At 40.2% G+C, this 288,358-nt stretch overlaps 4 protein-coding genes across 5 annotated transcripts; 2 read left to right on the forward strand and 2 right to left on the reverse strand.

Annotated features, from left to right (window-relative positions):
* The first annotated feature begins 8,779 nt into the window (after positions 1–8,779).
* LOC119854556 lies at positions 8,780–25,720 on the forward strand. Its single transcript, XM_043513342.1, has 9 exons — positions 8,780–9,361; positions 10,798–10,884; positions 12,366–12,596; positions 14,129–14,151; positions 17,149–17,294; positions 17,550–17,650; positions 17,771–17,872; positions 19,842–21,714; positions 24,673–25,720. Exons 1-9 carry the CDS (start codon positions 8,912–8,914, stop codon positions 24,699–24,701), a joined length of 3,042 nt encoding a protein of 1,013 aa, XP_043369277.1. The 5' UTR covers positions 8,780–8,911; the 3' UTR covers positions 24,702–25,720.
* Positions 25,721–28,317: 2,597 nt separating this feature from the next.
* On the reverse strand, positions 28,318–108,962 carry LOC119855074 (probable ATP-dependent RNA helicase DDX60). The gene is given in 37 exon segments (XM_043513849.1): positions 28,318–28,874; positions 28,962–29,024; positions 33,649–33,660; positions 33,662–33,798; positions 34,856–34,998; positions 39,925–40,072; positions 41,838–41,959; positions 45,775–45,916; positions 46,472–46,576; positions 50,158–50,358; positions 51,529–51,633; positions 52,637–52,789; positions 57,738–57,882; positions 59,764–59,922; positions 62,158–62,393; positions 62,482–62,586; positions 62,689–62,798; positions 62,993–63,132; positions 63,896–64,011; positions 64,547–64,642; positions 66,581–66,700; positions 71,151–71,300; positions 75,581–75,733; positions 76,519–76,682; positions 77,838–78,090; positions 79,587–79,759; positions 82,951–83,066; positions 84,226–84,328; positions 85,449–85,604; positions 90,812–90,953; positions 92,752–92,925; positions 93,845–93,958; positions 95,370–95,711; positions 102,171–102,348; positions 103,818–103,887; positions 104,349–104,629; positions 108,637–108,962. Coding segments are annotated over 36 exon segments (5,199 nt in total). The 5' UTR covers positions 104,611–104,629; positions 108,637–108,962; the 3' UTR covers positions 28,318–28,783.
* Positions 108,963–117,181: 8,219 nt separating this feature from the next.
* Positions 117,182–190,771, reverse strand: LOC119854620 (probable ATP-dependent RNA helicase DDX60). 2 transcript variants are annotated; one of them, XM_038399393.2, is made up of 38 exons: positions 190,640–190,771; positions 186,773–187,095; positions 185,012–185,081; positions 183,052–183,241; positions 173,108–173,449; positions 171,705–171,821; positions 170,595–170,738; positions 168,366–168,524; positions 166,404–166,545; positions 165,341–165,496; positions 162,767–162,866; positions 161,074–161,189; positions 159,139–159,302; positions 156,116–156,362; positions 152,648–152,814; positions 150,685–150,849; positions 149,143–149,292; positions 148,499–148,618; positions 147,180–147,275; positions 145,432–145,547; positions 144,380–144,522; positions 143,976–144,085; positions 143,488–143,592; positions 143,225–143,353; positions 142,240–142,367; positions 139,522–139,680; positions 137,636–137,777; positions 135,831–135,983; positions 134,432–134,536; positions 131,910–132,110; positions 130,613–130,717; positions 129,665–129,806; positions 127,588–127,709; positions 124,161–124,308; positions 122,836–122,978; positions 120,659–120,810; positions 119,699–119,761; positions 117,182–117,776 (listed from the first exon to the last, which is right to left on the reverse strand). In XM_038399393.2, the coding sequence occupies exons 2-38, from the start codon at positions 186,990–186,992 to the stop codon at positions 117,677–117,679; spliced, it is 5,331 nt and encodes a 1,776-aa protein (XP_038255321.1). In that variant the 5' UTR covers positions 186,993–187,095; positions 190,640–190,771; the 3' UTR covers positions 117,182–117,676. The 2 variants fall into 2 exon arrangements, with proteins under 2 accessions (XP_038255321.1, XP_043369276.1); XM_043513341.1 differs by lacking the exons at positions 143,976–144,085; positions 144,380–144,522; positions 145,432–145,547.
* A 20,337-nt stretch (positions 190,772–211,108) lies between these two features.
* LOC122460040 (palladin-like) lies at positions 211,109–215,673 on the forward strand. The gene is made up of 2 exons (XM_043513850.1): positions 211,109–211,450; positions 214,614–215,673. The coding sequence occupies exon 2, from the start codon at positions 214,615–214,617 to the stop codon at positions 215,671–215,673; it is 1,059 nt and encodes a 352-aa protein (XP_043369785.1). The 5' UTR covers positions 211,109–211,450; position 214,614.
* The last annotated feature ends 72,685 nt before the right edge of the window (positions 215,674–288,358 follow it).

The following is a 288,358-nucleotide window of genomic DNA, read 5'->3' on the forward strand; positions in this document are numbered from 1 at the left end:
CTGTGTCTATGTGCGCTGCTCCTGCCTCAAGCGCCCCTGCAGCCAATAGGAAGCTGCAGTGGCAGTGCCTGGGGGTAGCAGCGCATGGAGACCCCTAGCCCACCCTACCTAGGAGTCCCAGGTAAGCGCTGCACCCCCTCCTTTCCCACACACCCCCTCCAGCCCCCAAATTCCTTCCCGGAGCCTGCACCCAGACTCCATCCTGGAACCTGCACACCAGCCCTCCACACACCTCCCATCCCCAAACTCCCTCCCATAGCCTGCACCCCCACCCCCTGCCCCAACCCAGAGCCTGCACCCCCACCCCCTTCCCAGACACACTCTCCTGTCTCCAAACTCCCTCCCAGAGCCTACAGCCCCACCTATAGCCCAGAGCCTGCACCCCCACCTCCTACCCCAGCCTGGAGTCTGCACCCAGCACCCAAACTCCATCCCAGAGCCTGCACCTCAGACCCCCTCCACCACCTAAACTCCATCTAAGAGACCAACATCTCACCCCTTCTGAACTCAAACTCCTTCCCCCAGAGCCTGCACCCCAATCCCCTGCCCCAGCCCAGGGCCTGCACCCCAGACTTCCTCCCTCCACACAAACTCCCTCTCAGAGCCTTAGGCAGGTATGGGGTGGAGTTTGCGGGGGCGGGCTCTAAGCATTCTGGGCACCACCAAAATTTCTACAAACCTGCCGCCCCTGTGTAAGTCCTGAAGGGAGAACAGGGGAGGCTGGTCTGGTGTACCTGCAAAAAAGAACTGAGACACACTTCACCCTTTCGACTTTGAGCCCTGAGCCAGGACCTGGTGGAGAGGGAGAGCCCAAGTCCCCCTACTCCGTCCTTCCCTTTTGTCAAACCAGGAGAAACTGGAGACACTGGGAGATGACTGACTGTAACTTGGTCACCAGCCCCTCAGCTTGCCTGGCAAGGCCATCCCAGGACTTTGGGGACTTTCGAGCCATTGCCTGCCAGCCTCCAAGCACAGTTGCCAACTTTCACACAGTAAATAAGCACCCTGACTTTTGCAATAAGCCAAAAATCAAGCTAATCCCATTTCAAAACAAGGCCAAAACAAGCCAATCCCTAAGAACCCCAACACTTTATGTATTATATACCCCCAGCGTGCAATCTGGGACTGTGGTGGGCCCGCTGTGCACCCCTGACTCTTTTCCCCTGCTTGTCCCCGCCCTTGCCCCAGTTTGCCAGGAGCCGATCAAAAAAAAGCAACAGACTATAAGCCAAAAAAGCTACTAGCCAACAAGCAACTCACAAGCCAATTAAGCAAAACACAAGCCCAATTTCTGCATTTTTTTCCGCTGGTTTGGCATGTCTGGGGCGCAGGTATCTGGGAAAGGGGGGGCCCCCACAGCTAGGCTCTGGGAGGAAGGGGGCAGAGAAGCAAAATTAGGTTGTTGTAGGGGTTTCCTTAACTCTCTAGTCCTAGGGAAATTTTTGTGTGTGTCTGTATTGTTACAGGTTTCAGAGTAGCAGCCGTGTTAGTCTGTATTCGCAAAAAGAAAAGGAGTACTTGTGGCACCTTAGAGACTAACAAATTTATTAGAGCATAAGCTTTCGTGAGCTACAGCTCACTTCATCGGATGCATTTGGTGGAAAAAACAGAGGAGAGATTTATATACACACACACAGAGAACATGAAACAATGGGTTTATCATACACACTGTAAGGAGAGTGATCACTTAAGATAAGCCATCACCAACAGCAGGGGGGGGAAGGAGGAAAACCTTTCATGGTGACAAGCAGGTAGGCTAATTCCAGCAGTTAACAAGAATATCAGAGGAACAGTGGGGGGTGGGGTGGGAGGGAGAAATACCATGGGGAAATAGTTTTACTTTGTGTAATGACTCATCCATTCCCAGTCTCTATTCAAGCCTAAGTTAATTGTATCCAGTTTGCAAATTAATTCCAATTCAGCAGTCTCTCGTTGGAGTCTGTTTTTGAAGCTTTTTTGTTGAAGTATAGCCACTCTTAGGTCTGTGATCGAGTGACCAGAGAGATTGAAGTGTTCTCCAACTGGTTTTTGAATGTTATAATTCTTGACATCTGATTTGTGTCCATTCATTCTTTTACGTAGAGACTGTCCAGTTTGGCCAATGTACATGGCAGAGGGGCATTGCTGGCACATGATGGCATATATCACATTGGTAGATGCGCAGGTGAACGAGCCTCTGATAGTGTGGCTGATGTGATTAGGCCCTATGATGGTATCCCCTGAATAGATATGTGGACAGAGTTGGCAACGGGCTTTGTTGCAAGGATAGGTTCCTGGGTTAGTGGTTCTGTTGTGTGGTGTGTGGTTGCTGGTGAGTATTTGCTTCAGATTGGGGGGCTGTCTGTAAGCAAGGACTGGTCTGTCTCCCAAGATCTGAGAGAGCGATGGCTCGTCCTTCAGGATAGGTTGTAGATCCTTGATGATGCGTTGGAGGGGTTTTAGTTGGGGGCTGAAGGTGATGGCTAGTGGCATTCTGTTGTTTTCTTTGTTGGGCCTGTCCTGTAGTAGGTGACTTCTGGGTACTCTTCTGGCTCTGTCAATCTGTTTCTTCACTTCAGCAGGTGGGTACTGTAGTTGTAGGAATGCATGATAGAGATCTTGTAGGTGTTTGTCTCTGTCTGAGGGGTTGGAGCAAATGCGGTTATATCGTAGCGCTTGGCTGTAGACAATGGATCGAGTGGTATGATCTGGATGAAAGCTAGAGGCATGTAGGTAGGAATAGCGGTCAGTAGGTTTCCGATATAGGGTGGTGTTTATGTGACCATCGCTTATTAGCACCGTAGTGTCCAGGAAGTGGATCTCTTGTGTGGACTGGTCCAGGCTGAGGTTGATGGTGGGATGGAAATTGTTGAAATCATGGTGGAATTCCTCAAGAGCTTCTTTTCCATGGGTCCAGATGATGAAGATGTCATCAATGTAGCGCAAGTAGAGTAGGGGCATTAGGGAACGAGAGCTGAGGAAGCGTTGTTCTAAGTCAGCCATAAAAATGTTGGCATACTGTGGGGCCATGCGGGTACCCATCGCAGTGCCGCTGATTTGAAGGTATACATTGTCACCAAATGTGAAATAGTTATGGGTCAGGACAAAGTCACAAAGTTCTGCCACCAGGTTAGCCGTGACAGTATCGGGGATACTGTTCCTGACGGCTTGTAGTCCATCTTTGTGTGGAATGTTGGTGTAGAGGGCTTCTACATCCATAGTGGCTAGGATGGTGTTTTTAGGAAGATCACCAATGGACTGTAGTTTCCTCAGGAAATCGGTGGTGTCTCGAAGATAGCTGGGAGTGCTGGTAACGAAGGGCCTGAGGAGGGAGTCTACATAGCCAGACAATCCTGCTGTCAGGGTGCCAATGCCTGAGATGATGGGGCGTCCAGGATTTCCAGGTTTATGGATCTTGGGTAGCAGATAGAATACCCCAGGTCCTGGCTCCAGGGGTGTGTCTGTGCGGATTTGTTCTTGTGCTTTTTCAGGGAGTTTCTTGAGCAAATGCTGTAGTTTCTTTTGGTAACTCTCAGTGGGATCAGAGGGTAATGGCTTGTAGAAAGTGGTGTTGGAGAGCTGCCTAGTAGCCTCTTGTTCATACTCTGACCTATTCATGATGACGACAGCACCTCCTTTGTCAGCCTTTTTGATTATGATGTCAGAGTTGTTTCTGAGGCTGTGGATCGCACTGTGTTCTGCATGGCTGAGGTTATGGGGTAAGCGATGCTGCTTTTCCACAATTTCAGCTCGTGCACGTCGGCGGAAGCAGTCTATGTAGAAATCCAGGCTGCTGTTTCGACCTTCAGGAGGAGTCCACCTAGAATCCTTCTTTTTGTAGTGTTGGCAGGAAGGTCTCTGTGGGTTAATATGTTGGTCAGAGGTGTGTTGGAAATATTCCTTGAGTCTGAGACGTCGAAAATAGGATTCTAGGTCACCACAGAACTGTATCATGTTCGTGGGGGTGGAGGGGCAAAAGGAGAGGCCCCGAGATAGGACAGATTCTTCCGCTGGGCTAAGAGTATAGTTGGATAGATTAACAATATTGCTGGGTGGGTTACGGGAACCATTGTTGTGGCCCCTTGTGGCATATAGTAGTTTAGATAGCTTAGTGTCCTTTTTCTTTTGTAGAGAATCAAAGTGTGTTTTGTAAATGGCTTGTCTAGTTTTTGTAAAGTCCAGCCACGAGGAAGTTTGTGTGGAAGGTTGGTTCTTTATGAGAGTATCCAGTTTTGAGAGCTCATTCTTAATCTTTCCCTGTTTGCTGTAGAGGATGTTGATCAGGTGGTTCCGCAGTTTCCTTGAGAGTGTGTGGCACAAGCTGTCAGCATAGTCTGTGTGGTATGTAGATTGTAATGGATTTTTTACCTTCAGTCCTTTCGGTATGATGTCCATCTGTTTGCATTTGGAGAGGAAGATGATGTCTGTCTGTATCTGTGCGAGTTTTTTCATGAAGTTGACAGATTTCCACTCTATACGGCTAAATTCAGTGCCTTGCATAATCACAGGTTTCAGAGTAGCAGCCGTGTTAGTCTGTATTCGCAAAAAGAAAAGGAGTACTTGTGGCACCTTAGAGACTAACAAATTTATTAGAGCATAAGCTTTCGTGAGCTACAGCTCACTTCATCGGATGCATTTGGTGGAAAAAACAGAGGAGAGATTTATATACACACACACAGAGAACATGAAACAATGGGTTTATCATACACACTGTAAGGAGAGTGATCACTTAAGATAAGCCATCACCAACAGCAGGGGGGGGAAGGAGGAAAACCTTTCATGGTGACAAGCAGGTAGGCTAATTCCAGCAGTTAACAAGAATATCAGAGGAACAGTGGGGGGTGGGGTGGGAGGGAGAAATACCATGGGGAAATAGTTTTACTTTGTGTAATGACTCATCCATTCCCAGTCTCTATTCAAGCCTAAGTTAATTGTATCCAGTTTGCAAATTAATTCCAATTCAGCAGTCTCTCGTTGGAGTCTGTTTTTGAAGCTTTTTTGTTGAAGTATAGCCACTCTTAGGTCTGTGATCGAGTGACCAGAGAGATTGAAGTGTTCTCCAACTGGTTTTTGAATGTTATAATTCTTGACATCTGATTTGTGTCCATTCATTCTTTTACGTAGAGACTGTCCAGTTTGGCCAATGTACATGGCAGAGGGGCATTGCTGGCACATGATGGCATATATCACATTGGTAGATGCGCAGGTGAACGAGCCTCTGATAGTGTGGCTGATGTGATTAGGCCCTATGATGGTATCCCCTGAATAGATATGTGGACAGAGTTGGCAACGGGCTTTGTTGCAAGGATAGGTTCCTGGGTTAGTGGTTCTGTTGTGTGGTGTGTGGTTGCTGGTGAGTATTTGCTTCAGATTGGGGGGCTGTCTGTAAGCAAGGACTGGTCTGTCTCCCAAGATCTGAGAGAGCGATGGCTCGTCCTTCAGGATAGGTTGTAGATCCTTGATGATGCGTTGGAGGGGTTTTAGTTGGGGGCTGAAGGTGATGGCTAGTGGCGTTCTGTTGTTTTCTTTGTTGGGCCTGTCCTGTAGTAGGTGACTTCTGGGTACTCTTCTGGCTCTGTCAATCTGTTTCTTCACTTCAGCAGGTGGGTACTGTAGTTGTAGGAATGCATGATAGAGATCTTGTAGGTGTTTGTCTCTGTCTGAGGGGTTGGAGCAAATGCGGTTATATCGTAGCGCTTGGCTGTAGACAATGGATCGAGTGGTATGATCTGGATGAAAGCTAGAGGCATGTAGGTAGGAATAGCGGTCAGTAGGTTTCCGATATAGGGTGGTGTTTATGTGACCATCGCTTATTAGCACCGTAGTGTCCAGGAAGTGGATCTCTTGTGTGGACTGGTCCAGGCTGAGGTTGATGGTGGGATGGAAATTGTTGAAATCATGGTGGAATTCCTCAAGAGCTTCTTTTCCATGGGTCCAGATGATGAAGATGTCATCAATGTAGCGCAAGTAGAGTAGGGGCATTAGGGAACGAGAGCTGAGGAAGCGTTGTTCTAAGTCAGCCATAAAAATGTTGGCATACTGTGGGGCCATGCGGGTACCCATCGCAGTGCCGCTGATTTGAAGGTATACATTGTCACCAAATGTGAAATAGTTATGGGTCAGGACAAAGTCACAAAGTTCTGCCACCAGGTTAGCCGTGACAGTATCGGGGATACTGTTCCTGACGGCTTGTAGTCCATCTTTGTGTGGAATGTTGGTGTAGAGGGCTTCTACATCCATAGTGGCTAGGATGGTGTTTTTAGGAAGATCACCAATGGACTGTAGTTTCCTCAGGAAATCGGTGGTGTCTCGAAGATAGCTGGGAGTGCTGGTAACGAAGGGCCTGAGGAGGGAGTCTACATAGCCAGACAATCCTGCTGTCAGGGTGCCAATGCCTGAGATGATGGGGCATCCAGGATTTCCAGGTTTATGGATCTTGGGTAGCAGATAGAATACCCCAGGTCCTGGCTCCAGGGGTGTGTCTGTTACAGACATACTTGCTGACAGATATTTTGAAATAAATTACCAAAATAATTGAAACTGGTGTAATTAAGTACAGTCATTTTGACAAATAAAATTTGCAAATTTTGCAGAATTTTAAAATGTTGTGTGCAGAATTTTTAATTGGGAGGCACAGAATTTCCCCAGGAGTACTCGTGACCAGTAAGGTGCTATTCAACAAGAATATAGGTGGAATAATCTGAGCCTAAATCAATTGGCCCCAATTCAGGAAAGCATTTAAGCAGATGAAGCGGAATCCCTTAAGCACACCTGCTTAAGTGTTTTGCTGAATTGGGGCCAATGTACTGAACACGTAAATAGTAAATTGCTCTTTTCTACTTCTTATTCTTTTCTATGACCTCTCTGGGCTTCATCATGCCAGCATTAGCGCTTTAAGCAAAACCAGGTATGTTTGAAGGAAAACCGTTAAACAAAGAAAAAAATTCATATTGATTTTAAATAAATATTTTGTAAGCCTGCATACTGTATTCTAATTATGAATTATTCTAAGCATTTTGGAGCTGGAGCAGGGGTTTTTTTGTTTTTGTTTTTTGGGGGTTTTTTTGCTTTGCAAAGCACCTATCACAATAGATGCTGGTCCACAACTAAGGGCCCTAGGTTCTCTGGTAATACAAATAATAAATAATAGTCCCTGTATCTGTACAAATTTACAAACAGAAGAGAAATTGACTATGTGGTAAAATTATCCTATGCACTTTAACGTATGCTCAAAATGTCAATTTAGTACAAACACTTGAAGATTTTTAATCTGTGATTTTCTATAAGCAAAATTCTAAAACCTAACAGTATAGGTTGATTGGTTTGCTCTGGAATGTCACTTCAGGGCTATGCAAAACTGATGTGTAGTTTCAGTCTACTTTGCGTAGGGCAAACCTTGTTTTCAGTTTGTTTCAAAACCTTTGTGTTGATATACAATAATCTGAAAACTCAAAGGAAAACAAACCTGAAATAGATCAGTAGCAAAAGGTTTTGGATTTAACTCATACATCCTTAACCAGAACTGTGAAAGAAACAGTTTGGGAGAGTAAACTTGACCATCATGAGCTGAAATGTTAATACCTGGTGATTGTGGACCAAAATTTGCCCTATTAACAAACCTTGAAGCAATGTGAAATTATGTAGGTTTGGGATTTTGTTATGAAAGATTTTAATATTGCAATGCAAGTGTGGTGAATGTTCAAAAAGTACTTTCAGCTCATAGCTATTTTATACTAGCATGGAGCTAATTCATATCAGAATAAGATTAGTAATATATATATAACAAAGTTCCTTTCTTTAGGTCAGATTGTGACTTCTTACTCTTACTCATGCAAGCACTGCCTACGAATAGTCCTATTGAAGTCTATGGGACTACTTGTGTGACTGAAAGTTCAACGGAAAAAGAGTCAGCCATCTGGCCTTTTGTATTTTGTAGTCCAAATATGGAAAAAAGAAGAAACTTTTTATTGTATTCATGAAAAAATACATTTTAAAAGGTAAGAGAATGGGGTGGCTTAGGTGCCTGGTAACTGACTAAGGAGCCTTTTGCTCTCTCTGTCACTTGTTTGACTCCATCCTGGTGAGCAGTGCTCCGATGTCATTACCATGTGATAGATTTAGGAGCAGGACTTTGATGGTCCCCGTCCAGTTCCCATTGGCTAGGTATGGACAACCCCAAACTAACCTCTGCCACCACGGAAATCAAGGACTGAAGGTCTGGGGGCGGGGGAGGCAAATCTGGTGAGAAGAGGCGGTCCCTACAGACAATAGGGTATGAGGGTCACAGGGAACCCTACACCAATTAGTTGTTTATACTGCACTGGGGCCATTGCCCTTGGCTGTCTACACAGGCACGTTCCCTGCCCTTCAGAGATCACAAGACCTAGGGTACCCCTGCTTGGGATGCGGCTCACAGCCCCCTGCAGAGCCACTCCAGGCACTCAGGCGCCCCCCGAGCCCTTATGCGGGAAGGGGCGGGGGAGGCTCCTGATTTCCTCCGCCACACCCCGCCTGTGCACGGCCCCCCACCGGCAGGCCCAGGCAAAAGCCCAGCTGGCGGCGCCACCCACCCAGAGCCCGCGCTTCCGCTGGAGCGGCTACAGCTCCCCCGCGGGAAACAGCAGCTGCCACCGCACCGGCCTCGCAGCTCAAACCTCCGACTGGGTAGGGCTGCTTTAGTCCCGCCCCTCTCATTGGGATACCATTGGTGTTTTCCCGAGCCGTACGTTTTGACTAGTAGTGGCCAGCCTTGCCAATCTCTCACACGCCGCCAATCACAGCCGCTCCCCGGCCCGCGGCCGCTCTTTCCCCATCTCGCCCAGCTGGGAGGGCGGGCTCGTAGCTGGCCGCGAGTTGCTCCTCGGGAGCCGGCTCTAGCCCCCGGGGGAGCGGGTCCCTGCGGAGGGAGGGCGGCCGGGCCGGGCCCGGCCCGATGGAAGCCAGCCTGACCTGCGCCGTCTGCCTCGGCCTCTTTGAGGATCCGGTCACGCTGCCGCTCTGCTCGCACAACTTCTGCAAGGGCTGCGTGCTGGAGTGCCTGGCCTCCGGGGAGCCCGGCCCGCTGCCCTCGCCCCGCGCGGGCCCGGGCCTGCGCTTCTCCTGCCCGCTCTGCCGCAAAGTCTGCCCGCTGCCGCGCGGCGGCTACGCGGCGCTGCCCGTCAACACCACGCTGGCGGAGGTGGCGAGGTTGTACAGGGCCGGGGCGGGGCCGCTGAGCCCCCCGCCGGCGTTCGGAGCCACCTGCGAGAAGCACCCGGCCCGGCTGGTGCAGCTGTACTGCCGGATGTGCCGCCAGGCGGGCTGCGGACAGTGCGTGTCTGAGGGGCACCAGGGCATCTTCCACGCCGTCAACCTCCTGGACACCGTGTACCAGGAGGAGAAAGTAAGCCCCGGCCAGCCGGCTGTGCCCATTGCGGGCTGAAATAGGAACCTGCCTACCCAGCCACCGCCTCCCTTGAGGCTTAGCCCAGACCACCCAGCAGTGCGGGCCCGGTTGGCGAACACAATAAGCCAGCCTGCCTCCCGAGAACCTGTTAGAGCCAAATGGGCCGAGTGTTGTAATGAGTCAGAGCATTCCTGTGAAAGCTTTCAGGGCCAGGACGCTGCATTAACGAGTCCTGGCCTTTCCTGTTTAGTCCGGCATAGCTAAGGCCAAGCTATGTAGTAACGTGGCAGTGTCCTGAGCTAGTTATCACAGTGCCCTAAAAAGCTGTTTCTCCCTCCACTTCCTCGTAGATAGTTTTATGATTTTAACTGACTAGATTGTAGACGGGTTCAAGATGTTGAAGCTGATGATCTTAGGCCTGCTCTAAACCTAAAACTGATTGATCTAGCTCTGTTGCTCATGGTTGTAAAAAAAAAAAAAAAAAATTCACACACCCTGCCCCCGAAAATGTAGTTAAGCCAACCTAAACCCTAGGATAGACGTTATTAGATCAACTCGGGAATTATTCCGTCAACCTACCTACAGCTCCTTGAGGGAATGGATTAGCTATAGCAATGGGAGGGGGAAAAACACTTTGTCATTATTAGCAAGTGTTACCTGTAGACAGGCCCTTAATGTCTTGTATGTTAACCTTGTTTCCCTAAAACCAAGAATATGCTAGTCCAGCCATCCGTACAGCCGCTTCTTGGCAGGCACGTTACCTATCTGCTTTTTGGCTTAACACTTTTGGATTTCGATAGTGGATTAAGGAAAAGCAATGCAGGTGAAATAGATGGCTCCTGGGATGTTTTAGCATGAAGAAGGCATGTGCCTTTTTAATACTTTATCTGCAATGGATTTTTCCCAGAGAGTGGCATTCAACCACTTTTCCAGGCTCCATCTGAAGTAGAAGCTGGGTAGTACATTATTAAGCAGTCTCTTTATGCTGCAGTTTAATTGCACTTGCAGAATGTCCCTGGTACATTGGATGGGTATGAGGCATAGTAGAGCACATGGCACTGTGGCTGTTCTATACTGATGATGTAGCTTGAACAGTGGGAATGCAGGCTGGAAGTGCGGAGGGGCAAAGGCAGCTTGTCCCCTCAGTGCAGGAGAAAAGGAACACCCAATCTGGTCTGGAGTTTAACTATACTGGTATAGTTGAAGCAGCAAAACTTTCTAGAGTAGACAAGCCTAAAGAGGAGAGAGGAAAAATACCAAATGCAAGTTTCTTCATTGTCCTAAAGCATAAAGAGTCTTTTTATATAAGTAATGCCTTAATAGTCTAGTTAAGCTCTGTGCACTCTGTAGATATGGTATGGTTAAAGAGCATAATGTAGATTTTTTTTTAATTAAAAAAAAGTATTAAGTGGTTATAAATTTATGTCCTGCAGTTAACCTTCTTTAGCAGCCTGAAGAAACTGAGAGCAATAAATGAGAACTTGGTGAAGGAACTATCAAGTCATCCAAAAGATACTGAGGTGAGTTAAACATAATGACATCTGTAGAGAATAGTGGAGCCTTGTGTTTTTTTGCAATGTGAGAGAACACACAATAAAATAAAAACAACCTATAAAATAAAATGAAAAACGTACCCTTCAGCATCTGCTCCTGCTGGCCCAGCCATGTGTGGCGGAAGCCACTGCTGCAGGGTGAGTACAGGGCAGGCTTATTCTGCAATGCAGCCCCCGGGGAAGGATCCAACTACATCCCCACCCCTGCAGTGAGGAAAGGACCTGATCCCTTCCCTCCTCCCCACCTGGGGAAGAGACACACTCTCCCGCCCCCCACCTCCTGGGGACCTGGAACTAACACCTCAAGGCCTCCTCATCCAGAGCAGCATCATAAGTAAGGCCATACTGGGTCAGACCATGGTCCATCTGTAGCCCATCTTCTGACAATGGCCAATGTCGGGTGCCTCAGAGGGAATGAACAAATTGGCAATCATCGAGGTATCTGCCCCCATCATCTTCTCCCTGCTTCTGGCAGTCAGATGGTACGGACACCCACGGCATGAGGTTGTATCCCTGACTGTCGAACATAAGAATGGCCCTACTGGGTCAGACCAAAGGTCCATCTTGCCCAGTATCCTGTCTTCCAACCGTGGCAAATGCCAGGTGCCCCAGGGGGAATGAACAGACCGGTAATCATCTAGTGGTCCATCCCCTGTCGCCCATTCCCAGCTTCTGGCAAACAGAGGCTAGGGACACCATCCCAGCCTATCCTGACCAATAGCCATTGATGGACCTATCTTCCATGAATTTATCTAGTTCTTTTTTGAACCCTGTTATAGTTTGGCCTTCACAACATCCCCTGGCAATGAGTTCCACAGATTGGCTCTACACTGTATGAAGAAATCCTTCCTCTTGTTTGTTTTAAACCTGCTCCTGTTAATTTCAGTTGGTGACTTCTGGTTCTTGTGTTATCTGAAGGTGTAAATAACAGTTTGGTATTCACTTTCTCCAAACCATTCATGATTTGATAGACTTATTTTGTATCCCACGTAGTCATCTCTTCCCCAAGTTGAAAAATGTCCAGGTTTTTAATCTCTCTATGTATGGAAACTGTTCCATACCCTTAATTATTTTTGTTGACTTTCTCCTTACCTTTTCCTATTCTATTACATCTTTTTTGAGATGCGGTAACCAGAACAGCACATTGTATTCAAAGCTGTGGGCAATTTATATAGTGCCATTATGATATTTAGTGTTGACTTATCTATCCCTTGCTTAAAGGTTCATAATATTGTTAGGGCCCGTTTTTTTTTTTTTGTTTGTGGTGGTTTTTTTTTTCGTTTTTTTGTTTTTTTGAGCCACTCAAATAAATTTGTTAGTCTCTAAGGTGCCACAAGTACTACTTTTCTTGTTTGCGAATACAGACTAACACGGCTGCTACTCTGAAACCTGTTATAGTGTGAAGACTTACTGTTATCAGATCTTTGTGCAAAATACTTTGTTTCTAGATCTTGAACAAAGAAGCAGAGATAATTATGTTGGAATTTGAAGAAATTTTTAAAACTCTGGAAATGAGAAAAAAGGAATTGCTAGAAGATATTGAAAGTCAGAGAAGTAAGAAAGAGAAGGAATATCAAATTTGGAAGAAAATGAAGGAAACTCACAAGAAAACCATTGAGAGTTTCCTGAAGGACTGTGAAAAGCTTGTTGATGAATGTGATCCTGAGCATTTCCTGGAGGTGATAATTTTTACTTTACAATGATCTCCTATCAAGAAGTATGTGCATGTGACACCCCACCCCCTGTTTGGGACATCCTTTGAGATACTTGGGGCATGGCCACTCTGGAAACTTCAAAGCCCTGTCATGGGAGAGAGCACTGGAAGAGCACTCTTCCAGCGCTCCTGGTAATTCACCTCCATGAGGGGATTAGCTCAGAGCGCTGGGAGCCTATTTACACTAGCGCTTTAAAGCGCTCTGACTTGCTGCGCTCAGAGGGGTGACTTTTCACACCCCTGAGCCAGCAAGTTAGAGCGCTATAAAATGTAAGTGTAGTCAAGCTCTTACTCTCAAGGCAAATTCTGTTTAGATGTTACCGTATAATCTGCATCTCTGAAGGTGCAATTCTGACAGGAGTCTCACTTCCCTTCAGAGTGTAGAAGAGAACCTTATTTTGATGTGGGGGAGGGTTCTCCCCTTCCCTCCCCCCCCCCCCCCCCCCCCCCGTATTGCACAATCTGTTTTAAAGGACTAATTTCTAATTCACTTGAATTTTTGTGATTGACTTACTTTCTTCCTTTCCAACTCAATCAGGAACTGATTGGAAAGTTCCTAGAGACTTGGTTAAAATTCCATGAGGCATGTACTCAAAGTAGTGGGGTGGGGCAAATGGCTGCATTATAAAACACTGTGACCCTCTGTGACCAAAATTTTTACGATTTTTGGGAACTCTTTCTAGACTTGTCTACATGATGGGAAAATGCACTCTGTGGAGTGTGATTTCCAGGGCCCACTAACTTGTTGAACATTAATTGCTTTGTATAGATGCCATTAGTGTGCTTTAACATAGTTATTTTATAGCTGTTTTATGCTGAAGTGCCCTAGTGAGCCTTTTATGCACACCAGCAGGGTCTACATGATCCAGTTAGCACGCTCTAGAAATCACTCCCCTGTAGAGAGTGCATTACCCTACCATGTAGAAAAAGTCCCTTAGGGCTGGTCTACACTAACAAATTAGATTGACCTAGCTATGTCACTCGGGGTATGAAAAATCCACACCCCTGAGCGCCGTAGTTAGGCTGATTTAGGTCTCTGTGTAGATAGTTCTGGGTCGACAGAAGAATTCTTCTATCGACCTAGCTACCACCTCTCGGGATAGCATTTCAAGTGTAGATCGACTCGTAGTCTTGCACTAAGGAGCACAAGTCCATGGAAATCCTGCCAAAATGTACATTTTGATCTCAAAAACAGCCATGTGGCTTTTGCCTCGTGCACAGTGTCTTGGTTTTGACTTTTAGGAAAGATTTCTCCTTTGGCCTCAGAACAAAATATTACAGGGTAATATTAATATTCCCCAGACATGTACACTCCCTGTGTGATTATTGCTCTTTTACTTCTGTGAGCCCTTAAAGTTCTGATTATGTCTTGATGAAATGAAGAGTTGTTTTTTAACAAGTTGAATAGTTAACTTCTGTCAGATATTCTGGTATTGTACTTTTGTTTGATTTTTAAATAACATCCTTAACTCTAATGCAGTCTTATTTTAATTACAGGTGGCATGTGGCTTGAATAAAAGGTACATACATTTCATGCGTTCTAGTTTCTGTGGTTTGCTAGTGTATAGTTGAGTAAGATAATAAGATACAAAAAAGTTTAGTTAATATTCATATCATGATTGTGGGGGGTTGGGAGGGGAGTGTCCAGGGCATATAGTGGATTAATTAATATGGAGAGATACACAGAACAGTTTTGAACAGTGGTAGAAGTTCTGTGAATATTTGAGATCATTACTTTCTAACATTTAATTTCAAAATTTTTCTAGAGCTGTTGGAATTAATAAATCTGTGAAAGTGATATACTATTGAACAGATAAAAGTGCATCTTAAAATAATCACTTCAGATACTTATTCATGTTTTTCTGTAAACACTGTCCTAAAAAAGCCTTAATACTGTCTTTTTGATTTATCCCAGAAAATAATATAAGAACATAAGAATGGCTATACTGGGTCAAACCAGTGGTACATCTAGCCCAGTATTCAGTCTTCTGACAGTGGCTAATGGCAGATGCTTCACAGGAAATGAACAGAATAGGGCAATCATCAAGTTATCCATTCCCTGTCTTCCAGTCCCAGTGTCCATCAATCAGAGGCTTAGGGACACCTGCTGCATGGGGTTGCATCCCTGATCATCTTGGCTAATAGCCATTGATGGACCTATCCTCCATGAACTTATCTAATTCTGTTTTGAGTCCAGTTATAGCTTTTGCCTTTACAACGTTCTATGACAACCAGTTCTGCAGATTGACTGCGTTGTGTGAAGCAGTACTTCCTTTTGTTTGTTTTAAACCTGCAACCTATTAATTTCATTGGGCAACCCCAGATTCTTGTGTTTTGAGAAGGGGTAAATAACACTTCGTTGTTCGCTTTCTCTACACCATGATTTTATAGACCTTTATCATATCCTCCCTGAGTCATTTCTTTTTCCAAGATTAATAGTCTGTCTCTTTAATCTCGCCTCCTCTGGAAGCTATTCCATACCCTCGATTGTTTTTGTAGTCCTTCTCTGTATCTTTTCCATTTCAAGTATCTTTTTTGAGATTGGGTGACTAGAACGGCACACAGTATTCAAGTTGTGGGTGAATCATGAATTTATGTATTGGCATTATGATATTTATGGTCTTATCTATCCCTTAATGGTTCCTAACATTGTTAGCATTTTTCTTTCTTTGACCGCAACTGCACATTGTGCAGATGTTGTCAGAGAACTATCCACAATGACTCCAAGATCTCTTTCAGGATTATGTTTGCCAATGTGCACTACTTCGCATTTATCAACATTGAATTGCATTTGCCATTTTGTTGCCCAGTCGCACAGTTTTGTGACGTACCTTTGTAACCCTTGGCAGTCTGCTTTGGACTTAACTGTCTTGAGTAATTTTGTATCCTCTGCAAACTTTTCCCCCTCACTGTTCACCCCTTTTTCCAGATCACTTATGAATATGTTGAACAGCGCTGATCCCAGTGCTGATCCCTGGGGAACCCAGTTATCTACCTCTCCATTCTGAAAACTGACCCTTTGAATATCTTAATCTCTTTCTGACTTAAGTTTGTGCTTTAGTGTATCAGATGCCATGCTGCTGTGGGACTGTAAAAATCTAGTTTTTGTGGGAGTATTAAAGAAGGTTTCAGGAATTATACTTATAGATCCTGCTAACATAATTAGATAAAATAGCTTCTTTATGTATGAAATGTTACTGAGACACACTATAAATCCGGTGATTTAAATTTTATATTACAGTAAATTCATTATATTCAATTTATGTTGAACTGTATATTATTCTTGTAATTTTCACTGAGAAACGAAATGCTCCAATTCAGGAGTATCACATGTTTTCAAAACTAATTTTTGGATACTTTAATGAATTAGAATCAAGAATGTTTGAGCATATATAGATTTGTTCAGTCAGCTCTAATATGATTAATGGAATTAAATTTCTTATTCAAACTTTCTATGAAAAGCTTGCAAGGTGTTTTTTTTTGTTGTTGAAGTAATGGAGTACAGTACCTTCTCTTGCTGATTTTAAACGTTTGCTGTGGGATGCACAAAATGCCATGTTTGGCTTTTTTATGGTTTTACACTTTCATGTCTATACTTAATTAGCCAATAGCCTTTTTAAAAAAAAAATTACAGTAAGTGAGAACAGAACTTTAAAATTCTGTTTCACAGCAGAGGTCTTTAGGAATGACCTCTTGGGGGGGGGGAAAGCTGTAATTTGGGGTCAGACACAGTGGACTAACAATACTTTATCTCTTATTACTGATGAATATATTTGGCAACAGTATTTCGGCCACATCTCTTATATTTTCATAGTGTATGTATTAACCTTTTTCTGCTTGACTAGTTAATTATTTCAAAAACAGGTACAGGAGAGGTGCAGAATTCTGGATAAATAAATAAATAAAACTTGCAGTTTCTTCAAATTCACCTATTGTGTATTTAAAATTTCTCAATAGAATGATTTGCCTCCTTGCTGACTGGTGGTTTGACAAAATTGTTCAGAACAATTACCGTAAGAATAATGTGCCTTGATGGTTATTGCCTACTTCTTGTTTAAATTTCATTATGCTGGATTATGGGCCTTTAAATGTAGGGCAAACTAAACAAATGCTTAAATAACAATATCAGTTCTTCAGTTCCCCTCCCTCCCACACACACACCTTTTCCTCCCTCCCACCTTCCCCAAAAAACCTTTCTCACTGAAACTTCTTTTGCTATCTGTACAGCTAGAAGGGGTTAACCCTTTTAGATCATGACATACAGCTTCTCTGGCAGACAGAGATCCCTTTTGGCTATTTTGATCACAGAATTTTTTCCAACAGATTCTCAAGTGATCTTTTCTAAGAAATTAGAAAATTCTAAATACAGGAAGATCAATCTCTTCAGATATTTTCTGCCATCTACTGACTTCCTCTTTTAGTATAATTATTTGTATTAAGTAGGTATAACTTTTTTCTTTTTTCAGCCCAGTGAAACACAAATTGTCTAAAAGATTTTTTTCACTTTTTTTTTCCAGAATGAAGACTCAGCTTGATCTGATGCACATAGCATCTAGCTATGAAAAAGCACCAGAGTCTACCCAAAAGCAAATGGACATCAAATCTGTGGTTAATGAAATCTTGGCCTTGCAGCTGACTTCAGTTGATTCATTCATTGTTAAAGGTAGAAAAAAGATGCATATATTTTGAACACCGTGCACAGTTCATTATTTTCACAACATACATGTTGAAAATAAATCTGTTATCCTACCACAGTAAACTTTATATTAAAGCAATACTCAGTTTGCAAAATGGAAAGTGTTTTAGCTGCCCTGGTTTCATAACTTGTTAAGTTACATCTGATGAGTCAAGTTTTCTTTGTATTATTGTATTTAAAAAAACATACATCAGTCTTATTTTTATTCCTCTTTTCTAACAGAACTTTCTTCTGGAGGAAATGAAGGTTTAACTGGAAAGTGTGTGTATAAAAATAGTGCAAAACAATGGAAAGATCAGAAAAACATACACAGCACGTATTATGTAAGTTCTTTTCTACAAGACTTACTACAGATTTTTTTTTTTGTTTTGTTTTATGGTTAAGTATGTTCTTTTGGCTTTGTAAAATCCAAAATGGGCAATGTCTGATGCAACTTTTTTCAGCCTGTAGTGGGACATGAGGAAACTTTGACTGACGGTAGTAAGATCTGTACTCGTTTAATGTCGATATCAGAAATGTCAACATTTCAAAACATGAGTCATGAGGTAAGAATGCATTTTGGTGTAAGTATTGCTCAGCTACTAATAGTGTTTGGATAAACAAGTTACTGTTTTATATTGTGACAATCTTTTACTTCGGGCTCTTCCCCCCCCCCTTTTTTTTTTTAAATTCATTATGCTTAGGGCCCTACCAAATTCACAGTCCATTATGGTCAATTTCATGGTCATAGGATTTGAAAATTGGTAAATTTCACATTTTCAGATGTTTAAACATGAAATTTCAAGGTGGTGTAACTGGGGGTCCCAACCCAAAGGGGGATTGTGTGTTGGGGGGAGGGGCGCAAACCTGTTTGTAATTGCCACCCGCACTTCTGTGAGAAGTGCAGAGCTTCCTGCAACAGCAGGAGGTTCCTGGGGGCTCCCCACTCCTACTGTGCACATGCACACAGCTGTTGTCCAGGTCCTCTCCCTGCCCAGCCAAAGCTAGGAGCCGCCTTTGCTGGGGTGCTCCCAACAGCACAGGGAAGATCGGACCCAACTCCACAAGTCTCCTCCTCGAGCTGCAGGAACCTTTCGGACTGCTGCCCAGTCCCATAGTGTCCTGCAGCAGGGGAAGGCACCCAGAGGTGGGTCTGGTGGTTTTTCTCTTTCTCCTCTTCCCCCACCCCCCAATCCGCCAAACAGCAGTGTAGGGGACAGACAAGTCCTGTTCCTGCCCAGCCGGAGCTAGAAGCCCCCTTTTCTGGGACGCTCCTAGAAGCAAGGGGACATTCAGTTTCACGGGGAAGGGCTTATTTCACAGTCCATGACACCCTAATTATACTAAACTGATACTCTTGATGGGTCAGTGACCTACCTTTAGTTCAAGCTACTGCACGCTAACTTTTTTCTTAAATTAAATGTAGAACTACAACCTAGTTGCTTTTATAGAAAAAAGGCTCACTGTTGTGGATTGTTAAAAGTGCAAGTGGATTATTTTTAAACTTCTTTGAGAAGTTCACATTTTTTTTTTGGCCACACTTCCAAGTAGTCCATACTTAAAGATAAGGTAAGGCCCAGTTTCAGTGGGAAAGATACTGATCAAACCGAAGTATGAATGAGTGCCACATCTTTTCCTGAGAAATGGTTAGTCTGTGGTGATACTGGGCCTATGCTTTTGTGTGCATTTAAAGTGATAACTCGTGCTAAAATTTTTAAACATTTAGTAGATTGTATGTCACAATTTCTGCAATGATGGGTTATATGTGTCCCCTAGTATTCCAAATCCCAGTTTCTTTTGACTGCAGTCAGTGAAGGAATATCTGAGTTGCTGTGTCAAGCTTTATCAGCTGCACTGAATCATGCCTATCTATCGTCTTCCTCTAGCAGAAAATGGCTTAAAAAGATCTTCCCTCCTTAGTCATTTGATGGTTACGGAAGGCCAAAACAGCTATCGCCTCTCCAGTTCCATATTCTTGAGCATTAGAGGCATTTGAGTATTGTAAGCATAAAATGAATCTTTTGCCTTGTTACCATAGATACATAGCAGTCAAAGCGGTTATCTTAATGTGACTAAGAAAAATGAATTTTAAAAATTCATTGGCCCTAGATAAAAGTACTACATTGGATTAGGTTTTCATTATTCTCAGACGAGAATATTCTCTTGCATCTTAAACAATTTTTGCTAAAATCAGAATTGATCAGTTTATTAACTTGTAGTTATAAATACATTACTTCTGTATAGTCTCATTCTTTGCTACTTATGTCACTGAAGTATTTGGATGTTGGTTTTATTTAAGTCACTTAAATATTTTAAAAAAGTTATAGATTTCTTCTAATCCAAACAGTGTGTATATTTATTTCTGTTGCCTTTTAAGTGTCAACAAAATATTCTAAGTAATTAAAGTAGTCTTAGAACGTATAAGCACAACAAATTAACAGTTTGCCTTCACATAATATTTAAAGAACTTTTAACTTTGATGGCTTATTACTTTTCCTTGTACTAAATAATTTGGTGATTTTTCTATAATTGTAGGAGGTACGTTATAATTATTATATGGATCATCGGAAATCAGATCCGCTGAAGATGCAGACTTCACATGCAAATACAAAGCATACATTTGTGATAACTGATTCTTTGAAGGATACATTCTCAGCAGTTCCCCTTCTGTCCTCACCTCCCAAAGTGAAAGATGCACAGAGAATAAAAACACAAAAATTACAAAAAGGAAGTTTTAGTAACACTCGTTTTTCCAGTTCCAGTAGTTACAGATTCAGCTTTCCACCTGTGAACTGGAATTTCTCTGAATTGAACAGTGACTTGAAGTTATTTAATGGAACAAGATCTCCGGAAGTAAGCAAACTAATCTCCCCATCAGAAAATTCCAATGGCTTGGTAATAAAAAACAAAGTAAAAATGGCTCAGGCATCACCCGTTCCCATTTCTGCAAAAACATTAGCAAGTCCTAGCACTTCACCTGGTTTACCAGCATCAGCAATAAAACCTGTTCCTGTTTCAAAACCAAACTTTTTAGGTGCTCCCACTCAGAGCCTTTCTGTTCCACATTTTATCCCCAATTCAGGTAATGACGCATCATTACCCAATTTAAATAAGGCTGCAGCTACATTTTTCTTCAAAAAAGAGAAGAATAATTCGGTTTTCCCCACTTTTTATGTGGGAAGATGTGATACTCAAGATAAAATGGACAATCAACATGAAAATTATACAAAGTTTAACTCTTCAGCTTTAACTGAGGCTAAAGCTTCTGCTGCCTTTACAAGTCCTAAACTAGGATCATCAGAAAGTGGAAAGCCAGTTTTTTCATTTACCTTTAGCAATTCGGAAAGAGATTGTTTTACAGTATCCAAACTCAGCAATTCATTGAAGATGTCACCATTTTCAAGCCTATCTGAGAAGCCAGCTGAACAAAGTACAATATTTCAAACTGGAAAAGAGAACGTTTCTGTAAGCAAAGATGTAAAATATAACTGGCTAAAATCTCCTACAGCAGTCCCACAGGAGCAGAGTGCCAGTACCCCTGATTCCACTGCTACTGTACCCTGTAGTACATCTAGTAGTGACACTGGGAAGAAAGATGTTTCCAAGACCCAGCCTCTCCCCTGTAATAACATGTTTTCCTTCTCATCCAATAATTGTATTCTGGAATGTAAATCTTCACCTGTAATCTCATTTGAAGGTTCTGTCAAAAGTACTTCCAACTCACTGTCTTCCTCCTCGATGCTGTTTTTATCTAATAGTGAAAGTGAAAAAATGAAAATAGAATCAATTGACAAAGCACATCCAGTTGTAGAAAAATCTACACCTCCAATATGTACAGTGGCCATATCTGAACTTACAAGTCCAAAGCATACCAATTCCTTTTTTTCTTTTGACCTATCTATGAAGACTGAAACTGAAGACACACTTGCTCAACAGAATTCTTTGTGTGGTCCAGCTATAGTCAACGCTCTATTTTCAACTGGCTTTCCTAGTAAAGAAAGCAATGTATTTTCCACTCATCCTAGTGTTGCATCAATTAAACCTCATATAGATGTGAAAGTTGAAGATAATGTAAATATTGCTGAAACCTGTAAGTCGCACCAAGATTTAGAAGAGATTTCTAGGAAGCAAGATGAACTTGACACTCTGCAGTTACAGAATGCAGCTTGTCTTAGTCCAGTGACATGTGGTGGTACATTTTTAGGAGGCTCGGCACATGCAGTAGGTAAAGAACGTGAAACACTAAATCATTCAGATTCTGATACAGAGGAGCTAAGTCAAGCATCAATGTCTAGTGACTGTAGCAATGCATCAGAATATTTTTTGGTTGCAGAAGAAAAAATAACAGTTAGTGAAAAACCAGGTACATGCACCATAGAGAACGAAATTGAAGAGAATTCCCTTCAAGGTAAATAATATTCAGATACCTGTTTAGATATGCTGAAACTAGGTAAATGTTTGTACTGAAATACATAACCAGTTTAAAAAGAGGTGATATCTCTCTCCTCCCTCTGAGCTCTTTGTGTCTTGCAATGAATCATAAATGGGGCCTAACTGTAATAGGAACAACTATCACAATCAACTAGAATTCAGAATAAAGTAGGGTTACTATTTTTGTGGTACAAACTGACAAAACTGAATATCAACCTCCAAAATGTCTTCCATTGTTAGAATTTAGGGTTAAACATGGTTTCTATATCCTTATGAAGGTTGAAGCTAGAACTCTAGTTTTTTGCGCCTCCACCAGTTACCCCAAAATTTGGACCTAAATCACTCCAGTACTGGCCTGCCTATAACCATAAAACAATTGTTAACTTGTTCTGTCCAAATGGGTAATAAAGAGGTGGCTCGCCCTAGAGGAAATGCCAGGGTTTTACCAGGGGGGTTGTCCCTGGCCTGCAGAGGACTCCCCAGAGCCGACTAAGTCTGCTAACTCCTGGGAGGACATTGATACAGCCTTCTGCTCAAACGATTGACGTACAAGCAGCAATTCTTCGTAAACAAAGTGTCATTTATTTAAAGGAAAATAAGCAGTTACAATACATTCAATAAAGCAAGGAAGAATACACTAACCTATTAAGACATCCTAAACCACTATTAAATCTTAATTAGAAATCATACATTAAAGTGGCAAAATAAAATAAGACCGCACAGAACACACAGCATAAATAGACCATATAGCAGTTATAATGTAATATTCAAGGTACATAGAGACCCCTTGTATACATGCATGAAGTTAGTAAACAGCATATATGTACAGGGAAGCATTACAATGTTACACATTAAAACACATGGAGACCTCCAATTCATATGTATGAAGCCTACATGTAACATTACAGTAAAATCCTGAATTTGATACAATATAGCATATAAGGCTTCTGTAGGCATAAGAGAACATCACAGTATTGCATGTCTTTGCTGTTCTTCAGTCTTCTCTGTTCTTATTCATCTGGTTTCTCACCCACACCCCACCCCGCCTGCTGGCTGTTAGCCTTATATTCAGTTTCTGGCCTTCTCTGATTGGTTGCTTTCTCAAATTCAGAAATTAGCATAGATCCTCCCTGCCTAATTATATCAGTTCAACCAATCAGCCTCATCTGTCCCTCAAGTTGATCCTCCTCCTGAGACTTCCTTGCTATTATCATAGATCTTTCTCCTAGCCACGTCCTTTAGTTCTTTAAATATGCTGACTCATTCCCATCAAACTCTTATTTAACCCTTATCTCCTCTCAATCAAATCTGCTTCCACTTTGAGGTTTTCTGATAGGAAATCACTGTGGCTGCCATTTTGGATTTTTAGCTCTAAGCTATTAATTATTACTTACCTAAAGCCTTAATTTTAAAATTAACTACTGTTTTATGCAAGCTAAGTGTTATGATACTGTCGCCACTGTTGGTAGGTTAATTTGGAGAAGTGATTTTTAAGATGTTTTAAACCCCTTTCTAGCTGCTTTTCTGCATATCTCTGTGCTGTAGGCTGCTACACAGGATCAGAGCAGCTTAATAAAAACCTTTTTTGTATTAGCAGTAGAGATATGGAATGATCTTTTGCTGCATCTTGGCTATGTTATCCATGCCATATTATTTAATATATACTGAACAGACAACAGTTGTAAGCCATTTTATTCCAATAATAGAGAGAATATTTAGATTTCTTCCATGCTTTTTAAATAAAACCTCTGAATTAATATTCAGAATCAGTTCTTACTATTGGTGTATATTGGTGGAGAATATTGCTTACACTTTGACATACAATCCTAAATCGATAGTAACAGTTATTTTGAGTGAGTTGGTGATAGTGAATCTCTTTGCATGATAGGCAGAGACTTCCATCTAAAGAGGAAATCAAGTGTGGTGGAAAACGGATTCTAAAACAAAAAAATCTGCATAAATTAAAGATCGATATGACAGCAAAAATTTAAACAATGACTATGATGCATTAAATCGCCCACTGAAGGAGGACTAATCAGGTGAATTTTCAGATCGTGAAATATGACACCTACTAGAGATCAAAAAATCAGTCCAGTTACATTTGATGATTATTGTTAGATATACTGCCACCTCTAAAAGAATATTACTACTCTCTTATAACTATGGTAAAATAGTATGAGGCTTAACAGCCCTTCCAAAATCATATTAACTATGATAATTATGGATATTCTTGATATCCCTATACATGGCCAATTCCCTTTTTTTTTTTTTTTGAATCTTGTCAAATTCTTGGCCTCAACCATTTCTTGTGGCAAAGAAGTCAGTCACCAAATTGTGTGAAAAAGTATTTCCTTTTATCAGGTTTTAATTTGCCACCTTTTCAGTTTCGTTTAATCTCTCGTGTTTTGAGATGGGGAGTATAGAATTTCCTGATTGATCCATCTTTTCTATACCATTTATTATTTTATATATTTATCACATGCCGTCTATTAATCTTTATAAGATAAAATCCCAGTCTTTTCTGTCTCATGAGTTTTTCCCCTTACCCTGGATTATTCTCGTCATCCTTCTCAGAACCCCCTCTAATTCTGCAATATCCTTTTTTGAGATGGGGTGACCGGTATTACACTCCATCTGCTGGCCTTGTTTGTGGAAAGATACAGACTGAAATTGCCATAGGATACGAGCTGATCATAGAGCTAAAGAACTGAGAGCATGGATGGACAGGTTCATGTATATATGGAAGGTGCTGGCTGGGGCACCTCTAATCATAGAAATGGCCATGTCACTAAAACTTCATATAACTATACCCTATATGATTTATAGACCTAAATTTTTACTATGTCGATCAACATATTTTATAGCAGAAACATTCTGAAGAGTTAATACCGACATTCAAAAAAATTAAATATGTATTGTATGTTTCTCTTCACAGGACAGGAAATTAAGTCTACGTCCATATAGAACAGTTGGTCAGAAATGTAAACAAATTTTCTAGAACATTGGTCTTGGGCAAATCTCTTTTTCAGTTTACAGTAACGTATTTATCATAGTCGGTTGAATCTATCCTGTATGTATATGCCTCTCCAGATATTTAGATTAGTGAAATGTGCCGTTTACTCTCTGAAAAGGTACATTCTAAAACCAGCAACCAGCTAAAATAGGGCTAGAATAAAGTATGCCTTTTAATAAAGACAAACATATAGATTTGAAAGGCTGTTCTTTCTAACCTTGAGCGATATATTGAATATAATCAGGTGACAAGAAGGTGGTGTCTTTGCATGAAATGTTTATACTTATAAAATTTGACACTAAATGGGATATCTAAACAAATCTGTCTTAAGAATACATAGTTAATGGCTGAAGTGATGATATTTCTTCTTGAGTTCTAATCTTCTGATCAATTTCTCCAGGTTCAGTTACTGATCTTTACTGACCTCTATAGAGGAAGCAAGTTTTGAATGCAGTATTAAAGGCAAAATTTTAGTTACAGTAGTTGTCAATAATTAAGTAACAACTTTTGACATTCTCCACTATATAAAATGGTACCAAAACTCTTCCCAATAGGTATATTTAATATCTTCTGTACCACTCTGTTTTCATCCAAGTTTTATGCTGAATTAGATCCAACAAAGAGGTGACTTTTGTAATAATGTCTTGACGTGGTTTTTCTGTGGCATAGAGTTCTTGGCTCATCCATCATCCAGGCTATACCTGATACTAATATAATGCTGTTCTCATTGTCTTCATCAGTAATTAGAATTATAACACTCGCAGCTGATGCTGTTAAAAGGTTGGGGTTCAGAATTGTTCTTAACTACTAATGTTATACTTAACTTGTACACAGTGTATAGGAAAGAACACTGGAAATCATTTTCTAGCTAATCTTTGTAGTATGGATTTATTTGCTTATCTGTTAGCACCAGTGTCAAGTGCTTCGTATATCACCCCTTAATATATTAAAATATTTAAAACCAACAGTAGTAACTTGTTCCAGTCTGTTTTTGTCTTATAATTTAATTACACTCAAGTGATTTGATTGAGTTTGTAACTTTTTAACAGTAGCATGCTATTTCTCATTTAGTTTATAGTTTACATGTAGGCCAATGAGTATGGGTCCCCATTAATGAAACGAGGCTTTTTGTATATGAAGATAGTTCTAGAAATTTGAATTTTATTTTTTTGCCATTGCAGTAGTGCTAGTGGAAGCTAAAGTAGGCATTTAGTAGACAGCATGTGTGCTTCTAAACTGAAATAATCCCTGAGTTGCAAAGCATTTTTTAACAAACTGCATCTGAGACCCAGCAGGAGCCTGATCCTTGTGAATGGCTCCTGAAAGTATATGGGTTAGGTAGAGGATGAAGCAGTCCTAAATGTGCTTGGAACAGTGTTCTAGCCATGACAATAGGTTTTTCCCTTGTAAGTCTTCTGAGTGTGAGATACAGGTAGACAATGAAGCTGAATTATTGGGGGAAGCATCCATACTGTGCTAGAAAGAAGAATTGAGAATTGTTCTGTGTTTTGGGGGCTAATTGGGTGCCATTGATCTCAAGTCAATAACAGCTCTTTTTGACTTCAATGGCATAGGCTCACACTCAGAGTCCAGTCCTGCAATTTATTCTAAGCAAGCCGATCCTGTGACTTCAAACTACTCCACAAGGTCTTAATTGTCCTTTCATTCTCTTAAATGAATAACCCATTACTTGGGTGCAAATTTACCTCTCTGCCTGTATGCTACTATTGAAATGAAAGTAGCTTTTTTTTAAAAACATAGCAAAAACCTAAATATGCTAAAGGAGAAATTTCATAGAATCACCTGAACATTCATTCTATAGAATGATTTTATTGGTGACAACATACTGCATTCTCTTCCATGCTTTTATTGTGCAATACTAACAACTTTTCTGCAGATCTAATAGACTTGTGTAGTGGTGTTGGAGAAGTTTTTTTTTTTTTTTCATTGATCTCAGTAAAGAGCTACCTTAGTGATTTCTCCCTTAAACCAGAAGAGCATGCTTATATGATAGCCATCCATTGGAATGTTCATATGGAATGCTATGGTAAAAGGATCAGTTGGCTATCCACTCTGTGTATTCTAATACACTAGTAAAATACTATTTCTCTTCAGAAAAGTCCCTCTTATGGGATTGAAGTAGCAGCATTTGGACTTCTGTTAGGGCTGGTGTATGTTGAGAACATATATTGGCATAGCTACCTCTCTTGGGCCTGAAAAAAATCCACACCCCGAAAGACCTAGCTATACTCACCTTAACTGTGGTTACTTGCAGAGAGGTGGATTACCTGGGCTGATAGGAGAACCCCTCTCATCGGCATAGGTAGTATCTACATTGAAGCACTACAGCAGTTGTGCTGCTGTAACTTTTCAAGTGTAGACGAGCCCTTAGAGCTTATTTCTATTTCAGGAAAGTATGACTTCAGACATTCTGTCAGACTTAAATGGGGTACTAAATACTTTATTTGGTATGGATGAGCTAGATAAATTGAACTTCACAAAGTCAGCTGGTGCCAAGCAGCCATTTTCATAGTCGGACACCAGCTGGCTTTTACTACGGTACACTTTAGCAGTACTTGACAGATACAGCTAGCACATGACCTTCATTTTTTTTTTTCCAGTTCACATCTTTAGCGTGGATTGTTCAGATCACTCAAGATTGAACTAACTGCTATCGTTGCAGCCAATGGGGTTGTCATTTATTCCAGTGGTTACAGGAACAGGCCATTACTGAGCTCTTTTGAAAATCCCACACTAAAGCACCATTAATTATTAATGAAAACTAGGCATCCAGATCCCTAGGTGTCTTTAAAAATCTCAACCTAAAGCTTTAATAACATCTCCAATTCCGCGTATTCTAGGCTACAAACCATTCACTCTAATAATTGTAAAGAGCGCAAGACTACTAGAGCGATTGCTATAGCTTTGTTTCACTATCCTTCCCTGAAGTTTGATACAAGCCAGGTTCCACTTGTCTGATTGTGAATAATTAAACCAAATAACTTATTTAGGATCCACTACCAAGGTTGATAGGCTCCAACTTTATGTATTTTTAAAAAATAATTGGATTAAGACAATATGGGACATCTGAAAATCATCCTAATAGCTAAAAAATATAATGTATTCTTGTGAGGGACCCTCCCACTGTCGAGCCTTATCTTTAGACAAACAGTTTAGTTAACTGGTGTAAACCTCTACTTGGATATTCTGAATAAATATTTCCATAAAGGGCTATGTACTACTTAAGTGGATGAAACTGTTTGCATATGTGGGTGTAAATATGGGCAAATTCTATCTGCTGACACGTAGCACAAGCCTGTGTGAACAATTTGCTACTAGCTTTAGTGCTGCCTATTTAAGATATCTTTGTAGATGTCATGCAGGATCTTTTTGGAGACTAGGGATGCTCCAGCATTGTTGAAGGGTATCTCTACAAGGTCATAGGTCAGGTAAGGATGGCAAATCAGATAAGTGTGAAGCCGGTATGCATAAATTAAAGGTCAGGCCAATTGATGCTTGTGTGAGAGCATCCTCGCAGCAGTTTAACGTAGTTTATTTAAAGTACAATGACTTGCATGTCCCCTGTAGACGTCAGTTAATGACAGAGAGTGAGCTACAAGTAGTTGTCCCTAGAAACTTCCAAGTATATATAGACACTTCAAAAAACTCTGGTTTAAAATAAATTTTAATTTAATAAAAATGATACAATTGTCTAGTTACATCCTTTGTTACAAAACCACTAATGGTTCAATCTTAAACTTAAGACATCTGTTTTAAATTAACCATCACAAGTATATAACAAGCTTTAAAAATCATTTATATTTATAATTAAAAGAAAATGAACCTATGCCTTACTGACTAAAACCCAATATAGTTGTTGTAATTTTATTCCAAGTGTGTTTGAGAATGAAGAGTGATCATCCTCTACTCACTTAGCTTAAATTAGCTGCTAAAAATATTTTTTGTCCAGGTCTTCTGTCCAGAAGATTCTTACTGTCACTTCTTCAGCTTTACAGAGTATGTGATGCTCAGACTACAGTTTTTCACGGTATCTTTCACTCAGTTGTTGAAATGCAAGTACAACATTGTCATTTGGATCATCACAAAGTTCACCTAAGGATGTTCTGTTTTAAAAAAAAAAAAAAAGTGTTAAAATTGCTTGATAGATATACATTAAAATTCTGTTTTGTCAGTACATATGTATATCATACCCGATTGCTTTAATAAGAAGTGAAAAATCTTTGAGTAGATTGTAAGCATCTCCTTCATTTAACCTAGTAAAGGGGAAAAAAAATCTCAAATTATTTTAAGTGGTTATTAAAAGGAAACTTGCTACTACTCTATAAATCCTCTCTCATTGCTCCCAGCTGGTAGGTAAAGTCCAGAGTAAACAGACAGCCCTTACACCAGGCCACAAAGATTAGTAAGTCTAACTTTAGCAGATTAATAGGAAATTAATTTCAAAATTGAGTTCATAATTCAGGCAAAACAAAGTTGCTGTATAGAGAGTAAGATTATACATATTTACATAATCATGCGTAGCCTATTAAAGTATTCAAAACATCTGGGGAAATTGTTATTTAATGCATTTGTTAACTTTACTGGATAGAAAACAGCTATTGGAACAGCATGCAAAAGCAAAGCTATCTAAACTGTAATAGAAAGTGGAATTCAGACCAATATATTGTCTACATTAGGAATAAGAAGAGATCAAAGACTAGCTGTTTTGTTGATAGGCAAACTGAATTCTGCAGAAAGGCCCTCAGGTTTATTAGTGCAATATTCCATGCAGTGGGCTGGAAATTTTGCAGCAGCTTCAGGTAAAATAACATTTGTAATGTTTCACTATACTATTTCTGTTGATATAAACTCAACTATTTGTATTACCCCATATTTCTGTTTTTATTGTGTTTCAGAATTTTGTATAGAAAACATTGTGAGCACTACCATAAACAATGTACTAAGCATGTGTCAAACATTTTGAAGATGAATGATCTGTAAGGAGCTAGCAATCAAAAGACAGACAAGTGTAAACAGGTGAGGGGGGAAAACAGGTAATTTTTGTACAAGTTAACTAGATTCACAATAGGCAACGGGAGAAATAAGCCTAGCAGAGCAATTTAGGACTTGTCGACATGGTAAATTAATGTGTGTGGCAAGTCAGGGTGTGAATCTACAGCATGCTAGCTTGCTGTGCAGTCAAGTCCCATGTTGACCATGGTACAGTGCTCTAAAAGTTCCATAGTGTGCTTAGCAGGGCCCACATGCGTTACTACTGCATGGCAAGCTCCTGTGCTGTAGATTCACACCTTGGCTTAACACATTAACTGTGTAGACCTTAAATATGGAGAAGGGAGATGAGCTTAGAATAGTACTATATCTAAGGGGCTGCATGACAGAGTATGGAAGTGACTGATCAAGAAGCTGGGAACAAGGCAGAGAATGGATTGAGCAGGAGCCTTTGCAAAGCTTGACCAAAAAGGATAAAGGTAGAGGAGGCCTGGGATTACTTTAAATCAAAGCTGCAGAAGCTATTGGAAGCCTGCATCCCAAGAAAGGGGAAAAAATTCATAGGCAGGAGTTGTAGACCAAGCTGGATGAGCAAGCATCTCAGAGAGGTGATTAAGAAAAAGCAGAAAGCATACAGGGAGTGGAAGATGGGAGGGATCAGCAAGGAAAGCTACCTTAACGAGGTCAGAACATGTAAGGATAAAGTGAGACAGGCTAAAAGTCAAGTAAAGTTGGACCTTGCAAAGGGAATTAAAATCAATAGTAAAAGGTTCTATAGCCATATAAATAAGAAGAAAACAAAGAAAGAAGTGGGACCGCTAAACACTGAGGATGGAGTGGAGGTTAAGGATCAGGCATGCCCAATATCTAAACAAATAGTTTGCCTCAGTCGTTAATAAGACTAAAGAGGATTTTAGGGATAATGGTAGCATGACAAATGGGAATGAGGATATGGAGGTAGATATTGCCATATCTGAGGAAGAAGCAAAACTGAAACAGCTTAATGGGACTAAATCGGGGGGCCCAGATAATCTTCATCCAAGAATATTAAAGGAATTGGCACCCAAAATTGCAAGCCCATTAGCAAGAATTTTTAGTGAATCTGTAAACTCAGGGATTGTACCGTATGATTGGAGAACTGCTAATATAGTTCCTATTTTTAAGAAGGGGAAAATAGTGATCGGGTAACTACAGGCCTGTTAGTTTGACATCTGTAGTATGCAAGGTCTTGGAAAAAATTTTGAAGGAGAAAGTAGTTAAGGACATTGAAGTCAATGGTAAATGGGACAAAATACAACATGGTTTTATAAAAGGTAGATCGTGCGAAACCAACCTGATCTCCTTCTTTGAGGAAAGTAACAGATTTTTTTAGACAAAGGAAACGCAGTGGATCTCATTTACCTAGAATTCAATAAGGAGTTTGATATCGTGCCACATGGGGAATTATTAGTTAAATTGGAAATGATGGGGATCAATATGAACATTGAAAGGTGGATAAGGAATTGGTTAAAGGGGAGACTACAATGGGTCCTACTGAAAGGTGAACTGTCAGGTTGGAGGAAGGCTACCAATGGTGTTCCTCAGGCATCAGTTTTGGGACCAATCTTATTTAATCTTTTTATTACTGACCTCAGCACAAAAAGTGGGAGTGTGCTAATAAAGTTTGCAGATGATACAAAGCTGGGAGGTATTGCCAATTTAGAGAAGGACCGGGATATCCTACAGGAGGATCTGGATGACCTTGTAAACTGGAGTAATAGTAATAGGATGAAATTTAATAGTGAGAAGTGTAAGGTTATGCATTTAGGGATGAATAACAAGAATTTTAGTTATAAGCTGTGGGATGCATCAATCAGAACGGAGGAGAAGGACCTTGGAGTATTGGTTTGATCATAGGATGACTATGAGCTGCCAATGTGATATGGCTGTGAAAAAAGCTAATGCGGTTTTGGGATGCATCAGGAGAGGTATTTTCAGTAGGGATAAGGAGATTTTAGTACCATTATACAAGGCATTGGTGAGACCTCACCTGGAATACTGTGTGCAGTTCTGGTCTCCCATGTTTAAGAAGGATGAATTCAAATTGGAACAGGTACAGAGAAGGGCTACTAGGAGGATCTGAGGAATGGAAAACTTGTCTTATGAAAGGAGACTCAAGGACTCAAGTTTATGGGGGAGATGGTATGATGGGATAACGTGATTTTGGCAATTAATTGATCTTTAAATATTCATGGTAAATAGGCCTAATCCCCTGTGATGGGATATTAGATGCTGGGATCCGAGTTACCCAGGAAAGAATTTTCTGTAGTATCTGGCTGGTGAATCTTGCCCATATGCTCAGGGTTTAGCTGATCGCCATATTTGGGGTCGGGAAGGAATTTTCCTCCAGGGCCGATTGGAAGAGGCCCTGGAGTTTTTTGCCTTCCTCTGTAGCATGGGGCATGGGTCACTTGGTGGAGGATTCTCTGCTCCTTGAAGTCTTTAAACCACGATTTGAGGACTTCAATAGCTCAGACATAGATGAGGTTTTTCACAGGAGGGGGTGGATGAGATTCTGTGGCCTGCGTTGTGCAGGAGGTCAGACTAGATGATCAGAATGGTCCCTTCTGACCTTAATATCTATGAATCTAGGTAAACCAAACTTTGAAGGCAATGACAAGAAACTTAAATGTGATAAAAGAGCAGAGGGAGCCAGTGGAGGGATTCAAAAATATTCATAGGTAAGTAATCCGATCAAACTCACAGGTAAGGAAGATGAGTTTAGCAAATGTCTGTTGAATGCACTGATGTGGGCCGGTAGGCTGTGTGTGTTTGGTAGGCCAGAAAGAAGAGTGTAGCAGTAGCTAAAGAAGAAAATAAAGAGGGCCTGAAAGAGATTTGGCTCTGGGCAGCCGAGTTGAAAACAATGACCAGAGAGATCATATTGTGTGACGCAGGGCCGGCTCCAGCATTTTTGCCAACCCAAACAGCGCAAAAAAAAAAAAAAAAAAAAACTTTGCCACCAAACACGGAGGCGGAGTAATGGTGCAGCTGCCGAATTGTCACCGGCAACTGAAGAAGAGTCGCGTTCCCGTCGCCGAATTGCCGCTGAGCGCGAAATGCGCTGTGATGGAGTGGCCGCTGAATTCCCGCCACCACCAAGGGCGGATTGATGCCCCAGAGCCCGATGTCCTGCCTCCCCTTTACATTTTGCCGCCCCAGGCACCTGCTTGGTTCTCTGGTGCCTGGAGCTGGCCCTGGTGTGACAGCTCCTGGAGACCAGTTAAGTTGACGTAAGCAATGTAGTGTCTACGCTGATTAAGTTGACGTAGCAGGCAAGTTACATCAGTGGGAGGAACACTCTAGGATAGAAACTGACATTAAGTCCACGTAAGCTGCCTTACGTCAACATAACTCTGTTGTGCATACCAGGCTTCAGTTATCAGGGGAAGCTGGAAACCTTAGCAGTCTGAGAAGAGATGGAGATAGTAGGAGCGTTTGATGCTTGGGACACAGTGGGAGGTGGTGTGTATTTGTAGGCTAAATATATTAGCCACAATTATTGAAATTGAAATTGTCGTCATGAGTTGATATTTAAATTGTCATTTTTAGGTTTTACTACTACTTGCTACTTAAATGAAGAGGCCTGTTCACGCTTCTGACATTGTCTGTAGCCTCGGCAAGTCACACTGTTCACATTTGGAAGTTTTTGTAACTATAAATATCAGAAACTTAATATTTTAATAAGGAAAAATTCTATGCTAGTGGATAATCATGACAAGGGAGGGATCCTGTCCTATATTTTGTGGCTATGCAATTGCAGGTAGTTAACTTATATCCCATGTTCAAAAGATATTCAGCCATTACAACTTTGCAGCAAAGTGTTCAAATTAAACAAGAAGTCCATACCAGTTATCTTGTCAGTGCAATCAAGGAGCCATGTTTAAAGAAGTCAAGGGCATAAGCATTCAGTGTAATTCTTCTTCCTTGATTATCGTATTTCTCCAACCAACACAGAGGAGCATTTCTGACATTAACACCAATTGTACGCAAGACAGCCTGAGAAAATACAACAATTGTTTTTCAAATGTTTGTGTTTATAATACTTTTGGTGTGTCACTAATTATTGTATGCACTCTAGGATTTTAGACCTATTGCTAAAAGGAGTTGCATGTCTATAATCTGTGCCACTCTGAAAATTTAGGATCATGTTGTCTGTGGGTTGATGTAGCAGACCCTTTGCACTTGCAGAGGGTCAATTTTCATTTTCTATGTTGAAGTAGCTGGAGTTTTGGCCTGTAATAGATAGGTCTTCTGAGCTCTATAGATTGCAACAAAGGCCCCGTGTTGTTGCAGTAGCTTACAGGGCAGCATGACTCTGGGCTGCCCCACACTGTTCTCTCAACATTTAGCACTACCTTATCCATGAGATGTTTCTGAATTTGCGGTAGCTTTTGAACCACATACAGAGGCTGTGTTCAGATCTGTCTGAAATGGGCTGAATATGAACTCCAAACTCAAACACCTTGAAACATGGAACTGTTTGGTGGTGGACTTGTATTTCCTGCTTCCAATTTCAGGAGTGTTAGGAGGTGGGGATTTACTTTAGTCTATTATAGAAATAGGGGTCCCGCTGTAGCCTGGGGATGGTCCTTGCACTGGGCTGCACCCTAAAGGGAGACAGCTTGCACTTCCTGTTTGTTGGGGTTGGGTAGGGTTGCTGTGACAGTAGACCTAACTTACACCATGACAGCTATAGCCTATACGCCTCATAGCTTATGTAAGAACACCCCCAGCTAAACCTTTTCCCCTACCCCCAACTTACTCTGTAACGCCCTCTTTACTAGAGGTCTTCACTAAGAGTCTTTATGGCTGCTTCAAAATTGGTGCAAAGGGCCCCTAGGGAAGTTAAGAATTACCCTCTTCCCCCAGAATGAAATTCAGATGCAGAACGTAACGGCCATACTGCATCAGACCAAAGATCCATCTAGCCCAGTATCCTATCTTCCGACAGTGGCCAATGTTAGGTGCTTCAGAGGGAAAGAACAGAACAGGTAAACATCAAGTGATCCATCCCCTTCTGATTTTGAGGCCCTCTCTACAAAAAATAACTTACTTCATTAACATTCTCAGCATCAAATAAATCCTGGTCAACGGTTCCAGACAGGCATGTGAAAGGTGACACAGAAGCTATGCTTTTGGTGCTATTCATCAAATGAGATGTCAGTTCAGAGTTACCACGTTCTTTGTGTGTAAAATCTAATAAGAACAAGTTTTAAAATGTAAATGTAATAAATTTTTCACAAGCTCAAGTGCCCTTTAATAATCAGTGCATTTGAAAAGCAGTTAGTTAATTTTTTTCAGTTTTAATAGATAATTTTATCAAAATCTCAGTTAGTTTGGAACTGTGTGCAAAGTATAAATCACCCTAATGCTTCAAAAATTAAACCTAAGATATCCTGGGTCTTGCTAAAACTGATTAAGACTTACCATATGATTGATTTTTTTTAAAACTAAAATTAACCACCTCTAATATCTTTTTTTTTTCCTGCTACATTTAAAAAAAATGTTTAAACTAGGGTCAAAATAATAGTGCACACTGAAATAGTGAGAAAATGGGCTTACTGAAGTATCTTTAACGAGAGATGATTACAGTTCCTATAGGGAAAAGGGAGCGCAAAGGAGCAGCACTTCCTGAGATGATTAAAGAGAAGCAACAGCAAGGAGGGGACTGGAGGAATGGAACCTGCAGAGGGTGGCACTGAGGAACTAATCCATGAGTGTGATCCTGTATTCCCTGCATACAAAAAATAATCCCTAATGTAAATGCCCAGTGTATTATGAAAGAGGCTGTCTGATGAAGCCACAATTTTCTCTTGAGCATTTAGTTGCGCACACAAACCAGTCAAAGCTTCAATTTCCTGGTTTGTGACACCACCCCCACTAATTTACAATTACCTGAACCACAAATAAATATTCACTAATTAATAAATCAGTATTTGGGTTTCTCCAACAGTGCAAAGCATTTCCTTAATTATTAAAATAAATAATTTCAATATTAACATGACAAAACACTGGTATTTCACATCATTCTTGCAGATAACCACCAATGCAGCACTTTGTAACTGACAGGGCATGAACCACTTTGGAAGGCTCAGTGGGTCACACCCAGCTGCCTGAGAGCTGCAAAGTTCCATGGTTGTTAGGAATCAGCAGGAGCGTAGATGGAAAGGAAGGAGCAGCTCATCTGGAATTGTATGGTGGTTCCTGTTGCTCCTGCCATCTTCTCCCTGCTCTGCCTCTTACTGCCTGTGACCTGATTTCACTGGAAGTCTGTTGTGATCCTGCTATCCATCCAGAGGAGCATAGAGCTGATGGTGGTGGTGAAGCCAGGCAGCTTTCCTCCAGCTCTAGTGGCTGTTTGTCATCCCTCTGCAGGAAGTTGTCTGCAGAGCCAGGCAGTCATCACTGGATCAATGACATTTGGGTCACGTTTTCAACCTTATCTTTCCCATTATTAGGGCTAGACCCTTTCTTTAAATGAAAGCTGAGATTCTGATGTCAACACATGGCTGACAGCTGGGGCCCAAGGGATGTGTGTGTTATCTATTTGCCTTAAACTTGCCCTGCCCAGAGCTGTGTTGGAATCCTGCCAAGGAGGCAAAGCTGAGGTGACAGTAGGAGCCTATCAGAGCATGTGATCACATTTTGAATATTAGCACAGTGTATTGTGAGTGGCATCTTATTTAAACATCTCACCTAGGAAGGGTGGTTTGTAGGTGGAACCTGGGAGAGTAACTATTATTTTTTTGTCCCGAATTTGAGCGCTGCCCAGCAGTACCAGCTCCCTCCCCTTACAGTCTCTCACACCAAGACCACCAGTCCCCCTCACCTAGATGACTCTCCCAACTCAGAAACACTAGCCGACTCTCCTCTCCCCATCCTCAAAAGCATCAGCACACTCTCTCAGAAGGCCCTCCCCTAAACCTTTTTTGATCTGCAATCCACAAAGTGGCAGGAAAAAAAAACCTACCCCGTGACCAAAATTATTCAATCCTTTTGTGACACTAACAGACTGGTCAACTTGGATATGACCCATAACAATTAAACAAGAGTCACTGAAATGTAATCAAGATAATCTACTTGTATATCCACAGTTCAAAGATATGTCCCAGACCAGCAATCATGAACCCATTTATTTGTAGTAATAGAAATCAAGGGTAGATGCTAAGTGTATTTGTCTAGGTTTACTTATATCTTATAAGTTTAACAAATGTAATAAGATTAGCTTGTAGATGCTAATTCCCTTTTATGTCTTAATGGCTCTATATTATGTATGTGGATGATTCAGTTAACCTCAAAATTAAAGATATAAGATACTGCAGGAACTAATATTATTTACATTATTTTCAGCTTAATTATCTATGCTATAATGAACTGTCTTGATAGCTTGAATGGCTAATTGCCCTGTGTTAATAAATGCAACTAGTCTACCTCTGTATACACAGGAAATAGAAAATTAGCTTCACAGCAACAATCTGCACTGCCTATTCTTCATCAGGGGAAGGTCCTGCTGCGACAATTGCTGTCAAGAGGCTTATCAGCTTGTAGAGAACTATAAAGCAAGCTTCGGGACTGATCCTTTTTATCTCAGGTCTGCTTAAACTTTAATAGGGAAGGTCTAAGCCACAACACTGAGGTCTCTAGGTTTATTCTGTATTTACCCTGGAATGCTCATGGAAGAATTTGAACAAACTCTACACCTGGACTGCCTATTGCACTATAACTTTTTAAATTGATTCCAGAAAGACTTTTACAAATCAGCAGCCTCAGCATCTCTGCTATGAAACTAACATGAGGACTTTTCACATCTCTGCATATATACTGATCTCTTAACCACTGTAACACTTTTCCTTCTTTTTATTATTAAAACCTTTAGTTTTAATTACTGGCATCTGAGTGATTATTGGGTAAGATCTGAGTATCTCATTACCCTGAGGATCAGTGTCCAGTCCTTTGGGATTGAAGAACCACGCATATGGTGAATCAGATTTTCTATAATGTCTCACTAAATTAGACTTGGCTGTCTAGGTGAGAGGGTGGGGGCGGAATAGGGCATCAAGGGCTGGAATGCTTAAAGGGGACTGTACTTGGCTTCTTGGTAACCAGTGTGGTATTACAGAAGCTGTTTTGTTATTGGCTTGGTGAATCTAACTATAGAATAATCCACCAGTTTGGGGATTGTCTACCCTATTCTTTGCAGTCTGCCCAGAGTATAGCATCCTCAGTGTGGCCCATGTAGAAACCCAGTCACACCTTTGTACCCAAAATAGATCATGGAATATGATGGGCTGTAGGATGATTTTGTTGACCATTTTGTTTGTTATAGATCAAAAGAGGCTGAGAACCATTACACTGATGTGAAAAGGGATTAGACATATGGGATGAATACAGTTTAATCTACAATTCATGTGCTGCCTCACCTAAAAAAAAAAATCTCCACTGGTAGCCAATAGGGCTAGTTTAGCCTTTATTATATTCAGCTTTAATGCAAGGAACCTACAGGCCTATATCCTGTAAGACATTAGTTTAAGCAAGTTAGCATAAATATAGTCGGCCTGTGACATTTGGCAGAGATAAATGGTCTGACAGTTACTCTTAGATATTGGGGAACTAAGGATAGCTTACATAATGGTTGGAGTTGGAACTTAGTGGTAAATGGCAACTGCAGGAATACCACAAGAATTGGAAGTAATAACTGTACAACACCTTAAGCAAGAAGTGATGGATTTGATAATGAGCTAAATGACACTAATAAGTATTAATATGTTAACTTCTAGAATAAGTACACCCTCAATATAATGTGGGTGAGGAAGTTATATTTGGGCATGGAAGGTTGAGCACTATCATGAATATTCATAATGCTGCTCAGGCCGTATAAGAGGGCAAACCACCATGTACGGTTAGCTTGGCTTCTCCATCATTGTTAGCTTTTTCCATCATTTGACCCTTCAGCCCTACCATCAATCTTGGCCATTGAGGAACCTGGACCATCTGACCCATTTGGCATGCCAGAGACAGGGCTGTACTTTGTCTCTTACCACCAGTTCCTCAAGGAACAGTGTAAGTATGCAAAACTAAGAGATTATGCAAAGAATGATACCACTGATATCCCCAATATTGTATTACTCCTATCTTTCTATGTGGCATGGAGATTTTCTGGCTTTATTCCTTATTTTAATAAAGATCGCTAATGCTTTGCTTTGTTCTCAATGTGAGGGTCCTTGCCATACACCCTGAGGGTCCCTGCAAGATACTGAACTTATTTGTTTTATTTCTGTGTAGCCTGATGCTTGGACCAGAACCTTCTGATTAATTGACAATTAATACAAATATTACTAACCTTTAAAAAGGGTCAGGCAACACCCTAAAATACTAAATATTTAGGGGGGTTTATAAGGTATAATATCCATCCTTGTCAAACAGAGCAACATTTAATTAGTCCATCTAGCATCTTTCTTTCCAGGAAGCCATATGATAATATGCAGCCAGTCAAGCAATTTGACTAGGTGAAAATCTAGTACTCTGTAACCTTAGGATGATGTCTTTTCATATTGCTTTCTGATTGCCGAAGATTGCTTATTGGCTTATAAGGAATTCAGTTGGTTTACTCCTGGTACAATGCTCATCTATAATGGGTTACCTATCTATTTCATTAGGACGATGTGAGGATTAATGTTTGTAGTACACCCTGAAAACCATTATTGTGTCATAACATACCTCAGAAGTTCTGACTGGATTTTTGAGCTGACAGATAATTGCCTGTTTAGCTCTTTTCCGCACAAGACAAGGCAATTTAGGGGTTCTGGCACTTTTTTCCCCTTTCAGAAAGGAGTATCTTTGATTTCATTCTTATTCCCTGAATCCTGAGAGAATAGGAGCTAACTCGTGCCACATTCCTACACCCCATAACGCCTCCAATATCTCAATACAATCTACAACTACGGTACCTACGGCAGAATGAAAGAAGCAATGGAACTTATATCTCTGTATTAGGTTGGCTGAATTCACCAGCCTTTAGTTGCATAACATTTCACTCACCTAAGTCCCCATTATCAAAACTATCAGTCATTCACAATATAGCTTGTATCCACATTAATATGCATATGTGTTCCCAGTGCCTACCTATCTTTGATAAAGGAAGTTGGTATTCTTGTTCCATGTCAGCCAGCTTGGCAACTGTTAGAAGAAAACAACCAAAATTCTTCTCTATTTTGCAGTTGTATTCATGAACAGCAGCAGCAAACTCTTCTGGAAGATCTTCTAGAAACACCTGAAATAACATCACAGCTTATTACCTTATTTAGTAATGCATCCAATGAAGTGAGCTGTAGCTCACGAAAGCTTATGCTCTAATAAATTTGTTAGTCTCTAAGGTGCCACAAGTACTCCTTTTCTTTTTACCTTATTTAGGTAAACTATTTCTGTGTATCTGAGGTGCATTAGTCCTACCTTGATGCATACACACAACATTTGTGAAGATTACAAGCACACACTGGAAAGACTATAGTGCCAAATACCTTATCCCAAATCTTCAAGATGCCCAACTTTAGACACCTGGAGTTGGTCTACAATGAACAAAACTTAAAGCTGAATATGGCTTTCACACAACAATGTATGGAATTTCCAGAGCTTCTACTCACAGAGAGCTCAACGTATAATTCCACTTGACATGAGGGATTCATGCTGGTGCAAATGGGGGAGAGGGGAGTGGGGCAGTGACTGCACATAGCTCAAGAACCCACAAGGAATCCTTATGCCAGCCCTGCACATCTCAGTGCCTGACCTTCCACGGGCATTCTAGCAACATGAATGCTTCTACTGCTTTGCTGCCACTGGACCCAGCTCTCCAATAACATATCCTAAGAGATTAGAAGCTACAAACTGAAAATTAAAAATGTTCTTTTCCTGCTTAGATATTAAAAAGATGGCTAGAGGAGTAGCTCCACATACACTGGCTGTTCTCCGGCTCTGTCCTTTTAGCCCATCCCCAGCTGGTTTCATCCAAAATCACTTGAAGTCCCAAATATGTATTGTTTGGGTGGAAGAGCTACCAGTGACTACATTTTATGGAGGCTCCCCTCTTCTGCCCTCCCCCTGCCCTTCCCCTGTGCATAATCTATGTTATTGCCCATCTTATTACATTATCACACTTCTAAAAGGTTTGACCCTAAGTTTGGATCTAGGTGTACCGGGGGTGAAAGTAACTTAAAGGACTTACCGGTACTCCAGAGTCCTGAGCAGGAGGGTGTGGCCTCAACCAGAAGAAGTGTGGCCTTTAAAGGCCCTAGGGATCTGGCTGCGGCTGGGAGCCCCGGGCCCTATAAAGCGTGGCCAGAGCCCTGCTGCAGCTACCCCAGGGGCTCTGGCAGCGGGGTTCAGGCGGCGCTTTAAAGGGCCCAGGGCTTAGGCCACTGCGGGGAGCCCGGGGCCCTTTAAAGCACCAGCCTGGGGAAGCTGGTCCAGTCCGGCACGGGCATACTGGCTCTTGCCGGTATGTCGTACTGCACCGTACCAGCTTACTTTCACCTCTGAGGTGTACCAAAGAAAAGGTTAAAATCTCTAGAGCCAATGCTCTTCTAGTCAATTTGTAAATTTCACAGATGATAGCACTTTGGACTGGAGGTCAAAATTAAAATGTGGGGAAAGAAAGGAGGAATTACTTTGATTTGGGGAAAGAGATACATGAACAGTGTTTGGAATTTTTAGTAAAGAACGATTTAATCAACACACTTAAAAGATAAAATACCAGGATGACAAGAACTGTGTAAGCAGCTGTGTCATCTCTGAAAGAATGCTTGAATAGTTTGATATTATTCACATAAGCCAGGACCCATTGGCCCTTTCTGGGTTAATTACTACTGCTTTATAGTCCTTAGTAATTAGATCTTTCAAAAAGGAATTGTCTTTTCACTATATGTATGTTCCGTCTGTAGAATTATGGATCATGATCCCTAATTGGAGCTTCTAAGCATTATCACAATGCAAATAATAAGTTAATTAAATAATTGAAATAATAATAAATGATTTTTCTTTACCTTTGACTGGTAAGATGTTCTTCTAAATTTTGTAGCACAGGCCGGTAGATATCTCCTTCCAAATAAATTTGCTAGCACTAGCACTAATTGTTCCATCACATCTTCAGAAAAAACAGTCGAGCCTATTTCAGACAGAAAGTAAACTAAATATGCAAAATAAGAAAATTCTCTTTAACTTTTAAACAAACACTTCCAACTTGAAGTCTAGTCATTTTAAAAATTAATTCAATGTACAGTAGTTTCAGGTTCTATACCTGTCCATGAGTTTCTCTACCAGTTGTAATAATTTTTACAATCACTTTTCCTGTATTTAAAAATTGTTCTTCTCTTCATGTTGCTGTGTGAAAGAATCACATAAATAACAAGGGAAACTGACCAACTCATTTACTATTACATACAAAAAGCTACATTAAGCAGAACATTAAGGTTGCAAAGTACTCAAAAATTAGAAAAGGCTAGATTTAAAGTTGTCTGTGCAACATTAATTCAGCCCCTTATATACTCATAGACTTTAAGGCCAGAAGGGACTATTATGATCATCTAGTCTGATGATCCAGAGAATCCACCATTTACTCCAGCAAGTGACCCATGTCTTGTGCTGCAGAGGAAGGCAAACATTCACAAACATTCACTGATTTTCACAGAAGCCTGTGAGATGTGGGGGTGGTATTATTCCCTTTATACATACGGGGAGCTGAGGCAAAGAGAAAAAGTATTCACTAATGTGGGGTGCCAAGTTTGAGAAGACTACAGCCAGTTTTTTCCGATTATTTAGCATTATATAATATTATTAGTATTATATATTATTAATAGTATTTCATATATTCAAGCACAGCTCTCCTTGACTTCATTTGCAGCTATGAGTGCTCAGCACATCTGCAACTCACTCACCAGGATCTCATCTCAGGCATCCAAAAAATAAAGAACACACAAGTAGTGACTATCTGTGAAAAGTCTGGTTTAAGTGACTTGCCCAGCATCATACAGGAACTCTATGCCAGAGTTAGGGATAGAATCCAACTCTCAATGGCAGTATTCAACTGCCTTAAGCATGAGACCATCCTTTCTCATACTGCAGTTGTCTGCCTCATGCATTACACACCTTCAAACTTCTGCAATAAATGAAACAGGGATCCTATAGATGACAATTTTTCACTAAACAACCCTGACACCTCCCCAGAGGACAGTCTATCCTGTGCATCGAAATAGGTATGCTTCCTGTGGAATTTTTTTTTTATGTGGTATGTAATAAAAGTCTGTATCATGATGTAGGGGGGGCCCAATTAAAGTTTCATGGGGAATTCTGGCATTTCTTAATTTCCGAGTGTTCGACTTTGCAACTTTAATAACGTTTTAAACATAGTTTATGCGCATATAATTTCCTAGGATTTTAAAAAGGCAAAGTGACAAAACAGAATTTCTACATGTGGCTTAATACTGGCACCCTCATGATTCACCAACACAGTAGGAGCCTTTAGATTCAACACACAGATCTCTGTCACTTGAGCTACCTGAATAACTGAGAGCAATAGTAGGTTGCTATCCTGTCTGTGGACCAACACTAGAGAGGTATAACACACACACTTTGTCCGTGGGTTTCACAGAATTTGCTGACAGCAGAGGAATGGTGAGACTCAGGAATCTGGGGATCCATTGCAGGCTCTGGAAGGGAATGTGCTATAGTGGACACAGGCTCTTCTACACTTTGACTCCCTTCTATTCTGTCCCTTCCAATCTGTCCCAGTCCTTTCTCTTTCCCAGTCCTGGCTCCTCATCCCAGTCCTATTCACCTCACGTAGCCAGTTCAGCCTCCCCTCCTCAGGCTTCTCATCCCAGTCCTGATCTCTCCCAAATCAGTTTTAGGTCTCCCCCGCTTCATTCCCTGTCCCAGTCACTCTCCCAGTCCCAGTCTTCTCCCCTTCTCCTAGCCCCCTTACCTAGCCAGTACCATTTCTCTCCCTCCCGTTGTTCCTCATACAATGTGTGTCTCCCCACACTGACCTTGAATCACCCTGCTACCCACACTGCAAGTCTCCTGTGGTTCCTTTTCCCAGTCACCTCATCCAATCTCATCCCTCACCTCCTCTCTGGTTCCTTGTCCCACTCTTAGCCCTCCCCAGCTCCTGTCATAGTCTCTTTTCCCAGCCAATGCAAGTTCTCACTCTGTACCCCAGCTCCTCATCTGTCTCAACTCCCCCCCCCCCCACCACCACACTAGTGCCCCATTCCAGTCTCTGCATAACCACTCCCAGTCTCTCCCATCTGGCTTCCAGTTACAGTTTCCTTGTTCAGCCAGTCCTAGTCTTCCTGGCACTGCAACTTCCAGTCCTCCTTTTCCCTCAGCCTCCAGCACCAGCCTCTGCCCGGCCTCCTTATCCCAATCTTCTCCCTCCCCTTCCAACCTCTAGTCTGGCTCTTATCTCTGCATTGAAATCAAGAAGCTTCTTCCTCCACACTGCCTGCACCAAGCACAAAAGAGACAATCTCCTTCCTCCCAGTTCAGGTGCCCAGACCTGGCACAGACTGCAGGAGCCCAGAGTTTCAATTGCAGGAAAAGTTCTGCTCAGCCCCCTGCAACCCTGGACTGGAGCGTGCTCAGTGCAAACAGATTCTTCTGAGATTTTAGCTGTTAAGGTCTAGTACATTTCTACTGAGCATATGCAAACCATAATTTTTTAAAGCTTATATCATAGCCAAATTTGGAAAGATTTTCATGAGACCACCAAAAGTCACATCCATGACATAAAGGCCACCCTCTGCCAAATTTCAAGTACCTGCTTCAAAGCATGGGAGTGATAGAGCATTTCAAATAAAAAGGTTGCCAGACTGTTTTAACACGAGCAGCCTCATTCTTGGAAACACCTGACCACTTTGGCTGAAATTCTCCAAACCTGTTCAGATAGAGGCAGGCCACATCATGAAAAATGTCAACCCAAATGGTTAATGTTTGACAAAAGCATGAGTGTGATGTGTCTGGCAAACTTCATAATAGGTGATGCTACCAACTTCAACTCTAATACAGGAGAATTAGTGATACTGAGTATACAAAAAGTGCTGTCAAATGCAATAACACATTGAAAGGAAAAAGTTTTTTTCCTCTGTAAACTCTTTCAACTTTGATAATCTTTGGCATTACTTGTAACAATAGACAAACATTCAGACACATAGGTGATTTTTAAGATAAAGGCTTCATTTAAACTAAACAAATCTACAATTTGAAAATTTTAAACATCTACCTACTTCTCATATTAATTACATTCCAGAACCATATTGTAATATGGACTGAAAATCCATGAAAACTAGAAGTTTGGTAAAAATTCTTAGGCCCCCATCCACGTTTACAGGATGAGGGCCTTTGTTTTTTCTTCACTCACCTCTGTTTTTGTCTGTATGTTTCAGCACAGATGATACACATGACAGCTCCAGTACTTTTGTACAGAACAACAGGGTGAATCAAAGACAAACTGGGTTTAAAAAAATCTTAATACATTTTCATTTTTGACTGGGGTGATGGAAGGGACTTCAGGAATAAAGGTCTATTGAATGGGGATTCAAAATGGACCTTATAATGCAACCCAGTTGCAGCCTTAACTATGGAGTGACTGCTGTAACTCTATAATTACAATGAAGTTTTATATGATATCTTCTTAGATTTTTTTTTACAATACCAATTACTAAATTTGAAAACAACTTACATTTACGCTATCTAACGTGGGAACTGCAAATGCTTTAGACTTCAAACTTAGTGAACATATAACAATAGAAAGGTTCTATTAACTTTATATGGAAGGAAGTACATGTCACGTTTGTTTTGTAATTGTCTAAGATAATTACAGATCATTAACTCTAGAGCACATAATTAAATATGAGCATGATTTAGATGGTCATTCACAAAAATGTAGTTACATTAATTAAAAAGTATGAAATATTAACTTACCATTCTCAACTGGCTGGCACAGTTTGTGGAATAAGCCTTTCACAAGAAAGCTAACTAGGACAAAATTTGAAGGTTCATGATAATGTAAATGGGTCACAAGTCCAGTAAATCCCATGGGGTTACCTTCTTGATCCAAGTAGCCCTAGTTAATAAAATATTTTGTTAAGCTAGTTCAAGTGTGCAAGATACAAAGTGCTCGAAATTGTGAAGTCTCATGAACTGGGGCTTGATAGAAGTACAATTATTAACATGCGGTCTTTGGGAAAATTCTGTCTTCAAATGCATTTTATGTATTTGCATCTTAAAATATCATATGGATGGATACCTCAGTTCATATTTTGCCCTGTGTGCCATCCTTGATCATACTTATACATGCAACAGGATTAGCACTCTCCCTATTGTCTTTGCTTCACAAAAAATGAACAGCCTTCCTTTAAATGTAGGATTGGAATACTTATTATATTTTAAAAATTGGGCTGAAAGTCTCTTTCTTTATCTGGTTTTCTTCACCCAGTTTTTCTTAACTAATGCCTGAATGGTGCTATAGAACATAAAATGAGTGGTACAATAATTATATGAAAGAAACAATACAGTTTGTAAGATTTCTGGCTTTGTTTCCAGTAATTTTGAGAACAAATATATAATACAGAGTGCAATTCTGGATATATTCTCTTAACCAGACAGAATTAAAGTTTACCTCTTTGACAAGAAACTGCAAGGAAAAGATAAAGTATACTTTTAACATTTCAGTATTCTGTGGTTGTTTGAAGGACAGCAGTGAGTGCTTCAACACTGACAGAACCTGGGTAAAAAGAGAGATGAATTTAGGAACTGCAATGTTTTAATGTCTAAAACAAACAAAGAAACTAGGACCCAACTCCTATAGAATGTTTTTAACTTTAACTGGGAGTTGGGTACCTAACTCTTTCAGGTGCTTTTGAAAATATCATCCCGATGACCTAATCCTGCAAAGATTTAGGCATGTGTGTAACTTTATGTAATGGGTAAATACATAAAGTTAAGCACATGCCTAAATCTTTGCAGGATCAGGGCATTAATATGTATTTGAATATTTAAACTAAAATGTGCATTGTTTTAATATTGAACATATTACACACACTGCTAAGGGCTATGTTTAGGATTTTAATAAGCATATTTACTTTCTGATTTTAAGTAGTTAATTCAGATTTTCCTGTAAATTAATTTAAATGAGTGCTTTATTTTCCTTCTATTCTAGGCATTTTATTTTTCCTCCAATGAGACCACATTTATGTTCACAGTTATTTCCCACCCTCAACCCCTTTTACTCATTTCCTTCACATGTAGTTGAAATCCTGAATCCCACAGGATATTCTGATTCTCTATATATAATTAACATGAACCATATGAAAATGTAGGCAGAATGGACACACACCAAGCTCCATGCAGCATTCACCAGCCATGAGTTCAGAGGAGGCAGAGCAGGCTCCCAGAGGAAAAGCCATCCCTGGAAGCTCTAAGAAAGTGGTCCTCAATCAGGAGTATGCATACCCATGGTGGTATGCAAAGGTCTTCCCGAGGGTACATCAACTCATCTAGATATTTGCCTAGTTTTACAATAGGCTACATAAAAAGCGCTAGCAAAGTCAGTACAAACTAGAATTTCATACAAACAATGACTTGTTTATACTGCTCTATATACTATTCACTGAAATGTAAGTACGATATTTATATATACATTGATTTATTTTATAATAATATGGTAAACATGAGAGAATAAGCAATTTTTCAGTAATAATGTGCTGTGACACTTTTTTATTTTTATGTCTGATTTTGTAAGCAAGTAGTTTTTAAGTGAGGTGGAACTTGGGGGTACACAAGACATATCAGACTCCTGATGGGTACAGGAGTCTGGAAAGGTGGAGAGTCACTGCTCTAAGACACGCCCCAGCAGGAGGCCAAAAGCAGCTGCAGCAGCAAAACTTCACAACCTCTGGGGCCTGGCAATGTCCTCAGACCATTCCTTCTGTAGGTTAGATTCTGGGCATTTTTCTTCTTTGTTGGATGGTTTTTTGCTCTGACATCTTCACTCTTTCCCCACACAATCCCTGCCAGTTTTGCTCTGTCAACCATCCTTGGTCTTCCCCATCCTCTTTATTACTCTTCCCCTCGTTACCTCTGTGCCCTCCTTTGTCTTTCTTGTTGCCTCTTTTCTATCTGCCTTCCCCCCCCCCATCCTACACCTGCTCCATAAGACATGAAAAATACAACAAAAAAAATAAAACTAATATGATGTTTTCCAACCAACAGTGATTAATGTAAGGGGACTGTTGCCCCCTTACTAACAGTCAGTGGGACTGTTTTGGTTGGCTAACTCCCAGTACTAAAAGGAGAAGGGTCTATGGGAAATCAGGACCCTGAGACTGACAGCCCCCAGGAACAATGGGGAGAGGCCAATGCTCCAGGTCAGCCTGAATGACAGGGCGGGCAGGCTAATCAGGGAGTCAGGAGGCCAGGGAGTCCCGTCCTGAGTGAGCTGGATTTGCCTGGGTCAGACAGAGTCGGGCAGAGCTAAGGAGAAAGCAGGGGCCCAAGCTGAGCTGGGAAGCAGAGCTGGGACAGATTCAGAGGGACCAGAAAAGCAGCCCAGAGAGAGCAGACCCTGTCCTGGGAGCAGAGCTGCAGCCCCAAAGCCAGAGGCACAGCCCAGAGAGAAGACTTGCCCTGGGAGCAGAGCTGCAGCAACCAGAGCCAGAGGGGGCAAAGAAGCAGCCCAGGAAGCTTGAGGCAGAGCAACAGCAGCAGTGCAGAGACAGAGTGGTGGAGCTGGGGCTGGAGCAGTCCGGAGCTGGGGAGACCAAGGGGGACCCTGGGCAGCAGGCCCAGCACAGGGAGATGCCTCAGCCAATAGGCTCTGCAGGCCAGGCTTGGATTGTAATGCCAACAGGGCGGGGGCGACACTGGAAGAAGGGTCCTACCACTTAGAGCCTGAGAGCGTGTGGCCACCACCAGAGCAAGTGTCCAACCCACAGCATCCCTGCAGCACAGCCAGGGCCTGAGAAGAAGGCCTGGGACTTACAAGGAACAGACTGTGAACTGCCCTGACATTCCAGAGACACTGTTTGTGATGTTCCCTGCCACAGAGCGGGGTGATGTTTCCTTTAACCTTTCCCATTTTTCCTTATTCTTTTTAAAATTAATTATTGATTAAATAACTTGCATTTGCTGTAACTTGTATGTAATGGTCAGTGGGTCAGAGAAGTGCCCAGTGCAGAGAGAGTACCCGGGACTGGGGACACCTTAGCCCCTGTCCTAGGTGACCACAGCAGGGTTGGGGGTCGAGTCCCCCAGGAATCCTGGGCCCAGTCTTGTTGGGGTTACGAGGACTCTGCCAGACAGGAGGGTAGAAGGGGAGTCCTCAAGGGCAGGGAGGCCATTGGGTAAAGGAAGCGGGAGCAAGGACTCAGATCCTTTCGCTAGCCCACTTCACCGGTGTTGTGCAGAAGCCAGGAAAGTTCCCTACAATAGCGGGGCTATTCCCCCGCTTACATAATGTCTGCATGTTTCATCACTTTTTCACCCCTTTTATCTGGCTTCTCTAGTTAAACTGAAAACATGCTGGGGCAGTCTCTTACGTGTTTTTATAGCACCTAGCACATTAGGGCCATAATCCTGACTGGGACCTCTGATGCTACTGTTATCAAAAGATGAAGGGGGAGAAAAGAGGAGAAAATAGAACCAATAGAAAGAGATGAGGAGGAGACACAAACAGAGGAAGTGAAAGACAAAATCAAAACAGTGACTTCTATAAGCAAAACTAATATTTTAACACTAAAACGTCTTTCTACAAGTAGCTATCTTGTGCTTCTTGAAAGACTAAACTTTTTAGCCATCTTGTTGGCAGCATCTTTTTTCCTGTCCGTGAGATTTGATGTCCTTATAGCACAAGAGACTTTTAGGGTACGGCTACAATGCAAAATGAAAAAAAACAACAAAACCTCACAGCAGTGAGTCTCAAAGCCCAGGTCAACAGACTCTGGCTCCCAGGGCTTGCATAGTGGGGCTAAAAATAGCAGTGCTAATGTTCCCACTCATGTTGGAGCTTGAGCTCTGATACCCATCCCAGTGGCTGAGTCTCAGAGCTCAACCTCCAGCCTGAGCAGGAAAGTCTACACTGCTATTTTTAGGTCAATAGAACAAGCCCAAGTCAGTTGACCCAGGCTCTGAGACTTGCTTCCACAGGTTTTTTTCCTGTAGGAGAGATTTACCCTAAGAGACTGTAGTAGGAAAATATATTTTATTTGGTGTTAGACTGTTTACATTTGAAATGCATACTTTGTACTTGAGTTAGAGCAAATATATAAATATAATAAAATTAAAAGATTTTTTTATGAATTAATATACCTTTGCTCTGGCATCTGCTTTGTCATCTGCTTTTGCAGCCAATAGCATGAGTCTCAGTACCAGGGAAATACTCAGAGGGAACTGGCCTTTCAGTTGGGGTACATTGGATTTTATAAGTTTTTCAACCTTAGGCAGTGGGATATCATAGAAGAACACACTTCCTATCATATCGTGTCCACGTCTTCCAGCACGTCCAGACATCTAAAAGGGGTTATTTATACATTCTAAAGATTAATATTTCACAAAAATTCTGTTCTATTCTCTTTATTTACATTGTATATGGTGCTCCTCTCCATAGTATATTAGGGTACAAAAGCATTTACACTAATGATAAAAAAGAAAAGGAGTACTTGTGGCACCTTAGAGACTAATAAATTTATTTGAGCATAAGCTTTCGTGAGCTACAGCTCACTTCATCAGTGAGCTGTAGCTGACGAAAGCTTATGCTCAAATAAATTTGTTAGTCTCTAAGGTGCCACAAGTACTCCTTTTCTTTTTTGCGAATACAGACTAACACAGCTGCTACTCTGAACACTAATGATACTAGTTTGAAAAATAACATATGCAACACACAATTTTTTAAAGAAGATCTTAAGAAGCAATATAACCAGTTAAAATGCCCTTAGGTAATACTGGTTTCCTTATCACCCCAGCTATAATTATATGTGGCAGTGTAGGCGTTTTCTCCTAATATTCACTAAATATCTAAAGTGATAGTGATGTTACACTTTGTATCTTTCTTGTCAAAGGATCCCAGTGTACCTCACAAACTTATGGTGTGGTGCATCTGTAAAAATGGTGCCATGGTGTTCCTCATTTAGCATCTCTAAATACATTCTATATCAAATATAGCCAATTTATAAGTAAAGAGGTGGGATGGTTTTTTAAATTTCAGTCTTTCAAACTCACCCTGGGCTCTGAACTTCAAGCTGGATTCTTTCCTTCTCTCACATCACTACCTTAATAAAAGGTTCTACAGGCTGAACTGTACCTTAATTTAAACCTGCACACCCCTTTGTCTTCATATTATGTCTTCCGTTTCACCTGTGCAACTGCATTATCTGCAATAGGTTTGCACAGGTGTAACTGACTAATTTAGTAAATAGCTGTGTTGATAATGCACAAGAAAGTATACAATCCAGCTCAGTCTCTGAGCAGTGTCAACTCTGTAGTGCTAACGAAAGTATTTAGCAGTAAAAACTCATTTTTGGCATTAAAGGCAGCACATATGATTCAGAATACGCAGAAGCAATTTGAAAAAGAAGGTATTTTCTGGACTAGTGTGAGGAAAAGTATGTCTGTATATATCTATATCTATATCTATCTATCTATCTATGTTCAATACAAATGCGACTTGATGTATTTCAATACCTGTCTATAATTCAGAGCATCTAAAAAGACAGAATCTTCACTAAAGACAACAGATTTACATGGCATATTGATTCCCAAAGCAAGTGATCCAGTAGCTGTAACCACCTAGGAAAAGTCAAACATGAGTGCATTTATTAGCAGTTAGGGAAGCAATTTTTAATTTAGATTGCATATTTATTTTTTTTATTTTAAAACATTGGTTTATTACTATATATTTAAAATAATGTTTGCAATCCTGGCCCACTGAAGTCATTGGGAATTTTACCAATAACTTCAGTGGAGCCAGGATTTCAGCCAGATTTAATAGAATTATGAATATAACTTTAACTTTTCTTCATTTATCTTTTTTAAAACTGTGCAAATAAAATATTTATATAACTTTTTAATATAAAATTATTTAAAAAATGATAATTTAAAGCATACAATATCTGCACCCTGGGAAATCTGCTTCTATTTCAATAATGCTAAAGCCAAGTAGTAGCACAGTTGGAAATAATTCAACAGCATGAGAAAGCATGATGTACATTTGATGCAAAGTACATACATTAAGTTTTAACATTATCTCATTAGTGCTTCCAAACATGCCATTATATAGTTAATTTCCCAAAATATAATCACATTTAATTTTAAAGAAACTTTCACTGGTAATTAGTAAATACAGAGGCTGTGATATGGAGGTACTGTATTGATACAATGTGGCAGAAATGGGCTTTGGAATCAGTACACCCATAACCATACAGTGTCATAAAAATCAAAAGGCAGATCTAGTATATGTTTACTTATTATTTTTGTGTGCAGAGATCTACTAAAATTTTCTGATTCAGTGCCCTAACCTTGAAGATGGTAACATTTAGTCCTGAACCAGTCAATTTATTATTTTTAGAGTTTTTAGATATTTTGTTTCTAATTTAGGAACTCTCCTGTCAATATATTAAAAATTAATGCTGGGAAACCAAGTGCAATATATTTTACCATAGTCAATGAAAACAAGTTTATATCTGAATTATATGGGTGAGAATTAAGCTGTGATTTAATGAAATGTAATGATAAATTATGAAATTATTCCTTATAAAGGAATTGTCCATAAAAATGATTATAAGTTACCAACCCGGATATACCCCATCCTGAAAAGCATCTCCACGACTTGTCTTTCTTTGTATGCCATTGAAGCATGATGATATCCAATACCCTTCTCTGCCAACATTCTCAGCTGGAAACGCTTCCTTTCAAACCTAATTCGGTGAAAGATCTCCATCAAGGTCTACATGTAAAGAAATGTTAAGTATTAATCACAATCATTTAAGTGTTGTAAAACAAAATAAGAAAATTCTTACCTGATTAATTTTTTCTGTGAGCAGCTTCTCTCCCCACTCCTCACTAACAGGTAATACAGGCCACTTGTGGAATTCAGAGGTGGTCCAATGTTGTTGCTGGAGTCCTCCAAGACTAAGCTAACTCATCAGCTCAGGCTACCAGAATTGTTCTTCCAAAACTGTAGCAATACTCCACAAACCAATTATTAGCATTAAGAAAATCTAAAATAATATATTAATAACTTTCAGGTAAGTCTATATCTAAATCTCCCTTTAGAGAAAATTTTGAATTTGTTACACATTGTATTCCAGACATTTACCAGACTACCAGGGTGTGCTGAATGAGGAGAGAAGCTGCTAACAGAAAGAAAATGATCATGTAAGACATTTCTCACTCTGCAGCACAGCTTCTCTTCTCATTAATTAGAAATATAAATTGACGAGATGCATGAAATTTTCTGGCTGAGGTATGTCTAGATATCTAAAAATATGAGGAAGCTAATGGAGAAACCCTCCTGAACTACACTTCTCTTCCGGTGTCCAGGCTAACTTGATCTGGATGAAGACATCCCTGCTTCAAGACATCTGGTGTTTTCTACAGGTACAACATAGGTTCCCTGGCTGCCTAATAAGTCTGAAGTGCCTTCTGGGCCAACTGGGGACTATAAAGAGGTCTTCATAGAGATCAGGAGGTCTTCAGCTCTCACTTTTCTGAACCCCTTAAGTAAGAACTTTCCTGAAAAAACAGCAGATTCTTCTTCTCTGCCCAGAACATTATTTCCATTGCCAAAGTCTAGAAGCTTTTACCCTGGTTTTGGAAGGGATAGGAACACACATGCTTTAATCATAAGAAAGCTGCTAACAAGAGGTATGAGAAAACTTCTCTGAGAGCACTATAGCTGTCTTCTTGTTGCGCCTTCTTCTGAAGTAACTGGTACTGGTCATAGACATGATACATGAAGTTGATGGACCATTGGTATGAATCTGTATGGTCATGTCTATGTTTCTGTTCAGACATGTTACTGATAGGGCTATTAAAGTGAATACTTTGATTGTGGGAATACCCTACTAGATGGCTCCAGGAGCCTGAAGGGATGCCTGCCTGCTTTCATAGGAGGGCTAGTGCCCAGGTAAGTACTGTAGAAGAGACCTAGTACCTCTTAGTGCACTACTCAGTTATTAGGTTTGGAAGGATTAGATTTTTATTGGTAAATATCAGTTTCACCGTACACACACAGACAAAAATATTTTCATTGATAAGAATTGATATTTACAGATAGGCAAAGCAAGAAAAGTGCTGCTTAAGAACTTATTAGAGTTTGATTTAAAGACAATTGCTTTGTATATTTTGACATGTGACGTTGACAACTTGTGTTTTAACAGCTATAAAGCTTTAGCTTTTTGAACCTCATTGTCTACTATCATTAAATAATTATCATCTAAGCCCCCATAATTTTCCACAACTGTGAACATTTAAAATAAATAAAAATAGAAAATGTTTTAAAATAAACAATTGATATTAGCTGTCAAAATTATTTTTAAAAATTCAGATTTTGCCAAGCCTTTCAGTAGATCTGAAGTCATTTTGAACATGGGGAGGAATTTTTCACATATCTCCTTGTAATCCATGATGATGCAGCTACCTGAGGAATAGAGTCCTCCCGTGCCTCTGTTCTAGTCACAGTCTGCCTGAAATGTTTGTTACGCTTTAGTGTGGAGCCAACCCGTGGAAAGAAAGACCCTTTCCCACCTGTCATACTCTTAGCCCCCTTTTCCTGGCATACCAACAGGCTTTGGGCTGAAAACCAGGCAGACACAATTCCCATTACACTGCAGCCTGAGACAGAGCTTCACAGGAGTAATAGGCCTCTCTGCATGCCAGCCAGACTGGAGGGTGATTGATAGAAGGGTGATATGCCTTATACAGCATGTGAAAGAGCCCCTGTGAGGAGAAAAGTGCTAGCGAACACGTCCCTCAAGGTGGGAAGACAAAAACCAAAGGGTGAAAACCCCAATTTTTACCTCACTTGCTCATTAAAAATACACATTGTTATGAAGGATATAATGACTTTTACAGTTTTGCAATCTGAAGCCTCTGTAGTTTGCAAGACTTACCCTGAAGCAGACTGTGAGGGGATCTCCTCTCTATGGGAATCCTCATGCTACTGACCAACCCTCCCATGGTGGAGTCGCGGTTCTAGGCAGGAGTCAATCTTTACACACCAGTCTGGCTGAAAGCCCATGCCCTGGCAGTGCAAGGGTCAGCAGCTTGTAGCTGAAGGGTATAGCTTGCCCTCTCAAGCCCCATGCCCTGGCAAAGCAAAGGTCAATACTTGTGCAGCAGAATATAGTTTTCCCTGAGACTCCTGAAAAGCTACCTATAGCCTCTCTTGAACTTGGCTAGATGCTTGCAAGGCTTTTCTGCTCTGACAGTAGGAGGCAGAGGGAGACCATTCAAGAGGTGCTGTATTGGAGAAGTCAGAGGGTTAGAGCTTCAGTACTGTGGTAATACCTCACCATAAAAGAGGAGATAGAAATTGAAATGAGGCTGCCACTGCACAAAAACAAAATCAAAATTATAGTTATAGAACAAAATGCTCAGAAGAAACTGAACCACCATTTTTTTCTGCCACCAGAGGCAGAAAATCTGGTGGCCTAAATTGAAGGGTGGGGCTTAGTCCTGGAGCTTCCAGCATCAACACCAGATCAATCCTGAATCCCACAAGTGGGAGGCTGTACCCATTAATAACGAATGAGGAAAGACACTGCACAGAAGAAACATGCACACCAGGTAATATTTCCTTATCATGAAGGTAAAGTTAAAGGCTTATATTTTCAAAAACAGCTTTCACTGTTTCAAGTGCAATATTGATTAGCTTACTAGTATCTATCAAAGGCTGGGGTTTGGATAAGAGCTATCTGGCTAAGTCTGAACCTGTATAAGACTGAAGTGGTACTGAAGGTTTTAAGAAAGTGTCATGGTTACAGGGCTAGCTGCTCCTCTGGCAGAATTAAAAAAGGATCTTCATCTCTTGACAGCGAGGATATAATTGCTGTCTACCAATACATTCAGAATGTGGGGGGCAAACACCAGGGAGGAAGAAGAGCTATTTAAGTTAAGGATAATGTTGGCACAAAAACAAATTATTATAAATTGGCCATGAATAAATTTAGGCTGGAAATTAGAAGAAACTTTCTAACTTCAGAGGAGTGAGATTCTGGAAGAGCCTTCCAGCTGGAGTTGTAGGGGCAACAACCTAAACAGTTTTAAAACGGAGCTTGATAAATGTATGAATGGGATTATATGACAGGGTTGCTTGCAATGACCCAGGATATCATTTCCAAGCCTATGCCCTTGCCAGAGTTCCTTTGTCCTTCTGTCCTGGTCCTGTCTAGTCCTTTTCCTGTCCTATTCCAAATCAGTTTTATAGTTTGGCTGGAGAGGAGGTAAAATAATAACTAGTAGTTCTGGAATTGTCCCTTAACAACTCTTAACTGTTTTCTGAGAGCCATTCTCTTCCTTCTTGCCTGTTTTCCCCAGACAGCCTTCTCTTGAATTAACTTAATATAGTCATAGAGAAAACATCCTTACAATCTACAATTCTGGAATATGCCTTTCCTAACCACTGTCCCTATTGTGTGGTTTGACAAAATCCACTTTCGTTGACTTTCATGGCATGCTGCAAGGCCTCTGTATTTTCTCAGGTTTTTCCTCAGGGAGCAGGTTTACAGGGGTACAAGTGTATTGAGAGGAAAACATTTATTTCTTTGTTGTAAACTGGGACTTTTTTGTAGTTTGATCCAATGTAACTGTAATGGATGTATTTATTCCAAAAATAATGTTTACATACCTAGAGGCTGATGTACATGATTTGAAGAAATTTAAATAAACACACACACGCACACACACACAGAGGAAATATGCATTAAGACTCTGATTCCGGAAAGTATTTATATATGTGTTTAAGCATGTGCTTAAATGGTTTCCTGAATTGGATCCTATGATCAGAAAATCTAACTGGGAGCATCCATCATCTGTTTACCTGAATAATTGGCTAATTTATTGAAATTTAACATATACAATATTTGTGGTTTTATCTTGATGAACTCCATTTTGTAAAACAAATATTTATTCATCAGAATGTCTTATTATCTAGTCCGATAGTTTGAAGACAGAATCTATCTTTTCAAAAAGCCAAAACCAGAATTATTGGTATAAGGCACTTGAACCCAGGCTTAAATTCATTTCTGTTCAAGAAAGCACTTAAGCATGTGTCTTGTCATGTATAAATGGAACTTCATCAATATTAAATTTAACATGGCAGTGAATGGTACATAAAGTTGAGTATGTGCTAAACGCTTTCATACTTAGATACACTTGCCTGAAATGACACCATATGGCTATTTTGTGATGTGTACAAGACTGGGAAAGTCATGCTAGCTCCAAAATGAGTTAATCAACTAATCAAAAAATACGAGTCCCAGATCAGCAACTGATGGAGCTGTGCATTGAGGAGAGTTCACAGGAATGAATTCCTTGCCTTCTTCACTCCATAATTCCCAACGGATGGACAAAGCATCCTCTCCCCTCAGGGCATAGTGTCTGTAGGAATTACAAGAAGCTATAATGTTGGAGTAACTCCCCTGCCTGGATCTCAGTGGGAGGATGAATGAGTCTGGATCCATCTTAAAAATAAAAGTCAAATGAAGGTGAAGGTACTCAGCATCTCACTAGAGGTGCTCTATATCTTGCAGGACCATGCTTTCAATTTAGACAAGTTTCATGACAGATTCAGCACACAATTATAAAGTACAGCGATATCAGACATATAATCTTACATTTAAAAATTTAAAAACAAAAGCAAAAGTTATGTTTATCAATAATAAATTACTCACTTCTTTATCCACAGCTTTAGAATTAGCGTAAGTACTGTCTGGAGGGACCTTAGTAAGCTTTTCAAGTCTTTTCCTTAAATGTTGTTTTTCATTCAAATTAAGGATCATTCTCTCAAGGTTAGTGGAAGACTCCTTTTTTAGGGTACTGTATAAAACATACAATTTTAAAGAAGTAAATTTTTGTAATTAAAATTGATTACAAAGTACTTTTTTGACTTTTCAGCTTTTAAATATGCATTTCCTTTTCAAGTGACTCATACATTAAGATCTCAGAACTAATGTAAATTCACAAATCATTAAATATATATCAATTGAATTTTATATCATCGCCTTCATACAAAGCAACAAAAACATTTTAAAGGATAAGGCAGAATATAAAGTGACTTACATAGGCAAAAAGGATAATGATATACAAAAATGGAGGAAACTGAAAAGAAAGAAGAAATGTAAAAGTGGAAAATATTGCCAAGAAAGTATAATATTCTTGCAATCTAAGGATAGGTACTCTACTATACAGTGAGAGAAGAGTGAAAGAATGCTACAGTAGTGTGGGAAGAGAAAGTTGAAAGGGGTTTAACTTCAGTTATATGCTAAAATGAATGGAAAGATTTAAAGTCATGAATCTGAAAAGGGAAGAGTGACTTTGGGCCACATAGAGAAAAGGTATTCAGGTGCCTAAAGATAGGAAACTACTAGGATTTTCAAGAGCAGCTAGGTGCCTAACTCCCATTGAAATAAATTAATTTAATTTCATCATGACATCAGACTCCAGCCCTCCAAATGTACACTCCAGGAGGTTACAAAGATGGCATCTAGACACTTTCGAAAATCCCATTAGGCACTTATATGTATCTTTAGGTGCCTAAATACCTTTAAAAATCTGGGTCTTAGTGTTTGACAAAAATAAGCAAGTTCCAGGTAGACAATGGAGCAGAAATGAAAGAGCTGCTCTCAACTGTAGACACTTTCAGTGCAGGCAGGAAAACACACTTAAGATTCATTCACTTTGAAGTAACATACTCTTCATAGAACAATCACCACCTCAGTCCACATGAGCCCGTGCTCCAGGGGTCCATCCCTTAAACTCAGGTTGTAAGAGAAGGCTGGCTATATTAGAAAGCAGCTATCAAAAGAAAAGCACTTTTTCTGCCAAAATACCTGGCCAATAGTTTTGGAGTAAGATTCTGTGCTGTACCCTAAAAGATACATCACAGAACTCACAGCACCTCCCAATCCTAGGCTGCTCTGGGAGCTGAAGAGGCCTCCGGCATAATTTCGACAGCCATGGGGACCTGGCTAAACTAAGGAAGCCTCCCAAGCCTGCTCTAGGGACTGCAGCACTGCTTAGAATCTCCACATTGCTGTTTGTTGCAGCACTGCCTCCTGCACCTTCTGTGCTAGAGTTTACAAACAGGTCCTTGGAAAATAGCTTATGGCTCTCTTCTGATGTGCCTGCTCTAGAAGAATCCTCATAAAGGAGCTTTTAATGGCCCCTTTATGCTGCTTTGGCCCTTGTACATGGTGCAAAGGGGCCATAGCAGGGCTGAAGACCTCACATCTGGCGTGTACTTTTCTTAGGTCTGATGTCATGACTATATATTTCATTACATGATGTTATGTCTGCCATGTCTGAATTTGAAAGTTCGATTTTGATTTGGGGGACTCAGACAGGAGTTGTTTGGACATCACAAAAATCACTCTGCTCTATTGATTATGTATAGTTAGGCTCAATGATAATACAGGAGCTGGATATTGTTAGTATTTGAAGGATGTAAATAAGTTTTTTTATACCATATAGGTAGCCTGTCAAAGGAAATGGTGGAAACCATCATCTCTCCCTTGCCCATTTCATCTGTTTGAATATTACTTACACTTGTTATTCCTGGTATTAAAATTATAAACTCATTGAAGCAGGAATTGTCTCATGCTATGTGTTTTTACAGCATCAAACTCATTTAGGCCCTGATCCTGATTCAGGCCTCTGAGCATTAACAGAATAAAATAATAAATATATAGTAATACTTACGCAGTCAGACATCTCCTGAAAGTTTTATTTGTTTTTCTTAGTTTATATGTTAACCTTTCTATTTTTTTCTCAGTATTTGGATCTCGTTCACTCCTTTGTTTTTTCATCAAATTATAAAATGCATCCATGGCTGTTTTTTCTACTGAATGAATGTTAAACCTAAAAACAAAAATTTTAGTAAGATTAGTTAACACTGATAGTTAAAGAGATACATATTTTTAAACAAGGAACTTATGTCATACTGTTAGAGTAATAGTCACAAGTAGGTCTTGTAATCTGTCAGTTAATTCTATACATTAGAAATATGTCCCTATCTCTATTAAACAAATCACTTAAGCACATGCTTAACTTTAAACATATGAATAGTACTATTGACATCAATGGAATTACTCGAACAGACTGACAGAGCCAGAAGAGTACCCAGAAGTCACCTACTACAGGACAGGCCCAACAAAGAAAATAACAGAACACCACTAGCCATCACCTTCAGCCCCCAACTAAAACCTCTCCAACGCATCATCAAGGATCTACAACCTATCCTGAAGGACGACCCGTCATTCTCACAGATCTTGGGAGACAGACCAGTCCTTGCTTACAGACAGCCCCCCAATCTGAAGCAAATACTCACCAGCAACCACACACCACACAACAGAACCACTAACCCAGGAACCTATCCTTGCAACAAAGCCCGTTGCCAACTCTGTCCACATATCTATTCAGGGGATACCATCATAGGGCCTAATCACATCAGCCACACTATCAGAGGCTCGTTCACCTGCGCATCTACCAATGTGATATATGCCATCATGTGCCAGCAATGCCCCTCTGCCATGTACATTGGCCAAACTGGACAGTCTCTACGTAAAAGAATGAATGGACACAAATCAGACGTCAAGAATTATAACATTCAAAAACCAGTTGGAGAACACTTCAATCTCTCTGGTCACTCGATTACAGACCTAAGAGTGGCTATCCTTCAACAAAAAAGCTTCAAAAACAGATTCCAACGAGAGACTGCTGAATTGGAATTAATTTGCAAACTGGATACAATTAATTTAGGCTTGAATAGAGACTGGGAATGGATGAGTCATTACACAAAGTAAAACTATTTCCCCATGGTATTTCTCCCCCCCACCCCACCCCCCACTGTTCCTCTGATATTCTTGTTAACTGCTGGAATTAGCCTACCTTGCTTGTCACCATGAAAGGTTTTCCTCCTTTCCCCCCCCTGCTGCTGGTGATGGCTTATCTTAAGTGATCACTCTCCTTACAGTGTGTATGATAAACCCATTGTTTCATGTTCTCTGTGTGTGTATATAAATCTCTCCTCTGTTTTTTCCACCAAATGCATCCGATGAAGTGAGCTGTAGCTCACGAAAGCTTATGCTCTAATAAATTTGTTAGTCTCTAAGGTGCCACAAGTACTCCTTTTCTTTTTGCGAATACAGACTAACACGGCTGCTACTCTGAAACCAATAATAATGTAAATGTTGAATGTAAATAAAGGTAATTTAAAACTCCAGCTTTCTGTTTAAACTTTCTATCTATTTAGCTTTTTATAAGGTCACCCATAATAGTGGCAGCAGTATACAGCCCATGGATGAATCCTTTGAAACTCTGTGAAACTCAGATTAATTTCAATAAGAATTCCACATGTAGACTGAGGCCTTAAACTGCTGTATGAATGCTACATTATTGTGAATGTAAGAATCATTGCACCATTAGACATTTTGTCAAAAATATCACATTTTAAAGAGATTTTGCTTTTTCACATTATTCATTATTGTTTCCCTTGTCCTCCACCCACTGCCCCATCTTACTGCTTGTTATGATATATCCACTGCTGTATCTTGCATTAATTAGAGGCTGGATTCTCTTCTCACTTATACAGGTTTTACACTGGAGTGACTCCACTGATTTCAACAGAGATGCTCTTGATTTATACCTGTGTAACTAAAAGTGGAGTGAGGCCCTAGATTGTGAGTTACTAGGATAAGAGATCTTCTATTCTATGTTTGTAAAGTGTTTAGGACAACCCTCTAAGTGTGAAAGTAATCCAAATAATAATAATAATAATTAATATAATTAATCAGAAAAAAAAGTTTCTTCAACTGGAAACATGCCCACTACCTATAGTTTGTGCAAAGGGATTCAAGACTGCACCAAGATAAGAAGTGGACTAAAGTAAAGCAGGGCCAGTGAGAAGGCATTAAACACAAAATGTGGGATTTTTAAAACTATCTAAGGAAGTCAGGACTCCAGCTCCTCACCATGGCAGTTATATGACCCATTCACTTGAGTGCTTTTGAAAATCTCACCCAAACACATTAGAAACACCATTGATATTAGGAGTCATTGGAACTTTAGCCATAGAAAATGCTTTCAACTATTAACAAAAGAAACAGCAAAAAGTTAGTTTTAATAACTTAGGGGGTACTTGTACTGTATTAATATTGTATTTATGCTTCAGAAGGGGACATGCTTCTGACATTTTTAGTTACCTTCTCTCTTTGACCAAGTATAATCCAGTTGATTAGTTCTTTCTTCAGCTCCTGTTCATAATTTTTTACATCTGCCTTTGTGATTACTATTTTATTCTTGAAAGAGGTAAATTCCTCAGGATCTAACTCCTTGAAAACACCAGCAACAAAAATAATAGCAAACTGCTCTCTCAATATTTTCAAAAAATATAGTCCGTGTACAATTGTGTATACACACCTGTAATCTTGGCCACTCTTCCCAGACTTTTGCCATCATGTCATATAGCTGGATACTCTCTCGTGGAGAGAAGGCAGTGTCTGAAGGAATGCCATAGTTCTCAATCTATATGTACATTAAACAAAAGAATCAGCAGAATGATTTTTTTGGTTAATGTTGCTAATATAAGAACTGATAAAACCATTTTGTCTCTGCTATTATACTTACATGACTGACTGTTAATGCAGCACATGGGTGATAGTGATCAATGACGAAATCATTATCCTTGAGAGAACACACATACTTTTCCAGATCATTGTATCTCTCTCCATGCAGTACTGTATATACAAGCATACATTTATTTATGAATTGCATCAATGCTTGTTTCTTTTAAAAATTAAGGCCCCATTCTGTAAAGATTTTTACTTTGATGGAACCATTCACAGTTCATAAACTTTAGCACATGTGTAAGTCTTTGCAGGATTGGGGCACAAATTGTATTTTCTATATTTAAAAATATTCTGATACAGACCTAGTCTAACTCTATATGATTTTTTTGTTTTTTGTAGTTTTTGCTTCCTTGTACATTTCCTGGCAGTTGTAGAAGAACAAGGGCTTTCTTCTATTGTACTTTCAGCAAGTTGCCAGTATCTTTTTACTGACTGTAGCCATCTAGAATGCAAGAACAAAATAAAGGTAAAGCTTTTGTAAAAGAACTGAAAGAAAATAGTTAGGTATATTTAGAACAGGTTAAAAGGAAAGATATGTAAATATGTGGCTATGTTTTTAAAATCTGAGCCTCAGCTACATTCCTTGATTTTGTAGAAATATTGTGAAAGCAACCTTTACTACTCCCTTAACCAAACTTTCCTGCTACTTCACACAAAAAAAAAAAAAAATCCTTGAATTTGAATTTTGTTCTTGGAATGGGGGAAGACAGTCCAGCAAGAAAAAAGAGTTCTTACTTCTGCCAAACTGAATCACCCATGACTAGTTGTAGACAAGAAAACAACAAATATGGCCATCAATGTAATAACAAATTACTGTTTTGTGTATGTATGTCTACATGTCTTTCCGGAGCAGACATAGATCATTATGAAAATCAATTTCTGGCACTTCTCCAGGCAGAAGCAAGCAGTGGGGTGTAACCAGAGCTCATTCCACTATCTCCTCCCTGTTCCTGGCAGCGGGTATAAGGGTGGAATCTCTGCTCTCTCCACCACAGCTGGAGTCACAATGTGAGCTGGGCCAGGCAGAGGTATTGGGCCTTACCAAGTAAGAGCTATAGCAATCCAGCTCTGAATCAGATATTTTTTTTAAATAAACATGAATATTTTCACCTACATTTCATGCTGTACTTTCTGAGGTAATTTTGTCCTATTCAATTTATATAATTCATATGCTCTTATAAGTAAAAAAAAAAGTTCATGCTTACTCAGTAAGATGTTCAGGGTTACTGATAGTTGCAGAGAGAGCCAGAAATGGACATCGAATCATAACCAGGAGGTGCTCCCAAACTTCTGCTCCAATTTCCCCACCAAGACAATGGACCTATATATATGTGAAAAAAAATCAGCCTAAAATATGGAATGACATTTTAATGAGAAAAATAACTTACTTCTCAAAATGAGTGCCAAAAATTCAGAAATTGCTGCATGTGTCATTAAGGGCACACTCCCTATGCCACTGAGTCCCTCTAATTACTTCAGTGGTATTGGATCAGATCAGAAGGACTCAATACTATATTCATTTTGGACCCAAGCCTCCCACTGACTTCACTAGCAGTCTTAGATGCATAAGGAATACAGAATCTGCCCCTAAATTGTATGCTAGGTGTCAGATTTGGTGAGATTTAGCATTTCAATTTTTTAAAAAAAAATTTGGTACATTTCTATGTAGTTAAATACAGAGGTATTCTGAGGGACAAGATGGAAATGGAAGAATTTATGTCTTGAAAATTAAGAAGTTTACAACTATATTCCCAGAGATGGGCACTGGCCAGTAATAACAGATATTTTGAAAAATGCAGTCATTGGTTCCTTCTTTCAAACATTAACAAATTTGATTTCTGTTAAAAGACACCTACTTCATCAAATATAACATATCTTATTCTTTTGACCCAATCCTGGCGATGAGGGGATAGCAACAAGATTTCTAAACACTGAGGCACCGTCACAAGTATCTGAAAAGAAATGTTTGTGACCTATTACTTCTAAGCCTACTGACAAATGAAATGTAAAAAAAACCCCAAAAATAGCTTTCATCATTGAAAAGGGAGCATAATTATAAATGTATAGTGTCAGCAATGAGGACTTGCAGCTGCATCTGCCTAGTTCCTGGGCTGCCTATGAGCACAGCTGACCCAGAGCAGGGACACTTGATTGACTACGTCACCTGATTGGCCAAGTCAGCAAGCCAGCTCTTAAGCACAACAGCAACAAGTGATCTCTGGCTGTCCAATGCATATGCCCACAGCTGTGATCTTGCTTGTGCCTGTCTTGCTCCATCTGTTCTAGGCCTGCTTCCCTACTGATTCTGACCACAGGCTTTGGTTCCTGACTCTGGCTCTGGCTCCAGCCACTAAGCCTGACCATCCACATCCCAGGTCATGACATAGTTGCCTGATCCCCAGATATGCAAGATATAAATAAACTTTACGTTTAACCTGATCCACCATGCACTAATGCTATTATGTATATGAGAATCACAACATTTTGTTAGAGTGGCTACTGCACCAAGGTCCCTATGTACTGCATATAGTTTATGACTTGTTTCACTTTTTCCCTGAACAAGGATGCTGCTTTGGGATTGGGCCCAATATGTGTTACAGATAACAAAAAAGCTTTGGCCTACTTCTGTTGGAATAATTTAAAAAATGCAGTTCTATTTATTATATTTTATGTGTTTTTAAAAGTAGTGTTCTTTTTGTGGAAGAACATCAGCACAGGAATAAGTCCTCAAATACAATGCAATGTAAATATCACTGATGAGAGAATAATGAATATTGATGTTGTTTACTTTATGGCAAAGCTAACAGTGGTTCTAAAACTGTAATGGCCAAGGTAATACTATAGCTTAACTATCATGTTCAATAAATGTGATCCTTTCTAGATATCTTAGGGTTTTATAATGCTGCCCATCACCACTGCAGCTGAGTACCTTCCACAGAAAATTAATAGCAACAGCGAAGTCCCTAATGGACTTTATAGAGTGTCCTCCTTTTTCAGGGTGAAAAGCCTGTTTGGGGGTTTTGAATCTTTAATTAGCTTGGCTATAATAGTACTACACCTTGACTTTCAGTTTAAGGCATCCACAGAAGCTGTTTTCAACCAAGACAGCAAATCCATCCATAGTTTTTTTGCCAGGATCAATCTAAATCCTAGAGTTTGCACTCTTGGAGGCCATTCGTTGTGTGACTGGATATCAAGAACCCCAGTGAGGTTTTGGTGATGGATCCTGAATAGGAAAACACTGGGTATGAAGACTGGTGGGGATATATGGTTTGGTGAGGCTACTGGAAGGAAGGCTGGTGCTCGTGGAAACCACTAGCGATGGGAGATATTGAAGGTTCTGGAGGTGAGCAAAAGTGTGCTGGTGCTAAATGGGTTGTATTTCTCCATCCTCTTTCAATTCCATACACAGCCCTCTGTGGGCTCCTCACTTTCTTGTGGTACCTCAATCTGGAGATGAGCACTATACAGAAGGCTAGGAGCTGAGCATGTGGAAGGGAGGGTTTGAGTTTGCACTGGAGTTGGTTTGTACAGCAGCAGCAAGAGAAAAGAAGGGAGCAGAGAATCTCTTTCATTACCCTATCCTTGAACCTGCTGGGTGCCGATGCCTGAAGGATTTTGATTGGTTTTCTTTCTGTATTTCTCAACTACAGCATACAATCAAGAAAAGGCCCCCTCACGGCCAATATGTAGGTTGCGCCCTACAGGTAGAGAGTTCCTAGTAGGCAGGAGGAACCTTGGGCTCAAGTAACTCAGATTTTTTCTAATCTTTACATAGTTATGTCAACATTATTTTTATCAAAAATAAACTTTCTGAGGAATCAATCAAAAGTGCAAAAGTCACGATTTAAATCAATTTAGTATGCAGTAATACATCTAGAATACTGTACCTGACAGTTCAGGGTATCATGGCGATAATCCCTTGTGAAAATTCCACCTACTACTAATCCATGAGGCAATGTCTTGGTGAACCGATTGTATATAGTTCCCATCACTTGGTTTACAAGAGCCTAGTCATTATTACATAAAACAGATCACCAATAAAGCTACTAGAAAATATACATCTACATTAGTATGGTGCTGTGAGATGTGCACAGGCTTCAAAATTTTCAACACCAATATTAATTTAGATCAGCAATAGAAGTTTAGAGTACTATAACAATACTTATTTTTTAGTTTTATTCATAACTGATATTGAAGAAACTTGATGTGTGAGCTGGTGTATATAATATTAATTCTAGATTTTAACTTTTTTTGCAAAAGTTTAAAACATAGATTCATAGATTCATAGATACTAAGGTCAGAAGGGACCATTATGATCATCTAGTCCAACCTCCTGCACAACGCAGGCCACAGAATCTCACCAACCCACTCCTGCGAAAAACTTCTCACCTATGTCTGAGCTACTGAAGTCCTCAAATCGTGGTTTAAAGACTTCAAGGAGCAGAGAATCCTCCATCAAGTGACCCATGCCCCATTCTACAGAGGAACGCGAAAAACATCCAGGGCCTCTTCCAATCTGCCCTGGAGGAAAATTCCTTCCCGACCCCAAATATGGCGATCAGCTAAACCCTGAGCATATGGGCAAGATTCACCAGCCAGATACTGCAGAAAATTCTTTCCTGGGAACTCAGATCCCACCCCATCTAACATCCCATCACAGGCCATTAGGCCTATTTACCATGAATATTTAAAGATCAATTAATTACCAAAATCATGTTATCCCATCATACCATCTCCTCCATAAACTCATCGAGTTTAATCTTAAAGCCAGATAGATCTTTTACACCCACTGCTTCCCTTGGAAGGCTATTCCAAAACTTCACTCCTCTGATGGTTAGAAACCTTTGTTTAATTTCAAGTCTAAACTTCCCAATGACCAGTTTATATCCATTTGTTCTTGTGTCCACATTGGTACTAAGCTTAAATAATTCCTCTCCCTCTCCGGTATTTATCTCTCTGATATATTTATAGAGAGCAATCATATCTCCCCTCAACCTTCTTTTAGTTAGGCTAAACAAGCCAAGCTCCTTGAGTCTCCTTTCATAAGACAAGTTTTCCATTCCTCGGATCCTCCTAGTAACCCTTCTCTGTACCTGTTCCAGTTTGAATTCATCCTTCTTAAACATGGGAGACCAGAACTGCACACAGTATTCCAGGTGAGGTCTCACCAGTGCCTTGTATAACGGTACTGAAACGTCCTTATCTCTACTGGAAATACCTCTCCTGATGCATCCCAAAACCGCATTAGCTTTTTTCATGGTCATATCACATAGGTGGCTCATAGTCATCCTATGATCAATCAATACTCTAAGGTCCTTCTCCTCCTTACTTCTAATTGATGCGTCCCCATCTTATAACTAAAATTGTTGTTATTAATCCCTAAATGCATAACTTTACTCTTCTCACTATTAAATTTCATCCTATTACTATTACTCCAGTTTACAAGTTTCAGAGTAGCAGCCGTGTTAGTCTGTATTCGCAAAAAGAAAAGGAGTACTTGTGGCACCTTAGAGACTAACAAATTTATTAGAGCATAAGCTTTCCGATGAAGTGAGCTGTAGCTCACGAAAGCTTATGCTCTAATAAATTTGTTAGTCTCTAAGGTGCCACAAGTACTCCTTTTCTTTTTCCAGTTTATAAGGTCATCCAGATCCTCCTGTATGATATCCCGGTCCTTCTCTAAATTGGCAATACCTCCCAGCTTTGTATCATCCACAAACTTAATTAGCACACTCCCACTTTTTGTGCCAAGGTCAGTAATAAAAAGATTAAATAAGATTGGTCCCAAAACTGATCCCTGAGGAACTCCACTGGTAACCTCCCTCCAGCCTGACAGTTCACCTTTCAGTAGGACTCGTTGTAGTCTCCCCTTTAATCAATTCCTTATCCACCTCTCAATTTTCATATTGATCTCCATCTTTTCCAATTTAACTAATAATTCCCCATGTGGCATGGTATCAAATGCCTTACTGAATTCTAGGTAAATTAGATCCATTGCGTTTCCTTTGTCTAAAAAATCTGTTACTTTCTTAAAGAAAGAGATCAGGTTGGTTTGGCATGATCTATCTTTTGTAAAACCATGTTGTATTTTGTCCCATTTACCATTGACTTCAATGTCCTTAACTAATTTCTCCTTCAGAATTTTTTCCAAGACTTTGCATACTATAAATGTCAAACTAACAGGCCTGTAGTTACTTGGATCACTTTTTTTCCCTTTCTTAAAAATAGGAACTACATTAGCAATTCTCCAATCATACGGTACAATCCCTGAGTTTACAGAGTCATTAAAAATTCTTGCTAATGGGCTTGCAATTTTGGGTGCCAATTCTTTTAATATTCTTGGATGAAGTTTATCTGGGCCCCCTGATTTAGTCCCATTAAGCTTTCTGAATTTCGCTTCTACCTCAGATATGGTAATATCTACCTCCATAACCTCATTCCCATTTGTCATGCTACCATTATCCCTAAGATCCTCTTTAGCCTTATTAAAGACTGAGGCAAAGTATTTGTTTAGATATTGGGCCATGCCTAGATTATCCTTGACCTCCACTCCATCCTCAGTGTTTAGCGGTCCCACTTCTTCTTTCTTTGTTTTCTTCTTATTTATATGGCTATAGAACCTTTTACTATTGGTTTTAATTCCCTTTGCAAGGTCCAACTCTACTTGACTTTTAGCCTGTCTCACTTTATCCCTACATGTTCTGACCTCAATAAGATAGCTTTCCTTGCTGATCCCTCCCATCTTCCACTCCCTGTATGCTCTCTGCTTTTTCTTAATCACCTCTCTGAGATGCTTGCTCATCCAGCTTGGTCTACAACTCCTGCCTATGAATATTGTCCCCTTTCTTGGGATGCAGGCTTCCAATAGCTTCTGCAGCTTTAATTTAAAGTAATCCCAGGCCTCGTCTGCTTTTAGATCCATAAATTCTTCTGTCCAATCCACTTCCCTAACTAATTTCCTTAATTTTTGAAGGTCAGCCCTTTTGAAATCAAAAACCCTAGTTGCAGATTTATTTTTGTTAATCCTTCTGTTCAGTTTGAACTGAATTAGCTCAAGATCACTTGAACCAAGATTATCGCCTACAACCATTTCTTCTAGGAGGTCCTCAATACTCACCAAAACCAAATCTAAAATGAGGCATTCCCTCTAGTCGGTTCAACAACTACTTGATGAAGGAATCCATCAGCTATCGCATCTAGGAAAATCTGAGCCCTATTATTATTACTAGCACTCGTCTTCCAGTCTATATCTGGGAAGTTAAAGTCTCCCATGATCACGCAGTTTCCATTAGTATTTACTTCATTAAAAACATTAAAGAGGGTTCTGTCCATATCCCAATTAGATCCTGGCGGTCTATAGCACACCCCAAGCACTATCCCAGGGGAGGCACTAATAGTTTTCTTCCCCAATGTAATTTTTGCCCAGACAGACTCTGTCTTATCCATTCCATCGCTTCTTATTTCTTTACATTCTACCTCATTATTGATATACAATGCTACTCCACCACCTTTACCTTTATTTTGGTCTTTCCTAAACAGCACATACCCTTCAATACCTGTAGTCCAGTCATGACTACTATTCCACCATGTTTCTGTTATCCCTATAATATCTGGTTTCACTTCCTGCACCAGTAGCTCTAGTTCCTCCATTTTGTTACCTAGGCTCCTTGCATTGGTGTACAAACATCTTAATTTTTTCTGTTTGGCCTACAGTATGTTCCAGAATTTTCCAAAAGTCAGACTCTGAGGGTGCAGGCAAAATTTGTGTGCACAGATTCTTTATTTGCAAATGAAAATGCCATTTGGATTCCCAACAATCACAAATGTGCACAAAATTTGATTTCACAGGCAGTATTGAAAAACTGCACTTGTATTAGATACATCATATATGCACTGAATGTGAATTACTAGTTTTCTGTGTGTTACTATCCAGACTTATAATAGTTAATGCTAAAAATTAGCTTTGAAAGGATTATAAAACCCCAAGCTTCATAGTTTAAGACCATTTCTAACTATCTGGGATTAGGATAAAACCCTCATTAAAAAGATTATCCCACATTTACCTATTATGGAGTTTCTTGCTCCTTTCTCTGCAGCATCTGGTACTACCACTATCAGAGACTGTATATTTGACTAGATTGACCTTAGGTCCGATCCAGCAGGCAATTATCAGGTTCCTATGTTTTTTGATACCCTGATCAAATGCTACTTTCATCATTGACATAATATACACTTATTTAGTGCTTGCCACCTTCGAAGTGCTGTATGAACATTAACATAAACTACATTCTGTATATCAGATGGGATATTTCTAAACATGTTTAATTAAAGTAGATATGTCTGATTAAAACAAACATATATAATCTAAATCAGTTTAAATAATCACTAAAATTGTTTTAATAATATCGGGAAATACTATAGTCAACATACAAAATATGTAATTAGATATAGCCATACCTTTGTTAGTGAAACATATACAACTACTCCTTCATTGCTCTCTTTCAGAACTTTCTCCATGCAATAATATGAAGCATAGGTTTTCCCTGATGAAGTAGGAGCAACAATCACTGCAGACTCATTATTGTCTACAACATCAAGAAGTTCTCGCTGTAGATAAAACAAGTCATTTCTTTCAAGACTTTTATTTTATATATATAGATTGTATATTGATATGCTTAATATCAATATTATAAAGTTCAAAATATTTTTCTCTGTTGCTGCAGTGGTGTTATATTTTTTCCATCACACTTTGATTTTTAATTGTAAACAATCTTTTTCTGTAATTTGGCCTGGAAAATGCACTTGGGTTTGAATTCTTGGTACAAGAAAGTTTTCAGTTCAAAAGGAAACTTTTCCAAAAAAAAGCAATTATAAACCAGTCAGTTCAGCAGTATATAATTTAGAAGCAAAAAAGTCACCATTTTCTCTAATGCAGTCATTGTTTCTTACATCAGAAATGTTATACCAGTACTACTTAACCACACAGCCCAGAGCTCTCCCCAACTCCCATTCCCCAGCATTTCGTTTTTCTTCTCCCCACCCTACCAATGACCTTTAGAAGTTGGCCAGGGTGGAGGTCGGAGGGAGGAAGTGGCAGCACAATCTTTTCCCCACTCCCAGCATATTTGCCAAGTTTTATGTTGCTCCTCAAGCAAGTGACATTTTTGCGTGTGTGAACCTGAGAAAAGAGCAAGCTGTTTCTGATTCAGCCTTTCTCCCCCTTTCTACTGATAATATGGAGAGAGCTATGTTTGCTATGTTTGCTGAGGGAACAGGCGTTCCTTCAGAACATAGAATCATAGAATCATAGAATATCAGGGTTGGAAGGGACCCCAGAAGGTCATCTAGTCCAACCCCCTGCTCAAAGCAGGACCAAGTCCCAGTTAAATCATCCTAGCCAGGGCTTTGTCAAGCCTGACCTTAAAAACCTCTAAGGAAGGAGATTCTACCACCTCCCTAGGTAACGCATTCCAGTGTTTCACCACCCTCTTAGTGAAAAAGTTTTTCCTAATATCCAATCTAAACCTCCCCCATTGCAACTTGAGACCATTACTCCTCGTTCTGTCATCTGCTACCATTGAGAACAGTCTAGAGCCATCCTCTTTGAAACCCCCTTTCAGGTAGTTGAAAGCAGCTATCAAATCCCCCCTCATTCTTCTCTTCTGCAGACTAAACAATCCCAGCTCCCTCAGCCTCTCCTCATAAGTCATGTGCTCTAGACCCCTAATCATTTTTGTTGCCCTTCGCTGTACTCTTTCCAATTTATCCACATCCTTCTTGTAGTGTGGGGCCCAAAACTGGACACAGTACTCCAGATGAGGCCTCACCAGTGTCGAATAGAGGGGAACGATCACGTCCCTCGATCTGCTCGCTATGCCCCTACTTATACATCCCAAAATGCCATTGGCCTTCTTGGCAACAAGGGCACACTGCTGACTCATATCCAGCTTCTCGTCCACTGTCACCCCTAGGTCCTTTTCCGCAGAACTGCTGCCGAGCCATTCGGTCCCTAGTCTGTAGCGGTGCATTGGATTCTTCCATCCTAAGTGCAGGACCCTGCACTTATCCTTATTGAACCTCATTAGATTTCTTTTGGCCCAATCCTCCAATTTGTCTAGGTCCTTCTGTATCCTATCCCTCCCCTCCAGCGTATCTACCACTCCTCCCAGTTTAGTATCATCCGCAAATTTGCTGAGAGTGCAATCCACACCATCCTCCAGATCATTTATGAAGATATTGAACAAAACGGGCCCCAGGACCGACCCCTGGGGCACTCCACTTGACACCGGCTGCCAACTAGACATGGAGCCATTGATCACTACCCGTTGAGCCCGACAATCTAGCCAGCTTTCTACCCACCTTATAGTGCATTCATCCAGCCCATACTTCCTTAACTTGCTGACAAGAATGCTGTGGGAGACCGTGTCAAAAGCTTTGCTAAAGTCAAGAAACAATACATCCACTGCTTTCCCTTCATCCACAGAACCAGTAATCTCATCATAAAAGGCGATTAGATTAGTCAGGCATGACCTTCCCTTGGTGAATCCATGCTGACTGTTCCTGATCACTTTCCTCTCCTCTAAGTGCTTCAGGATTGATTCTTTGAGGACCTGCTCCATGATTTTTCCAGGAACTGAGGTGAGGCTGACCGGCCTGTAGTTCCCAGGATCCTCCTTCTTCCCTTTTTTAAAGATGGGCACTACATTAGCCTTTTTCCAGTCATCCGGGACTTCCCCCGTTCGCCACGAGTTTTCAAAGATAATGGCCAAGGGCTCTGCAATCACAGCCGCCAATTCCCTCAGCACTCTCGGATGCAATTCGTCCGGCCCCATGGACTTGTGCACGTCCAGCTTTTCTAAATAGTCCCTAACCACCTCTATCTCTACAGAGGGCTGGCCATCTCTTCCCCATTTTGTGATGCCCAGCACAGCAGTCTGGGAGCTGACCTTGTTAGTGAAAACAGAGGCAAAAAAAGCATTGAGTACATTAGCTTTTTCCACATCCTCTGTCACTAGCTTGCCTCCCTCATTCAATAAGGGGCCCACACTTTCCTTGGCTTTCTTCTTGTTGCCAACATACCTGAAGAAACCCTTCTTGTTACTCTTGACATCTCTTGCTAGCTGCAGCTCCAGGTGCGATTTGGCCCTCCTGATATCTTTCCTACATGCCCGAGCAATATTTTTATACTCTTCCCTGGTCATATGTCCAACCTTCCACTTCTTGTAAGCTTCTTTTTTATGTTTAAGATCCGCTAGGATTTCACCATTAAGCCAAGCTGGTCGCCTGCCATATTTACTATTCTTTCGACTCATCGGGATGGTTTGTCCCTGTAACCTCAACAGGGATTCCTTGAAATACAGCCAGCTCTCCTGGACTCCCTTCCCTTTCATGTTAGTCCCCCAGGGGATCCTGGCCATCTGTTCCCTGAGGGAGTCAAAGTCTGCTTTCCTGAAGTCCAGGGTCCGTATCCTGCTGCTTACCTTTCTTCCCTGCGTCAGGATCCTGAACTCAACCAACTCATGGTCACTGCCTCCCAGATTCCCATCCACTTTTGCTTCCCCCACTAATTCTACCCGGTTTGTGAGCAGCAGGTCAAGAAAAGCGCTCCCCCTAGTTGGCTCCCCTAGCACTTGCACCAGGAAATTGTCCCCTACGCTTTCCAAAAACTTCCTGGATTGTCTATGCACCGCTGTATTGCTCTCCCAGCAGATATCAGGAAAATTAAAGTCACCCATGAGAATCAGGGCATGCAATCTAGTAGCTTCCGTGAGTTGCCGGAAGAAAGCCTCATCCACCTCATCCCCCTGGTCCGGTGGTCTATAGCAGACTCCCACCATGACATCACTCTTGTTGCACACACTTCTAAACTTAATCCAGAGACACTCAGGTTTTTCCACAGTTTCGTACCGGAGCTCTGAGCAGTCATACTGCTCCCTTACATACAGTGCTACTCCCCCACCTTTTCTGCCCTGCCTGTCCTTCCTGAACAGTTTATAACCATCCATGACATGCAGCAGCTTGGATCAACTGTTCCTTTCCTAGAGACAGGTGGATGGAGAAGGGCAGCCAATTCAACAAGGATTTACCCATAGACTAGGAGCTTTCCCCTGACAAAAAATTGTTTCTCTGCAGTGTAAACCCAGAGATTTGACAAGTTTTCTTATCCTTGGGCCATTGGAAGCTTTGGGTGTACAAGGAATGTGGGATTGTTTCCCAGACAGTCCAATGAAATAGTTAAATGTAAAACCCCATTAGAGTGTATTTGTTACAGATATTGTGTAAATAAGTAATAACACACTAAATGAACTGAAACTATTACTCTCCACCCTGTGTAAACAAAAAAAAGTTTGTATTTCACTGGTACATTTCTAATTGTCTTTCAATAAATAACTTAAAATTCAAACTCAGATTATGCATGAAAGTGAATCATATTACAATATTATTACCGATGCACACAAAGTTCCAGAGGTATTCTTGATACTTAACAAACAGGTAAAAAATGATAAGTTGCTGCCCTGAGGAGTTTAGATTCTAAGGCCCTGATCTCGCATGGGGATCTGTGACTGCAGAGTCCTGTACCATGCAGTTTCACTGCCTTCCACAGGACATCACTGCATTCTTCTGGGTCACCATATGGCCTTGGGAGTCTGTGCTAGAAGATCCCAATGCAGGACTGGGGCTTAAAGTAGCATAAGACAGAAAGTAGCATAAGACAGTAAACAAAAGATAAAAGGGGGTAAATGAGAGGATAAATTACAACAGTGAGAGAAATGAAATATGTTTATTATCATGTATGACTCTCATTTATTGCTTTCTTAAATTTTGAAAGAAAACCTTGATAGAATCTCTAACAGCACTATTTAAAAATAGTTTACATGTAACATTACCTGCCATGTGTCTGGTATAAAATGCTGTGCTCTGGGATCTGGATCTTTCCTCTCTTCTCTGAACAAGTAGCAGCCCATATATTGTAGCTGAAAACGAGCTGCTCCCATCTCAGTAGTATATTTGGCTATCTTCTCAGTGTCACTTTCTATTATCTGCAAGGTCAAATTAAAATTCAAGACAGATTTAGAATTAGGGATAGAGTAATTGAAAATGGCATCTGGCTTTTGCATTGTAGAACATTATACAAGTTTTGAAAAATTAGTTTGATGTGTGCTGAGGAGGTGAGGTGACTTTCAGACACTTCCATACCAAAGACCATACAATGCTGGCTTGAGCAATGCATGAAATCATAAAAGTTAATGGGAATTCTACATGCAGATGTAGTGAGAATGTGACCATAATTTTTTAATGGATCTGATAGTTATCAACAAAGTCCATGTACTCTAAGGCAAGCTGAATATACATCTGCAATTGTCTGCTATGGAAAGATTTAATTCCACAAGTATTATTCAATGTTAAATTACAGACTGAAGTAATACATGAAACAAGTATAAATGGCTGCAGTTATGTATCCCTGAGCCTGCAGAAAGCCTAAAACAACAGCTTGTACTGTATAAATAATTGCATATCAGCTACATTTTATGAAGGACTGAATAACTTGTATAAATTTTTGTTGAGATTCTATTTTGTATCATTCTGTGAGGTTTAGAACCATCTTTTCTTGTTCTACAGTGTTACAATGCAACATTTGGATGATAAAAATGGCAGTGTAAAGTAACACATTGGGAAGTGGGCTTCAATTTGGCCAGGTTCAGGCCCAATGGGTGTAAACTATCAGGAAATGGGCACAAGTGCCAAAGTAATCTTTGTTGTACCACTTTTAATTTCATTAGTTAATTATATTCTGTAAAAATTAATTGTATTCCATAAGAATTACCTGGCTAGACAAAGAGCATGCCAAATTCTCAAATCCAAGGTATTTCAGACATCTGGACAACTTTTGTACATGTGACTTCTTTAATAGTTCCTGGTGTTTTTCAAGAAGTATGTGAATTCTCCTCATCACTTGGACAGCTATGCTTAAATCTCTCGATTTTTTGCCTAAAATAAATAAAGGAATCATTTGATATATGATCAAATCATCAGAAGCTGTTTCAATCTACCCTTCAGGTTTTGGGACCAGACCCCACTCCACCAACCATGTCTGCGGTGTTTTTTATATTTTATTTTATTTTATTTTTAAAAGATCCCAGGAGAGGTGGCATGGCTCTTTCCCCATACTTGGACTATGTGATTGGACTATGTGCAGATGAAATGCTCCAGCTGCTCATGCAGGCCAAACCTGCAAGGGGCCAGGGCGTAGGCCGTCAGGCCTAGTGATCACTGCTGGGTTGGTGTCACCAAGTCAAGGATGGCCACAATGCACTAGTCTGCAAGCAGGTACCAGTGTAATTGCTACAGCTGGGCTCACTAGGCAAATGTCAGGGTCAGAGTCAAGCAAAGGTCAAAGACCAGAGGTCAGCAGTAGTTACCAGGCTGGAATCAGGAGGCAAGAGTCTAGGTCAGAGTCAAAGACCAGAGATCAGTTACCAGGCTGAAGTCAGGGTAAGAGACTAGAGATTGGAAACACAAGGCAAGGTCTAGAGCCACAGCAAGTTACATGTCTGCTTGGTTGTTCAGACACCTTCCTAGGGCACCTTCTAGGATGAAATAGTAAGCATGGGCCAATCAGAGGGGTATAGGTTGCTACTGCTCTGGCCCCTTCAGGACATACTTTCTCTAGCACCTAATCTCCATAATACTCTTTAGCTGCAGCTTTACACAGGCTCCTGATAGTGTTGTGGGGATGTTAACTGCCCCAGGCTCTACAGACCAGTCCAGTCACCTTCTGTCGCACAACTCAGCTCAGTGAACAGCTTATGCATTCTTCTACATTTTGTACAGTGAAATCAAGATTTTATGTTTGTAATGTGTGCCTACTGTTTGGTGATATAAGAAAACAGTTACAATATAGTTTAAGTGGGTAATTTAAATCTGACTCATGGCATCCTGAATTTGCCAATAGTGGGCTAAATTCAGGCCAGCAATTGAAAAGAGGCTTCATTCTCCCTATACTTCAAAATTAGCATTACTATGTGCCTTTATTCTAGCTGTGAAAGTCTAATGAAAGCTTTGGAGGTGGTGGGGGTTGCGGGATGGGACTGGGGATGCAGGATGCAGAATGATTGTGGCCCAAAATGAATTCAGAAAATATACCTTGGCTTCTGCAGTGTTCCTTCCAAACTTCTAAAGAGACATTCAGTCCTCCCATTTCTGCTGTGAATGTCACAGAATTACTTTGACATGTCTTAAGGAAATTCTCCAGTCTATTTATTCCACAGATAAAATTCTCTTTAATTTCCCTTTCAATTGACACAGATAAGGCACTCCATTGTTCCTGTTCTTTCTTCTCTTCTTTAGCTTCTAGTCGCTTCTGGTTTTCCTCTGCAATTATTTCTGCTTTACTTTTCTACAAAAACATTAATAAAGATATACAGAACTAAATACCAATGTGTGCAAGCAATTTGAAAAATGTTGTAAGCCTTGAGCCCAATCCTTGGAAGTAAATGGGAATTTTGCCTGAATAACGACTGACTGCAAATTATAGGATTTTGCCCCATTTGTGTGTTGTGTTTTGCTTTGAATTTTGTTTAAAATAGTACTGAATTCTGTGCAAGTCATAATTTATTGGTAAATACTGGTACATGTTTTACAAAAAAAGGCTTATTAAACAAATCATACCAAAAGTATATGAAATAGTTCTTTAACTTTCTAATATCTAAAGAGCCACAAACATGAAAAATGAAAAAGATGGTTTATGTCACAACTTGAAGGCATTTATTTTAAGCCTGGAAAATGAAAATTCTAATTGTAGTTCCAGGTATTTCAGTAAATTGAAGACAATTAGGGACCAAATCAAATACCCACTGAAGTCAATGAAAAGACTCTTGGGGAATTCAATGGGCCTTTGTTCAGGCCCTAAAACTATACTCCACACTGAATGATACAAAATTGTAATGATATTTTAACTAAGAAATACAGTAATAATTACTATTGCTCAATCTTGCCCATTAACACTTTTTCATGTATCCTGTGAAATCAGAAACAGCGCACGTATTATTCTAGTCAGCAATTTAATATGGAATAGTGCTTGCATGATCAAATCTTTCTTGATATATAAATTCAGACATTATTTGTCACAAATGCAGGGAAATCAAAATCAAAGATCTTTTAGATTTTGCATTGGTTAGGAATATTTTCTCAAAACAAACACAAACTAATGTCCTCTATTGCCATCCCTTTCACCCCAAATGTTAGTACTAGCCATGAGTCCAACTAAGACTTGAGACTTTAAACCACAAATTGTAGCTCAGAACCAACAGTACTGTATTCAACTGTACTGTATTGACATTAATTTGATCCACAAACACTGACATAAAAGATGTGTCATAAACATGTATTTTTCAAATTTGGAATATTCATATGAGCCACCTGCATCTTCTGTGTGATTGTTTCAATCTTTTTAATGGCTATTTTGATATAGTTTTCAAGCAGCATATTTAAACAAACCTCAAGAATCTCATTCAATTTTTAAACTGATTATTTCGAAAAGGTTTTGTAAAAAACCACCCCTACCTTAAATTTATTTTTTGTTTCCTACCCAATCACATATAAATTGTATAGGTCTCCAAAATTAAAGCTTTCTGTTATCATTTTACTGCTCCAGCTCCAAACACAGCTACTTGTTTATATTTCTGTACAGGAATAAAAATGGGTTTACAATAATTACCAATTAAATCTAGGGTGCAAGGATGGATTTATTCTTTCAATAAAAATTACTAATGATTGACAAATGAAAATTCCCAAGTAAGTATTCTTGACTAAAGCAACTACACCAGAAGGAAAAATCTTAGCTTGGACAGCAGAAAGCATAGGTATGCTATGGAACAACTTGAATATGCTTACATGTAATTTTTTTGTCTTTGTGACAGCAGCCTTAGTGCTTGTGGGAACCAAGTGCACATCCACCTGGGTTACAATTGTCTTTGAAATGTTGCCTTCCAATGATCTTCCATAAAGTCGATAATAAGACTGTAACTTTTGTATGCCCCTTCTTTCTTCTGGACTTTTGGACTTTGCTACAGGAAACAAATAACGTTATTTTTTACTTATAAGGTAATTGGTGGAATTCCAATGTATTAGTTTTTTGGCAAGAGATGAAAGCTCCAACTTTAGGCCTTGGATAAAATTTTCAAAAGTGCCCCAAGTCCAGAATTTGAAAAGTATATAGACGTTTAGCTCTCTTTAACACCTTTTCAAAATCTGACCCTAGCTGACATAAGAATTTAAGTCCGAGTTTGAAAACTGATTTAGGTACTTAGGGCCAGATTCACAAAGATACTTAGGCACTTATGCCCAACATTTAGGCATTTTCAAAACTATGCTCAACTGCTGCCTACATCCCTTCAGGTGGGCATGTGTAAAGCCACCTAAGTCCTGAATGCCCCCTCACAGATAGTGAGCTGCTCAGAACCCTAGTGCAAACCAAAATCCTGGCAGCCATGAAGCAGAATTCTCAAACTAGGTGAGGGTACATATATTTCACCAGCACATCTACAGCTCAGGGCCAGCACAAAAGACAGCATACTTGTGTATTTCCAAAATACTCCCATGGGATGTGGGAGATCCAAGTTTGAATCCCCACTCTGCTTGATCTGGAGCAGGACTTGAGTCTCCAACATCCCAGCTGAGTGCCCTAATCACTGGGCTATTGCTATTCTGAGGACACACACCACCCATCCATTGTTTGTGCTGGGCCTGCACCTATAGGCATGCTGGCAAGAGAGGCACTCTCTCACCTAATTTGAGAATCCTGCTTCAGAGACACTGGGGCTTTGGCTTGCATTTGGGCTTTGAGCTGCTTATTTACTATGGGGTGGCATCAAGACTTAGGCAGTTTTGCATGTGCCTACCTATGGAAACTAGGTTCAATGTAGACTTAGGTCTCTACACAGCAGTTAAACAATTGTGGCTGGTTTAAGTCAGCTGATTCAGACTTGCAGACCTCATATTACAGGGCTGTAGAATTGTGGTATAGATATCTGGGATCAGACAGAGCCCAGGCTCTGAGACTCTGTAGATGAGGATGGTCCCAGAGCCCGTGCTCCAGCCCAAGCATCTACACTGCAGTTTTACAGTCCTACAGCCTGAGCTCTGCAAGCCCGAGTCAGCTGACCTGGGCCAGCTGGGTGTTTGACTGCTATGTAGACATACCCTATGGGGTTAGGCAGCAGCTGGGTAGTAGTGTGGAGAATGTGAGTTGCACCAAAGTGTTAGACTAAAGAGGCATTTTGGTGTGAATCTGGACCTTAGACCTTGCAATGCTAAGTAAAGCAATTTGAAAATCTAGGCATTAGGCACCTAAAGATGCAGATAGATACCTACTGGGATTTTCAAAAACACCTGGATGCCAGCACATAACCTTCAAAGGAAATCCCATTCAGTCCCTTTTTGCCACTTTAGATGCCTAAATACTTTTAAAAATCTGGCTCAAAGCTATTATACTCCCAGTAATAAGTCATATACCACCATGAATCATTTCATATTGACCCTTACATAAATGTTCAAACTACAGTAGTAGAGACCTCTCATTGAGACTAGCAGTGTTAAACAGTTTACACAAAGTTTACATTACAATAAATAATAATGAAAAGGTATTACTTAAGCAAGGATAGAAAGATGGTTAAAACAACCTAATAGTAAAACTTCATAGCAGCTGAGAGATCTTGTCATGAGAGGGATGTGGTAGTTTCTTTTGAAGTTATAGTCAGCAATGCTTTTCAAGTGGCTGAACATCAAGGAGCAATGCCACATATCTTCTCTAGACCATATATCATAGAGATTCAGAGAAGTCTTTAAAGTTGGTCATTTTTTTAGAAAGCTGAATTAGAAGCCATTTTTAGTGCTACTAATTCAATTACTTAACTTAAAAGTAAAAGTATAAAGCAGCTCATCTATCTGCAACATACAGCAACTGGGTTGGAGTGGGAAAAAATGACTAATGTAATGGATTGTGGAGTTCCACCAGGAATGAAACTCTTAAAGAAGAACATCCAACATCAATAATAATAGGCTTGAGACACTTATTGGTCAAAAGAAGGAGTACTTGTGGCACCTTAGAGACTAACAAATTTATTTGAGCATAAGCTTTCATGAGCTACAGCTCACTTCATCGGATGCAAGCTTATGCTCAAATAAATTTGTTAGTCTCTAAGGTGCCACAAGTACTCCTTTTCTTTTTGTGAATACAGACTAACACGGCTGCTACTCTGAAACCTGTCATTATTGGTCAAAGGCATTTTCTGTTCTAGTTTATTCTGTTCCATTCACATTCTTATCCTATGCCCATTGCCATGGCATCTGAGCATCTGGCCACTTAGTGTCATATTCATGTTTAAACCCCACAAAACACAATCACTAGACATATATACATAGCAGGTGTACATATTCATTATATGTAAATAGTAAAGTGATACTAGAGATGAATCTGACACATTGAGTTTACACTAGTTATTTTATAAATGAATAACTATCTATTAATACTCACACAGAAGTCCTGTAAAACACCTCATAAGATGTTTTATTCACTATATAATGCTCTGGCAGATGGTAATTTTTCAACAGAGCAAGAGTTTTGTATACAAGTGGCTGGTAGCCTCTCAAATGTATATTTAACTCGATAATACAAATGTGCAAATCTAAGATCAATGTGGAGTCGTGGTTTATTTTCTGAGTATGTGAAAATAGGAAAAATTGCCAGAAAATTAAAAAGTATGCAAGTTATTTTGCTTTCTAATGCTATTTTCATAGGGTAAAGCTAGCCATGGCCCCATTTGTGCAGTCATCTGAACTCTTATGCATATAAACTGAGTAGGTAAATACAGTTACCCAAACTGCAATTTTAAATACCAAATTGTATGTGTACATATATATTGTCTATGTGTAAATTTCTGCACAGGTGACAAATTTTTGCACAAATTTTTGCAAAAGAGAGCCTCATGAAAATATGGCTTGTAGCATTACTTGTGTCTATTCAAGATAAATCAAAACAAATCGTTGGTCTATTCAAGATAAATTAATGTAATCAGTAATTACATGTAATGTAATGTATTTACTATGAAACTAATTATTGTAATAATACCCATTTGAAGTATATTTATATAATATGTGGAAAATTATCTGGAATGAAAGCAGTCTCTCCTCTAAAATGTGATAACCTTGACAACAGTAGAGTTTTATCCAACTAGACAAGTAGGTTTTATGTTTTTACCATCATTGGTGCACCTCATTCTGTCATAATCATCACTGAGAGGTTTGCCTGAATGCCAGTGCTGAAGTTCATCAAATTCTGTTTGTTTAATAAGTGAAGTAACTGCAGGATCATTGCTGAAAAATACACACAGTATGTACAGTGATACTTATGTATTTTTAGTTTTCTGGCACATCCTATATAACAAGCCTTATACCCACTTCATTATAAACAAAATGTTTTGACATTCGTTGTAATACCTAATACTGACTAGAAGAATATGTCATACCAAAGAGATCTTTTTTTCACTTGTATATTCTTAATTCTTCTGTGGCAGGCACCTGATTCCTCATGACTTCATTTTGCTCTTGTGGGTTCCTGTCCTCCCCACTTAACTCTTTATGGATTAGTGAAGAATCATATAGCATAAGTCACAGAACTAATCTTTAATAGGTGCACATCTGTATTGTCTGACTTCGTATTTGATATTTAGTTTAGTGCAAATCCACACTTCTTGGCCACAGAAACAACAAAATTCCATGCATAATTTTGTCAAAGCCAGGATTTGGGAGTCAGTACAGGAGGGGTACATCCTTTGTGTGTCACAGAACACAACTCTCTGAGGACTCCCTGTATGGGAATACAAAGCAGGTGTCTGAGCAGAGCAGGGGAACACTGAGGAAGGGACAAATGGAGAGAATCTACTGCCACAAAGATTCTCCATTCACAGCAGGGGCTCACTGAGGGTTTAAACGGCTATTACCCCTCCTCCCCCCACAGGTAGCTTTCATGAAGCAACTCTGAAGCCATTTATTGGCCTGAGTGGAGGGAAAGATTTTCTCCTCCAGCACCCCAGTACAGAACCTGTTACTAGGGTTAAATCATGTTATCCATAAAACCTACAAATCTATAGTTACTTAATCTTTATTCAGGTAATGCTCTCATTTGAATCAATTTGCATTCTGTGATTGGCTTCTATGGGATCAGTATCCGGCCCTTCAAGTACACATTGTATGGTAAAAGCAGCTATTTAAAACTGTAGAGCAAGCATTATCAGAGACTGTTAGGCTAATCAACAACTGGATAAAGAATACAACATGGAGTCAGGATTTAGAGTCTGAGTCATCCTTACTCTGCACCTAATGTTAATATTTACACCAGTTCAAAGTGGATGTAAAATACTACCTACTGCACAAGTGTAAATAATGACATAAGATGCAGGGCAGTAAAGAATCAGCTCATAGCATCTCATTTAATTAAAAAAGAAAAACCTGGACAAATGTAAAAAGAATGTACCTGCTTAAAATAGGTAAATCTGCCAAAACAGCTCCAGCATAATCTTCAACAAGGTCAGATTTCACTGGGATGAGCCCTATACTGGGAATTTCTTCCTTAGATTCTTTGCAGGGTTAATGAAAACGTGATAAATACTGGTTAACTAACACATACACTTTTATGTTACCATCTGCAATTCCAAAGAGCAAAAAGTATATACAAAATCCTGCTAATTTTTGTCAAGTGTATGTTATAAATCAAATGGTAACAAGAAATACAATTTAAGTAATAATCAGTGATGTTAAAGGAGAATTTGTAATATTATGGTATGCATTGAACATAAATTATGAGTCTGATTGTAAATGGCCTCTGTGTTGATTCACAAGAGATGTGGGGAACACAAGAGACCTCCTTTTATATTACAAAAGGTCTTCTGGAGAACGCTGCGGTGTTTTAACAAAACATTTGAAAAGCTTAACCGAAGTTACCCTCAAGTATGGAAAGAATAAATGCCTGATAGCGATAGACAGGAAAGTCACAGATCTTGCAGCCCAGTCCAGAGGCAAGGGCTAAATGGTCCTTAAGGCAACTTTTGCATCCTTCTGATTCGGGCTGCTATATGGCTCCCAGTGTAATTAGACAGCCCAGAGGGCATGTTTTGGTTGCAGCATCCTCCCAGGACTGCCTTATGGGCTGCAGTGCTGCCTGGAATCTCCACAGCACTGTATGCTATAGACTCCCCTGCCAAACCTGTCCCTGCTCCAGCTCTGCCCCCAGCACACCCCACATGCCAGGGCTTTTGAGGAAGTCCTCAATAGACAGCCTTCTTGCTATCTACCACAATGCCTGCACATTGAGACAATTTGTCCCTGGACTGAAACAGGGCTTTTAGATTATCATTTTATTTACTCTGCTTTAGCTCTTTTGCCAGCACAAAGAGCCTGGTTTAGGACTGAGAATCAAACTCAAAGGGTGCCATCCTAGCCTCATTAAAGTCAATAGCAAAATTCCCATTGACTTCAATGGGGCCAGGATTTCATGCACAGGGCCTAATCAGACTCCTTTTGGCATCAAATGGGAGTTTTGTCACTGACTTCAATGAACAGACTCATAAAGTCATAAATTATTAGAAGGGAAAGAATTTAAAAGCTCATAACTGTATAGCACTTTGACTATGTAAAACATTTTATAACTGTCGATTATTATTATGCTTATACCAGTCATTTTTATACAGTTGTTAGTACCTTTAAATAACATTTGTTTCTGTTCAAGGAACAGTTGTGAGGTGGTTCTCTCTGGGAAAGCATCTCCAAAATCACAGCTGGCAGCTAATTTTATTACAGTATTCCACAGATACTGGTATTCACTCTTCATTTCTGTGCCCAATTCCAAATTTAACCCTATGCAGAAAAAAAAAGAAAAATGAGATTTTACAATGAAAGTTTTCTGGAAAAGGCACTGCCTGTTTATCTGTGTTTATACAGCATCCACAACAATAGGGCACAATTCTAACAGCGTCCTTTGGGTATTACAACAGGGCAGAAAAAAACAGGTGCATTCACAATTGTTGATAGCCATGGATGTATATAATGTATCTAAATATGGTCATGAAAATATATTGGGGAGTATATAAATAGCAATTTTAGGCCTCAATCCTGCAACTGAAACCCATGAGGCCCTGCACAGAGATGAGGGTTCTCCCACAAGAAAGCTCATTGCAGGATCTGGGCTTTAGAAAATTCCCTTTATTCTCCAAAGAATAATGGATGGTATTATAAATGCCAACTATTGTTATATGCCCAAATTATACTTTCATTGAAAGTTCCTTCAAGATTGTTTGGATTAGATATATGCAGGAGAACTGAACCTTTAGACTGGATTCATTTTACTGCATAAATTGCTTTCATGTGCCCAAATTACCCTTCCCACAGATAAACCTTTGGAAGAGGTTTCAGAGTAGCAGCCGTGTTAGTCTGTATTCCAAAAAGAAAAGGAGTACTTGTGGCACCTTAGAGACTAACAAATTTATTAGAGCATAAGCTTTCGTGAGCTACAGCTCACTTAATCGGATGCATTTGGTGGAAAAAACAGAGGAGAGATTTATATACACACACACACAGAGAACATGAAACAATGGGTTTATCATACACACTGTAAGGAGAGTGATCACTTAAGATAAGCCATCACCAGCAGGGGGGGAAAGGAGGAAAACCTTTCATGGTGACAAGCAAGGTAGTCTAATTCCAGCAGTTAACAAGAATATCAGAGGAACAGTGGGGGGTGGGGTGGGAGGGAGAAATACCATGGGGAAATAGTTTTACTTTGTGTAATGACTCATCCATTCCCAGTCTCTATTCAAGCCTAAGTTAATTGTATCCAGTTTGCAAATTAATTCCAATTCAGCAGTCTCTCCTTGGAGTCTGTTTTTGAAGCTTTTTTGTTGAAGTATAGCCACTCCTTACAGTGTGTATGATAAACCCATTGTTTCATGTTCTCTGTGTGTGTGTGTATATAAATCTCTCCTCTGTTTTTTCCACCAAATGCATCCGATGAAGTGAGCTGTAGCTCACGAAAGCTTATGCTCTAATAAATTTGTTAGTCTCTAAGGTGCCACAAGTACTCCTTTTCTCTTTGGAAGAGGGTTTCAGGGGAGCAGTAAAACTCTGGAAGAAGTTCCTCCTACAAAGTTTCATCCTCAACCTGTTGTGTTGCCAGCTCTCACAATTTTATTATTAGTCTGCTGATATCAGATGGTTTTCTTAAAGCCCAAGCTCCCATATTCATGTGATTTCATGACATCTCAATTTCATTTTTTAAAATTTCTAGTTAATAGTTAATCTTATGTCATGAGATCTTTAATGTCTATATAGAGCAGACAGAACCCCAGTTTTTAAAATTTTATTTGAAACAGAGAATTAAAAATAAAACTTCCTGGGATTTTAACCTGCAACTCCAGTGACTCAAGGATCAGAACCTGCTCCCTATTCTGGCTTCTTTGAGCTACTCTGACAAAACAAAACAGGCGAGAAAGCTGACAAAATCAAAAAGGAATCCACCAACATTTGTTGGGAAAATAACATGGCAGATTACCCAACAAGTTCTTGGAATGTATGGAGACATTTTTTTAGTTCAGAAGGTGGAGCAAGCTACTAAGGGAGAGGCTGTTCTAGATTTGATTTTGACAAATAGGCAGGAACTGGCTGAGAATTTGAAAGTGGAAGGCAGCTTAGGTGAGTGCATTCATGAAATGGTAGAGTTGATGATTCTAAGGAATGGTAGGAGGGAAAACAGCACAATAAAGATAATGGATTTCAACAAGGCAGACTTTAGCAAACTCAGGAAGCTGGTATGTAAGATCCCATGGGAAGCAAGTCTAAGGGGAAAAAAGTTCAAGAAAGTTGGCAGTTTTTCAAAGAGACATTATTAAGGGCAGAAGAGACCATCTTGGCTTAAGTGGGAGATCTTCAATTACCTGAATCTCAAAAAAGAGTCCTATAAAAAGTGGAAACTAGGTCAAATTACAAAGGATGAATATAAACAAACACAAAAGGATGTAGCAACAAAATTAGAAAAGCCAAGGCACAAAGCAAGATTAAACTAACTAGAGATATAAAGGATAACAAGAAAGCATTCTACAAATACGTTAGAAGCAAGAGGAAGACCAAGGACAGGGTAAGCCCATTTACTCAATGGGGAAGAGGGAACAATAACAGAAAATGTGGAAATGGCAGAAGTGCCAAATTACTTTTATGTTTCAGTTTTCACTAAAAAGGTTAGTAGAGATTGGATGTATAATACTGTGAATGCCAGTGAAACTGAGGTAGGATCAGAGACTAAAATAGGGAAAGAACAAGTTAAAAATTATTTAGACAAGTTAGATGTCTTCAAGTCACCAGGGCCAGATGAAATACATCCTAGAATACTCAAGGAGTTGACTGAGGAGATATCTGAGCCATTAGTGTTTATCGCTGAAAAGTCATGGAAGATGGGAGAGATTCCAAAGGACTGGAAAAGGGCAAATACAGTGCCCGTCTATGAACAGGGAAATAAGGACAACCTGGGATATTATAGACCAGTCAGCATAACTGCAGCTGAAAGATAATGGAGCAAATAATTAAGCAATCAATTTTCAATCACCTAGAAGATAATAAAGGTGATATGTAACAGTCAACATGGATTTGTCAAGATCAAATCATGTCAAACCAACCTGATAGCTTTCTTTAACAGAGTAACAAGTCTCGTGGATGGGGGAAAGCAGTAGTCTGGTATATCTTGACTTTAGTAAAGATTTTGATACTGTCTCGCATGACCTTCTCATAAACAAACTAGGGAAATACAAACTAGAAGGAGCTACTATAAGGTGGGTGCATAACTGGTTGGAAAACCATTCCCAGAGAATAGTTATCAGTGGTTCACAGCCAAGCTGGAAGGGCATATTAAGTGGGGTATTGCAGGGGTCAGTTCTGGGTCTGGTTCTGTTCAATATATTCATCAATGATTTAGATAATGGCATAAAGAGTACACTTATGAAGTTTACGGACAATACCAAGCAGGGAGGGGTGGCAAGTGCTTTGGAGGGTAGGATTAACATTCAAAATGATCTGGACAAACTGGAGAAATGGTATGAAGTAAACAGGATGAAATTTAATAAGGACAAATATAAAGTACTTCACTTAAGAAGGAACAATCAGTTGCACACATACGAAATGGGAAATGACTGCCTAGAAAAGAGTACTGCAGAAAGGGATCTGGGGTCATAGTGGATCACAATTTAAATATGAGTCAACAGTGTAACACTGTTGCAAAAAAAGAAAACATTATTCTGGGATGTATTAGCAGGAGTGTTGTAAGCAACACAATTGCTGCAAGTAAGTAAATTGCTGTAAGTAAGTAAAAAAGTTACCACACAACTTGCAGAGATTTCACCACTCAAGAAAGAGATCTTGGGGTGATTGTGGATAGTTCTCTGAAAACAGCCACTCAATGTACAGCGGTAGTCAAAAAAACGAACAGAATGCTGGGAATAATTAGCAAAGGGATAGATAGTAGGACAGAAAATATCAGGTTGCCTCCATATAAATCCATGGTATGCCCACATCTTGAATACTGTGTGCAAATGTGGTTGCCCCATCTCAAAAAAGATATATTGGAATTGGAAAAGGTTCAGAAAAGGACAACAAAAATTATTAGGGGTATGAAACGGCTTCCATATGAGGAGAGATTAATAAGACTGGGACTTTTCAGCTTGGAAAAGAGATGGCTAAGGGGAGATATGATTGAGGTCTATAAAATCATGACTGGTATAGAGAAAGTTGATAAGGAAGTATTGTTTACTATTTCTCATAACACAAGAACTAGGGGTCACCAAATGAAATTAATAGGCAGCAGGTTTAAAACAAATAAAAGGAAGGATTTCTTCACACAGCGCAGAGCAAATCTGTGGAACTCATTGCCAGGGGATGTTGTGAAGGCCAAGACCATAACAGGGTTCAAAAAAGAACTAGATAAATTCATGGAGGACAGGTCCATCATTTGCCAGGATGAGCAGGAATGGCTATTTGCCAGGATGGGCAGGAATGGTGTCCCTAGCTTCTGTTTGCCAGAAGCTGGGAATGAGCGACAGGGGATGGATCACTTAATGACTACCTGTTCTGTTCATTCCCTCTGGGGCACCTGGCACTAGCCACTGTCAGAAGACAGGATTCAGGGCTAGATGGATCTTTGGTCTGACCCAGTAGGGCCATTCTAATGTTGAGTAATTCTTCCACTCTACTCCACACTGATTAGGCCTCATCTGGAGTATTGTGTCCAGTTCTGGGCACCACATTTCAGGAAAGATGTGGACAAATTGGAGAAAGTCCAGAGAAGCACAACAAAAATGATTAAATGCCTAGAAAACATTGTCTATGGGGGAAGATTGAAAAAAATGGGTTTTAGTCTGGAGAAGCAAAGACTGAGAGGGGACATGATAACAGTTTTCAAGTACATAAAAGGTTGCTACAAGAAACAGGGAGAAAAATTGTTCTCCTTAACCTCTGAGGATGGCCAAGAAGCAATGGGCTTAAATTGTAGCAAGGGTGGTCTAGGTTGGACACTAGGAAGAACTGCCTAACTCTCTGGGTAGTTAAGCACCGGAGTAAATCTCCATCACTGGAGATTTTTAAGAGCAGGTTAGACAAACACCTGTCAAGGATGGTCTAGATAATACTTAGTCCTGCCATGAATGCCAGGGACTGGACTAGATGACCTCTTGAGGTCACTTCCAGTCTTACAATTCTGTGAACATAACACAATCCTCAAGTGACACGGAGTCCTCATAGTCTAACCTATACCACCTCCCCTCCTTGCTTTTGCATATGCATAGTGACATGGGTGTGACCATGGAAAGTGGGTCTGAACAGATTCTTGTTAAGTGACAGGAGTTATGCATCTAATTCTCTGGACTCAGTACTGAAAATGCTTTTTCTACCATTCCACACAATAACTTTATTAACATATATATATATTAGCTAATTAAGCTCATTAGCTAATACTTTTGCTTTTCATTTATAAACTTAATAAAATTAGGTATTAAAAAAGCAAATTATTCAAGAGCAAAGATAAATACCTGAGCAGTATTCTATTTCATAGTAATGTGAAAGATTCTTTAACAGTGAATTGTCCCTTAAATCAGGCAGGTGAGTTAAATCCAATTGCCAGTCACTTTCATCATTTAGTTGCTTCAGAACAAAATAGTCACAATGTTGTTGCTATTAAAAAAAATGCAATTAATTCTTACATAGCACTTTTTAGCTGCAGAGCTCAAAGCATTTTACAAAAGAAGGTATGACGATCCCATTTTTACAGACTGGTAAAATAAAGCAGTGAGAAGTGATGTGACTTGTCCAAGATCACACAACTAGTCAGTGGCAGAGCTTGGAATATAAACTCAGTCTTGTACTCCTAGCCTACCTACTGGACCACTCTGCTTCAACAGCAAGCTGTTCAAACTCCACTTGCTTTTAAAAGAGCTAAAGACCTTCCAGGCTGCCACTGTACTATGTACAATAAATCTGTATGGTTTGGCCAGGGGGCTAGAGTACCGTACCAAGGAAAGGAAAACGGAAGCATTTGCTGCACCCAGCGTCAGTGGGAGCCAAGGGCCTGGTACACCTACCATGATTATAAATGGTAAAACTTGCTTAGTCCAGCAGGAATTAATTATCCTAATCTGAGCTCGTTGCGAAAGAGGCAAGTGGAGAAGAAAAACCACACTGAGGCACTGCATTCTATACAGATCTGCGGCTTCTTCCAGTGTTAATGCTTCACTTTTCTCTTGTTGGGACATAACCAATATACAGTTCACTAAGTACCTCAATAATAAATATTAATTAGTGGTGAACATAATTCATTTTAAAAATATAATTCAGTTATTTTTCACTTTGTCAGTGCAGCAAAAAACTGTTACTGTTATACAATTTGTATGTTATAATCACTTTTGGCTATACTTAGCTCATCACATGCCTTTTATTGTAGAATTAGATAACTGAGGATCAGTTACCACTTCCATTATAAATCCAAGAGGGAAGTAATGTGACTGTTGAAAATCATATGGAATTTAGTAAACCAATTACCAATCTGCCTGGATAAAAATTACATTATTTTAAGATGAGAAGCTAATATTTAAATAGAGTCCTATGTGAGTTTTTTTCTTTGTAAACCCTATTAATTTTGAGATAGTTATCATAGTTACTTTTTCAATATGTTCCTACAACCTACCATATGTTCTACTCTACATGTATGCTGTTACACTGCTTCCATCTTAGACTAATTAAAACATAAGACCTTTAGCATAATTATATATTAAAAAAAGATATTGATGAAGGGTTACATATGGCAAGTAAGAAATTGAGACTTTTTCCCTGAACAAAAAAAATATGAAAAATTATATTCTTCTACAATGGTTATTATACTGTTATGTATGAGGAACAAGAAAAAAGAATAACTGCCAAGATTGCCTCCTATGGTAAAACTTCTCAGAAAAGAGGCCATGGGACCCGGTTCCAAACCCCATGGATTCCTTAAGTAGTTGGCTTAAGTAGGTGGCATAATGCCCTGTTCCTTCACACCAACGATGGCCCAGAGTAGCTCCATCCCCACCTACAATGCAACTCCACTGGACCACCACTGTCAGGGACTCTTTCTGGCTATGGCTGTCCACCTTTAACTGGGGTTCTGCTTAAGTGGTGATCTCATCCACAGAGAGGACTCAGTAGAAACGATAATACAGCTCCAAGCCACATCATTTTTTCCTTGTTAGAGGGGCTGGTAGTAGAATGAAGTTCACCCCCTGGTCCACCTACTCTTCTGCCAATCCACCCAGTCAACGTTCCCTTTCCATGCAGTTCTCTGGACCAGCAGATACACAGAGAAAGCAAGACATGATGCTGTAGAAGCCACTGGGACCCTCTTCAGCATGGGATCTTGGGGGACAATCCTCTCCAACGTTACCAAAACACTTATGTTAAGAGAATGAACAGGTGATGAGAAGTTATAAAGAAATCTCACCTTCTGACTGAAATTTTTTGTTAGTTGTTCATTTGTTTCCTCAGAAACTTTTGAATTTTCTAACATGTTACTGTACATTTTTAATCCCACTGTACATGTAAGAACACAAACTATATATCTAATGTCGGATCCTTCTGGCCACAGATGCTTCAGCAGCAAAATAGTCCGACATACCTACAATCATAAGGTGTTAATATTATTATTTTTATAATGAGAAGATTATAAAGGAGACATATACATTTATCTTTATATAACTCAATCAATGAAGAAAAGCAGTGCATCAAGATATACCGAAGGGAAAAAAAAGTTAGTTAAAATAGTTTCATTTTCTGCTCCTGCGATAGTGCGTCATTAAACTTAGTTTTTTAAAAGCAATTCTACTACAATCCAAGCCCATTAAATATTTCTATTGACTTCAAGAGATTTTCAATAAGGCCCCATGTGCAAAAAGCCAGTAGTTTTGGGGGTGAACATCAGCTTATGGAGCTGGTCTGGCTCCCACTGAAGTCAATGGGAGTTTTGCTATTGTCTTCAATAGCACTAAAAAAAAGGTCAATGGCATAGCAGGCATATTTAATACTTTAAAAACTGAATGGGGAAACTAATCATAAAAATGCACTCTGAAACTCTTGGATTTGGTGGTCTTCATCTCAGCTAATGCCGCCAATTGATTTCTGACAGGGTAATTTATACTCGGCGTGGCAGAGGGTTTGTAATTGTTTAAAATTATTGTTTAAGCTCATGAAGGAAGATTTACTGTGTCTCTGTATAGTAACCTAAAATCAATATATCGGATTAATATTTGTCTATTGTTTTGAATAGGAAAGCACAGTATAAGTGCTAAATATTATTATTATGAAATATCCCTGTAAGCAATCTCTCTTCCAAAAAATATCCTTTGTTGTGAATAGTTTAGTACACAGTGAGGCCCCTGGAATTCCAGAGGAATCCATGGGATTTGGGAGTGGGTCCCATGGCCTCCTCCACAAGACCATTATCTGACTTCTACTGCACAACTGACAGATTGTTGCATGAACACACTTTTTGTTACTGAGCTGTGTAACTAGAAAAAAAATGGTAAAATAGTTGTTACCTCTTCTTGTATGTTTCTCAAGCTCATCTTTAAATTATACAGATAGGCTGTATCCTGGGTTTTATGTAAGTGTTTGACCATGGTTTCACAAGTATGTTGCAGATCCTTTTCATGCTAAATGAGAATAAAAGTATACAAGTCAAAGTTATACATTAAAATCAAAGGGAAAAAATTTTTAAGTGTCTAAGTCCCTTTTTCAAAAGCCACTTAGGCACTTTTGAAAAATGGGACTTAGGTGACTAAGTCACTTAGGTGCTTTTGAAAAATTTACCCAAAGTTTATTAACCTCAAATACTGGGGGAACATGAGTTTATATGGCCATTCTGCTTATGCCTGCAACTAACATCACTTGTAAAGAAACTTCCTTTGTCACAACAGGGTAAAAACCACATGCCCAAGACCTAAACTTGAGTGGTATGAGTTACTATATATGTTAAACAAAAGCAGGGCCTGATGCACACCCACTGAAGTAAATGGAAAGGCTCCTATTAAGGTCAAAGGGCTTTGGATCAGGCCCTGAATGAACAGTACAGGGAAAGAGACATGCTGCTCATAAATTCCTGAGGCTGCCTAATAGGCTATATTTCAACAAGTGCTTGGGATGTCCAGGCCATTAGGAACTTAAGGGTGACAACAAATATGATCTACAGTCCATCATATAAATTTTCTTTGAGGACAAATTCATGGCAAATAGGCACCAGGGAACCAGAACTGTTTCTGTTTAAAATAAATTAATTAATTAAAGCTGAGGACTGGGAGTCAGGAAATCTGTAATCTACTCCTGGCCCATCACTAACCTACTATGTAAACTTGGGCAAGTACATTAGCCACTTTATAACCTGAATCTACCCCCTCTGTAAAATGAGGATAACAACACAGGGCCTAATTCTACCATCCTTACCCACAGTGATATAATTTAGTATGGGAGCAGTCCCATGGATTTCAATCAGATCACCCACAGAATACGGTACTATTCAGTGTAAGGAAAGAAGGATCAGACCATTTTGTACAGTAATTAAGTGCCAAATCCTCAACTCAGCTTGATTAGCTGGGCTAGGTTATTGCAAACTGAAGTAACATGTTATGCCTCTCTCTCTCTCGTCCCCTCCCCTCCCTTTATTCCCATGGCAAGAAGCACTGGAAGATCCATACAGCACTGAATCCTATAGCCTAGCATGTTGCTATGGAGAAGGGGTCTAGAATTTGCCCCAAATGAATTAATGTATGCAGAGGTCTTTAAGATCCTCAGATGAAAGGCATACAGACAAGCCAAATGTTATCACTGCATTATGATTTTAATGTATAAAAACCTGGTTTTCAAATTCAAAGAAGGGACCACTGTGATAATCTAGTTTGACCTCCTGTGGGACTTCCCCAAATAATTCCTAGCACATCTATTTTAGAAGAACATTCAGCCTTGATTCAAAAATTGCCAATGAGATGTTATAATTAAAAATATAATTCTATATATAAATGGTACATTTTTCCTACTTAAAATCCTTAAAGAAGATGTATTGCAATTTACCTGCTGAAAAAATAACCTGTGTTCATATGCATTCTGGACATAATATCCATAAACTCTAAGAGCATCAGACTCCTGTCCTGAAGTGAGCACAACATTGATTTTCTTTGACAAGGTATGAGCGATGAATATATGTAAATAGTCTTCTTGTAGAGAGGTAAGTCCTAAATCAGAAATTATCACAAAATATGGATAATTTGCCTTGAGGAAAATCTGCCATTCTGGTGAGAAACAATTGGAAAACTCTGTATGAATAACAATGTCAGTGTTGCACTTCAGGTGTTGTATTAACGCAGTACGATGGAAAAGGAAAATAGGGTAACTGAAATACATCTGTTCCACATCCTGGAGAAAGTGAAAACAATTGAGAGATTATTATTTCACATTTATATTCCAATAGACCCTATTCAGAACTCTTTCTACTAATGACATACAATGAAGAATACTAAAATATTATATTTTTGTGCATATCACTGCTGTTTTCTTGTATGCTATTAGTAATGTTGTACAGAATGATATATTTGTTCCTAAACATTTCATACGAGTAAAAGGCAATACAAAGATTTCCATATATATAAAGATGTGATTGATATATCCATTGCATTTTTTTAAATATGTTAAAAGAACAGAAAGGTTGCAAAGTCAAAAGTTAGGGAATGCCAAAATAAAGCTTGCTTGTGAAATTTAATTTGTCTCCTTAGTGTATATGCCTTTTGATAGTCTTTAATTAGGTGACCATATACTACTTTTTTCCACCTGAAAACAGGGTCTTACAATAGGAAGTGCCAGTTAACCTTAAGCATAGGCAATGCTACCAGCTCCATCCATAATTACTATAGCCCCAGTAGAAATGTAATAACCATTTCAATATTCCAAATAAAGAAGATACAATCATCTTCTTCCTCCATCCCCACTAGGAAGCTGCAAAAGTCCCTCTACAGAAGTGGTTCTCAACCAGGTGTATGTGTACTCCTGGGGGTACACAGAGGTCTTCCAGGTGGTACATCAACTCATCAACATGAAAAGCACTAGTGAAGTCAGTACAAAGTAAAATTTCATACAAACAATTACTTGTTTATGCTGCTCTATATACTATACACTGAAATGTAAGTATAATATTTATATTCCAATTGATTTATTTTATAATTATATGGTAAAAATGAGAAAGTAAGCAATTTTTTGGTCATAGTGTGACACTCTTGTATTTTTAAGTCTGATTTTGTAAGTCTGATGTAGTTTTTAAGTGAGGTGAAACGTGGGGGGTACGCAGGACAAATCAGACTCCTAAAAAGGGCACAGTAGTCTGGAAAGGTTGAGAGCCACTGCTCTAAAGGCACATTATGGGCTAAGACCTCAAGCTCTGTGTAGATTTGCCAAGTATGGATGGAGCCATGGAGCAACCACTTTGCAACATGTGCCCTCAGGACCCAGAATTTCCCCTGGGAGATACTGATCCATGGCTCCTCTATTCCCCATGAAAAGGAAGGCAGGGTACAGCCACCAGGAATTCAGAAAACAGAAGTAAGACTCTTAAAGGATCCAGGTTGCTCTGTGGGAGAGGAGCCCTGGGAAGCTGAGTGAAGTGGCAGGCCATCTCCAGTGGCAACTGAGGACCCACTCAGTTGCACCATGTCTACACAGCTTGTCTCTTCCCCTTTCCATTCGTCTGTAATCCCCTGCACTTGCAGTGATGTATATGAGGAAAATTTTACAGAAACAATTTTGTAGTTTCCAGCAGACTTTCCCCCTTCCCATGGATTTCTCCATCGAAGGGGAAATTTGGGCCAAGGCTCCTATTATTTTGTAGGCAAGCTTTTTTACTATAAATGATTAAGATTTATAAAATTCTAGGAATGCACTGTTAAAAATTTAATTAAAGTGAATATAGTTGCATATCTCTAAATGAATTTTAATGGGTTAGCGACATGATTATACATTCATTTTAATACAATACTAAACAATTTTAATAGAAGCTTCTGCAAAACAATTCTTGCAAAAAAGAAGTCAAGAAAATAAGGTTCAGATGTGTTTCCTGGGGGTTATTCGCAAAAAGAAAAGGAGTACTTGTGGCACCTTAGAGACTAACAAATTTATGTGAGAATAAGCTTTCGTGACCTACAGCTCACTTCATCGGATGCATTTGGTGGAAAATACAGTGGGGAGATTTATATACACACACAGAGAACATGAAACAATGGGTTTTATCATACACACTGTAAGGAGAGTGATCACTTAAGATGAGCCATCATCAGCAGGAGGGCGGGGGGGGGGAAGGAGGAAAACCTTTCACAGTGACAAGCAAGGTGGGCCATTTCAAATAGTTAACAAGAACATCTGTGGAACAGTGGGGAGTGGAGTGAGGGGAGAAATAACAGGGGAAATAATTTTACTTTGTGTAATGACTCATCCACTCCCAGTCTCTCTATTCAAGCCTAAGTTAATTGTATCCAGTTTGCAAATTAATTCCAATTCAGCAGTCTCTCACTGGAGTCTGTTTCTGAAGTTTTTTTGTTGAAGAATTGCCACTTTTACGTCTGTAATCAAGTGAGCAAAGAGATTGAAGTGTTCTCCGACTGGTTTTTGAATGTTGCCGAACCCCAGGGTAGCAGCGGCAGGGCTCCAGATGCACTTTAAAGGGCCTGGGGCACCGGCCGCCTCCCTAGCCCCACTGCTGGAGCCCTGGGGTAGTGGCGACAGGGCTCCGGTGCTGATTTAAAGGGCCCGGAGCTCCGCTGCGGTAGTGATGGCCAGAGCCCAGGGCCCTTTAAATCACCCCGGGGCTCCCAGCTGCCTCTGGTAGCTCTGGGGGTGATTTAAAGTCCCTAGGGCTGTCAGCCACAGCTGGTGCCCTGGGCCTTTAAATCTTGATTTAAAGATCACTTCCGGTTGAGGCCACGCCTCTTCTGGTCAAGGCCACGCCACAGGACTCCGGTGTACCGGTAAGTCCTTTAAGTTACTTTCACCCCTGGTTACAGCTATTTTAAAATATCATACACAAATCAAGAACTATATCTTATGTAAAAAGAAAAGGCGTACTTGTGGCACCTTAGAGACTAACAAATTTATTAGAGCATAAGCTTTCGTGAGCTACAGCTCACTTCATCGGATGCAAATGCAAATGCATCCGATGAAGTGAGCTGTAGCTCACGAAAGCTTATGCTCTAATAAATTTGTTAGTCTCTAAGGTGCCACCGGTACTCCTTTTCTTTTTGCGAATACAGACTAACACGGCTGCTACTCTGAAACCTAAAAAGGTAGTGAACATGAACTTACCTTTCCTCATTGGCTGGCACAGTTTGTGGAACAAGCCCTTCACAAGAAAGCTGACTAGGACAAGATTGGAAGGTTCGTGATATATCAATCTCCCCTCTGTATTTCCCACCAAATGCATCCGATGAAGTGAGCTGTAGCTCACGAAAGCTTATGCTCTAATAAATTTGTTAGTCTCTAAGGTGCCACAAGTACTCCTTTTCTTTTTGCGAATACAGACTAACACGGCTGCTACTCTGAAACCTATATCTTATGTGGTTATCATAACATTAAATTTGAACTGTAATAGCTATAATCTGTACATAGAATTTGTACTGTTATAACTACTTTTAAGATATCATACAAGTTAAGGACTACATTTTTATTAGCTGATAGCAAAGATAATTGATTTTAAATATGAACTTTAATACTCATTATCTTTAGATGTACAAAGTTCATAACTAAAGAGCTTCACAACATTCTATATATTTGGTCATAATAAAAGGCAGAAAGTAGATTAAAAGCTTTGATTTTTTTTTCTTTTTTCATTTATGTGGAAAAGCTGTTTTTAGTGATCTTTTAAAAAAAATCTTTAGTATCCCACTCTGGGGACTGATCCTCAATTCTTTGCACACTAAAACTCCCAGTGATTTTGTCAGAAGAACATAGGTCCCGATTCAGCAAAGCCCTTACACAAATACATGAGTACATGGGTAGTCCCACTAACTTCAGAAAGTTTAAATATTTTGCTGAATCTGACATATTTTTTTCTTACATGCAACCTTTCCTGCAAATGTCATTGGTTGTTTGTACTGTGCCTAGCACAATGGGGCCACAATTTTGTCTAGGACTTGTGGGCTACTGAAATACAAAATACTAGTAACTGCCCACTGAACTATGGTAATGTTGAGCAAAGTATAGAATCATAGAATAATAGGACTGGAAGGGACCTTGAGAGGTCATCTAGTCCAGACCCCTGCATTCATGGCAGGACTAAGTATTATCAAGACCACCATTGACAGGTGTTTGTCTAACCTGCTCTTAAAAATCTCCAATGATGGCGATTCCACAACCTCCCTAGGCAATTTATTCCAGTGCTTAACAACTCTGACAGGAAATTTTTCCTAATGCCCAACCTAAACCTCCCTTGCTGCAATTTAGGCCCATTGCTCTTTGTCCTATCCTCAGAGGTTAAGAAGAACAATTTTTCTCCTTCCTTCTTGTAACAACCTTTTATATATTTGAAAACTGTTCTCATGTCCCCTCTCAGTCTTCTCTTTTCCAGACTAAACAAACCCAATTTTGTCAATCTTCCCTCACAGGTCATGTTTTCTTTAATCATTTTTGTTGTGCTTCTCTGGACTTTCTCCATTTTGTCCACATCTTTCCTGAAATGTGGTGCCCAGAACTGGACACAATACACCAGTTGAGGACTAACTGTCACAGAGTAGAGTGGAGGAATTATTCTTTGTGTCTTGCTTACAATACTCCTGCTAGTACATCCCAGAATGATGTTTGCTTTTTTTGCAACAGTGTTACACTATTGACTCATATTTAGCTTGTGATCCACTATGATCCCTAGATCCCTTTCCGCAGTACACCTTCCAGGCAGTCATTTCCCATTTTGCATGTGTGCAACTGATTGTTCCTTCTTAAGTGGAGTACTTTGCATTTGTCCTTATTGAATTTCATCCTGTTTACTTCATACCATTTCTCCAGTTTGTCCAGATCATTTTGAAAGTTAATCCTATCCTCCAAAGCACTTGCAACCCCTCCCAGCTTGGTATCATCCACACACTTTATAAATGTACTCTCTATGCCATTATCTACATCATTGATGAGTATATTGAACAGAACTGGACCTAACACTGATCCCTGTGGGACCCCACTCTTTATGCCCTTGCAGCATGACCGTGAACCACTAATAACTACTCTCTGGGAACAGTTTTACAACTAGTTATACACCCACCTTATTCCAGAGTAGCAGCCGTGTTAGTCTGTATTCGCAAAAAGAAAAGGAGTGCGATGAAGTGAGCTGTAACTCACAAAAGCTTATGCTCTAATAAATTTGTTAGTCTCTAAGGTGCCACAAACCCACCTTATTGTAGCTCCATCTAGTTTCCCTAGTTTGTTTATGAGAAGGTCATGCAAGTATCAAAAGTTTTACTAAAGTCAAGATATAGCATGTCTACCTCTTCCCCCATCCACAGGGCTTGTTACTTGTTATCAGGCCCTGGTGCCTTGAAGATATCTAACTTGTCTATAAAAAGAAAAGGAGTACTTGTGGCACCTTAGAGACTAACAAATTTATTTGAGCATAAGCTTTCGTGAGCTACAGCTCACTTCATCGGATGCATTTGGTGGGAAATACAGAGGGGAGATTGATATACACACTCAGAGAACGTGAAACAATGGGTTTTATCATACACACTGTAAGAAGAGTGATCACTTAAGATGAGCCATCACCAGCAGCAGGGGGGGAGGGAGGAAAACCTTTCATGGTGACAAGCAAGGTAGGCTATTTCCAGCAGTTAACAAGAACATCTGAGGAACAGTGGGGGGTGTGGTGTGGGGGAGAAATAACATGGGGAAATAGTTTTACTTTGTGTAATGACTCATCCACTCCCAGTCTCTCTATTCAAGCCTAAGTTAATTGTATCCAGTTTGCAAATTAATTCCAATTCAGCAGTCTCTCACTGGAGTCTGTTTCTGAAGTTTTTTTGTTGAAGAATTGCCACTTTTACGTCTGTAATCAAGTGAGCAAAGAGATTGAAGTGTTCTCCGACTGGTTTTTGAATGTTATAATTCTTGACGTCTGATTTGTGTCCATTTATTCTTTTTCATAGAGACTGTCCAGTTTGACCAATGTACATGGCAATTTTGCACATATAACTGAAATAAACAGATTTGCCTTTCTTACACTCTGGCCCAATGACCTTGTGCTGTGGGAAAACCCACAGAGCAAAGGAAATCTCTGCAAGGTTTTCATTGTGACAATTTGTTTCCTAATCAGTCCATCAGGAGTAGCATGGCTTATCCAAGCCAAGGAAACAGGCTGCAGGGCCTACTCCCAAACATCCTGCATCCATTGAGAGCCACACAGATCCTGGCTGGGGAAGGAAGGCTGAAAGGCTGCCAGGGACAACTGCACAGGGGCTCTCTACCTCCTCATTCGCTCACCATCCTCCAATGCCACAGGATAGCTAGTACAGACAGAAGCCTGGGTCCAATGTCTGCAAGACCAGTGAGGGAACAATGACAGGTGTCAGAGTAATGAATCTTTCAGGACTGCTCACTGTTTGCCTCCTCAGCAGAGTCCTGGGACAGAAAACCAGCTGTTGCTGAGTCAGTCTTGTGCCCGGGGATGTGAGGTCTAGATAAGCAGGTCCCTTCTGCATATGGATTTGGGATAGGGGAGCAAGATTGGGTTCATAATTATTATAGATTGTATTTTTTTAAAATCTACTGATGAAATTTCCTTTCTTACAATCAATTCCTTTTGAAATAGTGCAGTGGTTTAAACAGTATGCAAATAAGAGTTGGTTGTTACAGTACCTTGAAGAAAACAATTACATATTTTGCTCCTTTTTGGGTGAAATCCAGCAGAAAGCATTCAACTAAGTAAAAGAAGGGCAGATATTGTCTTTTCTTGCATAAATACTTGAGAAGCAGGGAATCCCCATCAATCACAAAAAATTCAGACTCCACAAAGTCATTTAGTAAACTGACATACCTGAATGAAAAGAGATAGAGTATAAGCATAATCTTGCACAAATGGAAATGGGAGGCAGAGGGGGACATTTGATGGCTAAAAGATTTAATTCATTAGAAAACTTGTTTTAAAATCTTCAAATTTGAGTAGTATAGGCCAATTCAGAAGTAAGCTATCTTTCTTGCCTCTAAAGTCGGTCATAAGCTGCCAACATTCCTCTTCGTTTATTCAATGTAATGGAAATTTTCTCACTCTTCAACACTATGGATGCTATCTAGCCCAAATCAAATTTTATGGCTGCTACCACTCATATCTGTTGCTGCGGAAGCTGTTCCTGATTCTGAAAGAAAGTGTCCCATTGGATACAACCACAGAATGTATAGTGGGCACCATCTTGCCTGAAGCCCCAGTTATAATATTTAACAATTATATGCATGCCAATAACTTCAGCGAGGTAAGGGAGTTCGTTTAACATCTTAAAAGGATGAGTTCTTTCAAGTAGGGAAGAATTTTAAAAGGAGATGAAAAGATATTGAATATTACCTCTTTCCTCAGCCCAAGAAATGTCAGTGTATCCTATTAGCAAGAAGAATCCAATCATGATGGGTTGCCTCCAGCAAACCAACAATTAGGGGGATTCTTTCTTCACTCCACCCCTAATATGAAGGCTACTTATGTCAGGAAGATATAAGATTTGCTTTAGTCCAGCCAGAAAGAAGACTTGGAGACCTCTTCCTGCTGAAGATCACTGGGAAATGAGGGAAAGATGGCACCTGGGCACTTCTGAAAATTCCAGTAGGAGGCTTGTCACAGGGTGACTGGCTTCTTTAAGAGGGATTAGATTCCGTGCGTCTATGACTAGTCAGCTGCCTGCCAACTGGGCTTAAGAGAAGGGCTGTATAAAGAGCCAGGAAAGCAGTGGAGGAATGCTCCCTGAAAGAGATAGGAAGGACCTGTGAGCGGTACCTGAAAAGGAAAGGAGAGCCACAGAGACAGATAGGATGCAGCATGGGAGAGCTGCTGGAGGCAGAGAGAAGCAGTGGAGAGCTGGCAAAAGCTACTGGGAGAGAGCTACAGGAGACCTGGGATAGAGAGGGTGCTAACAGACATGAGAACTAGTAACAAGAGCTGTTGGAAAGAATAGAAGCTGAAGAAAGATGTAGGGGAGGACTGGCTAGAGCTGGGGAACCCTGCTGTGTTCTTTGTGTAAACCTCCCACTGGTGTCAGTGGGCATTCTGCTATGGACAGAGCATAGAGTCCTAAATGCCCAGCCCACTGATGATAATTAAAAGTGGAATTCAGCCTCCTTCACAGAATGAATTTGACACCCCGATCACTTGATTTTCAATAAACCTGGATGAATAGTGGACAGTCACAGTAAAAGGTACAGTATTATATTATGCTAACAATGCCATCTACTGGATTTAATGGAAACTTTTTCCTAACAAATTATTTTTACATTTATTTCAGTGAATTTCGCTGTACATACTTAGCTTTTGACAGGGATTTCCAAACGAATGAAGACAGTTTCTTCAGAAATCTGAGACATTCTCTTTGTTCTAAAATAAACATATGGATTTTACTCAAACAGTTACAAGGGATTCATGTGGTAAAAGAACACCATAAAAATTAGACATTATCATAAGCCAGTGGTTCCCAAACTTGTTCCGCCGCTTCTGCAGGGAAAGCCCCTGACAGGCCAGGCCACTTTGCTTACCTGCTGCATCCGCATGTTCGGCCGATCGCGGCTCCCAGTGGCTGCAGTTCACTGCTCCAGGCCAATGGGAGCTGCTGGAAGCGGCAGCCAGTACGTTCCTTGGCCCGCGTCACTTCCAGCAGCTCCCATTGGCCTGGAGCAGCGAACCGCGGCCACTGGGAGCCACGATTGGCCAAACTTGCGGATGCAGCAGGTAAACAAACTGGCCCAGCCTGCCAGGGGCTTTCCCTGCACAAGCAGTGGAACAAGTATGGGAATCACTGGCATAAGCAGCTAACATCTCACCAGGATTTGGGGATTCACGTGTGTCCCTGAGTTCTTTGGAATCTTCTCTATCAGCTTTTGAAACATGTTGCAAATCTTCTTCAGCTCTCAATATATCTGAAAAGTCACGATGGCTTTTATCTTCTTCAACTTCTGTTTCTCCATCTTCTTCTCCATCAAATGGGGAAGAATAATGCTCCAGACTACTGTCCGTGGTCTCACTCTCTTCATCAGCACTACTGTCACTCTCACTCCCATTCACACTCCCATCTTCCTGAGGATCAGTGTGTGCAGAAGCCATCAGACTTTCTTTTTGGTCTCTAAAAATAAAAATATATTTAATCGCCAGTCATTAATTTTCAGTAACTATGGTGTGCTCTTAGACTTGGTTCATTAAATTATCCACCTTGCTATTAGAGGTGGCTGGAAAATTTCCATTGAATAAAACTTGGGCAAAAAAAAGAAAGCATTTTGTGACTATCCCTGTGAGAATATTTTCCATTTTCCAACAAACTCTACTCACTATTATATTCTGCAATAATTACTCAACATTTTCAAATAATTCAGTTTCCTAAAATTTGTCAAATCTTTTTTCTTCGCACATCAAGCTAGTCATACTTATTCAACAAGAAAAAAATTGTGTGGCCCTTCAATGGGTGAACAAAAGGGGAAGGGGAGGAAAGGTGCAAGGAACCTCTCTAATCTTGCACCTTTTAAAGAGGTGCTGTAGTAGCTTTCCCTCTCTGGAGTGTCTGTCATATATGGTTCCCAAACAGCAGAGTATGATAAGGTTTTTTGGATTTGGTGTAGTGAGTTTCTCCACAGCAAAATAATATCACACCTTATTGATCCCAGTACCTAATGTTATATTTTCTGATAGATGTATTTAAATGAATAAAAATAACTATTGGTGCCCATCCTACTTTACAGGGTTGAAATTCACCTACCAGGTAGGCACAAGGTATAGACACCACTTGTTATGTGTTTGTTTAGTGTCTGCAATTTTAAAAAATGGATATCACTGTCTCTTATTTTAGTTACCAAAATAAAACAAAAGTGAAAGGAAAATAATCTTACAAATATTGGTTAGTAAATATAAATTTCATTTATAATGGTTTTGCATTAATAAAGCTCCCATCTCCAGACAAGATGCTCAGGGCCCCAAATAAACAATCAAATACAAGAAAACAGTACTTTCAAAACTATATGAAAGATAAAAGCAAATAAAATATATTGTATACAGTATTTGCATTGTTACAGCCAGAGGTGAAAGTAAGCTGGTACAGTACGGTACAGCGTACCGGCAAGAGCCAATACGCCGTGCCGGACTGGACCAGCTTCCCCAGGCTGGCGCTTTAAAGGGCCTCGGGCTCCCCACAGCGGCTGGAGCCCAGGACCCTTTAAAGCGCCACCTGAGCCCCGTTGCCGAACCCCAGGGTAGCAGCGGCAGGGCTCCAGATGCACTTTAAAGGGCCTGGGGCACCGGCCGCCTCCCTAGCCCCACTGCTGGAGCCCTGGAGTAGTGGCAACAGGGCTCCGGTGCTGATTTAAAGGGCCCGGAGCTCCGCTGCGGTAGTGATGGCCAGAGCCCAGGGCCCTTTAAATCACCCCGGGGCTCCCAGCTGCCTCTGGTAGCTCTGGGGGTGATTTAAAGTCCCTAGGGCTGTCAGCCACAGCTGGTGCCCTGGGCCTTTAAATCTTGATTTAAAGATCACTTCCGGTTGAGGCCACGCCTCTTCTGGTCAAGGCCACGCCACAGGACTCCGGTGTACCGGTAAGTCCTTTAAGTTACTTTCACCCCTGGTTACAGCTATTTTAAAATATCATACACAAATCAAGAACTATATCTTATGTAAAAAGAAAAGGCGTACTTGTGGCACCTTAGAGACTAACAAATTTATTAGAGCATAAGCTTTCGTGAGCTACAGCTCACTTCATCGGATGCAAATGCATCTGTAATCGAGTGACCAGAGAGATTGAAGTGTTCTCCAATTGGTTTTTGAATGTCAAAACAGGCATAATTTTAACTAGGCACACAGAAGCTGAATTCACAAACCAATGCCAGGTTTCAGAGTAGCAGCCGTGTCTCTCTGGACACTCGATTACAGACCTGAGGGTGGCTATTCTTCAAAAAAAAAAACTTCAAAAACAGACTCCAATGAGAGACTGCAGAATTGGAATTAATTTGCAAACTGGATACAATTAACTTAGGCTTGAATAGAGACTGGGAATGGATGAGTCATTACACAAAGTAAAACTATTTCCCAATGTTATTTCTCCCCCCCACCCACCCCGCACTGTACCTCAGATGTTCTTGTTAACTGCTGGAAATAGCCTACCTTGCTTGTCACCATGAAAGATTTTCCTCCCTCCCCCCCTGCTGCTGGTGATGGCTCATCTTAAGTGATCACTCTCCTTACAGTGTGTATGATAAAACCCATTGTTTCATGTTCTCTGTGTGTGTATATAAATCTCCCCTCTGTATTTTCCACCAAATGCATCCGATGAAGTGAGCTATAGCTCACGAAAGCTTATGCTCAAATAAATTTGTTAGTCTCTAAGGTGCCACAAGTACTCCTTTTCTTTTTGCAAATACAGACTAACACGGCTGCTACTCTGAAACCTAACTTGTCTATGTCATTTTAACTTGTTCTTTCCCTGTTTTAGCCTCTGATCCTATCTCATTTTCACTGGTATTCACTATGTTAGACGTCCAATCACTGCTAACCTTCTTGGTGAAAACCAAAACAAAGAATATTCAGCTACTCCACAAAACATTCTGACTCCATATATGTGGTCTTTTATGTGTATGTCTTCAGACTGTGGGCCCACCTACTATTTACTCAGGAAATTCCTTTTGACTTGTCAAATTTTGCCTGAGTATGGCATAGAGGACTGGACCCTGCACAAAGCCTTCTGAACAGGGACCACCCACTATTAAGCACCATGTACTCACTATTCTGTCTAACTAAAAAATTATATCACACAGAGAGCTTTGGTTTACAGCTATAAAGTTTAGCATCATGGAGCTAAAAGAATACATTTCACTGAGTATTTGTTTAAAGTGGAATAAATGTAAAATTAAAAAGATGATATACAGTAATGAATAATACAGTATGACCTCAGAGTTACAAATACTAGAGTTACGAATTCGAACTGACCAGTCAACCGCACACCTCATTTGGAACCAGAAATATGCAATCAGGCAGCAGAGACAAAACAAACAAACAAACAAAAAACCCAGATACTGTATAGTACAGTACTGTGGCAAACACAAGCAACTAAAACAATAAAGGAAAAGTTTAAAAAGAAGACTTGACAAGGTAAGGAAACTTTCTGTGCTTGTTTCATTAAAATTAAAATGGTTAAAAGCAGCATTTTTCTTCTGCATAGTAAAGTTCAAAGCTGAAGGACGTCAATGTTCAGTTGTAAACTTTTGAAAGAACATCCATAAGGTTTTGTTCACAATTACAAACATTTCAGAGTTACAAACAACCTCCATTCCTGAGGTGTTTGTAACTCTGAGGTTCTACTGTAGTTTACAAATATTCCATTATGGAAAGAAGTAGTACCAAATACAGCATTGCCTTCTTGCAGAATCAAGAAACATATAACACCACAGTGTTATCTAAAAGAAAAGAAAAAACCTGTTTCAAATAAATAAACAAACAAACAAATAAACGGCACTAATACACTTCATATAAATAATTAATTGGACGTTTTCACAAATATAAGGTGGAAAATCAAGTGGGTCAAATAAACGTTGCCTCTTGTCAACTTCAGCAAGTTTGGCAGCCTGTGCACGCCAACTAGATGAGTTTGCAGAGCAAGTATCGCTCTCTTACACAAACTGCAGTGAAAACAAACCAGGATAGTAGGCTTCATTGTCGAATATCGCAAGCAACTTCCGCCCTGCCCTTCGAAAACAAAAGGCCCCTCGTTGCTCCCCGGTCGGGGTCAGGTCTACTCTGCCTTTTGCGGTGCTGAGAATGCTGCTAAACGCAACATTGAAGAGCGAGGCACCGTGGCCCACCAATCGCAGCCCCTCTTCCAGCAAAGGCAGCGCAGAGGCGAACCCCACCTGCTCCAGGTGAGGAGCAGCAGGTGAGAATGGGCAGCGGCCAGCTCAGGTTGCGCCCAGCATCCCTCCATCGCCAGCCCGAGCTCAGGCGAGCGGTCCTGGCGCCCTCTCCTCAGTCAGGGACAGGTGCGGGCATCCCCTCCCCGAGCGCCGCAGGCAGGTCCCGGCGCCCCACGGCTCAGCCCCCGGCACAGGTCCTGTCTCTCCCCGCTGTGCTCTGTCTCCTGCCTCCCGCCCGCTCCTTACACTTCTGCTCCCCGCGACAAGCGGCTGAGGACGCGGCGAGCCCCGCATCCCGAGCGGGGCAAACGAGCGCTCTTTATAGCTACTGCTGTGGCCGCCCCCGCCGAGCTGCCACGGCCTTTGCTCCGACTCCACTCGAAAGCACCCGGGACCAGTTTGGTCCGCTGGTGCCGTTCCCTGCAGCCGCAGGCGCCCGTCCCGCCCGGGGGAAGGAAGGGGAAGACACCGAGTCAAAGCCCGGACGAGCCCGCAGTGCCCCCAGCCTTGGGCTGACCCTGAACGCAGACCCAGGCCTGAGGTGCTGAGCCGCTCTCCCTTTCTTATCACAGCAGGCGGAGTCAGAGCCGGATCCCCTGGACCTGGGGGGGCGTCAACATTTGCACCAACATTGTGCCTTATGGTTCAGTTTCTATAATATGCCCAAACAAAACATCAGAGCCCAATATTATCCCAAGTCTGGTCCGCGGTGCTGAGCCTCATGGACCAGCCTATAGATGTCGGGAGGTGAGTATGGTATAAATAGCTATGTGGGTTAGCTAGTAGACCTGTACGTTGCAGCTGGTCCCCCACATTTCTATAATAGGCCAAACCAAAATACTGAATCCTTATTTCAGGGTGTTGCTGGTTCAGGATCTGAATTTTACAGCTCCAGACCATGCCTACCTGCCCACACTTGAGATAGGGAAATGGGGACAATTGGGGAGAAAAAACAAGAGCATGTATTTTTAATGTAATTGAAAGAGAAGAGGAGCTTTCTGAGGAAAAGAGTTTAAAAAAGTATTTTTGTAACTCATATTGATTGTCACTTCTAAATACAGTAGAAACAATTAGCATATGTAATTTAAGAATTGTGGGGAAATTGCATGTCATGGAGGACCACTCCCTACACCTAAACTTTCTAAGTAATGCATCGTCTGACAGCTCCCAAGAAAAGGAAAAGAATCATGCAACTTAAGCACATCAGTCTTTCAAGCACTGTTTTGGTTGGACCCAATATAGAGATAGTGTTAGGTTCTACCCATTATGAGTTAGACAGTGATATCCTTCCCCATATTGAAAGGAATCTTACACATATAAGGTACTGTTCAACACATGGAAGGATATCACAATATGACCCTATAGAAATAAGGGCTGACTACAAATTTCAGGTCCAGATTGGGATTCAGATTAAGAATCCCCCCAGATCTGGGTGGTTTTCAGTAGTAGAGTCTGGTTTTGGACCACCTCTATTACTAGTGCTATTAATTATTCTTCTGTGCCCTAGGCATTTTACAGTAAAGACAGATAAGGGCCCTGCCGTGAATAGTTTACAGTGGTGTGAGTGAGGATAGCAAACAGTAGAGAGGTAATGAGGAAAGGAAGAACAAAGGTTGTAGCAATTAGATCACGGGATTTCATGGTTTTAGTCCTGCACTCTTCCTGATGGTTCAATTAAAAGTACTTTTATATAATATATTAATCATTATTAACTAATGTATTGGAATTATTGCCAAAAGGTTAGTCTTAAGGAAAAAATTGATTCCTAGTTGGCAGGTATGCCCACCTCAAATCTCCTCCGGCATAGGCGCCAACTCTGTGGGTGCTCCAGGGTGGAGCACCCACAGAAAAAAAATAGGGGGTGCTCAACACCCACTGGGATGACCAGCTGTTGGCAGCCAGGGATCAACTGTTTTGCAAGTGCCTCGGCAGATGAGTTGTTTCCTAGGGGCAGCCTGCGTGCAGCTGTGATCAGCAGTTTGGTGGGTAGAATCATAGAATCATAGAATCATAGAAGGCTCAGATCAGCTGTTTCCCACCTCTCTGCTTTCTGCAGGGGCTGAGTGAGTCTCACAAAAAAAAGCCTAGGGTTAGGCGTGGGCAGGAGTGCTGGGCTACCAGCAGCAGCACAGCCAGCACCTGCTCGCCTAGGGCTGCCCCACACCTCTTGGGCTTTTGGCCATGGCGTCCACCTGTATGGTTGCTTCCTGCCAGCTAGGCTCCACTCCAGCCACAGCAGGCATCAGGTGACCCAAGGGAGCCCAGCTAGGCTAGGGCTGGGTGCAGTGGGGGATTAGGAGGAGGAAAAGCCTTGGACCCCGGCAGGAGCTGCACTGGGGGGAGTGGGAGGGAGGAGAAGCCCTAGACCCTGGCAGGAGCCACGCTAGGGAGAAGCCCTGGCAGGAGCCATGCTGGGGGATGAGGGGGGCATGGAGGAGAAGCCCCGGACCCTGGCAGGAGCCATGCTGGGTGGGGAGGGGGGAAGAGGAGAAGCCCTGGACCCCAGCAGGAGCCACACTGCAGGGGAGAAGCCACAGACCCTGGCAGAACATGTGGGGCTCAAGTCCCCAGCTTGGGAGCCCCAGCAACCCTAGTGGCAGATGCTGCAGGGCTGAAGCCCTGACTCCACTCCTTGTGGAGCTGGACTGAGTCCCTCTTTCTCCCATCCCCCCTGGGGAGCTGGCTCTCACTCTCTGGCTCTGGAGAAATTCACCCCAAATCTACCAACACTGGCATCTCCATTTCCCCCATCATCACACAGCTATGAATGGATTTAGCTTAGAAGGCAGGGTCAGCATTAGCCCCATTTGGCAGGTAGGATCTAGGACACACAGAGGTGAAGTGACTTTCCCAAAGCTAAGCAGGGAGTCTGTGGCAGAGCAGAGAATCAAACCCAGAACACCTGAGCCTGAGGCCTGCGCATTAACCACTAGGCAACCTTCCCACTAAGGAGGGGGACCCTCCTCTGCCACTTTGAGTGTGTGGATGGGAGCAGGTACTAGACAGAGCCACCAGAAGGTGGGAAGCAGAGAGAGATGGGAAAAGGGACATGGGTGAGAAGCAAGAAGAGGGAAACAGCTGGAAGGGGAGTAAGGACTTAGAGAAGAAACAACAGAAAGGGAAAGGGGCAGGGAGAGCAAAAGGAAGGGAAAGGAGAAAGGGGCAGGGAGAGGGGAAAGACTCTCCACTGCTTGTCCCTCCCATCCACCTTCTTCCCACAGCAATCAGTGGCCTCAGATCCCAAACAGGCCCTAAGCAGGAGTGAAGCCCAGAGCGAACGTGATGTCTTTAAACTGGGATGTTAGTGAAGACAGCTTGTAGCTGAGTGTAATGATTTTAATATACTGTAATTCATGATAATGTAATGATATATTTCATTACTATTTTAATAATGATTACATTGTTAAGATGCCAATGATAGACACACATTCAATAACAGAATATGAAAGAAGAGTATAAATATGCTGAAAATTGCCAGTTCTGGGGGGAGGCTGAGCCCCCCAAACACAGACACCTCACCTTCAAGGCAGGAGGGGTCAGAAAGGAGTGAGCAGTGGGCAGGAAATGCTCAGGGGAGAGGACCTAAGGGGAGGGGACAGAGCGGGGGCAGAAAGAGGTGGAGTGGGGCAGAGTAGGGGAAGGGCCAAAGCCGGGATGGGGCACCCACCAGCAAAATCAAAAGTCAGCACCTATGCCCTCTGGGTCCTGCCCAACCAGACTCCAAACCTCAAAGGAAGGTTTTTTTTAATAATTGTCCCAAGCAGAAGTCTTTTCAGGGTTTCTGAAAACAGTTTTTTCTATGTAATGTAACTTGCAGTCTATAACACTGAGTCTGCAGCTCTGTGAAGGCATCAGGAACCACAGGGAGTAGTGCTGCAAGTGCCATGAAGAGTTCCTCAGAGATAGTCTGGGAGCCTAATGTAGTAAAATCTCATTGTATTGGGCAAGTTAGTGATAGAAAAGTAAGGGAGGCGTCATTTGATTTGTAAAAATCTACAGAATCATAATTTCAGTGGTGTCACCCTCAGTGGTGTAGCAGAGGGACTTGCTGTCCCTCAGCTCCAAGTCCTCCAGTTGGTGGAAATTTTGATAATATAATGTCATCGGAAATGGGTTGTGTTAGGGTTTTCAGATACCTTTGTCCCACAACCACAGTGTATGAAATATGGCAAACCTAGAACAATTACGTAGATATATATTTGAGAAAGTGTTTAAAAATCAACTTTTTAAATTATTCTTTAACTCAGGCATGCATTGCTTACATAAAAAAGACATTGACCTGTGGTAATCCTAGGGAAATTAACCTTGACATGTAGGACTGAAAATATTTGTTCATCAAAGTCATCATTAGTGTCATCTCCACACATCACACTGATCTCACACTCACACATGTCCATATAAGGTAGGCTGTCAAACATTTCCATGGTGGTGAGTATCTGGTCTTTGCACACAAGGATTTGATTAGCTGAAGGACTGAAATTTCACATATAACTGGTGTGATTTATATATATATTATATATAACATAGTCCATCCTCCAAGACCCATCCATGCCTGATAGGGGAGGGTATTTTTGGATGCACTCGATCATCCCAGAGCCATTCCATTGTTTGATAATTTGTCCTGTTGACAGGAGGTATAAATGCACCCATGGTTGATGGCAATTTTTCTCCATTTTTCTGCTTCTTGGAGAACATCCACCAACATAGCTCTACAAGTGTTGTAATACTGGTCTTAAAATGGTAAACTTGGCATATGAATGCCTCCTGTGCACTTATGGCCTCATCAGTGACTGTCTCAATTGTTAGGAGCAACTTCAGATCGAGGAGAGAGTCTTTGAAGGCTGAATCAAAGTCAACCTTCCAGTAGTGTCACATGCTAAAAGGGCATGGAAACCTGGCAGGACAATGGTTTTTAATGATCCAAATGAAAGAAACGCATCTCTGAGGAATATACAGTAATTTTGTTTTCCAGCAACAGGCACAAAAACAGAATCTTGAGGAAGTCTTGAGTATCATCTCACAGAAAACACTAGAACAGCTGTGTCTTGTGCAAAAATCCAAACTTTAGTAGCACGTCTATCTGTGGCATTGATGGCATCCAAAATAATTTTAGTGTCATGGGAACTATGAAGAAACTCCACTAAACAGTGCGAGGCCGCAGCTACATTATGCCATGCAATGATGAAATTCTTTGAGAAATTCTTGGAATGCTCAAGCATTTTTCCTGCGAGGTACACAGTTGTCTTTTGTGAGAATATGAGACAGTAGCTTCTTCATTGTGATATTGGAGATGTTCATGAAGTCAATGATTTTGTATTGGATAGGTGCAATACCATTGAGTCTCTTTTTTTTGTAATATTTTAATTGATTCCTCTGCATACATGTCAAACACAAGGTGGACTTCTTCTTAGCACCAGAATTTTCTCAATAACCTCATAATAAAGTGTTCTGCCAAATCTCAGCAAGTGTTAGTTTCTAGTTTGTCTAGAGCTTGTACTTCAGCCATACCATCCTTGATTACTGTGCTGAAAGGCCTCTGTTGGTCTAAGGTACCAGTCATGTTGTTAATAGGTGCTGGCTTAGGAAGACCATGCAAGATGTGGATTTGTTTGCTTTTTGCCTGGCACATATGCGTTAATCCATCGCATTTGAATGTCAATCATGTCTGGTACCACACAGAACTCACACTTTCCCAAAGTCTCACATAGATCAATGTCATGCAGAGATCTGGACACAACCAGGAATGAACAATGACCTGTCTAAAGTTAGCTCTGAAATAGTCCTTGCCACCTTCACTCTGATATCTTTAGCTATCTTACCACTGAAGACTGCTTTCATCATGATATTAATTAGCTCTGGTCCATCATACATGAATGGGTTACCAGTGCAAATAAGCTTATCCTGTAGCTATAAAATGGTCCCTTCCTGGCATTTAACAGCATCTAAGGAGTCTAGACGGTGTTTGGTTATTTCTAGGGAAGTCATCCCAGTCATGCTTAATGGTTTGTTCGAAATTCAATAGAGCTCTGTGTTAACCAGGAACTCAGATCTTTCCAATGGCTAACTGGATGTGCTCCAGGTTCCACACCTCAGAGTCCCCACCCAACAGACTCACTCCCTGAAACCGCATGTATCAATGGAGAGAAAACTAAGAAAACTAAGAAAACTAAAAATGATTAACTATAAAACAAATTGGTTTATGAAACAGTAACTTATAGGACCCCCAGCAAAACAATACACAAAGGGCATACAGGTACAGGTTGACACAACAAACTGACCTAAAGTCAAGGTACCAGACGCATGAGGACAAAGGAGAATTTACTACAGATAAGATACAGTAGTACACAGCATACAACACCAGGTTCAGAGGAATGGACCCACAACAGAAGACATCATGGATAGAATACATCAGGACAGCAGGAGAACACAAGAGTTCAGGATACAGGTAAGATAGGAATCAATCAGGAAGTGATAGCTGGACCTATGGAGTTTGGATCTTCTTCTGTGGTCTTCTGTAGATCCCTCCAAGTCTTGGCTACGACATGTGCTGAATTGCCACCAGAAAGGACAGCTTCTCCTCTTGGGTGCAGCAGTCTTTTATGCTCTCCTGTTACTAGGCAGAACACAGGCCATGTGACCCTTGCTCTTTCCCACCTTAGATTGAAAAAGGTGCCAGTTGTCTCAAGAAGGTCACCAACATGGTGCACAAACAACTCCTTACAAACAAAATGGCAAAGTGCCTAAACAAAATTGAACTTGTAGTTTTTCACCTACATCTGGTTTGTCTGGTTCTGCTGGCATTTTCAACTTTTTCCCAATGCTTGATATACTTCCTCCCCAACCTTGCCAAATTCAGTTTATATGTGCATTTCTTATAGCATGCAAGGTGACACTGAGCATTGTGTTTAACCAGATCCTTTTGTGGTGGTGTTCTCCAAAGCTACAGCTACTAGTCCGTGCTCTTTGTCTCCCCATTGATACCTACAAATTATCAAGACCAAAATAAAAACAAAGATTTTGTAATAAATTATTTTTGGACTGTAATTAATTCTGTTATGAAATGTATGCTATGTAACTATGTTTGTGGATGGATTCCAGTAGTTTCTAGCCAGATGCTGATGTCTTAACCTGTACTTCTTTATAACTCTTGTAATAAACAAAGCTTATAATCAATACCACTGAACCATGTCTTTTTTGGCAATGATGGCAGATCAACTTCAAGCACTCCTTCCATTTATAGTAGGTTGTAACATTAAAAAAATCAGGAATCATGTTCTCAGCATTAACCGTTAACACAGTACTGTCAGTCAAGGGTCATCATTTAACTTTGTGGAGATTAAATGTTTGACATGACTGAGTTAAAATATAATTTTTAAAATGTTGATAGTTAAACATTTTCTTGAATATATGTCTACATAATTGTTCTAGGTTTGTCATGATTGGTACCATTGTGTTTTTGGGTGAAAGGGTTTCTTAATGATATCCAAATCAACTCATTTCTGATTATATTATATTATCAAAATTTCCACTAACCAGAAGTCCTGGAATTGGGTTAATTGGCTGCTGCATTAATCATTTAGGGCTGGGGCTAGGGACTGCTCTTGTGTACCATGTCACAGAATGTTATTTAGGTTGTAAAGTCAAGCATCCTAAAATTAAATAGGGCCTGTGAGCTACAAAAATAAAAATAAAAAAAAAATTAAGCCTTCTATACGTTGGCATCCTTTTGTCTGCAAGAGAGGGTAGTTGGTTTGCAATGTTTCATTTGACTGAATAGGCCAATACGAGATTTGTGATCTTTGGCAGTTATTGCAAATGTATGTATCATGGTTGGGAGCTGCTTGTTTCCTTCAGGTTCTTTTCTCCTCAAGCTGTAGGAGCCAGCTCCTGTCATGGACTTTGATACCCTGATGGAGATGACGATGCCACTTGATACAATCACTTGCCAAGATTTCCCATTGGTCGGGATCAACCTTAAGACCTATTTTGAGGGCTTAAATAGGATTTAAGTGGTGCATAAATCCTGGATGGAACTATATAATGTCTGGTCCTCTGCACGGGAATGAATTTTACTCTAAGTGATAAAAGAATACATAAATAATTTCTCTTCCTTACCTAACTTCTGATTGATCAAATGTACCTTCACCATTTTTATACAAATTCATAGATTTTTAAGACAGAAGGGCCCAGTAGCTCATCTAATCTAATTTCTTGTGTAACATATGCCATAGAATTTCATCTGGCTACCACTAAATAACCTATGTTTGGCTAAAGCATATCTTCCAGAAAGGAAACCAGTCTTGATATGAAGATATCAAGAAATGGAGAATCCACCATTTCCCTTGGTAGTTTGCTCCACATTTAATCACTCTCACCTTAAAAATGTGTGGGTTATTTCTAATTTGAATTTGTCTGGCTTTAACTTCCAACCACTGGTTCTTGTTAGGCCATTCTTTGCTACATTAGTGTCTTTTATTACCCAGTATTTCTCCCCATTAAGGTACTTTTACACAATAATCAAGTCATGTCTTGATTGATAAGATAAACAAATTCAGCTCTTCAAGTCTCTCATTGTAAAGCATTTTTTCCCTCATCCTCAAATCATATATTTATGGATCTTCTCTGCACCCTTTCCAGTTTTTCAACTTCCTTTTCAACACTGTGGACCCAGTTTTTTAGATCAGTCTACTAATTCATCATTAAAAGCTTGCTGTTTGACATAAACAAAAAAAAATATAGAAAAGTAATAATTTTAGTTTAAAAATAAGAGGAAAGTCATGGCACACATTACTTTAATTATAACATTTATTTCTCAGAGTATAATTAAAGTTATTCCCTGAATTAAAGTTACTTTTTATTAATAGACTAATAAAAGAAACAGAGAATAAGTTGTTTTTGTACATAATCTCTGAATTTAAATTTTTAATATTTAGCACAATCTCTCAAATAGATACTTGAAACTAAATCTTTTTACATAAAAAAAGCTCTAGCATGGCAAGCAAAACATGTTTTGCTATGCACAGCAGAGCCATGAGTACTGTAATTGTCACAAAATCTGTAAAATCAAAACATCTTATAGCCACACCAATAAAATATATATTAAAACTGAATTACTGAGGAATTAAATTGTTGACAGATGTCAAAACTTTATGCAATTAAAACTAATTTTAAATTACTATCCTAAAGCAGTTATGAAAAGAATAAAATTTCCAAGTTATAACAAATGAGGAAACATAGTTTTGGAATTTTGTTGCTTCAGCACATAGATGATTGTATGTCTTTAGCCTTAGACTTTTTGCAGTTTTTCCCAATAACTGTCACTGAGTTGGCAAAATGCCTGAACAACATTGTCCTCATCATCATCACAAAGTTCACTTAGAGAAACACTGCAAAATAGAAGGGAAAATGATTAAATGTACAGTTGCTTTTATGTAAAGAAAGAACATTTTCTTAGTTTAAATGTTAAAGTAGCTCCCAGTTTGAGGATTTAAAACTTTTTATAGCAATTATAGTTAGAGTTAAATAATGTTTACCAACTCATTTTTATTTCCCTCTTTATTTTGTTTGATTTATTAAAAACTGAAGCTCTGGGTGTATTCATTTTAAAATGAAGTCAATGGACACAAATCGGATGTCAGGAATGGTAACATACAAAAGCCAATAGGAGAACATTTCAATCTTCCTGGACATTCTTTAACAGATTTAAAAGTAGCCGTACTTGAACAAAAAAACTTCAGAAACAGACTTCAAAGAGAAACTGCAGAACTAAAATTCATTGGAAATTTAACACCATTAATTTGGCTTGAATAGGGACTGGGTGTGGCTGGTTCACTATAAAAGCAGCTTTGCTGCTCCTGGAATTGACAGCTCCTCATCAATTATTGGGAGTGGACTACATCCATCCTGATCGAATTGGCCCTGTCAATACTAGTTCTCCACTTTTGAGGTAACTCCCTTCTCTTCATGTGTCAGTATATAATGCCTGTATCTGTAATTTTCACTCCACGCATCTGAAGAAATGGTTTTTTACCCACAAAAGCTTATGCCCAAATAAATCTATTAGTCTTTAAGGTGCCACCGGATTCCTTGTTGTTTTAGTCATGTGCCTGGTTTTCTCAAATTAATCAGCAGGATGACCTGTACAGCATGTAGTGCTGTGTCCTATGACACAGTTTAGTTTTCAAAGTCAAATTTCTTGGATTTTGTTGCATTTTGAGGCCACTCTCATGGAACGGGACCTCTATTATTTCAAGCTCTGTGGTTCTAGATTCTGCAATTCTACATTTACAGGTCACCATTACTCCAACAGGAAGTTCCTTTCTCTGGCTTCTAGCAAAGTATTTAGTCACATGCTTAAGTTTATCCCTACTCAGCAATGCACTCAATCGTGTGTTTCACTTCATTGATGTGACCAGGACTTAGACAACCTTAAAGATGTGCACATACTTAATTGCTTTGCTGAACAGAGGAGGACTACTAAATCAGAACCAGAAGAAGCTACGGAATGCTATATTGTATTAGCCTCTTCCTAATGGAATGATGTAGGAGGAGCTCTGCAAGGAGATCCTTAGATCTTCTCCCTGAGCCCTCTCTCTTGAAGTCAATGGAACTACTCACATGCTTAAAATTCAGCATGTTCTAAAGTGCTTCGCTGGATCAGTAGTGCGCTCAACATTTTTCTCAGGAAAAAGACCTATATTGAGATTTATCATTATCCTTTGTTTATAGTCTTGTCATTAATTATCAGTCAACATAAAAGTGTACTTAACCAAGTTAAATTGAATTAGTTTTTCAAACATGATTTTACAGACAGTGTTAAATGTGTTACTAAAAACCTAGGGACAGATTCTTAGCTAAAGTTAGTGTAGTTCCATTGACTCCATTATTTCAGTAGAGCTATGCTGATTTACAATAACTGAGGAATCTGGCCCCAAATCTAATACATCTGTTGCCTTCCTTTATTACTCACTGATTTTGTAGGTCTAACTAAGAAAACAGTCAAGTTTGTTTGCCAAGGTTTAATCTTTCTAAACCCATGCTATTCTAAACTCATGTACTCTCATCCTGTAGATGTTTAGTGAATTTCCCATTACTTACTATTTTATCCACTATTTTACTAGGGATAGAAATTATTTTTACAAGACATAATTATCAAAATCACACATTTTTCAAAAGACAAGTGAAAACAGAGTTTTCTTTTCATTTCAATTACCATGAATTTTAAAAGGTATCTTAAATTATTTACAAAAAATTAACTTCCCTTTTAGTCCATTTTCTTCTTTAAATAGAGTCACTAGCATATGTATACCTGATAGCTTTAATAGTGAGTGAAAAATCTTTCAGCAGAAGATAAGCTGCTCCTTCATGGATACTAGAAAAAGAAAAGATTTCCAAATGTAAATAACTAGATGTATTTAAAGTATGTATATTATAGGTGTTTCACTTATACATATTCAGGGTAATCCTGGCCCCACTGGAGTTAGTGGCAAAATTCCCACTAGTTTTAATAGGGCCAGGATTTCACGCTCAGTCTTTTTTTTAAGGATGCCCAACAGTCAAAAGCAGGTAAATTATATTTAAAAAGTTAAATATTTCTCCTTTGCATTCTTAGAGGATGAAATTCATTTCTGTGCAGGTGGTCCATAGACAGCTTATGCACCATTTAAGTTCCACTAAAGTCCTTAAAAAAAGGCTTAAGTGAGTCTTGTAACTACACTCTGCACAAGGTTGAATTTTACCTAGAGTAAATGGAAGGGCAGCAGGCTTTTTGAACTTAAGCTTTACTTGCATGCTTAAGTAGTGCAAGGACTTTGGGCAGGAACTCTGTACTGAGCTCAATTTCACCCTAACTAAGACTATATCAGAACACTGAAAATAGTAGATTACTGAAAAATCTCTTGAAAGAGTTCTGTGAAACTCACAGATATTGGCAGGCTTTAGATAGTTGCCTGTGTACTGAACGGCATTTTTCTCCTAGAGTTTAAAGAGTGATTCATAAAAAATTATATATGGACAATAAATATAATCAAAACGTTTAGCACACCAGGGCTACCTCTTATCTAAGGGTGTGAGGGCCACTAGTAAATACAAAATGTTAGAAGTGTTCACAGTCGAAAGTTAGGCTTGTATGTTCTTCATTCATTGAAATGGATGAGTGGGACTGGGGAGAAGATGATGCAATATGCATAATATTTTAACCTCTTAAACTATCAGGGTTACAACCATGCTTAAGATGAAAAATTAAATCAAAGAAACATCAGTTGCTTACCCATTATCTTGTGCCATTGCTTTCAAAGAGCCATGTTTATAGAAGTCAAGTGCATAAGCATTAAGTGGCATCATTCTTCTTCGATTATCAAATTTCTTTGCACAAAGTACAGGAATATTTCCAGCAGTAATACCAACTGTGCGTAATATGACCTGAGGAAACAGTGCAACTTAATTTTAAGATTCAGATCTTTCAGGTTTACTATATAAATTCTTTGCATGCTTATCCAGGGTTTTTCATGTTTTGACTTTACTCATCTACCTGTCAACTTAATACCTATGTAGAGTTGCCACACATCTGGGTTTTACCTAGACAGCCTGGTTTTTTGTTTCTGTGTCTGGGTGCCAGACTTAAGTCTGATACTGGAAGCTTAAATTCAGCAAGGTCTGAAGTTAGTGGGATTACTCATGTGCTTAAAGTTAGGCACATGATCAAGTACCTTGTTGAACTGGGGCCCCAAGAGCAGAAATTCCATTGACATCATTGTGTAATTTTGTTTGCCGGACAAAGCCCTTATGGCATTGTTGCTGGAAATAAAGCATTCATAATAGTCATCACTTTATAATGATGGTTAATTTATTTTATGAAAACTAATATATCTTAAAGAATGCCAGACAAAATTAGGCTCTTAAATCCTTATGTAGACTCCTAAAGCATTGAACAAATTTTCAAAAATGCTGAACACCTAGCAGCTCCTATTGAATAATGGGATCTGCTGGACCCTAAATATGTTTTTTGAAAAAGCAAGCCACTTATTAAAGTGCATAAATATTTAGAAGCTAAAGTTTAGATTGTTTTTTGAAATTCTTTCTTCCAAATTTATGTCAAGAAGGTTACATAGCAAATGGAACCCAAGAGCCCAGACACACAATGAGATTTTTTTTAAAGCAGAGGCAAGGAAAATAACTGCACAAAGTGTCAGTCTGTTAAATACTAGAGCTCCTACCAGGAGGATGGAAAGACAAGGAAAAAGTAACCATCAATGAAACCTCTTATTTACTGGAGAGTTTCACATTTTAAGACAAATTAATATTATTACTAAAATATTCCACAAAATTATTTTCCTACAATTGTTACCTCTTCTCATTTTATTAGATTACTAGTAGTGTAGAAAAGAAGGCATATTAAGGAATTAAAAATGATAACTGAAAGTCTCTGCTGGCTTAGTACATGACTGAAAAAATAGAGCGTCTCTTTTCTAATCATGAAATCTAGGAAGGAAACACCTATACTAATTTTTAAAAGTAGTTTTATTCTTTACGATACATTTTTTATTTATTTTTCTGTTTATAAAAATGGGCTTATCCAAGAAGCTCTAAGTTAAAAGAAATCACAATCAACTCCATCAGACTAAATTAACATTCTATCATAAATAGCTCCATAGGCTCCCCTACAATCACCCAATTCACACAAAAGCATGAGTAAATAGATGAGCATTATACCAGGCCCCCATAAGACTCAGGTTCTGATCAACAAATGCAGGGACTGTGTTCCAAAATTAAATGTTACCTGCTGAAAATGACAGGCCTCCAGTCAGTTACCTCTATAGTTAAATCCCTGAAAGCTCCACAACTCATTTCAATTACAGTGGCAGTACATGTAGAGAGAATCTCTCTCCCTTAACAGATTTCAAACTATTTCAGGCATTAGATCAAAATGAGCACCAAAAGTGAACAGGAAACCAGCTAAGCCCTAGAAAACAGGCATTATATATTCCTTATATTTGACAGCATTAAATAAGCTCCTTGTTAGGAATATATACTCCTTGGAAGTAATAAAAAATATGGAGCAAATTTTGCCTGAGCATCTCTACTAAAATCAGTGTGAAAGTAGGTCAGGTAGAATTTGATTCTATAAATAGAGGATAGAGACTTCTTTCCTAATAGTAATAGATCACTGTCTTCTCTTTTAGCAGAAGAATGCTGCCTAAATTTCCCTATGCCTCAGTATCCTGATCTGTAAAATAGGTATAATACCTACCTCAGAACTATTGTGACGCTAGATTCCTTAATGTTTGTCAAGCACTTTGATATCCTCAGACAACAGGTAAATAAAAAGTACGAACTGCCATCACTAGAGTGGCAATTCCTTTTTCATATGGAGTATCTGAATATATTTATTCTGGAGCATAGACCAAGTGAACCTGCATTAATACTTTACAATCCTCCCCAACTTACACTGTTGACAGTCTCTGCATGAAGTAAATCACTATCCATGTTTCCAGACAGGCATGCAAAAGGTGAAACAGCTGTTCTTCCCTCATTACAACTCATCAAGTGAGACACCAGTTTAGAGTCATTGCATTCTTCACCTGAAAAATCTAACCAGAACAAGATACAAAATGAAAAGTTTGAGAATACATACGCAACACAACTGTCCTCTGAGAAAGTATTAATTCATGCAAGAAATATTTTTATTACTCTTTTTGACTTAATAGTTCTCTTTATAATTTTGACATTATAGATAATGCTTATAATTAGAGTTATCTATCACTTTCTTTAATAAGCCTCTGCTTTCAGGTGCTTACAATTCTGCCACATTTTAACTACTTGGTCTGAAATTTTCCATGCTTGATTTCTGCCTCAGGCTGATTTTTTTTTTTTTGAAAGATTCAGCAAAAGCGATTCAGCCATTTCTGAGAATGAGTTTAGGAAAAAATAGTCTGATTAGTCAATACTAATTTTCCATCAATTTCTTTGAAGAAATGCCTTCATGGGGGTAAAGCAGTATTCGCAATTAGTCCTGTAATCAGCGCGGTATCTTCTGGTGTTCCCAGGAAAAATCTACCCAGATTTTGCTGACTTAAAAGAACCTGCTCACCATTTGCATATGCTCAGTAGAATTTCGAAGACTGCTGCTACAATCTGGGAACATTCCATCTGCATTGACCAAGGTCCAACGTACCTCCCTCATCCCACAGTTACTATGTGATATTCACAAAGCGAGAGCTATGGATGGGACATAAGTGCAGTAGCAGTATATCCTCCGGTTTAGATGTAGATGTACAGGGATGGAAGCCACTACGATAACTGGATTTGTAGTCTCAGTTAGAGCAGCAAGGATTTTGCTAACAAGATGCGTACTTCAGGCAAAAACTGCCAACCTGTTACGCTATCATACCATATTTCTTTCTACTCAGAGGGTTCTTTAAGTCTTTTGTTGCCATCTGAACCCACACTTTCCTTCTGTTCTCTTTTCCCATTGAAGGCCCTTATTATTACCCTCCTTCTAATGAGGCTTTGACAAAATCCTTTTTAGAGTCCATCAGTGCAGGTCCTTTAGCTGGCAAGAAAATTGCAAGATATCAAAGTGAGATATTTCCTACCTCGGCGGACTGTTGCTTTCATACACATTCTTGCGTGTATTGACTTATGAACAAGGAATTGAGCCCCTATCTTCCACATTACACTGCCACTAGACCAGGCTCTAATAGCCCAAAACACAGTATTTCAGTGAAGCAAACCACCGTGAATATGAATGTATACATGTAGCATTCACTTACCAGTCCTTGAAAGAGGCAGTTGGTATTCTTGTTTCATATCAGCCACCTTGGAAATAATAAATAAAAAAGGGCCAAAATTCTCCTCTATTTTGTTGTTGTACTCATGTAATGCAACAGCAAAGTCTTCTGGGAGATCTTCAAGGAACACCTAAAACAATACAAATTTTGCGATATAGAACACTTACATTCAGTCTAGAATTTTACCAGTTTTCTGAGCAACAAAAAGGGAACAGAAAAGCTGAGCTGTATCCTCTACTTTTACATTGTTATGATGTTGCAGTGACAACAGTTAGCATATCTGATGTTAGGTATTTCCAACTTAAGTCATTGTTTTTAAAAGCAAGACTTTAGAACACATGAGCTCCATAATAAGTCAAACCCTATGTCATAGTCTGCAATTTTGTGGCTGCAGAATTTTCCTGGTAATCCACCTGTTGCCAAAGAATTGCTTTGCTGAATCTCAAGCTTTCATTTTTAAGTTTCTAGTGCTTGAAAATGTCAACTATTTTCTTCCTGAGCCTGTAAACAGACTGAAACAGCAGCTCTGGAAGGCACAAATCAGTAATTTATGCTGTACGCGTTATTGATTATATAGGAAAGATGTTATCCCACCACACAAACATCTGATCTTTGTAGCCCAGTGTGCTAGCTTGCCTTTATTATATTTACTGCTTTGCATTATATTCTGCAGTAATGCAAAAAACCTACAGGCCTGTATCCTGTAAGACATTAGCTTCAGCAAGTTAGCATAAGGCTTGAGACCTATGAACTTTGAACAGATAGATTTTGCACAGATAAACGGCCTAATGGAAATCCTCAGGTATTTGGGGAGCTGAAAATAGAATTTAAGGGGAAGTTCTGACCACAGGTAAATAATTCAACCACAGAAGTGTCCTGGCAATGAACTGACATACATTACAGGTACATGAGATACATTTAAGGCTAGCCTGCTTGCTTGCCTATATATCTTTTCTTATAACTTTCTTATTTCTTATGGGTTTGATTATTATATTAGAATAGGTTTATAGGTCTATATTAGAGTATATTTTGGCTGTAACACAAGGAACCTGCAGGCCACCTCCTGTATGGTGAGCTAAGGCAAAGTTAGCATACATATGTTTGGGACCTTTCACCTAGATAGATGGTGAAGAGTTAAAGCATAAGGTCCATCTGTGGCTGTGACTTTTAATATAGAGGATGTGTTAAAGCAGATTGGCATGGGGCTTTCCTAAGTGCATATCCTTTTAAACTTAACAGGTACACCACAACTTAGAAAGAACTGAAATAACCAGCTAAGACAGAAATAACAAATGTGATGCTTAACTACAAAAGGGCTATGGTAATGCATGGACGTATAAGATAATAAGTTGAGATCATTGATATACTAACCTATAGGAAAAAGATACTCCAACATTAGTAAGGTGAGGAAATACAAATAAGGAAAAGGGGGAAAAATCCCTTTCTGAATATGCATCAAACATAACGGCATTAGTGTAACATATTATAAAAGTGGCATCCCAGCCTAGGGTAGTAGCAGAGATAGAGAGATGTAGTCCTCACAAGGTGCCAGAATGATGGCCTCTGGTGATGATGGGGAAGGTGATGGTGATGAGGAAGATGATGGCTAACATTTCAGGTTGTTCTACAAGAGTGTGAATATATGGGTGTGAAGATGTACATTCTGTAGTATCTCTATCTTCCTTACTGAGTTGGGGTGTTTGTGACTATGCTAAATGTATAAATAAACTATATTTGTAAATATAAAAGAGTTCCTATAGTGTGAGTGTTACAACTGTGCACATCAGGGTTTCCAACCATATAATAATCTGAATAATACTGGGCCTGATCTTGGGGCAAGAACCTGGCAACCCTCAAAATGATAACTGGGGATTCTTAAATAATCAATATAATTAATATATAATCTAAAGATCAGGCAACACCTTCCCATACTCAATTAAAATACAGTAGAGCAGAGATTCCCAAACTGTGGTCCATAGAGCAGCAGCTTGTGGTCTTTAGAGAGCTTTCTCATTTTCATAGGCTAAACAGCATTAAAAGTAAGGGGGAAGAAGTATATTGAAACATTTACAATATTATTTTGCCATGTAAACAATTAACTGCCATAGGGAGGTTATTTGAAAGGGAGGGGAGGTAGCCCATGAAACAATTTCTAAAACTGGAGTCCAAACTGTGAAAAAGTTTGGGAGAGGCTTTTAGCTGTTAGAGAGGAAATCTTCAAGTTCAAGACAGGGAGATGATCTTCCTGTTTAAAACTGAGTTCACAAAATTGGGCTTGCAAAGAGCTCCAACTCTCATCTAAAGATCATCAAATCTCCAACCTTTATGTTTGCATCTAATAATGATTCTTTTTTTAAATTAAGTGTTATGCATATGGCTTTCATCACTGGCAGAGAACGACTGGCTGCTTAAGGAGGGTTACACCAAGCCTCACCTATGACTGATGAGCTACCTTGCATCTGAGATAGACCAGCTGATTATAAAAGCCAGCCAGGGGCCAGTTATTGATAGCTGCTCAGAGTAGAAAGATTGTAGTAGGAAGCCCCTAGGTCCAGGGAACCTTACAGGAAGTAGGTTGGTGCCTGTGGTGGGCCTTAGGGCAGAGTGACTCTCAGGCAAGTGAGCAGGCCCACTGAGAGAAATTCCGGGCCCCAGGGCCAGGGCCATCCTTGGGGGGCGCGGGGCCCAGGGTGGAAGTGACGAATCCATCACTTCCGGGACTGCCCACACCAGCCCACAGGGCCCAGAGTGGTCTTGCACGCCTAGGCGCCCTGCAGCCCATCCGGATGATTTAAAAGGGCCTAGGGCTCCCAGGCCCTTTTAAATTGCCTGGGCTCCTGGGCAATTGCCCCTTTTGCCTCCCCTGTCGGCAGGCCTGCAAGTAAGTGGTAGACTAAAACATATTAGGACTAGATAGGCCCCTGAAGAAGACCCTGGGTCAAGGGAAAATGCTGGATTTATATATGGAACTTCTGTTGAACAGTTTTATTGTTAACAGATAAAGAGGGCTAGAACCAGGTGAGAAAGAGGGCTAGAACCAGCATGGTGTGAGCACTTTCTGAACTGAGGGGTCAGGCTAGCAGCCTACAGTCACACAATGTGATACTCTAAGATCAAAAGAGAGGTTAGCTCTCTCATAGATCTGTTGTTCAAATTATCAACAATCACTTAGCCTACCTCTCTGTTTTATTTTATCATTCTTTAGTAAACATTTTTTAAAAAAATAAGAGATTTCATCTTACCTTTAATTGAGCATAAGCTTTCGTGAGCTACAGCTCACTTCATCGGATGCTGTAGCTCACGAAAGCCTATGCTCAAATAAATTTGTTAGTCTCTAAGGTGCCACAAGTACCCCTTTTCTTTTTGTGAATACAGACTAACACGGCTGCTACTCTGAAACCCATCTTACCTTTGACTGGTAAAACTTCTGTTTAGATTTAATAACGCTGGCTGGGATATATCTTCTTCCAAACAGATTTGCCAGTACTAGCACTAGCTGTTCCATCACCTCTTTCGAAAATGTCTTTGAGTCTATTCAAAACAGAAAACTCAGACAGTCAGAACAAGGATGTTGGGATTAAAGCCTAAACTAGCCAATACCTTAAGAGTCTGGAAAAACTCATGTAGCAAACTTTTTAATTCTAGGAAAAATATCTCTAATATATATACAAACATACATATTTTTGCTACTTGTGATATAATGTGGGTAATGTGTCCAAACTCCATTACACTACATGGACTTGGGAGGAACTAGGAGCTGCCATGTTGTGTGTCTAATATTTTGAGGGAAGCCTATTGAGAAAATTTTACTGAGGCAGCTCTGGCTTTATCAAGAGTCTGCAGATTTTCTTGATTTCTTCAAATTTGGTTTTAAATTTGAACATAGCTCTGGTTCCCTTCATCAGCAATCTCCTTTTGACAATGGACAAAGACTAAATATCTGTGATGACTCTTGTAGATCTGTTAGTCGCCTTTGATGCTGTAAGACCACCATGAGCCATTGTTCAGAAAGTTCCATATTCTGGCAGGGATAGAAAGAACCATGATGAGCATCTCTGTTGTCTTCTCTCTGAGAAGATTCCTAGGGTGCTATTCAGCAATTGCACATCTACCCTCAGGAGTCTCTTTCTTGTGTTTTTGTTATGCCTCTTGCTCAACGTGTATGTAAGGCCACAGTGTGAGATAGTGAGGAATTTTCAGACGTGGCTCCATAAGCATGCTGTTGACTGTGGCAGACAGCTATGACTAATGCAGGCATATCTTGAGACTATGGGATCCACTTTATAATGTTATCTGTATCTCTATGAACCCAGGCTTGTATGTTGGCTGGTTGGGGAGGGTTACAGAGCTCCTTTCAGGAACTAAAATAAGTGGGGGGCAGTTACTGCAGACCCTGAGCCACAGGAGTACCACCCCCGGGGGAATTGTACATACTGGCTCAGACTAGCTTCAAGAAACCAGGAAACAAAGAAGGGCTTTGGGGTATACAGGTTGAGTTTAACCTTAATCAGGGGGGTTCTTACTTTGATCCAATAAACTGACATGAATCTTTGACCAAAGTGGAGGATGGGGAAGAGGCTGCTGAATTCTGCTGAAGGTTTGGAAGAACCGGAACCAGCGAGGGTCACCATAGGACGGATGGCTGTATGTGTTTGTCTTTTATTATATTTTCTTTGTAATCTCTTTATCTAAAATAAATGCACTGTGCTCTATGTAAGGCTGTTTGGTCCCTAGTAAAGTACTATCTTAGTCCTTGAGAGAGAGTGAAACTGCAAGTGCTGAACAAATCAGACCTGCAGGAAAAATCACAGTGAATTGTAGGGGGATGCAGCCTACATGCCAGGTCTGGAGGCGGATAAATGCAAGTCCCTGACCAGAGAGAGGTGATACTGGAAGCGTGAGACCTAATGGACCCTTTGAGCAAACCAAAGAGAGGTCATAGATGCAATTATCCAAAATTGCAACATTCACTCATCTTTTTAATCAGATCAGAACAGTGCAGTGTCTCTGTTTGTTCAGTGTGTAACTGTGATAGGGGTTTGGATGATGGCTAGTTGGCTGAAGTTCAGTTGTGCCAAGACAGAGGTGATGTTGGTTGACTGGAGGAAATAACCAGAAGAGATGGAATATATCTGGGTTCTTTTTTCCCATATATATGTAACTTGTCTTCTACTCTTTAACAATTATTTTTAATTTAGTGTCAATTTCTTAACTTAATAAAAAGGTAGTCGCAAAAAGAAAAGGAGTACCGGTGGCACCTTAGAGACTAACAAATTTATTAGAGCATAAGCTTTCGTGAGCTACAGCTCACTTCATCGGATGCAAATGCAAATGCATCCGATGAAGTGAGCTGTAGCTCACGAAAGCTTATGCTCTAATAAATTTGTTAGTCTCTAAGGTGCCACCGGTACTCCTTTTCTTTTTGCGAATACAGACTAACACGGCTGCTACTCTGAAACCTAAAAAGGTAGTGAACATGAACTTACCTTTCCTCATTGGCTGGCACAGTTTGTGGAACAAGCCCTTCACAAGAAAGCTGACTAGGACAAGATTGGAAGGTTCGTGATAATGCAGATGGCTTACAAGTCCAGCAAATCCCATGGTGTTGCCTTCTTGATCCAAATATCCCTAAAGAATTAAACAAACTAGTAATATATGACTGGACCTTGTATTAATCCTTGTATTAAATGACTGTCATTTTTGTAATTTGGACCATGATATTGTTCAACATTAAATATGCTCATGCCACCATTGTGGAGAATTCTGTGACTCTGGGAGTTGCATAGAAAACCATTCTCCTCTGTTCCACGCCTTGCAGTACAGTGGATCATTCTAGTAGTGTGAGATATAATATAAACTTAATTACAATGGAGCATTATAACCACCAGATATTGCCCCTAAAAACTGCAATAAAGAGTAAAATCAGAGGTTACAGTTTCTGAGTGTTTTAGCTGTACTGACTGGCGTTTCTTAAGAATGGTGGTATCACATGTGATACTTACCGACTAGATTGTTAGGCTCAGCTCTCAACCTACCAAGGCTAAAACATGTGACAGTGCCCTTCAGATTATGTATTATGTAATAAACATCTCAAATGAGATACAGAGCCCCCCACTCAAAAAAATAGGAAGATGGAACCATTTGAAATGTAGTTCTTTTGCACAATTTGTTTTTTCTTAAAATATCATGATTCAGCATTTTTGATATAAGTAATTTTTAGTGAAAACCTCAGGCTTGTGTGGAAGAACTGAGGTACATGTACAACACAAGCAATAATAACCAGGATAGCTGGTTTGATCTATAAAATAATAGCATTCATAGCACGTTCATGGACACGTCCCTGAGCTCATGTGGAGCTCATTGCAGGATCAACGCCAAAGACTAAATGTAGAGATAAACCATTTCATTAACAGAAAGACAAGGTGGAATCTTACCTCCTTGACAAGAAATTGCAAAGAAAATAAAAAGTAGAGCTTTAATATCTCCACGACTCTTGGCTGGTTGAAGGAGAGAAGTGAATGCTTCAACAATGATAAAACCTTAGGAGGAAAAATACTTCAATTATCACTCTCTAAAATGTCTGAATTAGTGACTTGCTAGGGAATGCCCTGCTTATGATCAACAATGCTCTGGGGATCTTTTGGGAGAAGGGGGGATTATGCTGTTGGGGACCTCAGGGTACCCTCATGGGGAGGGTCTGTGTATCCATTCCCCATTCCACTTTGGGGACAAAATTACTCTTGGATGCAATCTACATAAGAAAGAGAAAAGGGAAGAAGAGGTGAAGGTGTATTTATAAAAGACAGTAAGATAAACTTCCTCTCCCTAAGCAGCTGAGTCCTCTTTCTCTGCTCCTTTTCCCCTTCCCTCTGCCTTCTTACTGATATAAGAGACAGCTTGTTGTTTAAACCACTCCAGGAACACTGCAACATGGGGAGAAGGCGGTGGCATTTACTGTCCTATTGCCCCTTAAATCTGTCCATGCCCTTTTGTATGGTTTTGTTCCTATTACATCTGTTTCTGGACACCTCACTAGCAGTAAGACTGACAAAATTTGAGGGAGTTCAGAGAAGAGGAAAAAAAAGATCAGAGTGCTAGAACAATTGACTTCTGAGGAAAGATTAAAAGAACTAAATAAATGTAACTTGTCTAAAAGCAGCTAAAGGTGAGACAATGTAATAATCTGCAAACATTTGAATGGTGTAAACATCAAATAGGGAGAGGAATTGCTGAGATTAGTACAAAGAGTTTCCTGGAAATAATAGGATGAAATTAACAAAGGGAAAATTTAGGATGACTATCAGGAAAACTTGACATTGAGATCTATTAGGATCATTGTCTGACGTATTTAATATTACACAAAATATTAAAAATCTACTGGAGGATTTTATAGGGCCTTTTCATCTAATTTCTGTGATTGTAAGATCTATATAAAAACAGTATAGATATATTTGATCCAAATACATATCACTTAATAAAATTAGATTCCACTGAAAACAATGTGAACAGTGTAGGGAAAGGGAAAGATCAGAATTATTTTGCATTATTTAATGTGTATTAGAAATCTGAAATTCCCCCATTTATTAAAAACAGATTTTTCAGGTTAGCAAAAATACATATTTAGTAATTTGGTGTCAAACTAAATAAAAATTCTTCAACATGTGATCTAAAAATATATAACAGATTCCATTATCTAACTGAGTACTGATAGCCTACAACTACATAATATACCTTTGCTTTTGCATCTTCTTTGTCATCAGCTTTTGCAGCCAACAGCATAAGTCTCAGTGCCAGGGAAATATTCAGAGGGAACTGGCCTCTCAGCTGAGGTACATTGGATTTTATAAGCTTGTCTACTTTTGGCAATGGAATGTCATAGAAAAACACACTTCCCAGCAAGTCTTGACCACGTCGTCCAGCACGTCCGGACATCTAGAGAGAGCAATGCCAACTTTTTATTTTTTCTCATTTCCATGATAGCACAAAGTCATTGCAATAATGCCAGTTATTCTGGTTTGAAAGAAGCATATCAGAGGGATTTTTGATTCTGTCAGTACAGAAAGACAAACTGTGAATCCATAATATGTATTTATGGAGGTGCTACTCTTCTAGATAGGGAAGAGAGGATCTGAGATGCAGGGGAAGTGGAGAAATCAGTGGAAAAAAAAAGGTGCCACAAGTACTTCTTTTTGCGAATACAGACTAACATGGCTGCTACTATGGAATATTTTTATTGGGACTATTTTTGTATTCTTCCCACCAGTCAAGCCAGGTGCCTTAATCATGAGTCCAACAGTCAGGCCTTAGAGGAAAATTTAATAAACCTCTAAAATAGCTTCTTGGTAACCAGAATCATGATATTGTTAAGGTCCGATATCTCAGAACCTTCTGGTGAAAGCAAATGTTGGTACTCCTTGGGAGCTGACAATGGTACAAAGTTCTATTTTTCTGATATTCCATTTTTTAAAGTAGTGACATTTTTATATAAGGAAAACCTGTCAGAGGTGCAGGACTGAGTTTTGTCCATCCTGGAATTCAGGCGCACTTAGTTTGATTGGATGGGGTGTAGTTCCTCATTTGGAAAAAGAAAAAGGAGACATCTCTCTGACCCTGATTTTTATTTTAATGGCAACCATTTGAATTTCCTCAGGGGTAAAAATGTTAGAATAAGTCCAGGGGAGATTGGGTAGAGGACACAGGGTAGGTAAGGTAGCAAAGGAGAAGGATGTCCCAGTGGTTAAGGCACTTGCTTAGAACTTGGGAGAACCACATGCAAGTTCCTCCTCTGCCACAAGTTTCCTGTTTGATGTTAGGCAAGCCACATAGGGTATGTCTACACTGCCATTAAACACCTGTGACTGGCCCATGTCAGCTGATTCGGACTCACAGAGCTTGGACTACATGGCTATTTAATTGTGATGTAGATATTCAGGCTTGGGCTGGAGCCTGGGCTATGGGACCTCGCAAGGGGGTTGAGTCCCAGAGCCCAGGCTCCAACTCAAACATGAACATCTACACCACAGTTAAATGACCCAAGTCAGCTCTCATTGGCTAGCCACAGGTGTTTAATTGCAGTGCAGGCATACCTATAGTGTCTCTGTGCCTTAGTTCTCCATCTGTAAAATGGGGATAACAGTGCTTCCTTAACTCACATGGGTGTTGTGAGGATAATACATTGCAGGTTGTGAAGCACTCGGACTATACTGATGGGGGCAATGTAAGTAGGTTGCATTAAGTAGGTAGAAAATGCAGAGTAGATTGATTTATTTTATGACTTGGAAATTGATCATATGTATGGCCCTACCAAATTCACAGTCCATTTTGGTCAATTTCATGGTCATAGGATTTTTAAAATAGTAAATTTCATTATTTCAGCTTTTTAAATATGAAATTTCATGGTGTTATAATTGTAGGGATCCTGACCCAAAAAGGAGTTGGGGGGGTCACAAAGTTCTTGTAGGTGGGGTTGCGATTGCTACACTTACTTCTGCACTGCTGCTGGCAGCGGCACTGCCTTCGGTGCTGGGCAGCTGGAGAGTGGTGGCTGCTGGCTGGGAGTCCAGGTATGAAGGCAGAGCCACTGCCAGTAGCAGCACAGAAGTAAGGATGGTAGGGTATGGTATTACCATCTTAACTTCTGCTCTGCTACCTGCAGAGCTGGATCCTCAGTCATTAGCTGGCACTCTCCAGCCACCAAGCTCTGAAGGCAGCAGTGCAGAAATAAGGGGGCATCGTATGTTATTGCCACCCTTACTTTTGCACTGCTGCTGGCGGGGCGCTGCCTTCAGAGCTGGGTGCCCAGCCAATAGCTGCTGCTTTCTGGCTGCCCAGCTCTAAAGGCAGCGCAGAAGTAAGGGGGGCAATACTGCAACTGCCCTAAAATAACCTTGCGACCCCCCTGTAACTCCCTTTTTGGTCAGGACGGCCAATTTGAGAAACCCTGGTCTCCTCCCGTGAAATCTGTATCATATAGGGTTAAAGCTCACAAAAGACCAGATTTCATGGGGGGAAACCAGATTTCATGGTCCGTGATGTGTTTTTCGTGTCTGTGAATTTGGTAGGGTCTTAATCATATGCCTAGAATCTTCGCTTGTGGTGTGTGTGTTTTCCCTTTTTCATCAAACTTTTTAGACAGAAATATTTTGACCAGTTTTTTATATATATACACATATATAGCTGTCCAAAACTTCTGTCTAAATATATGTATGTGTGTACAGATGTGTGTTAGTTAAACTGCCTGTGTATTTCAATACCTGTCTATAGTTCAGAGCATCCAAATACACAGAATTCTGTGTGAAGACAACCGATTTACATGGCATGTTGATTCCTAAAGCGAGTGTTCCAGTAGCTGTAACCACCTAGGAAAATAAACATAAGTATCGAAAATTATATTTATAAACATGTGTTTCCATTCTGATAGTCTTAAAGATAGAAATGCTACATAGAAAATTAATGCACCTCTGTACATTATTACTTCCAGGTAAGGAAGATAACAGGCACCCACAACAGATATTCCACCATTGAAATCATGGAATTATAAACAGAGTAAATTAGGTACAGGCAGTAGCTCAACAAGTGAAAGGGAGACTGGTGAACAGACAATATGGAGCAGCTGTGGAAAATCATTGCTACACAAGTAAGGGATTACTGCTGCCACTTTCATTTTTATTTGGATTTTTAAAATTATTAACATCATAATGCCTTTAACGGTTAATGTACAACTTGGTTCCCCCCTCAGTGATAAGTCATAATTGCTTACACTAACTTAGTTTGTCCATTTTTATGTGACTTCTTCTGTCTTCTTGTGCCCTGGTTGCACATTGTTTTAACTAGGGTTTGGTGTGTGGTTGCTGTTTGGGTTTTTTTGGTGTAGGGAGGCGCAGAAGGATTGTCTTGGCTCTCACAGAAAGTCAATTGACTTTTCTATCTCAATATCCCAATCTTACTTATCATGCTTATCTTTAGCTTAAAAAATTCTGAGCAGTTTTGGATATTCAAATAAGTTTGTATGAAAGAGCCAAGTATTTTTATTATTAAACACTGTAAAGTATTTTAAACAATTTATATTGAAAGACATACAAAACAAGGCCCTGATCCTGCTAATATTTATGTTTAACTTTATTCACATGCACAAATGTAAATATTTGCAGGATTAGGGCCTAAGATTCTATTGTATTTTCTCTTAGGTATTTTAAAATGGTGTCCGTTTGGTATGCAATGCAATTTGTTCACTAAGGCAGTGGTTCCCAAACTTGTTCCACCGCTTGTACAGGGAAAGCCCCTGGCGGGCCGTGCAGGTTTGTTTGTGAGCATGGAAGCGGCGCAGGCCGAGAGAAGTACTGGCTGCTGCTTCCAACAGTTCTCATTGGCCTGGAGCAGCGAACCGCGACCACAGGGATCCACGATCGGCCGAACTGCAGATACGGCAGGTAAACAAACTGGCCAGGCCCACCAGGGGCTTTCCCTGCACAAGCGGCAGAACAAGTTTGGGAACCACTGCACTAAGGAATACATTTAATGTACATTTTGTGGGGATTGTGCTTGCACTTACATTTTCCCCCCAGTAAGTGAGGAGATTATGTGTAAAAAATATTTAATTCTCAAAGCAGATACTGTTGTATACTTAAAAAAAAATTATGAAAAATGATGAACCTGGATAAATCCCATCCTGAAGAGCATCTCCACCATCTGTCTTCCTTTTTGTGACACAGAAGCATGATGATATCCAATTCCTCTCAGTGCCAGTGTTTTCAGTGTTTTATTTGTTTTCATGAACTTCACTTGATGAATCACCTTCTGCAAAATCTAAGAAAATGAAAAGTTTTAGATATTTTTCATTTTTATTTACATTCATTTAAGCCAGTGCCAGAATAGAATACAATTGAGTCATTCATTGTTCTAAAATTACGTGCTTTGGCCAAACAGTGCTCTCAATAGGAAATCTGTTACTACCAATGAGCAAGAGATGCAGATGTAGCCTAAAACACTACTTGGGTTATGAGATAATCCTGTGGGTTGCCAGTGACACATTTCAAACTAAATAACACGTTGGTTAAACCTCTTTTCTGAGATCTGATTCATTGAATTTAGTCAAGGTATTTTTTGTTTTTTGGTTTTTTGCAGTTCAAGCAATTCTTACACCTTTACATGGAGTAAAACCTAACTAAGTGAGCATTTTTAATTGATATGAGTAAGAGTGGCAGAAATTTCTATAGTGCTCATCACTGTAACTTTTTTTTCCAGCATAGAAAATCAAGCAGTAAGAAATAGATAAAGGGCTACATTCTGCCACTCTTATTCATTTGAGTAGTACCTTACTCCTCCATTAGTCTACTGAAACCAATAGGGTATACAGTGCTACTCAACATGAGTATGACTATCTGAAATTGACCTTGAGTTAAGGTAACAAATAGCTGGAAAAAGAGTCAATCTGTAGTCCCTAAAGTGAAATCAGGGCCAGCAAGAGGCCAACTGGGGGATAAGTAAATGTTTGTGTGTGGCATATATATTTTAAAGTAGACAAATATATTTTAAGTCTAATAAAGCTAATATCTAATAGCAATCAAGACAGACTGATTTTAAGTTTGCTAGCAACTAATGGTGGGGAGAGTTTCAGACTCTGGGATGTATTTTTGAAATATATATCACATACATTTAAAAATTTATTAATTTTCAAAGTAAAAGGGGGCAATTTATCTCAGATACAATGTTTCATTTTGATTAATATTTAATTACCCTTATAATAGTTTTACCAATAAAAGTAAAAGCAGCAATGTAATACACTTGGACATGAAGCCATCACCCTTAGGAAACTCCAACTAGTAGAAAATACTCAGCAACATTGGCTATCCTGAGCAAATCAGACCTGTCTTCTACTCTCTACACTGACTTTCCATAGAACATCAAGCCAAGTTCAAGGTCTCGGTCCTAATCATCAGTGGACTAGCCTGGGTTTAGGAGATCTAAAAAATCATCTAAATCTTTGGGATAAGGACCATGGCTCACAGCTCTGCTTCTTAGGCACAATGGAACTTTCTAACACAAGAATAAAGCTTGTCTGTGCGGGAGATGGAATTTTCTCGGAAGCCAGTCTCAGAGTATGGAACACACCCCCACAGGGAGCTACAGGCTATCACAAACCACACCACATTCCATTCCAAGTGCAAGGTACACTTCTTTCACCTTGTCTTCTCTAGCAAACACTTATCAGCAAGTACATTTAAAGAAACATAACATTAGAGGCTACACTGCGCACAGTTCTCCCCCGGGAAGACAATGAGAGAGAGAACCAATCATACATGACAGAAGTTAGTCACATCTCTTAAAGACTACTGGAAGGTGCTCAGATACTACACTGATGAGGGCAGTAGAAGAACCTTTGCAGAATAAGTTCTTTCTCAGGGCCCAGCATTTATTATTGGAATGTAGAATTAGCAGCACTTTTGCTTTTTTCTTACCTCTGTATCAACAGCTTGGCTATTTGCATAGGTGCAATCCGGAGGGATTTCAGTTATCTTCCCAAGTTTTTCCATCAAATTTTCATGCTCAGCCTCCTCAAGTATCATTTTATCAATTTTACTTGATGTAATTTTCATGCCACTATACAAAATACACTTTAGTTGTTAGTTTGAACCTTTATTTAAGAAAATCTGCAATCGGTGTTTTGAAAGTCGTTCACTACATTTTATTATTTGTTTTTGTTTTGTGATATTCCCACCAGACCAATCCTTCTGCCAGATTGTACACAGTACACCATCAGGCTGATGTTTGTTTTCAGATACAGGACCTACTCCTGCTGAGGTCAATGGCAGAAGTCCCACTGATGCCAGTGGAGCAGGGTTAGGTCTATGAAAAAATATGAATGTGTTCGTCAAACACTCCACTTCTGACTCAACTGAAAAATGATACGAGGGCAGAGCCTCGAGGTACCACAGGTGGGCAAAAAAATGTACAATCCAACTTGTATTCAGTTTTGATTTGTATTTAGTTTTTGTATGAATTTGGTCTGATATACCTGAAAAAAATCAGAAAGAAAATGTTTGTTGTGTAACAGGGTGGCCCTTTAAGGATGGTAAAGGAACCCTCTAGGGATCAGCCCTAGCCCATGTCAGGGTTTTTCTCCAAAGAAATAAATGATATACAGGGGGTACAGTCATTGGGGGTGAGAAAGTGGTCTTGGAAAGTTAACATGGAGTTTGAGGAAAATCTAAACTACTAACTCTGGTTTAGGGCCCAAGAACAGAGCTGTGAGTAGGGTGAGCTGGAACTCTTGTCTCCACTCCTGTTAGGCCTGGTCTACACCTAAAAATTACATTAACTTAGGTACATGACTCAGGGCTGTGAAAAACTTCACACCCTGTGCAATGCAGGTAGGTCAACCCTAACGCCCACAGCTAAATCAATGGAAGAATTCTTCTGTCAACCTAACTACCATCCCAAGGAGAGGTGGATTAACTACACTGATAAAAAGAAACTCCTTTCATCAATGTAGGAAGGGTCTACACTACAGGGCTACAGTAGCAGCACTAAAGAAAAGGAGTACTTGTGGCACCTTAGAGACTAACAAATTTATTTGAGCATAAGCTTTCGTGCGCTACCGCTATGCTGCTGTAAGGTAGACATACCCTCAGTGCTTAAATTTGTGCTAGGGCTGAGCCCAGGCATCTCTAGGCTTGACAGTTCATAGCCTGGTCTCTCTAGGCTTGCCAGTTCATAGCCCCGGCACCTCTGGTGTGCCACATCAGTTCTTTTATGTGCATAACAGATTCAAGTAGCAGAGCAACACTCTGCCTCCACTCACATGTCACAGCTGCCAGAGGAACATCCCTGAAATGTTGCACTGCTGCTAGTGTGATACTTGAGCCCCAATGCATCTTTCATTACAAATTAAGCACTGCATACCCTTAATGATGAGAAATCAGACTGACTCTGACTGGCTCCTGGTGGTACCAACCACTCCATCTCTCTCTCTCTCTCTCTCTTTCTGAACCTGGGATATTTAGTGTACTAGAGCAGCCAGACTATCGTCCTAGCCGCAACAAGGCATGCTGGGAAAAATATAAAAACTGTCTCTTTTGCACAATCAGGGAGCTAGGCTTGCTATGGGCTCTCTGGAGAGGTAGGCAAGTAAGCATTATATTTTTTTAAAGAAAGTTCTTTGAAACCTTGGCTAGTTTTTCTTTAGACAGTCCCAGAGAAAGACTACAGGTAGAAGGGGAAGTAAGAGAAAAATCAAGTGTTTTTTAGTTTAGAAAGGTCTCTTTCATATAGATGTGGTACAAGAAGTTAAACATTGAACCTAATAGAAATCGTTTCAATAGATTCAAATGCAAATAATACTTACACAGTCTGATTCTTCTGCATGGACTTTTCCATTTTTTTCAATCTGTTTGTTAGCAAATGTACTTGCTTTTCAGTCTTTGGCATTTGTTTACTCTTTTGCTTCTTCTCCAGACAGTTTTTTATATTTTCAGCCCATTTTTCCACGTTTTTAATGTTGAATCTTTAAAATAGAATTTAAAAACTAGGTAACTCATTAGTAACTAGATTTCTCAAATACATTGCCTCTACATACTGTAGAGCACTGTTGTGCATGCATTCATGCAGGAATATCTTTGTGCTGTTTCCACTTCTTAATGTATAAAAAGATGGCCAACTATCCTGGCTGGAGTCATATGTCTCAGTAAATGTGCAAAGCCATATTCTGAGCAAGATTCTAATGAGATGCAAGATCCTGCCACCCTGATTTCTTATCTATCTTCCCAGAATTTAGATACTGAAACATACAGAGAGGAGCGAGGACAGGTATGAATCTGTGAAAGAAACATACTAAGAAAATGCCAGCTACATGTAAGTAAACCACAGTAATTTTCTCCCTATGAAACTGCTGTTACAGAGCTGCATCATTGGAATAACCAGAAAAGGTAATGCACTACACCTTTGTGAAATGGGTGTCTGGTATAGCTTCCTAATCAAGAGATGAGTGCTACACATTTCAGTGCTACACATTTGTGTATGTTGTGAAGGATCATGCACAATCTCACATTGCTCATATTCAAGGAAGCAAAATAAAAGAGAGGAAAGCGTAAGGAAACGTATCCTCCACAGAAAGAAAAAGGCTTCTAAAAGAACATCCCAATCCAGGCCAACATCCGCGAAAAATTTTAAATAAAAATGGGGGTCCTCTGGTTGCTAACATTTTAGAATCGCTGCTATAGAGAATTATTGCTCCTCAGCAATCCCAAACTCTTCTTCCTCTATTCTTCCTGTTCCTCCCTCTATATAGTTAGGCCTTCCCTCATTAGTTATCACATTTTTTGGTATTTCCTTCTATAAGTGATATTTCTCACAGCTGAGCTGGGGCATGACTATTTTGTCTGTCTGTGACCCCATCACAGAAGCCATGTGTCCAGACAGCAATGCGAAGGTATGACCGCAAACTGAAAGTACTGATACTACTAGTGATGGAGCTGAAAGCTGCTGCTCCAGGAATGCACACAAGGATACCCAGGCTGCCTCAAAACTGGATCTCTATGGCTGAGCCTTTAGATTCAAGGACCTCTTCATTCTTTTTCCTGTGCTTCAGAACTGATACGGCAGATGCATATTTGATTCACATTATCTGAGGCAACAGATCAGAAAACCAACAAGGCATTGAAGCCAAAGTCATCCACACCAAGAATGAAAGTAAAGACAACTCCTATTTTAAGAGAGCTTAAGAGTCACATTCTGACTGTGAAGAGTGACCAATGTAATGGTCAAAGTGTTCAGATAGGGTGATCAGTATAATAATGACATGAGAAAAAAGGAACAGGCCGGGCACTTTTTATCAGTGCCCTTTTGCCCCACACCAATATACAACTTATCCAAGAGAGATCCTTTGAGGATGTGAGATGAATTTACAACCTGATTTGTCATTAGCCATCTTGACTCAAAATGAGTGTTTAGGAAGACAGCAAAAACAACAAAATTTCTTCTTTTAAAATTTTGAAATATCTAAACCAAAATCCCAATAAAGAAGAGTTGGAGCTTGAAAAGGATAATGGTAGAAATCTAGTCAAAACTACTAAGTTCTGAGATTTGGTGGCAGATACAAAAAAAATCCCCAAGAACTGGATATATGCAGGAACTCACACACCTACACAGCTTCTAAGTACAATATTGCATAGGATATGAGGTTTCTTGACCCATTTAGACTAACTACTTTTTAACATAACATGGTGTCTCAGGCCATCTAAGAAAGGGAATCTGTGGAAATATTCATGAATGTAAACAATCTTTTAATTAAAAATATATTTAATAAATAACAATGACTTTTTCTTCAAATTATCAGTTTTGAGAATTACAGTGGAAGGTGTACTGGGTCTTCATATTAACCCAGTAAAGGAGAGCTGCTTGTTTGTTTTTTGGGGTTTTTTTATTTTAATTTTACAGACACCTGACAGCCCACAATTCTGTACCTATTCTTAGCTACAACAAGCATTCAAAACTCTTCCTTACACTGTAAAAAGTGACCCTTTGAATACCCCAGCCACGCCCAACAACTTGTCACAAGAACAGAAGCTTCTCCACACAGTTAGGTACAAAATCATGCTATTCACTTACACATGTGATGGACTTGCAGCAAAAGGGTTAAAGAGTGATTATTTTTAGTCTAAACTATTTCAGATTTAATGGTAAAACTATTCTGTGCCAATTACATTTTCCGTAATATTGCTATACCTTGGTAGATTCCTTGGCTTCATGACATTTTCTTTGATTATCATAGAAATGTAGGTCTGGAAGGGACCTCAATACATCACCTAGTCTAGTCACCTGCACTGAGGCAGGACTATGTATTATCTACATCATCCCTGACAGGTGTTTATCTAACCTGTTCTTAAAACCCTCCAATGACAGAGTGCTTAACTATCTTGACAGTTAGGAAGTTTTTCCTAATGTGTAACCTAAATCTCCCTTCCTGCAATTTAAGCCCATGTGCAATATTTCATGCAATATTATGTGCAATATTTCTCCACTATATACATTGTAAAGTTTTTTTTATTGCATTTGTGTGACTTACAGAAAAAACAATGCAGGCAGTTTATCCATCTGTCTTAGTTTTTCCACAAAACATGGGAAATTGTTCTCCATGTTTTTTTCTGAACAATAGGTAGGATAGGGTTTGAGTAACTTTAGCACTTTGTTAGCCTAGAAACAGAGATAATGATTAGATGACGAATATGCAAGGTTCATTCTGGAGTACTTTTTTAATAAGGCCGCAGATTTCTCTTATCTAAAATGATTATCAGTTCTAGTCTGATCACAACCTTGACTTTGGTAAGTAACAGAATTATTCCGCATCCTCAAGATGTTGTATGTAGGATAACAGACTGCCTAGCACTAAATTTCTGTTTGTTAAAAGAACAGATTTTGAAATGTTTAAATATTTTTAAAGGAGAACCAGAAGGCAGGAGGAAGATAAGCAATTATCCAAATTAATAATCAAAAGCACCTTAGAAACCACAGCTACAAGTACAATTTGTACTAACCTTTTATTGTACAGATCTGGTCAACAAAGTAATTACAGCAATACTCATTAAAATGGACAAAGTTATAACTAACACTCAAATCTACCAAGTAGTACACAGAGAGTGTGGTGTTCTATTCTACTATGTTATATATTTTCCTGAGTTTTTGCCAATAAGTCTCTTGATACCATGTTTAGTGTTAATGTAAACCCTGAGATTTTTCTAAAGCCTAGAAGACCATCAAGATCATCATTCATCAATATATCTGCAAAATCTAGTACATAACTTGTCAGACACTCAGATTAAGATCAAGTCATCAAGTTCAGAAAAACCTAAGTAATATGGTATTTGGAAGTCACAAACCTAAAAAGTTCCAAAAATATTCATAATTTTTTAGAACACTTGAACACTAAAAACTGCTTTTAAAAATGACATGCATTAACTCTCTAACTGATGGAACTATAATTGCTTTGTATTAAATCTAGCTTTCTAGTCATACATGAGAAGAATGTCTCATAACTTGATCATTGTAGTTACCTTCATTCTGTTGTCATGTACAATCCAATTTTTTAGCTCTTCCTTCAATTCTTCTTCATATTTTCTTGCATCTGCTTTTGTGATTACTATTTTATTTTTAAAATGTGTAAACTTCTCAGGATCTAGCTCCTTAAAAACAGGTAACAGAAAAACTATGTTGTTACAAAATATGTACGGACAATGTCGTCTGGCAAACATGCAATGGCCTCCTAAAAACAACTGCTCAGACTAGTTGTGAAAATATATAAGTGATGCGTGCTTACGTCAGCTCTTGGCCAGTTTTCCCAGACTTGTACCATGCAGTCATACAGTAAAATACTTTCTCGTGGAGAAAAAGCCAGGTCTGAAGGGAAGCCATATTTACCTATCTGTAATACCAGAAAAAGGAAAGCAGAGAGGATTTATTGTTTGTATGTATGTGTGTAGGGAGGAGTTCCCCCTTCATCTTCTCGTCAGTGGACAAGTGTTTTCCATCTTGTTCTACATTGCCCTTCCTTAGGTTCTTGTGTTGCAGCAGCCATTCTTGAGAGATAGAAAGACAAGACAGAATTTGTCTTTGAACATGAATGCTGCAAAAATGACACAACATGAATCCTTCTACAGGGGCTCAATCCCTGTTTCTGCATAACCCCTGCCTTTTTTTAACCTGGGCAGGGAAACTGGGGTCCTTGCAAGATGTCATGAAGGTATGTTTTCTTAATTTTATGGTTCATTTCAAAAATGGTTTTGTTTACTATACCATTAAACTTACATGGTCCACAGTTAGGGCAGCACATGGGTGATAGTGATGAATTTTGAAGTCATTGTCCTCTAGGGAACACACATATTTTTCCAGATCATTGTATCTCTCTCCATAAAGCACTGTAAACAGAATAGTAAGTTTCTACATCTAAAGCAATTTTAAAACTAAAACCAAAAGGCCACCATTTTCAAACTTGAGTACCAAACTTGCACATCTAAGCAAATGGTCTTATTGTCAAAGGTGAAAAGCACCTTCAGTTATCACGGAAGTCAGTGTTAGTTGTGGGTACTCAACACCTTTGAAAAATCTCATTTTATTAGACACTCACATTTGCTGATTTTCACCATATGCTTTTTAAAAATCAGATATAAAGGACTAATCTGGTTTTTTAAATGTTGCATTCTGATACGTACCCAATTTAACTTTATATGATTTATTTACTGTCTTGATATTCTTTTGTTTTTTAGTGCTTTTCTTGGTAGTTGTAGAAGAACCAGAGCTTTCTTCTCTTACACTTTCAACATGCTGCCAGTACCTCTTTACTGACTGTAGCCACCTAAACAAAAAATAATGCATTTGCTGGAAAAGTAGTGCAATGTAACATACCTGCACAAATGATTTTTTTTATATATTCTAATAAATCAACCACTGTAAGTTCTTCAAACTAGCAAAAGCAAACTGCAGACTTCTCTGATACTCAAAAAATACTATGAAAGATATCCCTTTTAGTAAAATAAGACCAAGAATAAGAGAACAAAAGACATTGTGTCATTATGGAATAAATTCTTCCCTTTTAAATTCCTCAGATGTGAAGAAAGCCTTGAATGTTGTAGAACTGATGCAATTTCACTCTGTTGGGTAGCAGGCAGTGGGAAGCCTGCAGGTAGGGTCTTAACACCTAATATAGGCTAGGACCCAGCTTTGTAGGGCTTCCCTATGCCCTGGCAGATGGGGTCTTGGCCAGATGAGTGGGGGGAAGAGGAAGAACTGGAGATTCACAAACATACAGATCCATTAACTAAATGCTCTGCAGCAGCTAAGGTTATAGTAGCAGCTACAGAGTAGCTCTCGAGCTTCTACATGGTCTGCGATGTGAATTGTCTCCCTTGACCCAGATGGACCTCTTTACTTGGTTTATGCATTAGGTTCAAGGATTGGCCCTTATATAAATGCAAGTCACCTAAATCATCCCCTCCCATGACACAACTCACAGAATGTAGAAAGTTATTCCAGAAACTATATCCAGTGAACTGTGCTGAATTTCCTTCCTATTGTCTCATGAAAAACTCTGTGGGACTGCAGAGGGGGCAGGGTATGCAGCCCAAGATCATGTAAACTGCTTGATAGCAAGGTAAGGCCCTAAAGATGTGTCTTCAAAATACACAGAGATAAAAAAAGCAAAGCAGTTCAAATCAAATAAGACAACTCATTTTGCACTTTCAAGAAAATAACGCATTATATTTACTCAGTAAGATGTTTGGGGTTACTAATAGTTGCAGAGAGAGCCAAAAATGGACATCGAATCAAAACTAGAAGGTGCTCCCAAACTTCTGCTCCAATTTCACCACCAAGACAATGGACCTGTTATTGGACATAATATTCACTTTTAAATATGGACATTAGAAAAAAAAACCCTAATTTTTTTTACTTTCTATACTATACAGTAGATTTACAATATTTTCCCCACTGTCCTGCCAATTTTCCAAGTCCTAACAAAGTAAATTAGACTCTTTTTGCACACAGCAGGGGAAATAGCAGCACATTGCACTTCCATAAAGTTTTCCAGGATAAATATATACTATTTAGAGACAGGGTCTGATGCTGGCAAATCAGGTCAGATCAATACCATACGCCAATTTGCTTGTGTATTACTATAGATCAAAGTGAGTAACATATACATGTGCATTTAGATGTTTAAACTTCATGAAAACTAATGTAATGTTACTTGTATTGTTTTTTGCTTATCTGTTCCTGTTATAATATAATGGAAAACATTTACATGGTGTATACCCTGTAATTAAATAACCCATCAAAGAAATCTTGTGAAATGCTAATGAAGGACTTACGGGCTTTAACAGAAAAGTCTAATTCCAAAGCAAATGGCCATTGTGGTGATGACCTGAGGTCAGAGACTCAAAGTGGATTCCTCACTCATCATTATCAAAGGAAAAGTCCATGTGAGTAGAGACATTGTCAGCTCTTTTAAATATGGATTCAAAGAAAGAAAAATCCTTTACTCTGGACTGTTTGGATTCTAACAGGGAAGAATAACTGAACTAGAAGATGGAGATCTTCAGAGTTATTCTGGGTGGCCCCGAGAGACTTCTGGGAAACTGGCAGATTACTGTATCTCTGCTACAGTTTGCACTGACAAACTGTGACTCACCTGCTAATATATTTTCTCTGCTTTAAGCTCTCAAAAATTCTCATTTCCTTTTCTTAGCTAATAAACCTATAGTTAGTTTGCTATGGAATTAGCTGCCAGAATTCTCTTTGGTGTCAGACCTGGAGTATCAGTTGATTTGGGGTAAGTGGCTGGTCTGTTGGGACTGGGAGAAACCTGACACAGTGTGATTTTTGGTTTAAGTGACCATTATCACAAAGCCCAGTTTGTTTGGGTGGCAAGATAGACTGGAAAGTCTAAGGGGACTGCCTGTGACTCCATGGTAGGACTGGTACAGTGATCCAGGAATTCAAATTTATTACTGGTTTGGTGAAATCTGATTATAGAACATACCACCGGTTTGGGGTGTCTGCCCTTGTTTTCTGATAGTCTTTCCTGATGTAGCCACTCACAGTTGTGAGCCACTCCAGACAGGATGACACAGCGTGCTCCTGATTCCCCTGTGAATAGAACCCTATTCTATGTGAAAGAAGAGAGCTCAATATTGCACTTAAAACATCCCTCATAACTGAATTACAAATGGCATTTCCTTTAGACATGGAGACATTTTCTTTAGAATTCCAGTGCTTCAGGCCAGCTGAGAATTGCAATGAACAGGAGACTTTAAAAAAATGAGTGAGGGTGATAGTACCAAAAGAAAAAGGTGCACAGACAGCTGACCAAATGCTGTTGGAAGAGGGAATGGAGCTTGTTGGAAAAAAAATAGAATATGTCCATATAAACATGCCAAACTCACTTAGCTTCTGACATTTTATTTAAACAACCTTTAATAATTCCAGTGGAAGCAAAGAAGGACAGTAGAAATCTACCTCATCAAATATAACATATCTGATCCTTTTGGCCCATTGCTGGCGGTGAGGTGACAGCAGCAGGATTTCTAAGCATTGAGGCACTGTCACTAGTACCTGAAAAAATGTTTGCAGCCCATTAGTTTGAAACCTGCTGACGAATGACATTATTATAAGACATAGTTTTTATAATGTAAATACACATTTTTTATTTTCAGTGAATAACAGCTAGAGGTGGCTGATTCCCCAAAGGTTCAGAATCTGGGTATGTCCCAGATAAGCATCCAAAATTTCAGATAATCTAAATATTAGCTGAACTAGCCAAACCATTATAAACCCTATCCACTTTCTTCTTAAATTCTTCTTCTAATAGATTTCTCACCAAAAAAAGGGAATACTTATCCTGTTACGGGGTAACTGAACTGGGGCCAAAAAAGCTCCAGACTGCAGAATACACAGTCCCACAGTACAAAACCCCATTCTCGAACACTATATGAATCTTCTCTAATAAGAACCAAAATTCAATTACTTTTTTGTGCCAGGAATGAATTACTACATTTAGAAAGTAAGCTAACCTGGTGATGACACTTATTAATTTATATTTTAAATGCAAGATGTAGATTTGTTTTAGAAAATAGTTCAAGATCCCAGAGACTGCAGCCAGTAGGAGCAGCTCCATAGACAGCCAAAGCAGGGATGGCTGTAGTGAATGGAGGAGGTAAAATGGGGCCCAGCAGGTGCCACCTCTTCCCCCAGCACCTCCTAGATCCAGAACTGTGCAGGGGAGACACACACCCATTTTGGGAAATGTAGGGCCCAGGTGCTGCCTTCCCTTCCCCGCTGCCATGTGGCCTTGGGGAAAAACTGCAGAGAGGAACCCATCAGAGACTCCAGTTGGTAGGAGCAGCTGCAGAAATAGCAGTGCTAAATTAAGCTGCTTATCTGCTTTACTCCTTGAAAGAGAGATGAAACTGAGAACATACTTGTTAAAAAAAGCGGGGAATGATTTTCAAGATCGTTAACTTCAGTGTATATTATTACCCACTGATCTAGAAAACTGGCAAGTAAACAAACCAGTCTGTTGTACACACAAGATCTATCATCTCTATTGGAACTTCATGTAAAATGAAGTGAGATTCAAACATCAGGAAAGGTCTTTTCTCCAATTTCTCCAATATTAGTGTTTTCTTCTGTTATATTCTGATGTCTTTGGAAGTTCATAGTTTAAAAAATAGTGCCATGATGAACTTTTTGCGGTGCAGTCTACTAGAAATTCAAACTTTGTTATTTAAATAAAGAAGCACATCATATAACAACAACTCTGAAATAACAGAGTATACCTGACAGTTCAGAGCATCATGGCGGTAATCTCTCGTGAAAATGCCACATACTACCATGCCATCGGGCAGTGTTTTGTTAAATCGATTATAAACAGTCGCCCACACTTGGTTAACAAGAGCCTGATTATTAAAGAAAAGCAACACATCAGTAACATGTCAATAAAATTTAGACAGCTAAGAAAATAAAAACTATAAACAAATAGGCTATTTCACCATTATATTACTCCAATTTTATACCAATGTAAATACATTAAAGTCAATCCTGAATGCAAATTACAGTGAATATTTTATAATGTAATTATATTTATATTTATAATTTTTAATGTTTTATAATAGGCTCGGACCCAGCATGTGCTATAAAACTGCAAACATCATACAAAAAAATAGTGTCAGGTGTAAGAAAACAAGACAACATCAAATATGTTAAATTCTGATGTCCTTACTTAGTTAAAGCATTCACTGATTTCAACATTGAATAGAAGCTTAAGGTTTTAACTCACTTGGGCCAGATCCTCAGCAGGTGTAAATCACTAACTCCAGCAAAGTCAATGTAATTGAGGTTTTGAGGATTTAATTGAAATATGTTTTATTTTGCTGTAAATAACTTTTAATTAAACTATGCCTTCTACTCATTTAAGCCATACCTTTGTTGGAGCAACATACACAACCACCCCCTCGTTACTTTCTTTCAGGATTTTCTCCATGCAGTAGTAGGAGGCATATGTTTTCCCTGATGAGGTAGGGGCTACAATCACTGCAGATTCATTATTATCTACAATGTCAAGAAGGTCTCGCTGCAGATAAAGAGTGGCATGGATTGTATGTCAAGACAGTATCTTTTTTATACAGTTCAAGATATTATGATACAATTAAACCCATTTCAGTTCACCAGCACACAATAATATTTTCTTTTTACCACTGCATAATTCTATGCCACCCTGCTATGGAAAAAAACGTTTCACTCCAGTGCCTTCTTCCCTACAGCCATGCTTCCACATAGACCTTTGTCTCATCCCAATAGGGGCCTTCTCCTCCTGAACAAACTCTACCTGCTCCATACCCAAAGACTCTTGTGGAGAGATAACAGAGCAGGACTTAGAACTACAAGCTAGGAGCATATGGTCTTGTCCTCTTGGCTCAGTGCTTCTCAGTAATGGACCTTCTTTGCATGCATGGAGAGACTAGTGAAAAGTTGGAGTAGCATGCTCGTTGCTGTTATGACTTCCCCTCCAGACATGAGATTCTGGAATGTCAGTCTTGCCTCAGATGGTCTTTGCCTGAGGTCCCAAAAGGAGAGGCTTCTTGGCCTTATTATTGATTCTTATGGGGTATGAAGTTTGCTCGCTCTGCCTTATAGCACCTCCCTCCAAAGCCTTTAGAAAATCAGATGCAAGGCTGACTTTGTAGCCCTCAAACTCTGTCCAGTAAAGTTTGAATTAGGTCATCATTAATGAACATCAACTTGGAAAAAAATCCTGCTTAAGCCAGCAATCAAAAAAATATTATTTATTTTCCATAGCATAGGGACTGTTAGTCTATGACCCCCAAAAACATCAAACATCCAGACATATAAAACCACTTTCAAGGAAGCTGATGTGATCTTATCTGGGTAAATTTTTTTAAGACCCTATGTCACCAGTTTATGGAAAATTCAATGTAAAACCCCAATGTACATAAATAATAGGTAAAACCCTGTCACAAATTGGCAAACAAACAATAAAACATTCATTCATCAACAAATCAAAAATAAACTCAGACTTATGGATAAATTTCATCATCTCCACTTTCTCCTCTACTATTCTACAAACAGACAAGGCAATTACAATAAACTTTCCTTTTCTAAAACTGGACTAGAGATCAGACAGCTTATTCTGAAATCTAAATCTGTATTTTAAAAAGTTACTTGAAAGCTAATCAAGAAGAAAACCATTACAATATGAAAGTTTATATTTTATAGAAAGTCTGTATATTTATATAAGCTATTCTCTTCCCACAACCCTGCCACCCACTGTAGGTGAAATTGGAGGTCCCTGAAAATTAAGTTCCCAAAATCAGCTTTTCAGAGAGGCTGTGAACAGCTTTTTGATGTGGCATTGTAGAATTTTCTGTTATATTTTAATTTTGGCTCTTCTAACAACGATTACCTATGAAAACAGTAGGTCAAATTTCACAGTATATATTATTACCTGCCATGTATCTGGAATAAAATGCTGGATCCTGGGATCTCGATCTGTTCTCTCTTCTCGTAACAGGCAATGACCCATGTACTGTAGCTGAAACCGAGCTGCTCCCATGCCAACAGCATATTTAGAAATCTTTGCCTTCTTCTCTTTTCTGTCATCCTCTGGAATCTGTAAACATTTAGAATTTTTGATGCAGCTTGTTTGTTTATATTATCATAATGAATTTTTTTCACTTCTCAGTGAAGTAGCAATATTATATCTAGTCATTCATTTCCTACAATAAAGAAAAGGCTTTATTTAAAATACGTTACATTTTCTCGTTCCAATTAAGCATCGAATTAGTATGGTCTCAGAGTAGCAAGAAGTTAAGAAATCTGCAGGTGATGGCAGGATCAGGACCTTAAACAGTAGCATTAGGACGCCTGGAAACTCCTTTGGCCATCGTTTGGTGTTGATGGTAATGAACAGTTCAGGAGGTGGTAAAACAGTGCTGAATGCTAGAGGCACTCAGCACCTCACAGGATCAGGTCATTACTCAGACTGCAGTACATGGGATAACAGTCTAGATGTAGGAGTGATGTTCTAGATATTATAACATGGAACCAAGGTTAATTAATTTAAATTATAATAGTTTCTCAATTTTGTTTTAAAGGTTTAACTTGTTTGTTATAGAATGTCCCTCCCCTTTTTACTCCTCCTTTTCTAGCCTTTAATTTTATTACAGAGGGAGCCAGCAGCAAGTTCTATATTTAGGTGGCCTAACACTTCCCTTTATAAAAGATTCTTGTGTCCGTTTCTTTGAGAATCTCTAATATCTGCATTGTTTGTGGTAGGCTTTGATGTTATTATACAGAGGGTGAGCTACCAAGCAGGAAAAGTGCCTTTTCTTGCCCATTAAGTTTCATTCATCTTTTACTGAGATGTAATCTGTTAAAAATCACCATTTCCCTTTTCTAGTTTTTGGTTCCTCAGGAAGATGTTGTCAGCCTGCCAGAATAATAACTACACATGAACATTATAAGGTGGGGCAGCTACTAAGGCATCTGAGTGCTGCTGGAGCAGCTGATGGAGTTGAAGAGAGCCAGGCTGCATTGCTCCTTCCAGACCTAGCATGTAACGCTCCTACATACCACCAGGTAGGGGATGTAGGGGGAGAGGAAAAACCGAACTGAGCTCTCCTCACCTATAAGCCCCCTAGTCATAGCCCCTGGCTCTTGTAGTCCATCCTCTCTGAAGGTAGGAGATTGGGCAAGAGCTTTTCCCACTCCTGGATAGAGGAGGGAATGAAAGAGAGAAAGATATCAAGCTGAGCTCCCTCCATGATCACTCCTGGACCAGTGATCCAACCTCCCTCTGAGATAACTGCCTTCTCCAACTGCCAGCTAATGTTGTTATTCCTGTAGGTTAGATGGCAGAAATATGCTGCAATGCTGCAAGTTCAAAGTGTGAAATGACAATGCACAATGGTGTGCTTGTTCCAGCTGCACATAATTGAATTTGTTCTTACCTTTTTCTTTAAAAGAAATACACTTAGGAAATAATATTTAAAAAAATCAAACTTTGTTTAAACAACATTATGTGGATGGCAAATTAGCACTTGAAAGTTAGGAAATGACAGATTTACAGTTGCCCGTGCAATCTTAATTTAGCCCTATTGTTCATATATTGCACAATGCAGCCTCTACATGATCACAATTTTTTCCCACAGGGCCTCTTCCTTACTTAGTTGCACAAGATGTACATACAACAGGGAAGAAATAAAATTGCCTGGGCAATCACAAATCTGGTATCTCCTACAATTCAAGTGCTTGACTTTGCAATCTAAATAATATTCTTGTAACATTAGTTTTTTTTGTATGCAATCATAGATATTTTGAAAAAAAACAATAAAAATTGTATGACAAAAACTATAGCAGAGATTAAGTTATATGCATGTAGAATAGTACAGTTGTTATACGCACATTACCTGGGAAGAATCTAAAGTACATGCTAAATTGTCAAATCCAAAGTATCTAAGACATCTGACAATCTTTTGAAAATCTGTCTTCTCCATTACATCTTTATATTTTTCCAGCAAGGAATGGATTCTTCTCATTACTTCAACAGCTGCATTTATATCTTTCACTTTCTTTCCTTGAAAAACAAAATATTCAGCTATATTGATAATCTCAAACCACTATATTGATAATCTTAAACCCTCCACACAAGGGCCAAATGATCCTCACAGCTGCACAGGCTCTGTGCAAAGAGGGAAGGTCTCAGATCTCGGGCTCCATCTTGAGCCCAAACATCAACACTACAATTTTTAGCCCCACAGCCTGAGACCTGCAAGCCCAAGTCAGCTGATCCAGGGCAGCCACGGCTGTGCTGAGCTCTTTTATTGCAGTGTAGTTGTATCCTATGGGACCAGGTGCAATGACTCTGATTTGATATCTGTTTGGAAAGCCCTGCAGCAGCAAGCTCCCAATAAAAGCCATTAACATAAAGCCTTATTGTAGAGATTTTCTGAGATACAACAGGATGAAAATGACTAGCCAAGAAGTAGTCCTACCAAGGGTTACAGTTGCAGACAGCTTATGATTTATTTTAATCCCAGGCTGTGTGATGAGATTTACATCCAAAATAGTTCATGGACCTTCAGGACATGTTGCAAGACCCATCTCTTCCCACATTTTTATACAGATATATGTGAACTGATTGCTGAGATTTGGGCATTGAGAGCTGGGATCTACGGCTAGAGTATTTTCTTTTTTCAGGTGATAAACTGGGGGAGGAAACTACATTTATTTTTGTTTGTATTACTTGGTTTGTCTTACTTGGCTCGTCTAGAGCTCTGGATAGGTGCATTTAAATGTTATGTATAAATCAAAATAATAAATATGCTCTGATGCTTTACACATCTGTGTCCTTTCATGGCCAGTGCATGTCGGTGGTGGTTTGGACTTTTTTTTTTTAATCCTTTTCTGTTTACATCTCATTGCCATTTTAGAACATCTGTATTACTTTAAAATATATTCTTCTGGTGTCCAGTACTTGCATTAAATGACAGGGGGATATGATACTGCAGTGTATTTTGGAGTTTAGAATCCACACCATGGGATAGAAGAATAGGAGCTGGAAAGTGGAGAACAGGGTTCTGATACATTGGTTTGATGTTACCATAAACACAGGTGTTTTCCATGATGATCCTCCCCAAATGTTGGTATTCTTCCTTTTCCCGTCACTTACTACATCAGTTTTGCCAGCTCTCACAAACTGCTCATGGAAATCATTGTTTGGGTTCTGGCTGCATGTAGTTTCACAATGACATGAAAAGTTACAGCCATCACACAATTTTTAGAAAGCAAGTTGAGAGTGTTTGATTAGCCTAGTAAATGCTATGCTAACCTACAAAGCCAGAGACCATGAGTTCTAATACCAGCTATTGCACTGAAAATATTTCTGTACTTTTGCAATCCTTACTATGAACCAAGGCTTTGTACACTGGGTGGTTATTATCATTCATGCATTAAACGGAAAAAGTAACAGAGATTGCACAAGGGCATTTCAGAGAGAGCTGGAATTCGAACCCAGGTCATTACTATATCACTACTACTAGTGACCCAGGTCACTAGTATATAACAGAGCCAAAGCTCTTCTACTTTGCCACATAGTCTTTTAAAAGTGATATGTCAAATTAGGTGTTTGTCTAAACTCTTCCCCCTTATGAATGCAGTGTGGCTCTCTGTCAGCCATTAGCAGCTGCCTACATATTTAAATTTACTACTTGGCTATAGGGTTCTAAGACAGTGGTTCTCAAACTTCAGTACTGGTGACTCCTTTCACATAGCAAGCCTCTGAGTGCGACCCCTCCCCTTATAAATTAAAAACACATTTTTATATATTTAATACCATTATAAATGCTGGAGGCAAAGCAAGTTTGGGGTGGAGGCTGACAGCTCGCAATGCCCCATGTAATAACCTCATGACTCCCCTTTCCCGACCCCTAGTTTGAGAACCCCCGTGCTAAGCGATATGGTTCTTTAGGTCAAATAATAGTGGTCCCTGCTTTTTACATTCAGAGGTCCCACTATCAGTCCCCACAGATGACCTACACAGGGGTGGTGTTACATGTAGCTTTGCTGCCTGTAATTACATCACAATCTGCTCGCAGAACCAAGGAGAGAAACTAAAAATCTAGGTGTTCAGTATTCTGTTGTGGTCTTACAAAACTGGTAAGATATGTGTTGTAGCTCCCTGTATGAGCTGGGCCACAGAGAGGATAACTTTATGATAATTCTCACCAATTGCATGTATACCTGAAATGGAAAAGATGTGGATGTGTGTGATCAAACTCTGTTGATGACAGTGAAAAACAATATACATGCTTGTATAAAAGTTAGGGTAAGGATCTAATGTACTTGTCAGAATGATTGTATATTGCAAAACATATTCAGAAGTGAGTGTGGAAGTTGTGTTCATATTTGTTTTTCAGTTTGACCAGTGTTCTTTCTTAAGGAATTTAAAGGATTTCTTAGTTGGACCATGTAATTTGCATGCACTGTAGTTGTATATGATTAGTTTGTAATTCATCAAAAAAATAATTAAGGCTGATAGGTTCTTTACTTTAGTATAAATTAACTTTGCCAGAGAGAGAGAGAGTGCCAAAATGTCTCTTTTCATATGAATTACCTTAAAACAGAAAACTAATGGCAAAACCAAAGACTTCTTTGTGGCTGATTTTCCCTTCGATTCTCAGATTCTGGCATAAGATATTCCACTACATATGCCATGAAATATTCCACTTTATAACACAGACCCCAGATATACAGATTACTGTGAAAGTCAGCCTTGCTCTACTTTGCATAGAATTCCACAGACCTCACATGGTACACAAAACCTCAAAACTAATACAATTCCTTTGTGTCATTATCCACTGGAAGCAGCAGCCAACTGGTGATCCTTTGCCCTGTGTTACAAAACTGATTTAACAAAATCTGGAATACCCTGATTATGGAAAACTATTACAGTCCACAAAAGAAACCAAAATGATGAGCTAAGATACCAATGGCAGGTACATACTCCCTTCTCCATAGACAGACAAATCCCCTGAAGGATACTCCAGTTGCACATATTTCTTGTGCTGGAGGCATGTGGGTGACAGACAGGGTCCTTTGCTCTCCCCTCCCCTGAACAAATTTGTTCCACCAAATGCATCTGATGAAGTGAGCTGTAGCTCACGAAAGCTTATGCTCTAATAAATTTGTTAGTCTCTAAGGTGCCACAAGTACTCCTCCCCTGAACACTTATACCAGCTAGCCATGTGGTCTTAAAATAAAAACCCAAAAGTACTACAACAGGTAAAGTTTATTACAATTTTCTTCTGCAGTCTTGCTACAGTTAAATGATGACTGCCAACCCCTCCAAAAAAAGACCCAAACATACTTTCACATACCTTGGTCTTTGCATTGTTCTAGCCACACTTCAAAGCAAGTATTCAATCCTGCCATTTCTGCAGTACATTTCACAGAATTACTTTGACACTTCTTGAGAAAATCCTCTAGTTTACTTATTCCAGAGTTAAAATTCTCTTGTATTAGCTTTTCAATGGAAAGAGCATCCCATTGTTTCTGTTCTCTTTTTTCCTCTTCAGCTTTCATTCTCTTTTGGTTTTCTTCAATAATTATTTCTGCTTTGGTCTTCTGCCAATAAAATAAATATACTACATACATAAAATTTTACACTTTTTTGAAATTTTAAAGAACAAATGTGTCTTACAAAAATTTAATGTAACAAAGATTGACGTGTGAGCATCACTAAGTAACTCACTGCTTAAAAATACTTATTGCTCATTAATCATCTATAAATTGGCTTTTATATAAAACATTTTCAAAATAATTCAATAGTCAGTGGACTAATGGAAGTTCCATAACTTTTTATTCTGGTTACTCAATATATCTTGTGATATTGTGAATAATTTTATCTGATGGGTATTTTCTTCACATTATGTCACAACTATGATTTTTAAAGTTATTTTAACAGTTAATATATGTGGATAAATACTAGTATTTCAATTGCCATGAACACCAAATACACTGCTTGATTCTCAGCTGTTTTGTAATTTATGTAGTTATTTATTTATTTGTATTGAAATAGCACTTAGAGGCCCTAATCCTGGGTTTGGAACCATGTTTTTCTAGCCAGTGTACATAGATATATATATATTAAAAAATGACTCCTGCTTTAAAAAATTTGCAGTCTAAGAGTGTTTCCATTGAAGGAAAGAGAATGTAATACTAACAGATCAGAATAGTAATATATTACACCCACTTTTCACAGGTGTAGAAAACTGCAATAAAATCGCACCACATTTGCCATCTTCCAGCCGTCGACAACAGGATTACTCTTGTGTGTAAAGTACTACTCAATGCAAAGACTGCAGATTCAGGCTCCAAAGTAGCAAGGCAGGGCAAAGAGTAGTAAACATTTTTACTTTGCTGTCTCTGAACTGTATTTGATTACAAACTATGTCATTCACTTTTAAATATAAATTTACCTGCACTCATCACAATCTGGGTCTTAGTGCACTTTGTGTTACTGCAGAGATTACAAAACTAGGCCCTGTGGGTAATCCTGGCCCCAGTGAAAGCAGTGGGAGTTTCTCTATTGGATTTGTGGAGCCAGAATTTCACCTGAAGTTTTTATTTAAAGATTGGGGGCCAGATTCTCAGTTGGTATAAATGGGCCTAGTTCCATTGAAGTCAGTGCAGCTACATCTTAATAAATATGTGATTGTCTGTAAAGAAAAGACCAGTCTTGGTTCAGTGCTGAAAATGTTGAATTCTGTCTGCAGGCTGCACAAGTTCTTCATTATAGGCAGGTATGCCCCACAGGCCTACTGACCACTAAATAAACTTGTCCAGAAGAGCACTCCAACACCTCACCCTAGACACCCTACCCAGCCCTGTGCCTGCCACTCTTTCCAACTCTGCTACTAAATATTTTTAAAAACAATAGTATCTTATTCATTTATTTATTAATTCACATTTTTGCCAACATCTATCCAGAGCAAGGATTGCCAACCTTCTATTTACAGTACCCTTGCTCTGTCTCCGCCCCAAGGCTCTGCCCCTTCTCTGAGACCCCACCCCTGCTCACTCCATCCCCCACCCTCACTCACTCTCTCATTTTCACCAGGCTGGGGCAGAGATTGCAAGAGGGGGTGAGGGCTCCAGCTGGGGTTGAAGGCTCTGGGGTGGGGCTGGAGTTGAGGGGTTTGGGGTACAGGGGCGGGGTAGGGTGTGAAAGGGGATGAGGGATGTGGGCTCCGGCCAAGCAGCACTTACCTCTGGTGGCTCTTGGAAGTGGCCAACATGTCCTGCTCCTAAGTGGAGGAGCCAGGGGGCTCTGTGCTCTGCCCCTGCCTGCAGGCACCACCCCCGCAGCTCCCACTGGCTACGGTTCCTGGCCAATGGGAGCTGTGGAGCCGGGGACACTCAGGGCGGGGGCAACCCGCAGAGTCCCTATGCCTAGGAGCCAGAGGGAGATGCCAGCCCCTTCCTGGCAGCCAGGCAGGCACCCTGCCTGCCCTTCTGTGTGCAGCCAACCAGACTTTTAATGGCCCAGTCAGCAGTGCTGAATGGAGCCACCAGGGTCCCTTTTCAACCGGGCATTCTGTTCGAAAACCGGACAGCTGGCAACCCTATCCAGAGCTCTAGGAGCTTTACAATGTTTAGAATAAACAATATTGTAACAGAATAAAATCTACAACATACTAATAAAATTCCAGTAATCCACTCATATACTTTAGCTGTTCAACCCACCTCCTCTACAGTGTCCACTATCTACTACATTCAAATTTTTTATATCAATATAGCCATCACTTCTTGTCCTGGTTGTGTGATTTCTTGTACAAAAATACTAATTTTCCCTATTGCAAGCATTTCCTGTGAGATAAATGTTAATCTGATTTGATTCTGAGGTGACCAATGGATCTGTCTACCTACAGTTACCTACATAGCCTTTGCAGAACGCAGCAATATGACAGTGTAAAATAATCTCTTCAATAAGACAAAAATTTGTCTTTCCTTCCTAATTATTGACTTAGTCCCTTATCCTGCAGTGATCTTCACACAAGGAGAGGGGATCTACCTAGACAGAGCTCAATGTAGGATTGGGAAATCAACAGCAAAGCTCACACTGATTGCAGTGGGACCCAAATTGTGCCATTAATAAAATGGAAGGGTGAATGGAGAAATGAGGCAGGAGGGAACTCCTTCAGTAAGAAATGAGAGAAAATCTAGATGCCCTAATTACTGAAAAGATGGATATCCCAAATCAGAACCCTTACAATGGCAGAAAAAGAATGGTAGAAATACCTGTACTAGATGGTTTAAAGCAAAATTAAAAAATCACTACTGTGCAATACATGCATAAAACAATCATTCTGATCTTATGGAGATACTTCACAGATCTTACATGAATTTTTTTGCTGTTCTTCATGTCAGAATAAGCCTTCTTTGGAGTATCCAATTGGGTTACAACTGTTTTTGAAATGTTGCCTTCCAGTGATGATCCATAAAAGCGTAGAAAAGTCTGCAACTTTTGATTGTTTTGAAGGGCCCATGGATCTTTGCACATTGCTTCAAAATACACAAATGATGTTACACACACATATATGCTTTTTATATCCCTCACCTCCTTGCCTACATACTGCCCTTCCTTTCAGTTTTTGTATTGTGAGGCATGAAGGCTTTGTCTTCCACTGCAAAAGTGCTTTGTAATGTCATGTCATTTGGTGCAATTCTCTGCAAACCACAGTAGCAGCTCTTTGGAACTGCCAGAGAGAGAGAACTGAAGATGCTGTTTAGAAATAGATGGTTCTAATGGGGGATTTGTTTTTAAATTACTCAGTATTTCAGAGCAGCAGCAGGACCACAATAAAGGTATGGGCCATGTAAGAAGTACCAAGGCTCTGTTGTAATGTCATGTTTGCCAATACAGGCCTAGGATATCATCACTCTTAAGTCACAATTTGCCAATCTGTGGGTTGCGTGATTACGAGGAGTCCTCAAAAGGTTGTGAGTGGACAGACTCCCTCCTCTGAAGTTTGCTTCAGGAGAATTCAGGAAGGAAACAGGCCATTCACAGGCTTAGGAGAGCTTGGGTGTGAAGCAGCAGCACTCATTGCTCTCTCCTCTCTCCCCCAGGGAGCTACAAGTCTGATGTTGAGTGGAGATCACAGAATCATAGGACTGGAGGGGACCTCAAGAGGTTTTCTTGTTCAGTCCCCTGCACTCATGGCAGAACTAAGTATTATCTAAATCATCTCTCTCAGGTGCTTGTCCAACCTACTCTTAAAAATCTCCTGTGACAGAGATTCCACAACCTCCCTGGGCAATTTATTCCAGTGCTTAACTACCCTGACAATTGACAAGTTTTTCCTAATGTCCAACCTAAACCTCCCTTGCTGCAATTTAAGCCCATTGTTTCTTGTCCTATTCTTAGAGGTTAAGAAGAACAATTTTTCTCCCTTGAAAACTATTATCATGTCCCCTCTCAGTCTTCTCTTCTCTAGACTAAACAAATCCCATTTATTCAATCTATCCTCACAGGTCATGTTTTCTAGACCTTTAATCATTTTTGTAGCTCTTCTCTGGACTTTCTTCAATTTGGCTACATCTTTCCTGAAATGTGGCACCCAGAACTGGACACAATATTTCAGTGAGACCTCCTCTCTAGCACACCCATGCAGGGGCAGAAATAATTTAACCTTAAATTTTGATAAACTCAGAATAATTATTCAGCATAACAGAAACAAAAAAAGGAAGAAAAAGTGGTATTATTAACATGCTATGGAATTGTACAACAGAACAGTGAATCAAAGCCTGCCCTACACACTGATGACCTTTCATGAAAAAAATAATAAATTTTGTTCATCAAATATTGATTGCTTAGTATATGAAAAGGAAAGCTGTTTAACTGTTGCTCTATTTCTAATATGTAGTTTTGTGAAATGGCTACTTTTCACTTTTGTGAGTGTTCATTAACTATGGCATTGATTCTGCAAACAATTACAGACATGTTTAACTTTTGGCATGTGAGTAGTCCTACTAAAATAATCTCAGCAATTCCCATTATTTCTAAATGGAGAAAACATTATTCCAGACCCAAGTTGCTTTTTTATATTAATTATAGCTATTTGTATTACAATAGCACCTGTGTCCCCCAATCAAGGACTGGAACCCTATTGGGCTAGGTACCTACACACATCAAAAAGACTATCTCTACCCCAATACACATTGTTTCATTAAATTAGTGCAACTTTTAAATCATTTTCTGAAACTATAAAACTACCCACATTGATAATACTTTAGCTTTATCTGAATAGGTTTTAACAGAATAGGGTCTTACCTTGAGAACTGGACTTTGTTCTGTCATAATCATCACTGAGAAGCTTTCCTGAATGCCAGTGTCGAATTTCATCAAATTCTTTTTGTTTAATAAGTGAAGTAACAGCAGAGTCATCACTAACAACAAAAGACACAACATTGATAATGTATACTATTTATAATATAATTAATTATTTTCAAAAATAAAGTTTTTAAAATACATGTCACATCAGTAGTTTGCTGGTCTGATAGAACCTACATGGAATAATATAAAATTATGAAAATGCAACTGTAAACATAAAAAATATTTAGTGTCTGTAGGTAAAAACCCAGCCCTGGTGAAGTTAAGGAAAAACTCCCAATGACTTCAGTGGAGCCAGGATTTCATTCTGTAGTTTCAATTAAGCAAAGATACATAACCATCTGCTCACTTTAATCAACACCTGAATACTTACCTTAGAAAACATTTGGGGTGATGTCATATCCCTCTTATGTGTGAAATTCACCCCAGTGCCATAGTAAATTGTTACACACCACCTAACTGGCTCTTTCCCATCCCAGGTAGTCTCAGGGTCTGTCTATATTTAGTAAATGTTCCCCTTGTTGCTAACTCTGGTTTAAAAGAACTGATGTTTGTAGCAATGGGAGTCCAAGTACAGACATGATTTTGGCAGCTGACATGGTCTACAGTATCTTCTTGGGAGCAAGTCTAATCAACAAGCCAAAGCTCCCAATGTGGTTCACTCTGGCAACCTGATTTGGCACTCTGAACCCAGGCTGAATTCAGTGGGTGTCTTGGGTGGTCAGAGAATGGAGGATTGTGGTCCTGTTGTGTGTAACATTTTAATAATGTGGTTCTATTCTATATCAGTTGTTATATTGCACACATCACTATAGTATCTGGGCACCTTCTAGTAGTGTAGTTAAGTGATGTGACTAACATTTGTCACTTGTGTTTTGTTCCCTCTCTCATATGGTCTCCACCGAGGGAAATTTGTGTGTGCAATGTAGTGATTTGTTTTGGAAAGGTTTGGAGGGACGTTGTTTGTGGTTTGGAGAGTTTGAAGGGGGGTTAATGTACACACTGCTATGTGTTTATAGCAGAGAAGGCAGTTCAAAGAAATGTGTCTTGTACTTGGAGTGGAAGGTGGTGAGGTTTCTGATGGTCCTTAGTTCCTGTGGAAATTCATTGCATAGTTTCAGCTCAGTCCCTGAGAAAGCTCCATCTTCTGCACAGACAAGCTGTACCCTTATCGTAGAAAGTTCCATTATGCCACAAGAGAAGAATTATTAATCATGGTCTTCATTCCAGAGATTTTGGGTGTGTATTATAAATTGGTGGGTGGGAGGGGGTATGGGTGTGGGTGTGTGAGAGAGGTAGAGAGACACATACATAAAACCCACATGTACATGTTTATGAGAGAACAGCACTCAAGAACATCTTGTAATATATAGAAATGCCACAACAGGCTACTCTGTTTTTCCAATATGTTTTTGTTTGTTTGCTGTTACATTTTAATGCACACTGTTTTTACTTCTTAATTTCCTACATTTTAATTAATATTTTCAAAATGTTGCCTGGGTTGTTTGATACCAAATTATGAAAACAAAAATACTCATTATCACAATGAAAATTCCTAGAACATGACAAAACCACGATACCTAACGATTTAATCTTATATATATTCAGAAAAAAAAGTAAAACAGACACATACCTCTTTAAAAATGGTAGGCTACTTAAAATATCTCCAGCAAATTCATCCACCACCATAGATGTCATGGGTATCAGACCTAGATTAGGAATATTCTTGGATTCTTTTCAATTTGAAAAAAAAAAGACAGTTCTTCAAAAGTTTGCTACAGTAACATATTTACAGCAACATCTTAAAATACTGTTCAAATGCAATTTCAGTAAAGCAAAGTCACAAAGCCCGTCATTCAAGAGAAAGCAATACTAAAATAAACCTATACTGATAGCTCAGTTTTAGTGAATAAAATATCCAGGCAGAATTTTGATTAATATTATTGCTCTCTGAAACTGGCTAACAGAAGGTTCTGTAATGCACAGAACTAATTCCTTCTTGCCAAAATTTTCAAACCTAAGAATCTAAAATTAGGCTTTTAAATCCATACTTAGGCTCCCAAATAAAAGTGGCCTGGTTTGAAATGGGAGTTGTAGATGCTCATCACCTTTGAAAATCAAGCCACTTTGTTCTGCTTAGCATCTTGGGCTACTTTTATGTAGGAACCTAATTTTAGCCATTCAGGTTTGAAAATTATGGCCTCTGTCATTTACAATCTTGCTTGACTGAGCACAGAGAGAAGCAGCAGAATGTGTCACTTATAAACGATCAGTAAAAATTATAAGGAACTTTATACTAGAAAAGGCAAAAGAAAAACTGAAACTTAACCAGTAGAACAGTTCTTGTAATTTAACCTAATATAGCATTAAAGTAGGCTGTCCTCTCCCCACTTGTAGTAATTTATTTATGTTGCTTGTGTCTTATTTGCTGCGACACATACAATGTAAATAATTTAACTATAGCTTGAATTAATTACCTGTTGTTTTCCAAATTAATTTCTCACAGTTGTTTCTTTCAATTCATATTTATTTTCCTTTCTTGCTAGGTCTTTTAATATTTGCCAAGATTCTTATCCTCACTTGTAGCTGCATCTAATTGTGGTGGTGTTACAATTTCCAAAGGTGAAAAAGTGAATGAGAATGTGTGCATTCCTCTCTGACCATTCTTTTCTGTACTCTCCTTATTACTGTTACTTAAAATAATAAATACTATGAACAGGACTATATCCTTTCGCTATTATTCTGGGTCGAGCATGGCAGACAAAGTGACACAGACCTCCTTTTGTAAACAAAAGGAATACAGCCATCACACCGGTAGGGGCGGTGACAGCTGGGAGCCCCCAAGTCCTTTTAAATAGCCCTGGTAGGCCGCAGGGCTCCTACGGGTGTGAGGTGGTGCTGGCGAAGGCAGACAAGTGGGCATGTGGAAGCCCTGGACATGCCAGAAGAACGCACCCATCAGCGCAGCCAGCAGCTCACTGGGCACCAGCAGCGCAGCGGGCAACAGTTCGCTGGGCACCAGTCAGTGCAGGCGCAGCACCGTGCGAAAACTTCAGCCATCCCTTTCCAGGGGGCCCATTGACTGTTCTGTCCTGGGGGCCAGAATTACTGTCAGCAGGCCTGAATGTGAGCGAGCTATCCCAAGAAAAAAACAGTGAAGATAAAGCACATTAGTTTTATAGCAAGGTAAACTATAATAATAAAATCATAGAAATGGGCTGGGAAGAATCTCAAGAGGTCACCTCCCCCTTCTCTCATCTAGTTTACCTCACAGTAAAGCTAAAGAACCTTATCTTCACTGTGTTTTTACCTTGGCATGGCTCACATACATTAGTTACCCTGGGGTAAGAAATACACTTTTTTTTAAGCAGTGAAGACAAGACTTAGCTACAGTGATCCTTAGTATATCTGCTAATTGCAGAATACCCAGAACTATCTCTCCAGCTTCTGTTTCCTAACTGATGAAACTATAGATAGGTAAATAACTAGTTGCAGATAATTTGACACATTTTACTACTTCTGTTCATGAGCTGTTTGCAGTCATCCTGCAATTTTCTTGATTGCGTAGGACAGAATAACACTTTGCAAGTTCATTAATTAAGGGCAGGTCATTGTGAATATCGAGAATGATTAGACTTGTTAGTTGGTTTTGTTTGGATATGTGGGTCATATGATGCTTTTTGTCCCCCTAACTGAATGGGCCTAGTTCTTAAAATAATATTTCTTATGTGACTATTTCTTTCCTAATTCAGAATTCAGTTTCTTTGAAATCATCATTTTCACAGACATGACTGTTAACATGACTGCCAGTTAACCAATTTGTGAGAACATTTGTGAGAGGTGAATTCAAAAAGGTTCGGAATAGTCAGAACAAATTCATTTAAAAATCCCAATCAATTTTTTTAAGTATTTGCCCAGCTATGTATGAATACTCCATACTCCATACCTCCATACTAGTTGCCTCTGATTAAATGTAGGAAGAGTTTGGTCAACTCAATAACTCCTATTAAAGGAGGAATATTTTAAAAGATTGTTGTTTCCACTAAGCAGCAAGATTTCTTTGAAATATGTCAAGAGATTAAGCAGACTGTTCTGTTAATGGAAGAATCACATATTTTCTGCAGAATAGAGCCTTAAGAAATACAATTTTAAAATCATGAGTTAAAATAATAACATAGTGTAACTTTGAAGATTGTTACTATGGTACCTTTAGTTGGTGAAGCTCTTTTTTTAAGAAAAGATGTAGAAGTTCTCCTCAGAGGCAAAGACTTTCCATCATCATCCTTTCCAGCTAGTTTTGATATGATACTCCACAGATATTCATACTCTCTCTTAATTTTTTCCCCCATATCCAAGTTTAACCCTAAGATGGAATGTAAAGTGGAAACTAATATTTTGATAGAAAATACTTATTTTATAACTAGATTTCTTGAATTTTTTGCACACTTCAATATAAAAATGGCAGAATTGAGGACCTCTGTAAATACAGAACAAGACACAACATCAAAGTGACAAAAGAGAACACAGTTATGTCTGTTACAGAATAATAACCGTGGGTGGAATGCCGCCTTGCACTCCAAGCCTTGTGTTCAAGCATTTAGAAGTAAGCAGAGCTACTTGCCCACCTATTCTTTCCCTGAACCAGGCAGGCAGGGAGTGGACAAGAAAGAGAGGGAAATGGGTGGAATCATGACTACACCCATCACTCACTTGCTGAAGCAGCTGAAGCAGTGTAGGAGGCTGGGAATAGGGGTAAGGACAATAGTTTACTGCTGGTATAGGCAATAGTAATCTTCTACCCACCCACTCATCTACCTGAGGAATGAGGAAGAAGCAGGAGAGGAATTATGACAATGGTATCTCTCAAAAAGAAAAGGAGTACTTGTGGCACCTTAGAGACCAACAACTTTATTAGAGCATAAGCTTTCGTGAGCTACAGCTCACTTCATCGGAATGCATCCGATGAAGTGACCTGTAGCTCACGAAAGCTTATGCTCTAATAAAGTTGTTGGTCTCTAAGGTGCCACAAGTACTCCTTTTCTTTTTGCGAATACAGACTAACACGGCTGCTACTCTGAAACCTGTCATTACGAATGGTATTTCTGTATGTCATAGTGCATCCCAGAGATGCTCCTACATAGGTCCAGCTTGCTCAGGCATAATCTAATATTAATTAATTTGACATGAACTGCTGAGTGTTTTATTGTTAGATTAAAATCTAGATTAGGTTTAAAAACTAATAAGTGAAGAAACAAATATGAATGAAGTACCTTGCTCATTTTCTACTTCACAGTAATATGCAACATTCTTCCACAAAAGATCATCACTTAAATCAGGCAAGTGAGTGAAATCCACTTTCCACAGCTTTTCAGTTGTCAGGTGTTTCAGAAGAAAAAATTCACAACCTTTATGCTAAAAGGAAAAAAGGTAAATAGGATGAATACACTAGATTAACTTCTGCGCAAGGTATCAATACTCAACACAAAGAAAACCTTTTTTTCCCCTTAAGATTCTGGCTCCAGTATCAGATGCTGAATGTACCTTGAAGTTTTTTTTTTTAATTACCCAACTTGATTTTTTGGTGTCTGAATGTCTGTTAAACAAATCCATGCACTTAGATCATTTGGAGAAAAAGTGTAAAGCACAGTAGTAGGAAAGAAGTACAGACTTAGAAAAGTTAAAGGGAATAAGTGATTTAGATTTGCAAAAGGGGCTTGTACAGTAAAAACACAATAGACTGAAATTTAAGAAATATAATGCAGAAGTCAACAACTTTGATTGGATAAGGAACTTTTTAGGTCAGTGAGGACAGTGTTCATATCTTCACTTGCTACAGCATTCTTTTTCATTTGTTCCTGAACTTTTGCATAGTTTCACTGAGCTATTAAGTAATTGCTGTGCTCACTCAAGAGCTGTCTGTATTTTGGCAGTAAATGAAGGAATCTTAAGTGCATGTCTGACTCTCAAGGGAATTGTGAGTCTAGTGCCTGATCATGCAAATGCTTAAACTTGTGTATAATTTACTCAGGTAAGTGGTTCCATTGCAATCAATGGGTTTACTCACAAGATTAAAGTTATACACAAGTTTTGGTGTTTGCAGGATTTAGTTGTTAGTACTTGTAAAGCACTTTGAGATATTTGGCTGAAAGGTGCTATCAGTGCGCAAAATATTATAATTTATTTTTGCTACAAAGAGCCATGCAGCTTCACAAATAACAAAACACACAAGATAGTTAAGATGTATCATTCATTTTATTATTTTCCCCTAGGTTTTTTATTTGAAATATTAGACATTTTTAAAATACTTACTTGGAAAATTTTGGTAATAATAATTTTAAAAACTACAAACAGTTAAATGATCTGACCACATCTTCTATTAGAAAATGTAGGCTTGCAAAGGGAGTGATTTAAAAATTAAATATGCTCATCCTATGTTTTAGGACACACAAGTTTGCACTCATGATAGTGATTACTGTAATGGATAGCATGATAAAACCACTTTAAAAGGTAGCCAATCCTTCATTTTAAAAGCCATATTTGGGCAGGATCTCTGAAGGTATTTAAGAACCTGAATCCCAGATTTAGATGTCTAAATCTCAGGTTTAAATGCCTAAATCCCAGTTTTGCCTCCAGTGTGATCCACAGAACTCCCACCGAACCCTGTAGGTGCCTAAACTCAGTTGGTGTCTAAGCTTTCAGAGTACAAGTTCCCTAGGTGCCTATGTTCCTGCCTCTGGGCATGTGCACTGTGGATAAATATTTCAACAGTCCTTGGGCCAGAAAACAAAAGAATGACTTGTAGTCCAGGGGCTTAGGGATCCACTTGGAGGTGGGAGACTCTCTGTCACTAAGGGCTTGTCTCCACTTACCGGGGAATTGATGCGTGGCGATCGATCCACTGGGGGTCGATGTAGTGGGTCTTGTCAACCGCTGATCGCTCTCTCCTTGACTCCGGTACTTCACCGGAATGGGAAGCATAAGGTAAGTCAATGGGAGCGTTCCTCCCATTGACCCGCACAGTGTAGACACTGCAATAAATCGATCTAAGGTACGTTGACTCAAGCTACATTATTCACATAGCTGGAGTTGCGTAACTTAGGTCGACTTAGCCCCATACTGTAGACCTGTCCTCAAGTGTTACAACACCTAAGTCCCTTCGTGGATCCCATCTGTTGTGTCTATTGTTAATAAATAAGAACTAAAAGTACAAACAATGAAAATGCAATGCCTACCATTTGTATAAATGTGAAAGCTTGTTTACTCCAATGGTAACTGATTAACCTAACCCGAGCTCGTTGTGAAAGAGGTAAATGGAAAAGAAAAACCACACTCAGGCAATACATCCTGATTAGGTCTTCAGCTTCTTCTGGTGTTATTTCTCTACTCTTCCCCTGTATAAACACAAACAAAAAGTATCATGCCTATATGCAACCTATTTTGCAATTCATATTTTGAAAGGAGCTTCAATCTGACCTTCCATTTTGCATCTGCTATTTTGCAGATATAACTACAGACATATAGAATTGTTCTTTTAGACCAGAGGTGGGGAACCATTTTTCTATCAGGGGCCACTGACCCACAGAAAAAATCAATCACGGGCCACATACAGCCCCACAGGGAGATGTGGAGGCTTGGTGCTTCTCCTCACAGCAGCGTGGCTCCAGCCCTAAGGGGGTTTCGGGGAGTGCAGGGGCTCGGGGCTTCCCCTAGGCTCCAGGGTGGGGCCAGAAATGAGGAGTTCAGGGTGTGGGAGGGGGCTCCAGGCTGGGGCAGGGGGTTGGGGTATGGGTGTGGGGTCTGGGAGAGAGTTAGAATGTGGGAGGGGGTTCCAACCTGGGACAGGGGTTTGGGGTGTGAACTCCAGCCTGGTGGTACTTAGCTCAGGTGGCTCCTGGTAGGTGGTGCAGTGAGGCTAAGGCAGGCTCCCTACCTGCCAGGGCTCTGCACTGCTCCCAGAAGTGTCTGCCATGTCCAGCCCCTGCATGGAGGGGCCAGTAGGCTATGCGTCATGCCCATTGACCACAATTCCTGGCCAATGGGAACTGTGGAGCCAGCGCTGGGGGTGGGCGGAGTTTCCCTGATCTCCCCTGCTGCTAGGGGCCACAGGCACATGCTCGTCGCTACCGGGAGCTGAGCGCAGCCAACCAGACTTCTGGCAACCCGTCAAGCCAGCAGTCGCAGCTCCAGCCCTGTGTGGGGGTGGGAGGGTAGGGGTACTGAGGCTCAGGGCTTCTGGCTCATGGCGCAGAGACTTGCTACTGGCCAGATGAAATGAAGCAGTAGGATGGATCTGGCCCATGGGCCGTAGGTTCCCCACCCCAGTTTTAGACTATCTGATTTGTGAATGCACTCGATCTGACTTCATCTATTGGCATGATCAAGTAGCTACACTTATTAATAAGATCAGTTCCATCCACAATTATTTTGCATCTACAACATTGTCTCAAATTATTTGTGCCTCAAAAACTAAGTGCAAAATGCAAGGCCAACTCTGTAGCTTTGGTCAATACTTGTTAAACCCGGAGGTATAAAAGACCATATTATATGTAAGTAAAAGTTTGTCTACACATAATATACCCAACACGAGCAAGGACATGAAAAATTAAGAAATCTAACTCTCTACTCCTCTACCAGGAGATACTGACTTCACCAGTAGCACAACTAGCATACACCATAAATCACACATTGCTACCTTAACTCTGCTCCTATGAGGATGCCAGACATCAAGCACCTCTTACCCCAGATGTATACATTGGGGAACAGTTAAGGTTGTCATGACTGGTCTGTGATGTATAGTGGTCAGGGTAACAGTACTACTAACCCCAAATGTTCAAAAATCAAGACTCTCAAAAATCATGAGATTGGCAGAAAAATCTTCAAAATTTTAGATACGAGTAAATATTAGGTTCTTCTAATTTGCTTTCTAGTTTTGGAGCCTTCAGGCTGCACTTTGGTTTCATTTTTAAATCTTTCTATGCAACCATGAAAGCTATAAACTCACTTTGCTTTGAAAGAAAGCTGAGATAGTCTCATAATCACTTGTCTTTAAAAAGCTGGGACTTTAAGTGAAACATAAGATATAGGAAGATTCATGATAAATTGTGAGATTTAGCCACACTGGGGTTATTAAATGCCCTGACTCATTCCATTTAATCTTTAAAAAGTCATATACAATAGCATAGAGCTCCACATCCTGTGTGGAACAAAGCATTCTAGTCTGTATTTGAAATAGCTCCAGAGATATTTATTTCTATGTAAGTTAATTGCTGCTTTTCTGGAAATGATTTGTGTACTAACAGGCTTTTATGTAGAAATATTTTGTAATAATAGTTTATAGTAGTAGATGGATAACACACTGAACATATGTCATAGGGAAAATGCATACCTCTAAAATATCACACCTGTCAAGGTGAGGGAAGGAAAAGAAAAAAGCAAGAGTTTGTGCTAACTGAAAATCCTACCTGTTTTCGAATGGCAGCCTGGTGTTTCTTTTGTAACCTACTGTACGTTCTCAGCCCCAGTGCACATGTGACAATGCAGACAATGTGTCGAATATCAGATATTTCTGGCCAAACATGCTTGAGCTGGGATAATGTCTCACAAACCTGGTATCATGAAATATATAATTAAATATATGAGGAGAATTTTAAAGGAAGAGTTTTCTCTTTTTAAAAACATGATAGGCAAAGAAGCCAACAGGGACCAAAATCACATGCGTGAAATATTTAGTCACAGGCCTAGAGAAATAAGAATGATGCCTCCCTGTAGAGGTGAAGGATGATTTGCCAACACCTTGCAGTATTGAAGTATTGAAGTCAATGGCAGTCATTCCACTGATTTAAATAGTCTTTGGATCAGGCACTGATCCTGCAGACACTTATCCATGTGATTAACTTTGAGCAAAGTTATTAACATACTTAAGTTATGGGGCAGCAAATGTAAAGGGGCGGCAGGACGTCAGGCCCCCGGCGGCCGCTCTGTCACAGCGCGTTTCACGCTCGGCGGCAATTCGGCGGCCGCACCATCACTTCGCACTGTGTTCTGTGGCAAGTTTGTTTTTTTTGCCGCTTGGCAAAAACACTAGAGCCGGCCCTGGGGACCTATATTTGTAGTCTATCCTCCAGATAAAAAGGGAATCAAACATACTCATTAGCAATAATATTTCACTCAGGAAGTGTACACGTATGCTAAATAAGATACATGTAGTATTTAAGAATAAACAAATGATATGCTAATCACCATAAAAAAGGAATTTTTCAATAAAAAAGTAATACAACAATACTACATATTACAGTTTTAGAGTAGGGCAGATTTGAAGGTATAAAATACATTTAATTTTGAAGCTGATAAGAGGAGCTACTTAGATCTTTTGCTGAACATAACTGTGTGCATTTTTATACTTTCCAGTTTACATTTTTAAAGTGGAACCCTCACAATGGATTTTCAGCTTTACATTTTTCACTTCTTTTTTTTCATATTACAACAATCCTAAGACATTTTCCAAAAGTATATATGGAGGATTTGGGTAGAAATCCTTTCAAGTTTTTGACTGAAGTAACAAAATGAAGTACCTCTTTTTTCATGTCCTTCATACTTGAATGTCCAGAGAGAGAAAGTAAAGCTGCTGTACTGGATTCCTGCAAGTCTTCAACCAGTGTTTGGAAAACAAGTGGAATCTCTTTTTGGTGCTTAAAAAATATATAGTTTATTTTTAAATCAAGCTTTTTAACTTCTAATTTCAACCATTTTATTTTTAAATGTACATGCTATTAGAATATTATGACTTTTTTAGATCATTCAAAAAGGCTGAACCGGAAAATACACATGTTAATACCAATTTGGAGTACTGATACAGTTCCTCCCAAAAAAATGTTATAATGGGTACATATTGTAGAACACAATATTCAGAGTAGAAAGGTGGTGATGAATTTCACCCTTTTCTGTTCATGTATTTTCTGTGAAGAGATTGTGATTTTTTTGAGTATATTTGTTCAAAATTATGTGAGGATTAATTTATGCTAATATTTTTTGGCCTGTAGATCATGAGTGAGCAGTTCGTTGTGAAGAAAGCACAATCCTTGCCCCAACTGGCTCACAATCTAAACACAAAGAGCAGGCAGGGGGAAAAGGCGCCACAAATTTAGCTAACAAATATACACAAATTCCTAATCTGCTCCTCAAGTATGGTACTGTCTATCGGCAAGTTTTGTACAGGCATTACAACAAATTGGTCTCTCAGAGGGGCTTAAATGTGGAGAGGTTAGAGGCCTTGTGGATGAGCTCAAAAAGGGCTTTGCATACATATGGGGCATTAAACTAAATAAAGGTCGCTTTCTGTACTGAATGTAGAGGCTCTGCCCCAGCCTACAGCTCCTCACTTGCCAACTGCCACTCTACCAGTCAGCTTCTGTGCTTTGCCTTTTCCATTTCTCTAGATTCCTCCTACTGCCTACCACTTTCCACTCACACACTTTGTCTCCTTTTCCATGCCTTCCCTTACAGTGCCCCCTTACTTCAAGAAAATCCTCATTGAACCTATATGCAGTACACCTTCAGTACCTCCTCAAACCTTGCCTTCCCACACAATCCCACAAACTACAAAGTATAAAATAAATAATAAAATAATAGTAGTAATAATAAATAATAAATATTAATGCAAAAACAGAAAAAAAGAATAACTTGGAAGTCACATGACACACCCCATACCATTTTAGCTATGCCATAATCTACTCATGCACTCATTTCTCCTTGTCTGATATTTATTTAATGCCACATTATGTGTGCATACTCAACTTAGTCCCGTCCCAGAGAGTTTACAGCCTATCTCTAAGTCAATTTTTCATTACACTACTGTAAGTTTTCAAATATAGACAAGGTCTTAGCTCTCGAAGTCATTTTCAGGCAAGATCTACTACACTGCTTAAATATTAAATTTCTCTATTAAATATCAGTAAAGATTTCATATATTGTTTACCTGAGAGAAAAATTCCTTGTGCTTATACATGCCATGGATGTGATATCCATAAACTCTGATAAAATCTGATTCTTGTCCAGAAGTAAGGACAACATTGATTCTTTTTGACAAGGCATGAATGATAAATAAATTGAGAAAGCTTGTCTGTAGTTTAGTCAGTCCATCATCAGAGATTATTATAAAATATGGGTAGCTTTCTTGCAGAAAAGATTGCCACTTCCCTTCTAAAAAGTTGGAAAATTCAGTGTGAATGACAGCATCAGTATTGTGCTGAAGATGGAGAATCAGTGTAGTACGTAAGGACAGGAGAGTCGGATGCCTGTAATATGCATGCTCTGCATCCTGTAAAAAAATGAAGTAAAATTCTATCATATTTTATACAGATTAACAATTTCAGTTAGCTGCAACTAGAGTATAAACATGTTAATTCTTAGTAATGACATATTTTGTATGTACATCTTCATATTATCTCCTTTGGAGCTATTACTTTGAATTAACAGGACATGAAAATAACACTTTACATTATGCAATTTTAATAACTTCTAAATAAGACAATAATTTAAATTGGGGGCCCAGTCCTGCTAACCTTTAGCCACACGAATAGTCTTATTGGATCGATCATGCTCTCACTTACATTGGTGTAAATGCATAGAATCTCCATTGACTTCAGCACAGCTATGGAGTTACTGTGGATTTACACCAGTGCCATTGAGAGCTGTATATGTTCAAGGTTACTTGTGTGCATAAGCACTGGCAGGATCAGTTTCTAGACAGAAAACATAAGGAGACATTAAATGATTCTGCTGACATAAAGAGTGGAAGCAAAAGCTTGTGGGCCCGATTCTTGGCTGTGCCTAGTGAGCAACTGGTACAGCTGGGGATTTATGTGTGAGTGGTTTGGGCCAGTTCCTCAGGCTGGGGCTACACATGCCAGGGTTGTTCTGAGGATCACCGGAGCGCAAGGACTGCTTGGTCACACACCCTTTCCACTGGGAACATACCCTGCACCATGGATCAGGAGCCACTAGAACAGTGGTCTTCTACCAGGGGTACGCAGAGGTCTTCCAGGGGGTACATCAACTCACCTAGATATCTGCTTAGTTTTACAACAGGCTACATAAAAAGAACTAACAAAGTCAGTACAAACTAAAATTTCATAAAGACAGTGATTAGTTTATACTGCTCTCTATACTATACACTGAAATGTAACTACAATATTTATATTCCAAATGATTTATTTTATAATTATATGGTAGAATAGAGAAAGTAAGCAATTTTCAGTAATAGTGTGGCTGTGACACTTTTGTATTTTTGTCTGATTTTGTAAGCAAGTAGTTTTTAAGTGAGGTGAAACTTGGGGGTACACAAGACAAATCAGACTCCTGAAAGGGGTACAGTAGTCTTGAAAGGTTGAGAGCCTCTGCAGTAGAGCAACCCCATGCCTAGGAGATCCTCCTCCAACCTGAATTATAGAGCTTAAATCTGCTTTGCTCCAGGGAAAGTGGTGGAAACCAGACTTCTCAGATTCAAGAATTGGATCCTCTCTGTCTTATTCACATTACTAGAATACCAATATATAGGTAGATACTCAAAGTATCCCCAAAATGTACATAAATTAGAGTTAGACACACTGTAGTTAAAAACCTAGAAATTGCCAAGCTGGATCAGACCAATGGCCATTCTAGTTCAGTATCTTATCTTGGATGATGTCCAGTGGTAGATGCTTCACTACTTTATTCCTCACTTGCTGGGTCTCTTACCACTGTCCTTATCCCCTTTTTAATTTACTTTAAAATTGTGCTTGCTCTATAATATAACCTGACTTACAATATTTAAGTAAAATTAGAATATTCAAAGCTTTTACTTTCTCTGTACAGATGCAAGAAAAAGAGAATATGAATTTCAACTTTTATAAATTTCCATATTGATATTGACTAAAGAAATTAATTACAGATTCACAGTTGGAAGGGTCCCTGAGCTACACTCTACAGTTTCTTTTTACCTTAATCTAATTTCATACTATTATGCACACATGATTTTATAGAGTTGGGGGGTGGGAGGGAATTGCCACGGCCTATGTGAGCAAGTTAACAAATATATAAGATTTAATTTTACAGTAATTTTTCCTAACTTCATAATTAAATCTGAAAGATATTAGGCTGTGTAAAAGAATGAAGTGAATTTAAAATGTCATTAATTTACCACTTAAATGTCTTGATAGAAAAAGAAAAATGTTTTGTTAGCAAATCTTTTCAGTGAAAGCATTAATGACACCCTCAATCTACTGAGAAGCCCAAATGTCACCAAGAATAACATAAGAACGGACATACTGGGTCAGACCAAAGGTCCATCTAGCCCAGTATCTTGTCTTCTGACAGTGGCCAATGCCAGGTGCCCCAGAGGGAATAAACAGAACAGGTAATCATAAAGTGATCCATCCCCTGTCACCTATTCCCAGCTTTTGGCAAACAGAGGCTAGGGACACCATCCCTGCCCATCCTGCTAACAGACATTGATGGACCTATCCTCCATGAACTTATATAGTTCTTTTTTGTTATAGTCTTGGCCTTCCCAACGTCCTATGGCAAGGAGTTCCACAGGTTGACTGTGGATTGTGTGAAAAAATACTTCCTTTTGTTTGTTTTAAACCTGCTGCCTTTTCATTTCATTTGGTGACTCCTAGTTCTTGTGTTATGAGAATGAGTAAATAATAGTTCCTTCTTTACTTTCTCCACCAGTCATGATTTTATAGACCTCTATCATATCCCCCCTTAGTCGTCTCTTTTCCAAGCTGCAAAGTCCCAATCTTATTAATCTCTCCTCATACAGAAGCCAGCCATACCCCTAATTATTTTTGTTGCCCTTTTCTGTATCTTTTCCAATTCCAATATATCTTTTTTGAATGGGGTGACCACATCTGCACACAGTATTCAAGCTTCAGAGTAGCAGCCATGTTAGTCTGTATTCGCAAAAAGAAAAGGAGTACTTGTGGCACCTTAGAGACTAACAAATTTATTTTGCAAACAGAGCTCTAAACAGGGGAGTTTGAGTGGGAGTTCTGTTGGAGGAGAAGGTAGTTGTACTTGGTTTTGTATTTTTAGTATTTGTGTGTGTGTAGGGGCTTTGTGCTGGGAAAGCAGCTGAGCCCTGATTAGGGGGTGGGGTTTCTGACTAGAGGTCCTATAAAGGTAGCCAGCCAGCCAGTCAGGCAGCGGCACAGACATCTGCAGCGGCACAGGAACTAGCAAACAGAGCTCTAAACAGGGGAGTCTGAGTGGGAGTTTGTATTGTGGTGCTTGTTTGGGGTTTGCTTTTGCTGGGGGGGGTGGTCTTTTTGGTGTGGCTTGTGTTTCCCAGATTAACAGGATTTAGGTGGGAAGGCGATGACAGATACAGAGGCAGCTGTGGGAGTGACTCCTGTAGTGGAAGACAGATTGAGGATGACTGGATGTGGAAGCTGTGGTATGTACATGATCCTGGAGGGGGGAACCGGTAAGAGTTTTTTCTGCATGAAATGCCATCTGATAGAGCTGATGGAGGAAAAGATCTGAGGTTTGGAGATGCAGGTGGAAAGTCTGGTTGAGTTTAGGAAGGGGTTTGAGCAGATGATGGAGCAAAGATATGAGGTATCTGAAGGGAAAAGCTCAGACTCACAGATGGAAGCAGGGCTGGGGAATTTTGAGGGGAGACTGGGTGAGGAAAGTGGTCAGTGGAAACATGTGACTCAAAGAACCAGGCAGAGGAAAAGACGGGCTAGTGAAGGAGAAATAGAGCGTAGGAACAGGTTTGCAGAGTTAGAAAATGAAGAAGGGGCTCAGCAGGTACTTGTTGAAGGTGGAAGGGTAAGGAAGAGGAGAAGAGAGGCTAGTCCTATAGGAAAAGCGGAAGAGTCAAGGGAGATTACACCAAATATGAGCCCCAGGAGGATACAGGATGGGTTGAAGAGGATTGTAAGGGAAAATAGGAATGGAAAGAACTTGCAGCCAGAGGGAACAGGGGAGAGACTGGAGAATAGCACAGTCACCAGGAAAAGGCAGGTCTATGTGATCGGGGACTCTTTATTGAAAAGAATAGACAGGCCTGTAACTAGAGCTGATCCAGAGAATAGAAGGGTGTGCTGTCTTTCGGGTGCTAAGATACGAGATGTAGACCTGAGGTTGAAAAGGATCCTAAAGGGAGCAGGAAAGAATCCCCTAATTATCCTTCATGTGGGAACAAATGATACGGCTAGATTCTCGCTGGAAAGTATTAAGGGAGACTATGCTAGTCTGGGGAAGACGCTTAAGGAAATTGAGGCTCAGGTGATCTTTAGCGGGATCCTTCCTGTTCCTAGAGAAGGGCAACAAAGGTGTGACAAGATTATGACTGTCAACAGATGGCTTAGGCAGTGGTGCTATAAGGAGGGCTTTGGGATGTATGGCCACTGGAAGGCATTCACGGACAGAGGACGGTTCTCTCGGGATGGACTTCATCTGAGTAGGGAAGGAAATAGACTTCTAGGATCAAGGCTGGCACAACTGATAAAGAGAGCTTTAAACTAGGAATTAGGGGGAGATGGTTGGGAGATGTCCAGGAAATCTCCACGCCAGATTTTAGCATTGAGAGGGAAGAAGACGAAGTAATAAAGGATACAGCCGTGGGTAGGAGAATGTATATGAGGAGTGAGGGCGGTGCGGATACTAGTCTAATAGGTTATACTGGCTGTAGAATGACTGTGCCTAATAGGGTACAAAATATGAGCGAGGCCAAACAGCAAAAATTAAGATGTTTATACACCAATGCGAGGAGCCTAAGTAACAAAATGGAGGAACTAGAGCTACTGGTGCAGGAAGTGAAAAACAGATATTATAGGGATAACAGAAACATGGTGGAATAGTAGTCATGACTGGACTACAGGTATTGAAGAGTATGTGCTGTTTAGGAAAGACAGAAACAAAGGTAAAGGTGGTGGAGTAGCATTGTATATCAATGATGAGGTAGAATGTAAAGAAATAAGAAGCGATGCAATGGATAAGACAGAGTCCGTCTGGGCAAAAATTACATTGGGGAAGAAAACTAGTAAAGCCTCTCCTACGATAGTGCTTGGGGTGTGCTATAGACCTCCGGGATCTAATTTGGATATGGATAGAGCCCTTTTTAATGTCTTTAATAAAGTAAATACTAATGGAAACTGCGTGATCGTGGGAGACTTTAACTTCCCAGATATAGACTGGAGGACCAGTGCTAGTAATAATAATAGGGCTCAGATTTTCCTAGATGCGATAGCTGATGGATTCCTTCATCAAGTAGTTGCTGAACCGACTAGAGGGGATGCCATTTTAGATTTAATTTTGGTGAGTAGCGAGGACCTCATAGAAGAAATGGTTGTAGGGGACAATCTTGGCTCAAGTGATCATGAGCTAATTCAGTTCAAACTGAACAGAAGGATTAACAAAAATAAATCTGCAACTAGGGTTTTTGATTTCAAAAGGGCTGACTTTCAAAAATTAAGGAAATTAGTTAGGGAAGTGGATTGGACTGAAGAATTTATGGATCTAAAGGTAGAGGAGGCCTGGGATTACTTGAAATCAAAGCAACAGAAGCTATCGGAAGCCTGTATCCCAAGAAAGGGGAAAAAATTCATAGGCAGGAGTTGTAGACCGAACTGGATGAGCAAGCATCTTAGAGAGGTGATTAAGAAGAAGCAAAAAGCATACAGGGAGTGGAAGATGGGAGGGATCAGCAAGGAAAGCTACCTAATTGAGGTCAGAACATCTAGGGATAAAGTGAGACAGGCTAAAAGTCGAGTAGAGTTGGAGCTTGCAAAGGGAATTAAAACCAATAGTAAAAGGTTCTATAGCCATATAAATAAGAAGAAAACTAAGAAAGAAGAAGTGGGGCCGCTTAACACTGAGGATGGAGTGGAGGTTAAAGATAATCTAGACATGGCCCAATATCTAAACAAATACTTTGCCTCAGTCTTTAAGGCTAAAGAGGATCTTAGGGATAAGGGTAACATGACAAATGGGAATGAGGATATGGAGGTAGATATTACCATATCTGAGGTAGAAGCGAAACTGAAACAGCTTAATGGGACTAAATCGGGGGGCCCAGATAATCTTCATCCAAGAATATTAAAGGAATTGGCACCTGAAATTGCAAGCCCATTAGCAAGAATTTTTAATGAATCTGTAAACTCAGGAGTAGTACCGAATGATTGGAGAATTGCTAATATAGTTCCTATTTTTAAGAAAGGAAAAAAAAGTGATCCGGGTAACTCCAGGCCAGTTAGTTTGACATCTGTAGTATGCAAGGTCCTGAAAAAATTTTGAAGGAGAAATTAGTTAAGGACATTGAAGTCAATGGTAAATGGGACAAAATACAACATGGTTTTACAAAAGGTAGATCGTGCCAAACCAACCTAATCTCCTTTTTTGAAAAAGTAACAGATTTTTTAGATAAAGGAAACACAGTGGATCTAATTTACCTAGAATTCAGTAAGGTGTTTGATACCATGCCACATGGGGAATTATTAGTTAAATTGGAAATGATGGGGATCAATATGAACATTGAAAGGTGGATAAGGAATTGGTTAAAGGGGAGACTACAATGGGTCCTACTGAAAGGTGAACTGTTAGGTTGGAGGGAGGTTACCAATGGAGTTCCTCAGGCATCAGTTTTGGGACCAATCTTATTTAATCTTTTTATTACTGACCTCAACACAAAAAGTGGGAGTGTGCTAATAAAATTTGCAGATGATACAAAGCTGGGAGGTATTGCCAATTTAGAGAAGGACCGGGATATCATACAGGAGGATCTGGATGACCTTGTAAACTGGAGTAATAGTAATAGGATGAAATTTAATAGTGAGAAGTGTAAGGTTATGCATTTAGGGATTAATAACAAGAATTTTAGTTATAAGTTGGGGACGCATCAATTAGAAGTAACAGAAGAGGAGAAGGACCTTGGAGTATTGGTTGATCATAGGATGACTATGAGCTGCCAATGTGATATGGCTGTGAAAAATGCTAATGCGGTTTTGGGATGCATCAGGAGAGGCATTTCCAGTAGGGATAAGGAGGTTTTAGTACCATTATACAGGGCACTGGTGAGACCTCACCAAGAATACTGTGTGCAGTTCTGGTCTCCCATGTTCAAAAAGGATGAATTCAAATTGGAGCAGGTACAGAGAAGGGCTACTAGGATGATCCGAGGAATGGAAAACTTGTCTTATGAAAGGAGACTTAAGGAGCTTGGCTTGTTTAGCCTAACTAAAAGAAGGTTGAGAGGAGATATGATTGCTCTCTGATATAAATATATCAGAGGGATAAATACAGGAGAGGGAGAGGAATTATTTCAGCTCAGCACCAATGTGGACACAAGAACAAATGGGTATAAACTGGCCACCAGGAAGTTTAGACTTGAAATCAGACGAAGGTTTTTAACCATCAGAGGAGTGAAGTTTTGGAATAGTCTTCCAAGGGAAGCAGTGGGGGCAAAAGATCTATCTGGTTTTAAGATTCTACTCGATAAGTTTATGGAGGAGATGGTATGATGGGATAATGGGATTTTGGTAAGTAATTGATCTTTAAATATTCAGGGTAAATAGGCCAAATCCCCTGAGATGGGATATTAGCTGGATGGGATCTGAGTTACCCAGGAAAGAATTTTCTGTAGTATCTGGCTGGTGAATCTTGCCCATATGCTCAGGGTTTAGCTGATTGCCATATTTGGGGTCGGGAAGGAATTTTCCTCCAGGGCAGATTGAAGAGGCCCTGGAGGTTTTTCACCTTCCTCTGTAGCATGGGGCATGGTTGACTTGAGGGAGGCTTCTCTGCTCCTTGAAGTCTTTAAACCATGATTTAAGGACTTCAATAGCTCAGACATAGGTGAGGTTTTTCATAGGAGTGGATGGGTGAGATTCTGTGGCCTGCGCTGTGCAGGAGGTCGGACTAGATGATCAGAATGGTCCCTTCTGACCTTAGTATCTATGAATCTATGAATCTATTAGAGCATAAGCTTTCGTGAGCTACAGCTCACTTCATCGGATGCATCCAGATGAAGTGAGCTGTAGCTTACGAAAGCTTATGCTCTAATAAATTTGTTAGTCTCTAAGGTGCCACAAGTATTCAAGCTGTGGGTGTACCATGAATTTATATAGAGGCAATATAATATTTTCTGTCTTATTATTTATCCCTTTCTTAATGATTCCCAACATTCTGTTCGCTTTTTTGACTGCCACTGCACATTGAGTGGATGTTTTCAGAGAACTATCCATGATGACTCCAAGATCTCTTTCTTGAGTGGTAACAAGTAATTTAGACCTCATCATTTTGTATGTAGAACTGGGACTGGAAAACATAATGTCCTTTACTTTGCATTTATCAACTTTATTTTCATCTGCCATTTTGTTGCCCCGTCACCTACTTTTGTGAGATCCTTTTGTCACTCTTCGCAGTCTGCTTGGGACTTAATTAGCTTGAGTGGTTTTATATCATCTGCAAATTTTGCCACTTCACTGTTTACCTCTTTTTCCAGATCATTTATGAATATGTTGAATATGATTGGTCCCAGTACAGACTCCTGGAGGACATCACTATTTACCTCTCTCCATACTGAAAACTGACCATTTATTTCTATTTGTTTTCTATCTTTTAAGCAGTTACCTGTCCATGAGGGGACCTTCCCTTTTATTCTATGACAGCTTTCTCTGCTTAAGAGCCTTTGGTGAGGGACTTTGTCAAAGGCTTTCTGAAAATCTAAGTACACTATATCCACTTGATCCGCCTTGTCCACATGCTTGTTGACTCCCTCAAGTTTCCAATTAGTATCCAATTTGTCTTAATCTCACAATGTTATTTTTTTGTTGCCATGGGCTAGAAATAGTATGTGGCTCTCAAAAAATGCTTGAAGTAAAAACAAAATCAACAATAGGAATAGAAATGAACAGTAATCCTTGTTCAGTACTACTTTCCATAGGTAGGTTCCATTTCAACCCATGGATAACACACAAAACTAAAATTAATCAAAACCAACTCCCTTCTGAAAGAAGTAGAAAAGAAAAAACAATATTGTGTTACCTAGTGGCAAAAAAAAAAAATCAGCCACATAGATTAATTAAACACCAGAGAGAATACTTGTAGGCCCAAAGTCAGAACTCAAACTGTCCGCAGGTGCTTGCCCATAAAGATGCAACTGACTGAGGACCATGAGATGCAACTAAAGATCCTCCTAGGCTGGATATCTAACATGAACATTTAGTAGCAGGGCTTGGGTAATAGTCTATGTATTTTATCACATACTCCTGTGAATATCTAGGAATTCCCTGCTGGGAATACAGATGCATTTGTTATGAGTAATTTGCATAAGTACACTCTCAGGCTCACAATAAAACTACAAGAGCTGGGCAGGAAATGGTTTTACCATCCTGCATCAGGACGGAACCAAGTCTTTTCATCAAAGTGAGAAACTAAACTTCCAAAATAACTAGTACCCTGGTGGTTAGGATGCCACACCTGGATGTGGGAGACCCAGGTTCAAGTCTCTCATCTAAATCAGGCAGAGCAGGGAGTTGAATCTAGGCCTCCCACATCCTAGGTGAGTATCCCAACCATTTGGCTATTCTGGACTAAGCACACAAAGGCACTTCATCCTGGACCTGGGAAATCTTGCCTGACAAAATTTTCATTGAATCTGGTACATTCAGGCAAAAAGTTTCAGTTTTGATAAACTGCCGTTTTCTGATAAACTGTTTCATTGAAAACTTTGCAACAAGCTCTAAAAACTACTTTTGCATGGCTAATTGTGAACCTTTTTGGGGAGACATTGGCTAAAGGTCTGAATTTGACCTTTATTGTCTTATTGCTTAAAGATTACCTAATGTATTATGAATGAACACTTTTCTCTAGTGGAGAAATATAGTGCAAGAATTCAATCATTCATTGCAAAAATCATGTATTTGTTACCTTGAAGAAAACAATGATGTATTTTGCTCCTTTGTTTGTTAAATCCAGTAGAAAGCATTCTACCAGGTAAAAGAAGTGCAGATTCTGTCCCAGCAGTAATGTCTGTTCACTTATGCAAGTGATGAACAATGAATCTCCATCAATCAGAAAAAACTCAGATTCAACGTAATCATTGAGTAAGCTTACATACCTGGAACAAAGAATGCATATGGCAACAAATAGTACAATTTAACATCAATGTGGAAACAATACAATGTACTTGAGGAAATGTAAAAAGTAGTAGTTTAAAATAAAATCTTAAACAAACACAATGTTCCAGTTCTGTATGAGAAAAATAAGATCAGTAACTCAGTCAAAAACAGCGTCACCATGTTGTCTCCGACTATATTTACAACATTCCTATTGTCTGTTACAAGAAATGTTTGTATGTTATGAATTTTCTACACACCTTATACCATTGTAAAAAACAGACAAGGGCATCATCAGCCCTAGAAATTTTCCAGGCAGTCATCAGCGGAATGACTCACATAAAACTAAATAGATAAAGAGTGTAGGGTGTAACTTAGAAAACTGAACAACATGAGCTATTTACACATAGCCAATATTTGCTGAAGAAAAGCACTGTGCCATTCCAAACATATACGTGAAAGCAAAACTGCCTATTTTCATATGCAAATATAGTATCAGAATATACACTTTAAATGTCTGCTTCTGAAAACCTGGCTCCCAAAGGATGGTTACAAACCATGTCAACAAGATAAATTTAATCTTCATAGGGACCCTTTTTGAATTGTCTAACAAAATAGTTGATATCTTTTCTTGTACAATGCCAAAACAGTTAGTTTCCTCTCTGCTAACTAATGAATCTACCTATTTAAGCTATTTGAATCATATTCTGGGACCACAGGTCACTGGTATTGTTTGCTTACAGTGGTCCATTCTACTCAAGAGCTGTAGTCTCTAGTTGTTTTACAAGCGCTACCCTTAGTAGAATGCATTGCAGCAAAGCAGGTTTGAGATTGATAATGAATGGATAATGTTGGCAAAGTCTACACCAGAAGAATGGTTGCAGCCTTTGAGCCAGACTTGGATAAAAGGCATTATATGCCACTGCTGTCAGCTAGGAAGGGAGTATATTAATAAAGCCCTGCCCTGATTCCATATTCAAGGAACTTGCCAGGTTGGTTTGCCTCTAGCTGATTTTGATTTTTTTCTATTTTTCACTCAGCAAGCAGGGAACAAAAGCTAACTGAGGACCAGAAGTTCTGTTTTGTGTGAAATTCTGTGATTTCAAAATTTTTTTCCTTCCAAATCATAATGATTTTTTTCAGATGTCCTTTTAAATGCAAATTTTTAAAAAATCATTTTGGATCAATCAAAACATTTCATTTTGATTTTACTTTCAATTTATTTTCATATATTTTCATTTTCTATTTGTATTTTGTAATTTTATTTTTGTTACTTTGTATATGTATATTTTATTTAATATTTATTATTTGTATAATATATTATATTTGTATTTCATAATCTATAATATAATTTAAGATTTTTTTCTAAACAAAATGTTGTTGAAATTGACATGTTCCCACAGAATGTTTCAATTTCAATGACTCCACATTTTCTGATGGAAAAACATTCAGTTTGAAAATTGCCATCCAGCTCTACTTTGAATCATAGCATAGTGATTTGTTAGCATAATCTGAGGGAAAGTGGTATCTAGGATGTTTCTAAGTCAGAGATGGAAAAGCTAGGTGCAACCCTTGAACACAGCCCTTGAACACTTTTCAATATGGTCCTCAGGTATGCAAATTTTGGGTGCCACTCTCTAAATGTAGCTGTGTGGACTGTAAATAGTGTGTGCAGTAGCACTGCCATCTTATGAGTCTTACTGAAATTCTTCTCTTGATTGACAATTTCTCTTTGCATTTTTTTCAGCTCAAGTAATTGCCTCCATACTTACTCAGCTTTTGGTATGTCATTCAAAATGAAGTCAGATATTTTCTCCAGAAGTCCTATATGTTTGTCTAGTTCTAAAAAAATAATAAAACATTTTTCTTAGCAATCAGTCACAAGAGTTATATGATCAAAGAGTCAGCCTATATCTAATCACTCTCTCATTCTATTGTATTACATGTGAAAAAGCTGTTAAAAGAGCATTATGATTGCAACTCAAGCACTCAGAAGTTAGGAAATGCAAAAATTAAGGTTTTTCATGGGAAAAGATAGCATGTAATCATGTAAGTAAAGACTGTATCATAATGCATATGCAACAGGAGAGGCAACCTTAATTCTGGCATTTCCTTCTTGTGCGCTCAATTTTGCAACCTAATGTTTTTTTAAATATAATTTCCTAAATTTAAAAAAAAAATGAAAAAAACCAGGAAGTCCATCACATGGAAACAAATTGATGGGTCATATGTCACCACCTGGGACCTTTAGGTACACAACACAAACCTCTACCACTTAAGTTAATCCAGTAACTGAGCAGTATTAGGCTATTATCTTCTATGTAGACCAGACCAGCCACTAAATGGGAATGAGGCACACACTTTGCTATTGGACTTCACAGCTATTTGCTGAGAGCAAAGGAATGTAGCAACTCAATAATCTTGGGTTCCATACAGATTCTGGAAGGGAGAGTGCTCTAATGGGCACAGACCTTGCTTTCCCTATTTGCCCTGCCTGTCCCTGCACATATGACCCTAATATATACCCCCAAAGTCTGTCTCTGCCCTATTTCCCCACAGCTAGTTTTTGCATTCTCTGAATGGTTGAACTGTTTTTAGTGAAACTTTCAAAAAAAAAGAGTTCAGTTTGAAGTAGACACCCAGCATTCAAAATTTCAGTCTGAACAGTTGAAGCCAGATCCTCCAGTGGCAAGAAGGGGCCATAAAGCTGTATTAATATGGCATCTGGAGATGTCCTACTATGGATGTGGTATGACATAAAGCCCGCAAAGGGGGCACGTTGGGAGTGTGCCAACAGCAAGATCAGGCATGACCAGAAAGCATTGTGATGAATGATCCTTAGCCAGACATGAAGCTAATCTAATTTGCATCATGATAACCAGATTTAGGGACCGGGGAAGTACAATGGTGGCATACAGGTTGGCCAGACCCAAGAATCATGATCTATTTGTAAAGATTTTATATTTGAGTTAGCGCCAGTCATCTGAAAAATCCCTTAAGTTCTTTATTACTCCCTAATCAGAAGTTGAAGTGTTTGATTAAAATAATCATTACTGAATCTTAGCTTTGTGCTTTACACATCATATTAGTGCCAGATGAGTGACATAATTTATTTATCCCATCATAATTTATACCATCGAGTTGAGTGTCGGAGAACGTAAGTTGGTTTTCATTCTGCTTCAATAATGGCATAATTATTAGAAGAAAACTGTGGTAAATTTCCAAAGAAATGGAAGAGGATTTAGTACACCACTGCTTCAAACTGTATCCCATCACATTTAAATAGTCTCTTTTTTAAAGTTTGTCTCTACTAAAAACAAATACAGAAGCTTGTAAAATAAATATACTTCTGAACTTTGGTCTAATGTTGAGAAACAGCTCAGGGACATGTAGTTTAGTCTAAGTCTGAGAAATCACAGAACTGCAAGATGAATGTTAATCTGTGAAAATGATGAAATCTTGAAGTAAGCCCCCTTTCAAAACCACATAAACTAGCGATATGATTATGAACAAAAATGAATGTATCTTCTCACCTGGATTTCTGAAATCGTAGTTGTCTTGTCTGCTATAATCACTGGCCCTTGAAACCTGCTGTATCTCCTTTTCCCAGCAAAACACATTTGAAAAGTCACTGCAGCCACTTTTATTTTCTACTTGATCTTCAAAAAATACAGATTTTTGTTCAAGGTTTTGGGCTGTGAGGTCTCCACCATCATCATCACTGCCATCTTGAACAGTTCCTCCAGAAGCCATAATGGCTTTATTATGACTCTTGACACTGTCAGTCTTCAACTTACAGATGCTTATTAAATGTACTATTAGTCTTCAAAATGCCTTTTAAGAAACATACATTTCTCTGTAAAGGCAAAGATTATGGGTCTTATTAACTAAATCAATGTCTGAAGAATCATTGAAAATTTTGGAAGAAGACAGCCAGTAAAATGCCATGAGCCCAAGCCAACAATATTTACTAATTTACTTCATATATTAAACAAAAGAAAATAATATATTAGACTTATGACAAAGGAAGGAACGTATACATTATAAATACCTAGATGATTAAACAGAAAGAATTAGTTTATAATATATTGAGTCTGTTATTGCACACTTGTGCTCAATAACTATGCAGATCCACTAAAAAAAAAACATATAATTCCTATCAAATCCTCATACTACTTACCTGTAGTGCTGTTGGCTACATGTTATGCTCTAGCATGAATACATGTGTGTTCAGGGTAGCTGTCTGCCAGATATAACTGCTTCTCTACTATGTTTTTTATTTACTAATTACTCCTGCAGGAATTCTGTGCCACTGCACATGCACAGAATTTATATCCCCCTGAAGATTTCTTTGCTTCCCCACAGAAAAATGACTTTCTGATGGGGAAGCAATGGGAAGCCACAAGAGCAGTCATGAGACCCTCCCCAGCAGTATGTTTGCAGTTCCCAGGGCAGCTGGCAGAGAGGTAAAATCACTGTGAGGTAGGGGGTGAGACTGGGGAAGACCCAACTGGTGGTTCCTATCCTTGCACTGGAATCAGCTGCTAGTTCCAGCTGGGCTGGGGAAGAAAGGACTTCCTCTTCCCCTGCACAGCATCCAGGACCAGGTCAGACCCATCCCCAGATTTCTCCCCCAGCTGCAGGAAGCTCTGCAAACTCCTCCACACACACACACCTTCTTCCTGCACCCATCACTCCTCAGCTGCAGGGGGAGGGATTCTTGTACAGGGAGTTGCTCTCCCAACCGCCATGCATCCAGATTCCCTCATACCCAGACCCTGCTGCCGAGCCTGACCCCTCCCCTCGCATTCAGAACCTTTCCCCACAATAAGCCCCACTCCCCCTGCACTTGGACCACCCCGACGAGCTACCTACATCTGGATCTCCACCCCACTGAACCCCACTCCTCCAGCATCTGGATCCCCCACTGAGCCCCCCCCACACTGAACCCCAACCACCTTCACCAGGACCCCCTTGCAGAGTCCAATTACTGTTGTACCCCAAAACTCCCAACAAGCCTCTGTGCATCCAGATCTCCCCCCGCACCCAGATCCCCCACTGAGCTACCCTCACCCAGATTGCTCCACTGAGAACCCGCTCAAGCCACACCTGGATCCCCGCACACTAAGTCCCTCCACACGTGGATCCTGCTTTGCTGAGCCTGCCGCCCATATCTGGTGCACCTGGCATGGAGGGGCAGGGCCTTGGGGTGTTTCTGGGGCAGGCCCCGTCCTTGCGCTGTGTCAGGGTTGGGTGCAGCCTCACCACTGAGTCCATGTTCCAAGGGGGAGCAGCCAGGGATGGCTCTACCAATTTTGGCACCCCAAACAGTCACTGCTGAATTGCCGCTGCCGCAACAGAGGCAGAGCTGCCACCAAATTGCTGCCATGCCTGGAAGAGTGGCGGAGCTGCCACCAAACTGCCGCTGGGGGGGCACGGACTGCCGCCCTATTCTGAATGCTGCCCCAAGCACCTGCTTGGAAAGCTGGTGCCTGGAGCCGGCCCTGGGAGCAGCACAGTGATCTCCCACCTCTGTGCAGCCAGTGGCCTGTGCTCCCCAGTGCCATGCTGGAGCCTCCACATTTATTTGACAAAGAAAATTTGCAGAATTTTGCAGAATTTTAAAATATTGTGTGCAGAATTTTTAATTTTTTGGCACAGGAGTGTCAAATCAAGCCACCACTTCGAAATAAAGAAAACTAGTCAGCAGAGAATGTTGCAAGATCCTTTAAATTCCTGTGTAACAGATTCTAAGACAGTAGCCCCAAATGTCACTTATTGGAAGTGATTTTAAAAGAGATTGTGATTTTAGAAACTTTTTTTTTTAATTCACATGATTCCTCCAAGTTCCAAGAGCTCATAGGATCCCTGGTTTTCATTTTACTCACCCTATTTCATAATTCTACCCCAGTTAGTCCAATCCTGAAATTCATTCCCTTCATCTGCCAGTTATGCAGTAGTTTTATGATGCGGACTCAAATATCCACTAATGACAAAGAGAAGAAATTCAAATTAATTTGCACTGGGGACCTCAGACTTTGAATTTCTCTTTCAGTGTCACTGAAATCTCAGGTTTTTGTGTTTTTTATGAAGATATTTGCCAAAATCTCTCCTGCTTGTGACTTCACATGAACCACCATAACCCAGAGAGTTAGCAATGCCACCATTTTTAAGGCCGGAATATAATAAACTACAGTGCCAGATTATAATTTTGGTTTCATGTGTGCAGGCAGCTCAGAATATCAAATAAAGAATTTACTTTTTTTCTGCTGCCAATAAACTAAAATTCTTTGCATCCTGCAAGAACAGAATATAGGATAGAAGCAAGAAAATTGGGTTACTGATGATTTTTATCCCTGATGGGTGTTAACACTTGGACCACATTTTCTACATTTGGTTACAGCCTTCAGATGAAAACCAGAAAAAGTTACCCTTTTGTTACTATCCTGATTTTACAGGATTATAAACAGCTGCTAAATATAACCTAAAATGTATCAGTATCTCCTTTAAGTAACCTGGTACACCTGCTTCATAAAGAACAGTTCCTGGCACCTAGAAGCAAACATACTACATACCACATTACTATGTTTCATTGAATCTAACAAGAATTTATGCCAGAACCAGACCCTTAAGTAATCCTATGATTCTAAATCAGCATCTGATTTTGTTTTGAGCCACTTAGAATATTTCAAATATCTATATATTTGAAATATTCTAAGTGGCTCAAAACAAAATCAGATGCTGATTTAGAATGACACTATTATAAATATGCTGAATTGTGGAGGCATCTCTATCCCTGAACTAATATGGACTATATCTCTGAGAGCGGCTTTAATAAGTAGTATAAATAATAACTGATATATCACTTCTGATGCTATAAGTGTGCATACCACTGTTCAGACAACCCTCTCTCTCCGCAAACCTAGTACAATCTAGAGACCAAATTCTCCTTTCACTTTCATTTGGACTGACATAACTTGGCTTGCACCAGGTAGAATTAAGGGACCTAAAGGGTGGGACAATTAAAGACAGGACTCAAAATAACTTGTTCTGCTCAGGGGGAAATTGGCTGAGGCGTTTAGAAAGCAAGACTCCAAGGGCTTTGGAGGGACTTGCAAACACACACACCCTGCTGCTACTACCCACAGACCCCCTTCTCCCCACATCCTGACTTTCTCCCTGCCAGCCCTGTAAGCCCTGCGCCCCTCAGGAGACCCCTGCCGGAGCAGCTCACTCCCCCTCCCACCCGTGTGCAGTCCCTGCTAGCGCCCCAAAGAAGCGAAGAGCATCCCAGTCCCCCGCAGCCACGGGCTGCCCTGGTCCGAGCCTCCAGCTCCGCGCCCCCTAGAGCAGCAGCGGCACTGGAGAAGGCAGGAGATGCTCCGCTCCGTAGACCGTACCTGTGCAGGGGACGAAACCAGCGGGGAAGGCACCCGGGAGCACCTGCTGCTCTTGTTGCTGAGTTTATGATCGGACAGGATGGAGTGGGAGGCGCCTCCGTGCTGTCCTGGATAAGTTTCGATTCTCAAAAACCACGTAACAAGAATTTCTTTTCATTCACTGCAGGAGGGGAGCGGGCATGTGAAACTTAGGACCAGAGCTGCACCCCTCTACTGCTGATACTCTGAGCTACTGGAGATAAGTCCGCCCGCTGAAGGCTAATATTGCTAGAGCCGATGTTGGTTTAGGGCTTGTCTGCACTGGCACGTTTCTGTGCAGTAAAGCAGCTTTTTGCGCGCAAACTGCGGCCGGGTGTCAGCTGCCAAGCCGCTCTGTGCGCAGGGTCTCGTCAGTTGCAGCGCTGCACAAAAAACCTCAGTGGGCCGGGGGGTGGCGATGGGAAGGGGCAAGGACGTTAAAGCGCTTTCTAGCAGCGCTTTGCTGCGGCAGCACTTTGACGTCGGCTGCCTACGGGCTGGTACCCGCGGCCACGTTTCACCGGTACACCTGTGCCAGCCCGTACCGGCCCACTTTCACCCCGGCCCTTCCCCTTTCAACCCAGCGTTTCTGAGAGCCCTTGTGTGCTGTGCCGATCTGCTCCGGGACACAAAGCAAACCATTGCTGTGGAATGCTCCTGCTGTCGAACACAGGCCCTATCGCAAAATGACAGTGCTGGAAACCCCCACATCTGGCACCCAAATCTTTTTCGAACCAGCCAATGTCTGGCTCCAATTTTCTCCTTGCCCACTAGAATGATCCTGCTTTTCTGGTGGTTTTTATGGTTTTGAATTTCCCTGCCATTTAAAAATGTTTTTAATAGAGAAAATGCTGACACTGAAACTACCTGGTTTACCTCTGGGAGACGTTCCTTCTTGTAGAGATGACTTCACCCTAGCGTTTTGTGGTCTCTTTGCACCAGCTGTGCTTTGCAAAGTGGTGTAAAGGCGGTGCTAGTGCAAAATTGGCCACAAGGTTCCCATCTCTCCTTGGTGAATTGGCCTGGCACAGCAGGCTCCCACCATTGTTGCAGCGCCAGCTCTGTGCTATCTCCACACAATCCCCTGGCACCGGAGTGATCTGGACAGAAGAAGGGATGGCCTGCAAAGTCAGTCCTTCAAAATAATAAGGGGATGAGCTATTCTGCCCATCATTTCCTTTTGGGGTCCTCAAAAAAGATTTGGGAGGTGGGGGAGCTGGCACCATGACACTGGCTAACTGAAAGACAAGAGAAGGGGAAGGAGTGAGATTCACCGTCATGGCTGCACCCCCCATCATCTACTGGGACCGTGGATTCTTTATCCTAATCCTGAGAGAGGCCCCTACCAGACATGGCCAGAGAGAGAGAGAGAGAGCTAGATCACAGTGCTACATCCACTACTCAGTCTAAATCCCAAATATCACTTGGGACGTGAAACTTTGTCCCCCTCACCTCCCTCCCACCCCCATTCTCCATCTTGTGTTTTCTTTTCCTCTTCCCTTATATTCTATCTAAATTAATACGCTGATCCATCCCCTAGCATCTGATCCATCTAGCACAGCTAAAGCCTCCCCTCTTGGTTCCAGCATGGGTTAGGAATCCCAAAGCACTATGGAAAATGCCGACATTCTCAGATTTATCATTTTCATTTTTCTCCAAAAAAAGAACAAAACCTAAGTCCATGGTTCACTTCCTTGCATCAGAGATGAGGATCTTTGACAGAGGGAGAAGCAGGCTCAGGAACTGAGGGCTGGTCTATGCTAGAAAGCTACATTTACGTGAATTGCCTTGCACCAACCTAATTGTCCATATGTCTTCACTGAAAATTGTCTTTCACTGATGTAAGTGGTCCATTATGGCAATGCAGTAACATCACCTCCCCAAACGGCATGAAGCCATCATCAACATACTGTGGTTGACACAGTGTGTGTGTGTGTGTGTGGATACTGTGTGACCTAAGTCTACCCTAACAGTCCTCCAGCAGCTGTCCCACAATGCCCGATACTGACAGGTCCAGGTACAATTGTGAACTCCACTGCCTAGGGTCACAGAGACCAGAAGCCAGGCCCCACTTTAAAAAACCCATAATTTTGAAATGCCTTTTCGTGATTCACCAGCTTGGTGAGCACCCCTGGCATTTCTCCATTGTTGTGTGCCACCACCCAGTCAGCCATGCCAGTTACATGCTTTAGATATGCTCTGGCCTGGAGTAGACAGAAGGTATTGGACCTCCTGGGTCTATGAGGAGAAGAGGCTATGAAGTCACAGCTACAAAGCAGCTATAGAAACATGGACATCTCTGAGCAGGTTGCATGGGGGATTCAGGAAAAGGGTAATGACAGGGAGCAGCAGCAGTGCCATATGAAAGTGAAGGAATTGCGGCAGCCAGCAGGTATACCACAAGGCCAGGAAGTCCAAAAGTTAATCTGGTGCCAAGCTGCAGACCTGCTGCTTTTATAATAAGCGGCATGGCTGACTAGGTGGAGACCCCACAACCAGTCCATGGACCACTGCAGATACCTCGATGGAGCGCAAGACAGAGACCCCTGCTATGAACAGCCAGGAGGAGGAGGAGGATGGGGGACATGTGTCTGGGGGACGCAGCTATGCTGTGAATCAGGACCTGTTTGAGATTCCACCGCAGTTTAACCAGTCCCATCAGCTGAGCACAGGCAAGTCTGTTGAATGGGGAGGAATCTCAGGTAAGTGTGTGAATGCCTTTTGCTTTGGAATGTCTAAATGTACAGATGGCACCCAACCCCAAACTAATCAGGATTCAGGTACTGACTTCCCATACATTTCCTCATACAAGAAGAGGTAGCAATACAACAAACAGAAGCAAAGTTATCATTTGCTTTTCATTCTCCTGTAAGGTTAGGTAGGGAGGCAACACACATGGAGCAGTTTTTTTATGTATATAAAGAAGTCCCTTGAATTCTTCTGAGATATCTCAAAACTTTCATGGCAGTACTTTGCAATCCTCTCCTGAAGCTTCCTAGGGAAGGCTGCCTTATTTCAACCTCCATGGTAGGACATTTTCCCATTCCATTCCACAATTAATTTGGCTAGCACAATTTGTGTGAACTGGCTAGCAGGATATGGGCCCAGGTGGCTTTTGAACATCAGCAGCAGCTGTGCTCTCTATGCCTTCGTTACCTTCAGGAGTGAGATAATAGCTAAAAACACCACTACCTCTGGAAAATACTGCCAGCACTCAGCATCATTGCCCTGTGCCATTACTCTGGGAAATAGGGGCCAAAATTTTATTGTGTGGAATGCCTGACCCTGAGAAAGAGGAGAAAGAAGGGGACTCTGGAGTACGTATTCTCAGAGAACCTGTAAGTCAGTGTTGCATTGGACCTTGAATAGAGAGCACAAAAGTGAATAATTCAGACAGTGTGGAGAAGCAAAGAGCAGATAGGAGAAAGTCCCAGCAGGAAAAGGAGAGGGAGGTGCATCAGGCCACAGTAGGGCTTCTCTGGCCTGTAAACACACATGCTGGAGACTCTTGTTGACCTGCAAGTTTAGCAAGTATGAGCTTGCATCCTTTTAAAGTCAGAGGAGATCTTTATAGTAGTACCTTCCTATTTCCCCACCACCACCACCCCTGTTCTTTGTGGCAACCCTACCCCTTCCACAGTAAGGGCAATCACTCATAGCTTCACAAACACTGACCAGTGAGAGCCATGGTTGGCTGTATGTGTAGTCAAAATGGACATGAACGTTCTTTCCCCTATTCTGTTAGTTTATTTGATATGGTTTTATTGTATTTGTTTTTAAATTGCACAGATATTTTTCCACAGGTTTTGATCCACAAATGCTTGCATAACCATTGAAAAGCAGCCCTCTTGTTGATGTACTCTGTGGTAAGGTGGGCTGGTGCCAAAATAGGGATGTGCATGCTGTCTATTGCCTCACCACCATTCAGGAGCCCATTGCTGCAAGTCCATCCACTAAGTCCTCCACATTAGCAAGAGTCAGTCCTGCACAGCAGGAGACCTTTAATGACCCTCCACACTTGCATGACAAAAACCCCTGCTGTGGATTTTCCAACTCCAAAATAATTTCCCACTGGCCAGTAGCAATCTGGTATTGCACACTTCCCCAGTGTGATAGCCACTTGCTTCTCAACTGTCAATTCAACTCTTATTCTGGTGCCCTGCTCTAGAGGGCTGAGGAAAGCTTGGGATACATATGCAGGCATATGGCCTTTCACATCTGAAAGTTCTGCAGTCAGTGCTCATCATCTCAAATCTGCATTACAATCAGGACCAGCTCTAGGCTCCAGCAAAGCAAGCACGTGCTTGGGGTGGCACATTTCCAGGGGCAGCATTCCGGCCATCCTTTCTTTTTTCCCGGTCCCGTTCAGTCAACCAATGAGCCCCTGCGTGGGGTGGGATGGCGGGCTCAGCACAGGGGTCCCAGCCTGGGGGCGGTCCCTGCCCTGGCCCATCGCCGCCAGGGGAGCAAGGCGATGTGGCTCCCCCCCCCCCCGCCTGTCCCTGCCGCACGTGTCACAAGCGGCAGAGGAGCTGGATCCAAGCAGAGCAGAGCCCAGGAGGGAGGGACCTGCTTCCCCGGGTGGCTCGGAGCTGGGCGGACACTCCTGGTCCGCTCCCCTCCCCGTGGCTGACCCACCCCAGCCACTCTGTCAGTTACTGTCCCCTCTGCAGGGGTGGGGCTGGGTCTGAGATCGGGCTGGGGGCCTACGGGTGAGATGTACAGCCCCGAGCACCTCACTCCAAACACTGCTATAGCATTACACATTCTTTTAACATTACCAGTATCAGTGGCTTCTGGTGAGAGCAGTTTCTCAAAACTGAAATTACTAAAAAATTATTTGAGGTCCACTATGTCTCAAAATCATTTGTCAGGACTTACATTAATTTCAATTGAAAGTACTATTGCAAAAAATTTAGATTTCACTGAATTATTAAAAGACTACACAAGTATAAAAACCAAAAAAAATCAGTTCATACAAATTCTTTTAATTTATGAGGAACTGGGTGCATCGGAAGACACTAACGTTTTTCATTACAGTGTATAGCTGAACCCAAATTGTTTGTAATCGTGACTTTGTTAAAATTAAATGAGTACACTAGAAGGAAATTGTTTTATTTCCCTAACTACAAATTCTCTGTTTTCATTTTTTTTAAACAGTCAAAAACAAACAAGCAAACAAACAAAAAAAACATTGCAAAGTGCAAACATGTGTAAAAGCCAAAGGGGCAGGGGGGGCGGCAGCCAAACATTTTTTTGCTTGGGGTGGCAAAAAACCTAGAGCCAGCCCTGATTATAATGCGATCCCATCTGTCAGTGCTTGTTTGTTGGGCCAGAAGTGGTGCTCCACCATGTGCATCTGCTCCGTGATTGCCACCAACAACTTTGAGTTGGTTTTCACTATGTCCCAAGCAATTTGTCCTCCACAAAATCATCATGCCTCCCTTGTTGCATTTGTCCTGTGTTTGCACATTTATGACAGTAGTGCAGAGCTTGTGGGCTCAATGCTTCTGTTGAGATGGCAGACAGCAAAATGTGCCATGCAGGTCTGTGGGATTTTTTCAAAAAGTGTGCAAATTATGGGATATGGATGGATTATGGGATGAAGAAAGTTGCATGATGAGAACTTGACTCTTAGTTCCAGTCACTCCTGCATGACTCATTTCTACCCCACCTTGCATTGCACAACTTTCCCAAAAGATTGTGCACTGGACAATGGCAAGTTGGACACTGGGATATCTACCCATGGTACACCACACTGTGCTTTAACACAAGTACTCCTCATGAATACATGCTATGCTGATGCAAGGTATGCATGTGCACAAGCAATATACTAACTGCAGCAGGTTTATGCTGACATAACTTGCATTAACCAAAGTGTATAGTGTAAACATAGCCCGAGTTCACAATTCCACTCTCATGCCTTATATAGTAACTGCTCTATTTCTACATCAAATGTGCTTTTCACTGACACAGGGACAGAGTTGTACCTGCAGGAGGTATTGAAGTGGAGATTTCAGAGTAGCAGCCGTGTTAGTCTGTATTCGCAAAAAGAAAAGGAGTACCCGTGGCACCTTAGAGACTAACAAATTTATTAGAGCATAAGCTTTCGTGAGCTACAGCTCACTTCATCGGATGCATGTGATCCGGGTTTGCTCTTTGGAAGATTCTACTCAACAACTCTTCCTCTTAGTTGCTGCACTGGGACATGGTGAAAGAGCTGTACCTGTAAGAATCAGAGTGGAGCTGCAAACTGAGCCTGCTCCACCTTCTGTCAAAGAGCTTCAGGTAGCTCATCTTGTCTTTACATTTTCTTAGTTTCCCTTTCTTCCAAGCTCTTGGCTCTCTGTAAGAGCTCCAGTGTTTAAAATCTCTTGGGTTACTGCTGTGGTTGGAAGATGATGTTGTCTTATACTCAGTGAACTGTGAGGAGTCAGCAGACTGGGGGAAACTTTTAATTCCATTGACCTGTGTGCTTTGAAACCTTTTTTTGTGTACACTTCCATACTCAAAACCTTCTGTCATAACAACTCTGGCAGACAAAACCCTCCGCTATAGGAACTCATTTGCTAAACCCTTTATCTTTTTTAAAGACTCTGTTTCTGAACTCCTATGCTTGAAACATTTGTGGTGTTAATTCATAGATTGAAAACATTTTGCCATGGTAGACCCAGTGCAGAAAACATCATTTCAGTAGCTCAATGTTAACATTTTTTTCAGTTTTTTAAAATTTATACATTGTGGCAGTAGTCAAAAGTCTATTTTATCAATCAATGACATGTAAATCTTGAGGAGTCTACATGCCATGGTTTTTAAACAACAGGGTAACAAAAAAAAGTGAGACGATGTCTGAGAATCAGAAACGGTGTTTTTTAAACACAGTAATTTAAAAAAAGCACCGGCACTTTTCAAACAAATAAGGAAGCAGGTCACTGCCCAAGGATCTTACAATCTAAGGCCCTAATCCTCTATATGCATATGCATGTGCATGACTTTGCTCACATTGAAGTTCCACTGACTTCAGTTTGTCTCTTCTGAGACCTGAAAAAAGGGCCTTTGGAACAAAAGCAGCAGTAATTCTGTCATGTGAGCATAGAGAATCTCTATTTGTTGACATTGGTTAAATTGGCATGTACTACTAGAAGGCAAGATCTGTCTTTTAATAGTACTAGTAGTATTTATTAATTCCTGTAGTGTCTGAAGGCCCAAGCCAAGATCAGGGACCCATGATGCTCAGCACTATACAAATATAGAGTAAAAATGATCCGTGCCTGTCAAGGCTAATTCCCCACTCTGGCACTTTGAGTGCAGAAGGTAGGGGCCTGCAAGGATTCTAAAAATTAATACTGGCCACTCTAGCCTTGTATTAAACTCCCAAGGTTACAGTTTTTCTCTGACCTTGAATTGGTAGATGCTGCTGCCACCCAAGTGCAGAACTCAGGAGAGCCCAGGAAGGTGCACTTGGGAATCCTTCCTGTGGGGTACCCTCAAGCCCTTTCACTCCCGCCCTCTCTGGGGAAGAGCTGAGAAAGGGGGGGGGAAAAGGAAATCAGCTATTGCCACCAGCTAATTAAACAACGTGCACAAACCTCTTAAGATGCAAAAATCCAGTTCTGTTCTTAAAATAAGTAAATTTTATTAATAAAAAAAAGAAAATACATCTGGAAACTCAGACTATTGCTAGATTTTAAAAGAGCAACTACAAGGATTAAGCACCAAGAATAGCTTTCTTGAGGTCCAACTTAAAGGTTACAAGCAAAACAAAAGCACCTGGGGTTATCACAGAGGAATCCACAAGCAATAATGAAATAAAAGGGATAAACCTAATTGCGTCTTCCTAGACATTTCCTGATCTACTTACATATCTGGGATTTTAAATGAGTAGTTTCTAGGTATGATACTGATGATTTTTTCATACCTGGCCCAAGCTTCTTACAGCATAGCTGCTACCCTGTCCACCTCTCTCCAGGAGAACAACAACAGACACACAAAAGGGGAGTCTTTTTCCAATTTTAAAAAGTTCTAGCCTTCCCATTGGTTCTTTTGGACAGATGCCAACTCATTTTCTTTTACCTACGCATAGCAGTGAGACTTTTTAACCCTTTAAGGTAGAGCAATTAGAGAACAGCTACTAAGAGGGATTTTATAGCTGGCTGGGTGTCCATAAAAGGGAGCTTCCCCCACCCCATTCATTTATCACAGTGCCCCAAAGAACGTACAGTCTAAAAGACAAGATAGATACATGTAGGAAAGAGAGATAGAGTATACAATCAGAGTGAATGGAACCCTGTGTTTGGCTGAGTTGGTCATTGTCTGAGTAAAGCAATCTAAATTTAATTTGGCGCAGTCAGCCCCTTTACAATCTTTCATGTATAGATGCTTCAACATTCAAGGTTTGTTTTTATGTACATAGTGTTTTTAATACTTTGCTATGTTTCAGTATTGTGATCTTCCCTTACTTTGTTCTGATCTAAAACACTAAAATAGTATCAGTCTCACAGATTTACAGTTTTGCTAATGTGTATGAATGGAGTGGTATGGCCACAATGTTCAGCGTAGAATGTATTGTAAAGGGCAGATGTTTGGAAATCCCAGTGACGGGCATGATACAGATACACAGTAGATAACATAGAATGGTCTATGGCAAAGCAGAGCACTGTAGTACACACAATACACAACTCTTTTACCTCATTCTCACATGATATTCATTAATGAGGTAATAGGAAAGCAATTTTTAACTGAGCCTTTGGTGCTTAGCTCAATGCCATGCAGGGCCCAATCCCAACACCTCCTAATGCCAGCTATTTTTAGAAATCATTTATTCTATATGTGTTTTACAAATTACTTTTCTATGCGAATAACACATTTCTCCATCTGCAGGATATGTAACCTTTGAACATCAAGCTGATACATTTGCAAATTTTACTAAGGATTATGGTATCTACAATATTTCCCACTGTGGGGAAAAAAAGGTTTTGTGTTCCTTCTAAAAGATTATATGATCGCCTTAGAGTGAGTTCCTGCTCCCACGTTATAAGGAAATTTCTCATATTTTCAGTTGACATATGTTAGTTTTCTATTTAGTTACCCTTCTTTTTCCTCCTATATGTGTAAGATAGAAAGGACATTTATATTGTTTTGACATAACAGCCAATCATAAAACAAAAAGTAACAGCCTCTAGTGCCTATATATGTGATATCTACGGGGTCTGGGATATTTCTGCCACCACCTTTTTCAGCACCTTTCTGATAGCCAATCAGAAAAAAGCAAAGAGCCTGAACACTCTTCACAACCATGGAAACTCTTTCCAAAAATAGTCCTGAGCTAAGTGCCTGCCTGCTAAGAGTCAGTGACTGACACATCCCTCTGTATTTCACACTAATTGGCCAACTGTGTTCTACTAACTGATTCTTTTAAAACAATTTCATCCTATTTCAGTTGAACAGCTGATTTCTTCCCTTGGCTTAGTCCCTTGACAGTATTCACCCCCTTGCTTTCCCAGGGAATGTGACATCCTTTCACATTTGTCTTTGTTTAGCACTCTGGCTCCTAGTATCATTATACAGCTGTCTATGCTTATCTTGCATTAACTGTCTTTTACTTGCAAGGTGGATTTCCTCATACACACCACACAAACTCAATGTGCACTATTAAAAGACATAGTGGTTTGAAATAGTTGGTTAGAAAAACAAAATTACTAACAGCTATAATTTAAAAAAGGGAATCAAAAGTAATATATTTTATCCAGAGATCAGCATGTCAATGCTAGTGCAACAAAGCACTTAAAAGCATGTTCACTTTTCAGAGTTAAACCTCTATATAAAGCAGGAGTTTTGGAACAGCTGTTGAGCTTCAGGATAGTGTCCATGTAACATATCTTATCCTTTTTATTTTTAACCATTCTGCTCTAACACTCTTCATATGTTCGGAAAAGAACAGGTCAATCTTTTAAAGCCACAATATCTACCGGGACCATGATCTGAAAGCATGGCTGGCTGTCAATATAAAAACATAAATATCCACCATAGTCTTAAGGCTAAAATTAATCTAACAGAAATTCTTTCCTTAATATACTATCCACCCAAGAAGGGGGGAAATCTGAATAAGTGATACTGGCAGATGCTAGAAATATGGAACAACAAAAGGCACAGTATAATGCAGTAAGAGGTGAATTTGTCTCAAGTCCCAGCAGTCAGAATCCTAAAACATGTTTAAGGAACAAACAGTGGGATTTTCAAAAGCACTCAGTTTTGGCTTAATTGTGCCCCTATTGAAGCAAATGGGAGTCAACCGAAGTTAATGACAGGTTTCAGAGTAGCAGCCGTGTTAGTCTGTATTCGTGTTAGTCTGGTGGCTTATTTTAACAAATCTTGTTTGATTTGTTTATCAAACAAAATGATAAATCTGAAAATGTCGGGCATTGTGGGACAGCTGCTGGAGGACTGTTAGGGTAGACTTAGGCCAGACAGTATCCACACACACACACACTGTGTCAACCACAGTATGTTGACGATGGCTTCATGCCGTTTGAGGAGGTGAGGAGGTTACTGCATTGCCATAATGGACCACTTACATTAGTGAAAGACAATTTCAGTGAAGACATATGGACAATTAGGTTGGTGCAAAGCAATTCACGTAAATGTAGCTTTCTAGCATAGACCAGCCCTCAGTTCCTGAGCCTGCTTCTCCCTCTGTCAAAGATCCTCATCTCTGATGCAAGGAAGTGAGCCATGGACTTAGGTTTTGTTCTTTTTTTGGAGAAAAATGAAAATGATAAATCTGAGAATGTCGGCATTTTCCATAGTGCTTTGGGGTTCCTAACCCAGTGCTGGAACCAAGAGGGGAGGCTTTAGCTGTGCTAGATGGATCTGATCATGTGGTATGATGTGGATGAAAGCTAGAGGCATGTAGGTAGGAATAGCGGTCAGTAGGTTTCCGATATAGGGTGGTGTTTATGTGACCATCGCTTATTAGTACGGTAGTGTCCAGGAAGTGGATCTCTTGTGTGGACTGGTCCAGGCTGAGGTTGATGGTGGGATGGAAATTGTTGAAATCATGGTGGAATTCCTCAAGGTCTTCTTTTCCATGGGTCCAGATGATGAAGATGTCATCAATGTAGCTCAAGTAGAGTAGGGGCATTAGGAGACGAGAGCTGAGGAAGCGTTGTTCTAAGTCAGCCATAAAAATGTTGGCATACTGTGGGGCCATGCGGGTACCCATCGCAGTGCCACTGATTTGAAGGTATACATTGTCCCCAAATGTCCCTCTAGCTTTCATCCAGATCATACCACCCGATCCATTGTCTACAGCCAAGCGCTACGATATAACCGCATTTGCTCCAACTCCTCAGACAGAGACAAACACCTACAAGATCTCTATCATGCATTCCTACAACTACAATAGCCACCTGCTGAAGTGAAGAAACAGATTGACAGAGCCAGAAGAGTACCCAAAAGTCACCTACTACAGGACAGGCCCAACAAAGAAAATAACAGAACGCCACTAGCCATCACCTTCAGCCCCCAACTAAAACCTCACCAACGCATCATCAAGGATCTACAACCTATCCTGAAGGACGACCCATTACTCTCACAGATCTTGGGAGACAGCCCAGTCCTTGCTTACAGAGAGCCCCCCAATCTGAAGCAAATACTCACCAGCAACCACACACCACACAACAGAACCACCAACCCAGGAATCTATTCTTGCAACAAAGCCCGTTGCCAACTCTGTCCACATATCTATTCAGGGGACACCATCATAGGGCCTAATCACATCAGCCACACTATCAGAGGCTCATTCACCTGCGCATCTACCAATGTGATATATGCCATCATGTGCCAGCAATGCCCCTCTGCCATGTACATTGGTCAAACTGGACAGTCTCTACATAAAAGAATGAATGGACACAAATCAGACGTCAAGAATTATAACATTCAAAAACCAGTTGGAGAACAATTCAATCTCTCTGGTCACTCGATTACAGACCTAAGAATGGCTATCCTTCAACAAAAAAGCTTCAAAAACAGAGTCCAACGAGAGACTGCTGAATTGGAATTAATTTGCAAACTGGATACAATTAATTTAGGCTTGAATAGAGACTGGGAATGGATGAGTCATTACACAAAGTAAGGTTTCAGAGTAGCAGCCGTGTTAGTCTGTATTCGCAAAAAGAAAAGGAGTACCCGTGGCACCTTAGAGACTAACAAATTTATTAGAGCATAAGCTTTCGTGAGCTACAGCTCACTTCATCGGATGCATTTACACAAAGTAAAACTATTTCCCCATGTTATTTCTCCCCCCCCACCCCACCCCACCCCCCCACTGTTCCTCAGATATTCTTGTTAACTGCTGGAAATAGCCTACCTTGCTTGTCACCATGAAACGTTTTCCTTCTTCCCCCCCCCCCCCCGCTGCTGGTGATGGCTTATCTTAAGTGATCACTCTCCTTACAGTGTGTATGATAAACCCATTGTTTCATGTTCTCTGTGTGTGTATATCAATCTCCCCTCTGTTTTTTCCACCAAATGCATCCGATGAAGTGAGCTGTAGCTCACGAAAGCTTATGCTCTAATAAATTTGTTAGTCTCTAAGGTGCCACAAGTACTCCTTTTCTTTTAACTGAAGTTAATGAATGTAAGCACATCCTTAAAGATAAGCACTTACTTAAATACTATGCTGAATAGGGATAAACTGCTGAATCAAGATCCTTAGCAGTTCATATATGGTACAGACAAGAGAAACAAATTAAATTAAATTTACAAAAAAAAGAAAAGAAATGAAAAGAAACAGTTAATCCAGATGAAAATGTGATAATTGTATGTAATCTGAATAATGTCAAATTAGAAAAGCACTAGCTATTTAAGTGGTCAAGTTAAGGCTAACTTTGCTTTTTTTCTAGGTGTTGTGCATCCACAGAAGGGAGCTCTGGACTGAGGAGAGGAAACCACATTAGTTCTAATTGTGTCTTCTGTAATTTGACCATTTAAACAACTCAGCCTTTCCTAATGTTGCTCTGCTCCCACCCCACCCTATGTGTGTCTTGTACCTTTATATGTCTGAGTTGTTCTTTTTCTCACTTGGCTTTTTTCACATGTGCAAGATTTTGGAATAGATATAATTTCATTTCTTTTTTTAGAAAAGTAGTTAATCAAAATTTACATTGATGTAACTTTAAAAAAAAAAAGTAATGTAAGACAATATCTTTATATACCAGACTACCAATCTTAATTTAGCAGCCAAGGTTTCATACTGATTTTTTGCATTTTTTTAAACTAAGATTTTCCTTTTCTTCCTACAGTACACCTCTCTTCTGTGTTTGTCCCCAGCTTGCTACATTGCCAGAATTTGTCCTTGCTTTCTCTGCCTCTGTCACATTATATCACGCCTGTCTTCTGTCACCTTTATTGACTTCCAAGTATCTCTGAATCCAGGAGAAAATTGGCCTCTTGATTTTTTTTCTTCCCCCTATTAGCTGCCAATATCCGCTAACAAAAACATAGGCGATAACAAATTTGCATAAATGTTTATATATTTGCATACATTCATATATTTTTATCCCCAAATTCTGAAACTTGGAATTGCACTCCAACCCCAAAGATGGTCTAGAACAGCTGATATAGCAGTTAAGTCCATTAACGGCCTTGCATCTTTCTTGAGGAAAGGTCTACTAATTTCCACTGAGCTTTCTGGCACTTTTTTTTTTTAAATCTATAGTGTCCTCTGGACATTTAAATGGAATTAAGTGGTGTATAGGTTTTGTCTGGGTCCTCTGCAAAGAAGTGAATTTCTTCCTTCAGAATTAACTAAGTGCTTTCATTATAAAAATATTAATTATTTTAAAGCAATCCTACCCATTCCCTTCTCTGGGCTTCTCAATGCATCCTCTCTGTCCTGAGCCAGAGCCTCAGTTGTTGTATAGTCCTATTGACTTTAATGGAACTATTGGGGTCTAGCCCAGTCTCTGTCTTGTTTGGACTGTGAACTTTTCAAGAGAGGAATTGTCTGTATTCTGTATCTTATACAACACCAAGCACATTGTCTTTTCTTTACAAAATAATTAACAATAATTCATTTTAAACTAAATATTTGAAGATGTTACTTGTTTGAAACTGATATAAAATAAGATTAGATTTCATTGTACTAAATTTCTAGCTCCCTTGCTTTAAACTTCTCTGGAGAATTTCAGGAAAACTTAATAACATAATGTGTTTACACACACAAAGGTTTGATTGATGGAAAGCCCAGAGGAGTTCTTTGATCTTAATGCTGCTATCTAGCTAGGATATAGGTGTGCAGAGCCTTCCTTAGTATCACTTTCACTCCTCAGTTCAGGAAGTTCCTTGCATTTCATCAGCAAGAAAGCTAGTAGGTCACCTTTAGTTTGCACTTCTTCACCTTAAGTCTAAATCTGTGGACCTCATTTTGCTTTTTATCTGTCAAGGGACATTAAATCATTCGAGAAACAAATTTCTAATTCCTTACAAAATAATGCTCTGGGGCTTCAGGGGTTGCCAATAATTGTAAAGCCAAGCTACTATAGTATACTGTAATCATTTGTCTATCAACTGTGTGCAGTGTTTCTGTTTAATAATAGATTAAACAATGAGGCTTCCTGAGGGAGGATAAAAGCAACATATGCTCCAGTGTTGGTAGAAGGGATAAAAAAGGCTAGGCCAGAGGTCTATAGCTCCATCATGTCTTCTGCAAGACCCTTCCTAGGACTGAGAAGCCTTCTTCCCCGTGAATTCTAGCTCTCCCCATTTTTAAGAGAGAATTTAAGTCCTTTACAATATATTTATTAGCTTTCTTTTCCCATTTTCAGTTTATTGCCCCTCTCTTTTTCAGAACCCTTTGACCTATTTGTTATGACTGAGAATTGTCAGTATTTGTTTTCAGTTTATTTACAATTGTGTTATTATATGCAGCCACTTAAGAACTTTGTCAGTGATTGTGCTCTGTAAATAAAATTGTCATTATTACTTTTGTTGCAATTTTTGCTTTGTTACTTATAGCTGAATTGCCACCGAGGGACATGGACTGCCGTCCCATTCTAAATGCTGCCCCAAGCACCTGCTTCGAAAGCTGGTGCCTGGAACCGGCCCTGTCCAGGACCTGAGCTAACTATTCAAAGCTATCTTTGATACGTTGACTCATGCTGCAATCAGAGTCTAGGCGTATCCTTACACATATGGCATCATCACACATTATAGACTTGCAATAAAACTGATGAAATTAGAACAGTATGTTATTTGCATTGCCACAGGAAGTCTGGAGACTTTTAGGGAAATTGTTTTACTACCACAGATGCTATTTAGTCTTCATACAGCGACCATGTTTTTGTTACTATTTTGTGTAACAAAATTTATATGATCCATTTATAACAAACACAGGTTATATGTATCCAAACAGCCAGGGTGGATCTGATTTAAATCAAATTGATTCAAATCATGCTTTAAATCACTAGTCAGGACGACTCAATTTATCTCCAGGCTTTTTTCACATGTGCAAGATTTTGGAATAGATATAATTTCATTTCTTTTTTTAGAAAAGTAGTTAACCTCCATCTCACATTTATCTCCAGGCTTCTTCTCCTTGTCCAGATCTATTCCATCCCCAACAATCTTTGATTCTTTGAATTTTTTGAAACTTTGCACTTTTAGAGAGAGATAAGGGATTGACTCTGTGTTCACAAATTTGCAGAGGGAAAATAGGATTGAGGTCTGTTATTTCTCACCTCTATATATTATTTATTTATTTAAAACATTTTTTGCTGTTAACAAGCATGTTACCTCTTGAGAGACAAATCCACAGTTTGAGAACTGCAAAACTAAGCATCTCTAATGGTATCTTCTAGACTGAGCACTGAGTTCCATTGGGTAGATAGAAAGATTAACCTTAATTATCTATACAGAAGCCCCTGGAGCCCCACAAGAATGGGTCCCTAATCCATGAACTATTGGAACTCATTTACAAAACTTTTCTTAAACATTACATGAATATATTGTCTCATACTATAGAATTAGAATTAATAATCCCTATTCCATGATGAGATATCTTTGAGCTATAATGTATCTTAATTAAACCTATCTTTAGATAGTTTTTTCCTCAAAAAGCATTTTATCAAAAACATTGATTTAAATTAAAAAAATCCAATTTTTTTCTAAATCATTGATCTTTATCCACCCTGCAAACACAAGATTTAATCATAAATATATTGTCAGCCATGTCTGTGACTCTATGTTTATCATGCTGTCTAAGCATGTTTGTATCATTGCATTCAGGAAAAAAAATTCCATGCAGCCATCACATAGTGCTTTAGCAGAATAAAGAGTTCCTGAAGAATTTAACCACAGAACAGCATTATCTGTTTGTTAGGAACTGTACTCAGGGATAGCCTACATTACAAAGAGATGAGAGGAAAGGGGACCAGCCAACTTGATTACACAGATATGGTAAGGGATCCATTTGCACTGGGGAAAAAAAAGTGTGCTGAACTGTTTATGAGAATAAACTCTCTTAATTTAAGTCCCTGGCAGCGTTGTCACACTGTCAGCTGCCAGTTACCAACATATAGGTATTGTTATGGCAGAGGTCACCAGATGGTACTGATAAATTTAGGTTAGAAGCTCTTTTTTCTTAGCATGAGAGCAAGTTTTTAGTCTTGGAAGAAAAGGCCATGTTATTAGTTTTGTGATGCAGATTCTTTAGGGAGATCTATGGTGAGCAGCAAAGGAGTTTACTCTCTGCCATAATCTCACTAACTAGAATAAATTCGTGAGGCGGGGTTGTGTTTAGAGTTCAAGCACTGGTATTTGGGCTGAGATACTTGAAAGAGGGGCTGGCCTTTGTGCTGCTTGTGACCTCCTCAGTTCAAGGACTGGACTGTTTGTCTAAAATAAACCAGTTGCACTAAGAATATACTCAGATTCCATGTCATTGATTTCTCCTCCAATGAAATGCTGACCTGTAAGGTCCTGTCCTCTGCTGCCACTGAGCATAGAGGCAACAACAGTATTACGGTCTTGCACTAAAGAGACCATAGTTAAGGTTGCAAAATAATTTTCTGTTTTACAGAGTCTGTACCTCAGTGCGTCACCTGTGTTAGGAACCCTCTTTTGTAAACATGCCATGGGAAATTTGAACCAGATTTCAGCCACTAATTAACATGTGTGGAATGATCCCCCATATGCAGTTTGTGTTTGTATGTTGGGTTTTTAGGAAATTTGAGAAAACTGGAACACTGGAAAAGCTTGATTCTCTCTCCTCCCACCCCCCTCCCCCCTTCACTGTCTACTGCTGCTGCCTGAGCAGTAACATTGTGACATCAGAAATAGTCAGCCGCTCCCCCTCCAGTTCCATTTCATACTTGAGGAGAGTGCCCTGGTTCTCAGGGCAACAGCTGCCTTTGATTAGTGATTTAGTTCAGGTACTGGAACATTCTCACAGAGGAGGGTCCCAGGAGGAGCTGCCTGGGTTTGGATAAGCTCCTGCGGTGCTCCTTTAGGTTTGTACTGGGGTAAATGACAGTTTCTTTTCAAAGGATAATTGTTACTGTCCTCAAAAAGGGTTACATGTAAATAAGAAACAATTTACATGACAAGGAGGGGGCATTTTGTATGTGCTGCTTACAAATGGGAGGGGAATGACTTTCTGAATTTACCTTTTAAATGGGCAGGGAATTTTAGCTGTAAGTCCCTACTTAGTGTTGTTACACAGTTAAAAACAGTGTCATTTATAAGTTGCAGGAAAACGAAGTTGCATTAAAAAAACCAAATGTGTTTCATTTGATGGCAGTTTAATTTATTAACTTTCAACATGTTGGTCAACACGGCAGTGAATGGTGAAATATGGAGCATCACAAAGATAAACAATGGCAAAAATACACTGAAGACAAGAATTGTGTAAGTGCTTTATTCTTTAAATGGGCATAGATATAGAAAATATTTTCTTTCTATTAAAAAAACTAAGGAAATTCATAAACAGGAAACTTGGTTTAACCTTAGTCAAGCTTGCTCTCATTAATGAATGAAACTGTAAAAATTAGGAAATACAAAGTTAAGAATTGAAAGGTTGCAAAGTAATGCATTCTCAAGTTGCCCAGACAAGCTTAATTCAGCCTCCTTGTATGAATGCTTTTTGATACAGTCTTTAATTACATGCAGAAGTGTCTATCTGTGAAAAGTTTGGTGTAAATGACTTGCCCAGCCTCACATAAGAACTCACTGGCAATGGTCGAATCCTAGACTTAATGGTGGTATTCAACTGCCCTAATGACAAGACCATCCTTTCTAGTCCTGGAGACTCCTGCCTCCTTCACGACAAACCTTCCAGCTTCTGCAACAAATGAAGCAGACAACAGAATCCTTCACTACAGAGTCCCTCATCCTCAGAGCACATTTGTCCTCCGCTTTGAATGAGCTAGGTATCCTGTGTAATAATAATAATAATAAATAATGTATCATGTAATTAAAGATTGTATCATAATGCATACCACAGAAGGGGAGAAAATTAAGACTGAATGAGCAGTGTTCATTCTGTCATTTCCTAATATGAGAGTGTTCAACTTTCAACATTTAATTCTTTTTATTCCTTAGCTTTATTTTCTATGCTTTTGTTTATTGATTAGGGGTTCTCAAACTTCATTGCACTGTGACCCCCACCTGACAACAAAAATTATTACATGATCCTAGGAGGGGGGACCAGAGTCTGAGCCCACTGAGCCCTGCTGACCCAGGCAGGGGGCCTGTAACATAAGCCTTGCCTCCCAGAGCTGACGTCCTCAGCCCCGGGAAATGGGGCTTGGGCTTTGGCTTTGGGTGGTGGGGCTGAGGCTTTGGTCCCAGGCCCCAGCAAGTCTAGCTCCAGCCCTGGTGACCCCATTTGGGGTCCCAATCCACAGTTTGAGAACCGCTGCACCTTAACTAATGGAACTTGAAGTTTTTTGGTTTCGAATTAATTATTATATATGGACGCAGACCATGTTTAGAGCCAGCCATGCCACTAACTAGTTAAAAACTCAATTAAAAGTTATAGTGTAGATGAGGTCAAAATCTTACATCTTAACAGAGCTGTAAATGGATTCAAGCACTGTTGCATTTATGATATGACCAATGTAAATTGGAAATGGGGGAGAGAGCTAAAGTGAGGGAAAGACTGCACCTACTTTTTAAAAAGGAATTGATAGCCCAGTATGCTTTTTCAAAATGAAATAGCTCTGCTATAGCACTTGTTCATGTTAAATACAGAACCCAGTTTTTAAGTAATGTGATGGGTAAGTATTGCACATGGTGATGAATGGTTGCAGGACTGGACCCTTGTATTGGATCTACAGTTTGCAAGTCTTGGCTCCAATCCTGCAATCGCCTATACATGTGCTTACCTTTATGCACATGAGCAGTGCCATTGGCTTCAACAAGATGAGAGAGATAAGATGGGTGAGGTAATTTCTTTCCTTGGACCAACTTTTGTTGGTGAAAGAGACAAGTTTTCAAGTTTACACAGAGCTGTGTAAGCTCAAAAGCTTGTGTCTTTCACCAGCAGAGGTTGACCCAATAAAAGATTACCTCATCTACCTTGTCTCTCCAATATTCTGGGACCAACACAGCTACCACAACACTGTAAACTACTGGGGAAAATCTCAGTGAATCCACTGATAGATATTACTTCATATACTGCATCTCTAGTTAAAAGAAATGGATAGTAGATATGAAGATAAAAAGAAACATACCAAATTAACCAAAATAAAAATGAAGTATATGAATGTTAGAAAGCTACAGGTGCATTTTTTGACAGAAAACTCAGACAAAATTTTCACTAAAGTCTGTAATCAGGCAAAACGTCTTCCTGGGCAAGGTCAGTATGAGAACGTGGAACTGTGATCGCTTGGACAACACTACAGAATAATATAATGCTATATATATCAACTATATTTTCATTGTGCAACTTGTTTCGTTTGTTGGTAAATGTATGAGATTTTCATCAGTATCGTTTTTGAGTGATAACTATTACAATAGTAAATTGGTTTGTCTTCTGATGATAGGAGCACATTATTATTAGTAAGATATATTGCCAGTCTTGAACTGGACATTTATCTTCCACCATCAACTTATTTCTAATCACATTTCTAAATTCAGTATAATATTTTTCTCTTGTTAGAATATTTTGTTTTCATATGTATCTCTATAACATATATTGACTAATTTACAACTATTTTAATACAAAAGCTTTTTTTTAAATTTAATGTGGTAAAAATAAAAACCAAATGTTAAGATGAAATTCCTTATAAGGAACTTTTAAAAAAAACAAACAAACAAACAAACCTGTAAATCAAACCACAGACTTTCTATTTCTGGTGAATGGAGGCACTTTGAGTGTGAACAAGTGTTGGATTTTATAATTCCTGAATAATGTAAAACAGACTGAAATCCTTTCTAGAATACAACAAAAATGGAACATTTCAACATTAATTTCCTTGAGTTTCTAAGCAGCAAGTACACAGAACTTGTTGTGGCTTCCAGGGCTAACGTCCCTTCTGCTGGAATTCCAGATAGTGGCAGGCTGCTGAAACATGAGTTCAGTTACCAAATATAGATGAGTGCAGTAAGAATACATAGTCACAGAGGACAGATGTAATTCATAGGCCACAGTCACCTCGATGCTTACTCAGGACCAAGCAATCTTTTTTGAATAGTTAAAGCAACTTTCAACTTTCTTAAGCGAAGAAGAAAAAAGCAGCCTTTCCTGAAATTAGTTATATGTGAGACTCTTCAAACTGGCCTAACAAATATAAGGTCTGTAATTTTTTGTTTGTTTTGTGAATTCAATTAATTATTCTCAGGGAATAATAGCCCCGGGCTTCAAAATCCATAGCAAAATAAGTATTTATTGGTTTTTGAAACACCATTAGAAATTTCCCTTAAACATTTGAGTGGGCTTGATTTTATTTTGATTTTTTTTAATCTGTGATTTTTCTTAACACAATTTTCACAAATTTTAAAGATGTTTGTATTTTTCCTTAGTATTTCTCTTTTCATTACAATGAGAAAATGAGATCTGTAAAATTATTTTCCATGGTACTCTGTACCTTACTATTTATTCATTTAATGCTTTAAAACTGATGACTATTCATGTATTTTCTAAAAGTGTAAAAATTATTGCCACTGTAATATAATAGATTTTTAATTAATTATTTTACCATGTTAATGGGTATAGTATCTGTGATTTTATATGACAAGATAAATATCAAATTGTACCATGGAAATAATTTGTGCATAATATATTTTCCGTAAAGTTAAACATTCCAAATAATATATATATGCAAAATTTTTATTTTCCATGTTGTCTTTAAAACAATACAGTGCATTAATAATGGTGAATACACTCATTAGATAGAAGTGCAAAGCACCATTATAAATATTCTGTTGTATAACCAAGATGCTAGAAATAGAATTAGATATTTCTAACTATGATCTTATGTGCTATTTGATAGGGTTAGTGTTATTTTAACTTCATTTAGCTGTGACCTAAAGAAGGAAGTTGTTCTAAAGGAAATTTTGGATTGCCTGGATTACAGTGGATTTATGCATTACAATATAAGTTTTAAAAGTGTCTCTTAGACCAAAATGTTCAAACTTAGATGCCTAAAGAGAGACATACACATCCATAGGCATCAAAATAAGTTGCCAGATTTTTCAGAAGTGCTAAGAACCTGTAGTTCTCACTGAGGTACTCAGCACCTCTGAAAATCTAGCCAATTATTTAGATACCTCAATATGGATTTAGATGCCTAACTTAAGGCATCATACTTTGAAAATTATGACTTTCAGTCATCTGTAAACCACTGTTTTTATCTAATAAGATACATAATGATATAAGCTCAAATAATTGTAGCATGTGTTCACAATATATTCATTTTACTAGAAACTAACCATTCTCTGTAATGCTGAGCAGCAGAGGGCCAAATTCTGCCCTGAGCCATATCCCAGTGAGACAACAGAATAGCATAGGGTGAAAGTCAGTACAGTTTAACTTATTATGTTACATTTCACATTGAGATATTAGCTACAGTATGAAGAAGAAACAGTGTAAATCAGATTTGTGTAAAGATATGCTTGTGATGCACAATATGACTTAAAGCAATACATTATCAATAGACATAGCATATTTATTCATTTGAATATGAAGTTTAAAAAAATTACTAAGTGTTCCAGAGACACAAATTCTCCAGATTTAACTCTTGATTCCTTGGCATTCATCCAGCTGCCTTAACAGCTGAGCGTCTAGATCAGATTGGGTTCATTTTCTAAAATTGCTAAATTGTAGCCAGTTATGTTGTACATACTTTTTTAGATTTTGTTGACAATATATTGGCATGATTGCTAGGTTTGTTCCCCTGTAAATGGGAATAAAGGGAAAGAGACAACCTAATTAAAGCAAGGACTACCCCTATCAGCCTACTCTATAAAACTATGCTTCAAATGTTGAATCATAAAACAAATTCTTTAGCTTCCCTGTACTTGTATGTGCTTGGTTGTAATCCACTGGTAGAGCACACAGAGAAAAAGAGATATCAAAAAAGGCATATACTAGTCCAAGAATTCAATCAGTCAATCAGCTAATGATTATCTGCTGGGTAAGCCTCAGTGAAGTAACTAGAAGTAATTGGAGTGTTCAGGAGCCAGTGTAAAATACATCAGAGTGCATCTCATGACTATCAAGCCAGCTAGCACTGAAGAAATGGAATAGGGCATAATGTGAACATGGAAACTTTTAAGCAATCTAGTTTCAAGAAATTAAACTCCCATTGAAATAAGAATATATATATATATATATATATATATATATATATATATATATATATATATATATATATATGGTCATGACAATCAGGGATATTTAAATCACTGTTGTTCAGCCGAATTAATATTCAGAAGAAGCAGTTATCATTTTTGGAGCCAAGTTGTCACTGATGTAGCATCCAGGAAACCAAACAAGCTTCAACTCATGGAATTTTTTGCATATCATTCCATTTGGGGAACGACATTTATTCTGCCCCCACAGAACAAGCAAGGAATAAGATGCTTAAAAATGCTGTAGAAAAACTGAGAGGGGTTATAGACAATTTTATCTTTGTGCAGAAGCTACTTGATACAAAATGACTTGCAAGATATATGCATCACACTCCCTTCAATGTTGCTTTACAGTATCTATAGTTTATGGTAGTCTCATATTCTATTAATTTAAATTATCACTGTATATAATAATGCTACCAAGGAACATGCATGTTCCAACAGCAGTGAAGGAAATGAAATATTAACAACCAGAAGATCATAAATAACATAATTAATAATAATTTTATATTATTGACCAGGAGAAAGCATGGCAATTCTAATCAATGGAATTCTAGGGATCCCTATTCATTCAGATTCTAATAATACTAATACTAATAATTTGCTTAAAACACTTCAATGATCTCTTATTGTGATTTAATGTTACAATATGTTATGATTTTGAAGGCAATTTTGTGGGGAGAGATATGCAGGTACATCATGGAAATGATCATGAACCTAAACATATAATAATAGAATGGGTAAGATTAATAGGAACCAATAAATCACTGAAAATCATTTGGAGGAGATCAGATTGTGCTAGCCAACATGCAGGAGAAAAACAAAACAAAACCCTTACAAATTCATAACAGGACTGCATGTAGAAGACCCACTCCTGAAACACTTACTTTATAACTAGCCTGCTCTTGCTCAGTGTCAGTCGGGCCTATTCTAACTCAAAGTGAATGATCGTGCTACAAATAATTCTTACATCATTAGGATTTGACTTTTTCATGCCTGCTTTTGTATCCTGTCATTTGTAAATAATGAATCTACAGTTATATGATAAAAGCAAGTGTTTGTTTTATTCACACTCCTTATAGAAATTATGTGCATTTTCTTCCAGCATGCAAGACAGAAGGCGTGAGCAGGTGGTGTCTCTACCCTTAATGCTGAAGGAGGCTTACTCAGCAGAGAAAAGAGCCCACGAGGGTTACTCTGAAAACATGTCAGAGGCTTCCTCCTTTCATGACTTTTTTTATGATTCCCTATCAGGCATACAGGATGGAGAGGTTTCAAATGAGCTATCTGCATTTCTCAGCAAAGAGGAGATAAGTAAAAGCCTTGATCTTGCCAGAGAAGCTATTGCTAATTCAATGAAGGAGAATCAGAATGTAGAACAGGAGTTCACTCATCATTTCAACACTTCTCCAAACTCATCAGAATATGCTTCTTCTAGGAAGACCAAAGTCCACGAACAAGAAGTTTTGGGGAGGCTTCAGGTGAGCAGCCCAAATTCACTATTCAGCACAGCTCAAACTCTCCCAGAGCAACAGAAACAGCAACAACCCACGTCCCCTCAGGCAGCAAGCAGCATTTGCACTGTCCAGGGGAGGCAAGGCAGTATCTCGCCCTCACTAACAGCTAGCCCCAGCTTTATTCGGAGTCTTAGAAATGCAGAGAGATGTAGTCCAAATACACAAAAGACAAGCCCAAAATCCAAATCAATGTCCCAGGCAGATGCTCCTTTCAGGAACAAGCTGTGTGACAAGGCTGCCATGTTCATTGAAGAACTTTCTTCCATATTTAGAGAAGCAGCAAAGGCAAGAGGCAGGAGTCCCAGTGGGGACTCCTCTTCTCCAGACAGTGGATACCTGTCTCCTAAAAAGAAACAGTCAGCCATGATAAATGCTTCAGTGAATCAGAGCCCTGTCAAAGCATATCCAGAGACCAAACCTGAAGCAAAGTTACCTGAGACTCACCACAATGGAGAGCCCTTCCCTGACAGGCAGAATGTCACTCAAGAAAGTGGAACTGCCTTCCATCATGAGCTCACCAATCCGAGTAGCTCTCAGTCTTCAGCTCCTCGATTTACCCAGAAACTCAGGAGCCAGGAAGTGGCTGAAGGAAGCAAGGTGCTGCTGGAGTGCAGAGTGGCTGGAAACCCAACACCTCATGTCAGGTAGGTGCATGGCAGTTTAAAATGGTCACAGGCAGTGGCTGATATCTTCTAATTTTACTTTTGTCAAAGGTATCATCATGGACCTGCTCATGGGTAATGTACAAGAAAATTCTAACAGTGCATGCTGACAGCCAAGTGGTTTTACTAATAAATACATGAAGTGACAGATTCTACCACCATTACCTTAGTGGTTCCTTACTCCACAAATATTTCCATTGATTTCTACTTGCAGAATAATGTTCTACTCAGTCCAAGTAAGAGTGACAGAACCAGGCCCAAAACTGGCTTCAATAGGACTACCTATGAGACTAGTGAGTAAAGGGGTTCACAATCTGGTCCTTAAATGCTTTAGTCACAAAGACTGTAATAAGTGTATATATTGCATTTCTCTCAATCGGTCAGAACATTGGATAAATAACCTGAAAAAACTTTCTAATAATTTTCTCACCTCCAGCCAGAAGTCTTTCAGGTTGAGACATTCTCAAAAGATATCAAGATGATCTCTGTATCAAAACATTTCCTCCAGTATGTCATTGGAATTTTGAGCCTATATTGTTTTGCGGGGTTGGCATACTGAAATATCTACTGTAATAACAATTTTCACAATAAGAAAAGGAGTACTTGTGGCACCTTAGAGACTAACAAATTTATTAGAGCATAAGCTTTCGTGAGCTACAGCTCACTTCATCGGATGCATTTGGTGGAAAAAACAGAGGAGAGATTTATATACACACACACAGAGAACATGAAACAATGGGTTTATCATACACACTGTAAGGAGAGTGATCACTTAAGATAAGCCATCACCAACAGCAGGGGGGGGAAGGAGGAAAACCTTTCATGGTGACAAGCAGGTAGGCTAATTCCAGCAGTTAACAAGAATATCAGAGGAACAGTGGGGGGTGGGGTGGGAGGGAGAAATACCATGGGGAAATAGTTTTACTTTGTGTAATGACTCATCCATTCCCAGTCTCTATTCAAGCCTAAGTTAATTGTATCCAGTTTGCAAATTAATTCCAATTCAGCAGTCTCTCGTTGGAGTCTGTTTTTGAAGCTTTTTTGTTGAAGTATAGCCACTCTTAGGTCTGTGATCGAGTGACCAGAGAGATTGAAGTGTTCTCCAACTGGTTTTTGAATGTTATAATTCTTGACGTCTGATTTGTGTCCATTCATTCTTTTACGTAGAGACTGTCCAGTTTGGCCAATGTACATGGCAGAGGGGCATTGCTGGCACATGATGGCATATATCACATTGGTAGATGCGCAGGTGAACGAGCCTCTGATAGTGTGGCTGATGTGATTAGGCCCTATGATGGTATCCCCTGAATAGATATGTGGACAGAGTTGGCAACGGGCTTTGTTGCAAGGATAGGTTCCTGGGTTAGTGGTTCTGTTGTGTGGTGTGTGCTTGCTGGTGAGTATTTGCTTCAGATTGGGGGGCTGTCTGTAAGCAAGGACTGGTCTGTCTCCCAAGATCTGAGAGAGCAATGGCTTGTCCTTCAGGATAGGTTGTAGATCCTTGATGATGCGTTGGAGAGGTTTTAGTTGGGGGCTGAAGGTGATGGCTAGTGGCGTTCTGTTGTTTTCTTTGTTGGGCCTGTCCTGTAGTAGGTGACTTCTGGGTACTCTTCTGGCTCTGTCAATCTGTTTCTTCACTTCAGCAGGTGGGTACTGTAGTTGTAGGAATGCATGATAGAGATCTTGTAGGTGTTTGTCTCTGTCTGAGGGGTTGGAGCAAATGCGGTTATATCGTAGCGCTTGGCTGTAGACAATGGATCGAGTGGTATGATCTGGATGAAAGCTAGAGGCATGTAGGTAGGAATAGCGGTCAGTAGGTTTCCGATATAGGGTGGTGTTTATGTGACCATCGCTTATTAGCACCGTAGTGTCCAGGAAGTGGATCTCTTGTGTGGACTGGTCCAGGCTGAGGTTGATGGTGGGATGGAAACTGTTGAAATCATGGTGGAATTCCTCAAGAGCTTCTTTTCCATGGGTCCAGATGATGAAGATGTCATCAATGTAGCGCAAGTAGAGTAGGGGCATTAGGGGACGAGAGCTGAGGAAGCGTTGTTCTAAGTCAGCCATAAAAATGTTGGCATACTGTGGGGCCATGCGGGTACCCATCGCAGTGCCGCTGATTTGAAGGTATACATTGTCACCAAATGTGAAATAGTTATGGGTCAGGACAAAGACACAAAGTTCTGCCACCAGGTTAGCCGTGACATTATCGGGGATACTGTTCCTGACGGCTTGTAGTCCATCTTTGTGTGGGATGTTGGTGTAGAGGGCTTCTACATCCATAGTGGCTAGGATGGTGTTTTTAGGAAGATCACCAATGGACTGTAGTTTCCTCAGGAAATCGGTGGTGTCTCGAAGATAGCTGGGAGTGCTGGTAACGAAGGGCCTGAGGAGGGAGGCTACATAGCCAGACAATCCTGCTGTCAGGGTGCCAATGCCTGAGATGATGGGGCGTCCAGGATTTCCAGGTTTATGGATCTTGGGTAGCAGATAGAATACCCCAGGTCGGGGCTCCAGGGGTGTGTCTGTGCGGATTTGTTCTTGTGCTTTTTCAGGGAGTTTCTTGAGCAAATGCTGTAGTTTCTTTTGGTAACTCTCAGTGGGATCAGAGGGTAATGGCTTGTAGAAAGTGGTGTTGGAGAGCTGCCTAGTAGCCTCTTGTTCATACTCCGACCTATTCATGATGACGACAGCACCTCCTTTGTCAGCCTTTTTGATTATGATGTCAGAGTTGTTTCTGAGGCTGTGGATAGCACTGTGTTCTGCATGGCTGAGGTTATGGGGTAAGCGATGCTGCTTTTCCACAATTTCAGCTCGTGCACGTCGGCGGAAGCAGTCTATGTAGAAATCCAGGCTGCTGTTTCGACCTTCAGGAGGAGTCCACCCAGAATCCTTCTTTTTGTAGTGTTGGCAGGAAGGTCTCTGTGGGGTAATATGTTGGTCAGAGGTGTGTTGGAAATATTCCTTGAGTCTGAGACGTCGAAAATAGGATTCTAGGTCACCACAGAACTGTATCATGTTCGTGGGGGTGGAGGGGCAAAAGGAGAAGCCCCGAGATAGGACAGATTCTTCCGCTGGGCTAAGAGTATAGTATAGTATATAGGAACTATACTCTTATACACTACATTAATGTACAAGAGTCAAATAGGTCATACAGATACACTGAATGTTTCTACTGAGTTGACTGTTTTTACCAGTTCTAGCCTAACACTTCAGAATTATAAAATATAAGTATAGGCACCTACCCTATGCTATGGGTACCTATCCAAAGATTATAACCTATAATATATATATGGAATCTTTCTCATACCAGTAAAAATCTGAAAATGGTAGAAATATTCTAAGTGCACTTAATGCATATAGCATATAATCATCAGTTGGTAATAACTTTAGATAACTGCTGAGCAGAACTGGAATCAAACCAGTGACCTAAAAGTGAAATGCTGCATATGATATTATAAATCCTCAATGAGGATGCAATACTATGAAAGTGAAGATACATCATTATATCAACATTACAGTAGCTCATTGCTGTTATTTTGTCTAGCAAAACAAAGAGGTGTCAGTCTTATAGTTACTCTGAGCCACTGCTGTGGAGTCATCCATGAAAAACCCACAGCAATGGAAAGATGTGTGCAAAAACCTAAGATGCTTTCATAGTATTTTTGCATTACTATTAAATTCATCCAGTCAGTGGTGTGTGCAAAGAAGCTACAAGTTCTTCACTTTAACTGAAGTGACTTTTTTTTTTAATTCCCTTAATATTGCAGTACTCATTAACTTACAATCTGGTCTACCCCCAATTGTTTTTTATGTGGTTATATCTTTGATTGGTGATATCTCTTTGTTACTTTTCATTCAGCAACAATAGAAGAGATGCAAAAAAAATGTTTGTCAGCACAGTTCCTGGACTAGGGTGTGTGAGGTGCTTATGAGAAACTAAACCATGCTCCTTTGTGAGAATCTCATTGAAACAGTGGCTTTTTCCTTTAATGTGAATGGAATGGTGATTTGAGATGGGGGGAAGATTCTGAAAATGTGCCCCACCTTGCAATAACAGTTTATTTTCGATGCCAATAAAATTCTTCACTGGGGCTTATTGTAATCTTATCCACTTTACTGAAGAGGTCACTCTATCACAAGTCCGGCAATGAGAATTTTGACAAATGTATTTCTCTTTAGTAAATAACACCAGGGGGCAGTATAAAGCAGTTTCAATATATTTATTTAGTTAACAAATACATTTCAGGGTGAACCATGGAAGCGGTACTATTATCCAGTCAGTTATTAAGAATTTGTTGTTAGACACAGGTGACAGCAAAGATTTGAATCCTTCCACTACGTGGAAGTTTGATCTAGACCCAGAGTCCGTCTCCAAATCTTATCCAGGTTTTTATTTATTAAAATAAATCACAAGTTGTATTTAAGTCTCTATTTTAAGAGAAATCACAGCTATTATACTGTAAGACTATCGAACAAGAAAGCTTCCAAAGAACTGTACATTGTGCACATAAGAATCACTTCATCTCCATTCTTCCTCCCTCCAACACTGAAAAGGAGCCATCTTCAGTATGGAACTGAGTAACAGCCCATAACAACATTACACAGTAGTTCAACACAGGAAGGAAAAAATAATGAATCCAGATGAAATTGCAGAAGTAAATCCGAGGAGGCAAAACATGCAATCGCTGCCCTTAAAATGTTTCTACCATTTTCAGAGATATTTCTGCACCTGTGTGTGAGAGAAAATATAATGTATATAGGCCCAGATTTTTATAAATGGATGCCTGAAGTTAGTCTTCCCAATCCATATTTAAGTACCTAAATAAGTGGCCTGATTTTCTAAAGTGCTACATATCCTGCTGATCACATTCAATGGGAATTTCTGGGTATGTGTTACCTTTGAAAACAGGGTCACTTATTTGGGACCTAAATATATGGATTGGTGAAGCCTCACTTTGGACACCCTTATTTCCAAAATCTTGAACATTAGGGGAAATAATGGTAGAACCAGTGAAAATGTTTATACCCGTAAAAACTAAGCATGCCAACTATATGAGACTAAAGATGCCCACTAAACTGAAATTTGGCCATAACATCAGGGCCAAAAAGTAATATTTGTATGGTAAGTGCTATCAATCTTTAGTGACCAAGAGTGTTCAGAATCTTGGTTTTATATCTCATCTGAAAGGCAGCAACACCAATAGTATAATATCCCCTAAAACAGTGGTGCTCACACTTTTTCAGTTGTGTCTTTTAAAACCCCAGAGAGTTTGTTACTGATGCTGAAATTATAGCAACCTTTTTTTTCATATACACATATCTTACTATTGCTGTAACTATCATAGATTTACTCAGATTTTTTTCTTTTTTTAAAAAAGAACTTTTCTGCTAAAATTAACCTTAATGCTTCCCTATCTTCCTAGAGCCTGTTGGTATAGCATATTTGGTGTCTAAAATATGTAAATTTTTTTACTTCTAATATCATAGTGTTTTTACTAGGAAATAGCATATAAAATGTATTTCATTGGCTTACGAGAAATTACTTAAAATACAATCTACTTCACCACATGATTATAAAAACTTATCTGTTGTTAGAGCTATGAGGTAAGTAACGATTCTCTTGAATTATGTAACTTTTCTTTTATATACAGAGAAATATTCTTAAAATACCCTGTATTGATGTTTTGGTTTTGCTGTGTTCAAGGATTTAGCCATTAACACTATTACTCCAGACTTCTGCACTTGTATTGTTGTTACCTGTGTCTATACTTCTACACAATCCTCTTTGTAATTTTTTTTATCTGAATAGGCATTCCTTTAGTCAGGGTTATGCCAAAGCTAAAGCCCTAAGGAAAGGGAGGGTGTTTAAATAGAGGACTAGTTATCTAACTTGTATTCCTTCATTAATTCCCACAAGTTCTGTCTTTTGTTAAATTGCTGCGGTAGCAACGTACTCCTTATATGTAAGTGTTTTGGGGGTAGAGGCATTGTCATCTTATAGGTGGGTATTGCACCTACACAATGAATAGTGCTACTAAAATATAAATAATAATACATGAACTTTTATGTATATTGCTATGATCCTGATTATAGAGGGAGAAACTATAGTAGCCATTTTTAACCTACCAGTATGCCCACTAAAGGAAGCGAAAAATTTGTTTCAAATCTGTTTATTAACAGTAGACTGTAATGGCTGTTTTACCTATCCCTAATTAAGATATGGGGTAGCTTATATAAAAATGTAATGAAATAATATCCCTGTCCAAAGAGAGATTTCTCTGGATGTTACATCACTTCTTTTTTATTTTTTCCTAATTTGCTTTCTTACCCTTTCTCAATCATTTGGCGTTGTTTTGTTTTTATTTTTTTGCCTTTGATTTATATTCTCCTTTCCTCTGTTGCTTTCTCCTTGTTAAATTATTTTTGTTAAATTTTAGAAATCGGAGTAGTATCCCTTTCCTATTTCAGTGTCTCCCCCAGTTATCTGTTGTCCTCTTTTTCCTGTTCTGTGGCCTGTATCGCAGTTCTCTTTTTCCCTTCTGAAACTCTCTTCCTACTTCACCCCTCATTTGGGATAATGTATTTCTATGTCTGAACGCCCAAGGAGCACCTCTCTTATAGAAATTCTGAGCATCTTTGGGCTGCAACAGGAAAGTTAATATGTATTGAAAAAGCATTCTCAATGGCTGATGTGATTATTTCATCACTTCTCCTTCTTTTTTTATTGGAAAGCATGCTGTGATTGGTCACTTCTCCAAACAGTGCTTGGGCAAATGGGTTTTCCTAGCCAACTCTGCCTGGGAAGCTCCTTTTGGAGGGGAGGGTTTTCCGTGATGCCAATGAGCAAGCGATGCAAATTCTGCCTGCAGTAATTTGTGCTGATATGCCCTGTGGATTTTAGGGTGGATGAGAGATCTGGACGAGATCTCTTCCCACCCAGCATGCGTGCTGAACACCCACATTAGGGATTCTTTGGGATTGGAAAGAATATGCTGGGAGGCAGCACTCCCTTGTGTCCAGGATGGTTCAGATCAGGCTTCTCTCTGCTTGGCTGAAGGACAGAGCAGTGGTCTTCTTTCACTTGTTAGGAAGATGCCTTTGCTTTTAAGAGCCAAGATAGTGTTGAATGGGCATCATGACTGTCTGTTGATACTATTTGTTCATAAGTGCCTGGGAACCGAAGCAGTGTGTGAATACCCATTGTCATTGGAGGAAAATGTCTGATTCTACCCCCTCCTCACTTTATGGTTAAATTTTACTAATAAAGTTACACTAGTGATAAACTGGTGTGAGGAAAGTCAGACGCCTTCAGTGTCATTGGGAAAGGACCCTTCACAGGGACTGGGTGTTGATTATAGGATACTGTATCCTATATAACTTTGGACACCAGTCACTGGTTCAAATGTGGTTTAGTCTGTTCAGGGACTTAGAAACAAGCTTGTATGTGCAAAGACTCTAAGAGTCACTCAGCATCCCTGCCTCTTCTGTCCTTGAACTACTAATTTCACCCATTTCTTGTCCCTCTGGTATATGTTTGAGGGTTGTTTGACAGATGATGCATTTCTGCTGTCCATTATTCTTTCTGCATGCTAAGAGGAGTTCTGTCCTCAGGCAGACTGTCTGTCTAAAGCCTTCATTGATCAACCTTTTAAAAAAATACAGAAACTTGTGTTCTACTATGAAATATCACAGCATAAATAAAACAAGTTAGGTGCATAAAGATGAAAGTTATGAGAGGCAATATCAAGATAATGGGGCAATTGTTTAAAAAAAAAAACCCTAGGACTGCTGTCTTAAATTGGATTTAGTTGGGAATCCCAGCTCAGTCAGTTTATTGTTCAGCAGCTATTTGTGAATAGGAGTTTCTTTGTCCTGATGTATTTCTAATTACATCATGAATATTCTAAAGATTACTTGATCCACTTTTTTAACAGCTATCCCTTTTTGTCTGCCTCTGTTACAAAATGTAGACCTAAACTTGCTGACTAACACTCCCAAATAAATAGCATCTTAATTCCTATTTACAAAAGAAATCCAAAGAATAGACAATAATATTATCAAGTACAGTTGTATTTTGAATATTCTGGGCTTGATATGAAGTGTATGCATCGCCACTCTAATTCTTAAAAACTATTCCTGAAGGCAATGTGAAGAAAACGGATCTCTTTCTTTGTACAGTAAGTTTATAAGGACAGTTTTTTAAAATGGCTATTTAAGTATTGCGCTTGGCTGAGTCCATAGGCAAACTTTCTCAGATGAGAATGGATCCACTCAAGTCTTCAGCAGGTTTTCACTGAACTAATTGCATCCATGTTGCACATTTTCTGGAACAGTGATTATCTACTACAAGGCTGCAGTTGTAAAATCAGATTATTAATAACAAGCTACACTGTAAAAATAGGACTAAGACTCAGCTCTCTGTATCACTTAGTATTTATCTGAGTGCCTCCTTGCATATAAATTCAAACCATGGTCTCTTGTTCTTTCTAGCCCCCTACAAGCTTCTGACTTTAGCTATCTCTTGCCAAAGATTTTGGCACAAAGGAAATATACTAGTAATCTGACCATCATATGCTAATTTGTTGGAGGTCTTTTTTTTTTTTGGTCAGATCAGTACTGTCAATCAGAAGCCCTATGCAAAATAAATATTGTGTAGCTTGCAGAGGTGCAAGGGAAAAGTGTATTGGAAGTGGAGGATCTTATCAGTGCAGAAAATATGGGGAAAGGTAGAGAAGTGATGCTTTCGATAAAGAATAGCATTTGGAATCAATATATTTGGCTTCATTGCAGTCATTGCTTATCAGTGTTCAACAAGTATGTAATGCAATTCCAAATCATTTCTAAATAGTTATGTTATAGTGTTTTTTGATATGTTTGCTTACTTGCCTGAAGGCAATACCACATCTTGGATTGTTTAAGAATGTTAGGGGTAATTACAGCAATTTAATAACCTTATTTAGACAGCACATACTTTTGCGGGATACAATGCATTGCTTTATAAATACGAATGCAGTAAATATAATTATCACTTTGAAACTTGTCGCTTGAAACATTCTTTGCTGACAGACACAAAGCTGTTTGCCATGTCTGAAATGCACTCTGTAAATGTTTTCATGACAGCATGGAAGTTAATTTTAATGAACTGGATTACAAAACTAAGTAAATGGGATTCTTTGCAAATGTACATAGCTGATGACTGAAAACATTAACTTCAGTTTATTCAATTAAAGCTGACAAGACCTTGGGGGAGGCAGAGCAGCCCATACTCTAATGACTTATAGTAGACCAAGCATAGAAGAAATACCGTTAAATAGCAGTGAAAATTGGGTTTATTTTATTAGTTTTAGAGGCCATCTGGAAAATCTGTTTTTCTTTCTCATAAGACTTTAGTTTGATAGGGCGGTGTTAACTAGACCAAAACTAAGTAGCTTGGTAGCTTTGGGCCAGATTGAGGCTAGTCCTGCAAACCAGTGCAGGGGGGATTAAAGAGATGAAAGATTCCCCTTTAGTCCCTTTCATCTAGTACATGTTCTATGGATAGTGGTGTAAAAGAAATATCATCTCCATGGGTCTTGTGATATTTGTTAAGGCATCCAGAACCATAGGTCACTGTGTTACCCCCACCTCAGTGAGAGAGAAACTTCCTGGTGCTAAACTCAGAGACAGATGTCCCCCAGTCTTTTAGCCACCTCAGGCAAACTTCTCAGGACTCTGCCAGTCTTTACTTTGTCTCACAGATTAATATTTGGTATACTTCGGTTCCTGAAATTCCCAGAAGTGTCCCCCTGTAGTGTCCAGCCTCCTATTACTGGACACTCACAGTAAGTGCCAAGTCCATTGCCTCCAAAGTGACAGTGTACACACAAGCTTACTTGATTCAACTGAGAAGGTGCACTCTTCTTAATATCATAGTGCTGTGCAGTGAAGGAAAACCTGCAGCTGGCCTGTACCAGCCAACTTGGGCTCACAGAACTCGGGCTGTGGGGCTGTTTCATTGCTGTGTAGACTTCTGGGCTCAGGCAGGAGACCGAGCTCTAAGATTCTGTGGGATGGAAGGGTCCTGGAGCTCAGGTTCTGCCTGAGCCCAGAAGTCTACTCAGTAATAAAACAGCTCCGCATCCCAAGCCCCATGAGCCTGAGTTGGCCAGCCACAGGTTTTTCTTTGCTGCATAGACATACCCTGAGATGACTTTATAGTAAAAGGAGAATAAGTTTAATAAACACTCAATACTCACTTGAATCTGTTAAGAATAATGGATACAGTATTGGTTACAAATACAACGTAAGTATAACACACTTCTAAAAGACTAAGGCCTATTAAAAGTTATGCTTAGAGCTTTATCTAAGGTAAGTTTCTCATCTAAAGCAACCTCTGTGTCATCAGCCCTCAGGGCCAGGATCCAACTTTCATGGATGCAAGAAGTGCTGTCCTTTTTGTTCCCTCAGTGATGGGGAAAGAAACCCCGTCTTATCCTTCCTGTAGGCCAACAAACCTTCAAAAGGATATGTTTCAAAGTGTACCTCCAGAAAAGATCCTTGTTCCCCACTGCTTTGTGCTTTGGTTTGGTGACGCTGTGCTGTTTGTGTCTGGTTTGCTGACTCGTCCTCCGATTAACTTGTTTTGCCTGTGCCGCCACTGTATTTGGCTTATCCTGACTAATTTACATAAGAGATCCAGGCAGAAAGTAAATCAGTATTCCTTTGTCTGGGAGAACTTCGTAACTAGGCAGGGTTGATAAACACAGTTTAAACATTTGTAGTACATCTATACAACTTCTTGAATGACACCCATAAATACATCTCATAATGCCTATATGATGTGATATTCTATTAGCCTTTACAGAGATGTGAGACAAAGTCAGAAGGCAGCAAGTAGACCTTTAATCCACAAAACCATTAATCCACAAAAGAGCCTTCTGGAAGGCAAATGCTAAAAATCAAAAGCTACGAAAGGTACAACACCTCTGTGAAAACTATTTATATGTGAAATTAAAAACTTCCAAAGTTCATTCACTCATTCATTTTTCTGCACAAAAGGCTTGCCCTCAAAAAATGAATCAGTGTAGTGGGGGGGGGGGTTGTTTGCTTTTGTTTGTTTTTTTTAATCTTCAGATAACTCAAGTGGCTGAGCACAATTGCCTGAAATTCTTTTTAAAAATACACACATTTAGGCATGGAAACTTTAATCCACAAATACACTTCAGAAAAGTTATGAACAGTGAAAAGTGGGTTGTACAGAAACTCTTTTGTGACTTTAAATATAATGGCTGCTAATAATTGCTTTAGGGTTTCAGACACTATCATAGCAGTAATTCCAAATTGGATGCAACACAGTAACAAACTGTAGCCTTACATTTTTGACCCCACTCTTTTATTACTTATTACTGTATTATTCAGGGTGTTCACACTCATGAACCAGAATCTTGATCAACAAGAACATTCCTTCTAACTTACAGTGCCAAAATTGTCAAAGCAAATAAATGCTGTCTATTCTGAGGGTTGGTATTTAAAATAAAATAAAATCTCATATGTGACATAAGCACTGCATTGTAATATGCATTCATACATGTAGAAAATTATGTTTTAAGGAGCACAGATACTGAATTGTTAGCAGACCTCTCACAAAACTGTGAACAGTCCAATGGGCACCAGTGGGCACCAACAGTCCATTGGGCACAGACTGTGCCAGTGGCCAAATATTGCTCTAATATTACAAACATTCTTAGATAAAAATCCTGAACTGGTTTTTACAGCATGTGTGGACTCTTGTATTTGACTTCTTGTGGAATTTTTATACAAGCACATTTTTACAGACATTTTTGTGGGGAGACAGTGTCGAACATAACTCATGCTGCTCTGAATTAGGTTTGTATGCAGCCTTCTTAGAAGCTTTGTGGGTATGGAAGTCATCTAGTTAAGCAGCTGAAATATTACCACATCATCCGGTGACCAATCACAAAATATGACTAGATAATTAAGAACAGGGAATAATTGATTGAAGTCATGGTGAATAGTTTGCAAGCAATCCATAAGCTGATTTATATAGAGACAAATTGAGTAATTAGCAGATGAGCACTTTTCTGTATACAGATTTTTAACCATTTTTTTCAATTAATGAGGAATAATTCACCCAGCTCTAGTGAACACTTAAAATTGCATAAATGTGGGGCTTTTCAGATAGGAAAGATTACATATCTATATATCACTGAAGAAGGTATCTTATCTGATGCATTAAGAGCTGGATATCCAACAAATGCTAATTATAGATCAGATACTGAGAACCTTATGTGCCCTAAATAGCACCTTACTCTGCATTTAAGTAAGGTACTATGCAACATGAGTAAGTGGCACAATCTGACCCTGTGTTGCTTTAAAACTGACATCAGTCAGGTTTCCTGTGGGAAAAGGCAGTGTGTTGAACATTTAAAGTTTTGCTGGTAATTGCCAAGTAGAATCACCCATAAAAGTTGTTTGTTCAGCTAGCTGCAGGCCAAAGCAAGTAGATGGCTTTAAAGATCCTTGTGCAGCAAGGTCATTAACTGAGATGTTTGTATTAGTTGCTAACCCTAATGCACTGCTTCAAATCAAATTAACTTTTAACATAAGGGAACAGTAATTGTGCATTCCTGCAGTGTATGTATGTGCTGATGCCATAAAAATAATTAATACTTTGCAGTACCTTTCATCTGATGATCTGAGTGCTTTATAGAGAGCTTGGGTCATACATTGGCAGCTTTGGTTTGTTTCCTTCTGTTTTATACGGCTATGCTAGTCAGAAGGGGAGGGGAAGATAAGTTGAGAGAGGGCAGTACTCATTCCATTTTTGTCCCAGGAACAGTTAAATACCAGTTGAACACCTTGCTTACTACCTGGCAAGCAGCTGAGTAATAATGTTTGTACATCATAGAAAATAAAGTTACAGAGCAGGAGCAAGGGGGCCTAGGAGAAATAACTGCCTTGTAGGCGAGACCTGAGACATCTTCACAGGGAGGCTTTTTGAAAATATTTGCCATTTTGGAAAGCTGTGCATGTATTTGCATTTTAATTGTGCCAAACTGAACTTCCAGGTCTGATAACCTATGTTAACTGGTCATGATGCTCACAATTTGTGGACCTACTGTGTAAAAGACTATTTAACGTACAACCTCAGACTAGTCCACTAGCATTGTGTAAGAGAAGTATGAGATAATTAGTCCAGTATGTAGCTTTTCTTTCTCTATAATGTATAATACTCTGGTGCAGTGGAGAATTCTAATATCAAGAAGCCAGGTATAATGCTAGATGCTGCCACACACAGTTGTATCTCAGTGTACACTTTCCAGAAGGCTGACTTGAAGGGGAAGAGGGCCTCTTCAGTCAGAAGTGATGCTGTTTTATGATAGGCTTTGCTGCCTCCTGGGAACTAATCTAAATGTCAAGGCATACGTCTCCTCTCAGAATAACAAACTGGACTTGAACCAGCTTTCCCAAGGAAAAAAATCAAGAGTGCTAAGAATACCTAAAAACACAGATATCTGTAAGGGAGGCAAGGTAATAAAATAAACTCATGTCAAAAAATACCTGTTAAAATAATGTAGAATTCATATATGGTCAAAATATGGCTAGTCAAGCATCTGCAAAATTAATAAAATTGTCTCTTTTGTGTACAAAAGCTAAAAGTGTCTCCACTGTGTTGCAGATCATAGTTATTAAGTTGGAGAATGTTGCCAAATAAAAGGTTTCACTGTTGGGTGGATAATGCCAGTAGTGGGCTGAGACCAGGAGTCGGAGGGTTGTATAAATAGTGAAGAAGAGAGATCCCAATATTCAGTATTTTTCTTCAAATCGAGGCACTTCCAATAATTCCTTTTGTGGAGAAGACCCTTTGTAAATTCAGGATGTCTTACACTGAATAGTAAAGACCATGTATAGCCTTTTAAAGTCAAACGATATCAGATCTCTGATCTCCAAGCCTGACAATCTAACTGAAACTAGGATTTTCCAGTGACAATAGACCACATATTAAAAAATAAATCTCCCTGTCTAGAAGATGTCAGACAATAAAATGCCAACAGTTAAATACAATGGTATCTAATGCTGTTTTATATTCTCTTCCATTATGAATAGGGTTAAATGGATTGTATCATATCACTTGAAGGTAACTGTTGGCAAATGCTGAGGTTTTTTGACTACTGAAATTCTAAATAATATTTTACAGTAATACTTTAAAATCAGTCTCAAATTTTGAACCTAAATCTCCTGTAACTACGGGGTTGTACTTTATTACGGTTTACCTCAGAAAGGTAAGGTAATAATAAAATGTTGGGAAAAACCTGTATACATGAGATTTTTGCAACAGTTAAGTGCACACTGCAATACAAGAACAGTTTGAAAAATAGTTATAGCATTCCTATATCTTTGTTTTCCCCTGCTGAAGGGGTGGGAATGGGGGGAGGTGATAGCTCTTTGGATCCTTCTTTCTTTTCCTAACTTTTTGAGCCAACTTCTAGCACATATGTCACTGGCTCAGTCATATGTCATATGTCCATCATCCCTCTGGATGATCAGAAATGGAGAGTGAATGCCTGTGAGGCTTGACTGACCCTGCTCTTTAACCAGCTAGAGACTGGTGTTTAATTCTGGGGGAATGCACATACCTTATCCCAATGGTTCTCAACCTGTGGTCCATGTACCTTTTGAGGTCTGCAGACTATCTTTAAGGGGTCTGCGAAAGGTTGTCATTACTATAGTACAGTGGCTTTCAACCTGTGGTCTGTGTACTCCAGGGGGTCTGCAGATTATGCCTAAGATTTCCAAAGAGTCTGCACCTCCATTTGAAATGTTTTTGGAGCCAGCAAATAAAAAAGGGTTAGAACCACTGCTTTATCCCCTATGGTCTGCCTGCATAGCAAATCTACTGCTCTTGTCCCAGATAGAATAAGGCACTAGAAATCAAACCAGATAATTTTCCATTAGACATTGAGTGCTACTTCTGGCCAAAATAAATTCCTACATTTTGATAAAACTGTATAGCTTCAGTGCTGCTGAAAGATTTAAAAGGAGGGTTACCAAAAAGGACAGAGTTGGCATTGATGCTCTTACTGACCTTATCAGAGTCTATTTGAGAATCATTATTTTAATCCATTTATACACATTGGTATTACACAAATGTATATAGCTGTTTGATTATACAGGTCTTCTCTTAAGCAAAGGTATTTAAAAGCACCTCAAAGTTAGGTGTCCAAACTCCAGTGCAATTAATTGAAAAGTCCTGCCTTAAATTTTGTAGTAGGTTCAGTAGGTTCACATAAATTTTGTGTCTGAGAACTGTCTAAAAATTTGGGAGCAGGAATCAAGCTAGATAACGTTTGTACGGTATGTACTATCACACTTTATTTGCCAGTTTAAGGTGTTCTGAAATATATAATTGACACAACACACAAATGTACACAAAATATGAAAGCAGCAACTATGAGAACTTTCCTTTATTCAGGATAAAATTATAAAAGCCCTACTAACTCTTTGAACAAAGGACATATTCTTGGATTATTCCCATTCCAGTTTTAACACGAATGAGGCAAAATTACCAGAGAGCTTGTTTTTTTACTTGCTTTGCTTTTATTTTGTGTGTATCTGAAATGTAAACATTTGCCAAATTAGAGACAGTTAGCTCAGTGTGATCAAGCCAAAATAATAGTAATAGTTAATATAAAACACGTAGCTTGTACACTAGAATGTAATGTTTAAAACTGAATGATTCTTATAATGGTTATCAGGTTTTTTGCATTTCCCTCATCTTCTTTGAGAATATAATATCAGTGGTGTGTTTTTCCGTATATCAGATACTTTTTATGGACACCTTCACCAGCATAATATCCAATTGCTTAAGCCAACCGCAGAGTTGATGTATAAGGTAGTGCCAGTTAGGCAGTGTTAAACCTCCTTGTTCTCTTAATGTGTAAAATAATATAAACTGATGTAATTTACATGCCAAATAGGTGGAAGAAAGCTTTAATTTAAAATAACCCCCTCATTCCTTGCTTTACACACTGCAGAGCAGAACAAAGATGAAAATTAAAGTACAATAATGGGATAGTAATGGGGAAAATAAATACTCTGTAATCAAATCAATCTGAAAATCAAAGTACTCTGTGTAAAGGGTCTCATTTACACCACATTACATCACTTCTACATTTGACCATAAGGCAATAACTAATTGGGCCCTTTCTGTATTGGATCCACAAAAGTTATTGGAGGTATCTGTGTAAAACTCTTCAAAAGTTTTTTGAAAACAATGGGAGTAGTGTTTGACAGTATTCAGTGTTGGTTTGGGTTGGGTTTTTGCCCTCGTTATCTCAATTAATAACTTCTTAATGTTGTCACTTCCCTGTCCCACTACTGAAAGTACTCACTTCTATGTTCAAAATTGGTTAAGTAGGTTCATAGGCCTTTGTTAGCTGTTGTAATTGCTAGTGCTCCCCATCATGTATTAGGCATGGAACTTGTGTTTCTAACTGATTTAGGAATGCTCTTGAAATCTGTTGTGGGATTTCTAAATTCAATATTGTTTATAATAATTTGAAAGAGTTGTGCATCTATTTCTTATTCCAAACTGATAATTAAATAGATGGAAACTGTCTGCTTATCTCTGCTTTTAGTAGCAATTTGGATTAAAGTGGATTTACATGGCTCTTGAATACTGCAGATTACTTAACCAAAGAGCAGAGGACAATATGTGGAAAATTACAGAGTTAATGGAGACAAATACTTTTTACTTACATTAACCCTAGCTAGTTTCTCAAGCAGTTTAGTGAACTACCTTTTGTTAGCAGGAAATCTTCAAAAACTATCCTAAAGACAACATTCAGAAGGCATAAATGAAAAGCAGTACAATATAATCCTAACTAGAATTATGCATATCCCTAAACTGGAGACAGTGTGTGAGATTTGATAGTGAGACCTCTGGTCCATGAGGTGGGGTGTTAAATCTCCCAAAAGGAATCCAGTCCTGTACTTCATTAGAAGTGATGGCTATTGGCTAAGTGTGTGTCAGAGCAGCCACTTTTAAGGATAGCTCAGCCTGAATTACTAAGGGAGGCTGTTGCTGGATTCTATGGGCTCCATTCTGTGGGGAGGAGTAGAGGAAAGGAGATATAGCCTTTCAGAACGGGAATACTACTGTATGTTCTCTGGCTTGCTCCACAGAGGTATTGCTTCAGGTAATGGCTTTCAAGTTTAATGAGAGGTGGGGCAGGGTGAGTGGGTTGATTCCATCTATGAGCTTCCTCAGACCTGCCCTATAGCCAGAAGGTATCTATAAACGTTTTTCTGTAAGATCTGTGAAAGGTAACTTTGGGGACTTTACCTGTGCAGGAACTAGGCAGAGAAAGTGGTTCCCGACCATGAAAGACATAAACCAAATAGCTGAAGAGGAGCAATGCTGGAATTTGTTTACAAGGCCTACTCAACCTCATGCAAAGTACATAAGATAGAACAGCTAACCCTCCACTTTTATCTTACTCTTTCTCACACTGTCCTGTTGGCTTCTTTTCTTTGGCTGTGTTTCCTGCTACAACCCTCACTCTTCACTCCCTTTGCATGTAATTTACACTGACATTAAACTTATGTCATCATTTACATCACCAACTTTTGTATAGATGCGCTGGGCTCATAGAGAAACTGTCAGATGCCAAGCCCCACTTGATGAGGTAGAAACACTTATCAATACCAACTTTAAAAATTCAGGTTGGTGTGCATCTGGGACTGGGGGAAGAGATTCTAGATTATTTGTAAACCAGCAAAATTGGTTTGGTCTCTTTTAAAAGACTTCTTAGCAAAATAAGATTAATGTATTCTTCTTTCTGCCTGGAGGAAGCAACACCATTGCTGTTATCCAGCTAAATGATAACTTGGAAGCTGAATGCATGTTAAGTTATATAATATGGTTTTACAACCAAAGTCACTCAGGAGCCCAGGTCTGGAATAGGGTACCTGACAAATTCCTATGTAAAGTGATGCAGCAGTTGGCTTTCATAAAGGCTTTCCATAGTTTAATGGCTGTAGCAGGCCAACTATATCTGTTCCTCCAAGTCTTTCCTCCTCAAAAGGGCTATTCCACAGGTATATGATATGAAGATAGCAAATCACATATTTTCAAATGAGCAGAAAAGCATCACATTCAAGTTTTCTGATGGGCTAAATAGAAAAGTTTACACTTACAATGATAAGAATAAAGCAGATATTCAAGGTAGATTCTCCCTCCTGCCTCTCCTCTATCTGAAATATGCATCTTATGTACTGGTCTTTAGCACAAGATCATGCTGCTCTTTAATAAACTGTATACTGTGTAACTGTATACTGTGTTTAAATAAAAAGCTTGACTGCATAAATGAGAACCCCATTAAACTGTACATTTAGCTCTACTTCATAGCTGCAGATGGTAGCACAGTACAGCTTGAATACTTGCATTAAAAGACGCTGTAGATTAAATGTGTAGTTACACTATCTTAAGTGTTGCTCATTTTCTTTTAATTATATTTATGCTGGAACTGATGTATTATGTGAAGTGAAGCTGTTAGCCAGTAAGGAAAATACTGAGATAATTTGAACTAAAACAAAATAGCAACATATTGTCAATGAGCTGTTGTCAAGGTTCCTTCCCCACTCTGAACTCTAAGGTACAGATTGGGGACCTGCATGAAAACCCCCAAGCTTATTTTTACCAGCTTACATTAAAATTTCCCCAAGATACAAACTATTTTACCTTTTGTCCTTGGACTTTATTGCTGCCACCACCAAGCATCTAACAAATATATAACAGGGAAAGAGCCTGCTTGGAAACGTCTTTCCCCCCAAAATCCTCCCCAAGCCCTACACCCCCTTTCCTGGGGAAGGCTTGATAAAAATCCTTACCAATTTGCATCAGTGAACAGAGACCCAAATCCTTGGATCTTAAGAACAATGAAGAAGCAATCAGGTTCTTAAAAGAATAATTTTAATTGAAGAAAAAGTAAAAAGAATCACCTCTGTAAAATCAGGCTGGTAAATACCTTACAGGGTAATCAGATTCAAAACATAGAGAATCCCTCTAGGCAAAACCTTAAATTACAAAAAGACACAAAAACAGGAATATCCATTCCATTCAGTACAGCTTATTTTATCAGCCATTTAAACAAAACAGAATCTAATGCATATCTAGCTAGATTACTTACTAAGTTCTAAGATTCCATTCCTGTTCTGTTCCCGGCAAAAGCATCACACAGACAGAGAGAACCTTTGTTTCTCCCCCCTCCAGCTTTGAAAGTATCTTGTCTCCTCATTGGTCATTGTGGTCAGGTGCGAGCGAGGTTATCCTAGCTTCTTAACCCTTTACAGGTGAAAGGGTTTTTCCTCTGGCCAGGAGGGATTTTAAAGGTGTTTACCCGTCCCTTAATATTTATGACAGCTGTACTAAAAGGTCACATCTTAAATTGTATTTGAACCCAATGGAGACTGTAATAGTGCTTTGTACTCATGTCACTTTACTCTTCTGCATCCACACTGGTATCCACAGTTTCTGCCTAAACTCTACCTGTACTCAGGCTGTTGTCACCTTTTATTGTACCCTCTGAAAAGAGAGTTTGTTACTCCTTGGCATTCTCAAAGGAGAGATTTTCCAGATAAACCAGTTCATCTAGATTAAACAATCCGAGTACTGGCTTTCTAAAAGAACAGGAGACAGTTAAATGTTAAGTACAGGCCCTTCTCGATTTAATTTACATAGTGCTATACATTCATTTATTATCAGGGTAGAGTGCTAAAATGGTTTACACAAAGCCCCAGTTTGAGACTTTGGAAACTGAAGCTGGTGAAGAATGCAGTGACTTGTTAATTAATATAATTTCACATTGAGAGTATGCTGCACCTTTGCTTCAGGATCTGCACTGGTTTCAGAGTGGAATTCCAAATGTTAATAAAGCTGTAAAATGGTTTGGGTCATAAGAACATAAGAATGGCCATACTGGGTCAGACCAAAGGACCATCCAGCCCGGTATCCTGTCTCCCAACAGTGACCAATGCCAGGTGCCCCAGAGGGAGTGAACCTAATAGGTAATGATCAAGTGATCTCTCTCCTGCCATCCATCTCCACCCTCTGACAAACAGAGGGTAGGGACACCATTCCTTACCCTTCCTGGCTAATAGCCATTAATGGACTTAACCTTTCATGAATTTATCCAGTACTCTTTTAAACTCTGTTATAGTCCTAGCCTTCACAACCTCCTCAGGCAAGGAGTTCCACAGGTTGACTGTGTGCTGAGTGAAGAAGAATTTCCTTTTATTTGTTTTAAACCTGCTACCCATTAATTTCATTTGGTGGCCCCTAGTTCTTATATTATGGGAACAAGTAAATAACTTTTCCTTATTCACTTTCTCCACACCACTCATGATTTTATATACTTCTATCATATCCCTCCTCTTTTCCAAGCTGAAAAGTCCTAGCCTTTTAAATCTCTCCTCATATGGGACCCATTCCAAACCCCTAATCATTTTAGTTACCCTTTTCTGAACCTTTTCTAATGCCAGTATATCTTTTTTGAGATGAGGGGACCACATCTGTATGCAGTATTCAAGATGCAGGCGTACCATGGATTTATATAAGAGCAATAAGATATTTTCCATCTTATTCTCTATCCCTTTTTTAAGATTCCTAACATCCTGTTTGCTTTTTTGACTGCCAGTGCACACTGCGTGGACATCGTCAGAGAACTATCCATGATGACTCCAAGATCCTTCTCCTGATTAGTTGTAGCTAAATTAGCCCCCATCATATTGTATGTATAGTTGGAGTTATTTTTTCCAATGTGCATTACTTTACATTTATCCACATTAAATTTCATTTGCCATTTTGTTGCCCAATCACTTAGTTTTGTGAGCTCTTTTTTGAAATTCTTCACAGTCTGCTTTGATCTTAACTATCTTGAGCAGTTTAGTATCATCTGCAAACTTTGCCACCTCACTGTTTACCCCTTTCTCCAGATCATTTATGAATAAGTTGAATAGGATTGGTCCTAGGACTGATGACTATTGGGGAACACCACTAGTTACTCCTCTCCATTCTGAAAATTTACCATTTATTCTTACCCTTTGTTCCCTGTCTTTTAACCAGTTCTCAATCCATGAAAGGATCTTCCCTCTTATCCCATGACAACTTAATTTACATAAGAGCCTTTGGTGAGGGACCTTGTCAAAGGCTTTCTGGAAATCTAAGTACACTATGTCCACTGGATCCCCCTTGTCCACATGCTTGTTCACACCCTCAAAGAACTCTAATAGATTAGTAAGACATGATCTCCCTTTACAGAAACCATGTTGACTTTTGTGCAACAATTTATGTTCTTCTATGTGTCAGACAATTTTATTCTTTACTATTGTTTCAACTAATTTGCCCGGTACTGAAGTTAGACTTACTGGTCTGTAATTGTTGGGATCACCTCTAGAGCCCTTCTTAAATATTGGCATTACATTAGCTATCTTCCAGTCATTGGGTACAGTAGCTGATTTAAAGGACAGGTTACAAATTATAGTTAATAGTGCCGCAATTTCACATTTGAGTTCTTTCAGAACTCTTGGGTGAATGCCATCTGGTCCTGGTGACTTGTTACTGTTAAGTTTCTCAATTAATTCAAAACCTCCTCTAGTGACACTTCAATCTGTGACAATTCCTCAGATTTGTCATCTACAAAAGACAGCTCAGGTTTGGGAATCTCCCTAACATCCTTAGCCGTGAAGACTGAAGCCAAGAATTCATTTAGTTTCTCCGCGATGACTTTATCATCTTTAAGTGGTCCTTTTGTATCTCAATCATCCAGGTTGTTTAGCAGGCTTCCTGCTTCTGATGTTCTAAAAAAACATTTTGTTATTACCTTTTGAGTTTTTCGCTAGCTTGTTCTTCAAACCCCTTTTTGTCTTTTCTTATTACATTTTTACATTTAATTTGGCAGTGTTTATGCTCCTTTCTATTTACCTCACAAGGATTTGACTTCCACTTTTTAAAAGATGCCTTTTTATCTCTCACTGCTTCTGGTTGTTAAGCCATGGTGGCTCTTTTTTAGTTCTTTTACTGTGTTTTTTTAATTTTGGGTATACATTTAAGTTGAGCCTCTATTATGGTGTCTTTGAAAAGTGTCCATGCAACTTGCAGGGATTTCACTCTAGTCACTGTACCTTTTCATTTCTGTTTAACTAACCTCCTCATTTTTGCATAGTTCCCCTTTCTGAAATTAAATGCCACAATATTGGGCTGTTAAGGTGTTCTTCCCACCACAGGAATGTTAAATGTTATTATATTATGGTCATTATTTCCAAGTGGTCCTGTTATAATTACCTCTTGGACCAGACCCTGCATTCCACTCAGAACTAGATCAAGAGTTGCCTCTCCCCTTGTGGGTTCCTGAACCAGCTGCTCCAAGAAGCAGTCATTTAAAGTATCGAGAACTTTTGTCTCTGCATTTCATCCTGAGGTGACATGGGGATAATTGAAATCCCCCACTACTACTGAGTTGCTTATTTTGATAGCCTCTCTAATCTCCTGTCATAACCATACATCTCCTGTCATAACCATAACCATAAGTGTAGCCTAGAATTCCTCCTTACCTGTAAGGGGTTAAGAAGCTCAAATAACCTGGTTGGCACCTGACCAAAAGGACTAATGGGGAAAGAAGATACTTTCAAATCTTGCACGGAGGGGAGCTTTATTGGTGTGTTCTCTGGGGAAAGCAGAGAAGCATCAGGTCAAAAAACTCCTTCTCCTATAAACCATCCTGTACAAGTCTCTGATATTACAAAAAGAGTAAGTAAATAAGGCAAAGCATGTTAGATTACCTTTTGTTTTCAACTTGTGAATTTTCCCTTTGCTAGAGGGAGATTTATCCCATTTTTATGTAACTTTAAGGCTTTGCCTAGAGGGGAATCCTCTGTCTTTTGAATCTCATTACCCTGTAAAGTATTTACCATCTTGATTTTACAGAGGTGATTCTTTTACCTTTTCTTTAAATAAAATTCTTCTTTTAAGAACCTGACTGATTTCTCTATTGCCCTAAGACCCAGGGGTTTGGGTCTGTGCTCACTTTGTAACCAAATGGTTAGGATATTATTCTCAAGCCTCCCCAGCAAAGGGGGTGTAAGGGCTTGGGGGGATATTTTGGGGGAATTGGTGGGTCATGTATTGAATATGTCACCTCTTCATTTGTACTTAGTTAAGGTAGTTAAGCTTTATTAATGTATTTTTGAGTGTGTGTTTGTACTGGTGGCTTTTTGGACTCTTTAAAATTTGGATAAAAAAAATCCAAGTGGGCCTTTCCCTGATTCTTTGTTAAATCACTTGGTTGTGGCAGCATACCCTCCAAGGGCAAAGAATTTGTGCCTTGGACAAGTTTTAACCTAAGCTGGTAGAAATAAGCTTAGGGGGTCTTTCATGTAGGTCCCCACATCTGTACCCTAGAGTTCAGAGTCGGGAGAGAACCCTGACATGGTGGCAGAGCAGTGGGATCATTTTGAACCAGAAGCACAAACCTCAGGAGTTTAAAAGGATTTTTTTTCTTTTTTTGTTCTTTTAGCTGAGAGCAGCTGGAGGTTTTTTGTTGTGTGTTTTTTTCTCTGCCTGAGGACAGGGTAGTTAACCTCCTGCAGGGAAATTCACAAGCTGTTTTTTTTTTTCTTTCTAGCTCTCAGGTTAGGCTAGGCTAGGATGACTGACAGTGACGTCCAAAAGAAATTAGAATTAGCCAGATTCTAAGCTGATGAGAGACAAAAAGAACACTTGGAGTTGGAGGCAGAAGAAGCTGCCCACAAGAGAGCTATGGAGGAGAAAGAAAGAGAGGGGAAGCATGCTGAGGAAGAGAAAGAAAGAGAGAGGAAGCATGCTCAGGAGGAGAGGGAAAGAGAGAGGAAGTATGCAATGGAGTTAGAGATGGCAAGGGCTAAGCAGAATATACCAGACAACCATAGCAATCCTTCTCCAGGTACCGCCTCCCATCCCAGAAAGTTCCCCATCTACAAGGCAGGCGATGATACTTAGGCCTTCTTAGAAAATTTCAAAAGGGCCTGCCTTGCGTACAGCATCTCTACAGACCAGTACATGGTAGAGCTGAGGCCGCAGCTCAGTGGACCCTTAGCAGAGATGGCGGCTGAAATGCCTAAGGAACACATGAACAGTTATGAACTTTTTTTAAAGAAGGCCAGAATCAGAAGGGGGCTAACACCCGAGCATGCCCATTGGTGGTTCAGAGCCCGAAGGTGGAAACCAGACATGGCATTTTCCCAACACGCCTACCACATTGTAAGAAATTGGAATGCCTGGGTATCAGGAGCAAGCGTTAAATCTCTGGAAGATCTGTCTTTCCTATTGCAAATGGAGCAGTTCTTAGAGGGTGTTCCTGAGGAAATAGAAAAGTACAAACCTAACCAATACATGAGAAGCCCAAAATGGTAATTGAGGCTGGGGAGATTGGAACCAAATGGGTGGAGGTGGCAGAAAAGAAAAAAACTAGTAGCTGTTGGAGTGGATATCAGAATGGGCAACCCCAGACAACACCCTACCACCGGGGGCAGCCCAAGGCCTCACCTGCATCCCAAGGAAAACCCCAAACACCTTATTGTCCCACCACACCAGTCTCTAGCAATCCACCTTGCCTCAGTGACCAGTCAACTGGGCGATGTTTTAAATGTAATGTGCTGGGGCATGTGAAGACCAACTGCCCCAAGAACCCCAAAAGACTGCAGTTCATTACACTGGATTCACACCAAAGGTCCTCAGGCCCAGGTGCCTCCCAGGTACCTCAGAGCAAAGGGAAACTGTGAATGCGGGCAGGAAGAAGGTTACAGTGTGATGGGACACTGGAGCACAGGTGTCAGCTATCCACCAATCCTTAGTGGACCCCAAATTCATCAACCCAGAGGCCCAAGTGACGATTCAACCCTTCATGTCAAAATCTTTAAACTTGCCTACAGCCGAGTTGCCTGTCCAGTACAAGGGCTGGTCAGGAATGTGGACTTTTGCAGTCTACGATGATTATCCCATTCCCATGCTGGTGGGGGAAGACTTGGCCAACCATGTGAAGCTAGCCAAGAGAGTGGGAATGGTCACCCGCAGCCAGGCTAAGCAATCTTTCACACCGATCCCTGTTCCTGAGCCTTCCACCAGAGCCCCATCTGTGTCACCAGAGACCCAGATGGCATCCTCAGAGACAGTTGGTAGTTCCAACTAAGTACCGGGTAAAGCTCTTGAGCTTAGCCCATGATCATCCTAGTGGCCATGCTGGAGTGAACAGGACCAAAGCCCATTTGGGGAGGTCATTACACTGGGAGTGAATGGGCAAGGATGTTTCTACTTATGTCCAGTCTTGTGAAGTGTGCCAAAGAGTGGGAAAACCCCAAGACCAGGTCAAAGCCCCTCTCCATCCACTCCCCATAATTGAGGTTCCATTTCAGCAAGTAGCTATGGATATTCTGGGTCCTTTTCCGAAAAAGACACCCAGAGGAAAGTAGTACATACTGACTTTCATGGATTTTGCCACCCGATGGCCAGAAGCATAGCTCTAAGCAACACCAGGGCTAAAAGGGTGTGCCAGGCATTAACAGACATTTTTGCCACAATAGGTTGGCCCTCTGACATCCTTATGGAATCGGGAAGTAATTTCTTGGCAGGGACCATGAAAAGCTTATGGGAAGCTCAGAGGGTGAACCACTTGCTTGCCACCCCTTACAACAATCAAACAAATGGCCTGGTAGAGAAGTTTAATGAAACTTTGGGGGCCATGATACGTAAATTTGTAAATGAGCACTTCAGCAATTGGGACCTAGTATTGCAGCAGTTGCTCTTTGCCTACAGGGCTGTACCACATCCCAGTTTAGGGTTTTCACCATTTGAACTTGCGTATGGCTACGAGGTTAAGGGGCCATTACAGTTGGTGAAGCAGCAATGGGAGGGGTTTACGCCTTCTCCAGGAACTAACATTCTGGACTTTGTAAACAACCTACAAAACACCCTCCGAACCTCTTTAGCCCTTGCTAGAGAAAACCTAAAAGATGCTCAGGAAGAGCAAAAGGCCTGGTATAATAAACATGCCAGAGAACGTTGCTTTAAAGTAGGAGACCAGGTCATGGTCTTGAAGGCGCTTCAGTCCCATAAGATGGAAGTGTCATGGGAAGGGCAATTTACAATCCAAGAGCACCTGGGAACTGTTAACTATCTCATAGCATTCCCCACCTCAAACCTAAAGCTGAAAGTGTACCATGTTAATTCGTTAAAGCCCTTTTATTCCAGAGAATTAAAGGTTTGTCAGTTTACAGCCCAGGGAAGAGATGACGCTGAGTGGCCTGAGGATGTCTACTACGAAGGAAAAAGTGACGGTGGAAGAGGTGAACCTCTCAATGACCCTCAGATGTATGCAGCACCAGCAGATCAAGGAACTGTGCACTAGATTAGCGCTGATGTTCTCAGCCACCCCAGGATGGACCAAATGGGCATACTACTCCATTGACAGAAGTAATGCTCAGCCAATGAGAGCCCAACCATACCAGGTGTCTCCTCAAGCCAAAACTGCTATAGAACGGGAGATCCAGGACATGTACAGATGAGTGTAATCTGCCCCTCTGACAGTGCATGGGCATCTCCAGTGGTTCTAGTTCCCAAACCGGATTGGGAGATGTGCTTTTGCATGGACTACCATAAGCTAAATGCTGTAACTCGCCCAGACAACTATCCAATGCCATGCACAGATGAACAATTGGAGAAACTGGGATGTGCCCAGTTCATCTCTACCTTAGACTTAACCAAGGGATACTGGCAAGTACCACTGGATGAATCTACCAAGGAAAGGTCAGACTTCATCACCAATGTAGGGCTGTATGAATTTAATGGGCTCCCTTTCAGGCTGTGAAATGCACCCGCCACTTTCCAAAAACTTGTAGATAGTCTCCTACAGGATTGGGAGAATCTGCAGTCGCCTACCTTGATGATGTGGCCATCTTTTCTGATTCATGGGCAGAACACCTGAAGCATCTGCAAAAAGTCTTCGAGCGCACAAGGGAGGCAGGGCTAACTGTTAAGGCTAAAAAGTGTCAAATAGGCCTAACCAGAGTGACTTACCTTGGACACCAGGTGGGTCAAGGAACTATCAACCCCTTTGTCAGAGAGCTTATTCCTTCACTCTCCCACTTCCCTGGTCCTTCTCGCATGAACAGAGAGCAACAATACCCAAAGTCCAAAGGTGCAAACAATTTGATGTTTATTGGGGTGAACTTCCAGCAAGCTTAAATCCAAGTTCCTTTTTCCTTATTTTCAAATCCCAACTTCCTTCCTTTTTGCCCCTAATTTATATAGTAATATTCTTAGCTATACCTTAACCATTCATTCTACTGAAATTTACCTAACCAATCCTAACATATTGTAACATGATTAGCTAACCAATTATATACCACCACCTTAATTAATTTACACCCAGCAAAATTAATTATACAGCAGACAAAAACAATCACAGAACCAAACAGAGACCATGCAAATAAACAATAGCAAAGTGGGAACTATAATGACAAAACAATACAGAAGTGAGGATTTCACTACTACATCTATAAAGACATAAGGGTTTCCCAGCTGTGTCTATTGATAAGTGAGTTCTTACCAGACAGAAAACTATCAACCTAAATTTCCTTTTACATCTTCTAGGCTCTTCCCTTTCTCTGGAGGTGATAGGTTGGATCACCTTCCTAACAGCCCCATATTGACTAGTTTGAAATGTGAGGATGTGACCGGTCGCTTCCCAGCTTATGGCTGCCTCTGCTGTTTAGCCAAAGGCATTGGCCTAAGAACAGGGCCTCAGACTGTCACAGTGAGAGAAGGCCCTTACACAGATTCTTTCTTGCATACCTCTATTACTAGCTAAATGATAAACATATACCTACATTCTTAAAGTACAGGCCTTTACGGGCAGGCCTGAATATCTATATCCAACACCCTTCAGGCCAAAGTGAATGCTCTCCAAAAGAGGTCTGTCCCAAAGTCAAAGAAACAGGTCCAATCCTTCTTAGGCTTGGCCGGATATTACAGGCGATTTGTACCACAATACAGCCATATTGCCACCCCACTTACAGACTTAACCAAAAAGAAACAGCCAAATGCAGTTCAGTGGACTGAGGAGTGTCAGAGGGCCTTTAACCAGCTTTAAGCAACACTCATGTCTGACCCTGTGCTAAGGGCCCCAGACTTTGACAAACTTTTCCTAGTAACCACAGATGTGTTCGAGCGTGATGTGGGAGCAGTTTTAATGCAGGAAGGACCAGATCAAGAATTCCATCCTTCCTGTTTCTCAGCAAGAAACTGTCTGAGAGGGAAGGTCACTGATCAATCAGCGAAAAGCAATGTTACGCCATTGTGCATGCTCTGGAAAAGCTACGCCCATACGTTTGGGGACGGTGTTTCCACCTGCAAACAGACCATGCTGTGCTGAAATGGCTTCATACTGTCAAGGACAATAACAAAAAACTTCTTCAGTGGAATTTAGCTCTCCAAGATTTTGATTTTGACATACAACACATTTCAGAAGTTTCTAACAAAGTGGCTGATGCACTCTCCCGTGAAAGTTTCCCAGAATCAACTGGTTAAAATCGTTCTTTAATTGTGGAACATATTGTTAGTTTTTATATAATCAGTAGTATCTCTAGAAGTGCATGTGTCTTATTAACTCTGTTTTCTCCTAGTGCTCCAGGAAGAAATCACAGCCAGTGTGGTACAGGCTATCCAGCACAGTCTGTGATTTGGGGGGCGTGTCATAACCATATAGCTAAGGGTAGCCTAGAATTCCTCCTTACTTGTAAGAAGCTCAAATAACCTGGTTGGCACTTGACCAAGAGGACCAATGAGGAAATAAGATACTTTCAAATCTGGGGGGGAGGCTTTGTTGGTATGTTCTCTGGGGAAAGCAGGGAAGCATCAGGTCAAAAAACTCCTTCTCCTATAAACCACCCTGTACAAGTCTCTGATATTACAAAAAGAGTAAATAAATAAGGCAAGGCATGTTAGATTACCTTTTGTTTTCAACTTGTGAATTTTCCCTTTGCTAGAGGGAGGTTTATCTTGGGTTTTTTGTAACTTTAAGGTTTTGCCTAGAGGGGAATCCTCTGTGTTTTGAATCTCATTACCCTATAAAGTATTTACCATCTTGATTTTACAGAGATGATTCTTTTACCTTTTCTTTAAATAAAATTCTTCTTTTAAGAACCTGACTGATTTCTCTATTGCCCTAAGACCCAGGGGTTTGAGTCTGTGCTCACTTTGTAGCCAAATGGTTAGGATATTATTCCCAAGCCTCCCCAGCAAAGGGGGGGCTTGGGGGGATATTTTGGGGGAATAGAACTCCAAGTGGTCCTTTCCCTGATTCTTTGTTAAATCACTTGGTGGTGGCAGCATACCCTCCAAGGGCAAAGAATTTAACTTGGGCAAGTTTTAAGTTTTAACCTAAGGTGGTAGAAATAAGCTTAGGGGGTCTTTCATGTGGGTCCCCACATCTGTACCCTAGCGTTCAGAGTGGGGAGGGAACCCTGATATGCGCCCTTAGCATTTCATCGTCATTATCACTGTCCTGGTCAGGTGATTGATAATAGATCCCTACTGTTATATTCTTATTAGAGCATGGAATTACTATCCATAGAGTTTCTATGGAACATGTGGATTCAGTTAAGATTTTTATTTCATTTGATTCTACATTTTCTTTCACATATAGTGCCACTCCTCCCCCTCCCCCAGTCTCATCCACCCCTATCACCACCATACAACCTGTTCTGTCCTTCCGATATATTTTGTACCCCTGAATGATTGTGTCCCAGTGATTGTCCTCACTCCACCAGGTTTCTGTGATGCCTGTTATATCAATATCCTCCTTTAAAATGAGGTACTCTAGTTCACCCACCTTATAATTTAGATTTCTAGCATATGTGTACAAGCACTTTAAAAACTTGTCACTGTTTATTTCTCTTGGTTACATAAATCTAGTTCTCTCCTTGTATCACACTTCACAGTTTAAGTGTCTCTGCAATCAAATCTATCTCAATATAGAATGGAGGTGGCAGGATATTCTGGCAAAGGTCCTCTACTTTGGAATTTTCTTTGTTCCTCTAGGATCACTTCAAGCACACAGAGGCAAAGCTCATCTCTTCCCTCCAGGCTTTTGAGAACAGAGTGGTCTGAGGGGTGAAGGAACTGAAGTGTTTTTTTTTATTTGCTGGTGACTAGTTCTGTTTGGGTTGGATCAGCAGTGTGTAATACTGCATTGGTCTTGTGTGTATTTTTCACTTATAGGCATAGATAGCATCCAAACCTTAACAAATAGGAAAGAATTTTAAAAAAATATTTAAAAGCTTTCTTGTTTAAGCCTCTTTTGGCTTGAATAGAGTCTCTAACCGCATAGGTGATGAGAGCTGTAGTATCTGAGTATGATGTGATTCCTGGAACAGTGTGTCTTCGGTCTTAAAATCCAGCCCAACTGTAGGCACTCCTTGATTTTGAAGAGAAGGGGTGATAATCTTTGAAGTGTTAGGAAATTGAACTTTTATATTCATTCTCAGGTGGAGGAGCTCATCTCTGCGAAGTCATAGGAGCCTGGTACTGTAGGCTACAAAACTCTGTGCCAGGCATATAGTTTTCTGTATGAATTCCTATTAGTATGTAAAGACCAACCCATGTAACACTCTGAGCTGAATTCTATTTTTCAGACATGAAGTTCTGAACATAAATACTTCCATCAGTAAATGTTTACAGGCAAACACTGGGTGTGTGGAAGGCCCCCTGACAGTGAAAGTAATCTACTCATAATATAAGCAAAGGAATAAAAACCCTTATGAGTCAACCATTTATTTAGATTTCTAGCATATGTGTACAAGCACTTTAAAATAAATAAATAAATAATATAAATAAAACTTATTGCTAAGTTTGACAGAATTTGATTTTTGTTTGTTTTTTTAATGTGATTTTATTTTTATCATTGAAATGTTCACATTTTGTCAGAAATTATGGGGGAGAGTCAAAAATATTTGTTTTATGATCGTACACATTGACATTCAGAAAGTGACAATTTGTTTTAATGGTTATAAATCTTTAAATGTCACATGTCAAAATATACAAAGTAAATATCTCAAACTCTCTTTTCTCAGGTTTCAGAGTAGCAGCCGTGTTAGTCTGTATTCGCAAAAAGAAAAGGAGTACTTGTGGCACCTTAGAGACTAACAAATTTATTTGAGCATAAGCTTTCGTGAGCTACAGCTCACTTCATCGGATGCAAAAAAAAAACACGTAATCCTTCCACACCTGTTTGCATCACACATGAAAATTCACAGTAGATGATATAACCTGAATTCTAATCCCATTTTGCTTGCAATTTAATAAAGCTGGTAATGTTTAACTTCAATTTAGAGTAGAAATTCTATTATGAGAATGATGAGTAAAGGAAAATATGTGATATTCTTAGTAATTCAAAAATTCTATTATTCAGGGATTTTTCAAAAAAATGAGTTAGATCCCTAAATCAAATTGAATTTCAGTGGAATTGGGTGCCTAACTTCCTACTGTGCCTTTCAAAATACCAGCCTAAAATGTTAACTAATCTAATGACAGAATGCTAGGTAGACATCAATGTGTATGGTTTATACCAGGCATGGGCAAACTTTGTGGCCTCAGGGCCACATCAGGGAATACAAATCGTATGGTGGCAATGAATGCTCACAAAATTGGGGTTGGGGTGTGGGAGAGGGTGAGGGCTCTGGTTGGGGGTGTGGGCTCTGGGGTGGTGCTGGGGATGAGAGGTTTAGGGTGCAGGAGGGTGCTCCATGCTTGGATTGAGAGGTTTGGAGAGCGGGAGGGGGTCAGGGCTGGGGAAGAGGGTTGGGGCTGGGGGAGAGGCTCAGTGGTGCAGGCTCCGAGCGCTGCTTACCTCAAGAGGCTCCCGGAAGCAGTGGCATGTCTCTTCTCCTACATGTGGACCGGCCTCGGACCTTCTGAGCAGAGCCTTGCCACAGCTTCCAGGAGCCGTGTGGTGTGGCCCCCGACCCAGCTGGAGTGCCAGAGCAGGGCCGAGCCACATGGTACTGCCCCCGACCCAGCGCCCCAGCTGGAGTACCAGAGCAGGAGCTCGTGGGCTGGCTTAAAATGGCTCATGGGCCAGATCTGGCCCGTGGGCCATAGTTTGCCCATCCCTAGTTTATACAGTTAAAGAAACTGTTATAGTTATCTTTAATATAGTTGTGATGTAGGTATTGAAACAATACCTGAGTGAGTGAGCTGGATGAAAAGGCAAAATGGCAAAAGTAACTTAGGGATGAGGAAAGCAATCTGTTCAAAGCTATTGGTGTCAATAGCCCTTTCACTGAATTTGTATAATTGGAGTGAGTTTACCTGGACCAGGAAAAATCATATTTGAGGGGAATTCTGAACAACTGGCTACCTTTCTTTCTTGAGGAGAATATAGGTTAGCATCTCTTCAGTTATCTTAAAACTGCATAATAACTATTAATTGTAAAAGTGTTTAAGATCAAGGCCTACACAAATGTTAAATATGAACTAATATAAAAGATTCTTAAGGGGTGTAGTTATAGTATATTCTGTAACTGAAGGCTGAAGCCAATATGTCTGGTAAGTGTATAGAGAAGGGAGAGAGCATAGTAATCATAGACTCATAGATATTAAGGTCAGAAGGGACCATTATGATCATCTAGTCTGACCTCCTGCACAACGCAGGCCACAGAATCTCACACACCCACTCCTGCAATAAACCTCTCACCTATGTCTGAGCTATTGAAGTCCTCAAAACATGGTCTAAAGATTTCAAGGTGCAGAGAATCCTCCAGCAAGTGACCCATGCCCCATGCTACAGAGGAAGGTGAAAAACCCCCAGGGCCTCTTCCAATCTGCCCTGGAGGAATATTCCTTCCCGACCCCAAATATGGCTATCAGCTGAACCCTGAGCATGTGGGCAAGATTCACCAGTCAGATACCCAGGAAAGAATTCTCTGTAGTAACTCAGATCCTAATCAAAGCAGAAGTGGAAACTATACAGAAGCAGTCATTATAAGAGTTTGTTTTTTGTTGTGTACTGCTGATTTTGCCCACTAAAAACACGGGTCATAGTCCAGAGCCAGTGAATGTCATAGAATCATAGAATATTAGGGTTGGAAGAGACCTCAGGAGGTCATCTAGTCCAATCCCCTGCTCAAAGCAGGACCAACACCAAATAAATCATCCCAGCCAAGGCTTTGTCAAGCTGGGCCTTAAAAACCATTAAGGATGGAGATTCCACCACCTCCCTAAGTAACTCATCTCAATGCTCCTCCAAGTGAAATAGTTTTTCCTAATATCCAACCTAGACCTCCCTCACTGTAACTTGAGACCATTGTGTCTTGTTCTGTCATCTGCCACCACTGAGAACAGCCTCCCTCCATCCTCTTTGGAACCCCACTTCAGGTAGTTGAAGGCTGCTATCAAATCCCCCCTTATTCTTCTCTTCTGCAGACTAAATAAACCCAGTTCCCTTAGCCTCTCCTTGTAAATCATGTGCCCCAGCCCCCTAATAATTTTCATTGCCCTCTGCAGGACTCTCTCCAATTTGTCCATATCCCTTCTGTAGTGGGGGGACCAAAACTGGATGCAGTACTCCAGGTGTGGCCTCACCAGTCCCGAATACAGGGGAATAATCACTTCCCTCGATTCGCTGGCAATGCTCCTACTAATACAGCCCAATATGCCATTGGCCTTCTTGACAACAAGGGCACACTGCTGACTCATACCCAGTTTCTTGTCCACTGTAATCCCCAGGTCCTTTTCAGCAGAACTGCTGCTTAGCCAGTCAATCCCCAACCTGTAGCAGTGCATGGGATTCTTCCTTCTTAAGTGCAGGACTTTGCACTTCTCCTTTTTGAACCTCATCAGATTTCTTTTGGCCCAATCCTCCAATTTGTCTAGGTCACTCTGGACCCTATCCCTACCCTCCAGCATATCTACCTCTTCCCCCATTTACTGTCATCTGTGAACTTGCTGAGGGTGCAATTAATCCCATCATCCAGATCATTGCTAAAGATGTTAAACAAAACTGGCCCCAGGACGAACCCCTGGGGCACTCCATTTGATACCAGCTGCCAACTAGACATTGAGCCGTTGATCACTACCCGTTGAGCCTGACATGTAGCCTGCTTTCTATCCACCTTATAGTCCATTCATCCAATCCATACTTTTTTAATTTGCTGGCAAGAATACTGTGGGAGACCATATCAAAAGCTTTACTAAAGTCAAGATATATGTCCTATTTGGAAGGCTTCAAAAGTTAACATTCCAAGTAGTGGTGCCACCAGAGTGAGAACTGCTGGAGCTAGAGCTGTAGTTGGGGTATAGGGCCTCTGTACATATCACCCTGGCATTCTGCAGACCCCAGAAAACCAGATGGATCCAAGGGCAACATCCAGGTTTGGTGTGAGGTTATTTCCTGCATGAGAGAATGTAGAGCTATGTCTCAGTGAATATCATCCCTGAGGGCTGGTCTTCACTATGGGAAGATTGATGCTGCTGCAATCAATGCAGCAGGGACTAGTTTAGTTCAGGGGTCGGCAAACTATGGCCCAGGGTCCGCATCTGGCCCTCCAGAAATTTTAATCCAGTCATCGAGCACCCGCCAGGGAGCGGGGTCTGAGGCTTGCCCCACTCCAGTGCTTGCCGCACTCTGGTGCTCCAGCTGGGGAGTGGGGTCGGGGGCTTGCCCCACTCCGTGCAGCTTCCGGAAGCAGCAGCATGTCCCCCCTCTGGCTCCTATGTGTAGGGGCAGCCAGGGGGCTCCACACACTGCCTCTGCTCCTGCCCTAAGTGCTGCCCCTGCAGCTCCCATTGGCCAGGAACTGCAGCCAATGGGAGCTGCAGGAGCAGCACCTGTGGACAGGGCAGGACTCAGAGCTGTTTGGCCACGTCTCCGCGTAGGAGCTGGAGGGGAGACATGCCGCTGTTTCTTGAAACTGCTTGAGATAAGTGCCCCCCAGAGCCTGCATCCCAATCCCCTGTTGTGCCCCAACCCCCTGCCCCAGCCCTGATATACCTCCTTGCTCTCAGAATCTTCCATCCCTGAGCACCCTTCTGCACCCCCAAACCCTCATCCCCAGTCCCACCCCCACCCAGAGCCTGCACCCCCAGCCGGAGTCCTCCCACACCCAACCCCCCAATTTCGTGAGCATTCATGGCCCACCATACAATTTCCATACCCAGATGTGGCCCTCGGGCCAAAACGTTTGCCCACCCCTGGTTTAGCTAAATTAACAGCAGAGCGCCCTCCAGTTGACCCCGGTACTCCAGCTCTTCGAGAAGAGTAAGGTAAGTCTACTGGAGAGCGTCTCCCATCAATGCAGTGCAGTGAAGACACTGGGGTAAGTCGACCTAAGCTATGTCAACTCTAGCTATGTTTTTCACATAGCTGGAGTAGCGTAACTTAGGTTGAATTACCCCCATAGTGAAGGCAAGCCCTGAGATTCCCTTACAAAATGTCCCCTTCAACATAAAGGTAATATAAGCCTAGGTGATAACAGGAAATTCTAACAATGAGTCTAACTTTTGTGATCTTAAGTTCCAGAATAGTTGGACACTGTCACTTTCTTCTATTCATCAAACTCACAGTATGTATACTTCAGAAAAAAACAAAACTTAAGTGCATGTCTCATTCATCAAGAGTTTTTTCATTCTTGATAACTTCACTCGCAATGGAAGTAAGGCTTACTTCAAACACATTTCTCTGAAACTCCATGTGTCTATGTATAACTGAATCAAAAAAGAGAGTGTGGAAAATTGCCCTATAAACATAGCAGGATTTCTCCTTAATCAAATGTTTGTTATTTGAGCACCAAAGTTGTGTATAATATTAAACATGATATCTTGTTACAACTCTTCAATTTAAAGACAGCATTGGAGGTGAAGAAAAGTAGAACACACCACTACTGTATCACACATAAAATTTCCTTAAAGTGACAGTCATACTGTGCATTCTTCCTCAGCAGGCAAAGTACTAGAAGTAGAGAGAAATATTATGCTATTAAAAATCCTACCTTAATTTTAAAACAATGGTGACATATGGGAACTACAGACCGGTCAGCCTCACTTCAATCCCTGGAAAAATCATGGAACAGGTCTTCCAGGAAACCATTTTGAAGCACTTGGAGGAGAGAAAGGTGATCAGGAACAGTCAACACGAATTCACCAAGGGCAAGTCATGCCTGACCAACCTGACTGCCTTCTAGGATGAGATAACTGGCTCTGTGGATATGGAGAAAGCAGTGGACATGATATTTCTTGACTTATATTAAAAGCTTTTGATATGGGCTCCCACAGTATTCTTGCCAGCAAATTAAAGTATGGATTGGATGAATGGACTATAAGGTGGATAGAAAGCTGGCTAGATTGTCAGGCTCAATGGGTAGTGACCAATGGCTCGATGTCTAGTTGGTAGCCGGTATCAAGTGGAGTGCCCCAAGGATTGGTCCTGGGGCCGGTTTTTTTCAACATCTTTATCAATGATCAGGATGATGGGATTAATTGCACCCTCAGCAAATTTGCAGATGATACTAACACTAACCCCTCTTCCCCCCCCTTTTTTCAGTAAAGGTATAGCCTAAGATTTTTAAAGAAAAACCTGAATTGCATCTCTTCCATCTACTGATTACATGGATTGAAAGTCAAACAAAATGTGGAATTTTAGTAATAGTTGGTAAAATTTACTTGGCTTTGGGCTAATAATAGGACTATCCTCCTTTATTGAATGAATAAATAACACATGGATGGGCATTAGCATTCCTTTCTTCCAGCAATGAGGCTAAGCCAAAAACTGCAGCTCTAAAGAGAACTAAATTTCAGATTGGCATGGCAGCTCATTTATTTTGATTTCTAACCAAGTACCTGTCTCAAGCTCCATGCTTTTATTGGTCTTTTACTTTATACTGCACTTAGTTTAAACTATTATACTATAATACATTTGGACTTGTCTTCACGCCTAATCAGTATTTTGAGCTATCTGTGCTCCTAACAGTTGCAAGATTCGGTGAGGTGACTAACAAGTTCTTGAATTAATAATTTACATTGTCCACCACCAGGTAAATTCAGAAATGAACTGTAGTTGGTGTATGCCAGTATTACTTATTGCAGTAAACAAAATGCATAAACAACTGGGGATGAGTATTGAGTGATAACCACTGTAAGTCCTGTGAGGAAGCTCAAAGGATTATTGTATTTCAGAAATGTTTAAATGTACAAAACCAGCTGAACATACAACAGCAAAGTACTGAATATGGCACAGTTAGTTAGTCTCTTTTCAGAGGTTCAGAAGAGATTATAGGATGGGCAAAAAGAGGAAAAGAACTGGTGTTAAAATGGAAAAGTTGAGGCCACTGGAATGTTCTGGTATCTGGTACCATTCTAAATACAAATCTTCTGGGATAGGTTGATTCAGAGAGGTTCAATGACTTCAAGATCAGTATGCCAATTGCACTATTAGGGCTAGGCAGCGAGTCCCCTGAAAATAAAATGGATCATTTCTTGGCTCAAAAAGGAATAGAATGCTTAACAGAGAAGTTCACACTAATCTGAAACACAACCAAAACCAGGCATTATTTGCTGAACTGATCTTTACATATGATGATGGTTCCACACATGTGGCAACTGATATTTTTATACTATTGTTACTATTCATTACTTTTGTTGAGTGCCCCAAATTGTGCTAGGTGTCTCCCAAACACAAAACAGTTCCTGAACTAAGGAGTTCAGAATCCACATTCAATTGAGGGTCCTAAACAGACAGACAAGATGAAGAGGAAAGGGTAGAGAAAAGTCCAGCGTAGCAATAAAATCACATTATTGGTCAGCAGAGCATGTACACATCCTGTGAGTCTGCTAACATACTTTTTAAAAATTGATCTTGTTTTTGCAAATGTCCTGCAGTTCTTTGTTGGAATTTGAATAGGGCAAGGAAGGTGAATTGGTGAACTGGTTTAGGGAGGTTTAATGTTCAATAACGTTAATAGAAGCAGCATGGAACAAGGCTCAGAAGTTAAAGTAGGAGAAGGGAACCAAAGAGGGCATAAAATGACAGGGAAGAGGAATATTGAGAGGAGATAATTGAGTGAAAAGGGCTTCCAATGCAACAACAGGGAGCTTGAAATTGACATGCAGGGGAAGGGTAAGTCAGTGGAGAGAGATAAAGAGGATTGACAGGATGTAACCAGTGTCTACAAGGCCCAGGACAAGATGTTTATCCAGACCCCTCTTCTCTACCCCTCTCTCCACCCCCGCAGCTAGGGTTGCTACCACACTGAAATTCATGGAATGGTTCCTAAATTAAACAGTCCTACCTTAAGTGCTAGGGGAGTTAAAAGTCCCAATCTATATTGGATTTTTTGGCAGATCTGTGACTGCAAAGGACAAATTTAGGCCATTGGGGCCTGGAAGAATGGATCTGACACTGTGGTGCCACCTTTCAGCCAGAGGAGGTAGGTTGCCGCTGCATTTCAGAACTGTCAGCAGAGGTGATGCCTTTTCATGTGACTGGGCCGAAAGAGCAGTCCAAGGACAGAGTAGTTCCCTAAAAAGAAAAGGAGTACTTGTGGCACCTTAAAGACTAACAAATTTATTAGAGCATAAGCTTTCGTGAGCTACAGCTCACTTCATCGGATGCATTTGGTGGAAAAAACAGAGGAGAGATTTATATACACACACACAGAGAACATGAAACAATGGGTTTATCATACACACTGTAAGGAGAGTGATCACTTAAGATAAGCCATCACCAACAGCAGGGGGGGGAAGGAGGAAAACCTTTCATGGTGACAAGCAGGTAGGCTAATTCCAGCAGTTAACAAGAATATCAGAGGAACAGTGGGGGGTGGGGTGGGAGGGAGAAATACCATGGGGAAATAGTTTTACTTTGTGTAATGACTCATCCATTCCCAGTCTCTATTCAAGCCTAAGTTAATTGTATCCAGTTTGCAAATTAATTCCAATTCAGCAGTCTCTCGTTGGAGTCTGTTTTTGAAGCTTTTTTGTTGAAGTATAGCCACTCTTAGGTCTGTGATCGAGTGACCAGAGAGATTGAAGTGTTCTCCAACTGGTTTTTGAATGTTATAATTCTTGACGTCTGATTTGTGTCCATTCATTCTTTTACGTAGAGACTGTCCAGTTTGGCCAATGTACATGGCAGAGGGGCATTGCTGGCACATGATGGCATATATCACATTGGTAGATGCGCAGGTGAACGAGCCTCTGATAGTGTGGCTGATGTGATTAGGCCCTATGATGGTATCCCCTGAATAGATATGTGGACAGAGTTGGCAACGGGCTTTGTTGCAAGGATAGGTTCCTGGGTTAGTGGTTCTGTTGTGTGGTGTGTGCTTGCTGGTGAGTATTTGCTTCAGATTGGGGGGCTGTCTGTAAGCAAGGACTGGTCTGTCTCCCAAGATCTGAGAGAGCGATGGCTCGTCCTTCAGGATAGGTTGTAGATCCTTGATGATGCGTTGGAGGGGTTTTAGTTGGGGGCTGAAGGTGATGGCTAGTGGCGTTCTGTTGTTTTCTTTGTTGGGCCTGTCCTGTAGTAGGTGACTTCTGGGTACTCTTCTGGCTCTGTCAATCTGTTTCTTCACTTCAGCAGGTGGGTACTGTAGTTGTAGGAATGCATGATAGAGATCTTGTAGGTGTTTGTCTCTGTCTGAGGGGTTGGAGCAAATGCGGTTATATCGTAGCGCTTGGCTGTAGACAATGGATCGAGTGGTATGATCTGGATGAAAGCTAGAGGCATGTAGGTAGGAATAGCGGTCAGTAGGTTTCCGATATAGGGTGGTGTTTATGTGACCATCGCTTATTAGCACCGTAGTGTCCAGGAAGTGGATCTCTTGTGTGGACTGGTCCAGGCTGAGGTTGATGGTGGGATGGAAATTGTTGAAATCATGGTGGAATTCCTCAAGAGCTTCTTTTCCATGGGTCCAGATGATGAAGATGTCATCAATGTAGCGCAAGTAGAGTAGGGGCATTAGGTAACGAGAGCTGAGGAAGCGTTGTTCTAAGTCAGCCATAAAAATGTTGGCATACTGTGGGGCCATGCGGGTACCCATCGCAGTGCCGCTGATTTGAAGGTATACATTGTCACCAAATGTGAAATAGTTATGGGTCAGGACAAAGTCACAAAGTTCTGCCACCAGGTTAGCCGTGACAGTATCGGGGATACTGTTCCTGACGGCTTGTAGTCCATCTTTGTGTGGAATGTTGGTGTAGAGGGCTTCTACATCCATAGTGGCTAGGATGGTGTTTTTAGGAAGATCACCAATGGACTGTAGTTTCCTCAGGAAATCGGTGGTGTCTCGAAGATAGCTGGGAGTGCTGGTAACGAAGGGCCTGAGGAGGGAGTCTACATAGCCAGACAATCCTGCTGTCAGGGTGCCAATGCCTCTCAAGGAAACTGCGGAACCACCTGATCAACATCCTCTACAGCAAACAGGGAAAGATTAAGAATGAGCTCTCAAAACTGGATACTCTCATAAAGAACCAACCTTCCACACAAACTTCCTCGTGGCTGGACTTTACAAAAACTAGACAAGCCATTTACAAAACACACTTTGATTCTCTACAAAAGAAAAAGGACACTAAGCTATCTAAACTACTATATGCCACAAGGGGCCACAACAATGGTTCCCGTAACCCACCCAGCAATATTGTTAATCTATCCAACTATACTCTTAGCCCAGCGGAAGAATCTGTCCTATCTCGGGGCCTCTCCTTTTGCCCCTCCACCCCCACGAACATGATACAGTTCTGTGGTGACCTAGAATCCTATTTTCGACGTCTCAGACTCAAGGAATATTTCCAACACACCTCTGACCAACATATTAACCCACAGAGACCTTCCTGCCAACACTACAAAAAGAAGGATTCTAGGTGGACTCCTCCTGAAGGTCGAAACAGCAGCCTGGATTTCTACATAGACTGCTTCCGCCGACGTGCACGAGCTGAAATTGTGGAAAAGCAGCATCGCTTACCCCATAACCTCAGCCATGCAGAACACAGTGCCATCCACAGCCTCAGAAACAACTCTGACATCATAATCAAAAAGGCTGACAAAGGAGGTGCTGTCGTCATCATGAATAGGTCAGAGTATGAATAAGAGGCTACTAGGCAGCTCTCCAACACCACTTTCTACAAGCCATTACCCTCTGATCCCACTGAGAGTTACCAAAAGAAACTACAACATTTGCTCAAGAAACTCCCTGAAAAAGCACAAGAACAAATCCGCACAGACACACCCCTGGAGCCAGGACCTGGGGTATTCTATCTGCTACCCAAGATCCATAAACCTGGAAATCCTGGACGCCCCATCATCTCAGGCATTGGCACCCTGACAGCAGGATTGTCTGGCTATGTAGACTCCCTCCTCAGGCCCTTCGTTACCAGCACTCCCAGCTACCTTCGAGACACCACCGATTTCCTGAGGAAACTACAGTCCATTGGTGATCTTCCTAAAAACACCATCCTAGCCACTATGGATGTAGAAGCCCTCTACACCAACATTCCACACAAAGATGGACTACAAGCCGTCAGGAACAGTATCCCCGATACTGTCACGGCTAACCTGGTGGCAGAACTTTGTGACTTTGTCCTGACCCATAACTATTTCACATTTGGTGACAATGTATACCTTCAAATCAGCGGCACTGCGATGGGTACCCGCATGGCCCCACAGTATGCCAACATTTTTATGGCTGACTTAGAACAACGCTTCCTCAGCTCTCGTTCCCTAATGCCCCTACTCTACTTGCGCTACATTGATGACATCTTCATCATCTGGACCCATGGAAAAGAAGCTCTTGAGGAATTCCACCATGATTTCAACAATTTCCATCCCACCATCAACCTCAGCCTGGACCAGTCCACACAAGAGATCCACTTCCTGGACACTACGGTGCTAATAAGCGATGGTCACATAAACACCACCCTATATCGGAAACCTACTGACCGCTATTCCTACCTACATGCCTCTAGCTTTCATCCAGATCATACCACTCGATCCATTGTCTACAGCCAAGCGCTACGATATAACCGCATTTGCTCCAACCCCTCAGACAGAGACAAACACCTACAAGATCTCTATCATGCATTCCTACAACTACAGTACCCACCTGCTGAAGTGAAGAAACAGATTGACAGAGCCAGAAGAGTACCCAGAAGTCACCTACTACAGGACAGGCCCAACAAAGAAAACAACAGAACGCCACTAGCCATCACCTTCAGCCCCCAACTAAAACCTCTCCAACGCATCATCAAGGATCTACAACCTATCCTGAAGGACAAGCCATTGCTCTCTCAGATCTTGGGAGACAGACCAGTCCTTGCTTACAGACAGCCCCCCAATCTGAAGCAAATACTCACCAGCAAGCACACACCACACAACAGAACCACTAACCCAGGAACCTATCCTTGCAACAAAGCCCGTTGCCAACTCTGTCCACATATCTATTCAGGGGATACCATCATAGGGCCTAATCACATCAGCCACACTATCAGAGGCTCGTTCACCTGCGCATCTACCAATGTGATATATGCCATCATGTGCCAGCAATGCCCCTCTGCCATGTACATTGGCCAAACTGGACAGTCTCTACGTAAAAGAATGAATGGACACAAATCAGACGTCAAGAATTATAACATTCAAAAACCAGTTGGAGAACACTTCAATCTCTCTGGTCACTCGATCACAGACCTAAGAGTGGCTATACTTCAACAAAAAAGCTTCAAAAACAGACTCCAACGAGAGACTGCTGAATTGGAATTAATTTGCAAACTGGATACAATTAACTTAGGCTTGAATAGAGACTGGGAATGGATGAGTCATTACACAAAGTAAAACTATTTCCCCATGGTATTTCTCCCTCCCACCCCACCCCCCACTGTTCCTCTGATATTCTTGTTAACTGCTGGAATTAGCCTACCTGCTTGTCACCATGAAAGGTTTTCCTCCTTCCCCCCCCTGCTGTTGGTGATGGCTTATCTTAAGTGATCACTCTCCTTACAGTGTGTATGATAAACCCATTGTTTCATGTTCTCTGTGTGTGTGTATATAAATCTCTCCTCTGTTTTTTCCACCAAATGCATCCGATGAAGTGAGCTGTAGCTCACGAAAGCTTATGCTCTAATAAATTTGTTAGTCTTTAAGGTGCCACAAGTACTCCTTTTCTTTTTGCGAATACAGACTAACACGGCTGCTACTCTGAAACCAGTAGTTCCCTAAGTATCTCCACATTCTGGAACTGCACTATCTATTTTCCTAAGCCTTGATGAGCAACTTGGCTGCTTGTTTATCCTCATATTTCAAAACACCTTTTCTCACAGGAGAAGGTGCAATAAAGGGGGAGCCAGGAGACCATGAATTCAGTTTCACCTTTTCCACTCACTGAAGTAATCTATACATTTCACAGCCCTTACTACTGAGCAAAGTCTTCTTGTCAGAGAGAGGCAAATATCACTCCCTTTCTTTTACAGGCAAAGTAACTGAGAGGTTTCACAAGCTCACTTCTGGTAGAGCTCTGAATAGAATTCTGTTTTTTAATATGGAAGAACCAAGTCTTAGCCATACTAACTGACAAATCTGGTTTTGGTTATTCTGTTGGTAACCCCTGCTTTAACTACCAAACCACACTATCCTTCCATCCCATCATCAACCTCAGCCTAGACCAATCCACACAAGCGATCCCTTTCCTGGACACTACTGTGCTGATAAGCAATGGTCACATAAACACCACCCTATACTGGAAACCTACTGACCGCTATACTTACCTACATGCCTCCAGCTTCCATCCAGGACACACCACAAGATCCATTGTCTACAGCCAAGCTCTAAGATACAGCCACATTTGCTCCAATCCCTCAGACAGAAACAAATACCTACAAGATCTCTATCAAGCATTCTTAAAACTACAGTACCCACCTGCTGAAGTGAAAAAACAGATTGACAGAGCCAGAAGAGTACCCAGAACTCACCTACTAAAGGACAGGCCCAATAAAGAAAATAACAGAACGCCACTAGCTGTCACCTTCAGCCCCCAACTAAAACCTCTCAAGTGCATCATCAAAGATTTACAACCTATCCTGAAAAATGATCCCTCACTCTCACAGATCTTGGGAGACAGACCAGTCCTCGCTTACAGAAACCCCCAAACCTGAAGCAAATACTCACCAGCAACCACACACCACACAACAAAAACACTAACCCAGTAACCTATCCTTGCAACAAAGCCCGATGCCAACTCTGTCCACATATTTAGTCAAGTGACACCATCATAGTACCTAATCACATTAGCCACACCATCAGGTGCTCATTCACCTGCACATCTACCAATGTGATATATGCCATCATGTGCCAGCAATGCCCCTCTGCCATGTACATTGGCCAAACCGGACAGTCTCTACGCAAAGAATAAATGGACACAAATCTGACATCAGGAATCATAACATTCAAAAACTGGTAGGAGAACACTTCAACCTCTCTGGCCACTCAGTAAAAGATTTAAGAGTGGCAATTTCACAACAGAAAAGCTTCAAAAGCAGATTCCAACGAGAAACTGCTGAGCTTGAATTAATATGCAAACTAGATACCATTAACTTGGGTTTGAACAGAGACTGGGAGTGGCTGGGTCATTACACATATTGCATCTATTTCCTTAAGTTAAGTATCCTCACACCTTCTTGTCAACTGTCTAAATGGGACATCTTGATTATCACTACAAAAGTTTTTTTCTCCTGCTGATAATAGCTCATCTTAACTAATTAGTCTCTCACAGTTTGTATGGTAACTTCTAACTTATTTGTATGTGTGTATATGTATATGTATATATGGATATATATATATGTTCCATTCTATGCATCCGATGAAGTGAGCTGTAGCTCACGAAAGCTTATGCTCTAATAAATTTGTTAATCTCTAAGGTGCCACAAGTACACCTGTTCTTCTTCCAGATCCTGTATTAGAGCCAAGGAATCCTATGTGTCTCATTCTACTGCTGTCTAGAAAATATTAGTGTACCACTAGCAAAGTGTATCACATGCCCCTCTAGTGGTTTGCCATTGGAGGACAATAGCCTTATTGCTTCTTGTTCCATAACAACTGTATCACTCACATTGCTCTCTACTGGTTAGATGATGATTTGAGATCCTGTCCTTTCCAGGATAACTTGAGGTCTAATTCTTTCCCTTCAGGTCATTCTAAAGGGGACAGCAGGTTCACTAGACATTTTCCTGTCTTGTTTTGAATGTAGGAGTGCAGCTTACTTGCTACTGTATTCTGGACACAATTCTCCTTTACTAAAACAGTAACATGGAGACAAAGTATAAAGAAAAATAATTGTTGTAAAAAATGTTAATTAAAATCTTAAGAATCTTCTGGTCACAAGTGAACTCTGCCTCTTTATTAAACAGTCCTTAAATGATGTATTTTTGGGCTGAAAAAAATTAAGTGATCCTTTGCTTTTCTAATTTTATGCCTGCTGAAACCTAATAACCTGAGAACCCTTAGAGGGTGGTCATCATATATCTAACAGAATACGTTTGATTTTTATCACAGTGTGAGGGAAGATGTCGAAGTTTCAAAGTGTTTCAGTTTTTGTTCTTTGGAATGTTACCTAAAAATACCTATGGAAAAAATGTTGACCTGTTCTGGGACCACATATTGGCTACAAAGGAAGTATTTTGATTACATTGTAATAGCGTAAAATATATCCTCGATAATGTAAAGCAAAGGATATGGCCTCTTACTGTTTAATCTTGTTGGCCATTATCCAGAGCAGGAAATTTTCTCTGGGAGAGCTATGGTATCCAGTAACTTAAAAAGTAATATATTTTCAGACACTAGCTTCACTTCACACTGCTTTCTAAAGTAGACTGTCATTTCAGAGAACAAAATTCTTGTTTGTAAAGCAGTCTTTACATTCCGAGGGGGTATTTAAAAACAGCAACCCACTTTCTAACAGAGGGTATTTACTACAGCAGATTTTTTTTTAAACAAGGCACATTAATTTGTTTTAGTAGTGTTCCTGGTCAATTGTTCATGACACTTGATTCATGATCCAAATTGTGGGTGTGAAAGGAAATTTTAGAGCAACTTGTTCACAGGACAAGAGCTGATTCCTAGAATGGTCATTACAAGCATCAATAGCAACCCCAGTATATGTGACCTGCCAGTGGTCAAGGAAAGTGGCAAAGACAAATGCAAAATAGAATGTAGGGTCTCATTGTTACCTTGCACTTCCTCCATTTATTTGTATCTGCTTGTTGTCTCTTGTCTTATACTTAAATAGTAAGATCTTTGGGGGAAGGGCCACCATCTTATAAGTTTATACAGCACCTTGTCCTGATGTATGATTTGGGTCTCTAACTGCTACCACCATACAAATAAGTGACTAGATTTGCATCAAGTTGTTCAAATATATTTGTATGCATGTGTAATACATCTTATCTGAAAGCGTATATGCTGCAAAATAGACTGAAACTGCAATAGTGGAATATGTTCTTGTTTATACCAGCCATGGACTGATTGCTTATTTTTCAAACCTAGGCATTATTCTATCCTCAAGTTTAGAATGGTTTTACATATAGAATAGGTAACTTCTACAAATTATGTTTCAACTATTTTAATATTAAATATTTTAACTTACATCATTGATGTGCATAGGGAAAATAACATACTGCATTCAATGTATAATTAGTCTGTGGACAATCAGTCAGTGATTCCTTCTCTTATTTGAACCTGTTCCTTTAAATAGATTTGTTGGGCCGCTAGTTGGGTTCATGGAATGAAATTCTCTCCTAGTTCCTTGGGTGGTTCCCTTCACCTACACTTGATTATCATCTAAATCCTAGTCAGTCTCAAAAGTGAAAATTAAAAGATCTCACTAAGCCCCTTTTGGGGCCAGGGGCGCTGCAGTTGGGCCCGCCTGGTCTACTTACAGCTTCAACAGATCCTGGATAAATCCCTTCTCTACATTTATTGTGCATGGGATCTATACAACTCATTCCATAGTGCTTATGCCAACCTATTTTAAGGAGCCTCGAAGTAATTAAGTCTATTTCTAATAAATCTGCCTAAAGTTGCCTGGTATTTTCCATTATAAGATGCTGTTTTCAGATGCTTGTAACTTTGCCATATTTTAACCATTTGGGCTGAAAATATACATCTGGGAGTCTGCTTCAAGCTGACTTCTCCCTACTCCTCATTCCAGCCAATCTGGTTCAGCCATTGCAGAAAATGAGTTGAGAAAAATACACTGTTTATTGCTTGTGTTAAAAATTCTGGTGACCTTTTCTTAGAGAAGCTCTAGTTTTCCCCCTCGGCCCCACTTTGGAGCAGTGACTTGAAATCTGGCAGGATGTGCCTTTATGCCAAAGTCACATGCCTGATACATTTCACAAAATCCACCCAAACTTGGTCAACTTATGATAATGTAATGCCGACAGACCCTAGTCATCAGCAGGTGGGATAAAACTGGGGACCTCTGAAGCTTAGTGCATAAGCCTCTACAGCATGAGCTAAAAGCCAATTGGGTTTTAGCTAAGGCTGTTGAGCAGACTCACTTAACTCTCTCTCTAGGTGGTCTTGGTGCCACTAGATGGGACAGAACACCACACCCAGGAGGTGTGTGGGGCAGGGCCGTCCATACCCATATGCAAAGCACACAGCTGCGTAGGGCACCAGGAAATTTGGGGCACCACATTTCCTGTTGCCCTGTGCAGCTGCACGCTGCTTCAGCCCCTACTCTGGCTCTTCCCACCCCAGCCCCGCCTTTTCCTGCCCCTGCTCTGCCGCAGCCCCGCCCCCACTCCCCTGAGGAGTGCAGCATGGCTGGGCCTGCACTCATCGGCACTGGGAAGTGCAGACCTGGCCCCAGCTGCACCGCTGGTGAGTGCTGTGGGGGTGGTTCACCCCACCCCCCAAGCCAGCCCTCCCACCCCGCAGAAGCCTGGACCCCCCTGTTCCCCCTGAAGGGGGGGTGCATAGGGCCCCAAAATTGCTAGGGATGGCCCTGTGTGTGGATTACAGTAAGCCCATGAGAAAATTGCAATTTGCACATACTCAAACTTGCTAGAGCCTCAGAAACAAATTCTTTGAAGATTATTTGCAGTAAGCCTGGTCCAAGCTGTGGCTGCAGGGGGCTGCCTGAACAGGACTTCCCCTGCAGTTTGGATATCTGGGCTGCTGTGGGCTGGCCTATGTCTCTGCCAGGGCACTGAAAATGAAAGCGGGAAAACTTGTCTGCTATGCTCTTAATGACACCGCTTCCCATCCCTGCTGGTCTCATTCAGCATGGAGAAGGAAGATGTCTGATTTGAATGTAGAGGGGACTGGGGTAGGGAAGAATAGATTAGGATGCAGGGAGAAAGAGACTGGGGAATATTAATTTGCTACCACCATCCTTATGAATATGCATTATGATTCAGTCTTTAATTACATGATTGCATACTATTTTTAAATCATGCGCAGGAGAGACCTGATCTGGGGATAAACCAGGGTTGCGTAGTGAAGTAGACTGTTGTCTGTAGGACCCTTGCTTCATTTGTTGCAGAAATTGGAACGTGGATAGTCAGTGATGTAAAGGAAGAATGGCCTCATAATTAGGGCAATTGAATGCTGCACTGGAGAATTTGGAGCATGTACCACAGAGTTCCTGTGTGATGCTGGGCAAGTCTCTTAAACCAAACTTTTCACAGGAGGTCACTAGGTTGCCCAGGCAACCTTAATTCTGGCACTCTGACTTTTGAGTATGTAACTTTGTGGTTTTAATGTTCTTTTAACCTAATAAGATGTGTGTGTGTGTATAATTACACAAATATATATATATATATATATATATTTGACTTAAAAACTCCATATTGAAATGGATACACAAGCTCTGAATCCTCAGTCAATAGTTACTCTGAATTACAGTCAGGTAAATAAAGGCAGCGGGATCATGCATATAAATATCATGGGTATAACGTTTTTATAAACTTCTAGAATGATTGGTTTTAGTCATTTGACCAAATGACTAATGATTGATTTTAGTCATTTCATAGAAATTATTAAAACACTCAACCAACTCCTTGTGCTCTTTGAAATACAGGATGTCAGCATGGGTCACCCCCTGTTTCCCCTCTCCTCTACAGCTGCCAAAATCCCACCTCAGGAAGCCTAACGAATGCCAGAAAAGGTATTCTAGCCTATTCAAATGAAAACTTCTGTTAATGAGGAGTGGTTACAAGGCATGACTTTGACCTTTCAACATTGTTCATACGCACACAAGAAATATCTGTTTTACCTGCCTTGGAGAGCATCTTATCAGCACATTTTATTCAAACAATAACTATTCTTATCAACAAGAACCAGAATCAATGATGTTAATGGACTGAGCTGGCAAGCACCCCTACCTACATAGCAACCGGGCAAATATTGTTCCAGCCCTGCTGAGTAACGAATGAGAATCAAGGTGCTGCCGGTCAGATCTTTTTCAATTCAAGTAGTAGTAGTGTGAATAACCTTCGTCAATGCCTTTCTCTCTTTCTGTTTCCTCTCTATCAGTATTACTATTTCTAGAGTATGATCTCATCTGCAGACAGTAAATACTTGGGGCTTTTATGAAGGGAAAATATTACAAACTGCTGCAGTTTGCTTCAAGAAGAATTTAGATAGGAGATACATTTTAATTACTGTTAGCAACTTGTAAATATTTGTGCATGCACTGTCAAAAAGGTACAATATTTAGTTAACAGTAATGAGATAAGTTACCTTATCTTCAGTAAGAGCTTGTAATGTGCATTATGCCTGAGAAGCTCTCCGAAACAGCCTAAAAATATCCCAAGTAATGACAGTTACCAGGGATGTATATTTTTCTAGTCCTCTAATGAATATTCTCACGTTTTAGACTGCAAAATTTGATTTTATTCCTCTGCTATTCTAAATAATAGTTCATACTAAAATTTAGCATATTGTACATAGGTGTCTCTGCCTCTTCCCTCCATTTCTATTTTAATCTGGTACAACTCTTACTAAATTACCTAGAATGCACATGGATTCTCAGTCTATGCAAACAAAGTTTGACTTTCTCTCAATGAGACTCTTATGGAAAGGAGATTCTAGGGGAGCAGCTCTACAGTACTTGCTACACATTTAGAGCAACTTCTTACCACAGTATCATGGGTCTGTATTCCAGTATTTATTATGGAAGAGTGTTGTCTTAGTGCTTGCTCTGCTTGTAGTGTATTAGAGAACCTGATTTCTAATTGAAATGATGCATTATTCATGAATATTATATGAAGATACTGCTATCAAAACAAAAAAGGATGACAGCCAGGGGAAATGTTACCATACCAACGGCGTTCTTTCTATTTGCTTCCAGTTTTTGGAATAAGACCACCTCACGTACTAAAGCTGGTATGGCCACACTTCCTAGACGGAGTTTAGAAATCTGTCTTAATTTACTGTTTCATACATGTCTTTAAAAACTAACAAGTGTTCAACAATTCTGGGGTGTTTTTAGGTTTTGAATTTGGAATGTGTTGCAGGTCTATGTTGAGACTAAACAGATGCTAAACATTAGAATGAAAACTGATTTTTTTAAAGGGATATCATTTTGAGATTGGCATAAAATAAGTGTGTCAGCACAGCAGTGTCTGTACTTCTTAGCTTTTTATGAGACAAAGGTTGCCTTTTTCCATACAAAGATCCAAGCCAGAAGCACTGTCCATTAAAAGGCAAATAATACTTGTGGGACCCATTTTTATAACCATATTTTGGAAACCTCTTAAAAGATCCAAAATCTGAAAGAACAGCCGTTCACATGCACTCCCCACAACTTTGATTTCTTTTTCCATAGAATTGTCACTTTCATTTTTATTTCAGTATACTGTTAAGTTTAAATGAATGCATGTAAAAAAACAATAACTTCAAAAGTTAAAAGCCACTGCCCTTGAAAGAAGCAACAAATTCATGGCCCTTGTGGTGTTTTAATTCAGATCAGGTATATCTTGTTTGTTCAAAAATATTGATGCTCCCACAGTCTCTCTAGTATAGTTTATGAGATAAGTTTTGATTGTGACTCCTGCTCATTAGAAGCTGATAGTCCATTTTATAGGCCTCTCAAAGTAATTTGCATTCATCACGAGCATAACAATTCCCAAAAGATCAGTGATATATTGGCTTCTGCACTTGTTCTACTAAGTAACATTAAAGGTGAATTAGAAAGTTAAATTTAAAATTGGATTAAGTCCAAAAACATATATTCTAATGTCCATATTATCCTGAGCTACAAGAAGCATTATCATACACTTAATATCTAACATATATATTAGAATGAAATATATATAACATTACATTTACTCTTTTCTTACCGGAGGTGGTGATTAGCTTCCATGTTGTTGTTTTAATATTAATTTTCTCTGATGTTTAAAACATTTTAAAGTTTCTGTTTTTTCCCTCTATGAAATGCTTTCACTTCTGATCTGCCAAACTTAATAAAATCATCATATAATAAATACCAGTAGTTTTTCAGAGTGATGGATCTAGGATATTTTTTGGAGAGCACAGAAGTGGCAGAGGATTTCAGAAGGGAATTTTCTATTTTTTAAAATAAGTTAAAATTCATTTACTTAGTACTTACCACAATGTGGTGGATAGACCTTGAACAATCCTCTTCCTCTCCTCTTCCCTCTCCCCCACTCTCCCACTTCACTTCCCACCATTTTATGAACTACCAAGAAACAAATAGGAAGTCTTGGTGGGCAGAACTTGTACAGGAATGCATCCATCATGCAGTGTTTTGCCTGATTGACTAGTAGTGTATGCTCATTGACAGCTACTCTGCCAAGAAAATTTGCTAGATTAGAGGTTCTTTTATCATTTGAATAATGGGTGTAGCTTTCTTACCCTCTGATCATGAGGGTGAATGTTCTCTCCTCTCAAACTAATACAATCTATAATACTTTACCATTTATTCAGTTATCTAGTATTCTGCCCCTAGATGACAGGTTTCAGAGTAGCAGCCGTGTTAGTCTGTATTCGCAAAAAGAAAAGGAGTACTTGTGGCACCTTAGAGACTGACACATTTATTTGAGCATAAGCTTTTGTGAGCTACAGCTCACTTCATCGGATGCATCCTTTTCTTTTTGCCCCTAGATTAAGTCCCTTTTCATGTAATACAGCCTCTGATGGGTTTGGTTTTGTTTTGCCTTCACTTTCTACTGTATTTCCTTCCTTATGCCTTACATCAGGATGATTTGAAAAAAAAATTCTGGTTATTGCAAGAGCCCTTCACTAAGGGAGAAGCGACTCAGGGAAACTCACTGAACACCATTTTGAGTGGGAGTTTGACTAGACTGCTATTTTGGAGAATTGAACTCTAAGGACCAAATTCTGGCCTCTATTATTCCCTCTGTAACCCCTATGACTTAATGGGTTTTGTCTGGTGGATCCAAACCTCAGGTTCTAAGTCATAGGCTCTACGGTGCATATTCTCATCCAAATGTATCTTCAAGAATAACTGAGTCTTCTCTTACTTTTCACTATGCTGACATGTTTAGCACTTAATTTTTGGAATAAAATCTGAGTTCAGAATAGAAATAAATGACTGATAGGTTTACCTAAATGTGCACCTCAATACATAGTATTATCCCCACTTCTCAGATGGGAAAATTGTGGCTCAGCAAGGGTGGCTTTCTGAGGCTCTCACACAAATCATGTGGCAGAGCAGAGAAAGGAGGCAAAATTTCTTGACACCATTGAATGGTCAGAGTAGTTCAGTATTTCAGGTTCATGCTCATTGAAAAACACTCTCCTCCCTCTCCTTTTGGTATGCCACAAGTAAGGATGCTGCTGTACCTCCATGAGAATTTGTGTAAATACAGGCTTCAGAAGAGTTTTCAAATGTATCAAATTTTAAGCGAGTGCATATACAACTTCAAGAGCAAGTCAATAAATCAACAGGCTATGAAATAAAATGTAAACTGCTTCCCTCTATATACAATGTGTCATTACAGTGGTAAGTCTCGAGCACTACACTGTAACTGTACAAAGATGAAATCACTGTATATTGCAGCTATATATGTTTGATCTTGACCTTTCCATATAACACTTACTAGAATTCAGGTCCTCAACGTAATGGCTTCTTTTGAATTCAAATTCAGTTGCATCTTTTTAATTAATATTTTATAGCCTCTGATTCCCACACCATGCTGACAGATTAGCATACCATCAGAGTGACAAAAGGAGATTTAAAAAGGTAGACAAGTTTTTGATTGTCTTTATGCAATTTCATGAGGAGGGGGGAGAAAAGAATTTCAGATGCTACTATTCCCTTGATTGTTTCAAAGACAGGAAGACTCAATCTTTCTTATCTGCAAGTCATCCATTATCTACCTCCAGGTCTCAGAAGTTGTCTTTTATTTTGATTTACCATAGGTCTATATTCTGACTTCCATTATGATCTGGCAGTAGCTTCACAGCTATAGCAGGCTCCAATGCCACTGAAGTCAGATAAGGAAAACAGCCATTCATATATTCCCACTTCAATCCAATTTTTTTTTTAAATGAAAACATTCTCTTGGCTTTTGTTAAAGAGTAAGGTCTCTGTGGAGTTTATATGAGATTGAAAGTGTGGAGCTAGACAAATGGGTGTTCCTTACTGCCTTCAATTGCATTTCACCCTGCTGTTGCTGTATATTAGATATACTTTGTAGCACTACTTTCTACTTAAAGTTGGAAAGTTGTAACATTTTTTTTCCTGTCATGAAAACTAACAACCAGAGGTTGTCCTGTCTGTGCACAGGCACCCTGTTGTGCACACAGCATGATTTTTTAAAATAAATGTGGCATATGGGCAAGAAAGTCACAGCTACGGCTTGAAGGAATTAAATGATTATAATTGAGTCTATTCTGCTGATAAGGAAATTATCAATTGTTAATTAACAGCTTCCTTCAGATACAATAGGAAGCAGTTCTTAAAACAGGTTTTTTAAAAGGACAGTTTTTGAAGCTGCTGGACTTTATCTATTACATTTTTAATTTTTGATACAAAACTATCTGCCATTAGAAACAGTATTTTAACTAATTCTTTGTAGTCTTATTTTTTTCTTAAAAAAAAAACTAAAGGAATACTTTTTCTTGCTTTTTGTTACAGAATTCCCTAGCTTGCACCTGTACACTCTAGCCTTCCTCACCTGGAATAAAACCCTTATAGAAAGATCCTATAGGCTTATTAGCAAATGAGAACCTTTCTATAGGTTTTGGTAACCATTTTATGGGATTTACTAGAAATTCTATTCCCTGATATAGGTTTCTTTATGGTGGTTCAAAAATCATATTAAAAGGTTATCATTTGCCATTACATTCTATTACTCTTCAGAGTAATTTCTATAAAACTCTGTTGCTTTAATCCTGTTAAACTGTATAACATCAATGGAAAATTGGTTGAATATATGGTATATTACACACTATATGCATGCTTGCTTGCATAATATACCACATAGCAAACATGAGAACCTTTTCTGGTAACTTCACAGTAACACTTCAGGATAAATTCTGTCTTGCATTACACTGGTTGATAGAAACTAACCCAGATTTACTCTGTTATAAATTGGAGCAGAATTTGCCCAGTGATTAAAGGACTACATTCTCCTCCCATGATGTCTTAATTTCCACTATCAAAATATTTGTATAAATCAGAACAAAAGCAATGCAGCACATGTGAATCATCTGTGCAAGCCATTCAGTACTTTAATTGACCATAAGTGTATTACAGATTTCTGTTAATGTTCAGAGATGAGCCAGACCAGTTTGACAAAGTGTGCTATATGTGTTCACCAAACACACTTGTTTTTGGAGGTCCCTGGGCAGGTTAGATATTTTGACCTGATATTGTTCTACTATACCTGTTTGATTTGAAGAGAGAACTGGGAGGTATCAGTGAGTATTTCTGAATAAAAATCTCAGAGAAGTTGTGACAGCAGGTGCTAATTGGTCATTGTGTTCTTATTCCTAGAAAGACCAACTTTCGTATGGCAGGAAATATTTTAAAAAGCCCTGGGTGGGTTAGTATACTTCCTCTGCCAAGCATTGACCAGCAGAGACCAATTTGCTGCTTTTAAAGCAATACCTTCAAACCCTTTTGCATTAGATTGAAAACTAACTCTTTCTGTGTGGAGTTGTGCAAACCAGCTGAATTTCATATAATTTTACTAGTTAAATACATGATAGAAAAAGTAAGGGCAATGTTACAATGGTTCTGGGTTTTTCTGCATTACTCTGGTTCTGACAATGGGAATTAGCCTGAACTCAGGCTTGCTATGGAAGTGTCATGGATGAACTGTTTCAATTCAGAAGAAACTACTGAGCACTTTAACAAACAATTCACAATCAAAGCCCTTGCTGTGACATTTAAAGAGCAGCATAATCCTCAGTTTCAGTGGTACTGCTTAACTTAAGACCTACATTATCTCATGTGTTCTTTATAAATTATCTCGTCCCAGTTATTCAGAATTTCAGAATAGCCAAGTATGTTGCACAGGAAAATCCTGTCCCTCTCTCTTATGACAGTGTGGGTGCCAGAAACTATCACATAACTTTAGCTGGGCCCCATGTTATAGTATCTCTTCCTTCAGCTGAAAAACTGAATGTGGTAGTTTCTGGAGTCCAGCATGATGCCCCTGTAGAATGCCTAGTCATTGTTGGCATGGAGTGTTCAGAATTGAGATCAGGACCCAAACTTGGGCCTGCTGAGTGGAAGAACAGTCAGGGGTTGGTTGAGTCAGACTCCCATCAATCAATGAATCCAGGCCGTGGCGTGAGAAGGCACCCCTGGACCCGCAAAGTTTGTTTCCAAGGATCTGTGGGGGAGAAGGGCAACACCGGGATGTATTGGAGTCCACCATAGGTATCAATAAATAAGTAGTAGTATTGACAGGGTAAGGACCCAGGCAAGCTTTGATTTCTTATAGGCTATTTGGTAAGATGTGATTCAGGTTCCTTCTAAGCAATGCAGCATGATGGAAATATTTCTGGAACCACCAGCTAACTAGTGGGGTGATAGGATGAGGGTTCAAATTCTAGTCCAAGTCTTGCTCCCTAGGCTGGCAATATTAGAGGCAGCCCACTTAGTCCCTGAAGGGAAGGGGAGTACATTGTATTGTTCCACAGCAATCCTGCTGGGTTATTAAGGAAAACTTTTGATAGGCCTTTGAAGGAAGACTTTACCAGTCCTACTAAGCAAGAAGGATGGTGTTCGCAGTATAAGACCTTAAGGATGTAAAATGGGAAAAACTGGTCAGATTAAGGAGGGAGGTGGAATTCTCATTTATGAGGGGAGAGCTATTTAATTTAAAACATAAAATCAAATCAGATATCCTAATTACCAGTTGGTTATCTAGATGAAATCTGATCATTATATGGGTGGGGTGTGCACCATAACTTTCTCAATCTGTCTCACACGAGGTTTCAAAACCGTTCATTCTATTGACAGTTGTGTCAGTATCAGGCACTCCACTCCATATCAGGCACAAGGAAGGAGGCCCTGAGGTAAGGGTGAAGCGGAGCTTGAGGAAGTGAGGGCTGGTGTGGGGGAAGTAGCCCAGGGAATTGTACATGCCATGTTTCTAAAAGGTCAGCTACCATAGCTGATACTATTAGGGTCCCTGGGATGGAGCCCAGAGTAGAGGGTGGGCCCAGGCTCCCCACCCCACCTTTGCCCCCTGTTTAATCACTGAGACTGGGAGACAACAGAGACTGTGCAAGGAAGGATAACTTCTCACCTCCCTCGCTGGCTTATAATGAAAATGGCTCAGTAGACTGTGACCCTTGTCTCTAGAGAAAGAAGGGTTACGTGGAGGGTGACAGTGAGCCTCTGAGGCTAGCGAAATCTGCCAGGAAATGCGGGACCCATGGAGGCAAGGACAGAGCTCTGTCACAACTGGTGTGAGAAGTGGGATTTCGTTCACAGTGTGGCGGAAGAAAGAGATTTAAAAAAAAAGTGCACTGGGGTTTTGGATTTTTTTTTGTTTTGGTTTTTGTTTGTTTGCTTTATACCACAATGGAGGAGGTGGTAAGCTTCTGGTACAAGCCACGGCAGCCCAGCAGGAGGCCACCCAGGTTCAGGCAATGGCACAACAGGAGTCCATGCGGTTACAGCAGGAAACCAATCAATTACTGATGAGCCAAGCGACCCAAGATTGTGCCCGCTTGAGAGAGGTAGTGGACCAGCTGTAGATCCTCGCCACCCAGGCCCGGGGGTCCAACAGGACACGAACCCTGAGGACCACTGGTTGTCTGCCAAAGATGACGTCAGGAGATGACGTCGAGGCATATCTCCTCTCATTCGAAAGGACTGCTCAGCATGAGGCGTGGCCCCAGGGTCAGTGGGCCAGCATTCTCACCCCTTTTTGTGTGGAGAGGCCCAGAAGGCCTACTTTGACTTGCCTGCCACAGATGCCACTGACTATACCCGTCTGAAGGCAGAGATCCTAGCACGATCAGGGGTAACGGTAGCGGTAAGGGCCCAGAGGTTCTATGAGTGGAAATACCAGGAGAACAAACCCCCGAGGTCCCAGCTATTCAACCTCATACACCTTGCACGGAAGTGGTTACAGCCCAAGGTGTGCAGGCCGAAGGAAATTTTGGAGACCCTGGTCATAGACCATTACATGCGGGGATTGTCGCCAGATCTCCGCAAATGGGTAGGCCAGAACGATCCATCCACGTACGACGAGATGATCACACTGGTAGAAAGACGGAGGACAGCCAGGGAACTGACCCGACTACCCAAGGAAGGCCCCTTTCGAAGCAAGCACCCGACCCCAACCCTGGAAGGTTGGGCAGCCAAACCCCTGGGGAGTCCTAGGTGGAAGAAGGGGGGGCCGAAAACCAGCGGGAACCCCAGAAGGAAGGGATTGGCCTGAGTGGGGGGAATCCCGGGACTAAACCCCCTAACCCCCGGGATAGGGAAGTGATTAAAAGCAATTATAGATGTTATGCATGTGGGGAGTGGGGACACATAGCAGCACAGTGTCCCAGCACCGAGGAGCCTATGCAATGTAACTTGGGGGATTGGGAGATTCCATGCTCCCTTATCCACCTCACGGGGGTTGGATTAGCCCCACATAATTACACCAGGCCAGTGAGGATAAATGGAGCAGAGACTACAGTGCTTGTGGACTCTGGGAGTACTATCACCATCATATCGGGTAAACTGGTAAAAAAATAGTCAGCTGCTACAAGCCAAACACGTAACAGTGACGTGCGTGCATGGGGCTGTGCGCCATTACCCCATCATCCCAGTGGAGACAGAGGTTCAGGGAAACCCCATTGAGGTGACCATGGGCGTAGTTCCTAAACTCCCATATCCTGTAATCATTGGGAGGGACTACCCAGGGTTTGATAATTTACTTCCCCCGGAGAGGCTGGAGGGAGGTGGGGACCCTGAGGACAGCGACTCATCACCGGGGGAATGTCAACCCCTGATGTTCGCTGAGATTTCTCAGGATCTGTTCTCAGCCCCCCAAAAGACCCGGAAGACAAAGAGAGGAAGGCCGCGAAGGCCTTGGGAACCCGGATCCTGACCCAGGGCCAGAAGACCTCCCTAGTAGGCAGATGGACACGAGAGCCAACAGAGAAACTTCCACCACAGAAGGTGAGCCAGAAGCTGCCTCCAGCCATGATGGCGGCGAGCCATTAGAAGAAGCAGAAGCTGGCCCCTGGGAGCTTGGGCAGGTTAGTCCCGGGAGAGAGACTTTTCGGCGGGACCAGGCAGTGGACCCCAGATATGATAATGCCAGGAAAGAGGTGGCCGAGATTGATGGGATACCCGTGGATGGGAAGGTCCGGGGTCCCGGACCTTACTTTATAGTGAAGAAAGATCTCCTGTACCGCATAGTGCAAATGCAGGAGCAAGAGATACAACAACTTCTGGTGCCACGAAAACATCAAAAAGCCATATTGAGTCTCTCCCACAGTCACCTGTTTGGAGGACACCTAGGGGTAGAGAAAACCCAGGCACGGAACCTGCGGAGGTTCTTCTGGCCAGGAGTACATGAAGATGTCTGGCGATACTGCACCTCTTGTCTGGAGTGTCAGTTACATAGCCCTCGCCTGCATTTGCAGGCTCCTTTGATACCTCTTCCAATAATAGAAGTTCCTTTTGAACGAATAGCCATGGATCTGGTAGGGCCCCTAGAGAAGACACTTGTGGCCACCATCATGTGCTTGTTGTACTGGACTATGCAACCCAGTACCCGGAAGCTGTTCCCCTGCGCAACACAGCTTCCAAGACAATAGCTAAGGAGCTAGTACAGTTCTTTGCCTGGGTTGGGCTACCCAAGGAGATATTGACTGATCAAGGGACACCTTTCATGTCCAAGCTGATGAAAGATCTCTGTTCATTGCTCCATGTACAAGCCCTGTGGACCTCTGTATACCACCCACAAACAGATGGCCTTGTGGAAAGGTTCAATAGGACCTTCAAGGCCATGATTAGGAAAGTGATGAACCAGGATGGGAAAGATTGGGATACCCTATTGCCTTACCTCATGTTCGCCATCTGAGAGGTTCTGCAAGCCTCCACTGGTTTCTCTCCATTCAAACTACTATATGGGCACCACCGTTGGGGCATATTGAATATAGCCAGAAAAGCCTGGGAAGGGGAGCCAAATCCCGAAAGGAACATAGTTGAGCATCTACTGCAGATGAGAGATCGGATAGCCCGAGTTACGCCCATTGTACAGGAACAGTTGGAGAGAGCACAGGAGACCCAACAAACCCATTATAACCACCAAGCGAAGCTTCGACGGTTCCAACCAGGGGATCGGGTGATGGTACTGGTGCCCACAGCAAAAAGTAAACTGTTGGCCTAGTGGCAGGGACCCTACGAAATAATCGAAGCCGTGGGAGAGGTGAACTATAAGGTGCGGCAGCCAGGCCGCTGGAAATTGGAGCAAATATACCACATCAATCTTCTAAAACCTTGGCACGATTGAGAGGCATGCTTAGTCATGCAGGAGACCCTTCCCCAAGAGGATAACTTACACGAGCAAGTGAGGATATCATCCAACTTGATGCCGATCCAAAAGATCGAGGCAGCCGACATGATTAATCGCAACAGAGATGTGTTCTCTATAAAACCAGAGTGGATAACTGAGACCTATCACCATATCCGCATGATCCCCGGAGCCAAGGTAACATTGAGACCCTTCTGAATCCCAGCAGCCAAAAGAAAGGAAATCAAGGCCGAAGTAAAGAAAATGTTAAAATTAGGGGTTATTGAAGAATCTTACAGTCAGTGGTCCAGTCCAATTGATCTAGTGCCTAAACCTGATGGTACCATGAGATTCTGTAATGACTTTCGCTGACTGAATGAAATATCCCAGTTTGATGCATACCCCATACCATGCATCGACGAACTGGTTGACCAACTGGGTAGTGCCTGATTCTTGACTACACTGGATCTGACAAAAGGGAACTGGCAGATTCCTGTGATCAAAGAAGCTAAAGAAAAGACAGCATTCTCCACCCCGGATGGGCTATTCCAGTACACCGTCCTCCCTTTTGGGCTACATGGGACCCCAGCCACATTCCAGCACCTCATGGATAAGCTGCTGTGCCTCCATACTAGTTATGCAGCTGCATACCTAGATGATGTCATCATCCATACGCCACTTGGAGAAAGTTGAGGCAGTACTGCGCATCTTAAGGTGGGCTGGCCTCACTGCTAATCCCGCTAAATGCGCCATAGAGCTAGCAGAGGCTAGGTACCTGGGATATATTGTGGGAAAGGGCATAGTGAAGCCCCAAACGAATAAGCTAGAGGCAATTCAAAACTGGCCCCGGCCGACCCGAAAGAAGCAGGTCTGTGCATTCCTAGGCATGGTAGGTTACTACCAACGGTTTATTCCCCACTTTGCCACTAGGGCAAGTCCCCTAATGGACCTGGTGAAGGCCCGAGGTCCAGACATGGTAAAGTGGACTGACGCAGTAGAGGGGACATTTACAGACCTTTGAATGGCCCTATGTAATGACCCCGTACTCATAGCCCCAGACTTTAACAGGGAATTTATTTTACAAACAGACGCTTCCAAGGTGGGGTTGGGAGCAGTTCTGTCACCAATGGTGGAAGAAGAGGAACACCCGATCCTCTACCTAAGCAGAAAGCTTCTCCCAAGAGAACAGAAATACGCAGTAGTTGAGAGAGAATGTCTTGCTGTCAAATGGGCTATGGAGACACTGTGTTATTGCCTCTTAGGCCAGCGATTTACTCTTGTGATGGACCATGCACCCTTCCAGTGGATGCAGCGGAATAAGGAAAAGAATGCAAGGGTCACCAGGTGGTTCTTATCCCTCCAACCATTCCAGTTCCGCATACGGCACAGGGCTGGATGCCACCATGGCAACACTGATGGTGTGTCAGGAGCATACTGCCTGGCATCCCAAGTTGCCCAACTCTATGGTGTTGCGTGGTGGGGGACGGAATATGTGACGGGGCAAGGCCAGATGGCTATGGATGAGTAGTGGGAGATAGATATATTAGCTCCAGGCTAAACAAATCCCTGGTACCAGGTTAAGTGAAATGGCAGCTGCTCCAGGTCAATTAAGACACCTGGGACCAATTAAGAACTTTCCAGAAGGCAGGGAGAATGCTATGTTGATTGGGACACCTGAAGCCAATCAGGGGCTGGCTGAAACTAGTTAAAAGCCTCCCAGTCAGTCAGGTGGGTGGGCATGTCAGGAGCTGTGGGAGGAAGTTGCGCTGTTGGAGAGGCTGAGTAGTACACACCATATCAGGCAGAAGGAAAGAGGCCCTGAGGTAAGGGTAAAGTGGAGCTTGAGGAAGTGAGGGCTGGTGTGGGGGAAGTAGCCCAGGGAATTGTACATGTCATGTTTCTAAAAGGTCAGCTACCATAGCTGATACTATTAGGGTCCCTGGGCTGGACGCCAGAGTAGAGGGTGGGCCTGGGCTCCCACCCCACACCTTTGCCCCTTGTTTAATCACTGAGACTGGGAGACAACAGAGACTGTGCAAGGAAGGATAACTTCTCCTCACCTCCCTCGCTGGCTTATGATGAAAATGGCTCAGTAGACTGTGACCCTTGTCTCTAGAGAAAGAAGGGTTATATGGAGGGTCACAGTGAGCCTCTGAGGCTAGCAAAATCTGCCAGGAAATGCGGTACCCATGGAGGCAAGGACAGAGCTTTGTCACATGTCTTTATAGTTTTACATGTAGTTAACTAAGGTGAGAGCTGCACAAGAGACTGGTTCTGCTGGAGTATGGAAAAACAATCTCTGTACTGTGCACCCTGCTTTATTTTGAACAAAAGTGCTACAAATGCATCTGTTCTCTTTATTCAATCAGGATGGAGCATCAACAGAGGTTGGAGGAAGTTGAAACACCGAATACCATAACATGAGAGTTCAACCTCACACAAAGAAAACTGTGTTGCATGGAAATCAGCCAGTAGGGCCGCATTAGTTGAAAGTTCAGTTGAGAATTTACTCTTGACTGAACTCTATACAGAAACCAAATAACTGAAAAAAACTTGTTGAGCGCATCCTGAATGTCCTCCTTTTTCTTTCTGAGCGGGGATTGGCTTTTTTTGATTCCAGTCAATGTATTGGTGATTGTGCAAATGGAAACTTTCTAGGCATAGTTGAGTTCTTCATCAAATATTAGAGCATGTTAAACATGTTCAAGAATAGCAAGAGAGTCAAAAGCGCATGCAAGTCCATTATCTCTCCACACACATACAAAATGAGTTTATTGAGCTATGTGGGTCATTTGTACAAACAACAATTCTTGATGAGATTTGAAATGCCAAGTATTTTTCTATCATTGTTGGTGCCACTCCAAATTGTTCTCACAAGGAACAGACTACTATGGTTATTCAATATGTTAAAATTGTAGACAGCTCAAAATTTTCAATTGAAGAAAGGTTTATTTTGATTGATAATTTCATGAGAAAAACTGGAAAAGAAATTGCTGCTCAAGTACTAGCAATTCTAGAAGGTTGTAAGTTAGATTTTCAAGTCTGCATTGGTCAAGCCTATGACAATGAATCTAATATGGCTGGGAAGTACAAAGGTGTACAAGCAGTTCTGCTTGAGCATAATTCAAACTGTATTTTCTCCAGTGGTAGAAATCACACACTAAACCTTGTAGGTGTTGACTGTGCTGAATCATGCAAGGAGGCAATTACTTACTTTGTACATTTGCTGAACAGTTCCAATCTCTTCAGTAGCAGTCCGCAAAGGGGGAAATTCTGAAGCAATATCTTCCTGTTTCATTACATGGGATGTCCAAAAGTAGATGGTCTACACCGATTGATGGTGTTCAACCAGTTGTGCAGCATTTTAATTCAGTGAGAAAGGCTTTAAAATGAGTTTAAATCTCTCAGTCTCACTGCACAGGCTTAAACTGAACTTCAGTCTATTCAGAAGCACATGTCCAAAATTGAATGCATTCTGATGTCATCTTTGTGGATGAAGCTACTTACAATGATTCACCAAACTAATTTGGTAATTGAAGCACACAATGCTACACTTGATGTTGCGAGGGAAAGTCTTATCAATGACATTCAACAGATTCGTGAACAGTGGGATGCAATCCTGACAGAGTCCATATTAGTAGCACAGAATATTGGCATTTCATCCAAGTTCTCCACTACTCGCAATTTACTTACTAAATCCAATGCTGAGCAGCATTATAGGGTCAATGTCTTCCTTGTCATCATTGGCTCTATTCAATCAGGTCTTACATGTTGATTTGAGTCACTGCAACTAATTTGTACCCTTTTGGGGTATCTTTGGGAGTTCAACAGGCTGAGTAATGAAGATCTGCTTTCTGCAGCTGAACAATTTCAGCAACAGTAGAACAAAGAAATCTCAAAAGATCTCAGTGATGAGGTCATCTTCCTCAAACAAATATATTCCACGAACTTTAAATTGGATTGCAAGCCAAAGGAATTGCTTCAAGAAATACTCGAACTTGGACTCTCTGAGGTATTTCCACAATTGCATTGTGTATTTTTGTCAGCTTGCCTGCATCAGAGGCTTCAGGTGAACGCACCTTCAATGTGTTGAAGCAGGTAAAGAGCTATCACCGTTCAACTATGGGACAAGAGCATTTGAATGAGCTGTGATATTGCACAAAAGTTAGATTTTTTCCTCAATAATTAGTGCATTTGCACAGAAAAAGACTAGAAAAGCATTTGTTAAATAAAAAAAAATTCAAATTATGTCTCTTTCTTTTTTTGGTGCCTTATTTTGTTTTCATGTCTTTTTTTATTATTATTTTTATTATGGCTAGGGGCCTCAAAAGCTGAAAGTGGCCTGGGCCTCTCTGGACCTTTGAGAGGGCCTTTACCTAACAATACATCCCTTCTCCTGTATCCTCCCCTGGACATTAGCACAACTACTATACGCTATAGGCCATGTAACACAGCCATAATTCTGTCCCGTCTTTCACCCTTCTGAACTCAACCAGTTTTTCCCCCAGCACTACTAGTTAGTTAGTTTCTGTTGGAAGATAGTAGTTAGTTGTGTTCAGAAGAGTCGCTAAAGGGGGTGGTTTGAAGAATGGCCCCCTAAAGGTACAGCTTTAAGGTTACACTGTGTGGTCTGTGCTATATGATAGTTGTGGGAATGGAAATGTATGAAGGATGGAAAAATAGAGGGTGACTGTTGGGTGCATTAACTTTTCATTTCTTTGCTTTTATGGCTGTGTCAGAAAGGATTGCTGTGCACACAACATAACTGCTTCACAATTAAGTTTTTTGTGTGTGTGTGAGTGTTATCCAAGCATTATAATGCTTAATTGAGGGTGCAATTTTAACAAGGGGGGAAGGCCTGCACGCTTGGAGGTGATAGAAATGCAGCTACTGACAGAGAATGTTTTGTCTGTCAGTAGTTGTGCATGAATGCCCTATCATAGGGTATGATCTGATAAAAAAGTGTAGCTCCTGATGGAGATAGTTTTATGTATACCCATACCTGTTGCTCAGTCTTGCCTGTTTCCAGCCCCCAATCAATCAGGCTTATGTGTGTTGCACATAAATTCTCAATTATTGTTGTGAATAGCTTCAAAAAAGATCCTAAATCCAATTTTTTTATATTTATATCAGATCTTCTCAGAATCTACCACTCTACCAAGTTTTGGGTAGACAGACAATTTTTTAAGAGATCGCTCAATAAACTTGCCAAGGGTGAGGCTGCTGGTGTGCAGAGATCACCAGCTATCATGCTGACCAGTGTTGTTTCAGCGTTTTCTTATACTCCCTTGTCTGTTGTCTTACATTTAATTGTCAGCTCCTTGGGGGCAGGGACCATCTTTTTTGTTCTCATTGTACAGCATCTACCACAATGGAGTCCTGATCCAGTAAAACTACTACTAATAATAAAAAGTAGGATTTACAAGAGGAAAAAAAAAGTCAGAGCCCTTTTTCAATGACATTCTACTAACAATTTAGGAGGAGAAACCAAACCAATTTCCTAGTTTTTATCCCCTTTGAATCTTCTAATCCTACCTTTAGAGAAAAATAGGAATTGTTGCCAATTTTGGAATATAACCTTAACTATGGTGTTGCTACCATGAAGCTACATAATGTAATATATAATCTCAGAACACCCGTTTTTTGTAAATCTGTTTTAATATGTTGTCTTTGTTCTTTACTGAACATTTGGCATATGATGTCCGATAAAACTAGCTTGCTAACTATTTTTTGAATTCAAGGTACTCATTCTTTAATAATAAATTTGAAGTATGTGAATTAGCTCATCCATTTGTTGACATCAGTCTGTTTTTGCTCTTCTCTGCTCTCATCTATTTTGATGAACATGGAAAACAAACTGGAAACTTTGCTTTTTTTTGAAAGTTTATTTATAGTGAAGAAAGAAAGGCCTCTAATGTATAGTAAACATATGGGATGACACTTGCAAAACTGGTCAAGACCCCTGGGATCCTAGATGCTTAAGCAGATCCATCATTAACTATAAAAAGTTCAAAGGCTTCATAGCTTTTACCTAATATATTTTCTGCACAGAATTACACAGGTAGATAATCTGATAATTTTTATTGCACCAACATGTATTTTGTAACATGTATGTTAGTGCCAAATGCCATTCTTTAGATGTGGACAATTTTCATAAAAGAGCTTTGTGTATGTTATATAAGTATTATACATACTGATCTACTTGCTCTTAAACTAGAAAGGTATCTCATGTCACTGGTAACTTGCATTTAAAGGAAGTTCAGTTGACTGTTCTTATCACTCATTAACACACTGCATTGATGCACAACAACAAAAACGTAGAAGGAAATATGTGGTTACCTGCCAGGCAAAAAACCCACTTTTTTCCCATGTATTCATAGAGGAAGAAATACAACTATATGCAGATCATTTAAACAAAACTTATGCTGAGGTGTTGTTTTGTTCATCTTTCACTATTAAAGTGTCAAAACCGGAAGTCAATGCTCGTCGTCTTATCCCAAAGCTGCACCCACTTGAGATGCATAAATGACATGCCAAAACAAAGCTATATTTATAGAAGATGTTCATCATATGAGGATCCTTCTTGTTTCTTGTGTGCTTTGTTTGGCAGTGAAATAGTTAACATTGTCTTGTAAATTGTCATTCAACTTCAGAGCGAAATGAAATGGAGGCTATTGTTTCCTTCAGTGAAACTCCCTCTCTGAAAATGGCCAACAGAATCACATTTCATCCACCATCAGGGCTTCATGCAATCCTTTTTTATTTGAGTTAGCACAACTAACTACTTTTGCCTTTTTTTCCCTATTTACATTTTCTTTAAGTTTTAATTTTGTTTGATACTATAGTAGCATATGAGTGCTTTAAAAAAAATAAATTAAAACTGCCTTTTCTCCTAAATTGAAGTATTTGAATGTTTGAAACAGACTATTTTAGCCATTACATTTTAACTAATAAACATGTAATCAGATTTTTTTTTAGAACTGACAACTTAAGTTTTATTCCTGCTTTTTAAAAAGACCATAAAAGCAGATATTTATAAATAATATAAATAGTAAAAATGGGTCAAAGTCCAAATATCACTGGACTTTCTTAAAATTAGGGTGTCATCCAAGGTTTGGAGATTTGACCAATTGTGAACTAAAAGTATGGCATATGTAGCCATGTAACCGAAAGTAGATGTTGTCATGTTCTGAGTATCCTGTACCTTTAAATGCAGATGACTCTCTGCTGATGAGACAGCTGCCATTTTATGTTGCAATTCAGAGGCAGTGTATTAGTGAGTCAGCGCTGACTCTGTCGCTAGGTCTGCTTTATGCTCTGTTCTATTTTTGCTTTTCATTAATAAAAATAAGTCATCTAGTCTGAAATTTTTTTTGTTCTTTGTATACAGCACACCATAACTATTTATACTGCAATAATGTCAAGAGGCCTCTACTAGATCAGGGCCCCTTTGTGCTAGATTGTGTGTGTGTGTGTGTAGATATATATATATATAATGTAAATAACAGCCTTTACCCCCATAGAGTTCACAATTAGGATCCCCACATGCACAGATCTTTGCACACCTCTCCTTCCAAAACCTGTAAATAAAAAGGGCAATAATAGAGAGAAAAAAAGACCAATCTGAAGAAAAACCTATTAGCAACTCACTCCAAAACTGCAGTAAACAAAACATGTTTTAATTTAAAAAGGTGAACCATTATCTTCAGCTTTGCCCGGAAGGCCATAGCTGACCTCTGGCATGTACTTTATGTTCTGTTGAGCTGAAAGCCCTAAATGGTATATGGCACTAGAATGTGACTTTTGAAAAGCCTGGAGCTGTAAGGGCTCCAGGATATGCAAAAACCTCTCGCAGGCACTATAGTACCACTCTAAATGACATAAATATGTGAAGAAATCAAAAACTTGATAGCATTACCTTCATATCTCAGCAGTACTAGTGTATAGCTTTAACAAAGCGGGATTTGCCAAAAAGTTATTGCTGCATAAGTTCACTCAGTTGAATGCAGAAATAAGCCAATTTTTCAGAGAGTCAAATACAAAACGAAAAACCTTCTGAAAAGAAAACTTGTTCCCAGCTGTGTTGCTCATTACTCCGCTGACTGAATTATTTGCTGTTTAACCCTCTTTGCACATGCAACAGCGAGGCAGAAAAATACGCCTTTGAATGCTGTATGGGCATTTTCTACACTTGTTCAGAAACTGTCATCTATAAAGCAACTGGAAATGTGGCAGGAGAGAGACCTCCAGAAAACATTTCCAGGTCTGCTTGGACAGCTGGTCTTTTCAGTCCATGAAACCATAGCTGAAGATGTGCACAGAATGTAAGAAGGTTTTCACTTTGAGCAGCAGGATATCTACTTAAGATATTTGGAAATATTGTGTGCATTTCTCATCATAAATCCTATTCAGGTCAACCATGCAATTAGCTCAGGCGTGTTTGACTCCTGCATTTCAGAATGATGTGAAATAGTGTGATCCAGCCCTGTCTTGGAACTTACATACTGATTTGTCTAGTTTGTATTTTCACATACTGGTTACACATTCTTAACAGGGCTGTGTCATAATTTAAAGTGTCCCCAAAGGAATTACCATTGAGAAGGGGGGGGGGAATCCTTTTCCTTTGGAAGGTTTCAACTTCTTCAATTCAAGTTCAAATATCAGACTGCATTAGCCATCTCTGTAGCTAAAGCTGTGAAAACTTATCTAATCTAACTCTTCAAGTATCCATAAAACGTGCAGAAAGGTATAAAGTGGGAAATGTGGTTTTGCCCTGGGAGTATACTTAGAAAATTTATATTTCTTATATAACTGAATTTTATTTATATAATGTCATAACCAAAGGACTGTACCATTATGTCGGCTCTTTTTCATGTCCTGGAAAAATGGGAATGGGAGAGTGTTGTGTTGATCTTAAAGGTCTAAAGAGTTAAAGACATTTATAAATGCTTTCACTGTCCAACATGAAATAGTAATAGATTCAGAGTTATTTTTAAACAGATCTCTTGATTTTACTCAGTTACTTGGCAAACATTGAAAAGCATTAATTCAAATTGAAAGTTTATTGATGAAAAACAAAGAACTAGAAATTAAAACAAGCATTTATATTGCAAATGAAGTTGAGTGAACATGCAAAACAGACTTAGACAGACCTTTTTGAAGTCTGTCTCCTTTTGGAGTCAAAATATCAGTCTCTTATGTTCAGAGCAACCTTTCTTTGATTAAAAGGATAAGGTTAATTTTATTCACACCTGATGTGAAGGGCATTCATTTAACCTTTTATTAACAAACACACACACCAGATGGAAAGGAGACAGGATAGAAAACACGATGAAATATGGCATTTATTGATGCCTTTTGGACTGCTGGTTAGTGACAAGTGACTGCTGGTTAATGACAATCACAATGCTTTGGCTGGCAAGTTGACCATGACACCTGCTCCTTGGACCCTGGTTAGTTACAATCTGGTCATGGCCTTCATCTGGTTGGATTTTTTCTACTTGAATAAGTCAGGTTTGGATGAATGCAATATAGTTGACTGCAGGATTTGATGAAACACCAAGAGATTGAGACCTATCTCAATAGGAGGAAAGAAACTGATGGGGGGGGGGAAGGAGAGTAAATATGATAGAAGTCTAGAAAATCATGACAGTTAGAGGAAAAGAATAAGGAAGCATTGTTTATCCCTTAACATTACACCAGAACCAGGGGTGTGATGGGGTATACAAACCCCACACAAGGCAACAAGGGGTTAAGGAGCTGTTCTTGGCGCAGTCAGCCCTGCCCCACCACACCTGTATGAGATGTACAGACTGGAGGAGGAGTTAAAAGGAAAGCAGACCTGCTTACTTGTGGACCTTTAACCTGCAGCTCTTGAGGGAAGGACTGAGGGAACGCAGGAACTTTCCCCTCACCAACTACCTGAAAGTCCCTCCCTGAGGGAAGAAAGGACTTGTTTCTGATACACCCTGAAAGGGAGGCATTTCCCCCTCTCATGTACTAACCCAGTTTATTTGTGTTAATTCCCCTTACTTTGATTATGGACTACTACAGAAGGGAAGAGACTTGGAACTGTCTGAGCCGGAGGGTCAAGTCACTGGAGGAGGCAGTGACCACCTCCAAGAGAGGGACAGAGCTACCATGCCACAGCTAGTTACAAGGAGGTGCCAACTGGTGAGCTGACCCCTTCACACTTTCTTGCTAGATACTGTGAACTTTAGACAATAGACGCCCAGTAGGAAGTGGCCCGGGGAGAGCAGCCTTAAGGCACTCTTAGGTGTCAGATCCTTTGGTAGGCCTCAGAGGGCTCTTGACCACAGCTCAGTAGAGTAGGAAAGGCTGTGCACATGTCCCCAGACAGCCTAGCCCCTGCCCCCATCCACCCCCTCCCACTTCCCGCCCCCCCCATCCCACCCTCCTGCTCCTTGTCCCCTGACTGCCCCCTCCCGGGACCCCCACCCCAACTGCCCCCATCTAACCCCACTTTCCCCTGCCCCCCCCAACCTCTGCCCTATCCAACCGCCCCCATTCCCTGTCCCCTGACCTCCCCCTCATCCAACTGACCCCTGCTCCCTGTCCCCTGACTGCCCCCCGTGACCTTCTGCCCCTTATCCAACCCCCCAGCATGTCTGGCAGCCGCACCACCCAGCCAGAGCTAGACACATCACCGCTCTGCCCTGCAGGAGTGCACAGCCCCACCGCCCAGAGTGCTGCCCGCACGGTGGAATGGCTGCAACAGATGGGGAGGACAGCAGAGAAGGGGCTGCTGGCTAGCCTCCCCAGCCGGAGCTCAGAGCCCAGACAGGACGGTGCTGCGGGCCAGATGTAGCCTGTGCGCCGTAGTTTGCCCATCTCTGTGCTAAATGATTCAGTGAGATACATCAGGGTTATTTGTCTGTATTCCAAGCAAGTTGAAATAGGAAGTTGCTGTGGCAAACTCAATTGCTGTGGAAGATGTTGAATCCCAAGAGGTGGCTAGGACTCCTGGCCCAAAGATGGGAGGATCTGTAATTTTTAAAAAAAAAAACAAAAAAAAACAAAACAGCAACCATGGGTTTAAGTTTGTACGGGCATTGTGGAAAGAAATCTAAGCAACACCACAGCAGCTATCGTAAAACACTCTTCTAGCCTGTACATGGTTATAATATTGGAGCTTGGAACAAGATTTTTTTTAAACGGAAGCCTAAAGTTAGGCTCTAAAATCCATAGTTAGGTGCCTGATTTTCAAAAACACTGAGCATCCAGAAACTCCCACCCAAATCAGTGGAAACTGGTGGGTGCTCAGGCCTATTAAAAATCAGAGCCTCTATTTAAGAAGCCTAACTTTCAACTTCAATTTGAAAAAAAAAATCTTGTCTGTGAATAACTTCAGTTTGTGTGGGCTACATGCAATCTGTTTTTACATGGTGCCTGTGCATATGCATATGCTTCCCAGGGTACAATCGTGAGTGTGTGACAAATAGATCATCGTTCTCTGTGAAGAGTGATTCTCTGCATCTACTAGCTAATTTCCTGAACTGATTTTTTTCCTTCAGCAGCACCAGAAATGTGGTTTTTACCTCAATTACTTCTGAAGAATTACTGCTGCCCAGTTAATCCTCTTGAATGGCATGTTTAAGATTTTTTTTTTCTTTTTTTCTTTCAAATGATGAAAGGAGATTGTCCCAGAAGTAGATGTGGCAGGCGGCCTGGTGAAACTCATCTTTCACTCCACAGCTATGCAAATAGCCAAAGTGAACTTAGTTCTGTATAAAAAACTGATTGATATATATGGGAGGCCCACTGCAGTTGGTGCATGAACTGAGACCCCCATGGTCAAGTTAGCAGTCTCTACCAGGTGATCTATAGGGAAGATTTCCTGTTGGCCGACCTAGTCCATGGTGTTTGTGCCAAGAATATCTTATCTGGAAATCATTTTTACAGACCTTGCACATTTTGTTTGAAATTGCTTTCTCCAATGTGGAATGCTATAAAGCACATATAAACAAATGGGATTTTTTATTTAAAACATACCAAGAATTGTGCATGCCTTTTACAAGTGTTTTATTTTTTTATTTCTAGCTTTTATTTTTTATGAACCTCAGTGCTTCCTAGGCAGCAAGCAGCCACCACCTCCTCTTCCTTCAGTTCCTTTCTTAAAATCCACTTCATTGTCACTGTTAATCCCTACTTCCAAACATCTGCTCATCTTTTTAGGCTTAATATTTATCATATTGTATTTCCCTACATTGGAGTAGGGACCATATACTTCTTTGTTCATAATGTGGCTTATACCGTTAAGCTGTTATAAATAACTAACATTGTGACCAAGTTTTTTTAAATGGTGGCAAAGCTCCTAAATTCATATTTTATGCCCTCCAAACTAGCAGTCTGATTTTTTGGGTCACAAGGTGACAAATTGTTTTTAACCATCCAAAAATACTGTAACAAGTGCTTTTTGAAACAAAGTTATAACTAATGATTTCTTTCCTCTGCCTCTCAGAACATAGGATATAAGCTTTCTTTATGAAAAGGAGAATTTGAGGCCTCTTCCAGGAGATAATTTTAGTTTTGGTTTATGATTCCTCCTATTCACACATGGATTTGCTGATCATGAATGCATTCTCATCTTTACAGATACACAAGGGACAGC

The sequence above is a fragment of the Dermochelys coriacea genome, chromosome 4 (assembly GCF_009764565.3).
Source record: "Dermochelys coriacea isolate rDerCor1 chromosome 4, rDerCor1.pri.v4, whole genome shotgun sequence".
NCBI lineage: Eukaryota > Metazoa > Chordata > Testudines > Dermochelyidae > Dermochelys > Dermochelys coriacea.

Bases quoted from the DNA above. Each gene is read 5' to 3' on its own strand.
- LOC119854556 (XM_043513342.1), top strand. From the start codon at position 8,912: ATGGAAGCCAGCCTGACCTGCGCCGTCTGCCTCGGCCTCTTTGAGGAT. The intron at 17,295-17,549 runs GTAGAAAAAAGA...CTTTTCTAACAG, and splicing joins TGATTCATTCATTGTTAAAG to AACTTTCTTCTGGAGGAAAT. The intron at 21,715-24,672 runs GTAAATAATATT...TTCTCTTCACAG, and splicing joins TGAAGAGAATTCCCTTCAAG to GACAGGAAATTAAGTCTACG.
- LOC119854620 (XM_038399393.2), bottom strand. From the start codon at position 186,992: ATGGCTTCTGGAGGAACTGTTCAAGATGGCAGTGATGATGATGGTGGA. The intron at 171,822-173,107 runs GTAAACAATATA...ATATTTTTTAAG, and splicing joins ACAAGGAATTTTTCTCTCAG to CACCAAAAAGAGATTCCACT. The intron at 119,762-120,658 runs GTAAGCAACTGA...TTCTTTTTCTAG, and splicing joins GCAATGGCACAAGATAATGG to TATCCATGAAGGAGCAGCTT.
- LOC122460040 (XM_043513850.1), top strand. From the start codon at position 214,615: ATGCAAGACAGAAGGCGTGAGCAGGTGGTGTCTCTACCCTTAATGCTG.